Source organism: Girardinichthys multiradiatus, chromosome 18 (genome assembly GCF_021462225.1).
Source record: "Girardinichthys multiradiatus isolate DD_20200921_A chromosome 18, DD_fGirMul_XY1, whole genome shotgun sequence".
In the NCBI taxonomy this organism is placed as follows: domain Eukaryota; kingdom Metazoa; phylum Chordata; class Actinopteri; order Cyprinodontiformes; family Goodeidae; genus Girardinichthys; species Girardinichthys multiradiatus.
Genome location: NC_061810.1, coordinates 23,511,511 through 23,799,868, shown reverse-complemented (window position 1 = coordinate 23,799,868; position 288,358 = coordinate 23,511,511). Strand labels below are relative to the sequence as shown.

The 288,358-nt window shown below is 39.5% G+C and overlaps 2 protein-coding genes and 1 long non-coding RNA gene across 9 annotated transcripts; all 3 read right to left on the bottom strand.

Annotated features, from left to right (window-relative positions):
• Positions 1–10,610: 10,610 nt before the first annotated feature.
• Positions 10,611–25,539, bottom strand: aasdhppt (aminoadipate-semialdehyde dehydrogenase-phosphopantetheinyl transferase). Its single transcript, XM_047390594.1, has 7 exons — positions 25,140–25,539; positions 23,903–24,016; positions 20,628–20,748; positions 19,980–20,101; positions 19,157–19,318; positions 17,200–17,268; positions 10,611–11,555 (listed from the first exon to the last, which is right to left on the bottom strand). The coding sequence occupies exons 1-7, from the start codon at positions 25,281–25,283 to the stop codon at positions 11,400–11,402; spliced, it is 888 nt and encodes a 295-aa protein (XP_047246550.1). The 5' UTR covers positions 25,284–25,539; the 3' UTR covers positions 10,611–11,399.
• Positions 25,540–57,868: 32,329 nt separating this feature from the next.
• On the bottom strand, positions 57,869–272,356 carry gria4a (glutamate receptor, ionotropic, AMPA 4a). 7 transcript variants are annotated; one of them, XM_047390617.1, is made up of 18 exons: positions 272,002–272,356; positions 268,765–268,923; positions 199,140–199,379; positions 191,417–191,469; positions 191,069–191,200; positions 174,360–174,413; positions 168,040–168,198; positions 161,768–161,935; positions 160,766–160,870; positions 159,865–159,975; positions 138,038–138,244; positions 122,690–122,905; positions 120,994–121,154; positions 91,153–91,351; positions 86,043–86,290; positions 78,102–78,216; positions 73,049–73,186; positions 57,869–59,568 (listed from the first exon to the last, which is right to left on the bottom strand). In XM_047390617.1, exons 1-18 carry the CDS (start codon positions 272,093–272,095, stop codon positions 59,404–59,406), a joined length of 2,724 nt encoding a protein of 907 aa, XP_047246573.1. In that variant the 5' UTR covers positions 272,096–272,356; the 3' UTR covers positions 57,869–59,403. The 7 variants fall into 7 exon arrangements, with proteins under 7 accessions (XP_047246573.1, XP_047246574.1, XP_047246575.1 ...); XM_047390618.1 differs by lacking the exon at positions 78,102–78,216 and adding an exon at positions 76,020–76,134; XM_047390619.1 differs by having other exon boundaries at positions 59,431–59,568; positions 72,939–73,186.
• LOC124883510 lies at positions 140,509–145,832 on the bottom strand. The gene is made up of 2 exons (XR_007042223.1): positions 141,966–145,832; positions 140,509–141,879 (listed from the first exon to the last, which is right to left on the bottom strand). It is a non-coding gene; the product is annotated as an uncharacterized LOC124883510 (long non-coding RNA).
• Positions 272,357–288,358: the final 16,002 nt, after the last annotated feature.

Below are 288,358 nucleotides of genomic sequence, written 5' to 3'. Positions count from 1 at the left end.
CAGCCAACAGCCCACTAATTAGAGCTGGGGTGTTTAACTTTTGTGTGTTTGTGTACTTTGAATATTGCTGAGGATCCATTGCTTAATTTACAACCAGCTCATAATCTGCCATTACATGAGATTGTCAATGTCTTAGACCGTGTGCATCTATTCCCAGTCGCTTTATGATCTCCTTTTGTAGTATTTTATATTGTTATGATAAATATTTTCCAGCACACATTTAAATCTACCACACATGACCACACAGTATGTTGTCCCAAAGTCTTGACTTCAAAAGTGTACTTGGCAAACTATGCAGTCATTAAAAGGGGTACATCCGTCTATTAAAGTAAGTTGTTTACCTGATATGAACTTTAATTAAGCTTTCAATATGTCCTTCCAACACATTACCCATTTAAATGAATTGTAGAGATCATCTACCACACCACACTACCAGACTGGTCATCTTCATCACATGCACAAAATGTGTGCAGTTCTGTTAGCTGTCCACTGATAGCTTGACTGATTAACTCTTCTTACTCTCAGCATAAACAGAAAGCCTATTCTGCTGGCCTCAGAGGTTTGTTAAAGAACATTAGTGAACAAACAGCATCATAAAGACAAAGGAACACACCACAGGCCTGTGGTAACTCTGGAGGAGCTGCAGAGATCCACAGCTCAGGTAGGAGAATATGTCAAGAGGATAACTATAAGTCGTACACTAAACAGATCTGATCTTTATGGAAGAGTGGCAAGAGGAAAGGTATTGTAAAAGAAAAAATATAAATTTACATTTAAAGTTTACTAAAAGCCATGTAGCGGATATAGCAAACACGTGGAGGAAAGTTTTTTTTTGTTTAGATGAGATCAAAATGTAACTTTTAGGCTAAAATGCAGAACACCGTGTGGTAAAAATGATCACTGCACATAATATTGAACAACACAAACACCCAAATTAGAACATAATGGTGGCAGCATCATGCTTTGAGGAAGCCTATCTTCAGCAGGTGGAGTGAAGCTGGCCAGGCTTGAATTGAAGATGGATGGAGCAGTCCTAGAAGAAAACCTGTTATAGGCTGCAAAAGACTTGAGACTAGGGTTGAGGTTTACCTTTCTGCAGGACAAACACCCTAAACATCCAGCCGGAGATTGAACTGTTTTGCTAAGAATGGGCAAAAATGTCTCGCTTCAGATGTGCAAAGCTGGTGAAAACACACCTCTAAAGACATGCAGCTGTAACTACAGAAAAAAAGATTGACTTGTGTAGTCTAATGTAGCTAATGTAGCATTTTTCAGTTTTTTATAAATAAATTAATATTTTTCTTCAACATTGCGTGGTGGTTGGGGACAGTGTCTCTGGACTGTCAGACTTGGGTGGTGGTCTCCCTTCATAAGAAGGGGGACCAGAGGGTTTGTTCCAACTACAGGGGGATCACACTCCTCAGCCTCCCTGGTAAGGCCTACACCAGGGTATTGGAGAGGAGAGTCTGGCCGATAGTCGAACCCCGGCTTCAGGAGGAGCAGTGTAGTTTCCGTCCCGGCCGTGGAACACTGGACCAGCTCTATGCCCTTTACAGGGTACTCGAGGGTTCATGGGAGTTTGCCCAACTGGTTCACATGTGTTCTGTGTCCCTCGTGATGCCCTGTGGGGGGTGCTCCAGGAGTATGGAATCGGGCGCCCTTTATTAGGGGCCATCCGGTCCCTGTATGAGCGGAGCAGGAGTTTGGTTCGCATTGCCGGCACTAAGTCGGACCTGTTCCCGGTGCATGTTGGACTCTGGCAGGGCTGCCCTTTGTCACCGGTCCTGTTCATAACTTTTATGGACAGGATTTCTAGATGCAGCCAAGTGCTGGAGGGGGTCTGGTTTGGGTTAGGATTAGGGGCTAGCGGCTGGGATGAAGATCAGCTCCTCCGAGTCCGAGGCCATGGTACTCAACCGGAAAAGGGTGGCTTGTCCTCTTCAGGTTGGAGGGGAGTTCCTGCCTCAAGCAGAGGAGTTTAAGTATCTCGGGGTCTTGTTCACGTGTGGGGGGAAAAATGGAGCGGGAGATCGACAGACGGATCGGTGCGGCTGCCACAGTAATGGGGGCACTGTGCCGGTCCGTTGTGGTGAAGAGAGAGCTGAGCCGAAAAGCAAAGCTCTCAATTTACTGGTCGGTCTATGTTCCTACCCTCACCTATGGCCATGAACTTTGGGTCATGACCGAAAGAACGAGATCCCGGATACAAGCGGCTGAAATGAGCTTCCTCCGTAGGGTGGCCGGGTACTCCCTTAGAGATAGGGTGAGGAGCTCGGCCATCCGGGAGGGGCTCGGAGTAGAGCCGCTGCTCCTCCACATTGAGAGGAGCAAGTTGAGGTGGCTCGGGCATCTATACTGGATGCCTCCTGGACACCTTCCTCGGGAGGTGTTCCAGGCACGTCCCACTGGCAGGAGGCCCAGGGGACGGCCCAGGACACGCTGGAGGGACTATGTCTCTCGGCTGGCCTGGGAACGCCTTGGGCCCCCCCCGGAGGAGCTGGAGGAGGTGTCTGGGGAGAGGGACGTCTGGGCGTCTCTGCTGAGTCTGCTGCCCCCACGACCCGGTCCCGGATAAGCGGAAGACAACAAATACGAGTACCAGTATTTTTATATTAATACATGATATAATAACATATAATATTTTTATTCTATACTTTTCCTTACACGTCACAATTATGCACTGCTGTGTATTGTTCTGTCAGATTAAACTCTAATAAAAAAAACAGAAGTTTGTCGCTGTAAGGTGCCAAAATTGGAGTTGATGTGGTATGATAACCGTACTGTAATCCAGTTCTCTCAATCCGAGTTTTAACATAAACTGAAAACCTTTCATGTGCCTGTGTGATGGTTCTCCAGTAACACCAGTTTCATTCCACCACCCAGAAAGATGCATGGTAAGATGATTGGTGACTTTAAATAGACTGTAGGAGTCTCTGTGTCTGTCTGCCAAATGTGTCTATGGGATGAGCCAGTGATAAACAGCAGATCTTGTGTGATTTGCTGCCTGCTTCCTACCTTGAATTCAGTAAAACAGTAAAACACACATCTTTGATAACTGTTCTTTTGGCCCACTCTTCTTTGCAAAATTGTTTAAATTTAGCTGCACTGGGGGGTTTTGAAACTGAGCAACCCGTTTAAGCCTACGCCACATAATCTCTATCCAATTTAATTCTGAACTTTGACAATGCCACACCAAAAACCTTCATTTTGTTTTTGTTTTTAAACAACCCAGAGGTGGATTTGTTGACCTACTTCAAATCATTGTCCTGCTTTATAAACCAAGTGCACTTGAGCTTAACTCAGAACCCATTGTCTGGACATTCTATGCAGGATTTTCTGGTACAGAGCAGAATTTATGGTTCAAATACCACATCCTAAAACAACAAAGCAACACCAGACCATTGCACTACCAGCACAAGGTTTGACTGGCATATGATGGTCTTTTCCTTAAATGCTCTTAGTTTTAGACCAGATGTAACTGGATCCACACCTTTCAAACCGTTTTACTTTTTTCTCCTCATGGATGACTGGTTGACGCTCTCTTGGAGCCAGTCCACTGCTGTTCCTTGTTTTATTCATTGGTGGATAATTGGTCTCACTGTGGTTCACTGAAGTCCCAAAGTCTCAGAAATGGCGTTGTAATCTCTTTCAGATTGATAGATGGTAATTACCTTTTTTTCTCATGTGTTCTTGAAATTCTTTAGATTGGGGCATGATGTATAGCTTTCTAAAATCCTTCAGCCTACTTCACGTTGTCAGACTCGGGGTATTAAAATGATTTCTTGAATATACAGGTTGGCTGGAAATTAGACCTGGATTTGGCAGCTAAAACTGAATTCAGCTTTTCAAAAAAAAAAAATTGGATTATAAATAAGAAATCAAAATTGATCTTGGTTACTTTTTCACAGTGGACCTGGTTGGTCTGGATAGCTTTCTTCACTTAATTAATGAAATCATTTAAAAACTGATTTTTGTATTTACGCAAGTTATCTATGTTTGATGAGCTCAAACATTTCAAGGTGACAAAAAGAGAGGGAGGACAATACCTAAAAAATGTAATGTTGGCGCCACAGTTTGGTAAAATAAATGAGCCAGCACTTTAGCCCTGAAGCATGAGCCGTCTTGTTCATCCAATACTTTTCCATAGCACTTTACATAAATTACAAGGAAATACAGTAAAACCGCTGGATAGGAATGTTTCCACTTCTTTCCATACATCCTCATATGGTCTTTACCTCTTTAAATCTACATTCAGAGTATCCCGCGTATCCACATACATGTTTTCACACAACATTGAGATGATGGACCTCCAAGCGTCTTCCCTAGATCACTCGTAGAGTTTAAATACAGTTGAACAGTAAACATTCCCCCTGCCCGCTTGACATCTGCCCTCCGTGAACTTGTTCTATTCAGCTTCTCTTTCTCAGCTGAAACAACAACCCTCACAGTATCTGGGTATCAGAGTGAATGTACGTGCATTCATCCACATGATGTCAAAGAAGGGGATGGGAACTGATTTATGTTTTGGTAATTTTTTAACCTTCGGCGGTCAGAACATGAAGGAACAAGATGTGTTCGTTGAGAAACAGCCGGCTTTAAATAACGTCTACATGAAGTCAGTAATGCAATTGATGTTTTCAAGGCCGCCAGCCTCACTAAATTGAAGAAGAGCAAGCAGCAATCATCTGGTAGCGCTAAATTGCTGTCATCATTACTAATAGTAATAAGACCTTTCTGATTCTCAAAGACCAGTGTCTTTCCTGGTGCCTCATGTTGGAACAATTTAAACTGATAATAAATAAAATGCTATATCCATGCTTGAGCCTACACTGGTGTAATAAATGAATGTGGTTCGAAGTCTCTATAATTAAAATCTTATAAAAACATCCAGTCATCCATTTTCTGTGGTCACTAAATCCTGCTCAAGGTCACTGGACCCGATCCCAACAGTTAATGGGCAAGAAGTCTGGAAATGTTCTCTGTCTATCACAAGGCCAACACAAGGAAACACAAGACAGATAACCATGCATATTCCCAGGGTCACTGTGAGAGTCCCCCCAAACACTCACATGCATTTAGAGAACAGAAAGGCTCCATCTGAGAGGCAGCAGCATAACAGAGTAAACCCCTGTGTCACTGTGCAGCCCCTGATCCAACATGCAGCTAAGCGTTATCCTTCAGGTTCTCTTTACTGTTAATGGAAGAGGAATTCATTGGACATAGTCTGTGCAAGAAACATGCCGACAAAACATAAAGTACAAGCTTCACAAATTCATAAATACACAGGAACAATCCTTCAAGGGGTAGAAACGAGAAGAAACTCAATATGTTCTATATGCTACCTACATACATTATATTTCAGCCTTACAATCTTTCTTCTTAGAGCATATGAAGGAAATTAAATGGTGAAAAAAAAAAACTGATATGAAAATACACCAATGTTGCCTGGAAAAATCTTAATGAAGTTATTAAGTCATGAAACTGTAGCTTGAAGTCTTCCTGAGCCAAAATATGGGACCACAACAATTATTTACTAGAATTTGTCTACTTGGTATTGTGGTTAACATCTTATTTTAAGTAACCAGGTGTGCTCTTTTTTAAGGATTATCTCTGAGGTTTAACTGTTTAGTTAACAGTTCAATTCCCTTTCTATTCCTGATGGAAATATTTGAAATTTACCTCAACTGTAGTTACTGTGCTTTTCCTGACAGAAAACCTTTCTCCAGAAGACATTTAATTGTCCAGAATTGCAGCTGCAAATTATAGTTGAGCTTTGAGGTGTTGATCTTTGAGCAGACACTTGTCTGGTCGGCACCCTCTTAGTCCATAGTGATAAAAAACTGGTTTCGCTATAAATTCGCTATAGATTCCTGGGTTGCTTTGAACTTTCTATGTAATATCTTTTAATCTGAGGGAGGCAGTCATATAGGTAAGATGGTTGAAACCTGGACACAATTGGGTGTCTAAGTCTCAAGTGGAGAATGAGTTGCATGCCTAGAAATCTACCAATTTAAAAAAAATCTGCCATTTCTGTACATGAGTGTTCAAATACCCAGTGTGACTTATGACATAACCTTGTTGATGGCTACAAAAAGTTTTCTGTGTAACTCGCTTGATAGCATTTAATCAACACACACACACACACACACACACACACACACACACACACACACACACACACACACACACACACACACACACCACACACACACACAAACACAGAATGGTTCAAATGCATAATTTAAAGCCCAAATATAATATAACATTAATGCAGATGAGTTTATGAACATGTGACCTGTGTCGTAGGATGCTAAACTTGTGAAAAACTCAAACATCACTTAGCTATGGTCATATGCAAGAAAAGGGATGCCTTAAGTCTTTGTGAGACATCAGTTCTGAATTATTAACTGCTCACCATGGTAATAGTGATTTATTTGTATTTCCATGCAGCGGGTTATCATCAGCTTTTTTTTCCACCTTTCATGAAAACACAAAGACAAATCAATGAACCGACAAGGGATTAATCAAAGCAGTGTTCATGTAGCCAGATCCAAACCAGATGCAACATATTTGGTATTTCTACAATCAAAGTTGAATCACATCAACCTCTCTGGAGCGCTGAACTCTCAGAAAAATACCTCTTTTTTCTTTGCTGCTCTGCTTAGAATCCAAGATCTGTCTCCAGATACTTGTTTTAGTTTGCAGGTAAATATGTTTGAGTTCCATCACCTTTCAATTAGTTTCTTAAAATACATTGTGTGGTGCATACACTGAAAGTGTCAAAGGCAGTCATGGAGAGTGCAGAAGAGTTTATCTGTCCTAATAGTCAAAACAAACATCTTGAGTAAAACCAACATATGAATTCCCATCTTTAGCAAATAGAGAATTTTGTGCGTTCTTCTTGGAAAATTTGATGCAAACTCATTTACTGGCCCATTTACTGTGAGATTATGTTTGTCCAGAATTCAAATCTCAATCAAAGAGGTTGTCTAACCTCTTTTCTGCTTTCTGCCCATTGTATTTGACTCTAACGCTGACTCACAGAGGCCGGCCAGAAGAGCCAGCATCCCTGCAGGATTTGTTTTCAGGGCAGCCGACCACGACCAGGACATTTAAATTGATCGTGTCAGCTCTGACGTTGCTCTGACGCGAGTCCTGAGTTTGTGCAAAAAGGTTTAATTGATTTTATTTAGTCATGACCAGTATCTGAGCATAATCGCTGACTAGTTTCACAGGGCCAGGTTTATGTGTTAATGAGTCCCTACAAAGTGCAGCTATCAATCAGCAAATTATTGTTTTTTTCTTTTAATTTTAAGTAACTCTGGTTAATTTTCAGCATGTTTTTCTATAATTTTTCAGTTTTTGTTTAGTATTCATTTTATTTTAGCCGTATTTGTTCTCTTTGGTTCTCCTTAACTTTTTTTGTCCCATCTTCTTTGCTTAAATGACGTTTATACTTCGTAGAGTTGAAACAATTAATCAAAAATAATTGTGATTAATTGTTTCAGCTAATTGTTTAACCATTATTGAAATAATAATCAACGAATTTTGTAATCGAACAATCGTTACCTGGAGTATACAGATTCTAAAACATGGCATTTGCTGAAAGAACAATCCACACAGAGCGATAATTAGACAAACATTGTACAGAAATATATAGATTATGCATTAAAGATGAAAAAACTTCTTGGTCTGTAAATATGCTACATCCAGAACTCCTCGAGTGGCATAGTTTTAGCTCAATCTGGTTTAAATCCTGTAAAGAAAATCTCCTATTAAGCACCTTTTGGCATCTGATTATTAATAAATTAATCAAAATAAATGTCAACAGATTAATTAATTAGTAAAGTTAGTTGCAGCCCTAATGCGTTGAAATGAAATGAGAAATGATTTTCTAACTTTACTTCTGAGGGACGTTTTTGAGACATTTTATAAATCACTTATCTGGTTGTAACACAACAGAGAGAAATATTTATGAGTAAGAAATTTTCCCTGCATTATTACGCTAATAGCTTATTATTTAAAGCTCCTCATCTTCTATTACATGTAATTCAAAGTTATTTTAACTTGATGACGCCTCTGTTGCTTAAACAGTTCTACCAAACCCTCTTGATCCATTTGTGCATTTGGCTTTAAAGAAAATACAAACACATTTAAACATAAACACACATTACTTCGCAGTAAAACATATTAAAATTGCCACAGCCTCATATAAAAATGAGGCTGTAATTGCGGTTAGCATTAAGCTGTGGTTTATTTTAAGAACACACATGAGATGCTTATTCTGCATGCTTAAAAAAAGAGGATTTGTGTGAATGTCAGGAGTGTAATCTTCATTAATAAAAGTGTTGTTATTCTCACCGATTAAACATATTCTTGTTTACATTTTAAGTTTAGTAGGTAAAACCTGACTTGTGGTACCAAAAAGAAAATATGCATCTTCTTAATTTTCAATGAATTTTTGTGGCTCCAAATACTCTATTAAAGCAAAATATCAATCCTCTTCACCAGCAGAGCGACCCTCAGGCTGTACCGATGCTTAAAATTTGCCTGCCTCCAGCCCACACCTGAGAAAGAAGAAAAGTCTGTTTCTGTGATATTACAGTAAACCTGACACAAGAAAAATGAGCCTCTGTGCCTCCTGTCTGACCCTCCTCATTGCTGCAGAGAAAACAAGTTTTTAGACAACAAAGAGGGAAACAAACTCACTGCAGCTGCAGGCAAGGACTATATGTTTGTTGTTTTTGTCCTTCAAGCTCTTTTCTCATCTTGAAAATCTACACAAGGGACAAGGTCACCTATCGCGCCACTACATTAAAATCTGAGTTTTGTGGAAGTTGCTGTGAGACTCCAGGAATCCCTGACCATGCTTAAACATTTTAAAGATTACAACTAGTATGTGCACAGATGTGAAACCAGCATTTGTGATCCTGGCAGAGTGCTTTAGTACACAAGGTGAAGGTTCGAGGAAAATGTGACATTTCTCAGGGAAAGTTCTGCTCACTTTGGAAAGACAAGATCAGGCGCTTCTGCAACCACTCGCCCTCGTCATTGATTAACCCGGTTTTCTATCTTCGTATTTAAAGTACAGGTCCTTCTCAAAATATTAGCATATTGTGATACAGTTCATTATTTTCCATAATGTCATGATGAAAATTTAACATTCATATATTTTAGATTCATTGCACACTAACTGAAATATTTCAGGTCTTTTATTGTCTTAATACGGATGATTGTGGCATACAGCTCATGAAAACCCAAAATTCCTATCTCACAAAATTAGCATATTTCATCCGACCAATAAAAGAAAAGTGTTTTTAATACAAAAAACGTCAACCTTCAAATAATCATGTACAGTTATGCACTCAATACTTGGTCGGGAATCCTTTTGCAGAAATGACTGCTTCAATGTGGCGTGGCATGGAGGCAATCAGCCTGTGGCACTGCTGAGGTCTTATGGAGGCCCAGGATGCTTCGATAGCGGCCTTTAGCTCATCCAGAGTGTTGGGTCTTGAGTCTCTCAACGTTCTCTTCACAATATCCCACAGATTCTCTATGGGGTTCAGGTCAGGAGAGTTGACAGGCCAATTGAGCACAGTGATACCATGGTCAGTAAACCATTTACCAGTGGTTTTGGCACTGTGAGCAGGTGCCAGGTCGTGCTGAAAAATGAAATCTTCATCTCCATAAAGCTTTTCAGCAGATGGAAGCATGACGGACAGCAGTCAGGTCGGCAGTCTTACCCATGATTGGGGTTTTGAGTGATGAACCAGGCTGGGAGTTTTAAAGGCCTCAGGAATCTTTTGCAGGTGTTTAGAGTTAACTCGTTGATTCAGATGATTAGGTTCATAGCTCGTTTAGAGACCGTTTTAATGATATGCTAATTTTGTGAGATAGGAATTTTGGGTTTTCATGAGCTGTATGCCAAAATCATCCGTATTAAGACAATAAAAGACCTGAAATATTTCAGTTAGTGTGCAATGAATCTAAAATATATGAATGTTAAATTTTCATCATGACATTATGGAAAATAATTAACTTTATCACAATATGCTAATATTTTGAGAAGGACCTGTAGACTGAGAGAGGATTAGCTTGTGATTGGTTATAGCTTAGAAGATTTCTGCACCGTCTGTTGTTGCTGACTAGACTTGTTTTCCAGGACTGTAATGTTTTCAAATTCCATTTCAGACAGCCTCCCATTATTCTAGGACACAGACTTCTGCACCTTGAGCGTAATCTTATTTCATATTTATGTTATCTTTTAACGTACATTTATAGTTTGAAGTCATGTGCAGCACTTTGTTTCAGCTGTTTGCTTTAAAGCGCTTTATAAATAAAGTTGGTATGCTATGGTACATAGCTACATATTTGTCATTAGATGTGAAACCCAGATACTTCTCGCTCTCAACTTCTATTCATGTTTTCATTTTCAGTAACTACACACCTTTAAGGCTTGGAGCAAAGCTGGAAAAATATCTCCATCACTTCTTATAATAACTTATAATAATTAAAAACATATTTACTAACTTCAAGAGCTATGCATATGTTTGCAAGGCACTGTTTGAAAAAGGACAAATGATTCTGCCATTAAAAAATGCACACAGATAAAAAGGCTGAAGTGTCTTTTTTATTTTTCTACTGAAAGTTTATACATCATTATACAGACAGTCTTATTTAAGGCTGTCTGCATCACTCTCTGTATTTAATACAAACTGGTTTCCACTTCGAAGCTTTGTATTTCCTGGTAAAATAAGTTTACTTTTGTCATTTTGCACTGTAAAAGCATTCCAGGGCATGACAATGTTGTTTTTGACAAATGGAGATAAATTGACATCCACGGAAAAGACAAGAAATTAATATATTTAATAAAAACAATACCAACTTGGAGAAACAACTCAGTACATCATGCTGAGATGGTAAAGTCTATATTTTATCTCTGAAGTTGAGCTCGAGCTGACAGCAAAGCAACTGTGTGTTCTACACCATGTTTTTACTTAGTCGAGATTTTCAAAGAGGTTCAGGCATTTATCTTATGCTTATCCTACCAATATCAATAAGGCTCAGTATTATTTTTAACTTGGCTTTTTAAATAAGAGCTTCATTAAACTGAAAAACATACTGCCATGGCAAAAAGGAAGAAAAATACAGAGTATATCCAAGTTGCTTAAAAAGTTGAACAGCTTCTGTGAGTTAAAAGATTTCTTTTCTTCAGCAAAGTTCTAAAGTTAGATTCCTTGGAGGCAAACTTTAGATTTTTAAGTCTGTAAAGAAACTTGACAGCACTTGACTGGACTTATGTTGAATAAGAAAGCAGCTTCAATGTCAGTGTTTCCTCTTTGGCACCTTTGAAAGGTTCGTGTGTGTTGGGCAGGTGAATGTCAGAGTGAGACATGTTGTCAGCCGGATATCTGTGTATCCCTCTGTCTCTGTGGAGCCTCGGCCTTCATTCTGAAACCTTCCCAGTAGGCAGGATCCTCTTCTGTCAGCGGCGAGGCCGAGGCGATGAGCTCACTGAACGACAGCAGCGTGAAGGTGGCGGGAGGAGGAAGAGGCTGTGAGGAAGACAAGAATGACATGAGTTTTTTCAGCAGGGATGTATAAAGCCTATAAGAAGTCCAAAAATAGGACACTCCTTGAGACAGAGGTGTCTGACTAAGAGTTTAAAATCACACATGGCTTTTATTTCATGAGAGGATTTAATCTAAATTAAATATTTGATATTCTTCTTTAATAAATCATTTCAAACTGGTGAAGATGTGGCTGCCAACAGCGAAGAGGGAGCCATGTGGTCCACCAGGACACAGTTTCCACAGCAACTGAAAGCATCGGTTGGGGAAAAATGTGTGTCAGCCGTTTGCAGTGGTCCTCAAGAGACAAAAAAAAACTATTTACAAAATTAGGTGTAACACAGATGTGGACAAAATGTGTTGGCACCACTGGCAGAGATGTGTAAAAGCTTTAAAATCAATATTTTAATTGTAGCGTCATGAAATTGATAAAAATCCACATTTGAGTACTTTTTTCAGTGAGAAAACAATCCTATGTTGAGAAAAGGTGGCACAATTATTAGTTCCCACAGGAAATGCCTTTAAAATAAATTCAACTAAAGCATTTTTTCCTTATCTTTTACCTTTTCCTAAAGGTTGGTCAGATTTTAATGGAAATAATTAGTAATGACATACAGTTTCCTTAGGTGGAAATATAACAGGCCATATTTATCTTAGCACCACCCACAGTGAGCAAGATGGTAAGGTGGGTTACAAATCTCCAACACTCACTGTTGGAGAACCACAGGAAACAGGAACGATGCCAGGACAAAGGCTTTTCTGTCCTACCATCACAAATGTAAACCTGTGGAGTTAAATGAAGGTTAAGGTTGAGCTTTCCTTCACCTAACACTCCAGGTGAGAAGTGAAATGTGGAAAAGCACCTGTTGCCCACTGTTAAGAATGGTGGATGATCTGCAATGCTTTGGGCCTGTTTTTCTTCTAAAGGCCCTGGAAACCTTGCTACATTAAATTTTTTAAATTACAGGGACATTTTAGACCAACCTCTGATGGACTCTCTAGCAACCTTAAAATGTTTCATCACAGAGTCTTTTACCCCTTGGTTCTTTAAATCTCCTGTAGATCCCAAAACATATGACCAAATAAAAACAGCGCTGTTTCACCGAACATATGGCCAATCAATTTTCTTCCATGTCCAAATTAACCAGAGTCTGGAACGAGCTGGAGAAAGAGGAATGGTCAAAGATCCCCTTTTTCTGCATCCTTAAGACTAGGTGCATCTCTGCTGGGAAACAGATGAATATAAAAGCATTACGGTAACTGCATTGCGGCGAATAAAAGTGGCCACCAGGGATTTTATTAAAAAACCTAAATGTACCCAAGTTAAAGACTGAATTGTCCACATTTCTCAGTCTGAGATTAAGCCAAAGCATTTATTTATTTATTTTTTACACATAGTTAAAAACTGGTGCCAATAAATGTGATCGGCTCTCACAAATGCTGAGATTGAAGCTTTAAATTAAATCAGCTGTAGTGGCTAAATGGAAATATAAAAAACTCATAATAACTTTAATAAAGATTTTCTGTAAAATCTTTGTGAAAAGTGAAAATTATTTATTCTTCCTTTTAATACATCCAGAAAACATAACCAGGACTTAATGTTAAAAGCAGGACATCAGAATATCCTTGTGAAAACTGGTGAAAACTTTTTTTTTTATATAATTTTTGCGGCACTAGAGACATTTATTGTTTTCATTTTTTCCGATAGTAGGCAGACAGGAAATAGGGGAGAGAGAGGGGAAAGACATTCTGCAAAGGTCTCTGGGACAGCCGCTTCGGGGAATGTAGCCTCTATACACGGGTCGCGTGATTAACCCCTACACCATCAGCGCCGCGCCCAACTCACTAACTTTTAACATTAAAAAGTTATGGGTGATTTTTGTCTCGCACTTTTTTTGGTTACAGGGAAAGGATTACATTTTGATTAGTCTTAATGCAAAAAATGTAAGAACTGAACAAAATAAAAGCCGAGAAAAGTGTTTGGCGTTTGTATTTGGAGGCTGGTTCGGGAAGTTCGGGACTTTGACTATGCCATCTCTATACATTTAAATTCTTGCCATCCTAAAACACAGACCATTTATGCCAGTCTGAAGGATTTTACCAAGAATGAACTTGTATTGACCACCCTCTACAATTCCTGCAATCTCTAGCGAACTCCCAGTTCACACCAAAAAAAACCACAGGGTGATGCTGGCATCACTATATTCACTATGGTTTGTCAGGGGGGTGAGAGGAGTTGTATTTCAATTCAATTCAATTCAAAAATACTTTATTAATCCCAAAGGGAAATTAAATGTTGTTGTAGCTCATATTATGTAGGTTTCTTCAAAGAGCCGTTGTAGATGCTGATGGCTGTGGGCAGGAAGGATCTCCTGTAGCGCTCCGTCTTACAGCAGATCTGAAGAAGCCTCTGACTGAAGACACTCTGTTGTTGTAGGACAGTCTCATGAAGAGGATTCTCAGGGTTCTTCATAATGTTCTTCATTTTATGAAGAATCCGTCTTTCTACAATGATCTCCAGAGGTTCCAGATGAGTCCCCAGAACAGAACCAGCCTTTTTTATCAACTTGTTGAGCTTTTTTAGGTTCCTGGCTCTGATGTTGCTTCCCCAGCAGATGATGGTAGAAGAGATCACACTCTCCACAACAGACTTATAGAAGATATGCAGCATCTTGCTGCAAACACCAAAGGACCTAAGCTTCCTCAAGAAGTACAGTCTGCTCTGTCCCTTCTTGTAGATGGCTTCACAGTTGCATCTCCACTCTAGTCTGTTGTCCAGGTGAACACCGAGGTATTTATACTCCTCCACCACCTCCACTTCTTCTCCCATGATAGAAATAGTTTTTGACTTATTCCTGTTTCTCTTAAAATCTACAATCATCTCCTTTGTTTTAGTCACGTTCAAGATGAGATGATTGTTTCCACACCATGCCACAAAGCGGTCCACCACCTTCCTGTACTCAGCTTCTTGTCCATCTCTGATCCACCCCACGACTGCAGAATCATCTGAGTATTTCTGCAGATGACAGGAGTCTGTCTTGTACTGGAAGTAGGAGGTGTACAGAGTGAAGAGGAATGGTGAAAGTACAGTCCCCTGTGGTGCTCCCGTGCTGCTGACTACCTGGTTAGACTCACAACCCTTCAGTCTCACAAACTGTGGTCTGTTTGTCAGGTAGTCTTTGATCCAGGAGATTGTTGAGGCCTCCACCTGAGTCTTCTGGAGTTTCTGACAAAGCAAATCAGGTTGGATTGTATTAAATGCACTGGAGAAATCAAAGAACATGATCCTCACAGTGCTGCTGGCTTTGTCCAGATGACAGTGGGTTTGTTGAAGCAGGTGAATGATGGCATCTTCAACTCCAACTCCATAGCGGTAAGCAAACTGAAGGGGGTCCTGATGGTTTACTGTTTGCTTACTCAGGTGGGCCAACAGGAGTCTCTCTAGGACCTTCATGATGTGAGATGTCAGGGCAACAGGTCTATAGTCATTGAGGACTGATGGGTGAGTTTTCTTTGGTACCGGAACAAGACAGGAAGTCTTCCACATCACCGGAACCTTCTTCTGGGCCAGGCTAAGGTTGAAGAGGTGCTGCAGAATCCCACAGAGCTGCTCTGCACAGGCCTTCAGGACTCTAGGGCTGACATGATCTGGACCTGCAGTCTTATTCCGATTCAGTCTCTCCAGTTGCATCTTCACCTGACTTCTTGAGACACACAGGTGGAAGGGGGAAGCAAAGGAAGCATCAGCATCTTCTGATATGGTTGAAGGCAAACATGTAGAAGCAGAAGGGTCTAGGGCTGAGGTGGAAGATAAAAAATGTGAGGTGTTACTGGACAGCTGTGGGTCCTGTGGGTCAAAGGAGGGTGGGATGTCTGTTTGGCTGTGAGCAGGAGAGGAGGATGCGAAGCTTGTTTCTGAACTGAACCTATTGAAGAATATGTTCAGTTCATTGGCTCTGTCCAGACATCCATCAGTCCGATCATCCTTCTGCTTGAAGCCTGTGATCTTCTTCATCCCTGACCACACATCTCTGATATTGTTTTGCTGGAGCTTGCTCTCCAGCTTCTTCTTGTACACCTCCTTGCTGTCTCTTATCTTGACTTTAAGTTGCTTCTGTATACTCCTCAATAATTCTCTGTCTCCCTCTCTGAAAGCTCTTTTTTTCTTGTTAAGCAGGTCCTTCAGGTCACTGGTGATCCAAGGTTTGTCATTGGGGAAGCATCTCACGGTTCTGGTGGGGATGATGTTATCCACACAGAAGTTTATATCGTCGGTTACACACTCAGTCATGGCATTGATGTCCTCTCCATGTGGCTGGCACAGTGCGTCCCAGTCTGTAGCTTCAAAGCAACCTTGCAGAGCTTCTTCAGCTTCCTGTGACCATTTTCTCACAGCCCTCTTTATTACAGGTTGCCTCTGAACAAGGGGCTTATATTTCGAGCAGAGAAAAACAAGATTGTGATCTGATTTGCCTAGAGGAGGTCTTGCTGTAGAGATGTATGAGTCCTTGACATTTGCATAAAACAAATCCAATGTTTTGTTTTCTCTGGTAGAGCAGCTGACAAATTGTTGAAACGTTGGAAGTGTAGCAGAGGGTGAAGCATGGTTAAAATCACTAGAAATTGCCACAAAAGCATTGGGGTTTTGTGTCTGTAGCTTAGCAACAACTGAGCTGATGGCATCACATGCAGTGTCGGCAACAGCGGAAGGTGGAACGTAAACTGTTGCCAAAATAACACTGGTGAACTCTCTGGGTAAATAATATGGACGAAAACGTACTGCCAACAGTTCAATATCTGGACTGCAGAGATGACACTTCACGGTTACATGTCCTGGATGACACCATCTGTTGTTCACAAGTACTGCCAGTCCACCTCCTTTACATTTGCCGCTCCTCTTTAAATCTCTGTCTGCTCGTATGGTTAAAAAGCCCGGCAGAGAGACGCTGGAGTCGGGGATATGATCCTGCATCCATGTCTCAGTAAAACACATAATACTGCATGCCCGGTACTCTGGCTGGGTCCTTTGTAGGGCTTGGAGTTCATCCAACTTGTTTCCCAATGATCTCACATTATCCATCAAAATCAACGGAAGAGATGGTTTGAACTTCCTCCTTCTCTCTCTTCTCTTAGCTCCTGCTCTGCATCCACGGCGTCTCCTTTTCAACTCATCAGGAATTTGGGGTTGTAGCTGAAGTATTATTTAAGCTTTTGAGATATTAATCAGCTGCTCCCGGTTGTAAGAAACAACCCCGTTGCCATGGCAATGCATCATAACAAATGTCCAAAAATAGAAAGTATTAAGAAAAGTCCTCCAAGCTGCACAACATCCGACACTGGAGTGGACAGTCATCCAAAAAAAATCAACTGTATCCACCACAAGAGGAATAGTTCCCAAAAAAGAATAAATCAGAATCAAAAGTAACAGAGCTACTCCAACCTGCTGCCACCTTGAGCGGCGCAATTCTAGAAACACAAACCTCATTTACCTTTTAATTTTACAAATATGGCCTTAGATGTATATTCTATTGGAAATAATATTTAGTCTTAATCATGAAAGAAAGATAAAAGTTGCATTTTATTTCTAAATCAGAGCCGCTACGCAGTCATTAAAGTCATGCTTCCTTACTGCAGAGACCGCCTTGTTTGCTGGTCCGAGCGCAACCGCCACATGATGGTCAGCATCCAGCAGGCTCTCCTGCAGAAACACACCGACAGACACATCAGCACATGTGTGACAGGATTTGAGATTGCCTGTAAGTGTGAGTGAAAATAGCTGTCTGTCCGTCTGCGTTAGCGCTGTGATTGACTGTAAAAGACAAAACCTGCCTCTCCTACATGACCTTTTGATGATAAACAGCAACTGCTGAGAATTGGCCGAATGCTTGCGTCAAAACCGAACACTCAGCAAAACCCTCCAGAGCCAAGGTTGACATTATGACAAACAAATAAAACAAATCCACATAAAATTGATTAATGTCAAATTTAACCAGCAGGTATGAGCAGCCGCCAGTTTAATGCGTGACCAATAAAAACAAAAATGATGATCAAAATATTTAATTTAGTTGCTTTGATCTATTTTACCCTTGTGTCAGCAAGATCCAATTGGTATAAAAAGATTGATTGATCCAATAAATTTTGAATCAGCTATATAATTTTAAATACGTTTTATTGTACATTTAAAGGTATGTATTGGATAAGTTGCTTCTAATGCTCCTCTTCATCAATTGCTACCTAACAGAAACCTTTATTCATTTGTCCAATTTAAACAGAATATTAAATAAAGTATCATAACATTGTTTAAAACACAGAGTTTATTTCATAATGGGTCAAAGACAAAATGACAGCTGTTGTGAAAGGGTTATCATCATAAAGCACAGCTTTTCTCTGCTCAACACAGAGGGGCATAAGAGACAGCTGAGGAAAGGTGGCATCAAGCTTTCTTTAACTAAAAATAATGTTTTAACAGAAACTTGTAAAACAGAGATACACTGCAGAAGAAATGTTGAAGCAATGTAATAAGATGAATGAATACAAAAAATGGAAAGGACAAAAACATGTGGGTTGAAGGGAATAAATATGGAAGACAGGGAAGATGAAATTGAGAAATAAAGCATGTAGGGAAAGCAAAGAAGTCCTGTAGTATTCTGGACCTCTAAGGCTGATTAACCGTTCTTTTTAAAACATTTCTATGACGGTGGTGCTTTGAGCAAATTTGCTGATGGTTTGAACAGGAGGACGTTCATGCGTGAAGAGTGACACCCTTGCAGTGTGCCGGCATTGAGGACAGGGGTGGAGGAGATGGGGTTGTTGCTGACGAGGTCTGGTATCCAGGTTCAGAGTAGGCTGCTTAGTTTCTGAACCTGTTCGGGGTTGCACTACATTATGTGAGCTGAATCTGCAAACAGAATCCCTCACATAGATGTTTCTCTTATCCAGGTGTGTAAGGGCTGTAACGGCACGCTCTGCCGAACTGTTTTCACTGTATGAGAGCACAGGTGTGTGAATCAATGTCCACAAGAATAGAGGTCTTAATGTGGATACGATGAATCTCTTAAATTATTTGTTGATGAAAGGAGTGTAACCAACTCGATGATGGTTGTTCAGCTGTACCGGGTTCTGCTGGGTCCCGGGGACAATGGTGGCCGACTAATGACAGATGGGAGCTGCAGACTGCATGAGCGAGAAGTTAAAGGTGATGGTGAAAACCTCAACTAGCTGATTCACACATGCTTTAAGTATGCTTGCTGCAATTCCGTTCTGACGAGCTGTCCTTGTGAGTATGATTTCACTTGGAGTGAACACCACGTGGATTAGTCAGGTTCTCACTACTATGAGATCATAGATCTAATCATGTTCTCAGTATTCATTGAGTTGGGAGGATCTGTTCTACCTACAACAATTACTATATGGTTCAGGAACTCTGCAGAGTTGACAAAAAAACGCATCAAAGAAGATGTGACACATTTAAAGGGTAACTTTAGAATCCATCTATGGTGATCTACTTCCGTAAGAAGTCAACTCAAACAATATCAAAGATGGAAAGACATGGAGGCGTCAACCAAATATTTTTAAATCAAACTTACTTCAAATATCCACTCCTCCTCTGGTTCCTCATCAAGATGCATCTTGGTCTGGCGCAGCACCGAGCCCTGTGTGAGTGGTTCGGGTGATGGGTGAAACTCCATCCTCTGCAGGTTGAAACCCAGACCTGTGCCGATGGCCTTGATGAAGCTCTCCTTCAGGGTCTTGGTGGAAAACGGGGGAAACTTGATCAGTTACATGCACAGATAAAGAAAAGAAAATGTGTTGTTTGTGTGAGAAAGCTGAGAAAGACAGACCTAGTGTGCAGAGAGAGCACGTCTCTGTGGATCAAACTACAACAGATGGGAATCTGTGCACACGTTAAAAGGCATGCATACAGAAGACGGGCTTCATGCCTCTGCGTGCGCACAGCCAAAACCAGCCATGCTCCCTGGCCAATAAGCCACAATAACACCATTACAGAGCTAATCACTATGGCAACCGTTGAGCTCTGCCATTAGTCAACAGTGTGGTGGTGATATCAGGGCTTGACGTCTCTGTGCCGCCTTCTCATTCTCACCGCATCTTTACTTAGCTCAGCACTGTCTTTCAGTGACCATCTGTGTATGCGTGGATGTCTTTAAAAACGGTGAATATTGTGACAAGGTACTGAAGAGCAGAGTGTGAGGGAAGAAAGAAAAGTGGGGGTGAAATGTGAATCAAAATGGGGTCAAGCGTCAACGTCCAGAATGTAGTAATGTGTCTCAAAGCACACTGAAAATTATATTTTCTCTCTCTCTTTGACACACACACACACACTACGCCGCCTGTGATGCCCGGCAGCAGCGCAGTGTGATGACAGGGATCTATGGTTGCCATGGTTACCCAATGGCGGTAGAACGCGGCAAGTTGCTGGTGCTCCGAGTCGGCTGATTGGATAGTGCTCCACTCGTGCGCAGTAAACTGACGAGTCATGATGCGGAAAAACTCCGGGACGGAGCTGCTGCCTGCAAGAGACGGAAACATGAGGATGCAGACATAACGGGGAAGAAGGGAGTGAAAAGATGAGAAGAAACATGCAGCAACAAGTCAGGCCCTTATTTATCACAGCAGCACTACAGATTTGAATGTGGTGACTGAACACGCATACCTAGACCTCAATTTTAAACTGCTCGGCCAATGCATTCTTTTGTTAGACAACAGCGACACCTTGTGGAAAACCTATGGAACTGCAAATCTAATTTAGGACCACAGTTCATAAGGTTTAGAATCAGAATCAGAATCAGAAAAGCTTTATTGCCAAGTACGTTTTTGGACATACAAGGAATTTGTTTTGGCGTTTAATACAATAAGCTATAGGCCTGGATGGGTGCATGTTTGTAAAGCTGCAGTTGAAGTTGAATTCAAACATTAAATAAAAACAAAATAATCTAAGGTTGTTAAATATCTAAAAACTGTTATATTTGCATTTATTTTACTCATAAAGCCTTTTACTCTTAATTTTAGAACCTATGCGTGAACCTCAGCCTTCACCTGGCATTGTGGTCTTCATCACATCTACTCCAACCTGCAACTCCTGCTGTGCAGCAAGCACAGCGTAATCGCCTTGGTGGGAGAGGTTGAAACTCCAGGATGGATCCGAACTTGTGGTGACCTGCATCATTGTCATTCACATGAAAGGGTTTCTGATTAGTTTTGTGTATCTTGACAGTTGGGTAAAGCTCCATATAAAAAAGAAGGCTTGTCCATACGGCGCTGGGATTATCTAGATGGGCAAAATATGACATGAGGGGCCAGTAGTGGTTCTTAAACAATCGCCATCCAGATCATGAAATAAATCACTGTAAAAAAACTGGTGTTATGAATCAATCTGGGTTCGACTGAAAACTAATTCTAAATTACACATTCTGGATTTTTGAATTTAAAGTCCTTAATTAAACTGAAAACAGACAAAAAAAAAAACATGCTTCACAATCCAGGAAAACATCTATATTAAAGCAAATCTTCTTTATAATGTGAACTTCTTATACCTGACTGTGCAGTTGCTTCCTCTTGTACATGTTTTTAGATTTGTTGCTGAATTTTAGGTGAGATTAAGTGACAGTATATTCTGTTGTGTCCTAAATTTTATATTATTTTAGTAATTATAAAATGAGTTCTACAGGTCCTTCTCAAAAAATTAGCATATTGTGATAAAGTTCATTATTTTCCATAATGTCATGATGAAAATTTAACATTCATATATTTTAGATTCATTGCACACTAACTGAAATATTTCAGGTCTTTTATTGTCTTAATACGGATGATTTTGGCATACAGCTCATGAAAACCCAAAATTCCTATCTCACAAAATTAGCATATCATTAAAAGGGTCTCTAAACGAGCTATGAACCTAATCATCTGAATCAACGAGTTAACTCTAAACACCTGCAAAAGATTCCTGAGGCCTTTAAAACTCCCAGCCTGGTTCATCACTCAAAACCCCAATCATGGGTAAGACTGCCGACCTGACTGCTGTCCAGAAGGCCACTATTGACACCCTCAAGCAAGAGGGTAAGACACAGAAAGAAATTTCTGAACGAATAGGCTGTTCCCAGAGTGCTGTATCAAGGCACCTCAGTGGGAAGTCTGTGGGAAGGAAAAAGTGTGGCAGAAAATGCTGCACAACGAGAAGAGGTGACCGGACCCTGAGGAAGATTGTAGAGAAGGGCCGATTCCAGACCTTGGGAGACCTGCGGAACCAGTGGACTGAGTCTGGAGTAGAAACATCCAGAGCCACCGTGCACAGGCGTGTGCAGGAAATGGGCTACAGGTGCCGCATTCCCCAGACCTGGGCTACAGAGAAGCAGCACTGGACTGTTGCTCAGTGGTCCAAAGTACTTTTTTTGGATGAAAGCAAATTCTGCATGTCATTCGGAAATCAAGGTGCCAGAGTCTGGAGGAAGACTGGGGAGAAGGAAATGCCAAAATGCCAGAAGTCCAGTGTCAAGTACTCACAGTCAGTGATGGTCTGGGGTGCCGTGTCAGCTGCTGGTGTTGGTCTACTGTGTTTTATCAAGGGCAGGGTCAATGCAGCTAGCTATCAGGAGATTTTGGAGAACTTCATGCTTCCATCTGCTGAAAAGCTTTATGGAGATGAAGATTTCATTTTTCAGCATGACCTGGCACCTGCTCACAGTGCCAAAACCACTGGTAAATGGTTTACTGACCATGGTATCACTGTGCTCAATTGGCCTGCCAACTCTCCTGACCTGAACCCCATAGAGAATCTGTGGGATATTGTGAAGAGAACGTTGAGAGACTCAAGACCCAACACTCTGGATGAGCTAAAGGCCGCTATCGAAGCATCCTGGGCCTCCATAAGACCTCAGCAGTGCCACAGGCTGATTGCCTCCATGCCACGCCACATTGAAGCAGTCATTTCTGCCAAAGGATTCCCGACCAAGTATTGAGTGCATAACTGTACATGATTATTTGAAGGTTGACGTTTTTTGTATTAAAAACACTTTTCTTTTATTGGTCGGATTAAATATGCTAATTTTGTGAGATAGGAATTTTGGGTTTTCATGAGCTGTATGCCAAAATCATCCGTATTAAGACAATAAAAGACCTGAAATATTTCAGTTAGTGTGCAATGAATCTAAAATATATGAATGTTAAATTTTCATCATGACATTATAGAAAATAATGAACTTTATCACAATATGCTAATTTTTTGAGAAGGACCTGTATAAGGCAGAAATAGGCAAGATATTAAAAAGGCACACCCTCTGTGGGTTTAAATGTATAAATAATCCATTAATTACCAGATTCTATATTTATTTATCTAACCTCAGGTGTACAAATTCACGCCTCACAGACATAATTTTTTTATTAAACTAAGACAGTGTCAAAATGGAAATGTTTGTGGAAAACTAAGTAACTTTCAAAAATCATAGATGTTGCTGTAATAGAAGCATAATATTAACTAAATTTTATATTTCCATTTTTAAAACAACATTAAAAAACATTATCTTTTTTTACTTTCTTCTGTACTATTGGTACCACAAAAAAAATCTAACAATTTTAAGGCCTATGCGCAAAAATCTAATGAGAGCCATTTAAATGTCATCTTTAGCTTTTACTTATCAGACAGTGAAATATCTTATTTAACTGTTAAATACTGAACATAGTTTAAACATGCCTCCAAGATGGCTGTCAAGAAGATTTCTTTCCACTTCAATATGTAGTCACTTGCTGGCTTTAACTTAATCTTTATGTGCCTGCGGAAAAGAAATGTTTGTTTCCTTTATAAAAGAACCAACGCCAGCCTAAAGCATAAGGGAACAAATCTGTTCCCCAGGCAATTACAATTTATTTAGGATTTTAAAAAGGACTGACACATGTACAAGTTGTAATCATACTGAGAAAATAATCCATAATATAAGAGATAACAGTAATTATTTAATCATTTCTGCTGCTTGCGTCTGGAGTCGCCTTTCATGGACAAGGTTTGTGCAAACTGATCCATAAACAAATTATGTTTTGTATTTCCCTTCCCAGTTCAACTCGGTGTGCACTAACATGCTGACCTTTGGATGACAAATGAGTGAATCAGTGCAATAACCTTCACAATTTTGCTGTTTGTTTAACGTGAACTGGAATTGCAGCCAAAAATCTAATTATGCTTGGTACCGCCTATAAATACAACATATGAATTTTACATAATTTGAGTCCAATGTGTCTTATGGTTAATAGGTTTTTAAATAGAGAAGAAAGGAAAGAAGCATAAGAGAAATATGTAACCTTAATTGAAACTAAGTTTTTACCTGGAGTGGGGCAACCAGATATGGTTTCCCTCGGGGGGATCGCTCTAATCTGATCTGAGACCAGGGGATTCCCATCCTCTCACACACAAACTTCCTGAGCAACAACCGGCCAGCCTGTGGACACACACATTTAACATTATGACTTGACACTACAGCGTTGGGCAGGTTTTAAAAGTGACAGAACCTTTATTTTTTCGCAAAATCCAATGCTTAAATGTAAAATCTTTTACTCAGCAGTTTTTATGGCACACTGAAGTTTAGAGGTTATCCAACCAGCCAACAGTTTCTCAATAGGATAAAGATCCGGGGAGCTTTTTGCCTATGGAATCATAATTTCAATGTTTTGATTCCTGGGTAACTTTGTTATCACCTTTTCCTCATTTTTAATTATTATGGGAAAGGCATGCTTCATTTTGAAATCAATATAAAATTGTTGAGCAAATCATAGCAATGTTTTTGAGCAAAACTCTATAGAGCCTACAACTTTGGATATTACGCAACCCCATAATTCACTACCACAGGACTAATGGCAGCATTCCATTTTTGTATATATCCCAAAAAGTCTTAAGGGGTCTTCATTGGAGAAAATAAGTTGACTCCAGTCCAAACATCATCCCTTCTGTCAGTCTGTCCTTGATGTTTTTATTAAAAAGAAACAACGTCTTCAGTACCATTCATGACACCAGGCCAGCTTCTCCACCTCACTGTCCGTGCAGAAAAACTCTCATGCTTGCTGCTGTTCCTCAGCAAGCTCTGTACTGGTGGCGCCCTGATCCCTTAGTTGAATCCTCGTTGGCAGATGGTCATGAGATTTACGGAAATTCATTTGATGTCCTCAAGTTATGTTCACAGAAATTAAGCATCAATTCATTTAATTTGGGTACATCTTGCCAACTTAATGACTGACATCGGATGATACGGGCAATCGCCGTTACTTCTCACGGATGTGCTGACTGAGATCATACTAAAACCATTTGAATTCTTTAATCAGCTGCCCTGCTCCTGTTAACGCTTTGCTCTGAGATCTGTGGGAAATCATTAAAATGATGCTAGCAGATCGATTTGTGGTTAAACACAGAATGACTTTCTGTGATTCAGTAACATCACATTATCTTTGCAGTCGCAGCAACCAGACTCCATGCAAAGTACCACCACAAACTCCAAGTAAATATCAGTCTCAAGGCTTTTAGCTACTGTACACATGAGCTCAGACGTTGGCTAAACCTTACAGACTCACCATCGCTGACTTTGCATCCTTAGCGAAAACAAACTGTCCGATCCTGTCCTTCTCTTCCCGCTGGACGCACCGAGCGGCGAACAACCAGTCGGACCTGCTCGGCGTCCACGACCCGCAGCGGAAAGCCCAGCGGACGGAGCCCATACCTGCTCACCTCCGTTCACCGTCCCTCTGAATCATCTTAACTCCTGCAAAACTAACAGCTGCTCACAGGTGTGTAGGAAGCTAACTGTAGCATCGCGTCTCGACACGTGGAGGTTAACTTGGATTTGTTGTATTAAAAGTTTCAGGGGGAAGGATACAGAGGGAGTAAAGTGGGAGCAGACATAGAAATGAGCTTTCTGTTTTCATTCCTGCTCTGACGCCGCTGCATGCACCCGGAACAGCGTAAATTTCGTCAGCTGTGGGCGCGGTGCAGGATTGGCCAATAGGAGCTCCTAAAACAGTGCGTCACTACAGTTGCCTTGACGGGCTTTCAAGAATGTTGTAAAAGAGAGCTACTGTGGTTTAAAATAATAATTTGGTTAATTCCTTCATAAAACCAGATAAAGAATCTGAAATTTTCAAAAAATAATTTACTATAAGTGAATATAATTTTTTAAACATTGTATTACACTGATTCAATCTGTATGTAAAAAGTATAAATAAGCACTCCGTGAGTTGAAATAAAGCGCACTTTAAACAAAACAGATTACATTTTTAACAGCAACTGACATAATAGTAAATGCAGTGCACAGAAAATCTGTTGACTGAAATTTAATCGCCCTCTTAATGTATGAGGGGTCAGAGTCTAACAAAAATGAACTTGAAATTAATTGAAGGTGTGACATACTGAACATGGTAAAACTGAGCACCGTAAAAACCAACATGTGATTAATATCGCCTCTGTGAAAATTAGAATCCGTGAATTTGGAGGTCATTAACACGATAACATGGTAAATATTAATGTTATAAATATTAATCAAATTTATCATTTAACATTGCCTGTTTTCATTCACTGTCTTGATTTTAGCGCCCCCGTTTACACTACTTCAGTTATATCATTTATTGCATTCACAGTGTAATTTTTGTTATTCCGGTAGATCGGAATACAGCAGCAACCCCGGCGCGACCGCTGAGTTTTCTGAACTTTGACTGGACCATTCTAATGCCTTGATATGCTTTGTTCTAAACCATCCCTTAACCATTCTATTATAGCTTGTTCTATATGTTCAGGGCCATTGTCTTCCTGGAAGGTGAACCTTAACCCCTGTTTCAAGTCTTTTGTAGCCTCTAACAGGGCACCTTCCAGTATGGTCCTGTGTTTAGCGCCATCTGCCTTCCAGTCAGCTCTGACACACTTTCATTTTCCGCTAAAAAAGCATTCCCACAGCATGATGCTGACACCATCATGTTTCATGGTGGGGATCGTGTCTTCAGAGTTGAGTGTAGTTAGTTTCCTGCAAAAAAGTATATTTTGCATGTTGGTACAAGGTCAAAGTTTGGCCTCATCTGACCAAAGCCCCTTCCTCCACATGTTTGCTGTGTCCGCTACAGGGCTTGTGGCAAATTTTAAAGTGGCTAATTTTATTTTTCTTACAACAGCAACACTCTTCTATAAAGACCAGATTTGTGAAGTTCACAACTAATAATTGTTCTGACAACAGATTCTGCCAATTGAGTTGTGGATCTCTGCAACTCATCCCCAGTTACCAGGGGGCCTCTGACTTAATTAAGGCTTTCCATGCGCAGCTTGTCAGAAATCTCTTAAACGGTTTGCAGTTGTACCTTACTCTTACAGTTCATGTTCTCCAACATGATACACTTGGACCTGTTTTTCAGTGTTTAATCCGGTCTTTCTTCTAAACACAGCTAATGGCTGAGCTTTTGTTGTTTCTAACTGTATCTGCTCTCTTTCATCCCATAGATTTGAAAAATGGCTTAGAGCTCATCTGCTTTGCTGTTTCTCTCATAGACGATGCCACTGAAGGAGCTGCTACTGCCATTAAAGTTTTACTTTTCTTCAACATAGAAAGTACCTCTGGCTGCAAAGTTAATGGCACAATGCAAGCGACTGCCCACTGCCCACTGTTCCTACATGCTCATCCAGGAGGAGCGAATGCTGCAAGTCAATGGCTTAATGCAATCTGCTGGGTTTCCTTAGACAGAAAATGTTTTAACCAGTTTGAATAATAAACTGAACCTGACTTCTTTGTTTGGTAACTAGATTCAATTGGAATGTATGTACTTGAATCAGTCTGTATGATTCAATTGGAACCTTTTATTTTGTAAGTGCCTTAAGACGATGTGTTGTGAATCTGCGCTATATAAATAAACTAAGATGAATTGAATTCAGTTACAAAGGATGGATTTCACAACGTTTCCCTGACCTGTGTGGTGTGTTACATGTTCTTTATGATGCTATTTGTTATCTAATGTTCTATGGCAATCAGATTTTTATTTTGAAAAAAATTCAAGCAACCAGGCATAGTTTTTCTTCCCTTTCCCAATCATATTCCGCTTTGTGTTGCTCTATCACAATAAATCCCAACAAAATACATTGATGTGTGGTTGCAATGTGAAAAAAAAAACATTTAAGAAACTTTGCATCCTTAGCGAAACAAGTAGTAAGGAGATTGTTTTACTATATTTGAGATTTTTTCATTCAAAAAAATTCTCCATATTCAGCACTTACTACAATTCTGGTCAGTCCTGATTGAATTCCACATTTCAGACTGGATATCTTTCAGATAACTAACCTTGGTATACTGTGTATTTTACAGCTACCCAAACTCTTCACAAACCCTCTCATACTACACTATCAAACCCAAGTTTACTCTCCCTTTCTGACTCCCAGGTGGACCGCTGAATCCTGTCGGTTTGCAATACCTCACAGCTCACCAGGCAACGGCACAGACAAGAAAATAAAAGGCACAGCACCCTGCCAGCTTCATCATAATATGCTCTACGTGTCTTCCACATCAAATCCACATCAAATCAGAACCATATAAAGGCAGGAGAGAGAACCCTTCCGTGTGAAGTGTGAAGAAAGAAATACTTATAGATGGTGCACTTTCCTGGCATACCTGCTGCGATTTCCTCACTTGGCTTGCCTCTTTCCAGCTGGTGTTTTCTAACTCTGATTCTCACACGTCCTCACATAGAGACAGCATCTAGTGGAACAGCTAGTTTCTATCTTCTAGGAGGTGGAAAACTTCATACAACCTGCTTGAGTCTCAGAGGAAGTTTTCTCTGATGGAAACTGCTATGTTTTTTAAGCTAAAGCTGCTCTGCTAGACACGCACTAACCTTTATGGCAAACATCTGCTCACTATTATCTCTGAAGATTATTTCTCCCTTCACTTTTACCTGTGATCTGTCAATTTCTCTTTTCCTTCCCCCCCATCTTTTGCTCTCTCCTTCTATTCCTACTTCTGTTTGAATGATTTTGCCTCATTGTCTTACCTCATCTCAGGTTCTTCTTGTACATTTGTTGGGTCTGGCCCCCTCCCTCGCTCCAAACTGGATTTCCTGCAGTTAAAGCATCTGTAAAGGAAGGGAAAGAGCAACTTCAGTGTTAGAAAAACAGAGGCTCTCATCAATGAGATCCACAAGAGGAGAGATGTGTTGTTCTCCACTTCTTGTCTCTTCCACAGCGATGTATCCCGTGGATGTTAACTAAAGCAATAGGTTTGTTCTTTATTAACATGCTGTTAGGTATTATTTAGTCAACTCAGAGGTAAGAACGATACAGTCATAGTTACTTGCAGCAAGGGTACCCCACTTTGCAGTGAAACTACAAAGTTTTTGACACCCTATCTCTTTATTTATATGCACAGTTCAACAGACAGTTCAGACAGGGTGTGTGTGTGTGAGACGGAAAGGAGGCTGGTTCACACAAAGATAACAATGATCTCACACACACAGGGAGGAAGGCATAGTGCAGGTGCCTTGCAACACAAAGTTTTTACATGAGTGATAACAAGTTTTGCACCCATCCAACAGTCCCTCCTTTTATCACAAGTAAAAACATTTAATACAAAAACGAGTAAGAAAAATACTTTGTATGAGCGAAAACCCACGGACGGTAAACAGATTATATTTTGTGGGAAATACTCATACGGCCCCGCCGCCCTCGGCGACCATTAAAAGTTAAATGTTGATTAATACTTAAAATCATAAAAATAAAATAATGATACTTGAAATCATAAAAATAAAATAATGATACTTGAAATCATAAAAATAAAAGAATAATACTTGAAATCATAAAAATAAAAGAATGATACTTGAAATCATAAAAATAAAATAATGATACTTGAAATCATAAAAATAAAAGAATAATACTTGAAATCATAAAAATAAAATAATGATACTTGAAATCATAAAAATAAAAGAATAATACTTGAAATCATAAAAATAAAAGAATGATACTTGAAATCATAAAAATAAAATAATGATACTTGAAATCATAAAAATAAAAGAATAATACTTGAAATCATAAAAATAAAAGAATAATACTTGAAATCATAAAAATAAAAGAATTAAAAAATCTGCCCTGTTTATGTCATCATTGTACTTTTTCTCATTTCACTTAAGCAACATCTTCTTTCGATTTTCTGCTGTAAGGTCATTTTATGAAATACAATGTATGAGTACATTCAGGCTTTTGATGTGATTTATTTACAACATGTCATCATAATCGTCCCCTTCATTTTCGTGCATTTCTACCTGGTTCAGTGTTGCATATGCCACCATGAACAATACCAGAAATTCTGTAGGAATGGATGTGCGTCATGTTCTTCCGTCAGTGTTCTGAGATGGGTCCCGTCTGATGTCCATCTCTTCTGGTTCAGTATCACCTCCTGTGGATCCTGCTTTAGATAGAGAAAGAGTCCTGCTACCAGAATTAAGCTCAGGCTTATCAGTCCTGTCCACATGTTACAGAGAGCCATTTTATAATTGGGCGCAGATCAGCTGTTTTCTTCACCGGATTGAGACGCTGGGCCATAGGGGTCCTCCAACTCCTTTGAACCCGGACTTCCTCTGCTACCCCGTCGGTTGGTTTGGCTCCTGTAACGGCAAAACTGGCTTACAGTGGCTTTTATGGATCCAGGAAGGCCTCTCTGCTATTTTCAGAGCTGTGGGCGTTGTTAGGAGTATTTGAAACGGCCCTTTCCACCGAGGAGTGCTCCAATCCTTCCGGTGGAGTGTCTTAATCAGGACCAGGTCTCCAGGCCTCAGGTCATTCTGTGGGATAGGAGCAGAGATTATTGGCAGACCACTAGACATTTGTTCTTCTTTTGTCTGCAACATTTTATTCATCCACTCAGCTAATGAAGTTTCCTGTTGTGCTTTCTCTATTTCATTCATGTCAGAGGGCAGAGAAAACGGTCTGCCATGTACTATTTCTTTGAGAATACAAATTCACATCAGCAACTTGGTGTCACGTGATCTCAGGCTCAGAACACAGTGGGTGGAGCCATACAATGATGTACAGTAGGTGGCAAATGGAGTAAGACCAGTTTGATTTGGAGTTATTCTCATCCATAATTAACCAGGGATAGGCATTCGGGCCATGGCCTCCCTGTTTCTTCCATTGTTTTCCTTAATCTTTAACTGAAACCCTAATGCATTAGAACTTAGTTCTATTAATTTATTTACAAAATGAGTTCCATTATCTGACCTTATAATCTGTGGGATACCATATGTGGGGAAGAAATGTGTCACTAGGTTCATCTATTACAACTAGGCAATATTTCTTCCCCCGTGTTTGCAACAAATTATGCATGATCTGCAAAAATTCTTTGCATAGTCAGAAAAATGTATAGTGTAGCATTAATGCTTTACCAGATGTGACATATTCCCCCCTTGACACGTGGGTCTTCCCATGTGTCACTGTAGCTGCTGTGTTGTATACATTTTTTGGGAGGATTGGTTTATCTTCTATCTGATAGATGTCATCTTTTTTCTGTGCTCCTCTCTTTAGCCAGGCCTTTATTTCTGTCTTGGGTGCTGACTGTTGGGCGTCTTTCAGCACGTCTGTGTCTATAAATAGCAGATCTGACATTTTCTCTTTGATAGGTTGAAATGAGTTAGTTCTGTCCCTGATGATGTTTTAAAACCTCTATTTTGCCAAATCTTAGCATGGTGATGTACTGATCCGAAAACGTATTGGCTGTCTGTGTATATAGTAAGTATTTGTCCCTCATGTAATTCACATGCTCTTACGACAGCATATAATTCTGCTGTTTGGGCTGAGCATGTATTGGGTAGAGATTTAGCTTCTATTATTCTGTCGATGGTTGTTACTGCATAACCAACTCTATTCTTTCCATATTCATCTTTAGATGCTGAGCCATCTACAAACACAACACATGAATCTGGTATAAGGGTTTGAGAAATGTCTTGTCTGGGTTTGGTGTCTTCTTCAACTATTGCTTTATAAGAATGTGGTTTTCCATCTTCTGCAGTAGGTATTAGAGTACTTGGATTTAAAGGGCACATCTTTTTAGAGTTATGTTTGGCTGTGATAATAATAGCGATGTCAGTGTGATATGCCTTGCATGTAGCGTCAGGTGCTTCTCTTAATATTCCTGACTTCAACATATCTTGTATTACTGACTTAATACCTTCTTCAGCTTCTGGCTTGAAGGGGTATTGGCGGACTAATGGCCTTTTTTCAGATATTAGTTTTAACCTTGTATGGTGGGAACCCCTTTATTAGCCCTACATCTGTCAATGATTGGGACCACAGTTCAGGTGGGACAGCAGCTAGGGCAGGATGCATGTTGCTCTCTTTGCTCTCAGCTAAGCCCTGTATTTGTCCCTCTGCCTCATCTAAATGTATCCTTGGATGGACTTTGACTGTCCACGCCAGAATGAGCTTCCAGATTCCTGTATTAGGATCCACTTTTGACAGTGTCAGTGCTGTTCCTGCAGAGGTTTAAAGCCTCTGTTTTTCCAAATTCTTATTATTCTTTGTTATCATATTTTATAAAGTAAGTCCTTATTACATTTAAAAATGAGATCAATATTTTTGGTAGTTGCTATTATTATAAATAATGCTTGGTTTAGTTCTTATTAAAAATAAAAAATAAAAACTCACTCACTGATGAACACAAAAAATGAAGGGCATATTATATCTTATAATCTTAGTTTGTTTTACCCAGTTTTATAGATACAACATCCAGTTTCAGTCAGCTTTGTATTTAGTTCAAGTAACTAAAGTTTGTTTCAATTAACTCAAGTTTTCTCTATTTCAGTCCAGTCCAGTAATTCTGTTAAGGTTCATTTCATCGTATGTTAAGTTTGAGTCTAATTCAATCATTTTGAACCTGACTGGAAAAAGTCTAAACGTCTGTTAAAATCTTTTTGTTTTACCATAGAGAACTGACCTAATATTATTATGGTAATGTTGAGGACTCTAATTTTTTACATAACATGAAACAGACATTTATTTCACAAAAACAGAAAGTCAAACACAGACATTTGGCCACATGAAAGTTTAAATAACCTGTTTGTAAAATAATTATGAAAAATTGAAGACGGATCTATGAACTTTCTTATGGTTATCAGTATTTTTAATACAGGTAGAACCTTTGCTATCTTTATATGATTTTTCGAAAAAGATTCTGGAAACCTTATTAAGATATAAGTTTGGCAAAGATCATCAGAACATCAGACCTTTATTAGCGCTTTTAAGGTCCCTCAAAGATGCATTACAATGAAATCAGTCATTCCCATTCACACACATTCACACACTACTTACTTATTTCTCTGTCAGAGTAATTTTATTTGCAAAAATTTGAACATAATTTGACTTCTATTATTCTTAAAATGCACATTGTTTCCTCATAACCCCTTTTGTTTCCACAAGGTCTGTTTTGAACGCTTCAATTCTTTTTTTTTATTCACCAAGAATCAATAAGGTGGTCTTAGTGGGTCCACCTTAAAGGTGTTATCTGTTGGGTGTCATGTTATCATTGTCAGGTCAGTGAGGTTCATAAGTCAGTCAGAACCTTGGTCATTTGTTCTGTGCACATAATGTTTCATAGATCCAGCCTATGATTAGTCAGCAAAACGTCCACCTATAGGAGAAAAACTGATTGTTAATGAATGAGCTGCATTTCCTAGGAACACTGTCTTCCTCCTGGATGAGCATCACCTGTTGAAAAACTTTCATCATTGTTTGTTTCACATATTCAATCAGATCTTTATATTATACCAGTAGGTGAAGTTGTTAGTATCTCATGTAGACTGACATATACTGTTGCATTTGGAGAAGATCTCAGATTAAATAAACATAGTTAGAGCTTCAATCCAGGTTCATTTTGTGTCTGCAGACTTTAGCCAATTTTTTTTTTTTTACATAAAGAGCAAGATTCAAAACATTTCAAAAGGCAGATTGTGGCAGAATGTAGACAAAACTGCTTATTGATTGACAAAATAACATTCAAGCACACAATCACCATATTAAAAGGCTCTACTTCTAGAGAATCACTAAACTTCTGGGGTCCGGTTTTGGCCCGTGGACCTTGAGTTTGACACATGCAGGGTAGAGTTACAATTTTTTTCAGACCTTTCAGCAGAGACAGGCTTCTGCTGTTTGCAGAAGTTTTATCTTTGTTTTCAGGCAGCTGCATCTCTTTGTCAAGGTCGTTTCACAGAGCTGAAATTTAACTTCTCTCAAAGAGGAAAAATCAAGAATGCACACAATCTGAGGCTAATGGAGGCTGTGCAGCGGTGCTTCGCTCGACGTCAGGCTTCCCCCACGGATCCCAGAGTCACTGTTAAAGCAAAGAGAAATAAGGTTATTGAATTAATCCGGCTACGAAGGACCAATAAATGTTAGGTATTATTTAGTCAACTCAGAGGTAAGAACGATACAGTCACAGTTACTTGCAGCAAGGGTAGCCCACTTTGCAGTGAAACTACAAAGTTTTTGACACCCTATCTCTTTATTTATATGCACAGTTCAACAGACAGTTCAGACAGGGTGTGTGTGTGAGACAGAAAGGAGGCTGGTTCTCACAAAGATAACAATGATCTCACACACACAGGGAGGAAGGCATAGTGCAGGTGCCTTGCAACACAAAGTTTTTACATGAGTGATAACAAGTTTTGCACCCATCCAACACATGCTCAGTCATTTTAGAGAAGTTAAAGCTTTCTCTTTCCCTGAAACACTTTTCTGCTATCACAGTGAGTTAAAGAGCACAGATTAAATCAGAGTTTAGTCTATTCATTATCTGTTTAACTATCAATCACTCTTTAAAAATAGAAATAGATGCATCTGCATGTTTTCGTTTTCTATTTTATTTCTAACACACAATTTTGTCTAACTGTAAATGAGAAAAATAGCATGTCAGGTAAGACCTAAAGTTATCATACAGGGCTGAGCACATTTATTGGCTCCCCTGGTAAAATGCAATTGCATTACATTGAGTTTCATTGCATTAGGATAATTCCACACTGAAACATGTTGAGTATTCCATCCTTTAACTTGAGTACATTTTTTAGTGCTGCGTTAAAATATTTTTAACAAAACCAAAGTTGCACAGGTATTGACACAACTTGTCAATATATTGTACATCCTCTGGTTGTAAACAGGACATCACCTAGTGTTGTCCTCTAACATTTTACACTCAGAATGAGGGATATTTTTTAGGGCAACTTCTGTTGATAGTCTTGAGTCCTGGGTCCTCTCTTATTGACTCACGAGCTGACCCCACGCTCTATTCTGTGGTATTTAGATCTGAGGACTGAGTTGACCATTGTAGAAGGTTGATTTCGCATCTGTGGAACCATTTCTGTGTATGTTTTGGCTCATTATCCTGCTGAAAAACCCAATGACAACCAATTTGAGATTTCTGACAGAGGTCACAAGATCTTTATGTAATATGTTCTTGTATTTCAAATAGTCCGTTCCCCAAGGCCTTTAGAAGAGAAAATGGTCCACAGCATCACAGATTCTCCACTATGCTAAAGGGGGCATTCTTTGTTTCCTACCACACCCACCAGAAAACTAGCTTATTTGAAAATCAATCAATAGACAAAAAAAAAAAAGAAACAATGCAGTTCCCCGGTGCTTGATATTAGTGCTCACCAGACTTGAATTACCCAAAGGATGAGTTCATAGGTGAATTCTCCAAAGTTTGTTCATGACATTGTTGCAAAACATGTAATGTGAACAAAGACTATTGCCAGGTTTTTTCAAAGTCCAGTTTTAATAAAGTGAAACCAGAACAAGGATTCTTCAAAGATAAAATTAATTGAAAATGGTAAAGGAAGAGAAAAATGACACTGTCTGGTGGGTCTTTTTAAAGTCACATTTCTATTCTGTTCTACTGAATTAATGATGTTTGTGTTGCTTGTTCAGTAAATTTGGTAGAATTTCAGACCAGAATGACATTAATTTGAATAACGTTCTGAACACATTTGGAAATCTGTGCTGACATTTAATGCCAGTAAATGCTGCCTGACAGGACAGACAGTGCATCACTGGTTGGGACTACACAGACATGGACTGTTTTTGCAAATTAGGCATTTTATTTACTTTGACAGCAGCCGGAATTACTCCTACTCTTCTGCAGCACAGCATTACAACACTAAACCTGAGACAATAATCCATGTTGGATTTGTTAAATCAAAACAGACTAATTGCTGGTTCTTGTTGTTCTTCTTTTTCATCTGTGGGTCTGAGCAGAACACAGCAGCTAATGAGCTGAAGGGGCAGGCATGGGAAGAGGTGGCAAAAGGTGTGCACACAGTCTAGGAAGGGGAGATGCGTACTGCAGGAGAGGTGCATTTAGTCTGCAAACCATAATTTGATACATTTAAGCTTCATTTCTAAACAAGCTACTTTCGACACTCATTCTCGTTCATTTCCGTTCTGATCTGCCTTGCAGGTGAAGCGGCATTACTTGGACTGCTGCAAGCAGATGAAGAAAAAATAGCTCAAGAATGAGCTCCCACTCTCATCCCTGACCTCATCCTTGGCTAAGAAGCCTGAGTACGATCATTTCTCTCAAGAGCACAGAGCGGCCTCTCCTGGGTTGGGATGTACACAGCTGCCTGACCTCTCTGGCTTCCCGAAGCACGGGCAGGTTGAGTGGCCGGAGCTGATAAAGCTCAGTGAGCTGAATGCTGCACAGTCTACAATGGCACACCTGGGTGGGAAGATGGAGGATGACTTCTGTATACAATGTAAGAAACATTAACACAGGTAGAATATTGGCTTATACACAACAGTCAGTCATTTTCTACCGCTTATTCCATACTGGGTCACGGGGGAGCTGGTGCCTATCTCCAGCAGTCTATGGGCGAGAGGCAGGGTACACCCTGGACAGGTCGCCAGTGTAACTATATTTTAATTAGCTGACCTAAAAATTTATTTAACAGTGCCTTGCAAAAGTATTCATACCTGTTAAACTTTTTCATATTTGCTATGTTACGTCTGCAAATTTCAGTGTATTTAGTTGGGTTTCTGTGAGATAAAAAACACAAAGTATCACACAATTGTTAAGTATGAAGGGAAAGGACATATGTTTTTCATTCCATTTGGTATATGTCTTTATCGGTTTTGCACATCTGGAGACATAAACTATTGTGCATTTTTCTCTGCAATACGGCTCAAGGTCTTGCCACAAATTCTGAATTGAATTTAGTATTGGACTGCGACTGGGCCATGCTAAGACATGATGTAAACCATTACATTGTAGCTCGGTCTGTATGTTTATGGTTGTCTGACTGGACAGTGAACCTTTCCCCTCCAGTCACAAGTCTTTTGCAGCTTCTGAGAGGTTTTCTTCCAGGATTGCCCTGTATTTAACTCCATCCTTATCTCCACTAACTCATACCGGCATGATGCTGCTAGCACATGTTTCATGGTTGGACCGATGTGTTCAGGTTGATCTGCAGTGTTTTCAGCCACACATAACATTTCTCACATAGGGTAAAAGTTAAGTGTTGGTCTGATCTGAACAAAGGACCTCATTCTCTCCAACATGGCTTGTTGCATTTGACAAATCAAACAATTTCAATAGCTTTCTTCATGCCACTCTTTCATAAAGGTCAGATTTGTAGAGTGTACCTATCATAGAATTATTTCAGCATAGCTTTGGACCTCTGCAACTCTTCCAGAGTTACAATGGTTAACGTTGCACTTAATGCGCTTCTTGTCCTGCCTGTCAGTTTAAGTTGACCGCCATGTCTTGGTGGTTTTCTTTTTCTTTTTTGAAGATATTTTTTCAGCACTAGAGGCCTTTATTTTTCATTTTTTGATAGTAGGCAGACAGGAAATAGGGGCAGAGAGAGAGGGAGAGACATTCGGCAAAGGTCGCCAGGTCCCAGACTCGAACCCGGGACAGCTGCATCGAGGACTTTAGCCTCTATATATATTCGCATGCTTAACCCCTACACCACCAGCGCCATGCTGTCTTACCCATACCAGGATAATGGATTGAACAATGCTCAATGAGATGTTCAGAGTTTGATATATTGTTTATTAAACCTAACCCTGCTTCTCTAGAAGCATTTAATGAGAAGTCTTCTGAAAGCATTTGGTTTCCCTGAATTTTATTTATGGGTATCAAAGTTAAAGGGGTTGAATCCAAAAGAATACCAAACTTTTCAGATTTTTATTTAAAAGAACTTTGAAAAACCACGTTTTATTTATTATTTTTCTTTCACTTTACATCCCATTATGCACTACCGTGTGCTAGTCTATAAAATTCCGGTAAATTATGTTGATGTTTGTGGTTTAACATAAAGAAAAGTAGAAAAATACAAAGGACCTAAATACTTTTACAAAGCATCATATTTATAAAACAATATCACCTTGCTTTGCCCCTCATTTCACCACTTCCCGTGCTATTCTAGCAGCTGGGTTGACATTCAAGAAAAACATTTTTGATAATTAGCAGAATTAATATCCCTATCAGCAGATGTTTAAAACATTACAGTGATTATCTCTGTCTGTGTGTTTCATAGCTTACGTGCCTCTTGAGCCAGTCTGGATATTGGGATCCTGTAGCTTCAAAAGATGGAAACTGAATTACCATCGGAATGTGTAAAGATTTAATTAGTTGTGGGTTTGTCTTTCACATGTTGTTGTTTTGTAGATATATGTTTCTAAATCAAGATTTTTTTTAACACTTCTGGAAAGTTGAGCATTAAAAAAATATATATTATATATATATATATTATAACAGTTTACCATTCATTGTGTCCAAATGTGTTTTTTTATTGGTCTGTAATATTCTAATCTTAAATGTCGTGTTCTCATTAGCTGTGAGCTGAAAATCATAATTAATAGCAATTAAGGCTTTAAAATATCAGTCTGTGTGTAATTAATCTAAATTATGTGATTAACTTAGTGAATTGAGTGACTGAGATAAATGAAATTTTCACTAATATTCAAATTTATTGCATATGACTGTATTCTTCATAAAGATATTTCCCACACACATATTCTTAAAAGGAATATTGTTATTTTTACAGCTTTTATTTTTCAGTTGTGTTGAAGCTCGGGATAGTTATAATAATTTGAATGCCTGAAGTGAATAAATATATGTTCCATGAAGGAAAGAAAGCAAGAACAAGGCATCCGAGGATACAGTACAGGATACAGTAAAGAGTATAAAATCAGGACAAATGTTGTCCAAAAGGCAATAACTTGGAAACCTAACAAACCGGCACCCTATGGAAGGCTGGAGAGCTGTAATTCCTCGCAGTGGAGAGTGACACTTTATGACAAAGATTGTAATTCAAAAATATAAGATTAGCTCCTTTTCTGACCAGCATTGCTATTCTGATGTGCTTGTCTGTCAGCGTTCTCTTTTCTCCCAACTATTACTGGAATCATGTAGCTGTCAAAATGTTGTCCGAAGGGCACAGTCTGTCCTGCCACTAAACTCTGTAAGTCTGTCTTCAGTTGCTTTTTGCACAACATGTTTGGCTTGAACAAGTCACTTCAAGCCATCACTACACATCAGGTGTATAGGGATATAATGATAGGGTATATAATGAGACAGCAACACATTGTCCTTCACTCACTTTTGGTACCAACTACCATAAAACAACGTATTTACTTACACCACAAATTTTATGCTCACAAACAATAAAATGTTTGGTATACTTAAATACTTAGTGTTGAACTAATAAATCTAAACCACTTCTAACATAAAGTTAGTAAAATTTATTCATATTGCACCTTTAAAGATTGATCAAAGTGCTTCACAAAGAGAGTACAACCATCAACATATGATTAAAAGAAAACATAAGACAGAGCAAATAAAATGATAGAAATACTTAAAGATATATTTTAAAGAAAAAACACATCTGAATAAGCATGTCTTCAGCTGTTTTTTAAATGATTCAAGATTCTGAACACAATGTAAAAATAAAGACAGACAATGTAAACCCACAGTTGAGGTGCAACAGCCTTAAAGGAGCAAATATCTGGTTTTGGGGACTACAAGTAGGTTTGAGGACCCGAGGGCTTGATTTGGAGTAGGTTTCTCTAACAATTCAGTGAAATAGGAAGGAGCTTGACCATGTAGGGCCCATACCAGGTAATAAGGGAAAATATGTTAAAACAGGAGTGGTGTGAGATGTGAGACAAGCTAAAGGCAGTCAAGGGCTTTTCAGTTATATCTGGTATAGTCTAGAGAAAAGGCAATAAAAGCATAAATGGCCATCTCAAGTTCCCAGGTTTTTTGTGTGACCTTTAAGAGACATTGATTGGTTGAAAATAACACCTCAACTCCTTGAATTTAGCTTGAAGGGTGAGCTCAAAAGTCCAATCTGTTGCTTGATTAGAGGCAGGGCAATGATAAGAGTTGTTTAGTGCTCTGGCCAAATACCCTAATGTACAAAATTTATGTATTATTAAATCCAGTGTTGTCATTACAAAAAAAAAGTTACTGTTTTTTTCTGAAAGTGATTCAGAGAAATTGTTTGACAACACATAAAATTAGTGCTGCTTTATCCACTGCATTGCTGCTTGCCTTAATACTTCAGTTTTCAGGACTGCAATAACAGCTCAGAAATTGTAAACAGGTTTCAGACTCTTTACATTTTGCTGTTACGTGCTTTAAATCAAACATGTTTAATAACGCTCAAACGTTGAATTTAACGTTGAATTTGTTTTTTTAGGACTTCCGGATATGTAACTAATACAGTCACTGGTGAGCTAACATTAATAATAAACTGAAGACACCTTTTGAGAATTTAGAATTTACTTTATAATGTTATCAACAAGTGTGTCAATAAGTTTAACTAAATATATAAAATTTTTTGAATCAACCTTGCAAATAACTTCTAAAAGGAAATACAACAAATGCTTTCGATAACTGTTTTCTGGTACTGTGGTGTCCAAAATTTGTTGTCTAGCACAATAACATTTATTACACCTCATATTTTATTCACACTTGCAACCAAATATTTAGACGCACTTTATACAAAGACACAAGAAATGAGAGAGTGTTTGAGAGAGAGAAAGGACATATTTTTCTATTACTTTATTCAAATTCAAAAGTTCACACACACGTCTTTATGTGACATCATGGAAAAAAATCAACAGAAATATTAGAAAGAAATTTGGGGAACTCCTCAAGTGTGGTTCATTCTTGTATTCCAGATGCCTGAAGGTGTCATGTTTATCTGTTCAAACAAAAATGTACAAGTATAAAAGACTGTGGGTCTCTGTTCGAGAGATGAAGGCTCTTTGGTTCAAAATATGCGTATCAACCCCAGAACAACAAAAGAAAGACGGTGTGAAGATGCTGGCTGACGATTTTAAGAGAGTGTCATTACTGACAGTGAAATGAGTCCTGTACCCACATGGGTTAGAGGTTCATCCTGAGAGGAAGAAGCCATTACTTTGAACGCAACATAAAAAGCCAGTATACAGATTGCAGATGAGCTCAGGGACAAAGACCGTAATTTTGGAAGACATGCCCTGTGGTCTGATGAAACTAACATTGAAGTGTCTTGGATATAATGACCATTGCTAGATTTGGAGGAAAAAGAGGGGATCTTGCTAGCCTGAAAACAGTAGCAATATAATTTTGTGGTGGTGTTTTACTGAAAGAGGACCTGGTGAGCATCACAAAATAGCATCACAAAGAAAAAACATTAGTGAAAAATATTAAAGCAACATCTCAAAACATCAGCCAGGAAGTTAAAGCTTGGGTGAAAATAGGTCCAAATGGACAACAACCCTAAACATAAAGCTGATTTAAGTGACTTAAGCGACTTAAGAATGACAATGCTAATGTTTTGGAGCGGCTATCACAAAACCCTGATTTCAGGTAGAAAATTTGTGAACAGAGCTAAAAAGATATATTTCAGCCTACAAACCTGCCTCAGTTACTGTCAGGATGTGACATTTTGGACTTTGTTTTGTGGCTTTGTGTTTTAACTTTTGCTTAGATGTTTCTATTTTGGTTTTTGTATCATGTTTATTAGTTATTTTCCTCCCTCTACCGCCTCCTAGTGTGTGTTGTTTTCTTCCTCTCGCTCTTAGTTCCTTTCGTGGTTGCTTTCTTATTACTTTGTGTGGTATTATTATTATTGTTATTATTATAGTTCTTTGTCTTCCTTGGATTCTCATTTAGTATCTCTGTGTTTATTTATGGTTAGGTATATGTTCTCTTTCCAGGTCTTCCTTAGCTTTAGTTATTGTTTATGTTTGGGTTGTTTACTTTTGTAAATCAGGTTCTCCTTATGGGCTCTTTGTTTGTTCTTAGGTTGTTGTTGTTGGTGTTCCTATGTTTCCCTGTAGTTTCTCTGTTTACTTTAGTTCATGGTTATTCTAGTTTCCTTATGCTTCATTTGATTAATTATCTTGCTTATAGTTTTGCTTGGTCTGTGTTTTCTGTTTATTGTTTATTAGTCTTTTCACCATGCTCAGTCTTTGTATTTGTTTCATCTGTTCCTTCTGCCTCCTTGTCACACCTGTTCCCTGTTTCTTTGATTACCTGCCCTTTGTTATCCCTCAGTATATTAGTTGGTTTTGTGTCATTGTGTGTTGCTGCTTCCTCTTCGTCACAACCCCATTCCCTACCATGACTATGCTTTGTTTATGCTTCGTTTTGGAAAACCATGCTACGTTTTTGCCATGAGAACCTGCAGTGCTTATGTAAGTTTTTGATCTTGTCTCTGGTTCGTTCCTGCAGTTTTTTTGTTACATTTTTTGAAAATAAACCAAAGAATTTCTAAGATGCTGCTGCCAAGCTCTTGTCTGCACTTTGGTCCGACCCAAAACCCCATCATGACAATTACACAAGTTCTATCAGGAGGAGCATTCAAGGAAACTATGAAGAGAAGCTTGTGGAAAGATATCCAAAATGTTCAAAAGGCAAGTAACAAATACTAAAGAATTGTATGTAAATGTATGTAAACTTATGAATTTGTAGAAGTAAAATAATATATTTAACCTCTCTCTTATTTATCTGGTATTTTCACTGGGAAAAAAAACCACTTCAAAAATAAGTTAAAAAAAACATTTTAATTAGATTTGTGGCTTGAAATAAGCAAAAAAAGTCTGCCAATGGAACAAGTGAAAATTAACTTGACAAGATTTCTAGAAATAATACATTGCATCAAAGCCTCAAAAGGTATAGAGAATCTTGAAACTAGCCACGAAAACTCATTCTGAGGAGTATTTTACTGCAATTGTGAGCTTTTGCGTCTCATAATAAGCTTGTGATGCCCAAAAATAGTGTCTTTCCCCCCCAAAGGTAGCATCTTTTTTTTTCAGCTTGAATGTTATCCTCTTGTTTTAAAATTTATTTAGCTCATTCTTAGTTTCAAGTTTGTGGCAAAGCTCTGGATCCAGGTCCAAAACCAACTTAAATTAAGATTGAATTTTAAGACAAATTACCTTTAAGTATGCATTCCTGACTAGCATTAAGAAATGCATTCGCAGCATTGTAACCCTTCTCCAACCTGTTTTCATCTTAGTATTTATACCTGGAATCTGTCCAGAGTGCAACAGAACAGAGAATGAAATATTATTTTAGCTGTCTTTTTTCCAAATCACTTGAATGTTTGGTTTGACAGAAATGTATTAAAAATAGCTACACTTATAGAATGTTTTGTAATGCACTGTGAGTCGGGCATGTTGTTGATATCGTTATCAATAAAGCAGATTTGTCTTAATTCAAGTAAATTGTTTTTCTTGAAACAAGACTTGTTTTACAAACCTCACAGGAACTTCAAACTCGTCTGAAATGTCAAAAAAAAAACTAGTTTCATTTAAGAAATTACTCAAAACAAGATGTTTTCAAGACTATTTACTAACAAGATTTTCAAGATGCATTGTCTCAAAACAAGTTGTTATATCTCACTTACTTGGTAAGATTTTCTTTTTGCAGTGTAGCAAATGGGACTAATTTTGGCTGTCCTTTACTGATCAAAAACAAGAAATGATTGGTTTTGTTTAAAGTCTGACATTGAGAAAAAATAAGTTTTGAAACTTTTGAAAACATTGAGTTTCAGCTGTATCTTTATCATAAATATTCTTAGTGTATATTTATATATATTCTCTCTTAGTTCCATTTCTTTTTATAGCAATTACAATTAAATGTATTCTATACCTCACACTATTATAAAATGCTTTTGGTCATCTGTATCTGTAATATTTTTTTTCTACCTTTTAATCAATGCATTCTAAAAATAGGGGATGCAACTGTTTTCTGTGGATTAAACATGTATTTTTTTTTTTTGTGTCCTGTCTTAATTTCAAATCGTGAACAGCATCTTACTATCACAGAAAAGGGACAGTTATGCACACAGTGACTGACAGTAAGGCAGTCAGGTAAAATAAAAGGCCAGTTTAGTTTTTAAGCCAGTTCTTTTCCTTTCGGTGATATAAAAGCTTCTTATTTAAAAGTCTCCTGTTTAGCTCTATGTGGACTTAAAACTGTGCTGAAAATCTTCTGTGTTGATACAGAAACAGCCCCAAAGAGCTGGAGCCATGCAACAACTCAACCAACTGTAGTTCACTTCCCGTGTGTGTGTGCGGAGTAGCTGATTCTGGGTACATCTGCCACACGTTGGGTAATAAAAACACCACAGTATTTCTTATTTTCCCCCTGGGTTATTATTACTTTAACTTTTGTTATGGATTATATCATATTAGGCAGATGTGCAGAAGAGACAAGAAAATCAAATCAGTATTCAGTGTCACAGTTTAGATCTCTGCCATCAAAAAGAAAAACAGGTTCTTAGAGAGCTGTTGAAAATATTCCTGACAGATTGAGATGCCCTAAGGTCGGTTTGCAATATGCTACTGCTGATGATAACTACTGAAACGTTGCACGGCTCACAATTGGTATTGCAACAAGGTCTACTTCTACTTGCTTACATTTTTTCTACATTTTAGAAATGTCTGGTTTTTAGAAATAACACTATATTTCGCCTTTTGAAAAGTGGATCTGGACTTTTTATGAAGACGTCATACAGACGTTTCTGGTTTTATCACTCAGCGTTGTCTTTCATATTAGGAAAGCAGAGAAATGCAGTAAATATGCCAAACCAGCTCTGCCTTTGAAGCAACTTTTCAGTGAGATATTTTTCACTGACTGTGAGCCAAACTCAAAGCAAAAACCTCTATCTCTTTTACTCTTGAGTGATATATTTTTTTCTACTTGGTTCCCTTGAGCTTACAGTTAAATGTATCTGTAATAGGCAGTCAAGGGAATTGGGAATTTAACTGGTTGTGAAAAATAATCTTAGCACAACAACGGTGGGATGTTTACAAGTTATTTTCAAGCCCAAGTTACATCTCAATTCTTAAATTTCACTTAATGTATGCCATTTGTGTCTGCCTTATAAAGTAGATTTTTGTAGGTTATGCCTCTGCATTATGGTTTAGTCTTTGATAAGAGGAACACGGCACTGTGGAACCTGTCAAGGGATCAAACCAGCAACACAGTGAGTCTAGGCTGTTCCATAGCAGGATACAATTAGCTGGCTCCATGCAAGCAAATAAACCATGCAGCATGGTGACTGTTCCACTGAGAGAATAGTGACAGGGTAAACAACTGCCTCAAAATTATCTAGCATTTGCTTAAACTGCTGGGAGGTTTTTGAGTTTTTAACAACTTGAGATGGCAGAAATGCATTCTTGAATTGTGCTCCTCTGAAGCGTGCTTAGATTCACTCCTGCAAACTGCTTAATGGGCTGAGACGAAAGAATAATGCAAGATTTCTTCCTGAACGTGAGTAAAATGTAAATGAATCCAACACACCATTACCGCACTGTGGCACACCTGCTGTGCACCGAGATGAATGTGCAAATTCCTTATTTGGTGCTTCAGACAGCCCACACTCTGGATGTTCCTCATGTTAGTTTTCTGTATTTACATTTATTCTTATCCAATATACACTAAAATGCTTAAAAATGTAGGTTTTCTATAATTGTATACCTCTGTACTTGTCAAACCCCCCCACCCCCCCAAAAAAAACCCTAATACTAAATCAGGAGTAATTATCCAGAAAAGAATGTGGGTATTTTTTGTTAATTAATTTCTAATTAGTTACACTTGAATTAGCCCTGATTTCAAACAAACAACATTTAGTTACAGTTTTTGAATGTAATTAAATGAATACAATTTGCTTATTTGATTACCTCTCCGCTCAGTCAGAAAACAACGCTGTGCTAATTTAACCTTGGAGTGTTCATCCGCTGTCATCTCATGTCGTGTCTAATTGACTATAGATAAGTAACCGGCACGCCTCTCAGTGGACTCGAAATATCAAGACCACAGCAGATGCTGGTGTATGCACCTACAACAACAATCCAGCACAGCTGCAGATGTGTGTGTGTGAAGAGAGTGTTTGAATTTAATTTTCCATTCTGTCATAAGAGATGGCTGGGATGGAAAGAGCAGGTTGGGTGGTTATGACAGGTGTGGGTCTGTGGATGAGAAATCGGGGTTTAAGATCTGCTCCCCAGGGATGGATGAAAAAATGGAGAAATTAAATATGACAGGAGGAGGGAGAGTAAAGAGAATGATTAGGGGAATTGAGAGTGAAAACAGAGGAGAAATGAGGAAGGGGGGCTTAACAGAATCAGGGATAAAATGCAGAGATGAGCCAGAGATGAGATAAATCAGGCCAATAGTACTTAAAAGGTGAAAAGGGTGCTTTAACTCTGCAGGGACTGTAAAGAGGTTGATACAAGGTGTTTGTGAGTGTGTGCTGTGTGCATTTGCACATGAAGGTGTAAGGTTAAAAGGGTGGAGGGATGTCCTGAAAATGGTTATTTTCCGTCATCCTCGGGTAAATCGGAAATTCTTGTCAGTAATAACCCTGCATTGGGAGTGTAATGTGTGTGTGTGTGTTTGGGGGGGTGTTTGTGGGAGTGTAATATATAGATAGAAAATGCTTGTCAGTGATGGCTTGGCATTAGGAGTGTTGAGTCCCCAAAGATTGGAAAAGGAGCCCAAATGACAAAGTCACAGCAGGGAAGTTTCAGTAGTGCAGAAGGGACGACAGTAGAGACTTTGCTGTGTGAGAGTTCACATATACTATATTGCCAAAGGTATTAAATCACCCGTCCAAATCATTGAATTTAGGTTTCCTCATTTTACAAACAAAAGAATGGGTTGCTTCTTTTGTTTGTAAAATCAGTCTGCATTACTAGGTGCTGGATTTTCTACATCTGTTGCCCAAAAGAATGGGTTGCTACCAGGACACCCTAGGCAGGAGGTCGATGATCGACTTTGTTGTCGTATCATCAGACCTTCGGCCGCATGTTTTGGACACTCGGGTGAAGAGAGGGGCTGAGCTGTCCACTGATCATCACCTGGTGGTGAGTTGGATCCGCTGGAGGAGGAGAAAGTCGGACAGACTTGGCAGGCCCAAGCGCATAGTGAGGGTCTGCTGGGAACGCCTGGCAGAGCCCTCGGCCTGGGATGTATTCAACTCCCACCTCCGGTTAGAGCTTCGACCAGATCCCGGGGGATGTTGGAGACATAGAGTCTGAGTGGACCATGTTCTCCGCATCTATTGTCAATGCTGCTGCCCGTAGCTGTGGCCGTAAGGTCTGCGGTGCCTGTCGCGGTGGCAATCCCAGAACCCGGTGGTGGACACCGGCAGTAAGGGATGCTGTTAAGCTGAAGAAGGAGTCCTATCGGCTGTGGTTGGCTTGTGGGACTCCTGAGGCGGCTGACGGGTACCGTGAGGCCAAGCGTGCTGCGGCCCGGGCTGTGGCAGAGGCAAAAACTCGGACGAGTTCGGTGAGGCCATGGAGAAGGACTACCGGTTGGCCTCGAAGCGATTCTGGCAAACCGTCCGTCGCCTCAGGAGGGGGAAGCAGTGCTTCGCCAACACTGTTTATAGTGGGGGCGGGGGACTGCTGACCTCGACTGAGGACATTATCGGGCGGTGGAAGGAGTACTTCGAGGATCTCCTCAATCCTGCCATCACGCATTCCATGGTGGAAACAGAGGCTGGGGACTCGGGGTTGAACTCTTTCATCACCCAGGCTTCGGGCAAGGCTTCGGGGGTGGATGAGATCCGCCCTGAGTACCTCAAGTCTCTGGATGTTGTAGGGCTGTCATGGTTGACACGTCTCTTCAACATTGCGTGGCGGTCTGGGACAGTGCCTCTGGACTGGCAGACTGGGGTGGTGGTCCCCCTTCATAAGAAGGGGGACCGGAGGGTGTGTTCCAACTACAGGGGGATCACACTCCTCAGCCTCCCTGGTAAGGCCTACGCCAGGGTATTGGAGAGGAGAGTCCAACCGATAGTCGAACCTCGGCTTCAGGAGGAGCAGTGTGGTTTTCGTCCCGGCCGTGGAACACTGGACCAGCTCTATACCCTCTACAGGGTGCTCGAGGGTTCATGGGAGTTTGTCCAACTGGTTCACATGTGTTTTGTGGACCTGAAGAAGGCATTCGACTGTGTCCCTCGTGATGCCCTGTGGGGGGTGCTCCAGGAGTATGGAATCGGGGGCCCTTTACTAGGGGCCATCCGGTCCCTGTACGAGCGAAGCAGGAGTTTGGTCCGCATTGCCGGCACTAAGTCGGACCTGTTCCCAGTGCATGTTGGACTCCGGCAGGGCTGCCCTTTGTCACCGGTCCTGTTCATAACTTTTATGGACAGGATTTCTAGACGCAGCCAAGGGCTGGAGGGGGTCGGATATGGGGACCAGTGGATCTCGTCTCTTCTTTTTGCAGATGACGTGGTCCTGCTGGCCCCCTCTAGCCAAGACCTACAGCATGCGCTGTGGCGGTTCGCAGCCGAGTGTGAAGCGGCTGGGATGAGGATCAGCTCCTCCAAGTCCGAGGCCATGGTACTCGACCGGAAAAGGGTGGCTTGTCCTCTTCAGGTTGGAGGGGAGTTCCTGCCTCAAGTGGAGGAGTTCAAGTATCTCAGGGTCTTGTTCACGAGTGAGGGAAGAATGGAGCGGGAGATCGACAGACGGATCGGTGCGGCTGCCACAGTAATGGGGGCGCTGTGCCGGTCCGTTGTGGTGAAGAGAGAGCTGAGCCGAAAAGCAAAGCTCTCAATTTACTGGTCGGTCTACGTTCCTACCCTCACCTATGGCCATGAACTTTGGGTCATGACCGAAAGAACGAGATCCCGGATACAAGCGGCTGAAATGAGGTTCTTCCGTAGGGTGGCCGGGCACTCCCTTAGAGATAGGGTGAGGAGCTCGGCCATCCGGGAGGGGCTCGGAGTAGAGCCGCTGCTCCTCCACATTGAGAGGAGCCAGTTGAGGTGGCTCAGGCATCTATACCGGATGCCTCCTGGACGCCTTCCTCTGGAGGTGTTCCAGGCACGTCCCACCGGGAGGAGGCCCAGGGGACGGCCCAGGACACGCTGGAGGGACTATGTCTCTCGGCTGGCCTGGGAACGCCTTGGGCTCCCCCTGGAGGAACTGGAGGAGGTATCTGGAGAGAGGGACATCTGGGCGTCTCTGTTGAGTCTACTGCCCCCGCGACCCGGTCCCGGATAAGCGGAAGACGACTCAGACTGAAAATAAAAATAAAACAAATGTGGCTTACTGAACATAAGATCTCTCTCTTCAAAGATTTTGCTAGTTAGTGACCTGATTTGTGACAATCAGATTGATTTATTTTGCCTCATACAAACCTGGCTGCAGCAAGAGGATTATGTTACTTTAGATGAGCCAACTCCTACTAATTATTTAAATTTTCACATTCCTCAAAATACTGGGCGAGGAGGAGGAGTAGCAACCATCTTTCAGTCCAATTTATTGACTAGTCCCAGACCTATCAATAGCTACAACTCTTTTGAATACTTAATCCTTAGTTTTCCTCATCCAAATTGCAAAGCATTATAACCACTTCTGTTTGTTTTGTACCGTCCACCAGGCCCTTACTCTCAATTTTTAGACCTTTTATCTGATTTAGTGTTAAATACAAATAAGGTTATTATAGTGGGGGATTTTAACATTCATGTTGACACTGAAAGTGAAAGCTTAAATATAGCCATTAATGCTATCTTAGACTCAATTGGCTTTGCTCAAAACATTAACAAACCTACCCACCTTTGTCTTCATTCTCTGGACCTTGTGCTGACATATGGCATTGAGTGTAAAGACATAATATTTTCTCATAACCCTGTCCTGTCTGACCATTTTTTAATAACCTTTGAGTTTAATTTAACCGAGTACTCCACACCTGAAAGAAAATGTCATTATAGTAGATCATTATCAGAAAATGCTGTAACAACCTTTTAAAGAATATGTTCCACTGTTAATTTCCTCATTATCACAGAAAAACACAGTGGAGGGCAATAATTTTGTTTCTTCCCCTTCACAAATTGATTCTCTTGTTGATAGTGTTACTTCATCATTGCATGGTGCATTAGACAATGCAGCCCCCTTGAAAAAGAAGGTAATTATTCATAGGAGGCTAGCTCCGTGGTTTAATTCAGAGCTGCACACTTTAAAGTTCAATGTTAGAAAATTGGAAAGAAAATGGCGCTCTACACACCTAGAGGATTCCTACTTAATCTGGAAAGTCATAGCTCTGTTGAGCCATCCATTCCCTTAGCTCTTAGCAGCCATGACTTTATGGGATTTTTCTTAAATAAAATTGATTCTATTAAAAATAAAATCTTTGACATACTCCTGAAGATGATTACTTTATCTTCAGCAAGTGAGACAACATTGGAGGTAACTGTAGAACCTGATCTGTGTTTGGACTGTTTTGATCCTGTGGAGCTTCCTGAGTTATCAGAAATATTAGCTTCATCTAAACCTTCAACTTGTATGTTAGACCCAATCCCAACCAAATTATTTAAGGAAGTATTCCCTCTGATTACCAGCCCCATTTTAGACATGATTAATCTATCCTTAGTAAATGGATATGTACCACAAGCTTTTAAGGTAGCTGTAATTAAACCTTTACTTAAGAAACCTTCGCTTGATCAAGATGACTTAAAAAAATTATAGAACTATATCCAATCTTCCATTCTTATCTAAAATTCTTGAGAAAATTGTTGCTAATCAAATGTGTGAGCGTTTACACAGAAATTACCTGTTTGAAGAGTTTCAGTCAGGCTTCAGAGCTCATCATAGCACTGAAACCGCTCTGCTGAAAGTCACTAATGATATTCTTATGGCCTCAGATAATGGAGTGTCTGTACTTGTCCTGTTAGATCTCAGTGCTGCATTTGATGCAGTCAATCACAATATTCTGTTAAAAAGGCTGGAATATGCTGTAGGGATCAGGGGAACAGCGCTACGCTGGTTTAAATCTTATTTGTCTCACAGATTCCAGTTTGTTCATGTAAATGATAAATCATCTTCAAACTCCAGGGTTAATTGTGGAGTACCACAGGGTTCAGTACTTGGGCCAATTCTCTTTACTATATATATGTTTCCAATAGGTCAAATTATCAGGCAGCATGGGATAAATTTTCACTGTTATGCTGATGATACTCAGCTTTACTTATCCATAAATCCTGATGAGCCCAACCAGTTACATAGACTACAAGCATGTCTTGAATATATAAAAACTTGGATGACTTGAAATTTTTTGCTTCTAAATTCACACAAGACAGAAGTTGTCGTCTTTGGACCGGAGTCTTTAAAAAAGAAACTGCTTAGTCAATCACTTAACCTGGATGGCATTAAATTGACCTCCGATAATAAAGTAAAAAACCTTGGTGTTATTTTTGACCAGGACATGTCATTTAAATCCTATATTAAACAGGTTTCTAGGGTTTCCTTCTTTCATCTCAGGAACATTGCCAAAATTAGAAATATCCTGTCCAGGAGTGACGCTGAAAAACTAGTCTAAGCATTTGTTACTTCAAGGCTGGACTATTGTAATTCGTTACTATCCGGATGTCCAGAAAATGCAGTTAAAAGCTTTCAGCTGATTCAAAATGCTGCAGCAAGAGTTCTGATGAAAATTAAAAAGAGAGATCATATTTCTCCAATTTTAGCTTCCCTTCATTGGCTCCTTGTTAAATCCAGAAAATAATTTAAAATTCTCCTCCTCACATATAAAGTCCTTAATGATTTAGCTCCATCATACATCAGAGATCTGATTGTTCCATACGTTCCTAACCGAGCACTTCGTTTTCAGACTGCAGGTTTACTGGTGGATCCTAGAGTCTCTAGAAGTAGAATGGGAGGCAGATCCTTTAGCTATCAGGCTCCTCTCCTGTGGAACCAGCTCCCAGTTTTAGTCCGTGAGGCAGACACCCTGTCTACTTTTAAGGCTAGGCTTAAAACTTTCCTTTTTGATAAAGCTAATAGTTAGAGTGGCTTAGGTTATCCTGGACTATCTCTGTAGTTATGCTGCTATAGGCTTAGGCTGCTGGAGGACATAATGACCACTTTCACCCTCTTCGCTACATTCTCACACTACTCTCCAATTTTGCATTATTTGCTGTTATTTCAGCAAATAACTTTATGTTCTCTCTCTTTTCTCTTCCTAGAAGCTACACCTGGCCTGACTCTGTGTCTACCTGTGACACCTTTCTGGAGGGGGGCATCGTCCAAGCTTCTGCTGGCACCAACTTAATGCTCACCCTCTACCAATGATCCACATGGCCTGGCCCTGTCTTTCAGTGTTTAACCCTTTCTCTCTCCTAGACATGACAATTGACTGAGCTTCTACTGTGACTAACGCTATGTGCTTTGTTTCAGACTCTGATCTTGAAAACTAGCTCAGAGTTTATCTGTTCTTTCTTTCTAGATCAAATGACTAAAGGAGCTACATCCATTGACATTTACTTTTCCTTCCCATAGAAAGGACTCCTGGATCAGTGCTTCTTTGTTCTCTTTGTGTCTCTGCTCTGTTCTCTCAAACCCCCAGTCGGTCGTGGCAGATGGCCGCTCACACTGAGCCTGGTTCTGCTGGAGGTTTCTTCCAGTTAAAAGCGAGTTTTTCCTCTCCACTGTCCCTACATGCATGCTCAGTATGAGGGATTGCTGCAAAGTCAACGCCAGTGACTGTCCACTGTCTCTACATGCTCATTCGGGAGGAGGGAATGCTGCAAGTCACTGACTGGATGCAATCTGCTGGGTTTCCTTAGATAGAAAAACCTTTTATCCAATTTGAATAAATAACTGAATCTGACTGCAATGTTCAATGATTAGGGTTAATTGGAATGTATGTACCTGACTGTTGTGAAGTGCCCTGAAACAACATGTGTTGTGAATTGGCGCTATATAAATAAACTGAATTGAATTGAATAACTGGAAGTTGCCCTGTGAATAGAGCCTTCAATTTGAACTGTGGATCTCTGCAGCTCCTCCAGACTCAAACTTAACCTCTTTTTCTGTCATACCTTATATTTTTTTGTAATGGCTTGAAAAGTGGTTGGTCAGACGTCCAAAGTTTAGGATGTTGTTTTATAACCTAAACTTCTCCACAACTTCATCCCTGACCTGTATGATGTGTCACTTGCTCTTTGTGATGCTGTTTGTTTATTGATGCTCTCTAACAAACCTTTTCAAAACTGCTGAAAAGTAAGCTAATGGTTATGAAAAAATTTGGATAGAAGATCACTGAAATACGGTGATGTTTGAGATCAAGAGCATAACAGTTGCAGTAATAGCTAGTGAACCCACAATGACAGATTTAAGTAAAAATGCCTTAGTAATAATTGTCCTTATACAAAAGAATAGTAGTTTTCCCTGGGGAAGACTCACAAGGTCATAAGCACCACTCCATACTTTCAGAAAGCGATCATCAGGATCTGATGAACTGCAGCTGCAGCTGTAAGCAAGCTTTAAATGGATTTGTCGCAGTAAATGCAATTCTCTACTCATACTTAAACTATAAATAGAATCATAATTCATATCTTGCACATTTTAATAAGAGGCATACATTTTAATACTACTACTACTTTTTGCTGTCTACTGTAGCTTATAGAAAAGCATTTTACTGGCATTGCTTCTTACATTTTGTTTTTCTTTGTGGCTGCTGGTGCATTGCCTGTCTGTTGGTCTTTTCTATCCACTGTTCAAAACTGGTTATGTAGGCTTTAGTTAAAGGTATTTTAGTCTTAACAGTCCAGCTTTTCCAAATTAAAATTAATTGTATAAAATGCTTTAATATTTTTTTTTTTCCAGATTAAGTATTACAGGTAGTGTTTTACAAGACTGGAGGAACTCGATGTGAAAATCTGACAAACAAAAGCTTTTGAATCAGGAGCTTCAATCCTGCGGTGTAGAATGTAAATATTAAGTGGTTTATGCAGGTATCTTCACCAAAATTGACTGAAATTGTAAATATTACCTTGTTGTCCCAAATTCTGCTTTTAATATTTGAATATCCTGGACTTCCAAAGCTTCCTTCAGCTTTATTATCTCAAATCTATCCTAAAAAACAGTCAAACCAATAGCCATAAAACCTTCTCAAATTATCACATCATGATCCAACTTGACCTTATCTAATTACCTGCTTTTTGCAGTTTAGGCTCCTCAGAAGGAGGTTGTAAGGACACTGGAGGGGGGATCTAGAGCCTACAAATAGAAAAACAGATTTCCAGTCTAATGGAGAAAATACTGAAACTGTTGTACTGATGGAGAATTAGTGATGTAGAGATTAGAAGGTGAATGGCTTCTTTGTGGTAAACATGTTGAAAATATTGATTTTAAAGTGTGATGGAAAAGCTGTAAAAGTTGAAAACTGCTGATAGTTGGGATGAGAGAGGTTTGACACGTATTACTATTAAGTGAATACACAACATTTGAGCTGGTTTTAAAGAGATAACTTTGAAAACAATTTTTCCACAGTGCAGTTTAATGTAAGCACTTTTGAACAAACTTTATCTATTATGCATTTATGTCTTTTGTCTTCCTCTTTCTTTAAGATGGCCAAATTTTATTTTCTTTACTTCTTTTTCAATTTGTAAACTTTTTGCACAGATTTGTTTAGGCTTTATTGCTTTAAACTTTATTAAACCTATTTTCCCTGCAACATTTGCAGAGCACACTGACAGGTAAGGTAAATGCCAGTCTGTTTTGTTTGCAATCATTTTCTCCTGGCATCCATTTACATTTTACTTTGTAACACACCACCCACCTTAACATTTTGTTCACAACCCACCCTCTCCTTGCAAATCCCAGGGCCCCAGAAAAGGACAGTGTGCACACTGTGCATCATATTTGGTCATAAATGAAACAAAAATATCAGTTGAATAACTTTTAATTTCAGAGCTGACTGATAAATATGTGAGCGGGATATAGTTAGTGTGTATATCACCATTCACCAACATTGACACTCCTGGTAAAGATATGTGCTAAAGGTTTAAAATGAAATAGCTGTTATGATGACTTTACAACCCCAAGATGTCACTCTTGGCTCCAGTTCTCTGACAGTGAGCTTTGGATAGATTCTTTTTTTACCTTTGTTTGATACCTCCTGCTTTGTTTGTCACACTTATACATTTTTGCTCTAACTGCATATATGAGCAAGAGTCAAGTATAAAAAGTCAAGTATAGACTTTGTTTTAGTGTAAAACTTTATTTTGTAGGAAGTGTTAGGTGTGTCATTAATTGTGTTACTAATTGTAGGATAAATTTACTCAAATAAAATATCAGATTTTTGCTCATTTGTCTTTGTGTGAGATCAAGACGCTTCAATTTTTTAAGGCTTTTTATACATCCCTACCAACAACGGTAATGGGTGACATAAGGCATGCAGAATGGGCCAAACAGCTCCACAAACCTCAGATTATCAGTTGGAGTCTCAGGTAATCTGACTTGTTATTTAGCAGAGAATTTAATACTCATATTAAACAACTTTTCATTTGTGAGGGGGGAATTCACGGAAAAATGCTTTAAGGTGAAGCAGGTAAAACATTTGCTCCCAAATAATGTATCAGACTGTAAAATGAAGAAAACCGCCGTAAAAGTTTCATTGTAAATCCATTCAAGTACACGTTTTGCTGTTGCCAAAAGCTTATAATATGTTAATGTAATATGTAATTGTCTGTCCCCAGGGCCAGCAGTTACAGTATGTAAGCCAAAACATTGTGCCATACATTATGCAACAATAAAAAAAAGAGAAAAACAGAACTGGTTGATGTAAAAAACCCTGTTTAATTTGAAATAACATTGGATTTCAATCTGCAGCGGACTCACACCTGGTGAGAAGAGACAAAACAAAATGGACCAAAGTTGATTTGAAATGTCCCAAAAATGTGACACACTTAAAACATCACACTGCATTGTCATCCTTACAGTCCAACCCCATGGTCTCTAGAAACCCGAATGTTTTACTCCTCCACAAATGGAAGGAGTGGTCGCCTAGTGGTTAGAACAGGAGGTTTGTGTTCCAGAGGGGCCAGGTTCGTACCCCACAGATTGCCACTCTGGGTCCCTGAGCAAGACCCTTAGCCCCAGAATGCTCTCCGGGCGCTGCACAATGGCAGCCCACTGCTCCCTATAAGGGATGGGTTAAATGCAGAGGACAAATTTTGTTGTAATGTGCAATGACCGATGATGATGATTATTAAATTGTCATGAATAATGTAATTTCTGCACATGAACAGAAAGACTTTAAGTGAGGGGTTTAAAAACTAAAAGAAAAAAACAATGATATTAATATTTCTTTTTGACTGATAACATTAAGCTGACCCTGTGAATGCAACTATGCATATGTGCACATTTCCGTGTGTCCGCGTGAATGCCAGTTGGACATTCAGAGTGAATCGGGACACATGAGAACTATAGCATCATAATATTCTCAAGTTATGAAAAAAACAGCCAAATAACAGAATATATGCCATGGCCGCTGACAATCAGTGATCAATGTTTTCTATCGCTCTCTATAGTCATATAGATATATATATATATTTATATATATTTATATGCATCATATATATATAGGTAAGTAGATTTATTAAAAAAGAGTTTTTACTTAATTACAAGTTGTGGCATTTTTCTTTTTATATTTATTATTGCAATGATTTGTTATCTAAGATGCTTTAAAAAAGACAGGTGAGCTCAGTTTTGCTACGCAGTTATTTACAACTGTTTTAAAAAGCAAGCTTTCTGGCATCTCTGCCCCAGCCACTGAAAAATCAGAGGGCATAGAATGACAACCCAAGTGTCCATTAGAGCTTTAGCTAAATTGTAAAATGTACCTGTAAGCCTTTAAATTCAATCAAGTGCACTCAGCATAGACCAGTGGTTCCCAACCTGATCATAGCCAGCAGAAACAATTGTTGGTCACTTCGTTGAGGGCAGACCTGCAAAGAAATGTTTCGATTTGCCTATGAGCAGCATGTACAGTGCTTTCATACCCCTTGAACCGTTTCACATTTTGTCACTTTCTCACCAAAAACCTCAATGCATTTTATTGGACTTTTATGTGATAATCCGACACAAAGTAGCACATAATTATGAAGCTGAAATTAAAGGATTGATTTTTCATTTTCTATTTTATTTTATTTTTAACAAATAAAACGCTTGAAAGTATGGACCACATTTTGTATTGAGCCTCTTCAGTCGGCTAAGTTTGAGTCTCAGGTAATCTAAGTACAATCTTGTGCACCCAATTACAGCATTAAAAGTCACATAATTAGGAAGTAAGGAGAAAATGGATTAGAGAATCAACCAAAAAGGCCATAATAACTTTGGAGAAGCTGTAGGGATCCATAGCTCAGGTGGGAGACTGTCCACACAAGACAACTGTTCATCACACACTCCACTATTCTGACCTTTGTGGAAGAGTGGCAAGAAAAAATATATTGTTAAAAAGAAGTCATAAGAAATCCTCTTTAAATGTTTCCACATACCATGTAGGAAGTACAACAAACATGTGGAAGAAGGTGCTCTGGTAAGACGAGACCCAAACTAGACCTTTTAGCCTAAATGCAAAACACAATTTCTGAAAGAAACACTGCACATGAACCATTATGGTGGTAGCATCATGATTTAAGGATGCTTTTTCAGGATTAAAAGGATAACTGGTCAGAGTTGATGGGATGACAAATTAGCTAAATACAGAACAATCCCGGAGGAAAGCATGTTAAATAAATAAGGCTTAAGACTGGAGTAGGGGTTCACCTTTCGACAGGACTAAGACCCAAAACATTTAACCAGAGATACAAAGGGTTGGTTCAGATAAAGACATAGCCAAGTGTTCAATTCAATTCAATTCAATTCAATTCAATTCAATTCAATTCAATTCAAAAATACTTTAATAATCCCAAAGGGAAATTAAATGTTGTTGTAGCTCATATTATGCAGCTTTCTTCAGAGCTGTAGATGCTGATGGTTGTGGGCAGGAAAGATCTCCTGTAGCGCTCTGTCTTACAGCAGATCTCAAGAAGCCTCTGACTGAAGACACTCTGTTGTTGAACAAGTCTCATGAAGAGGATGATCAGGGTTCTCCATAATGTTCTTCATTTTATGAAGAATACTTCTTTGTACTTTAGAATGGCCAGGTCATAATACTAACCTAAATCCAATTAGGAATCTGGGGCAAGAATCAAAACTGAATGAAGTTTAAACGGTTTTGTAAAGGAGAATAGTGTGCAGACATGCAAAGCTAGTAGAGAAGTAGTCCAAAAGACTTACAGCCTTATTTCCAGGTTTTTCTACAAATTATGACTCATGGTGGGCTGAATACAAAGGCACACCACACTTTTCAGATTTGTATTTGAAATAAAAAATGACAACATATGGAAAAGTTCAAAGGGAATGGATATTGGGTCTGGGTTCTAAATTGTCGCCACATAGCCTTCATCATTTGTTGTGCAAAGGTCTCTGATGTCCCAGTGGTTAGGTTGAGAAGCATTTTGAGCCATTTAAGATCTGCCCATGTGTTGTTTTCATCTTCAAATCTCAAAACTTTACCATTGCAACTTAACAAAAAGTAATAATCATCTTATTGTTGAGTGCTTCTAGCAATATAATGTTACTGCTGATGAAAAGACTTTACTAATTAATATATTTTTCTTTTACAAACTCCTTTGTATTCTGTAGTAAAGATCTGCCACATGTTTCGAGGTTATTTCAGTACTGCAGTGGTTGATTACCCAGCTGACTTAGAGCAAAAAATCATTCTGTATGTATGTTTAAAAAAGTTTTTTTTCATTCAGTATGAAGAGTCTGTGACAAAGGAGCAGGTTTGCACAGTCTGACCGTTCAAGCTTACAGTTTTCTGGTCTCCTAATGGTTATAATATCTGGCACGCAGTCTTTGTAGGCAAGTAAGGATGATAACCACAATGATGATCTTAAAAATACTGTTTGCAGGGAATACTAAGGACTTTGTCAGGGGGTGTGGCTTATTGTCCAATAAAGACAGAGCAGGAACGGAGTGGTTTTGGGTGTCTTGAAAAGATTCGATCATCATCTTTATCGGTACCATCATCACGGTCTGATTAGCTTTGTGGTTGTTTTCTCAGATAATTTTTTTTCAGTTATGAAAATCTGTGCTAGCTTTCATGTTGACTTAAAATGGTCACACAATTGTTCTTTCCAAAACATAAAACAAGAAACAAAATCTGAATGCTGTAGGGAAGTGTGGAGTCTTGGTTGTCCATCTTTCTTTTTCTGCACCGCTCACTCCACAGTTTTAGTTCATTCGTCTTCTGTAAAATGAACCAGTGGCAGCAGGAAGGTGAAATGGTTTCGCAGAGTTTGTTCTTGTGTATTCAAGTGTTAAAAATGTCTCTGTTTCTGAGTATTTTTATTCGGTTTTCTGTAGCTATAATGATGTGTGTATATATGATATATGCTGCAAGCATGTGTATGTTTGTGTGTGTTTTGATTTTAAAGTCTTCATGTTTGTGTGTGGTTAAGGCACGGCAGGTGTTTTTGGTTTTTAGGGCAGTCCGGAGGAGACCACTGCAAGGCCGAGGTGTCGATGGGAGGCGTGACCAGCATGCACGGCTTTGGGGCAGTCTGGAGTCAGGACGCGGCCGTTCTCCCCCACGCTTCCCGTGATGGACAGTCGGGCCTTATTCCGCATGGCTTCGGAGAATGACAGCTGTAAGAAGGGATCAAGAGGACATAGGAAGGAGGTGGAGACAGCAGAGATGATTTAAAAAAAACTCATCACAGAAACATGGGAACTGACTGATAAATGCAACCATTCACTAAAGACATAAAGATTTCTACTCACAAGCATGCCCAAAACACTTACACATGCATGTGCCTGTGCACACAACAAATAAATATACACTTGCTGGACTGCTATCACACAAAACAGAGTGATATATACATTGCATCCTCCACATTAATTTGCATCTCTGGATAAAATCTGTCAAAAGCCTTAAAAAATATATTCCCTGTCCAGCTATATTTGTTACAGTTCCCACCACCTAACCAATTCCTGAAGATCAACACACATCTGCCTTAACTGAATAGCATGTTCTTCTTTCTTTCCCATTGTTAAGATTGGCATATATTATATAATTTTGTTTAAAACAATTAGTTGTTTTATTTTTGTTTCTAAATAAATGTATTCAAAAGTTTAATCTTTCAAAGATTTTTAATGAGACATTATGCTACTGCATACAAGGAATTTCACGTTTTAGGGCTTTCACACATCTTTACCAGGGTTGCCAGTAAATCTGGAGGATTATATACTGTAATAGATTAAAACAAAGATATGATTATTGTTATTTTTGAAGTCAATTTTGAAGCAAAAGATAATGCGCAAAGCACATGGTTTCTTGTTTTTTTACGTTACAGAGCTCCTGAAATTGATTTTTTAAAATCAAATTGTAAAATTGGCATTAGACAAATGTTTGTTTTTACTTTCACAAATTTTGTATATAGTTTTTTATTACTCACACAGATATCAATAGATGCACTCTCAATGACAGTTGTTAGGTCCCAATAAAAAACAGTCTAATCTGCATTCTTCGTTACTTTGAGAAGTGGATTTGGTGAAAACATTCACCAAAAGTAAACTTTTACCAGATAAAGTACTAGGTAAAAGTAAAAGTACTTTTACTGGCTAATAATCCTTCCTTGCAATGGTAGTATGCATTAACAGAGATAGACACTTGGTTGTTTAGCCAGATATTCTTAATAATGTTGCAAAACTGCTGTATGGAGCTGCTTTTAGAGACAATGATCTCTACTACAACTAATGCTCAAAAACTCAACAGTAAAAAAAAAATCAACTTGTCTAAACAATGCAAAATGCATCTTCATGCAAACCAGTTAAACTTTTCTCCAGGTTTAAATGCCCGAAAAGAACTATATGCTGTTTAAATAACCTAATCCAACAAAGGAGTGAATGCAACCTAACCAACACATTCAGATCTCTGTGCTGTGTAATAATAATATAGCTTACAGTTTTCTTTTACAAAGAACAAAGCAGGCAACAATCAACACGTAGAACGTAGACAAGACTCAGGAGGTAGACATCTGCATTTGGGGATAACATGCATTTCTAAGTTGTGGTTTCTGTAGTCTGTGAGAATCAGGTGTGTATTTAAAAGGATAGAATTAGGAAGGTGAGGACCTTGGAAAGACAAAAGGAACATGTGAAGGAGTGTGAAGGATATTTTTTTTCCTTTTAAAGGATCAGATTTATAGAGAGGGATTGACTGACTATACTGCTAAGAGGCCTTTAACACTTCATGCAAACAGGTAACCAAGTGATGTTACTGCTGCAGGTGCTGTAAAACCTCACATTTCTGACAGCCATAACTCGTTGTTTACGGGCTTTTGTTTATGTATAATGTCTTGACTTAACCCCTGACTTAACTTCCTAAATTTATTTACAATTATGTAAACAAATATTGTTTCTGTTTTAGCTTTCAAGTAAATTACATAGATTGTTAATTTAAATATAGCATGTGAAATAGATATACACTACTGGTCAAAAGTTTTAGAAACACTTTCCCATTTTCTGTTTGTTTATGACATTGCCTGTAGATTCTCACTGAATGCATCAGAACTGTGAATGAATATAAACGAAATTATGTAGCAAACAAAAAATTGGGCGCAAAGGTAGAGCTGAGCTGGATAATGTCCCTGGGCTACTGATGTAGTGGCGGTGATGTGGTGTGTTTGTGTGGTTGCGGGGGGTGTGGTGGGGGATGCCGTCCCCGGGTGTTTGCCGCTGGCCGACGACTTCTTGCCGGGTGAGTTTGTCCCATCTTGGTGTGGGGTCAGGGGTTCCGTTGTGGGAGTAGTGCTCGGTGGTGTCTGCCCTGTTGCGCCTGTGGGTGGGGGCTGGCGTAGCGTTGTGCGGGGCCCTTGCCTTGCCGTCGCGACCCTCCATCAAATGTGGGGCCTATTTCCTCCCCGCCACACTACCTGCCAGTGGTTGGTGTCTCTGCCCACTGGTGTACTTGTGGTAATCAGTGTCTGGGGCTGGGTGCTTTGGTGGATGCCGGCTCACTCCCAGTGGCTGCTTGCCAGGGCCTGGACCCCTGGGTTCTGTCGGGCCTCAACTTGGGGAGTAATATGTCTCTGGGTCCATGGCTGGATCTGCCCTGGCGTAGACGGCTGCCGGCGGGGCCTGTGGGCTCAATGGGGTTTCAGCACTGTGGCTGCTGGGTGGTTCCCCTGGGACTCTCCCCTGCTCTTCTTTGGGGGGGCCACGGTAGATGGTTCTCCTGGGGTTCCTGTGCTCTGGGGGGCTTTGGATGTCTATGGCTCAGGATCTCCTCCGTATCTGTCCCAGGTTCAGGGGGACAGGTATGTGGCTCCTCACACTTACTATTGCATATTTGCATGGGGAAACCTTGTTAAACAAGCATGCTCACACTCAGACCCAGAGGTGTTTAGATTCAGGTGTTAACAGATACACAAATGTTCTATATTGAGCCGCATTTTACCACTAAATTTAATTTAATTCAATTCAATTCAGTTTATTTATATAGCGCCAATTCACAACACATGTCTCAAGGCACTTCACAAAAGTCAGGTACATACACTCCCAAGTAATTCTAACCATTGAACAGTGCAGTCAGATTCAGTTATTTATTCAAATTGGATAAAAAGTTTTTCTATCTAAGGAAACCCAGCAGATTGCATCAAGTCAGAGACTTGTAGCAGTCACTCCTCCTGGATGAGCATGTAGAGACAGTGGACAGTCACTGGCATTGACTTTGCAGCAATACGTCTTGCATTCATAAGTACCATGCACTTTTTGGTAAAAAAAGCTGTTAACATATTTCTTCAGGTCTAGAAGCAAGCAGGGTGTGTCAGAGTCTGTGTCTGTATGTGTGTATGTGCTGGTGTGTGTGTGTATGGTGTACTTGTTTTCATGGCTTCAGTGTTTCTCAGTTGGTGCTGGAGGTTCTCAGGTGCGCTGGATGACAAGTGTGACCTATCTACTGATTGTATGGAGGAGTACTTGAGTGGGAAGCTGCCAGCACTTCGATGCCAGAGTGTTTCCCTTAGTGGTAACAAGCTCAGCCTCTCCTGATTTTTGCTTCTTTTCATGTGCTCTTAGTAACTTTTGAATTTGTTCCCTCGCAGGTTTTTGCCTGAGGCTTTGTTTACTTTGCTGAGTCCTGACTTTGTTCCGGAGGTCCTCTGAACAATCTGGATAATCATCTACTGAGTATTGGATCAACCTTCTTGTGGATTTCTCTGCCTACCGTCTGTACCTTTTGGACACGGATCAAGCTGGCGTCTTCTCGCTTCCTTCAACCAACGCATAAGCGTACCCTGTTCCTCCCTCCTTCGCAAACACTGGCACCTGTGCTTCAACTGGTTTGCACCTAACCAGCAACTGAGAAGACAACTGGACAACCCCACTTCACAAGCTAAGACTCTGAATCCCTCTACCCCTGGTTGTTCAAGCAACAGCAATTTAGTAAGCCATTTCTCAGATAAAATCAGTTACTATATATTGTTCGTTTATTCACCAGTCCCTTCTCCTTTCTTCCCGTACAGTTGGAGTTTCCAGTTCTTGTGCCTTTATTACTTGGCAGACAATAAAACATGTAAAAATGTTACTTCTGAGTGTTTTCAGTATGTGGGTCAAAACTGTGTTGAAAATGACAGAACACTCTGGCCAACAAGACCCTGCAGAAACACTCCGAAGAACTCTTTCAGAACATACTAATCAAATTCATTCTCATGATTCCTCTCTCCGTTTTCTTGCAGAACAGCAGCGTCAGACAAACCAACAGTTAGAGCAGATTACCTCCAACAGAGATTACCTACAACAGACCCTAAATACCCAACCTGCCACGCAGGTAGATGGCGCTGCGGCATCTCCGGTAACTTCACAGCTTCTTCACTCTCGTGACGTCATTTCCCCTAACCCAGAAAAATTATCTGGAGAGGCGGGTAATTGTAGGGGATTTTTACTCCAATGTGCTTTAGTTTTCAACTGCTCTCCACGTTCCTTCCCGCATGATAATGTTAAGATTTTGTACATTATTGGTTTGTTGACCCGCAAGGTTTTGAAATGGGCCGAGGCCCGTTTTTCAGTTTCCACTAGTTTCGATTGTACCTTTGAATAATTTATTTCAGAGTTTAAGCAAACTTTTTCCCCCAAATTAGATAAGCCAGGTATAGGATGGCAACTGCGAGCATTAAAGCAACGCAATAGACCTCAGTGAGTTTTCGATAGAATTTCGCACTTTGGCCGCTGCATCTGGTTGGAACGAGAGTGCTTTAAAGTCTCCATTTTTTCACGCCCAAGACAAAGTTCTAAAAGATGAGTTGGCTCTGGTTGACGAACCCCCACATTGGATGAAGTAATTTCCTTGGCCACAAGAGTGGATAACAGAATAAGAGAAAGAAGGAGAACCAGAGCAGAAAGATCTGTTTATCGACCACAGTTGCAGCCTAGTTTTTCACGCAATGCTAAATCCCTTCAGCCCTTAGCTACCAGGTCAGAACCCATGCTGATTGGACACACTCGATTGACTCCAGAAGAGAGACAAAGACGCAGACAATCCAAGCAGTGCTTTTATTGTGGTTCTCCAGACCATTTTGTAGCTGGTTGTCCTGTTTGTCCCGGGCAGCCAAATGACAGGGTCCGCTAACCTTGAAGGGGGGGTTGGCGGACCATTCTTTAAATAGTAAAGCCCCTAGACTCAGCCTGCCAGCAACTCTTAGTTAATCAACAAACTTTGACTATGTATGCTTTGGTGGATTCCGGAAGTGAACTCAATTTAATTTATTCTGAATTAGTATGCAAGGCCAGAATTGAAGTGGAACCACTTTCTTCTCCACGATCTGTTTTAGCTCTTGATGGACAGCCTTTACAGCGAATTACTCACCAGACTAAGCCTCTTGACCTTTTGTTATTAGGAAACCATAGGGAAAAAATATCTTTTTTTGTATTTCCCGTATCACAGGGTGCGTTGATTTTAAGTTACCCCTGGTTGCGAAAACATAATCTCCATCTAGATTGGTCTGAGGGTCGTGTTGAATCCTGGTCCAATAGTTGCCATTTATCTTGCCTCCAGTCAGTGTTCACTCTAAGTTTTTCTGAACAGGGTAATGAGGAAGATGAGGTTATTGATTTAACTCAAGTACCTTCTGAATATTATGATCTTAAGAGTCTTTAGTAAAAGCAAGGCTTTGTCCTTACCACCTCACTGGCCTTATGACTGTGCTATCGACCTACTCCCCAGTGCCCCCCTACCCTCTAGCAGGCTACATAATATCTCTCGTCCCGAACAGAAGTCCATGGAGAATTATATTAGTGAGTCTTTGTCTGCAGGAATAATTCAGCCATCTTCTTCACCTCTTGGGGCCGGATTCTTTTTTGTAGGGAAGAAGTATGGGTCGTTAAGACCCTGCATTGACTATAGGGGCCTAAATCAGATCACTGTCAAGAATAGGTACCCTCTTCCACTACTTTCCTCAGCTTTTGAGCCGGTTAATGGTGCTACAGTATTTACCTAATAAGATCTGAGAAATGCTTGCCATCTTGTTAGGATCCGCCAGGGGGATGAGTGGAAGACGACCTTCAAGACTCCACTCGGCCACTTTGAATACCTGGTCCTGCCTTTTGGTCTCTGCAATGCTCCTGCCATTTTCCAGGTCCTTGTTAATGACGTGCTTAGAGATTTTCTGAACATTTTTGTTTTTGTGTATCTGGATGACATTTTGATTTATTCAAGGAACATTGAGGAGCATTGTCGCCATGTTCGCCAGGTACTTCAGCGTCTTCTGGAAAACCGTCTTTTTGTGAAAGGTGAAAAGTGTGAGTTCCACCAAACCTCTGTCTCTTTTTTTGGGCTACATTCTCGAGAGTGGACAGGTGCGATCTGACCCTGAGAAAATTAAGGCAGTCCTGGAGTGGCCTGTACCAGACACTTGTAAAGCATTGCAGAGGTTCCTTGGTTTTGCAAACTTTTACAGACGTTTTATAAAAGATTACAGTCTGACAGCTGCACCCCTTACGGCTTTAACCTCTTCTAAGGTTCCATTTTCCTGGTCACCTGAGGCCGAAGAAGCGTTTCAAGCACTAAAAAGGAAGTTCTCTCAGGCTCCCATCCTAATTCACCCTGACTCTTTGAAACAGTTTATTTTAGACGTCGACGCCTCTGATATTGGGGTTGGAGCAGTGTTGTCACAGAATTCTGAGGATGGGAGACTACATCCTTGTGCCTTCTTTTCACGAAGACTGAACAACGTAGAAAGAAATTATGATGTCAGTGATGGGGAGTTATTAGCCATTAAACTAGCTCTCAAAGAATGGCGCCATTGGCTTGAGGGAGCAGAACATCCAATTCAAGTCTGGACGGACCATAAAAACTTGGCTTATATACAGTCAGCTAAGAGATTGAACCCATGACAGTCCCGGTGGTCTTTGTTCTTTTAACATTTTGATCTATGCATTTCTTTCAGACCTAGACCCAAGAACACTAAACCTGATGCCCTTTCCAGACAGTTTGCTGCTGACGACTCAGTAAAGGAGCCAGCTTCCATTCCACCGCCCAGTTGGACGGTTGTGGCACTCAGGTGGGAGATGGAGGACATTATCCTCAGAGCTCAACAACAGGAACCCGACCCAGGAATAGGACCACCCAATCGCACCTATGTCCCGCTTAAGGTTCGTACCAGACTCATTGATTGGTTACACACTGCTAAGTTTTCTGCTCATCCTGGAGTCAGCAGAACAATAGCTCTCATACAGAGAAGGTTTTGGTGGCCTTCAGTTCATAAGGACGTTAAGGACTTTATTCAGGCCTGTGCCACGTGTGTCAGAAACAAAACCAGTAATCAACCACCCGCAGGTCTCCTCCAACCTCTTAGCATTCCTAGCCGTCCCTGGTGGCATATTGCTTTGGACTTTGTTACTGGTCTACCTCTATCCTCAGGTATGACTACCATTCTCACAATTGTTGACCGTTTCTCTAAAACGTGCCATCTCATCCCTCTCAGGAGACTTCCGTCAGCTCTGCTCCCAGCTAAGCTTCTCACCAAACATGTTTTTCGTTTGCATGGAATCCCACATAACATTCTGTCCGACCGAGGCCCGCAATTAATCTCTCAGGTCTGGAAGCAGTTCTGCTTAACTATGGAAGCTAAGGTTTCGTTAACCTCTGGCTATCACCCTCAATCCAGTGGACAAACTGAGACTCAACCAACAACTAGAATCCACTCTACGCTGTCTCATTTCTACTAACCCAACAGACTGGTGCTCCTACCTACCATGGGTTGAAAATGCGTTAAATTCTCATGTTTCCTCTGCTACAGGACGTTCTCCCTTCGAAGGATCCCTTGGTTACCAGCCGCCTTTGTTTTCTGCTAATGAGACAGACATCAGTTTCCTCGGTCCACCAACGCATAGCAAACAGCAAATCCATCTGGAATTCCACAATCCAAATCCTCCAACGAACCGCAGAACTGAACAAGCGCTTCGCTGATCGAAGACGCCGACCTGCCCCGGAATATCAGCCTGGCCAGAAGGTTTGGTTATCTGCACGTGATGTACCACTTAAGTCTATGTCCTGAAAACTCTCACCTCGTTTCATAGGACCTTATGAGATTGAGGCTGTGATCAGTCTCTCTGCGGTTCGCCTCAGTTTACCTACAAGCCTTCACATACACCCTATGTTCCATGTGTCCCAGATAAAACCTTTGATCTCTAGTGATTCTTAGGTCATATCAAGGCAATTTTAAATTAACTATTTTGTCACAATAAAAGAAAAAATCATCTTATGTTTGATTTAGTTGTGACATAAGATTTCTGTTTGGTTCAACATCAGACCCAATACTGATTTCATGGATTGGATATCAGGTTGAGTCCATTGATTTATCGATTGACCAACAATCCTGTAGGTCCTATTTTACTGTAGGTCATATTTTTGCTGATTGTAACTCAAAGGCAAACACTTTTCCCACTGAAATTAAAACATCAAAGTTCATATATGGGTACTTTGTCATGGAAGTGCTCTGTCAGTGAGCACTCTACCTTCTCAGCATGGCCTTCTTTGGAGATGTTTTTAAACATAGCGAGATAATACAAAATAGCTGTTTGGTATGTGTTTTGTGCACACCTATCAAGTGTTGAAAATTATGTTAAATTGTTACATTAATATTAACCAAGAGGAAAACTCAATTTATAGACCCTCTGTGCCAACAGAGGAGCAACAAGGACCTTCAGTAGCAAACGAAGGCTAACTAGGTCACAGAAAGTTTTTCAGTTTTATGTTTTGAGCTTTTAACCTCCATCTGCTTTGAAAAATATGGGATATGAAAAGGCTGCCTAGCCCTTTTTTAAGACTTTGAACCAACATAGGAATATTTACAATCTAGACAATGCATACAGAAACTCCAATTAGCAATAGTAACTATTCTAATTGATTTTGAAAACAGTTAAAAACTGTTTTAAAATTCATCATAAGTTAATCAGTTGTAAACTCTTATGTCGGTAACGTCCTCTGACTGTCATGCTCTGCCATTTTGGAGTGTATGTTTTGTTTACCTTTTTCCTTTATGTGTCTTTGTTGTTTACTTCTGTGGGTTTTTACCTTCTAGCTTCTTGTGTTCATTTTAGTTCATTTATTTATCTGTGTTCCCCAGGTTTTGTCATTTTGAATTGTTTTCTGAAGTTTCTGTCCTCATGTTTGTTTTTCTCCCTCAGCAGCCCAGTCTCGTTAGTGTAATCAGTCACCTTCCATCAGTTCCCCTGCAACCCGGTTCCACACCTGTTTAATGTTTTATCTGATTACTTGTCACCCATTTTCATTGGTTCTCACTCCTCTCTCCCTCAGTATATATGTTTGGTTATTTTCATTGTTCCTCGCTTGGTCCTCCTGTTTACTTCCATGCTGATTCCGGTTCCATGTCATTGTTTGAACCTTTGGAGACTGGTGTAAGTTTATCTATTTTGGTATTAAAGTCTAAAGATTCTTAAATCTGCTATGCTGCTGCCAAGCGTTTTTCTACACTCCGGTTCCGTTCAACCACACACTATGACACTGCCTATAAATTATTTCACAGCTGAAGGGCTTACATCGAGCTAAACCAGCATGCTACCAAGTAACTTTCTTCCTAGACAAACCATTTTAGTGATATTTTACACACAGGGCAGTTGGAGGTCCTTAACCCATCAGCAGGACCGGTATCTGCTCCTTTGTGCAAGGAGGAACAGGATGAGTACTGCCCAAGCCCTGCAAAGTGACCTCCAGCGGGCCACTGGTGTCGACTCTGACAAAACCATTAGAAACAGACTTCATGAAGGAGGCCAGAGGTTCCCAACGTCCTTTAGTGTGCTCACTGCCTGGCAACGTGGAGCTCAATTGACATTTGCCAGAGAACACCAGAATTGGCAGGTTCAGCACTGTTCTTTTCACAGATAAGAGCAGGTTCACTTTGAGCTCATGTCAAAGAGGTAAAAGGGTTTGGAGAGGAGGGTCTGCTGTAGGATGTATATCCAGCATTATTTTTTTTCCAATTGTTTTCAAAGTGTTCCTTTTAATATTTTGAATAGTTTATTTTTGATAGTGTTTTTTTATTGGTTGGTAAATGGAAGGCATGTAAGATTTATACATTAACTTTTTGATAACATTTTAGTTTTTGATCATGATTTCTCAAACAGTTTATTGGTAGATGATAGAATGCCTCTCTTAAAACGGGCAAATCTTGAACTTTATGGCCTTTGTTTAACTACGAATATTACTTTGTCCTGTACATAGTGTGTCAGTTTATTTCAGGGTGAAATACACCTTGTTATATGTCTGAAGGGTTTGTTATGCCAATAAAACTGGGTTCAGCATATCCTTTCTCCTACCCCCACAGTAATTGCTCGGTGCCATCAGTAAATATGAGTCATGGTTTTGCAACATCACTGAGTGGCTGTTGTATATGAAGTGTTTGCTCATGATTTATCCCTTTCTATTAATGCAAAGTAAGTAGGTGGGCTGTATTAAAGTTGCCAGGGCTGGAATAGGTGAAACAAGGGTGTTTAGACCATCTGCTGCAGGGCTGCACAACTCCAGTTTATGGATGAGACAGTGAATGTATAATGCATGACTGAAAAACACTGTCAGCTAATAGCAATCAGAGCTCTGATAGAGCTTGTTACATTCTCATTTATCTTTGGTATACTGAATTTAAAATGCAATATACTCTATCTCTGCCTCTTACATTCTGAAGGAAAATCTGTTGGGAAAATATATGATTATAACACCTAATTCAATCATAAAAGCTAATAAATATGTAGGTTGTCAAATAATAGTATGGATAAATTAAAAGCAAATAAAGTGTAGCTCTCCTATGTAGTTTTTTTTTTTTTTTACATTAAAGGAAATCACATATAAAACTTTAAACCCATAAAAACAATAGCTAATAAAAGTATAATTAATCTGCGATGGACTGGCAAACTGTCCAGGGTGTACCCCGCCTCTCGCCCATAGACTGCTGGAGATAGGCACTAGCTCCCCTGCGACCCACTATGGAATAAGTGGTAGAAAATGACTGACTGAGTATAATTAATACATAAATCATAATAAGCCATGCAATTGCTTTTCCAAAGCATATCACTTATTTTAAAGGCACCTTTTTTGACAGCAAAAAGTATACATATGCCTCTTTTAAAAACAGGAAGTGCAGAATGTAGCATAAATATATGATGACTTTATCTGGATCACAGTGTCTGATAGACTATGGTTGTGCATAAGAGATGGACGGAGAGCTTGATTAACAGTATCATTTTAATGGGAATATGTTTAATGGATGCTGACCGCTTACTGGCACACTGAAAAAGCATTGAGTGATGTGGGAAACTACAACGAGCTCCACTGAACTAAACAGGCTGGAACAGATAGCTCAAGCAGGGAATCAACTGCCAGACCACTGAGGTGACCACAGCTGTAGTTTGTGAGCATAAAGTTTAATAGCTAAGAAAATGCTTTCTATCAACGTGGTTTTTACTTTTTATGCATCCTCTGTACAAACTGTGTGCCACTTAATTGTAAATTAAGTGGCATTTATATTGATTTGCACTTTCACCATTTATCCTTCTACATGTTTAGCCATGTTTTGCCAGCAGCTAATATAGTTTGTGAGGTGTGACAGTGTCCCCGGAACAATGTATTGAAGGCTATATTAGGATACGTAAAATGTCACAAGACAAAAAACCCTAACTACACGGAGAAAAGTGACATCTGCATAACAATGCATAGTTCACTAATATAAAGGATTCTGGTGCTACAGTGGTTTGAAGGAACATGCTTGCAAATGCCAGTACACGCATAAGAATGCTGGTCAGAACTAGAGTAGAATTTATGTTTGTTTAAAACAAAAACTGTCAGCATTCAAAGTTTTTTTTCTCAGGCAATCATTTGTGTCTGTGGTGAATTACAGGCAGACTGGACTCATGACAGAACTATTTACAATCCTTCCATAGGGTATCGTTTTGTTAGGTCTTAGGTCTCCAATTCTCCATGTAAATCTTCACTTTACGAACTCATATTTGAGTTAAAGACGCATTCACTGATTGTTTATTTTTTGATAGACATTGTGTCGTGCATGGATGTATAAGTTCAGTGTTCTATACGCAACATCATTACAACTATTGCCAGCGTTCTTGGTTGCCCTTGTGCTTGCTTTATTTCTTTCAACCCTTTTAAACTGTTTCTTTAATTTGTTAATGGAAATCAGTGTAACTAGTTTGACAATAAGCCTCAATACAATTGACAAGTTGCAAAAATTATAGTATATAATCTTTAGGAGCTTTTATTTGATATATTATAGTATAAAAAATATCAAATCAGTTGTGCTGCAAAGGGGTTTCTCAAGCTGTCAAATGACAAGCCTTATCCTAAATTAATTGTCAGTGTTGGCTTTGTGTTTTTCTTTCCTCCACAGCAATGCCAAAAAGGATTACTTAAAGGTCAAGGTATTTTCAAAACAAACTCTCGGTAACCACAGAGGTTTAAATATCATGATAAATGTTTTCTTCATTAGATGCCAGTCACATTATGAGCTCATCCAAACATGGTCTAGTCAAAAACAAATCCATGATAATTGCTGTCCACACTGTGGCTAATTAATTTGTAGCTGAAAGCAGTCACAAATTTTAATGAGGAGAACCTTGCTAACAAGGTTATGCTCCCAGGTTGGTAAGATACCAAAATAAGGTCTAATTTTATGACTGCTCAACAAGGAAAAAATAATACTTTCAACTATTATTACATATTTACTTTTTCAAATATTTAATCCTTTTTGTTGCTTGAATTAAGAGATTAAGATAGAAATATAAAATACCAACACTTTAGTATTTAAAGTAGAAATCATCTACACTTGTCTTTGATGAGAACAAAATTATTCTGTAGTAATTTTAACTGTCATATCCTTCTCTATTGATTTAATACTACTTCTCTTTTGCACGAGTGAATATAAATCTATTTTATAATAAGTAATGAGTTATATTTTTAAAGAAAATGACAAGTAAATTAATATTTTTGGCTCTACAAAATGAATGTATGTGATCTATATCACTGGAGTTGTGCATCCCTGATTCATCCCAATAATTTTAGCAATTGACTAAAATAACAATGCAGGTGCTCAGTCGGTTCATTAGCCAAGAGCTTCACCATCACCATCATCCTCCTCATCATCACCATCATCCCCATCATTTGCAGCCAAAGACGATGGAACCAAGTTTTGAAAACACAAATCTAACTGCAGTCACAAAAGAAGCACATACCAAATTTAAAGCCAAAACAAATATTAAAAAAATTCCCCAAAATGTTCGGCTAATAATAAAAAACAAACAAATAAACAAAACAAAACTAACAAAAAACAGCCAAAACACAAAAAAGGTACATTGGTTCCACAATGCTTGACTACATCCTCATCACCACATCAAGAACGTGGCGTGACAGCCTCCACAAAACAAACTCTACAGCACTACCACCATGATCAACACCACCATTACCCCACCTATGTATGGGAGCCTCTAAATCCTACCCCTATATCTTGACCCCCTCGGAGCCGTACACGTTGTACCCCTCCCTATAAGTGGCTAGATTCTGGGTGCTGGGGGAGGGGCTGGGGCAGTGGGGGGGGCTAAGGTCCACCTTCATGCGCTTGGCTTCGGCCCGTGACTTGTAGCAGAACTCGACCAGAGCCACCAGCATGGCCAGGCCTAGGCCGCCAACGAGGATATAGAAGACTCCTGCCACGTTGGACAGGCTTAGAGCCTGGGACGACTTGTCCTGCAGGAAGGAGAAGCGAGGGAAGGAGGGAGGAGCCAGGGTGATGGTGTTGTTGAAGGTTCAATGTTGGAAATAGGGTGTTTGGAAAAAAAGATATGGAGGAGAAAGTAGTGAAAGAAGATGGAAAGTTGAAAAGGATGAAGAATGGAAAGACAGATTAAAGAAGAGCACAGGAAGAAGAAGAGTGAACAAAGTGATCAAAGTAGGGGTGAGACGTGGGAAAAACAGAGAGAATAAGGGAACAGTGCGTTAGACAATGGGAAATGGAGATAGCAAACAAATAATACATATTCTGTTAATCACAGTTTTTCAATGCTACTGAAAAAAAACATTACAGTGGTATTTGGACTGATCACATTATGACAAAATACTAGTTACAAGTTTCACTACTGCCACCACAACACTACGAAACACATTTAGAACATATATATGACATGAGTACAACTATAAAACTGTCACAGATTTCCTAATTGATTTGTAAGAATCCCATTATGTGTAGATCAGTGAAAATCCTTTGTTTTCATAGTAATAAACTACAAAGCTTCAGTTAACCTACTGAAAAATTTTGAGCACCTTATAGTGTGGTTAGATTGTGTAAGTGTTTTAAATACTAAGAAGTAAACAACATATGAGAATATTTTTAATGTGAGGAGATAGGCCAATTATAAACCCTCTGTAGCTATACTGATCAGGTATTATAATATTGGACTTCAATGCCATTTCTGTTTCATCAGTTTTTACTCGATATTAAAAATATTTTAGCTGTAGTTCGGTTTAAAGAGTTATTTTTGTATGTGCCTAAGAGGTCATTCTTTAAATGTATTAGGAATTACACATTTTATGTAAGCCCATTCATTCAGTTATAATCTGGATGTTTTCCATTTTATTCTAGATATGTGTTGCCTTTTCTGTTTATATTATGACAAATGTCAGACTTCTGTGCATGCAATTTGAATGCTGGCATTGGCTGCATTAGTAGCTATATCACAGTTATTTTACCTGCAGTGTATTGCAAAGGTGTTTATACATTTTTAACTCCCCACATTTGTCATGTTATAACCACAAACGTCAATGTATTTTATTAGGATAAATCAACACAAAGTAGTGAGGTGGAAGAATAATGCAGTTTTGATAAAAAAATTATAATTATTTGAAAGTGTGTTGCACATACTGTATGTATTCAGTCCCCATCAGCAAATACCTGGTAGAATCAACCTTTGCTACAATCACAGCTGCAAGTCCTTTGGGGATATTTCTTTAGCAGCCTTGCTCATTTAGAGACTAAAATGTTTGCCTATTGTTCTTTGCAAAGTAACTCAAACTGTCAGATTGGATGGAGAGCTTCTTTGTGCATTAATTTTCAGGTCTGGCCACAGACCTAAATCTTTAATTGGATTTAGGTCTAAACTTTTAATAGGTTGTTACTGTCCTATGATCTAAGCCATTCCATTGTAGCTCTGGCTGCATGTTAAGGGCTGCAGATCCTGCTGAAAAACTCCATCTAAGTCTGTTGAAGTCTCTAATTGCAACAGACTTGCAAGGACAATTTAGAATTGCTCCATCAATCTTTCCATAAACGTTGACAAGTGTTACTGCTGAAGAAAAGTATGCTCATAGTATTATTCTGCCAACCAAAATTGCTCCAACGTGGGGATGATACGTTCAGGGTGTTGTACAACTTTGTTGTACTGCCACTCATAATGTGTTAAAAGCAGACAAAAAAAACAGTTATGTTCTCATCTGACCAGAAGACTGACCGTTCATTTATTTGCTATGTCCTCTACATGATTTGTGGCAAATTAAAAAAAATTACTGTGGAGCGCTTGACTTGGACTGTTCTCCTGTTGACATATCCTCCAACCCAATCTCTGTAGCACCTCCTGAGCTCTCCTTGCCTGACCTGTAAGTTTAGATGGATACCCATATCTTGGTATTTTTGCAGTTGTGCTACACTCTTTCCATTTTCGGATGATAGGTTGAACAGTGCTCTTGTTTTATAACGGATCTGTTATCTCTGATCTGTTAGGTGGGTTCCTTGGTCTTTACACTGGGAATAAAATCACCAGAGATAAAGTCTCACTAATTGAGTAACTTCTGAATGCAACGGCATTGAATTTTATTAAAGAGTATCAGACTAAAGGGGCCTGAATACAAATGTACGTCACAATTGTCATTAAATTTTAGATGTATCATTTTTTGTTGATTTCACATATATAAGCTACTTTATATTGATTTATTGCAAAAACTCTGGATGAAACTGAGAAAATGTTAAGAACTTTATGGGGTATTTTTGGAACATACTGTAAGTAGAAACCTACATTGGCATTTAGCCTCATATTCTATCTGTTAAATTGCTGAGTAGTTTATCTTCCCAAAAGGAAAGGCTAAAATTAATGTAAAATTATTCCAGCCTGACAAAATTGAAAGAATAACAGCCAGGCAAAGTAACTATAAGACATCAGAGCTATTTCTAGGAGTGGATGTGTTTTAAGACATAGGAATAAACAGAAATTATGAAAGGTGGGAATCTTTGATACGACTAAAACTGTAATGAAGATGGGATTGCCACAGATTGCTACAGAAACTGGTATTTGCCATTATTCTGGTTTGGAGTTAGCCAGAACATTGATTTAATCTGGTAAAAAAACACACACTTTAGGAAATCACCAGATAGACCTTTACATTGTATGTCAAACATGCTGACAATTTATTTTGGGCTAATCAAGACAGTTTTGAAAAAGCTACTTCTAAGGCAGTAGTTGCAGTAATCTGAAGCTTATTCAAGATGGGTTTCAGGCTAAGGTTCTGCTGGCCACAGCAGCGTGAAACTGACCTTACTTCCAGAGTCCTTGGGTCCACACTCTCCCTTGTCATACCACCATTTGTTTTTCAGTTTGTCTAAGACGCCTGCTTCGCTCAGTTTCAAAACTGCAAGGTTTACCGGGGTTCTTTGCGTGTAAAAATAACATAAATAACATCATAGGTCATGTTATTTTATGTTATTATGATATTTCACATTTGCATTGCACATCTCAAGTAACATAGAAAACTTTGACTTACAGAAGTGACCTAGCATGGATCCCACTGAGTACATGTGTGTAAGCTCGTTTTAGGAGGGGCTGGGGGGGTTACGAGGAGCTAAGTCGAGCTACAGACATATGAGTGGGACCCACCTTTGTCACTCATGGTAACACATTCAATCTGCCCCTGCTGATGCCACAATGAACCAGAGGAAGATACTATCAAGACAGGATTATTAGCATCAGGCTAGCGCTATGCTGCTACTGAGAGAGAAAGTTCCAGTTTTCCAGCTTCAGGTATGAAACTTAGGACTTCATGAACTCAGGATTTAAATCCTTTTTTAATAGGATGTTTTTAATAAGTCACTGAAGTTCTTTGCATATATTTTTGTTGCATGTAATGTTAAAGTTGCCCATTTCCTGTCTGCGTACTGTGAAATAGTACCACAAAATAAAGAAAATACAATTTGTTTGCAGGTTAACTCCAAACATTTCTCCAGTTTTTTCCTGAACTGTGTCTCAGTTAATTCAGGCTTTGCCAAGAAAGCTTTCACATATTAAGCAAAATAATACAACATCTTTTGTTAATAGATTAGACTGGCACCCAACAGGTGCATTTCCAAATTTATTAATCTAAATTACTTTTGTGTGCCTTCATAATGTCCATTTAACTGGTGATGCACCATGTTCATAATTATTTAATAAACTAAACTAAATAGAAATATATTTAAGCGGTGTCACAGTGACATGTTGTTTTGGGGAGATGGGGAAAATGAAGGCATAGGAAAACCATTGGGTTACATGACATCAATCTTACACTGGGATACAATTACAGAAATTATGGCATGAAATGCATAAATTGGTTTCATTATATGCTACCAACAAGAAACCATGGTGAACGTTGTCCTCAGTATGAAGAATCAGTATTTAGCTTCAAATAGTTTAATACACAGCTTAGTTTGAATTATTACTGCTATAATTTTAAAAGGAGCTTTATAGAGTTGACTTCTTCAGCGACTGAGAAATCTGTAATTACAAGTTTCCAAATATTTTCTTACTTCATTATTTTTACTATCATCCCCATCAAACTAAATGTGAAATGATTTGCTTTTTCAATAAACAGAAAACTCATTGTGCTGCCTTCATCTTCAGCTGCAGAATAAATGAAGGAATATCCTAAAGGACAGAAAAAAATCGCCTGACAAAAGCATGTTTACGCCACAGTATCAGCATACAGTCTAACTTCTGGGAATTATATTGAAACTAGTCATGTTCAAATCTTCTTGCATTGCAACACATCTACAGCTAAGGAATGCACAAATGTTGAATTTGAAGTCCTCACATCATTCATTCATTTTTCTCTCTCCTATTCCCAGAGCTGCCATTAGGGTGGAAATATTCCTGTCTTCACAGTAATCACTCTCTTTTTTTGTACTTATATCCATTTTTCAGATCTTTTGTGATTACTTTCCACTGCTTCAGATTTTAGAAGATGTTAAGGAAGTCAATGGTTCAATTAAAAATGTTTAATGTTGGTTAAATGTAAAATATGTTTCCTGATGATTAATACATTACTTGTTGAATTCCTGCCTTTTGGGATTTTGTAAAACCAATTTATTCCTTCAAAAAAAGCTTCTTGAAATCCTCCTGAAACAAGGGATTCCTTACACTGCATTTTGTAACCAAAAATTGTTGATCTCTGAAGGTGTTGGGTATGTTAGGGTTCAGCCTTTCGCTTTTTCTCTCCCTGTATGATCCATAAACTCTTTGCTGGGGCAGATGCATGTGTTACACTCTCCAAGGACAGGGGCCATCGCAAGCTGCTGTAGCTTGTGAGCGGCCCCTGTCATCGGGTAGTTGGGGAGGGGCAGGTGGGGCAGACAGAGAGGGCTAACCTTGGAATCCCCTCCCCCGCTGCCACATTCTCCTTTGTCATACCACCACTTGTTTTTCAATTTGTCCAACAGGCCCTGCTCGTTGAGTTTTAGCACGGCCAGGTTGACCGCATTTCTTTAAGTAAAAAAGGAGGGACAAATAACATAGTTTGGTCAGAGCAGAGGATGGAGGGACAAACAGACAAGATGGATGGAAACCACAGCCAGGAGGAGAAGGAAAAAAAGAAGTCGAGGAGAGGACGTATGGGAAGGATAAATTAAGAGAGACAAAAGACACAAAGGTGAGCTAGTGGGGAGAGATGCACCCCAAAAAACTCTGTCTCCTACTGTTGGAGTTCTTTAACCCATGGTCTACTATTTTATACAGTTTTGCAGGTTCTTCTTTTTTTTTGGTCTTTTTCTATCTCTTCTGTAATCGTTTGACAGCATGCACTGATCAGAGGTTGAATCAAGTGTTCCAGGGTGTATGAGTTAACTGGTAACCGTATCTCTGCAGCCTGCTGATGGTGCTCTTGTCCACTCCTGTTGCTCAGTTTCTCTGCTGAGCTGCACAGATGACAACTGCAGCAGTCATTTTCACAGTACCGAGCCAACTGACCTTCAAACTAAATCCACAGAGACATGGCTAAATATCTGACATTCCTGTAATGTATGCAAAGGAATTTTGTGTCTTGTAAACGAAATCATCCTAGAATTATGTATGTGTTAAGTATTGTGTATGTGTGCAGTGGTTGTTAAGCTCTATAACAAAAGTGGCTTAAAGAAGTAAACATTTGTGCAAATTTATTCCATCCATGACATTTTCAGTGTCTTACAAAAATGTTCACACCCCTTGTTAAAATACCAGTTTTCCTAATTTAAAAAAAGAGACTTTGCTAAATCACTTCCAAACTTTGCCACATATTCCATACAATTCAGGTAAAAAAATGAAAAAGAAAGAAGTATTATAGGAAATTTTTCCATTTTAGGTTGCATAAATGTGCACACTTTTACACAAATACTTAGCACCTTTTGTTTTAGTATGCATCATTTACAGTTAATCTGGTTAAACTGAAATACAGTTCCTCTGACCGAGTGGGATGCATATGTTATTCGCACAATTGCATCCTTAGGCTAAAAGGATCTCATTGTAAAAATCTATCAGTCTGAGGAAGGATATAAAAGATCCACAGAATAATATAACACCAACGCACAAGTAGTTACAATACAGTAGATGGAGCATTAGCAAACTGGACATTTCTCCAAAATCGATGCAAAGACCAGAAAGAAACTAGTCAGGGAGGTTGCCAAAAACCTAACAGTAACACCACAGGAGCTGTGGGGAATTTCTGTCACATACAGAAATTCAAGCCACTCTAAAATCTCGCCAAAGCTTTATGGAAGAATGATTTAGGGTCTGATGAAACCAAACTTGAACTTTTGGTTCAGAGCTTTTTTTTTTTTAAACCTGTGATCAGTGAGTCCAAGCGTATTTCCACATTAACGGGAATGGGTTTCTGGGATAAAAATTATCTTAAACCTAACACTAAAGATTTGGAAAGGCCAAGCCAGACTCCAAAATAAATTCAAGAGAAAATCCATGGGGCTCACCTAAGGAGGGCTCATACTCTGATAGGTATGGAGAACTTTCACAAGAAAGTGGGCAACTATTGTCAGTTTTCTATGAGGGGGTGCTAACAGAGTCCTACTAATGATGCAAAATGCTGAAATTGAATTAAAATGTGCTTCAACAGATTATTTATTTAAGGGTGTTTACCATTATGCAAACATGTTACTGCAGCTTCTTTACTTTTTACATTTTCCTTCTAATAGATTTGTGGTCATTTTAACGGGGATGTGGATACTTTTGAGAGACATTATCTACATCAGTGCGATCTTTTGTTCTATTATTGCTCTCCTTATGAAATATGCCTATCAAATGTGTTTCTTTCTTTTATCTTCTACAAACACCATTACCAGTGATTTTGTGATTCTAGTCATTTATTGAGATCTCTACCAAAGTGCCAGCCTACATGTTTCTCAGTGTGCTGATGTGACTGTACACCTGACACCTTTTCTCAGAATTTGATGATCCAGTTCAACATCAATCTATGCTGGAACTGAGAAGTTGTTGAATAAACAAAAAAGTCATCATGAATGGTACAGAAGAGCTTCAGAGAGAGACAGTGTTCTTTGGGGGATCTTATCTACAAGCCGTGACATCTCAACATAGGGGGTATGGATGAAAACAATTCAAACATATCTGATGATCAGCAAAAAACAATACAGTTACTCATTAATAGTCATATAACAGCAGTTATAGTTAAGAAAGCAGAATTTCTCCACTGACATAATTAGAAAAGCATCCATGCCTATCATCAACATCTTAAAGTCAGCTCAGTCCTGTCAATAGTCCACCAGGAGGAGAGGAAGGCTCAAACTCATGCACACTCACCGCCACATGACCCGAAGACAGTGCTACCTATCAACTGACAGAAACCAGAGACAACCGTGGATTGTTTTAGACATTATAAGGGGGTTTAAACAGTAACATATCCACATGTTGTCATTCACTTTCCCTGGATAAATGGAAAACTATTAATTTAATAGAACTTGAACTGCAGGTAGACTGGGGTCGTAAAAGACCTTGCACCAAAAGTTTTTTTTTTTGTTTTTTGGGGGTGGGGGGGGGGGAGTTATAGTACAGGACTTGAGAGTGTTGTAGTGTTTATGTTTTTGCATTTTACAGAGCACATCTGTGATAATGATACAAATAGATGGAAGAGCAGAAGAGAGAGCAGTTGGTCAAATTTAATCAATTATTCCAATCTTATGTTTTGGCTTAAACCTTTCACTTTGTAGATTTCAGACCAATGAAATTACATGTCTTAAAAGCAAAGATTTTTTAACAAACACATGCAAACCTAAAAACATATATTAGACAAACCACCCAATGTGTGAAGAATTACCAGATGGGATTTAGATATGGATTTAAAAAAAGGACTGAACCTGAACATCTAAGATTATTTTTCACACTCAAAATCATGAAAACCAACGGGTCAAAAGTCATGATCACCTTTTTCAGTTGAACTACAAAAAGCAGACAATGATAGTTAAAATAAATACTTATTTAATTTTTTGTTACTGTACTCACACATGAAAATATTAAACAATACTTCTCTTTTCTTTTACCATGTAAAAAGCTATAAAAGATAAACATGGGCAAATAGTGATTCCAGGACATCACAGGCCACATTCAGCTCTGCCACTAACATCTGTCCTGGGTGATCGGATCATGCCCGGCAGGTGCTGAACGCGGATGTGAACCTATTCAAACCCCACTGGTTTGAATGGGTTCATGTCTGCGGCCACCTTCTGAGACCATTTATCAGCATTAGTTTGAAAGCCTGGAAGCGATGTGTCCTGAGACACAGTGAAGGACTAGCCACTGACTTAATATTCTTATCTTGAGCAGAAGAGTGTCACTATCCACTGCTGTTAGTGTTGTGGTTTTCTTTATGTTGTTTGTTTTCTTTTTGATGTTTGTTTCCTGATATTTCTGAGTTTTTTTTAACTTTACTAAGGTCTTGCCATATTCTGTTTTAAGTAAATTGAATCATCAATTGAAAACTGATGTTCATAGATGCTCTCTGACCTACAGCTATTTTGCAAAGGAAATTGTCCAAAATCTTTGTCAACAATCTTTGTTTCTAGATGTGCAAAGCTGATAGAGACAAACACCAAAAGACGTAACAAGTCCTTTTCATGGAATCTTAGTGCATTTAAAGAAAAATGACTTTTTCAAGGCTTCCTTAGCAGTATATTGGGCAACAGGTTTGGTAAGGGTGGGTTTTCTCTGCAGTGCAGTGCAATGTTCGTTTTGATTGTCTTTAGAAGTGACCCCACCCACTGGGAGTCACTGTATCAAAACCTACTCCATTTCAATCACATAAAAAGAATTAGCCTTCCAGCTATTCACACTACTTTACACAGTACTAAACCCTGTGTGCTCTGCAAAACTGTGTAGATGCCTTCTGGCTGACAGGAAGCTCTAAGGTGTTTTATTGCAGTGGGCTTTTATAGAGGTTTTATAAAGTCTTTCGTGTCTTGATGCTCACACTGAGCTCTGCGAACTCAAAAGTCATTTATGCTCCTTTAATTTCCCCATATGGTGTCTGTTTTGCTATAAAGTGAAGCTCGCCAGAAGTTTTGTAGTTGTATTATCTACCACAGGTGGATCTGAAATGTGTTAATATCAAAATTACAATGGAGTGCAGCAAACTGAATTTATTAGTGATTTTACATCAGTAGCCCCGATGATGGTATTGTGGAAAGCACACAAAGAGTATCTGTTTTCTTGCATGTAGAGTGGTTAACAGAAATCAGGTCTTTCAGGTCAGATTTTATTGCCATGTGGTCAGTAACCTTTAAAGCGCTCCACATGTTTCTGCAGTGGTTAGGACTGGAGGTAAGGCCAGGTCTAAATAGGGCCATAAATAATAAAGTTCAATACGTCTTTGTTACAGTAAAATGCTATATGTTTGTTATGATTTAACTAAGGCTTCTGGAAATTGTACCTAGTGGTAATTCATGCATAATTGGTTATTTCATGTACTGAATATGGTTATATATCATGGCACTAGCATTGCACAATGTGTAGCCGGTTAGCTCAATTTTCCGCATTGTTTTTTTTGCATTTAGTATTATTAGTGGCAACCTTAATTAAATGCAACATTGTCTTTGATGGGTTAATTTAGTCTTAAAATACAAGACACGTTTTAGATGCCTACCATACTTAAATAAAGAAAATAGCCCAATTGTAAACAAGGCTTTGGATTTTAAAAACCCTCTGTAGAACCACATTGTAAATATATTTATCATTGTGTAGAATGCAGAAACTGAAAATGAAGTAACAATTAACCACCAACTTTCTGCTGACTGACATTTCAATTTATATTTGACATAGTTGTTAGTGACATAGTGAGTTGCTCCTCTGAGGACAGAAGTGGGTCTCTATGCATTGTATGGATGTGTTCAGTTCTCTTCTTTTTCATATTGTAAAGACTGCTGGGGTTATTTATAAAATCAACTATTGTACCAAGGGCAGCATTATTTTAGTGATGTTCTGACAGAACTAGACAAACAAGTATTATTTTTGAGGTCTCCCAGTCAATTCGCCCCTTCAGTACCTCCATTTTGTACCTGCATGTTTTTGTAATTACGGAGATGGAAATTCATTAAAATGCCAAAATGTCATGTATAATTTTACTACATTTGCATTACTATTCACATTTATTCCTTTTGGGTCAGTTGGTTTATGAAATATTACAAATAAAGGCCCCTGAACTAAAACAAGTCTAAGTGATATTTTGCTGATACATTTTCTTACAGTAGACTGTGAGTAGATTAGGGACAATTACTAAACTTGGCTGAAAAATGAATTTTGGTGAGGAATTTAGATTCATTGCTGTCACACTTGTTGGACCACTTGTTTGCTGAATATTGGAACATTTGCACGTTGTTGGACGCCACTATGCCTTTCCAACGTCATCGGCCATTTTGTACCGCAGGATAGTCTGTCCTACAAAACCCAGCGGCTGATAAGACAGGGGCGTTGCAGCCCTGAGGCTACCGTCAACTATATAACAGAGGATGAGACGACCCACCATTTGCCTTCAGCTGGAGACCGTGATGCGGTTACCAACATCTGAAGCATCATCAGGAGAAGAGTCCCGAGTGGATTTCATTTATTCTCCTTCGTTGGCCAACGAAAAATTCATAACTGAGGTTTCTGGAATGAGAAGGCGAGAAATTTCACTTTGCCAATTGAAGACGTGAGCTTAACACGTAACTAAAAAAACCACGGAGTTTCAAGGAGACGAATCGCCACCTTGTTTTCTGTTCTAGTCGACTGTTACGGTCAGATCATATTTTTCCCTTTCGCCAAGGAGGCCAGAGGACGAAGATTGACCGCTTTTCCTGAAGTTAACAGTGGACGCACATTAACTTTCAACTTCTACCCCTCCCTCTCTCAACTCCGCTCAGAAGGAAGGCTTCAACAAAGTAAAACACATCCTTTTATTATTATTTTTTTAACTTCTTTATTAGGAATAGCCGGGCAGGGTAGAGGAGATTTTTAGTGCGATTAGAGTTGCCATTTAGAGTCTAATGTGTTGGGAATTGTATATGCACACCATGGTTTTGAAACTCGCTGGTACTTTCGGAGACCGCCGTGTCTCGCAAGTGTGTCTTTACCGTGCAAACACCTGTGCGCAGGTGCGCTGTGTAACTGGACTGTTATAATAACCTCATGGTGAAATTCACCATTTTCTTTGTCTTCAACCTTACTGCTTACTAGCTTGCCGCCAAACATTTTATAACCCTTTGTCTGCTCACCTCGCCCAGCGTTGGGGGATGTTTTATGACTGAGTATAACTGAGTTACAGTTTGAGCTGCGCCCCCACCTCCACTCACCACCACACCCCTTTTGTCATATTATCATTTTTGCCATAACTGCTGGTTTGACCCCATACACTCCCACTGCTGTTTTGCTTTATTTTGTTTAGTTAGATATTTTACTCCTTCTGTGTAGAACTTTGCATGTTTGAGTAGGTGAAGATTGTTAAATCAGAAGAGCGGATTGTATCAGGGCTGTGATTTAATAAATGTTCACATAGATAAACCGAAGGCGTTGTGTTTATTTTGTGCAAGGGTGATTTGTCAGTCAAGATAAGGTTGAAGTTCCACACGTTTCGGCAGAAATGGTTGATTAAACAGTGACATCTCTGGTCATAAATGAGGATTTTGGTTAAGAAATAAATTTTGTCAAATTATGATTTTCAATTATAATTATTGATAAAGATTAATTAATCAATAATCATAAATCTAACACACTGACATAAAATCCTTGGTTGGCTCTTATCGGGTTGACAAGTCGGAAGAGCAAGGGACTAAAAGGGGTATAAAGCCAAAACAAAATGACCAACTTTAGCTATACCCAGTTGCTTTCTCATTCATTTCCTCTATCTTAAATGTATTTTGATTTTAATCAAACTTTTATGGATACATTGATATATACGTACTGTGTTATTTGAGGTGCTCATTTGGCATTCTTCAAAAATTTACCAACGAATGTCATCAAGAAATAAATACTATACTCCTTTTCATTTGTGACTTTGTTCTTGTTAATACTGGAGCCTTGTTAGTTTTGCTAACTAGTCCCCCCATTGACTGGGCCCCTCAGTTTTATAGTTCCTGATTGTCTATAAATTCCCCCCTTGTGGCTCTGGAGAAAGTGTCAAAAGTCTGAGATTCCACCCCTCCTCATGGCAAATTTCTGTAAAAACATGTATACTTATTCTAATCATTATCATCATCATGATCATCATCATCATGGAAAAACACACTGAAGACAGCAGACAAATGGACAAAGTTACCTGGAAGTTGGCCCTATGGAAAAAAAGAGGAGTGGTTGACAGTGCAACAGAGGTAAGAACCACAAATGAGACGTATGGATAACTGACACGGACAAAGAAATGAAGGTGGCATGCCCTAAATCAAAAGAGAGTTGGCAGAAAAGGATGGGTTTAGCAAAAACAGTGACAGAAACAAATAAACACAATACAAAAAAGGAAAACAAGAAAGAAAGAAAAATTAAAGCAAATGAGAAAGCATGATGACAAGAATAATTTTTACTTTTGAAACATTTATTTGTCACTGCTGCCAAGTAAAACTGCTGCATTAAGTTAGTTAACTTAAAATCATTGTAGTTGGCTTCTGTGAAAAAAAAAAAGATTGATGATCCAATTCTTCAAATTTATATGTTAAAAAACTGCCACCTGACAGCAGTGACAGTCCAATCTATGTTTGGGATAAAAGGCACAGCAGGGTAGGTGGAATATCGCAGCAATAGTACAGTCTCAGCGTTGCTACTGTTTCCTATTGTTACACTATTCCACCCACCTTAACTGTGAGCCTTTCGGTGTGGCAATGCCATATCCTTTGGAGTCCAGATTTCCTCCCACTTTCATAGTGTCACAAGGCTTTCGCTGCTCCGTGTATTCGTTCATAGTGGACTCCAAGAGAAAGGCGTACTTCCCCTTGGATTTGCGCACTCTTGCCACACCCTCTGCCGTGGTTTTGGTGAAGACAGATGGTTCGGCAGATTTCATGTAAGACCACATCTTCTCGTAAACGGCTATCTTGGACCTCTGTGATGGAGCGGGGTGAGAGGAGAAAGCAAAGGGTTATCTATATATTAGAAGGCATCCTTTTAAAAATGTACAAACAGATTTTGACATAGATTCCAGTTCTTGTGGTTTATATAAGAAAAATTTGGAGAAATGCAACAATGCAACAAGATAACATAAAAAATGTCAGATCAGGTGCTTTTTACACACAGGCTGTAAAGATAAACACTTTAATAAAATAAAATCTAAATATTATACCAAAACGTACTTCTCAAAACATATACTACTTATATACTACCAAATAAATTAAGTCCATCTACCATTTAAATCGTGGTAGAAATTCATCATAATCCAAATTTTACGTCTATTTATTGATTCAGTCATTAACCAAAATTTACTGTAATTAAAAAAACTTTTTCTTATTATGTCAAATATTGGTATTTGATCAAATATGTGATTATTCGCTAGTAATTAATTATGATTCCTTATTTAAATTACGTTCCACCACTGAAAAATCTTCTTTAAACTTTTTTACATCCAAATCAGAATCAGAATCAGCTTTATTGCCAGATTTGTACAGACAAACAAGGAATTTGACTGCGGTACACTTTGCTCCCAATAATAAAGAATATCTTTTTTAAATGTACATATATACACAATTGACTTTACAATAGAATATAAAGTGAGATCAGACTAAGTATGCATGGTGTTGTTCTGGAACTCTGGCTGTCAAGTGTTCATCAGAGAAACAGGCGTATTTTTTTAACAACACTTGGATTTTATTTGAATTGTATGTGACTCATCAACATAAAGTAGTGCTTACTTAATTCTTTACAAATAAAAATCAAATGTGGCATGCAGTACTCTTTAATCTGATACCCCTAAATAAAATTCAGTGCAACCAACTGCCTTCAGAAGTTACATAGTCATTAAATTGAAAACACTTGTGTGAATGAACTTTAGTATAAATCTAGATGATTTGTGAAGACCCATGGTAATTCTGGAGGAGCTGCAGAGATCCACAGCTGATAGTGGAAAACAAGATCTGTCAACAAGACAACTATCAGTCACGTACTCCACAAACCATGACTTTATGGGAGAAAGTAATTGTTGAAGAAATTCATAATAAGCCCCATTTAAAGTTAGCACAAGCCATGTAGGGGAACCAGCAAATATGTTAGAAGAATGTACTATGATCAGATAAGACCAACACTGAATTGTTGACCTACATAAAAAAACTGTGTGGAGTGGAAAAATAACATTGCACATCCCCACATAGTGAAGCATGATGGCGGTGGCATCATGCTGAGAGGATGCCTTTGTTCAAGAATGACAGAAACTTGGCAAAATAATTAAAGCCAAACAGGGCAATTCTGGTAGGAAACCTGTTACAGGCTGTGAAAGACTAGACATTGTGGCACAGACATCGAATCTAAACAGACAGCCAGAACTACAATGGAATGGTTCAGATCAAATCCTATTCATGTGTTAGGATGGCCCAGTCATAGTTCAGACCTAATGCCAACTAGGATTTTGTGGCAAGATTTAAAAACTGATGTTCACAGAAGCTGTTCTGTAAAGACATGGCATTAAAAACAAGTGTAGATGTTGATGGGGTGGGGCAAGCATCAATCAGCCTCCTTCAACTTCACAATTACGCAATACACAGTACTGATGTATTGTTTAAAATCCTAAATAAAAAGTGAAGCGTCTGGCTGTATCTTTTGCAAAGCACTGCAACAAACAGAAGGCTTGCTAAGCTTGCCTCATGCTAATAAACTGATCCCGACTAAGCTGAAAGCACAACGTTAGAATACAGTTTCCGGCCTCACGTTGCTTTCTGGAGTCACCAACTGTTTTGTCTTTGTTTTTCTTCTCATTCTCACTAGCATCGTTAGTGTTCTAACAGGATACAGAATCACCATAGAAGCTGAAAGCACTTTATACAAGTATGGAGCCGTCACTTGTCATATATACTATTTACTTGTTTTTTGAAGGATTTGCCCATTGTACAACACATGGCTCTGGTTTGGTTCAACTCTGTACCCAGCATGAAACTGAGCAAATGGCATTTTAGGTCTAAAAATGTCATTTGACTACAACCAATATGTTTCTAAGATATGTGATGCTTTTACATTGTACAGCTCACACTTTCATGTACTATTGACATCTGACTACGTTTGACAGTAAAATATACACCTAATATTAATCCTTACCACATATGTAAAAAACAGTTATTCTCTCCCGTAAAAAAGTATGGTATTTTGTTTTTGTAATTTTTCAATTTATTTAGGCATTTATGTTAAAATAACAACTATTTCCACTGAATTTGTGTCTGCTTCTGAATGTCCCCTTTTTACTTCAAGTGATTGCTGCTTATCAAAAAAAGTATTTAATCATTAAAATCTAATGGCTGTTTATGAGTCACACAGGAAATTTTCAAAAATGAAAACTGCTGTTAAATTTAATAGAAGCTTTTTAACAAATTGACAGAATGACACAAGAAAATATCACAGCACTGAGATGTGATTGTGTAAAATACATTAGTGCTGATTAAATATTTATTATGATTTTAATGCATCCAATTTATTGCTACAGTTTTATATGCTGTAGAGCCAAACTGTTAAACTGATTGGAATACAATTAGAATTTTGAATAAAATTACACCGCTGACTGAAGGCTGTCTTATTCATCTACCATTTTGACGCTCTGGCATATAATGACTTTTATAAGCACATTTAAAATGCAACACTATATTTCTTTCGACATGTCAAGCATTCGTCTCACTTGAAATTAGTTTATGACTCCAACAGTTGCATACTAATCATACAGTTACAAATTCCGATGAGTCTGTGAGTGGGCATCTGTCTGGAGCGATGAAACCCATTGTATCAGTCCACATATAAGCCAGTTGTTTCACCAGTCTATATGTGGTTGAGAGAACTTATTTGCTTCTGTGCAAGAGTGTGAATTGTGTGTACTCATGAGTGAAAATAACAAGCATCCTCCACAAGCATTCCATTTCTTCTTCCTCTCTTTCTCTCCCGGTATTTAAATGTTACTGTTGTTGCTTTGCAAATAACAAGCTAGGGCCTGAGGAAGTGAAACCAGCACCAGAAGAGGGTATGTGTGTCAGGGTGCTGATGTTGCGTGACGGACACCTATCCCATAATAATAATATTCCTCTCCCTTTCTCTCTTACAACCTGTCTTTCTCTCCAACCTTTGCCTTTATTTTTCATCCTGGCCACAGAAAGATATCATAAATACTCGTCATCCTCTGCAGCCCCTTCATTCATCTGTCTGTGCAGTGTCCGGGACACGGAAAACACAGTAAGGTTGATGCATCTGTGCACATACAAAACACTGTCTAGGCCCTGAGGAATAGATGTGTGACAAAATACTGTGGCTTTTGTAAATTCTTTAACAATGAGTGTGCCTGTGAAGGAGGAAATGGATGCTGCAAGTCACCTTCAGGCCTCCCATACACACATATTCTAAATACACAGGAACAGATGCATTTTGCATTGGAGAAATAGAACTGAAACATACAAACACATCTCTATACAACTGTAAACATACTATTTTGCTAAATGTGCATACATACATGTTTGCACTTCCATAGTACACAAGCACACACAAGACACACACACGCAAATATAATTAATGGTGGTGGCAAATCCCCCTCAGCTGTGGGAGATTAAATTGCTTTTTCACCCTCCACAGATTTCAGCGCGCTCGTTATGTTGATGATGCGAGAGCCTCTCAGAGAAGTACAAACTGTCTGCCACTGGCTCGTCGAACATCCCCCCCAACCCTGTCCCCAAACACAAATACCAGTGCACATATCCTTCTACAGCAGAGCAACGTATAAACACACAAAAGCATACAGGCAAGCGATGGAGCATAATGGAGTGAATGGGCATAATGTGATAAATATTTGCCCTTGTCAGCAAAAACAAAAAAAAAAAACAAGAAAAACCTTCATAATTGTGTTCATTTACGAATTATTATTAGAAATCTTGTTGGGACTGCAATCTTCAGTATATTTGTTAAAATGCCATAGGACAACAGGCACTGCAATTGTTCACTGGGATATTTCACTGCTGTTTTTGTCCCTTTAAATGTTTTAGGCCATCAAATAAATATATATATTTGACAAAGAGCTTAGTAAATAAAGAAAGCACCTTTTGAAATGATGATGTCATTTATAAAAGGGAAAAAGCCATCAAAACCAGTAGACCTTATCCGAAAGTAAGGCTCAGCCTTGTTAAATCCTGAAATAATTCTGAATAGTCACAGCTAATTAGGCCACAAAAAGGAACACACTACACACAAACCTAAAGAAATTTAAAAACAGATGAAATACTAAGTCACAGACATTTGTCAGTATTGCAGAGCTTCCAAAGCCATTTTTAAGGCTTTGGAAGCCCTGCCAACCAGAGTGAATGGCCATTATTCATTAATCAAGAAAAACATGGACCGGTTTTGAATCTTTCCAGGAGTGGTCAGTCAACAAAAACTCATCATCAGGCTGATGATAAAGGTAATTAAAGAATACCTGGAATACTGACTGATAAAATAAATTTATAGAAAAGTTCTAGAACATATTAAACTCAGTTGGATCACTTTTGACCTAAGTTGTGCTTAAAAGGGATAATGAATGAACTGCGTTTTGTTTTTACTTAGGTTTTCTTTGTCTGATATTAAGTGTTTTAACAACTACATTAGGTAGGCGACCAAAAGAAATTAGTCACTCCTGATGCCATTTTAGAATTTCTGGCCTCTCCAGTCTATAGGCTCAGTAAATAAATACATATAACAGTAAATTACCAGTAAAAACCAAAAATCTCTTAACAAAGCAAGTCAACAGTGTGTCCATACCCTGAAGAATTCCTTTGTGGAGCCCGAGTCCAGTGTCCCATAGGCTATCTCTGTCTGTTTAGCCAAGTCTTCTGCACTTTCTATAGGTGAGACCATCCGCTCCACAGTGAGGAAAGCAGCCAGGTTGGCTGTGTAAGAGGAGATGATGATCAGAGTGAAGAACCACCACACACCTCCAACAATACGTCCAGACAAGGACCTACAAAGAGTGGTGAGGTGATGGCAGTGATGAGTTTGAGGGAGAAAGAGAAAGAAGAGGGAAGACATTAGAAGAGAAAGTGAAGAGATTAGGTAGATAAAAGAGAAGATTTCGTAGAACAGATGAGAAGATAGATGAGGGAGATAGAAATGGTGAAGATAAAAGATTTAGTGATTAAAAAATAGAAAATAAGATAAGACAGAATGGAAAAAACATTACAGTTAATGCTTCTGTCAAGGATGTTCAACACAAAATGCTGTTTCACAAAAATATTTTAACACTAAAGTATGCACGACTGTAAATCTGCTGGAGCTGCCAAAGTAATTGTCTTTCAGGCCTTAAAAGCATTTCAGCAGTAACAATAACAGGCTACACAAAACAGATTGCAATCTGGGCGCTGCTCCGTCTCACTCCGCACCTCATTCTCTCAATCTCTTTTCTCCATGTTTAGTCTCTTCATCCACCAATTGTGAGCTAAAGTAAGTAGCAATTCATTTAGTTTTCTTTCGGTTGCATGAACTCATTCTCACAAAGTAGTGGTGAAGAGAGCAAACAAAAGCGAGTCTATTAGAGGAAACGAAGAGGAGGTATGGGAGACAGAAAAATGTTGATTTTTTTTGTGCTGCAGTCTATAAAATACTTCATTATTTTAATAACAAAAGAGAAACATTTGTTTGCCTTGTTGTACTCATTTTACAAGGGCACTCCATCTCGTAAATATCTTCACATCTTCAGTGCCCCGGCAAAGATTTCACTTAAATTTAAGCAAAATGTTGCGATCCTTGAACTACCCAGTACCTAAAGATCAACTCTAAAAGATTACAAGAACAGCTTACTGTTTAGAAGGACTACTGAAAATACTACAGCATTATGCACAGTAGCCTACTATTACATAGTAGTACATTTAAAATTGCACTAAAGTTCCGAACATTTAGGCAATGTTGCATAAGGTGTCAAATCTTTCTTTAATGTATATCAGTCAAATAGAACCTGTCTGAAAACATCAAGTATATTAAAATAATATGTAGCAGATCATGCCCCAATCTAAAGAAATTCAAGAACATGAGAAACACTGACATCTAGGAGTTCAGGATTATGAATAAACAACAAGAAAGACATACTGGATAAAAATTGAATTTTTCTAAGGCAAAAGCCTCCACCCACTAAAAACACAAAAGCCAATCTAAAATTTGCCAATAATCATCCTGATGGTCGCCAAGACTTGGGAAATATTCCTTTCAGGAGGACAGTTAAGAAGGGAAGTCCTCTATTACATAAGACATAAAACTTACAAATAATTTTATAAAAAGAACATCATACGGATAGAAAAAGTGGTGATAGTGTAATGTTTTAAGCTTTGATGCTTATGGACCTGGACAACTTACCATATTTGGTGGCAGCATTAATTTTGTTTTCTGCCAAATAATACTGGCGGACAATGTCTTGCCATCAGTTCATGACCTTAGGGTTAAGTTCATTGGGCTCAGGCCTTTCATGCTTGATAACCCTTTTATTATTATTATTTTTGTCTGATATAAAAATTAGTTTGATAATCTAAAACATCTCAGTCCAGACTTTATTCATATTATGATCTTGTGCCCTACTATGGCTTTACGTTTGGCATCGCTCCTGTCGTTTAGTAAAGAGTAAAAGAGAAAGTGAAGAATGTATTAGTGAAACTTACAGTAAAGGTTTGCCACTGAACTAGAAAGAAACAGAATCAGCTTTATTGGCCAAGACTGAGTGAACAAATTAGGGATATGATTTGGATTTCACTTCCGTACAGCAACAATACATCAATTATAAATTTTTAAACTTTAGATGAAATAAAATAAAGTATAAAAGCAACAGTATCTACATGTATGTATATTTGCAGCTATTTTTTGGTTTTATATATAAAGAAAATAAAAAAGAAACAGCGCAAAAATGCTTATTTTGTTTTAACAGCAGAGTAGTTGACTACTAAGGCTGTAAGGTGTTCATTGTGTTTATCAGACAGACAGCCTGGGGGAAGAAACTGTCACTGTTGGGTGGGTTTTGCAAATAATGCTCTGTAGCGTCGACCTGAAGTTAAAACTTCAAACAATTTGTGTCCAGGATGTGAGAGGTCAGCAGAGATGTTAGCTTCTCTTTTTTCTGACCCTAGATCTGTAAAAGTCCTGGACGGAGGGAAGGTAAGCCCCAATGATCCACTCTGCTGACCAAATTTGTCACTGAAGTCTGGACCTGTCCTATTTTGTTGGTGTGCCAAACCACACAGTGATGGATGTTTACAAAATAGTGTAAAAGATGACCAACAGCTCCTGTGGAAAGCTGTACTTCTTGAGTTGCTGCAGTCAGTGCAATCTCTGCTGGGCCTACTACCGAACGGTATCTATGTGTGATGACTGACTCAGGTTCCAAGAAAGGGGGGTTTCTGCATCTTCGTCAGTGATCTTTAGTGCAGGCAGGGTGTCAGAGCGGAGAGGGTTGTACAGTTCACTCAGGTCCATGGCTGAAGCTTAAAAAAAAAACTCCCGTAACATCTGCTTTGACTCATCAGTCCACTTCCTTACAACACTCACCACAGGCTCAGAGGTGTTCAGTTTTTTGCCAGTAAATTGGGATGAGATGAAGCAGACATCGATCAGTGAGTCCTAAAGCTGCATGGGGGACTCCGCAGTATGCTTTTTTTTAAAACAGAGTAATAGTCATCCAGTGTAATTGTGTCTCTAGTGGGACCCTGGGTGTTTTTTTTCCATGTCTGTTATCAGCTCAGCAAGCTGTTTTTCAGCCTCTGATGTGCAGGCTTATGGTGGGATGTAAACAGCTACCAGTCAGTGGTCATCACAGTCAGTGATAATTTGGTGTGCCAAGCCATCTGCTGGTGTTGGTCCACTGGGTTTTCTGAAGTCCACAGTCAATGTAGCTATCTATTAAGAAATTCTAGAGCACTTCATGCCTCCTACTGCCAGCAAGCTGTATGGAGATGCTGATTTTATTTTCTAGCAGGACTTGACACCTGCCCAAACTGGCAACGGTACCAAAAGCTTGTTCAATGACCATGGTGTTCCTGTTCTTGATTGATCAGCAAACTCCACTGACCTCAACTCCATAGAGAATGTATAGACTGTTGTCAAGAGAAAGATGAGAGACACCAGACCCAACAAGTCAGATGGGCTTCCATTACACCTACGCAGTGCCACATGCTGATCGCCTCTATGCCACGGCGCATTGATGCAGTAATTCATGCAAGAGGAGGCCCAACCAAGTATTGAGTGCATAGAAATGGGCATACTTTTCATAAGCCTGACATTTCTGCTTAAATCATCCTTTTTTGATTAGTGTAATGTGATATTTTAATTTTCTGAGACACTGAATTTTGGGGTTTCTTTACCTGTATGCCATAACCATCGAAGTTACAAGAAATAAAAGTTTGAAATATTTTACTCTATGTGATATGAATCTCAAAAAAATATATGGAGATTAAATAATTTTTCGAGATGTATATGTATAAAAAAGCATGACTTTTCCTCCTGTCCTCTTCACCTCCTCTCCAGGCTGTGGTCTGCTTGAAATACCTTGAAATCCAGCATCTGTAGTGCACAGTCTGAGATGTTTTCATCAACCCAGCTTTCAGTGAAGCAGAGGGAGGCAAATCTACGGAGATCCAAGTTTCTTGTGCCGAGAAGGAGCAGCTTGTTTGTTTAATTTGACAGGGAGCGGACATTTGGCAGGTGGACAGATGTGAGCGGAGCACGCAGTCCCCACTGGCAGAGCTTGACGAGCATACTTGTGCGTTTCACAGAGAGCTGCCGCACTTTCAACAGGATCTCAGTGTACACATTTTCAAAAGTCACCAGTGGGAAAGAGAATAACGGGGTGAGAGACGTGCCAGGTTGATCTAATACATATTGCAAAGTGAGTTGTACATTTACTTCAAACACAGCTTCATAGTAACTACTGAGTTTGATGGATTCACAGAGAGCTGCCAGTAGGACAAAGTAGTATTGCTGGAGTTAGATTTAATAGGGGCCTCAATAATAGCAGTAAAGTAATTCTTTATCGCTTGACTCAGTAAAAATGACTGTTTGAATAGGTAATGTCTTGTATGTGATGTGTTTCTAAATAAAGGTTCCTTTTAACATATGTGCATTTTTTCCTTATGGTCATCAGTTAGATGCTGGAGTCTTTTAATAGACAATTACTCATTGGAAAACATTCCTAAAAAAGCACTTAATGCATGAAGAAATGCAGTACTTCTTGATCAGTACTGCAGCCACAATCCACCACCCCCACCTCCCCAACCTCAAGAGGGGCCTTGGCACCTCCAACCCCCACCCTGAAGTTCCCCCCCACCAGCCCCCTACCCACGCCGAGGACGGCTCTTTCCATCCAGGAGAGGGACGTCAACAAACTCTTCAGGAGACAGAACCCCCGGAAAGCTGCTGGTCCGGATTCTGTCTCACCAGCCAGCCTGAAGCACTGCGCTGATCAGCTGTCTCCAGTCTTCACAGACATTTTTAACACCTCACTGGAGACATGTCATGTGCCAGCCTGCTTCAAGTCCTCCACCATCGTCCCTGTTCCCAAGAAGCCAAGGACCACAGGGCTTAATGACTTCAGACCCGTCGCCCTGACCTCTGTGGTGATGAAGTCCTTTGAGCGCCTTGTGCTCTCACACCTAAAAGACATCACCGACCTTCCTGGACCCCCTGCAGTTTGCCTACAGAGCCAACAGGTCTGTAGATGATGCAGTCAACCTAGCCCTTCACTTCATCCTCCGGCACCTGGACTCCACAGGAACCTACGCCAGGATCCTGTTTGTGGATTTCAGCTCTGCCTTCAACACCATCGTCCCAGTTCTGCTACAGGAGAAGCTCTCCCAGCTGAGTGTGCCCGACTCCACCTGCAGGTGGATCACTGTCTTCCTGTCTGACAGGAAGCAGCGCGTGAGGCTGGGGAAGCACGTCTCTGACTCCCTGACCATCAGCACCGGTTCCCCCCAAGGCTGTGTTCTCTCTCCTCTGCTCTTCTCCCTGTACACCAACAGCTGCACCTCCAGTCACCAGTCTGTCAAGCTTCTGAAGTTTGCGGACGACACCACCATGATCGGACTCATCTCTGATGGTGATGAGTCTGCGTACAGATGGGAGGTGGACCATCTGTTGGACTGGTGCAGCCAGAACAACCTTGAGCTCAACGCTCTAAAGACAGTGGAGATGGTTGTGAACTTCAGGCAGAACCCAGCCCCACCTGCCCCCATCACCCTCTGTGACTCCACAATTGACACTGTGGAATCTTTCCGCTTCCTGGGAACCATCATCTCCCAGGATCTCAAGTGGGAGCCAAACATCAGCTCCCTCATCAAGAAAGCCCAGCAGAGGATGTTCTTCCTGCGGCAGCTGAAGAAATTCAACCTGCCAAAGACTATGATGGTGCACTTCTACACAGCCATCATTGAGTCCATCCTCACCTCCTCCATCACCATCTGGTACGCCGCTGCTACAGCCAAGGATAAGGGCAGGCTGCAGCGTGTCATTCGGTCTGCTGAGAAGGTGATTGGCTGCAGTCTACTGTCGCGCCAGGAACTGTACACCTCCAGGACCCTGAAGCGGGCCGGGAAGATTCTGGCTGATCCCTCCCACCCCGGTCACAGACTCTTTGAGACTCTCCCCTCTGGCAGGAGGCTGCGGTCCATCCGGACCAAAACCTCACGCCACAAGAACAGTTTTTTCCCATCTGCCACCAGCCTGGTTAACAAAGCCCGGAAACCACCCTTTCCCCCACACCCCCCCTTTTTTTTGCTGACAGGACACCTGTAACCTGTAACTCTATGTGTTACATTAACGCTCAGCTTGGACTCCTGCTTTACTTGCACTGCTTTACTTGCACAATGATCACCTGCACTGTTGTATTGCTCTTGCATCTTATACTGCTCTATATTTACTCTCACTCACTTAAAACTGTGCACATATATTTATATTATATTGTAGATATGTTTATACTGTTTAATTTGTACTGTATTGCACCGACTACGCCAAAACAAATTCCTTGTATGTCCAAAAACGTACTTGGCAATAAAGCTTTTCTGATTCTGATTCTGATTCTGATTGCTCTATTAGATAGAAACTCATTGAGAAGGTAGCTCTTTTGAAACCACAAACCACTCTTATGTGCAACTAAATATTAAACTGTAGGCCAGCCAGTAATTTGGCAAAATCATCAACCTGATCTTAATGAAAGGGTGTGCAAATTGTCATTTTTCTATGGAGAAACTTTGCATTCTGCTGATATTCAAAGACCTGAGCGTCTCTTATTATGACTTATTAGGCTCACGTACAGACACGCAAATATGAATTTATAGAATACAGATGTTGAAATTAATTGAAAAGTTCTGAAACAATCCCCAAAACACAGATGTCCTCAGCAGATGTCCTCAACATAGTTTATGTTGCTGATTGGTTCAATATTGATACAAAAATAGCAGTTTGCCAGGAAATGTGCTGGTAAGTGAAGCTAAACCTGACGTAAAAGCGTAACCCTGCTCCCAGACACATTTTGAAAAATGCCACCAAAGTGGGCAGTGCCAAGAGAAATGGAAGGGCAGTGCCAGGTGTAGGGATGAGTGGAGGGAGTAAGTGGGGGTGTGGTCAGGAGGACGAGGTAAAGTGGCAGCTAGCTTAATCTAACATATTGAAACATGGAGAGTGAGCAGAGCGACGCTGGTAGTTTCGCCAAGCATAAATCTTTTGAGGTGGAGGATTTTTCACTCCCTCGTCACCTGAGGTAAAAGGAGGTTTTGTGGAGCCCAGTTGGACAGTCTTATCAGTTCAAGCCGCTGGCTCAAGGCGTATGGGTATGAACGGGTATGTATCTGAGTGAGATGGTTTAATACCCTAATGTGGGGCTGTGATGTAGACATGTACCAAGCTGTATTGTTTGAACCAAGGAACCATAGGAAAATATAACTGCAGTAGCCACCATTTAACCCAAAGAGGGCAGCACTAAGATGGTTTCAGGACAAATATTGCAGAATTAAACAAGCTTACAAGAAAATGTAAAAAAATAGTGCAGTAACATAAAGATGACACCCTTAAGGCCCAATTTATACAGTTTATCTGCAAAAAAAGTTCATTGGGGGTTTGGCTACTCTTTAAAATAAGTGAACTTCAGAAGTAAGTGGCCAAGTTTAAACATAAAGTTGTTGCTCATCCCCAGCAATATTCACATGAGAATAATATAATACTTTGTTTTGTGCCTATTCCTCATTTTGTCTTGAGACTGGGAAGGCTCACAGTGCTATATTATGCAGCATTATACAGTGCAATGCTGGCAGCAGCTTAATACGCCATTACACTATTTCTTATCTGCCTTGTATTTCAGTGTTGTAGGAAGGCATGCTGTTTAGGTAAATAAGGTTCCAGCATCTTCCTGTGCATCTGTTACAGTAGCACAGACTGTCTGACCAATAACTAAGCCAGGCTGCTGTTGACATTTTTACCATCACCACTCTGAAGCAAGAGCCTGATTCAGTAGAACATAGAGTTTTACACCATTCCTCCCGATATACACACATTAAATAAGAATAGTGTGCTTCAAAAGCAACGCACAAACTTGAAAGAAGTGCTAGAATTTGATGTTTCATAAAATGAGCTCAATTTCCTCATGCTTAGATCCATGTAAGATGTTTTTTTTTCCCGCATGCATCATGCACGGCAAGAAAAGAAACAGTGCGGCAGCACATGTAATCTAAGTCAGAGCCCTGTAAATGTGGTGAGTGTCAGAGGACATAATGCCCCCTTTAAATGATTATAAATCATTTGTCTGATTATTTGGTCTTCCATATAAGATGAAGATAGCACAGGTCAAACCTTGAATCTTTGTCTTGTACATGAGTGGCTTTTCTCCATGTACTACTGATTTCTTCCATATATAATTATTTATCACCAAAGAAACAGGGGGTTATTATCCACAGTGTGGCCATGGAGTAAAGTTGGAGAATATATGGTGTCTATTTTCACTAATGTGTGTTTCCCTCCATTAGCTAGTATGGAGTGCAGTTTTGGGAGGCATGTCATTAATGGCTGTGCCACCTCCATGACTTGTTTTGGAGTGTGTGTTGGTATGCAACAGGCGAATCATTCTATAGCAGGTCATGTATCATCTATGATAGCCAACAGATTGCCTCCCCGATCCTCTGTGTGAAAGATTAATAGCATTCTGTGTACTTCTTTTTTCTCTGGCTTTCTCTCTCACCAACACTCTGCTTTAGGCAATACTTTTATTCTTATCCAGTGCATCTGTATTTTTCTCACCTGACTGAAGTGTATTTGTGTATTGTTTCACTCAAACATATTTTCCTGTGGACTAATTGAGAATCATCTTTAGGCACGGTTTTCTAATAAGGACCACTGCAGGTTATTCATCACTCATTACACTGTCTGATGAACCCACCAGCAAAATACATGGAGTTGCTTTATTATTGGTATTCTGGACAGTTTAAACAAAAGCTACTATCAAATGCACTCAAATCACCCACACATTCATTTGTTTCAATAGTTAAGGGAGAAAGCAAAACAGGTTTCATAAAGTAGTCACATATCTAACAAAGGTTAAGTGAACCATCCCTTGAACTCTGACATTTTCATCTCCCAAGAGCCTCTGCTTTTCTGTCACTTCAAATGGTCTGCTGAATTTTTTTTTGTTGGTGTCAAAAATCCACTTCTTCATAAAATAAACACAATCTTTCTCACAAAGTACCAATGATGATTTCCTAACATTCTAAACTTTTATTGTATCATTTTGTTAATATAAAGCCACCTAAAGCTGCACTGACTCTGGTGAAACAAAACGTGGAATCACGAGGTTAACTATTTTATATTATTTAATTGTGTTTTACATTCATTATGTCTAAAATTTATAATGTGAAAATGCATCTGAGATGTTCTCAAAATCCCTTAATGTGCGTCGTACTTATTAGAAGACAGTGTTTTCATTGAGAAGGTTAAATGTTTTCCTTTTTTTCCACATATGTGTTATCCTCTGCAATCACAGAGAAAGATCTCTGGCCAATCTCAGACCCCGTTAAGCTCATTGGCTGATAATATGGTGCAGCTTCCATGTTGCCCAGAACTCCACTCCTGACTGGCTGACTAACCACAGGGGGAAGCAGGGTTGGTTTTTCACGCTAGGGTTTGTTTCTGGGTTTAAATCCAGACCCTCAGGACTTAAAAAAAAGAAAGAAAAAGCTTTGCATCCAGGCAAGAAACAAATCCGACTGAGCCCAGGACCTGGACGGCCCGTTTTGTGATTATTGCTTGAAATTGTAAGCAATGCTATATTTGTTTATTTTTAGGAGAATGTTATGAGACACCATTGTTTTAACCTTTGAAGTACAGTCAGTTTGCCAAGTCCCATTTCTCATTTTGTGTCAGGTCGGATAACAACCCCGTCAAAAAGCCGGTGTGGTTAGGTAAGAGGGTTACGTTGGCAGATGGGTTCAATGTGAATGTATGAGCTATGCTTCTGAAAGATGTAAGGTTTAGAGAAATTGCTGCGGATTAAACCAGGAACCTAGCAAGGTCCACTTAAAGTCTTGCTTGGCCATGTGAGGAGCTCTGTACAGTGGCTTGTAAAAGTATTCACACCCCTTGAGGTTTTCCACATATTGTCACATTACAACCACAAACATAAATATGTTTTATTGGAATTTTATGTGAAAGCCCAACAGAAAGTTGGGCTTTCACATATTGTGAAGTGAAATCATTCATTCATTCATTTATTCATTCATTCGTTTATTCAAACATTCATTCGTTAATTAATTAATTAATTAATTCATTCATTCATCTTATAAACTGCTTCTTCCATAGTGGGTGACCAGGGAGCTGGTGCCTATCTCCAGCAGTCTACAGGCGAGAGGCAGTGGACACCCTGGACAGGTCGCCAGTCCATCTCAGGGCAACACAGAGACACACAGGACAAACAACCATGCAAACACTCATTCACAACTAAGGGCAATGTAGAGAGACCAATTTTCCTAACAGTCATGTTTGTGGACTGTAGGACGAAGCCAGAGTACCCAGTGAGAACATGTGAACATGCATTTAAAACATTTCTTACAAATAAAAAACTGAAAATTGTGGTGCGCAAAAATATTCAGCCCCCTTTACTCTGAGTGCAACCAATTGAATTCAAAAGTTGCCTGATGATTGGTAATGACTAAATAGAGTCCACCTTTGTGTAATCTAATCTAAGTACAAATACAGCTGCTCTGTGACGGCTTCAGAGGTTGGTTAACAGAATACTGGGGAGCAAACAGCATCATGAAGTCAAAGGAACACACCAGACAGGTCAGAGATAAAGTTGTGGAGAAGTTTAAAGCAGGCTTAGGCTATAAAAAGATTTCCCAAGCTTTGAAAATATCATGGAGCACTCTTTTCCATCATCTGGAAATGGAAAGAGTATGTTACAACTGTAAACCTACCAAGAGAAGGCCGTCCACCTAAACTTGCAAAATGCAAAACATTATGTGTGGTGGAGAACTAACACTGCATATCACTCTGAACACATCATCCCCACTGTCAAATATGGTGGTGGCAGCATCATGCTCTGGGGGCTGCTTCTCTTCAGCAGGGACAGGGAAGGTGGTCAGAGTTGATGGGAAGATGGATGGAGCCAAATACAGGGAAATCCTGGAAGAAAACCCGATGTAGTCTGAGAAAAGACTTGGGACGGGGGGGTCACCTTCCAGCACAACGACCGACCCTAAACATAAAGCCAGGTCTATAAAGGAATGGTTTAAATCAAAACATTTTAATGTTTTTATTAATGACCCAGTCAAAGTCCAGACCTAAACCCAATCGTGAATCTGTGGCAATATCTGAAAACTGCTGTTTACAAACACTCTCTATCTAATCTGACTGAGCTTGAGCTGTTTTGCAAAGAAGAATGGGCAAAATTTCAGTCACAGGATGTGCAAAGCTGGTAGAGACATACCCTAAAAGACTTGCAGCTGTAATTGCAGCAAAAGGTGGTTCCACAAAGTACTGACTCAGGGGGGCTGAATATTTTGCATAATGCCCTTTTCAGTTTTTTATTTGTAAGAAAAAAAAATAAATCGTGTATACTTTTCTTTCTACTTCACATACCACTTTGTGTTGGTCTTTCATATAAGATTCCAATAAAATATATTTGTTTGGGGTTGTAATGTGACAATATGTGGAAACGTTCAAGGGGTATGAATACTTTTACAAGCCACTGTATACCTCCATTAGGGAGGATTTGCGAAGGTTTTCGTTAAATTTTTCCTTAGATCAAAACCGAAAGAATATTGGTCCGGGGAACACTGAGCAAAAAAGGCTTCTGAAGACCTAAGGGCTTCTAAGTGGTTCATACTTAACAAGTAATTCAGAAATGCATTTTGGCACAAGACTATTTAGTGCTTTATAGACCAATCACTGGATTTAAAAATATATTCTTTTACAAATAGGGAACCAGTGCAGTGATTCAAGAACTGGTCATAAGGTGCAAAAAGGAGCATTTCAGCAGGTCCTTCCTCCCAACAGCTGTTGGGACTTTATAACGATTACTGCTCCCATAAAACTGAATGTGTTTACATTCCTGTTGTTATTTGCACATTTCTTGCAAATTATCTATTGTTGTTTTTTAAGCACAAAAATACCAGCACTTTGTAATTTTTTTTAAAATGATCTTACTCAGTTGCACTATTCTATTCTATTCTATTCTATTCTAAACTTATTCTAAATTTTTTATTTTGAGTCTTAAGTCATTTGACTATTTATGCAATTTAATAAGAGTAATAATATTTTTGAGATTTCTAAATCATTTCAAAAGGTATTTTTGTTTGCCAGAGCAACCAGCAAGAGGAAGTAACCTTCGAAATTGCTTAAAAGTCAGAGCTCATCCACAATAAAAAACGTATTTCTATACAGGATAAAACTATTTTCATGTTAACCAGCTGCAACAGTACGATATTATGTGAGTAACATCAAATTACCACCAAAACAAATCAAATTATTTTTACAAGGAATTTATTTACATAAGTAAATTATTCAGTCTGAATAAGTTACCTTATCATGTAACATTCACAGTAATTCTATTGCAGACTATTGCTGCCATTAAAGGTCAAACACAAGGTTAGGAAATTGCAATGCTAACCATCTGATTTAAACATTTAAAAAGGAAATGAAAATGAAAAATATCAAGTCTTTTCAAGTCAACGGTTTCAAGTCCAAGTGAAGTGTCAAAAACAATGTCTATTCAATTTTCTATTTGTGACTCATCTGACTCTCGATTCTTGAGTCCACACCTCTGCCCTTTATTCTGGCAATGTGTTCAAGACTATAGTAAGCTGAATAAGGAACATAGTTATGTGGTTGTTAAAATTTAGAACTTAGTCGAAAACAACACAAGGTTTCTTGTATGGTCTCATTTCACCCAGAATAAATTGGTATCTTGTTTTTCATTTGGTTTTTGCTAATGCACTGTTCAGCTACTCTCAGTACGTGATTTCATTTGGTGCAGATACAGATAATCTAATAGATTATTATGAGCTCCAGATGAAGGCAAGTGTTTTGAGCTTCAAACGCTGCATGTTTGAGACGCTGGCTAACCTGTAGCCACTAAAGATGCTAAAATTGGCATCTGCTTAGGAACTTGGTAGTGCTACAACTTCCAGAGTTTCATTGAGAGACGGCCAAACGTTAATATTTCGTTAATATTTCAGTCATCACAGCAAAGGGAGGCTAGTTTAAGGAATCTAAAATATAAAACATATTTAAAGTTCTTTTAGAAATTTTTGTGTGATAAATAATTGCATATGTGTTCATTCACAGTTTTGATGCCTTTAGTGAGAATCTACGTACAATGTAAATAGTCATAAACATTAAGAAAACTATTAAATGAGAAAGGCATTCTACAACTTTTGACCGGTAGTGTGTGTAAACAACAAAAAGGATTATATCTGCTCCAAACACATTGTTATAATCTTACGTTGTTTACATGGACCAATGTTTTTCTCACACCAACCACTCATGCAAAACATGGTGTACTGATGAAAAAGATTGAAACAGGCTTAAACACCTCACAACAAATGAAGCTCAATTGAAGAGCAGGAAGCCCACCGATTTAGCTGAAAAAGGTGATTAACAGATTAAAGATTAGTTGCTGCAGGGTGAATGTGAAAGAAAACTGCAGTGATCAGTCACAAGGAAAGGCTCACAAGATTTATAAAGAAGGTGAATCATAAATAAAATGAATCCATATGAGCAACTGGCTTCCAATCAGTGACCTTGAGTCCCATTATTTATTACTTAGCCATTACTTCAGTTAGTTAGTCATGCCATTGGCAGGAGTTTCTGCTCCTATTAAGTATTTAACACACCCATGGTTATTTCCTCCATAGGGTCACATGACACTGACAAATACTAACCCATATGAAACACACACACTTCACAAGTGCACATTTGCCCCTAAGCAACAGCTGGCACACCCCAAAATGCACACACAAGCCCACAAAAGTAGAAGGCTGTAATTTCAGATGTTTATTGACATGCCCAAGCCTCCTGAGAATGTTAGGTTGTGATCAGTTTTCCACTTCTCCTTCTTTTACACTGGATCTTTCACAATCAATGGGCTTTCTTTGTTCTTCAATCCATAAAAATATATCTGGAGCTATACTTTTTTACCTTTTTGTCTGTCATTTTGCTGTTAAATATTATGTTTGACCAGGCCAACCATTTCCATCCATCCATTCATTTTCTATACCCGTTTCTTCCATACAGGGTCACGGTTGGGCTGGTGCCCATCTCCAGTGGTCTACGGACAAGAGGTCGGGTACACCCTGGACAGGTCGCCAGTCCATCGCAGGGCAACACAGAGACACACAGGACTGACATGCACAAACCCCTTCACTCCTAAGGGCAATTTAGAGAGATTAGTTAACCGTCACCATTAAGTCAGGTTTTTGGACTGTTGGAGGAAGCCGTAGTACCCAGAGAGAATCCACACATGCATGGGGGAGAACATGCAAACTCCATGCAGAAAGACCCCCGGTTGTGAGTCGAACCCAGGACCTTCTTGCTGCTTGGCCACAGTGCTACCAACTGTGCCACTGTGCAGCCGCCCAACCATTATCATCAATCCATAAGCATGTGGGCCAAGAGATGACAGGTTGGTGGTGCAACTACCCTATGAAGGTCACACTGACAATGGAAGGTTAATGTGGGCGAATATGCTCATTTCCGATGACAGCAGTTACATGACGGAAATGTACATGAATTGAAAGGTGCAGGAAAAACAAGTTGCTATGTTTGCAAAGGACACAAAATGTTTGCACCCTTCTGCATGTAGGCATATCACCATAATATATAAGCATGGAAAATCTGTGAAGAAATGTGAATCTCAAAGAGCTAAAACATAAGTTATATATAAAAGACAAAAACAAAGAAAGATGAATAGATCAAAACTAAGAAAATGAATGTAGAGATGCATACGAGTGTGTGTTGCTGTGTCTTGAAGACTGCAGAGATGACTGCAGCACAGAGGGAGGGACCCACACTGAATACCAATGGACCCGTGATAGTAACTTACACACATACACACAATGACATACTGAATCATACACTCATATGGAGCATGTAGAATTAAATAATAACTGATCAGTTTATGCCAATAAAAGTCATGAATGGTTACAAATCAGCTCAGTAATTTGTGCTCAATAGCACAAAGAAAGCATAAATAGCCAAAATGCCAGAAAAAAAGCTTCTGAGCTCATTTGTGAGGGGTCTTATGAAAAGCCTGCATTGTTCTCTTTCTCTGGTTTGACATGATCAAAGAAACAACTTATCCAAGGAAACATGTAAAATAAAGCTGTGATGTGGAGGACAATTGTGTCCATCAAATAACCAACGATAAACAACAATCTAATGACACGGCTTGTATTGCTAAGAAAATAAAACATCAAAGGCCTGTAAGATGGTGAATTTAGCATAATGTATGTAGAAATGCCAAAATGAATTCTTTCATAACTGGACAAAAACCTAAAACACATAACTAATTTGTGCTGGGAATCAATCATTGTCTTAAAGTAAGATTTATTCACTTTTGTAAATTGTGAATGAATAACATCATGGATACACAGGTCCTTCGACAGCTTTGTCAGGTTCCAGGACAACCATCTGCCTGTCACAATGTGAGGCGGGTGGGCAATTCATCGTATGCGCACAACAACACAGTAGTTGCTCACACACTGCCCGACAGGGGGTGGGGTGATATTGAGACTCTTTAGCCAACAAGGCAAACACAAGTTGGTGATTCAGAGGAACATTCCCTATAAGGCCGGCGGACCGGAAAAAAAAAATTAAATGCCATATGACATATCAGCTTCATGAAAATGGACAGCCCAATGATGCCGTTCTATTGATCTGAGCTCCTCAGTTGAGATGTGCTTCCCAGGAGCGCAGTCCTGAACCACGCAACTCTCCGTTCTACTGCCAAACAAATCAATGCAAGAAAATGATAATCGGCTGACCACCCAGGCGGCTATGAAATAGTGAAGCAACAAAACAAACCAGTGGGCCCCCCTCCATTACTTCTCCATTTAGTTGTACAGGCATCGGAGGCTAATGTGGCTAATAATAACACAGGTTATGGTAGAAGCAGACTGATGCTGACAATTAGACCAGGAAAAAGAAAGAAACAATAGCAACCTACCCTGCTGCTGTATTTGATCACTGAAGAAATGTAAAGCAAAATCACAAGATAAGTAATTATAAGAAAAGAAAATATTTACATGACTGATTCAAACGGAAATACTTTCATAAAGAATATTACCACTTATGCCAAGTGTTATCTTGCCTACTGTTTACCAAACAGGGAAGTCACACATAAATTACATATTTCATATTTTATATATTTCATATTACATATTTTTAGCAACAGCTTTGTGTGGCAGGAAACTAACACCTAACATGCCCCTTGATACACCATCCCAGATATGAAACATGGTGGTGGTGACATTATACTGTGTGGATGCTTTTGTTCAGAGGGAACAGAGAAGCTGGTCAGAGTTGCTTGGAAGATGGATGGAGTTAAATACAGGAACAATATACAGCCAGAGCTGTAATGGAATGGTTAGATGAAGCATATTCATGTACTAGAATGTCCCAGTCAAAGCTTGGACTTTGACTAGGACTTTGATGTTGTAATTTTAACTTGACAAAATGTAAAAAGGTTTAACAGATATGAATACTTTTGCAAAGCACTGTAGAAGCACAACTGGAATAAGAGGTTAAGGAAAATAGACTCGGGAACAATGAACATGAATAAATTCCTTTACCAATTCTTATTTTTCAGGAGAAATGAGGAATCTATACATATACTCTTCCCTCTCCAGTCTTTGTCTGCATGAATAGTTTGAAAGCTGAGTGGAAAGGCGTGGACTCCTGCAGTATATTTCTGCTGCCATGTCATAGGGAATCTCATTAAACTGCATTCTTGATATTCCCCCTGTGTATATTTGTCAGCGGACCATTTTCATTCATTTCACTTGCCAGGGATCTCTCAGAGAGATCTTGAGGGAAAAATAGGTTTAAACTTCTTCCTCACTCTCGATTCAACTCCTACCATGCCTCGGCCGCATCTTTTCTTTATCTCCTAAGGGTTCTGGGTTTTCGTAAATGGTAAAATTACATTATCTATTTTTGATGTTGAACATTTCCTGCTATACTCTCACAAAACATTATTATATCTTAAGAATGTTGTGCACTACAACGGGAAGTTTGTGTGTTTAAATTCTTAAAATAAAAACACAATTTTATTTTATGATTGTGTTCTCTATTCGTATTGCTTTTGTGAGGTAAAAATATCTACGTATACAATCATAACAAATGTGTGCATTCTCAAAGCAGCAATGAATAAATATTAGAGCTAAACAGAATCTAATATCTAAACTGTGATAATGTTTGTGTGGCTAAAGCCTATTTCTGATTTAAGGTTTGACATTGTGAGTGTACTTGCTTGCAAAGGTGAACAAGGGACTGGGGTATTAGAGGAAATGAACTGAGGAGACAGAAAGATGATATGACATTATGATATGCATGACATGGCTCCGTTTCAAAGGCTATAATCTCTAGAGCATTGTGCCTCTGAGGTTCATCCATCATTAATGTCTGTTTCCTGTCTTGGTATGTATGCTTGCCTGATCTGCTCCCATCCTGAATACTGCAAGTGTTATTGGATCAGTGATGTGGAATGCACAGTGTTCTGCTGTATAAAGACGGGTACATCACTTTTACCATAAAATCATTGTCTTGTTTTATTGATTTTTTTCAAGTACCAACACCATGAAGAGGTCAGATAATTTTTTGCCCAATTAATCAGAAAGTAGCACAATCAGTTGATTTGACTTTCAACTTTCACTTCAATAGAGTAAAACTGTGAATAGGGTAGCATGGGATGAAGTAATGCTATTCTTAGGTCAATGATGAGGTATTTGAGTTGCAGTGTGACCTGTATAGCAGTGGTGCACATGCACAGTAGATATGGTGTGTGAAAGCTGTGACAGTCTTGCAGTGGAACCTATGGCAGCCTAGCTCATTTGGTGATCAAACTGTTTATGCCACATTGTGAAGTGTATGTTACTACAATGCGATAGCGTTATTTTCCCACGGTACCCTGTCTTCCTATGCCATTAAAAGAAAAGTTGGATATGCAGTAGTGTGAGAGGCGATTTAAGACACTTGACAGTTGCCTACTAAAACTTTACTTGTTTGAGGGCACTGGAGCATTCTGAGGGAGATGAGCAAAACAGCCACATAAAAGCATAAGTCTTTGTTGTTCAAACTGTGTGAACCGATTCATGAGCTCACTGTTCTCGCATTGTGTTCAAAGAAAACACATTTTTCTGTCATTCATGTTAGTTTAGGTGAATCACAGAGAATATGCTCTTTTTACAGTATGATTATGGTCTTGAAGAAAATTTGGATCTTTAATTCATTGGTAAACTGTAAAGCATCTGTATAGCATCTGTATACCATCTGAAGTGTTCTCTTAAAGTCCAGATCCACACCAAACAGCAAGTCAATCCCGGTCTGCAGTGGACACTTTATTTTTAGTACATGCTGATATGACACACGAACGAAAATCCATGTGGGAGAAACCCGAGGAGAGAACAGCGTATTGCTATAACATTAACCATTTGTAATTATGGCATTAAAAATAAAGTCTTTGCTTATCAAGCAAAAGAACAACTCTGTATGGTTTTATTTACAGAGAAGTAATTGTAACACCAAACAAAGTACTGTTATGAGCCATATTTTCAATGAGCCATATCAGAACAGAAACGAATCACGATAACACTAGCCTAAAACTTCAGCAGACCTCTCCCTGTGCAAAGACACCCAGCAGAGCAAAATCTGAATTTACTGCAGATTGTTTGTAGCCCACAAGATACAGAATAGGACTAGGGGACACAAATGTATTTTCAGCTTTTTATGCAAACTTGATTAGGAGACATTGTGTTTATGTTACTGTGGATATTCTGATTCAGCAATTGATTACTGAGTCGGATAGTCCTTTAGAACTAAATAATAAAACTCCATATGTTTAAAGTGAAGAGTTGTTACAACATTATAGCAGCTTTCTAAAGCTCAGTTAACCCTGTGTTGAAGCACTGAGGACTGTCCAGAAACATTGGGGGATAAAATATCTGTCTGAAAACAAAGGCCGTCTGGTCATAGTTATTAATAGCTGAATTAATTAAAGGACAATCAGAATACTTTTTGTAATAATATGATAATGTTATAATGATGAAATATTATATGAATTTTAAATTCATAGCTCAAGAGTTTTCATTTTACAAAAATTGAATCATTTTCTTCACCCTGAAATGAATTTCTTCTATTTTTTCTAACAAAAATACTTAGATTTAACTAAAATGTAGACGTTTAAGAGTTTTACAAAAAACATAGTATAATCCTAAAAATTATTAGTTATTTTTTTATCCATTAATATTATACATTAATCATACAGTTCATTAAATACTTTTTAAAACTTGAGACTTATTAAAATGAAAAATGGGAACAACATGAACATGACTGAATCATACAAGGTAAACAAATAGTTATATTATTGGTTGGAATTGCGATGGTGATTGTGGTTAACCCACTTTCTTTTGTTTATATCAAACTTTTTCAGTTTGATAAAGAGCTTAATAAGCTAATGAAGGAGGCTGGCTTTGTTCTGTACCCTCAACAGATGACTGTACAAAGAAGAATGCTTCTTAAAATAAAATACAATAACAGACAACCCTAAGCATCCTCTTGAAGAGAACATAATTCAACAAGTGTTTTCAGTCACAGGATTCTTCAGATCTGGTGCAACACTAACTGCTACAGGAGATCCTTCCTGGTCACAGCAATCAACATCTATATTGACTCCAGGAAGAAACTTAGTTTATATTATACCAGTATTTTGGGATTAGTTAAGTCTTTGCGATGAATATAATTTATTTGAATTACCCTGGTTTCTCTCTTTTCCACCAGTAGCATCTTGGTCACTAAAATCTATTTCAGATGTCAGAATAAAGGACAGTGCAACTTAATCCAGCTAGCTAAAGGTATTATTCGCACAAGGAGTGAATGCATGTTATAAATATAAATATAACAGATGCCTAAATATTGCATCTAAGCAGTCCTTTAGTGACTGGAACATAGCAAACACTGATAGGATTTCATATGAGAATCAGAATTCATAATTATTGCCAAGTACATTTTCACATACAAGGAATTTGACCTGGTGTAGCCAGTGCATTTTAACAGAAAGAAAAGTAGAATAAAACAAGACCAAATAACAATAAAATATAAAGCCTATATAAAATGTAAAAAGTGACTCACAGTATGTACATAGGATGCAGTGGGGTTCACCTAGAAATGTCTGTGCGAGAAGCAGTGAGAATATCACTACCAAAACAACAGTAAACAACAACAACTGCTATTGTCAAAGCACCGTTGCATACAGCACAGCCGCATAAGTGTGATGCATACATCTGAAAAGCTGTATTATATCGTGGGCTGGATGATGGGAATTTTTATGTCAGGGGCAACTCTCTGCCTTTTTCTTGCGCTATTATGATGTTCCATATGTGTTGCACTTTATGTTTAGTCAGTATACTGTTGGATGTAAAAAAAGGCACTTTATTTAATGAGGCATAAAATATAAATCAAGTACAAGTTGGAGTTTCTTGTAAAAGCGGAGTGCTCATTAAGATTCAGTGTCAGAAACCACAGCTTCTTAGGTTCATAAAGAAACATATGTCATAAAGTGTAATTTTCTTTGTAAGTTGTCAGTCAGTCATTATCTACTGCTTATTCCATAGTGGGTTGCAGGGGAGCTGGTGCCTATCTCCAGCAGTCTATGGGTGAGAGGCAGGGTACACCCTGGACAGATCGCCAGTCCATCGCAGGGCAACACACAAACAACCATGCACACACTCATTCATTCATACACCTAAGGTCAATTTAGAGTGACCAATTAACCTAACAGGCATGTCTGTGGGAGGAAGCCGGAGTACCCGGTGAGAACCCATGCATGCACGGGGAGAACATGCAAACTCCATGCAGAAAGACCCCAGGCTGGGATTTGAACCCAGGACCTTCTTGCTGCAAGGCAACAGTGCTACCAACTGCACCACCGTGCAGCCCTCTTTGTAAGTTGTAAAACTTAATAAAAGGAATTTGCTCATTGCTGTCCTGGACATTTGACCCTATCTAGGAATCAGATCTGAGACTTTTAGCATAAACTAGAGAGCCCCTGTTTTAAAACCCATTCTGCACACTAAAAGCAGTCATACTTGCATTAAAACACTGCTTCTAAGCTGAATGAACCTCCATATTGTGCAGTTATTTTTATCAGATAGTTATATGTGTCTTCATGACACATTTATTTTCTCCCCACCAAACACCCCGGTAGGCCAGAAAAGGGGTAATCAACGCTCTCGGGAAACTCTTCTGTTGCTTACTGAAGCAGCAGCAACTCTGACCAAAAAAACTAAAAGTAAGTCAAAACTAAAAGTGAAAGCTATCAAAGACCTCTAATCTTTCCCATTTGGATAAAACCAACCAATTTTCATTCCGATTATACCTCTTTCCCTTGGAGTCTTTTTCTACCACTGTTATCAGTGCAAAGTGAAGAGTTGCATGCTCCTGTTGCATCCATGTGTTTGTGTATGCTTGGCTGGACCATCACAGGCACAAGAAGGAGAGTTTGAGCTCTGGTAAGACCATCAAAACACAGCTTTAGCCTCTCATAGCAAATTGCTGTCACACTCGAATCAATGAAAGAGGAGCTAAGTCTCCTTCTGTTCGCTCAAAAAGGCTTCAGTGGCTTGAAAAGGACACCAAGTGTTCTGACTTTTGTCACTATGACTTTTAAACTGTGGCTTGAGTATTGGTGCCTTTTTGTTTATACCCCTGATAGACTAGACTTGAAAAACACACATTTATGTGAATAAGATGGACTCTACTGTTGGATTGCACTGAAGAAGTCTTCATACCCCTTGAACATTTCAAGATTTTTTACAAATAAAAATCTGAAGAAAATAGCATGCAATTATATTAAATACCTTTTACTTTGACGCCCTTAAATAGAATACTGTGCAATCTATTGAAATTTATTCTCAGTATATATACAACTTTTCTGTGAAGGCCTAAGAGGTTTTGTAACAGAATTACGAAGACCAACGAACACACCAGACAGGTCAGCGTTAAAGCTGTGGAGAGGTTTAAAGGAGAGTTAAGAGTACAAAACAATTTCCCAAGATTTGAATATCTTGCACAGCACTGTTCAATCCATCATCCTAAAATGGAAAGTTGTGGCACAAAAGCAAATCTACCAATACATGGCTATCCATCTAAGCCAGGCACGGAGAGCATTAATCAGAGAATCAGACAGCAGGCCTATAACTCTGGACGAGTTGTGATGATCCACAGCTCAGAAAGCAGAGTCTCCTAAAAAGACAACTGTCAGGGGATTGTCCCTCAAATATGGCATTTATTAAACGATAGATGTTTGCTTCCAGTCATAAAAAAAGCTGGTCTTGTCAGAGGAAAGGAAGAGTATGGCACAACTAGGAGACTACCAAGACATGGTCACCGACCTACACTGGCATTAAGGAGAGAATTTTAAGTTTTAAGTAGGTTTAGGTTTTAAAGCTTTGAACATCTCACACAGCCCAATCCATCTTCTATGGAAACCTATCCTACTTTAAACCTATCAAGACATGACTGTCCACCTAAATTGATAAGCCAGGCAAGGAGACTATTAATCAGAGCCGATGGTAACTCTGAAGGAGAAGCAGAAATCCACAGCTCAGGTGGAAGAATATGTTGACTTAACAAGAAGTGGTGTACACCACAAATTTGGTCTTTAAGGAAGAGTAGCAAAAAGAAAGTCATTCTTAAAACAAGCCATAGGAAGTCCTGTTTATAAGCCATGTAGGAGACAGATCAATGTAGAAAAAGCTAATATGGGACCAAAAATAAATTTTTGGCAGACCCATCTGTGGCGAAACAGTATCATCGCACAAGACCCTGAACAAATCACCCCCACATATGGTAGTGGCAGGATCATGCTGTGGGGAAGCCTTTCTTCAGATGGGACACTTAGGTTGGTCAGAGTTAATGGGAAGCTTTTAACAGCTTAAAGCATATCCACTGTGTTAGAATGGCCCAGTCCAAATCCTAATAAAATAGACTGAAGTATGTAGTTGTAACATGAAAAATCTTAAGTAGTGTTTTTTCAAGGCACTGAAATGAGTCACACAAAGCACTGAATACAACCTCTATGAGTGAATATGCAGCCACCAATGGTGTATGCTGTTATGATGCTTTAATTTCCTTCACATTAGACTCCTCATATAGTATTTTGGTCATTCAAATCATTGATATACTATTTAAAATGTGTTCTTCTCAATAGTTCTAATAGGTATGCAGGAAAAGGGTTTCACAACCAAATTTTTAAAAAGTGCAGCGTGCTTCCATCAGTACATGCTTTCACTATACTGGGGGCAGAGCCATGTTGCTAAATGCAGCTTTGATATCATTGGAACCAATATGGTTTATCTCCTAGGGCTTGTTACAAATTAAACATCTACACTGACTTCACAAGATAAATCATATGAGCTGTCACTCTAAGAGAGACATCTTAGACTTCAATTTGCATTGAAACATCCTGCCTCATTTAAAAAGTCAAGGAGATAAAAAAAAGAAAGAAGGAGCAAAGGACAAACATGTGTGTGACAGATTTCTCATTGTTAAAATGTAATCTGGCATTTAAGACTGCAGTAATCCCAGGCTATGCAAGAGTTGGGCTGTACTGAAAATGACATAGCTTGGTGATTTATATGACGAACGCTTGCTTCATGTTAAGTATCAAATTATTGCCATGACAGCTGTAGCTTATGCAAAAGGCCGTGTGTGTCTGCTGGAAAGTTGTGAAACTGAGCAGTGGGTGTTTTCTTCTGTGTGTGATTTTGTCTGTGCATGCATCTTACATGTTTGTGTGCTTGTGAGTGTGTGTGCCTGCAGCAGACGTGGGTGTCTACCATATAGTGTGCTGAGGTTCGGATTGGCCTGTCAGTCTCAGTGAAGTAGGGAAAGGAGAGAGACGACAGGTGTCACGACTGTGAAGGAGATGGATGAGAGAGCAAAGGAGGGGGAAGAAGAAAGCAAACTTTGTGCAGCTGCTGGAAAAGTTTTGTACCTTACTCAATAAAGAAATGCTAATGAGGGTCCAGTGAGAATGACGGAGTATTTTTTGGTATAAACTAGCTTTCGAAACAAAAAGGGTTAGGGTTAGGGTTTAGGTAATTTTTTTTTAAAGATTCTATGCATATCTGGGAATATACTGCTAAAAATGAAGTACATGAATAATTGTTAACACTGAAAATAGCGTCACTGTGGTTGTTTGAGGATCAAAATGCAGGCAGTCGCAAGACAGGGAGCATTGGATCTTTAAAAAACAATGATTAACTTTTGACAAGGAGCCAAGAAGACCAATGAGTATGTACCTGTCAGGTATAAAGTTATGTCCTATAGTGTATTGGTACCCCTGCTGTTGCCAAAATAGCAGTGAAATGTAAAGGTTTGGACTCCACTAGACCCTTTAAGGTGTGCTGTGGTATCTGGGACCAAGATTTTAGTATCAGATCATTTCAGTGCTGGGGGTTGTGGGGTGCTGGGACCCCAGCCGTGGAGTGAAACATGGATGAACATGGACTCTGAACTGTACACAAAGGCCAGTATGAACCTCTGCACCTTTCAACATCACGCTAACCTATACCTAGGAGCTGGAATCTTTGACCCAAGGGCACGTTCCCCCCTTTGTTCTCTCCATCCGACGGTTTGCACCGCAGCTAATGGAGAGACCGTGCATTAGCCGAAGGCCATTATACCCGCGAGGATTAGGCTACTACCTTCCAAGAATTCTTGGATCCAAAGTAACTTTGAACCTTCAATTGAACACCCGCCAATCAAAGGCAACAACAAAGTTAAGTGATGATCTGCTGTTGGAGTACCCAGCATCCATTTATAAAAGGGTAGAAATAAGAAAAGCACGGCTTGACTTTTCTTTGAGACTCGCAGAAGATACAGAAGCTCCCAAGGGACGTTGTCTCGAAGTGAAGCGGTTTTCCCCTGCCTAAACGAGGACAACGGGACAGCAGCATCACATGCCTTCCTGCACATCCAGGAAGCGAGAGTTACCCCGTCACACCGCGGCCACTGAAGACAAATAACAAACGTGCCTTTGTCGTACAATTTGGCCAGGCTGGCTAAACAGCTGACCCTGCCACAGCTACTGAGACTAGCTGCAATGCTAGTCCCTTTGTTAATGCCCACACGTGAATGACCGGGACAACTTCGCTACCCAAAACCAGCGCCCTTCTGAACTCCTTCTCCAGAAATGGTTAGTGTAAGAGGTAGTGTTTGGGCAGAAAGAAGATTGGTTTAGGATGAAATAATATAAATGTACTGTATATTTTATGAAGTTTTGTTTCTGTTTGTTTTGAGAAAACTCAACTATCTAAGTGCTTGCAGACTACCTGCTCAGCTATTGTGAACAGACAGTTCATTATTGGTAATTACACTGCTCAAAAAAATAAAGGGAACACTTAAACAACACAATAAAACTCCAAGTAAATCAAACTTCTGTGAAATCAAACTGTCCACTTAGGAAGTAACACTGATTGACAATCAATTTCACCTGCTGTTGTGCAAATGAAATAGACAACAGGGGGAAATCTTTGGCGATTAGCAAGACACTCAATAAAGGAGTGGTTCTGCAGGTGGGGACCACAGACCACTTCTCAGTACCTATGCTTTCTGGCTGATGTTTTGGTCACTTTTGAATGTTGGTGGTGCTTTCACACTCGTGGTAGCATGAGATGGACTCTACAACCCACACAAGTGGCTCAGGTAGTGCAGCTCATCCAGGATGGTACATCAATGTGAGCTGTGGCAAGAAGGTTTGATGTGTCTGTCAGTGTAGTGAGACAGGCCAGTACACCAGGAGATGTGGAGGAGGCCGTAAGAGGGCAACAACCCAGCGGCAGGACCACTACCTCTGCCTTTGTGCAAGGAGGAACAGGAGGAGCACTGCCAGAGCCCTGCAAAATGACCTCCAGCAGGCCACAAATGTGCATGTCTCTGCACAAACGGTTAGAAACCGACTCCATGAGGATGGTATGAGGGCCTGACGTCCTCAAATGGGGGTTGTGCTCACAGCCCAACACCGTGCAGGACGCTTGGCATATACCAGAGAACACCAGGATTGGAAAATTCGCCACTGGCGCCCTTTGCTCTTCACAGATGAAAGCAGGTTCACACTGAGTACATGTGACAGATGTGACAGAGTCTGGAGACACCGTTGAGAGCGATCTGCTGCCTGCAACATCCTTCAGCATGACCGGTTTGGCAGTGGGTCAGTAATTTTGTGGGGTGGCATTTCTTTGGAGGGCCACACGGCCCTTCGTGTGCTCGCCAGAGGTAGCCTGACTGCCATTAGGTACTGAGATGAGATCCTCAGACCCCTTGTGAGACCATATGCTGGGGCGGTTGGCCCTGGGTTCCTCCTAATGCAGGACAATGCTAGACCTCATGTGGCTGGAGTGTGTCAGCAGTTCCTGCAAGATGAAGACATTGAAGCTATGGACTTGCCCGCCCGTTCCCCAGACCTGAATCCGATTGAGCACATCTGGGACATCATGTCTCACTCCATCCACCAACGTCACGTTGCACCACAGACTGTCCAGGAGTTGGTGGATGCTTTAGTCCAGGTCTGGGAGGAGATCCCTCAGGAGACCATCCGCCGTCTCATCAGGAGCATGCCCAGGCGTTGTAGGGAGGTCATACAGGCACGTGGAGGTCATACACAATACTGAGCCTCATTTTGACTTGTTTTAAGGACATTACATCAAAGTTGGATCCGCTTGTAGTGTGATTTTCCACTTTAATTTTGTGTGACTCCAAATCCAGGCCTCCATTGGTTAATAAATTTGATTTCCATTGATGATTTTTGTGTGATTTTCTTGTCAGCATTTTCAACTTTGTACAGAACAAAGTATACAATGAGAATATTTCATTCATTCAGATCTAGGATGTGTTATTTGAGTGTTCCCTTTATTTTTTTGAGCAGTGTATTTTGTTCTGTGTTGTGTTTTAAAGTTAAGACAGCTTTATTTGAAGCGTGGTTTTTAAACATAGATCGACCATAACGCTCCATAAATGCTTATGCATTTTGATCCTTGCATTAATGGTATTTTACAGTACACATGAGACTTAAGGAAGCTATAGGCTTACCTTTGTTAGCTGAAACTGCTAGCACCAGTCAAGGCAGGGGTAACACGTGACTCGCGAAAGATGTTGGTTCTTATTCAAAATAATATTTCCTTGAATATTATTGCACTAAATAAAGACAGCTAATTAAACACCATTAAGAATCATTTATCTAGAAAGGTTGCTGATTCTTATTCAAAATAATATTTCTTTAAATATTATTCTAATATTTCCTTGATAATATTTCCTAAATATTATTGCACTAAATGAAGACAGCTAATTAAACACCATTGAGAATTCGTTAGCCTGAAGGTTGGTTTTGTTCAGCAAATCATTCTTTTAAATATTATTTTATTAAAATAATGTTTTATCTGATGTTGCAGTGTCATTGGTGATACCAATTATTACCTAAGTTAGTTCCAAGACTAACTTAACCTAATTAATCCTTGGTGATCAAACATAAATAACAATGGTAATGTGTCATTACTCTACTGGTCATGGTTTTTAACCATATTTGATGCACTTGTTCATATTGTATGTAGAGTTCATGGGTCTTCCTTATTCTTTCATTTTGCTTGGTAGTTAAGTTGGATTGTTCTAGGATACCAAAATGTTTGTTGATTGAAATTTGTCTGACTTTAAATTGACAAATTTTTGTAAATAAATTATTGTATTTTAAGAAATTGTGTGAATTTATTCCATGTGTGTGCAGAGTTTGCTGTTTGCAGTAATGCCAGAGCTCGTTTCACCCTTTTCTCTGTTGTCCTAATACCACCGCCTTATTGGGCTGGTATTCATAGGACAACTTTTAGCAGACCGAATTATTATTTATTTAAATATCAAATAATATGATCATAATAATAATTACAACAAGGGTGAGGCATCCATGCTTCAGACTAGTTTGTACGACACATCCCATGGATGCTTAATTAGACTCAGATCTGGCAAATTTAGAGGAAGAAGTTGACACCTGAATCTTAAGTGCTTAAGTAGAAGGTAACTGGGCTTCTTATCCTGTTTCTTGAAGATGTTTTACCTCTCCTTCAAAAGGCTTTTTCAGTCGTTTGAACTTGAGTTGAAACTATCAGGCTTATAAATTGTAGTCAGAGCAAACCCACAAAAAGGGGAGCTAAGGTCACAAATGTTGCCTTTAAGGTAACATTAGTCACTGGCCCTACCATCCATTTGGTTCAATTAACCTGACAATCGAAATATACCATTTAACCATGGTTCACCCCCAGGATAAAAAATCCAGACACATATTTAGTGGAGTGGTATTTTCACAAAAGGAGTACCCAACACGGAAGAGCAAACTCATTGGGTCAAGACTTGGCAGTTAATTTACATGTAAAGGACAGGAGACAATGTTTAGAAAATAGCAGTAAGAACATTGTGGACAAGAAAATTTAGTTGTTCAGGAGAGGAAAGAAGCAATTCACTATAAGCATGAAAAAAGGAGGTGTTGGCCCATAATGTTTTATTTTTCTAACACATACAGTGCAGCTTTGACTTGTTTCCTCAGCCGTTCTCACAGATTTTCACACCTTGACAAATGTGACCAAAACAATTTACATTCTGGCATTGTTAGGTGACACAGTTGGATCATCAAGTGACAATAAACTAAATATTGACCAAATGAAAGTAGGGTCAGTGACTCAGTGACCTTAACATTCCTATGTGACCTTAATGGCCTCAATAGTGTAATTGTTCTGACTACAACTTATACAAAGATCCGTCTGCATTGCATGACTTCGGTCAGGCACATTCAGAGATCTATGTCCCACCTAGCTATGGCACTGGCGGTGAAGCGATGCATCTTTTCATCAAAAAGTATCTTTTAATAGCTTTTTTATCTTTAATAGGTAATAGTTTTGTTTGACATATAGTGGCCAATTGGTTACACACATTATTATTTTGCTGTAGTTTACTTTTACACCATAGGAGATAATTGAAAAAATATAAGGTTACAAAGGAAGACGCATTTTGTTTTGTTATGGTGTGAAGTGTTCCCTGTTGCTCCTTCTCTCCTTAAATCTGCTCCCTAAAGGTCTTGAAGAAGCTCGGCATAAATATTTCACTAAACTGCATTCTTAGGTTATCAATTATAAAATGCTATATTCTTATAAATATTCTAAAAGTACAGCTGGACTCTGCTTCTTCCTTGGAGTATTAAAAATTCATACACACCTAGCAAACTGCGAAAATCTTCTTCCACGCAGAACCCGTACGAACACAACTGCTGAAATGTATGCAGGTGTTCTCGCTTTTAGTTTTTTTTGTTTGCATGTGGGAGCAGGTTTCGCGTGTTTGTTTGTGTCTATAAAATCTTGGGTGTCTGTAGGACACATTTTGTTGGCGTATCGGATGAGCACAGTTGAAGCTTGGAAAGTGCAGAGAAAGGTGAAAAACACTGAGCAATCTGAACCAGCAGAGTGCTATTCAAACACTGGATATACATGTAAAACTATTTTATCGCTATCATTTAGTCCCAGTCTTTATTTAGTCCCAAAAATACATAGAAATTGTAACTTTTTAAGCCATTACATCCTGTTTAAATCTAACCGAAACAATGTTGTTGAAAGCCTGACTTGTTTAGCCCATGTATTTACGCCTTAAAATTTTGACCACATTTAGACAGAAGAAAAATAAGCTTTTTCTATGTCTTTTTATTAAAATGTTGCTCAGGTAGTAGCTCTATAAACATTCTAAATGGTACAAATCCAGGGTAAGACTCAAAATTGTAACTTTTGTTTTGTCAGTTCGATGCAGATGTGCACACAAATGCACTGTTTCTGTCTCAAGCACACCAACCTTGGTGAGATGTCACAGCCCTGTTGCATGAAGGCTCCCAAAGAAAACCATAGAGAGTTGAAGATCCCAAACTCATTGGGAGGCTGGTCAGTGGGGCCCGGCTCTGTGGCACCCTCCTCTGGTTCCTCTGCATGCCACTCATATGGACTGAAGCGACTTACCTGGAAAGGCAAAAAAAGGGTCAGGTAATTTCTAGGATCATTAGGAAAGATAAAGCAAAGGTTACAGATTCAACAGAATGATAAATACACTTGACATTTTTCTTGTCCACACATATTTTTTCACGTTAACTAGCTGATTCACTTGTCTACAGGTTAAATGATACAAATCAATATTAATATATTATGCTGCATGTGCTAACACAGTTTTAAAAAAAAGTATGATTAGCCAAACGTATCGAGGTGTTAATGGCCTTTTTCAAAGAGAATGAAGTATCTGAAGAGAAAAAGGTTCTGTTTGCCAATATCCTGTTCAATAACATAACAATAAAAAAGTTTTCTTGAACGTGCAGAAACCCTGGTGTCAACATCAGAAAACTGCTAAACTAATCCTCTATCTGCATTTGTTCAATGACAGATATAGATGATAGTTTTCACTAAATGAACCAGTTAATATAGATTAATTACACACAGATTTATCTTTTCAAGTCTTTATTTTGGGTTAATAATGACAATTATCTGCTTACAGCTAATGACAACCATTCAGATTGAAGTCTGATACTGTAACAGTAATAGTGGACTGAAACACCACTCAAAAGAAAATTTGGATTTCATCAAATAATCGGAATTCAACATCAAGACCTGCAGTGTTAACGTAGCTTATGTTTATTACCTGCTTAAAGGTTATTTTTGAAAGGTATTTTCAAACTCACAAATGAGCTTCATCAGAAGGCATATTCTACTTTATTAAATATGACTGTACTTGAAAAACACTCATTGGCCACCTTAATATTACACTGTGTTGGGATTGACTTGGACCACTTTTGCCTTCAGAACTTCCCTAAATCTCAGGATTTAAGGATAAATTCATCAAGGTGTCAGAAACATTCCTCTGAGATTTTGGTCAATATTGACTTGATAATAGACTTGCTACACAGATATGTCAACAACACGTCCACAACTCTTGTTTTAACACGAGATCGTGAAATTGTGAGATTGTTGAGGTCACTGGAGTACAGTGAATATGTTGCCATTTTAAAGAAACTAGTCTGAGATGGTTTTAGCTTTGTGAGATTGTGCATTTCTGACTGGAAGTAGCCATCAGGAGATTTGTACAGCAACAGTACAGTTGTAGGCTGGGTTGTGTAAGCAATGCTTACATGGTCTTAAAAGCCAAAGGTGTGTCAAGAAAATATCTAGACCCCGATCACTTTCACCTGCCTGAACTGTTTATGCAAGGCAGGGTGGATCATGGACCCATGCTCCTATGATGTTTACAGTAAATTCTGATCCTTATCGTTCTTTTTAGGTAAACCTTTGCAAATTTTAATGAAGTGTAGTGAAGTGATGAGTATATTGGATATTTTGAGTTAAAAACGTTCAATTTGATTTCTGTCTAGAAATGAAACTGAATTATAAACAATTTTAATGTGAAACTGACTCTGACTTTCATCTGTGGACCAAAGCCTTTAATAACCATATGCAAAGTTTTTCAATTCAGCTCAATAGCTGATGCTCAGTTTCTATGAATTACTTACCAAAAACAGGACAACGCTGACTCCAATGTAAGCAAACACTATACACATCCAGATCTCATAGGCCAGTGGGTCCAGGAAGGAGAAGACACCTGGTTTAGACTTCTGAGGCTTTTTGATCATGATGGAGATTCCAAGAGACATGAAGGGTTTAGAGAAATCAATCACTTCTTCTCGCACCAATGTTATGGTCAGTGGGGCCACAGCAATTTCTGCTTTCTGCAAAGAAGTAGAGAAAGGCCAGGAAGGTCATATCAGTCACATTATTGTGTAATTAATTTTGAGATTACATATAACACAGATAGGTGGAAGGGAATGTGAAGTGAATAAAGTAAAAAGGAAGGACAAACATGAACTGGTATTGCAGATGAGGAAAGAAATGGACGAGGGAAGGTTAAAGGAGATAGAGGAAGAAGAGGGCAAACCAGAATGACACAGCAGTAATTTATACAGTATGTTGGCCTGAGAGGGACACATCCGGAATATAAATGAGTCAGCAAGGTCTAACTAGCATCTGCATGTAATTGTGCTGCAGAACACAGGTCTTCAACAATCGGTATCTAAAGTTGTAGCTGAAAAAGGTAATAATAAACAATTAAAATGAAAAACTATTCTGGCCTAAAAAACTACAATCAGTTCTGAAAAATTACATTGATCATATGAAACCCCAATAAACTTTTTTTTTATGAATACAGTGAAGAGTTCGGAATTGGTGTCATTTTCCAAGCTTTCTTCCGCATAAAAAAGGGAAATGAACAATGGAGAATAATGACTTTAAATTGTTTATCTTCCTGTGCCTGAATCCTGCTCTTAAACAGCAAAATATCACACATTGCTGAAGTTTGTGATTTATTTCACTAAAAGAAAATGAGCAATTTCCTCACAGAAAAATTAAAAAAGATATCTAAAACATTATTTAAGTCAGGTTGCCGTATTACTGGTTTAAAATGCAATATAAACCACAAACAGCAACTATTCTCCAGAAGAGATAAAGCAGTTCTTGAAAACATTCAACAAAATTGATGAGTGTGTTTTTTAATTCAGGTCAAAAATATAAAACTTTAAAATTATACTCTTAGGCCCCAGGCCCTTTGATACATTGCGGATCATGGTCTACCTTCAACACTTTGACCACTGAATATAGACAGTACTCCTCTGCCCTGTGACCCTAAACCAGCTTAAGTAACAATAGAAAATAAACGGAGTTTTAATTCTGTTATTCTAGAAAATGATTCGTATTTAGTATTACACTTTGTTATTTTAGTCTTTCTACAAGTGTGAATGTTGCATGGCAAAAAAAGAATAATTAAAGCTGAGTTTTGTTAGTGCTACCACAAAGGTATTGAAGGTCATAGAAGCATAAAACAATTTTGTTTTAAATGCTGAAAGTTTAGTGCTAAATGTGTCCAGACAGGAATTTAGACAATGTTCTAATTCTGAACTTAGACACAAAGGCAGCCCCGCTCTAAAACAGCCCTACTGAGACAATTGATTCTCTCTGAATTGTTTGCCCACTTTTTCATGTGACAATTTTTATGCATTTTGAGTAAAGTCCAACCATATTTAAATATATACGTACTATATTGCCAAAAGTATTCGCGAGGTGAGGGCAGGACTCTGCAGGCCAGTCATGGTCATCCACACTAAACTCGCATCTATGCCTTTACGGACTTTGCTTTGTGCACTGGTGCAGAGTCATGTTGGAAGAGGAAGATGCTATCTCCATACTGTTCCCACAAAGTTAGTAGCATGCAGTTGTTCAAAATATTTTGGTATGCTGAAGCATTCAGAGTTCCTTTCACTGGAAGTGAGGGGCCAAGCTTAGCTCCTGAAAATCAACCCTACAAAATAATCCTCCCTCCACCAAACTTTACACCTGGCACAAAATAGTCAGACAAGTCCTATTCTACTGGCAACCTCCAAACCCAGACTTGTCCATCAGGTTACTATCATGAATCACTTAGGTAGTCAAAGTAGAACAAACCAGAGGATGAAAACAGACTCAACACACAGGATATAGACGGTAAGGGAGGTTTATTTCTAGGGTAGGCTTGCCTAGGAAACTAAGTTGGAGTAGTCCAGGAACCAGGGGAGGAGGCCGGAATCCAGGAAACCAAGGAGAGAGTGCTGATGGTGAGTATATTTACAGTGCAGTCCTTAGGAGGGAATATTACCAGGTGCAGGCAGGCAGGTAGGCAGATAGGCAGATAGGCAGGTCGACAGGTAGACAGGCAGGTAGGTAGGTAGCCGGGCAGGTAGGCAGACAGGCAGTCCACATAACAGAGGTTATGTTCCAGCAAAGGACTGTACCAGCAGCTGCCTTAAGAAGCCCCATGAGCTCATCAGGAAATGAGTTGCAGCTGCTGATAACGAGCTGCCAGAACCAACCAGGAGGAGAGGAGCTGAGATCCTACAGTACCCTCCTCTCAACGATTGCCTCGTTCAGGATGGTGTTTGTAGAAGGTCGTGATGAGAGCAGGATCAAGGATGTGAGAACGGGGAACCCAGGTTCTCTCTTCGGGTCCATATCCTGCCCAATCCACAAGATATTGAAATCCACGCCCCCTACGCCGAACATCCAGGATACGATTGACCGTATATGCAGGGTGGTCATCAATGAGTCGAGCGTGGGGAGGGGGCTTGGTAGGTGGACTCAGGGGGCTTTCAGAGACTGGCTTGATCTGAGAAACATGGAAAGTAGGATGAATGTGCATGGAAGATGGTAGTTTGAGTCTCACCGCAGATGGACTGATGATCCTCTCAATGAGAAAAGGGCCAATGTAACGGGGGGCCAACTTTCTGGGAGTATCCTTTAATTTAATATTCCTGGTAGATAACCAGACCCTCTGATTGATTCGGTAGATAGGTGCAGCAGAACGGCGATGGTTGGCGAACCTCTTATTTTGTTCCAAAGTGCGTAGGAGGGTCCTCCTGGTCTGTCGCCAAATCCTACGACACCTGGAAACATAATGCTGAACAGAGGGGACCTGGATGTCAGATTCAATACTGGGAAACAGCGGTGGTAGATAGCCAAGGGAAGCCTCAAAGGGGGACAAACCAGTAGCAGAGGAAGTATGTGTGTTATGAGCATATTCAATCCATGTGAGATGTTTGCACCAAGAAGAGGGGTTGTCATTTATTACGCACCTTAAGGCTACTTCGAGTTCCTGGTTGCATCTTTCTGTCTGTCCATTAGATTGGGGTGGTATCCAGATGAAAAACCTACGGAGGCCCCTAGAGCCTTGCAGAACTCCTTCCAGACTTGCGAGATGAACTGCAGGCCTCGGTCAGAAACAATATCCATACGAATGCCATGGATGCGGAAAACGTGGAGAACCAGGAGTTGGGCAGTCTCAAATGCAGACGGGAGCTTGGATAATGGAACAAAATGGGCTGCTTTAGAAAATCTGTCAACAACAGTAAGGATGACTGTGTTACCGTCAGATGGCGGGAGACCAGTAATGAAATCAATGGACATGTGGGACCAGGGGCGGCTAGGGGTGGGCAGAGGTTGAAGAAGACCAGCAGGGGGTTGATTAGTGTTCTTGTTTTGAGCATATGAGGGACAAGCTGCAACAAAGTCTTTAATGTTGAGATTCATAGTCGGCCACCAGAAATACCTCTTGGTAAATGTGGTCATGCGAGTCATCCCAGGATGACAAGTCAGCTTATTGTTGTGCACCCAATCCAGAACTTTATTGACGACAGAGTTGGGAACAAACAACTTGCCCACTGGGCCAGTACCTGGGTCAGGTTCGGACCTCTGTGCCTCCCTGATGTCCTTCTCAATGGCCCAGGTGAGGGCGCCCACAATACAAGAGTCTGGGAGGATGGAGGCTTCAGTCTTAGGTTGGTCAGAATGAGAGAATTGGCGAGAGAGAGCGTCAGGCTTAGTGTTCTTGGAACCGGGTCTGTAGGAGATAGAAAAATGAAAACAAGCAAAAAACAGAGACCAACGGGCTTGTCTGGGGTTAAGTCTCTTGGCATTTTGAATGTAGGAGAGGTTCTTGTGATCAGTCCAAATGAGAAAAGGGATTTCAGTACCCTCTAACCAATGCCGCCATTCCTCAAGCGCCAACTTAATGGCTAAAAGTTCACGGTTGCCCACATCATAATTTTGCTCTGCTGGAGACAAGCGATGAGAAAAATAGGCGCATGGATGTACTTTATCATCCACAGAGGACCATTGAGATAAAATGGCCCCTACTCCAATGTCAGAAGCATCAACCTCTACAATAAATTGTTTATATGGATCAGGATGGGTCAATATGGGCGCCGAAAAAAATAGAGTCTTTAACTCACCAAATGCCCTTTCCGCCTCAGGGGTCCAATGGAATGTTCTCAGAGAGGAGGTGAGTTGAGTGAGGGGTGCAGTGACCTGACTGTAGTTCCTTATAAACCTCCTATAGAAATGTGCAAATCCCAGAAACCTTTGAAGTTGCCTGCGATCAGTTGGAGTAGGCCACTCTGCCACTGCCTTGGTCTTCTCGGGATCAGTTCTGTATTTGCCTGCTTCAAAAATGAAACCCAAAAAAGACACGGATGTGACGCTGAACTCGCATTTTTCGGCTTTAACAAAGAGTTGATTTTCAAAAAGCCTTTGGAGAACTGTTCTGATGTGTTGGTGATGTTGTTCTATGTCCTGGGAAAAAATCAAAATGTCATCCAGATAAACAAAAACAAAGAGGTTGAGGAAATCGCGAAGAACATCATTAATGAGAGCCTGAAAAACAGTGGGTGCATTAGTCATACCGAAAGGCATGACCAGATACTCAAAATGTCCTAGGGGGGTTTTGAAAGCTGTTTTCCACTCATCACCCTCACGGATCCGGACCAAATGGTAAGCATTGCGCAGGTCGAGTTTAGTGAAGATCTTGGCAGAATGTAATTGTTCATGTACTGAGTCAATAAGTGGTAGTGGGTATTTATTTTTAATAGTAATTTGGTTCAACCCTCTATAATCAATGCAAGGTCTTAATGTGCCGTCCTTCTTACCCACGAAGAAAAATCCGGCGCCAACAGGGGAGGTGGACGGACGAATGATCCCAGAAGCTAAAGAATCCTCAATGTATTCTTTCATGACCTCTTTCTCGGGTCCGGAGAGATTATAGAGTCTGCTGGATGGTAGTGGAGCGCCTGGGAGGAGATCAATAGGGCAGTCATAGGGGCGATGCGGAGGTAGAGAAAGAGCCCCTTGTTTACTAAACACAGTTGCGAGATTATGGTATTCAGGTGGAACTTTGGATAAATCAACAGGCTCAGGAGGTTTGAGTTGTTTAGTAGAGTGAGAGATGGAAGTTCTTAAACAATTCTGGAGACAGAAATTACTCCATCTCTCTACTCTGCCCTCCACCCAATTAATAGTGGGATTATGTTTCTGCAACCAAGGAAACCCCAAAACTAATTGTGGAGAGATGGAAGAGATAATAAAGAACTCACCCTTTTCATGATGATTACCAGAGGTGATGATGTGAAGCTGAGGAACTTTAAATCTCACTTGAGACATGGTTTGACCAGTGATGCCAGTGACAGAAATGGAGTGGTTGAGAGGCTGAGAGGGTATTTGAAGTTTATTAACCAGGTCTGAGGAAATAAGATTCTGTTCAGCACCAGAATCAATAAAAGCGTCAACAGGAAACTTCTCTTGGCCGACAATAATAGTGGCCGGAAAACACAGACGGGAGACAGGGGAAGAATGGGATATGCTCATCAACGTCCCCTGTTTTATTGATGAGCTCTCTCTTTTCCCTTCTTAGGGCATCTTGCAATGAAATGTCCTCTTTGTCCACAATATAAACAAAGACCAGCCTCAAAGCGCCGTTGTCGTTCCTCTGGGGAGAGTCGAGTGTGGCCAATCTGCATCAGCTCCGGTTCAGTAGACCCCTCTGTAGCTTGAACAGAAGTGGGTGCGTCGAGGAAAGTGGTTTGAGGTGCCAGAGAGTGATGCCACTGGGAATTGAAGTCCTTTTCTGTTCGTCTCTCCCTCAGACGGTTGTCAATGCGGATCGATAGGTTGATTAATTCATCCAGTCTTTCGGGTTCATCTCTCAAAACCAACTGGTCCTTTATTTGATCTGCAAGGGAGTTAACAAAAATACCCTTGAGTGCCGCTTCATCCCAACCCACCTCCTGCGCTGCCACCCGGAAGTCGATGGCAAACTCCGCCAACGCTCTCCTTCTCTGTTTGAGGGTGAGTATTCTCTTAGCCGCTGCCTCCTGCTGGAGTGGTTGGTCGAAGACCTTCTTAAAGTGACTGAAAAAAGTAGCATAACTAAGAGACTCAACAGGGTTAGATGCCAAATAAGCGTGCGCCCAGCGCAGAGCAGGTTCCCTTAGCGAGGTTACAATATAGGTAATCTTGGAGGCAGCAGTAGGGAAAAGAGAGGGGGAACGACTGAATGCTAACTCACACTGCAGAGAAAAGCCACCAAAGTTATTAGGATTACCATCAAAAAGTTCAGACGGACGGAAGTCAGGCTCACAGATCCCAGAAGAGAGGGTTGTGGACGATTGAGAATTCTCTATTTGAACTGGAGGAGTTGGAGAAGCAGGTGAGAGTTTGGTTAGTATTTCACTTAGAGCATGAACCATACCACCAAGTTCTGTGAGATGGGAGTCTGTAGTCCTTTGTTGTTGCAGTAGCTGTTGGAGCATGGTTTCATTAGATTGTAAGCATTCTTTAATGGAAGTCTGTTCATCATCTGAATTGTTCTTTGACATGTTAGATGGCTGGAACATACTATCATGAATCACTTAGGTAGTCAAAATAGAACAAACCAGAGGATGAAAACAGACTCAACACACAGGATATAGACAGTAAGTGAGGTTTATTTCTAGGGTAGGTTTGCCTAGGAATCTAAGTTGGAGTAGTCCAGGAACCAGGGGAGGAGGCCGGAATCCAGGAATCCAAAGAGAGAGTGCTGATGGTGAGTATATTTACAGTGCAGTCCTTAGGAGGGAATATTACCAGGTGCAGGCAGGCAGGTAGGCAGATAGACAGGTCGACAGGTAGACAGGCAGGTAGGTAGGTAGCCGGGCAGGTAGGCAGACAGGCAGTCCATATAACAGAGGTTATGTTCCAGCAAAGGCCTGTACCAGCAGCTGCCTTAAGAAGCCCCATGAGCTCATCAGGAGATGAGTTGCAGCTGCTGATAACGAGCTGCCAGAACCAACCAGGAGGAGAGGAGCTGAGATCCTACAGTTACACAATGTTCTTGAGCTAATCTGAAGGCCATATGAAGTTTAGAGGTCTGTAGCAATTGACTCTACAGAAAGTTAGCAACCTCTGTGCTCTAGGCACATCAGGATCCACTACCCCTGCTCCATCAGATTGTGACTTACCACTTCATGGTACCATTCAAGTTACTGCAGTTCCCAATCGCTTCCACTATCTAATAATACTACTGACAGTTGACAGTGGAATAGTAAGGAGCAAGAAAATGTCATGACTGGACTGGCTGAATAGGAGGCATCCTATAAGAGTACCACACTAGAATTCACTGAGGTCCCGAGAGCTACCCATTCTTTTACAAATGTTTATACAAACAGTCTGCATGCCTAGCTGCTTGATTTTATACACCTGTGGCCATGGCCATGATTGGAACACCTATATACAGTCATATTTAATAAATTAGAATATGGATTGAGACGACGCTCTTTTGTTAGATTAATAGCACCCTTTGAAAATAACAACCACTATACAGGTGTTATACATATTCTTCATTAAGCTCATGTTTCTGTGTTAAAAATATTTATTTTTATTAGTCTGATGTAACATTCTAATCTTAAATTTCATGCCTTTATTGGCTGCAAGCAGAAAATGATCATAACTAGCAGGAATAAAGCCTTGAGAACATCAGTCTGTGTGGAATTATTCTACATGTGTTTCACTTAGACAATTCAGTTACTTTTCAATAATATTCTAATTCATTGAATATGACTGTACATACATATATAATAACGTCTTTTGAGGCTGGATAAGCCCCAAAGGTTTCTGGGTAGTGTTGAGCCAAGCAAAACACATGGACTCGTCTTCTTAGTGATGTGTTAAAAGAATTGGTTGCTCATGTTAGTAGCCATGTTCATGCTGAGCTAACATTGTTTTAGATTTTGCAGTTGATAACTGCTAAAGTTGACACCATGGGAAAGAATGTTGTACCAGTTGGATATAACGGGAAAGCATTTCCTGGTGTGGGTGTATCAGAACAAAAACAATGAATCATATGACTGGAACCTGGTTTAAGTGTGATCTTGTTACCTGCCAGCTAGATGCTACATTGCTAGATCCAAAAGAGGACCGCCTTTCCACTGCCAGGTCTGCAGATTCTGCATCCGGTCACGTCACCGACCCCACACAAACCTTGCCGCAGCGCTTAAGCTGCAACATTATGACAGGGGGGAACCAGCCCTTTCCTAATTTACGTCAGACTCGCAGCACAACTCAATGGCTGGTTAGATAACTGGCAAACGCTCCAGCAACTATTTGGCCGCCAAGTTTTTGCTGATGATGCCAGAGACAGATTAGCCAAGCGTTGCAGAAGGATGAGTGAGAGATTGGGTGCTTATGCTGCTGATCTGCGATCCAAGAGGAGCTAGCTGTTCAAGTTTTCATCCGGGGGCTCCAGCCAGAGCGCCTCCGTGAACATGTACGCCTGTTGGCCTCCAGCACGATAACTACAGCCCTGACTAAAGCGGAGCAGGTTGAGCATGTGCTGTGCCTAGAAGGACATAGATACAATGGCAATTACCAGATGAGGCAGGCTAGCTACGAGAACAGCGATGAGGAAGCAGCACACCAAGCTACCATTTCTGCACCGTCACGTTGACGAAGACGAGGCCATGTAGCAGAGGAATGCTACAGGTGTGGTCAGCCAGGGCATATTGCACGTTTCTGCCCAGCCCCGGCTCCGCATAGTCTGCCACCCACAGAACAGTTCAACTAGAGCAGGGTGGCAATGAGGAGAGTTGCCACCTGCTGAAAACCTGCTGATCTCCCTAACATCCAAACTCAGCAAGCTTTGGAGAAGCTATTGGAGAGGAGCAGCCAGGGCTTGGATGAGGAGCCATAACAACAGCTAAAAAGACTCCTAATGGAATTTACCGATGAGTCAGCCTCAAGAGACGAGGACCCTTGAGGCACACCAACTTGGTTCTTCATGACACTGACACAGGATATGCATGCACCATCCGGTCACCAAGCCCGTCACCTACCCCTCGGAAAATATGAAGCCGCACACCAGAAGGTGGAGGAAATGTTGCAGGCCAGGGTCATGTAACTTTCAAATAGCCCATGGGCTGCCCCTGCAGTACTGGTGAAGAATAAATATGTTTGGTGGCGGTTTTGTGTGGACTATAGGTGACTGAATGATTCCTACCCCCTGCCCAGGATCGATGATGCATTGGATTACATCACTGGGTTGTCCTGGTTCAGCTCATTGGACCTCAGCAGCAGCTATTGTCAGGTGGAGCTGGCTGAGGGGGAACGGCCTAAGACTCCATTCACCATTGGCCAAGGACTGTGGCATTTTAAAGTGATGTCATTTGGGCTGTGTAATCCCCCGGCCACCTTTGGACGGAGAAATGGTGGAGATGGTGCTGGTGGGCATTCCAAAAAATCATTGTGCGGTGTACCTGGATAATGTTCTCTTCCAGGTGACACTCCAGAATCTGCATGTTGTATTCCAGGCCGTACAACAGACTGGGCTCCGGTTTAATCCAAATAAATGCCACTTATTTCGCCCAGAGGTTACCTTCCTTGGGAATGTTGTCAGTAGATGAGGTGTGGCCACAGATCCTGAGAAGGTGGCGGCTGTCTGTGAGTGGCTGACACCCAGAAACATCAGTGAGCTGCGCAGTTTCCTTGGTTTGGCCTTTTACTACCACAGGTTCATCAAGGGTTTTGCCATCATTGCCAGTCCCCTCCACCAGCTCACTCAAAAAGGCCATGTGTTCCAGTAGACTGACACATGCACCGCTCCATTTACACAGCTCCCTACAGCACTTCCGGAGGCACCAGTGCTTGTCTACTCAGACCCCTGCCAACCATTCATCATTGATACAGACGCTAGCAAAGTGGGTGTAGGAGCAGTGCTCTCGCAGGAAGGTGAACATGGTGTGCAGGAGGAGGCGTACTACAGTCATGTGCTCAGCCGACCCAAACGCAACCACTGTGTTACACGCAAAGAGTTGCTGGCTGTGGCTCTGGCGCTCCGCCATTTCTGCCCTTACGTTTATGGACAGAGGTTGACCCTGCGCACCAACCACGCCTCACTGACCTGGCTGCTGTATTTCAAGTAGCCTGAGGGGCAGCTTGCAAGGTGGATTGAAGTGCTGCAGGTATCGTGCTGGTCGCCTACATGTCAATGCAGATGCTCTTTCCAGGCATGCCTGTGAGAATAGCTGTCGACACTGCCATCGGGGGGAGGAGAAGTTGCTTCACAGAGTGAGGGCTACCCATCTGCTGATGGGTAGCAACCTGACTCAAAAGTACACACTTATTGCTTATTTTTTGATGGCCATGTTTGCATCATCATGTGTTTTGCCAAAACATCTTTTCAGTTTGGTAGAGAAATAAAGCAGACAGAGTGAGGAAAACAGCTGCAAAACATTCAGGAGATTGCCATCTTTGTGATTTCCCAACTTTGAAAATGTAAGGAGGGCAAACAACAGAAAGATTTGATCACACTAGTCAGTAAGAAGACAGAAGCATATACAGGTCATTCTCAAAATATTAGCATATTGTGATAAAGTTCATTATTTTCCATAATGTAATGATGAAAATTTAACATTCATATATTTTTGATTCATTGCACACTAACTGAAATATTTCAGGTCTTTTATTGTCTTAATACGGATGATTTTGGCATACAGCTCATGAAAACCCAAAATTCCTATCTCACAAAATTAGCATATTTCATCGGACCAATAAAAGAAAAGTGTTTTTAATACAAAAAACGTCAACCTTCAAACAATCATGTACAGTTATGCACTCAATACTTGGTTGGGAATCCTTTTGCAGAAATGACTGCTTCAATGCGGCGTGGCATGGAGGCAATCAGCCTGTGGCACTGCTGAGGTCTTATGGAGGCCCAGGATGCTTCGATAGCGGCCTTTAGCTCATCCAGAGTGTTGGGTCTTGAGTCTCTCAACGTTCTCTTCACAATATCCCACAGATTCTCTATGGGGTTCAGGTCAGGAGAGTTGGCTGGCCAATTGAGCACAGTGATACCATGGTCAGTAAACCATTTACCAGTGGTTTTGGCACTGTGAGCAGGTGCCAGGTTGTGCTGAAAAATGAAATCTTCATCTCCATAAAGCTTTTCAGCAGATGGAAGCATGAAATGCTCCAAAATCTCCTGATAGCTAGCTGCATTGACCCTGCCCTTGATAAAACACAGTGGACCAACACCAGCAGCTGACACGGCACCCCAGACCATCACTGACTGTGGGTACTTGACACTGGACTTCTGGCATTTTGGCATTTCCTTCTCCCCAGTCTTCCTCAAGACTCTGGCACCTTGATTTCTGAATGACATGCAGAATTTGCTTTCATCCGAAAAAAGTACTTTGGACCACTGAGCAACAGTCCAGTGCTGCTTCTCTGTAGCCCAGGTCAGGCGCTTCTGCCGCTGTTTCTGGTTCAAAAGTGGCTTGACCTGGGGAATGCGGCACTTGTAGCCCATTTCCTGCACACGCCTGTGCACGGTGGCTCTGGATGTTTCTACTCCAGACTCAGTCCACTGCTTCCGCAGGTCCCCCAAGGTCTGGAATTGGCCCTTATCCACAATCTTTCTCAGGGCCCGGTCACCTCTTCTCGTTGTGCAGCGTTTTCTGCCACACTTTTTCCTTCCCACAGACTTCCCACTGAGGTGCCTTGATACAGCATTCTGGGAACAGCCTATTCGTTCAGAAATTTCTTTCTGTGTCTTACCCTCTTGCTTGAGGGTGTCAATAGTGGCCTTCTGGACAGCAGTCAGGTCGGCAGTCTTACCCATGATTGGGGTTTTGAGTGATGAACCAGGCTGGGAGTTTTAAAGGCCTCAGGAATCTTTTGCAGGTGTTTAGAGTTAACTCGTTGATTCAGATGATTAGGTTCATAGCTCGTTTAGAGACCCTTTTAATGATATGCTAATTTTGTGAGATAGGAATTTTGGGTTTTCATGAGCTGTATGCCAAAATCATCCGTATTAAGACAATAAAAGACCTGAAATATTTCAGTTAGTGTGCAATGAATCTAAAATATATGAATGTTAAATTTTCATCATGACATTATGGAAAATAATGAACTTTATCACAATATGCTAATATTTTGAGAAGGACCTGTAGGTGACATTTACAAGGAAATATATGTGTATATTTTAGCTGAAGTATGTTTAGGGGCTTTTTGTAGGACAGTGAATGTCTGGGGTGATTCAAAAGAAATAAATCAATACAATAGTTTTGAGCTACCTTTCACTACAAGTTGTGGAGGGTAATTGATTTAGTTGCTGTTCTGAAGCTCCTCATTGCTTTCACTCTACTAAACAATAACAACTGACATTGCCTGGTGCATGTCAGTAAAGTTGACATTCAGGCAGCTATGTGAAATCAAAGGCGTAATTAATGAGCTTGGCAAATCCCCCAGATATAAATAACCACTCCATGACACAGCATCTCTGTGGGAACCAAACAAGGTTACTAAGGAAACGGAGGAATTGAGACAAGTTTATGTGCTGCACTACAAAGTATTATTTCTGCTGGTTGTGATGGAACTACTCTGCAGTTTATATAAACTGTACCAATTAAGATGTTTGACATTATTCTGTCCCAGACTGGTGCTAATTTCCAACTTCCTACAGTCTGCACACCTGTTGTACAGTTGCATCTCAATTAATTGTTAGAAAATTAAAATTGTATATAGGCTCAAACTTCACACTGAACCTCAAGTAACTTGGAATCTTTGTACCTACACTCCAGACTGTGTTTTAATTTTCAAATGAAATTCTAAATTTATATTCATCTGAAAATAGGACTTTGACCTACTGAGCAGCAGTCCATTCCCTTTTATAGTATAGTATAGGTAACTTGTTTTTAATGCTTTAACTTGTTCTGTAACCCTAAACCTAACCCTAACACAAGGATAACAAGATAATCATAATACAAGGTGATGGATCTTTAAACACTGTCTCCAGCTGGAGTCCAGCCTCTGAATTTCCCCCAAATTCTTGAATAGGGTTGTCTTTACAATCCTATCAAGACTCTGGTTATCCCTGTTACTTATGCAGCTTTTTCTGTTGCACCTCTCTCTTCCACTAAACCTTCTGCAAATATGCTAGGATACAGCACCCTTCCTTAGCAATTACCTTTTGTGGCTTACCTTCCTTGTAGTGGGTGTCAGTGACTGTCTTCTGGACAACTGACCAGTCAGCAATCTTCTCAATTAATGTGTAGCCCGCAACATGGCCATAACATCTCATTTGTGTGCATTAGAAAACTTTTTTTGTGTTATATACAGTACAGACCAAAAGTTTGGATACACCTTCATAATCAAAGAGTTTTCTTTATTTTCATGACTATTAATATTGTAGCTTCACGCTGAAGGCATCAAAACTATGAATTAACACATGTGGAATTATATACTGAACAAAAAAGTGTGAAACAACTGAAAATATGTCTTATATTCTAGGTTCTTCAAAGTAGCCACCTTTTGCTTTGATTATTGCTCCGCACACTCTTGGCATTCTGTTGATGAGCTTCAAGAGGTAGTCACCTGAAATAGTTTTCCAAAAGTCTTGAAGGAGTTCCCAGAGATGCCTAGCACTTGTTGGCCCTTTTCCCTTCACTCTGCGGTCCAGTTCACCCCAAACTATCTCAATTGGGTTCAGGTCCGGTGACCGTGGAGGCCAGGTCATCTGGCGCAGCACCCCATCACTCTCCTTCTTGGTCAAATAGCCCTTACACAGCCTGGAGGTGTGTTTGGGGTCATTGTCCTGTTGAAAAATAAATGATGGTCCAACTAAACGCAAACTGGATGGAATAGCATGCTGCTGCAAGATGCTGTGATAGCCATGCTGGTTCAGTATGCCTTCAATTTTGAATAAATCCCCAACAGTGTCACCAGCAAAGCACCCCCACACCATCACACCTCCTCCTCTATGCTTCATGGTGGGAACCAGGCAGGTAGAGTCCATCCGTTCACCTCTTCTGCGCCGCACAAAGGCACGGTGGTTGGAACCAAAGATCTCAAACTTGGATTCATCAGACCAAAGCACAGATTTTCACTGGTCTAATGTCCATTCCTTGTGTTCTTTAGCCCAAACAAGTCTCTTCTGCTTGTTGCCTGTCCTCAGCAGTGGTTTCCTAGCAGTTATTTTACCATGAAGGCCTGATTCACACAGTCTCCTCTTAACAGTTGTTCTAGAGATGTGTCTGCTGCTAGAACTCTGTGTGGCATTGACCTGTTCTCTAATCTGAGCTGCTGTTAACCTGCGATATCTGAGGCTGGTGACTCGGATGAACTTATCGTCCGCAGCAGAGGTGACTCTTGGTCTTTCTTTCCTGGGGCGGTCCTCATGTGAGCCAGTTTCTTTGTAGCGCTTGATGGTTTTTGCAACTGCATTTGGGGACACTTTCAAAGTTTTCCCAATTGTTCGGACTGACTGACCTTCATTTCTTAAAGTAATGATGGCCACTCGTTTTTCTTTACTTAGCTGCTTTTTTCTCGCCATAATACAAATTCTAACAGTCTATTCAGTAGGACTATCAGCTGTGTACTGTATCCACCTTCTGCACAACACAACTGATGGTCCCAACCCCATTTATAAGGCTTGAAATCACACTTATTAAACCTGACAGGGCACACCTGTGAAGTGAAAACCATTTCAGGTGACTATCGCTTGAAGCTCATCAACAGAATGCCAAGAGTGTGCGGAGCAGTAATCAAAGCAAAAGGTGCCTACTTTGAAGAACCTAGAATATAAGACGTACTTTCAGTTGTTTCACATTTTTTTTTGTTCAGTATATAATTCCACATGTGTTAATTCATAGTTTTGATACCTTCAGTGTGAAGCTACAATATTCAGTCATGAAAATAAAGAAAACTCTTTGAATGAGAAGGTGTGTCCAAACGTTTGGTCTGTACTGTATTATTGCAACCTTTTTGAAAATTGTATACATACATATTCTTTAATATGATCAGAAGTAAGCACTTCAAATACATAATTCTATGCATAATGACTAGAAATGAGTTTCACTTTCTGAAATAGATTTTTCCAATTTACTGAAATGCACTTCCTTACTGTAATTTATTCAAACAACACAGTAATACATTTTAGTTATGCTAATAATCAATCAAGGTCATATTTCTCTCCTTACCCCATACACAAGCTCTCCAACCATGCCATTCCATATTTTCGTCTCTGGGTCTCTGGCTCCGTATTTTCCATCAGGAACAATAGAGATCTTGTACTTGATTCCGATGTGTTTGGCAATTTCTGAAGCCAAGTCCACGCAGTATCCCTCATACTGGTCATTGCCTTCATAAAGCTCCCAATTCTTCTTAAGCATCACATATGGACCCTCCTAAAAAAAGATCAGCATAAGGGGAGAAAGACAGCTGTTTGGAGGAGCACAAGCAGAGACAAATAGGGAACAGAAAATTGGTTGTAAACTGTGCCCATGACAAAAACATACAAGGAAAGTGAAGACATACATGTTAATATTCTAAAAAGTTAGGGCAAAGAGATGAAGGAGAGTTGGTGCACCTTTGCAAAACATTTTGTTGGAAACAGCAGCATCTACTAAATCCTTAAAGGTACAGATTATTTGATTGAGGTAAATATTAGAAGTTATTGTTTTAAAAGAAAATGACAGGGAGAAACTATAGTTCCTGTACTCCAGTGAAATGTTTTTTTTTTTGTCTTTGTGCATACTTCCACTGAGGCCCTCAATTGACTTAACACTGCTCTTAAGCTGAGAAAACAGAAATGAACAAAAAAGAAAAACTACATATAAAAGTCCCCTCACATGTACACTAATAGGTTTGGGGGGGGGGGGGGTGCATGCAGTTAAAGAGTTAGAGAAATAAACACAGAGAAACATCGCTGCTTGCAAGAGTTTTATAAAGAGTAAAGACTCTTGGTCTTGTAAATGACAAGTGCACCTTTCAGAAGTGAGTTAAGGTATTAAGCTTGAGGCTGTTCACACTGTAATCCACATGAAAGCAAACCTATTAAAATCTTATCAAGCCCATTTCAATCAGGAGACTAATTTCATCTAATTAAACAAACAGGCCTTTGCAATACCCAACACTCCTAAACCACTCCTAAACCACACTCCTAACAGTTTATGAGGCTAATAAAACACACAGAAAAAGATAACATGCTGTGGATTGAATAGTTCATTCAGGAAATTGTTTCACATTCCAAAACAGTGCAGTTTAATCAATGAAGAATTACCCACCAACATATAAAAAAATGGTTCAAATGAGCAGTAAAATCACTCTGACAAAGATCTTCACATAATCTACAAGGGGATCTTTCAACTAGAAATATCTAATTGCATTGAAAACAAGTTCAGTTTATAGGCAGGCATGCTGCACGATCAAAACAATGTTACAAAACAAAAACAAAAGCAACAAAGATTTTTTTATTGATCTTCCTTCTCCCTTATATAGAAATAATTCAGAATGTATTTGTATTAGACTGAGGGGATGTTTGAAGGAGTTATTTTCAATAAATCTCCATGTAACCAGATCTTTAAAAAATCATACAGTATTTCATTTTGTAAGTAACTGTCTGTAAAACCCATCAGCCTCTGCTGAACTCAATGTAAAGCTGCTGTGACAGTATTTCCTGTCTTGTCATGTATGTTTTACTTACCTAAAAAAACATGTCTCACATGGGTCCAAATGTGAGAAAATGAAGACCCGTTTGTGCAACATCAAGCCCAGTATTTGTTGGTGTTGATGTGTCCCTGTTTTGTATATTGTGTCAGCATTGGGATAAAGAGTTTAACATTTATAATGTTTTACTACATCAAGACAGAGTAAGATACTTTTGCCTTGATATCACTGTCCCGTTTTTTCCACACCTAATGATTACCTCACCATCTTAAGCTGGAGGTTCAGAGCTCTATACACAGTATATGAATATGAATATCTGAATTAGACAGAAATAACATTTTCTGAACAATTTGAATGATAACTGAACTTGACTGCATTTATAGCTGATTGAATTGGAGCATATGTAATAGATTTTTCTAAATGATTGGGTTGGATGGACTGTATGTTTCCGTTTATAAACTGGATCAAGAGATAAATAAACTTCATTAAACTACGGCTGAACGGTGGCACAGTTGGTAGCACTGTTGCTCTGCAGCAAGAAGGCCCCTCTAACAAATCTACAGAACCCTCAGCACCCTTCTGGCAACGAGTAGAACTCAGACTCTTGTTTTCAAAGCAGAGGATTTACAGTTTTAACCAACTCATAATTTGTATAAAATGTTTACAAATATTAATTTCAAAAAGCATAATAAATTATATTTTAAATAACATTTTTTATTTCATTTTCTGATATCGAACAGCTCCACAACTGGTAAAGTGTTGCAAATAACTAGGCTCCCCTCCACAATTATTTAAACAAATCTAAATTTACAAATGATTCATTTAAATAAATAAAAATTATAGTAATAATAATATTTTTATGAGTTTTAAAGGAAAAATTAATACTAGGATGTCTTCAAAAACCAGATACTTGTTTGACACATTTTTTAAATTTAAAGCATACTAACTGTCATAGTGTTCAGTTTTACTGACTGGATGTGACAACAATCACAGAGGCAGAACAGCAGGTTTAATAGTTTATTTGTAATACAAGCAAAATGAGACTGAGCCCAGACTGGATCTGCCAGAGGGATCTAGACTGGCACTGAGTAGGAGAGGAGGGAGAGATTATTGTTTGGGTGAGGGGGAACAACAATGGAAGGTTCATTGCAGTGTGATTTTGGTTTGATTTCAGATTCTTTGGCTGTTGAGAAGATGGGTTCTTACTGACAAAAGAATGGAGTCAGGGAAGGAGGCAGGGAGGAGTGATGGTTGGTAGCCTAGTGAGGCTTCGAATGGTGATAGACCAGATGCTCCTGACGTTTTGCTATTATGGGCATATTTTACCCATGTGAGATGTTGCTTCTTGAGGTTCTGGTTTAGTCTTTCACATTGGTCTGTGTTTTGGGGGTTGAAGCCATAAGGAAGCTGAGATTTTTCATCAAGGGCTCAGGAGACGTCTCACCACACTTGTTAAATGAACAGGGGTCGGAGCAAGCCAGCAGGAGGTCTGTACGAACATTTGTTTCTGGACTATCTGGAACAGGAAAAACAAACTCAGTGACGTCGTTATTTAGGGAAGACCACCAGAAATATCTACAGAGGAGTGCAATGGTGTGACTGGAACCGGGATGGTCAGAAAACCAGGATGAATGTGTCCACTGGATTACCTGAGACCTGACGTTTAATGGCACATAAAGGAGACTAGGTGGACCTCATGCTGGATCTGCTTCATCTTGTTGCATTCAGTGGATTCAGTCCTCCAGACCCCAGGACAAAGCGCAGATGACACAGGATGGGGGTATGATAGGTTCAGTTTTTTGATCGTCTTCTGAAACAGAAAACTAAGAGAGCATCAGGTTTTGCATTTTTAGAGCCAGGCCGGTAAGTGATGGTGAAGTTGAACCGGGAGAAGAGTAATGACCACTGTGATTAACGGGGATTGAGATGCTCTTTGGATGTAAGTCAGGTTTTTGTGGTTTGTTCCAGGTGGTTATGGGTTGAGAAGTTCCCTCCAGCCAGTGCCTATATTCACCCAGGGCCATCCTGATGGCGAGGAGTTTCCAATCCCTGATGTCATAATTTTGTTCTGCAGGGGAAAAACGTTTTGAAAAGAAAGAACAGGGGTGGAGCTTACAGTCGCTGTGGAAAACCTCTGCTTAACAGTGTTGAAGGCTTCCTTGGCTTCTAGGGACCAGGTGAAAGGTTTCTTGATGGAGGTGAGTGCAGTAAGTGGAGATGCAATGAAGCTGTACTCACGGATTAAGCAATGGTAGAAATGAGCAAACCCAAGGAATTGTTGAAGCTATTTTTCGGTTTATAGGAGTCGGCCAGTCCTGTACTGCTGAGATCTTACTGGGGTTGGGCTTCACCTGTCCACCCTCAAAAAGGAATCCTAGAAAGGTTATGGATATGACATGAAACTCACATTTTTCAGCTTTTACAAACAGCCTGTTTTCCATGAGCCGTTGGAATACTAACCGGACATGTTTGGTGTGTTCACTGGGGTCCTTGGAGAAGATCAGGATGTCGTGAAGGTAGATAAACATGAACACATTAATGAAGTCTCTACGGACGCCATTCACTAGAGCCTGGAAAACAGCAGTGCCGTTGGTTAGACCAAAAGGCATAACTTTATATTCAAAGTCCGATGGGTGTCTTGAAAGCAGTCTTCCACTCGCCCTCTCTGATACGAACAAGAAGGTAAATGAATCTGTAGGTCCCGTTTAATGAATATGGTAGCTCCTTGAACTGACTCGAAGGCTGAAGAGAGAAGAGGAAGTGAGTATTTATTCTTGACAGTTATTTCATTCAGGTTATGGTAATTAATGCAGGGTCTCAGAGTTCCATCCTTCTTCACGACAAAGAAAAAACCAGCACCTACTGGTGACGAGGAAGTTCGGATGATGCCACCCTTCATTCATTCATGCCAAAAAGATGCCCAGATGGTAATGGAGCGCCCTGAAGAAGATCAATGGCACAGTCGTAAGGACGATGAGGGGGTAGAGACAAGGCCAGTCTCTTTGGAGATTATGATACTCAGAGGGAACGTGGGAGAGATCAGGGACTGACTGTGGTTCAGCAAGAGGAGATGAGGATGGAACAGCAGAGCGTAGGCAAGATGCATGACAGCATGAGCTCCAGGCTTCAATGCAGGTGTCTGTCCAATTTATGTGTGGATTATGGATTTTAAGTCAGGGGTGTCCTAACACCAATGGGGATTCTTTTGTGGAAAAAATGAAAAAAAAAAAATTACTTGTGGTGGTTACCTAAAGTGACCAGTTCAATGGGTTGGGTTTCCGGGGGGCACAACTAAAAGCACGTCCATCCAGAGCAGTGACTATAATAGGAGGATTGAGTTCTTTAACTGGGATGTTATTATTCGAGAAATTCTTGAAATAAATAAAACTACATTGATTCATCTATGATTGCTTCAGCCCATCTCAATGCCTGGTCTCAGTAGACCAATGATGTATGAGATCTTACTTGCATCATCCGTAAAAGAGTGGGGAGAGCATCGGAATACTAGTGTGCATTGCAGGAGGAACCCTCTGAAATCACGGAAGCTGAACAGCACGTTTTACAGTTAATTTGTGATACAAGTAAAGTGAGACTGAGCCCTGACTGGATATGCCAGAGGAATCTGGACTTGCACTGAGGAGGAGAGGAGAGAGGTTATTGTTGTTCGGGTGAAGCTATGGAGAGGTGTGCAGAGAAGGGTTGAGGTCAGCTTACTGTTGGTGGTGGATGATGGCTTGTTGGAGTAGGTAAATCTTCCCCCCCACAGAGGATAAGTTTGACAGAAGAAGTGGCACAGAGATTCACAGTGCTGACGTTCTCTCTGTGCGATCCTTGAGCGGCTGTGCTTCAGCTGAGCACGTGGTTTAGGGTGGACAGGCCGGTGAGCAATTGTTAGGTGTTTTCACGAGGTGATCTCAGAGCTGCAGGACTAGAGGTAGGAGTAGAAGGGAGACTCACTGCTGGAGGGGCAGGGAGTTGTTTCCAACACTCGCCAGAGCATGACATGGAGAACAGGAGCTTGGTAATCCAGGGTTGTGTCGCAGGGTGATTGGATCTGCGAAGTAGGTAAGAGAAATGCAGAGAACTGCAGAACACGGTCAGGTTACCACGGTAGCAGAGACAACAAGCTGATGCCTCCCTCCAGGTTCCAGCTCCTTATGCCTGAATCCCTGGTGATTGGGCTCAAATGAGAAACACCTGTTGCAGCTGCACCTGTTAGTCACACCCTGCAGGAGAGAGAAAACACAGCACAAACACAAAACCTGCACACAGCCACTGTGGATATGACAACTAACAGTAAACATATTGAGATGAACGGAAGCAAAACACATATCAGTAGGAGTCAGGACCAATTATTTTCAATAATTCTATGACCTTTGATGTAGTGCTTTTGTTTTGGTTTATAAGTGCACTAGGGCTGGGATATTTTACTGTGTGACTACTTTCAGTGCCTTTATGTGAGGTTACAAATAGGAAAATATAATCCTTGGGAGATTCTCATAGTGCCATCAGGATTCAGGTTGAGGCTTGAAATGAGCAGAGAAACATATAAATAAACATTGAGAAAATAAGAAAAAAACAAAGGAGAGGATAGGTTAAAAACAAATCTTTGGAGGAAAAATGGTAGGGTTTAAAACAGAACCGAGCTTTGTGGAAGCAAATGGTTGGGGCTGATAAGTGGTAAAAAAAAACACAGACTGGAGCAAAAAAGATAGAACCTGTTACCCAGTCCAGTTGGCCAGCCAGTAAACACCAAACAGCAAAACCGCCTCTGTCCAGTTATTCATTCAACCTGCCAACCAGACCTTCCATCAATTCAACATTTTAAATAGCCAGATTGTCATGTTAAATTGTACTAACTTGCCAGGAGATTTAATTAGTCTTGGAGACATTTATGGAGATAAGCATAGAGAAGCATGCCATGTGTTCAGTCAGTTACAGCTTTAGACAGTGAACTTCTCAATATGCTCGCTTTATTAGACAATTACTCTAATTATGGAATATAATCTTTCCATATTTGGCCAGCGTGACAGCCTTATTATCTGCTGGCTATTTATTAAATAAGACTTTCATCAAATAAAATTTTAAAACAAAGCGAATAATTCAAACGTCATCGTGAAAAATGTGCTTGGACTGCTACCCAGTAAGCCAGGAGAGTTGCCGGATTGACGGGCCTCCCTGCTATGCTGTGGCTTAAATTAGGCTAGAATTTGACGGCATTTGAGATTGCAGTGCCTAAACTACACTTTCTTAAGTCCAAGATGAAAAAACAGATGGAGAATATGCTCAAATACCATGCCAGGTCTCCGATAATCTATGCTAGTTTATGTTATTGTGGACATTTGATGCAGCAGAGAAAATCAAGCTGTGTCTGCAAATTTTTGGTCCATAAAAATGCAAAATAATTTTCAGGTGAGATGTTTACTTGTGGTTTATATGTGATTCTCCATTGATGTACTTTGAATATTTGAGATTCTGACCATGTGAACAAACCATAGGCTTTGTAAAGTTATCACTTTGCTTTACTCTAAATATTATCGGAAAATTAAGCAGAAATATGTAAGATTTTGCTCTTGCCTACTTAATTTACAGGAGTGAGGATAATGACTAAAATGAAAGTTTTAGTCAGCAGGGCAAAAATGTCTCAGATGGATGTTATTACATCACAGAGATTTTTATGCTGATATCAGTGGCTGCTAAGTCGTTTTCATCTTCCAATATTATAAAGCTATGTGAAAATCTAAAACCACATTAAAAGAAGGGAAACCTTATGCTGAAAAGCATAAACTGGTAGAAATGTGTGTCTTTTACCATCTTTCTTTCATCCATGTTGTAAATTCTGTAGTTGAGAATAGAAAACTAACAAAAGGAAAAGACTATAATTACTGCTTACAGCTACGAGATGTAGCAATGCCTGTATGTTTGTATGCTGTGATTCGTCAATATATACATAGCATCATGAATCACATTTGGAACTTGTCTTACGATTATTACTGTGCATCAACACAGGTACATCTCAAAAACATTTTATATCTTGAGAAGGTTCAGTATTTGTTGTCACTCATCAGAAAATGAAACATATTATATAGCTTCATTAAGCATAGAGATAAATATGTAAAGCCTTCATTTCTTGTAGTTTTGTTGATTATGGCTTACAGAAATGAAAATCCAAAATATGGTGTCATAGAAAATTACAATATTACATAACAAAATTTAAAAAACCTCTACATGTAATGCCTATATTATGGCCAACAAAATCATTGGGAAGATTGCTGACTTGACAGATGTCCAGAAGACAATCACTGACACCCTTCACAAGGACGGTAAGCCATAAAACGTTATTGCTAAAGAAGCTGGTTGTTCTCAGAGTGCTGTATCCAAACATATTAATGTTTTTGATGTACCCCCCAATACAATGAGAATAAAAAATATATTCTTACATGCCCTCATGGCCACAAATGTCATTCTACAGACACCATTTTTGGTCAGTTTGTAGGACTGCGCCTCTGCTTTTGCACGATACCTTTATAATTGCTGTTGGGACCCAGCCATGGATTTCAACATTAAACTCTGGTACGGACTTTTCTGGAACTTTCAAAATAAATTGCATTTAACTGACTTCCAGCAACTGAGGAAAGGGGAGTAGCAGCAGACTTCCCATGATGCTTCTGTCTGAATAAGAGCAACCCCTCTCCAACAAGCCGACCTCTTCCACACCGTTGTTCATCGGGATAGGAGGGGGACAAAGCGCGTTAATGTCTTTTGCTGGCAAAAAGACATAAACTCTTCAAACTGGAACCAAGAGTGTCATAAGATCACGCGATCATATGCACAAGTTAAGTATGAGTGAAGCACTGTTTGAGTGAAGCTACAGCTCTGGAACTAACCCTTTGTAAACAGCAGTTTTCAGATCTTGCCACAGATTCTCAATTGGGCTTAGGTATGGACTTTGACTGGGTCATCAATAAAAACATAAAAATGTTTTGATTTAAACCATTCCATTATAGACCTGGCTTTAAGTTTAGGGTAGGTCGTTGTGCTGGACATGCCTGTTAGGTTAATTGGTCACTCTAAATTGACCTTAGGTGTATGAATGAATGAGTGTGTGCATGGTTGTTTGTGTGTTGCCCTGCAATGAACCGGCGACCTGTCCAGGGTGTACCCTGCCTCTCGCCTATAGACTGCTGGAGATAGGCACCAGCTCCCCCGTGACCCACTATGCAATAAGCGGTAGAAAATGACTGACTGACTGACATTACTTTATTAAAATAATATTTTATCTGATCTTGCATTGTGAAGGGTTGTCTAATGGTTTTGCTGATTATTGCTTAAGTTAGTTCCAAGACTAACTTAACTTCACTTCCAGATTCTTCAAGATAATCCTTGGTTCTCAAGCATAAACATTGCATGGTAATGTTGCATCCCTATTTTAGGTCATGGTTTTCAATCATCCTTAATCAACTTGTTTATATTGTACATAGCCCATTAGTCTTCGTTATTCTTTAATTCTGCTTGGTAGTTTAGTTGGATTGTTTTAGCTTAGTAAAGAGTTTGTTGATTGAAATATGTTTGACTTTGAGTTGACTTATTTTTGTTAATACATTCTTGTATTTTAAGAAATTGTGTGAATTCATTCCATGTGTGTGCAGAGTTTATGCTGTTCAAAAATGTCAGAGCTCATCTCACACCGTTCTATTTTGTCCATCGCCTTACTGGGCTGGTATTCACAGGACAACCCTTAACAGACCGAAATATTATTTGATAAAATATTAAAATATAAATATTAAATATTAAAAAATATTCTCAGATTAATAATCACAACATTGCTCTAGGTCTCAAAGTTTTCCATCAAACCCTTCTGATCCGAAGGGGTTTGACCCTTTCTTGTGTATTTTCAGCGACAGTTGAGCAGGAATCCCTGAGTGACAAAATATCTTTCCATCAACCTGTGCTATGAAAATCTCCATGACAAGGGGACAAGGGACAGCTGTTGCCCACAGTTTTCGCACAGTGCCGATTTGTTCGGACCCCTTTTTGAGCTGCTCATACCTGGGAGCCATCACCATAGCAACGGAACTCTGCCTCTGCTGACAGAGAAGAAGACCTCAGCTTGCAAAAAGAGGATTCATACTGATCCTAAATACCTAAGCAGCTCAAACCAGCAGTAGAAAACAGGATTTATGATTAATGCTTTCAAGTGTACCAGGTGCTGTTTAAAGATAATTAATATATAAGCTGTATATAAGCTGTTCCAAGCTTGATCTACAACAGAGATCCACAGTTTTAGTCATTAGGACTTTCAAAATAAAAGCTGACATTTGCTATAGTTACAGGTCCTTCTAAAAAAATTTGCATATTGTGATAAAGTTAATTATTTTCCACAATGTCATGATGAAAATTTAACATTCATATATTTTAGATTCATTGCACACTAACTGAAATATTTCAGGTCTTTCATTGTCTTAATACGGATGATTTTGGCATACAGCTCATGAAAACCCAAAATTCCTATCTCACAAAATTAGCATATCATTAAAAGGGTCTCTAAACGAGCTATGAACCTAATCATCTGAATCAACGAGTTAACTCTAAACACCTGCAAAAGATTCCTGAGGCCTTTAAAACTCCCAGCATGGTATCTGGGTAAGACTGCCGACCTGACTGCTGTCCAGAAGGCCACTATTGACACCCTCAAGCAAGAGGGTAAGACACAGAAAGAGATTTCTGAACGAATAGGCTGTTCCCAGAGTGCTGTATCAAGGCACCTCAGTGGGAAGTCTGTGGGAAGGAAAAAGTGTGGCAGAAAACACTGCACAATGAGAAGAGGTGACTGGACCCTGAGGAAGATTGTGGAGAAGGGCTGATTCCAGACCTTGGGGGACCTGCGGAAGCAGTGGACTGAGTCTGGAGTAGAAACATTCAGAGCCACCGTGCACAGGCGTGTGCAGGAAATGGGCTACAGGTGCCGCATTCCCCAGACCTGGGCTACAGAGAAGCAGCATTGGACTGTTGCTCAGTGGTCCAAAGTACTTTTTTCGGATGAAAGCAAATTCTGCATGTCATTCGGAAATCAAGGTGCCAGAGTCTGGAGGAAGACTGGGGAGAAGGAAATGCCAAAATGCCAGAAGTCCAGTGTCAAGTACCCACAGTCAGTGATGGTCTGGGGTGCCGACCCAACACTCTGGATGAGCTAAAGGCCTCTATCGAAGCATCCTGGGCCTCCATAAGACCTCAGTACCACAGGCTGATTGCCTCCATGCCACGCTGCATTGAAGCAGTCATTTCTGCAAAAGGATTCCCGACCAAGTATTGAGTGCATAACTGTACATGATTATTTGAAGGTTGACGTTTTTTGTATTAAAAACACTTTTCTTTTATTTTGGGTTTTCATGAGCTGTATGCCAAAATCATCTGTATTAAGACAATAAAAGACCTGAAATCAGTTAGTGTGCAATGAATCTAAAATATATGAATGTTAAATTTTCATCATGACATTATGGAAAATAATGAACTTTATCACAATATGCTAATTTTTTTAGAAGGACCTGTACTGCCTATATTTAAAACTAATAAAATAGTACACTGAGAATTCAGCAAAAGAAGCAGGTTCTATATAACTAATGGAACTAACCCAGACCTGAAAGGACACCTATAGTGGACTTTCAAAATAAAACCTTAACATACTCTACAAAATAAAAGCCTTTCTATTTCACACAGCATATAATTGAAGCATTGGGCTTAACACTACTACTTGCACTTAACCAGTGTTTGAAATAGGACTTTTTAAAATAAGGCTTACTGAAACCTCAAAATAAAAGCCTCCATCTTTAATGGGTACTTTTGATTTTGTAAGCAGATAATGTCATAAACAATAATCTGAGAAAAGCAGTTAGATTCCGTATTACTAATGGACCTAAACCAGCCCGACAAGACAACCATAAAGGACTTTTAAGGACTTTCAAAATAAAACCTAGATCTAATATATTTTCAAACAACAGATCATAGCAGCACTTGGCTTATCACTACTGTTGGAACTCACCCAGGTTTGGAAATGGGACTACATTGGCCCTTTAAAATAAGGCTTAATAAAACATTCAAAAATAAAAGCTTAAATGTTCAATAGTTACCTTCAACATTTAAAGCAGATAAAATAATACTTTTGGAATTTAGCATAGCAGGCAGGTTTTATATAACTAATGTAATTAACCCAGAAGCTGGGGAAACAAGAACAGGTCTAGGTGAATATCTTTGCCTTCTACCCTTAATCCTGATGCACACTGGGACAACCTCAGCCACATAAGCTTTGGCTCTGGTCTGAGAAACACGCACCAAGAGGTGACACTGTCTAAATTTCTTCAGAAATGTTTAAGTTTTTTATTAGTGTTATGTAATATTGATACTGATTTTCTGAGACATGGAAAATTGGGTTTTCATTATCTGTAAGCCATAACTATCAAACCTACAAGAAGTAAAGGCTTGAAATCATTCAGTCTATGTGTAATGCATCTTTATAATATGAGTTTTACTTTCTGAAAGGAGCGACAAAAATATAAAACTTTTTCACAATGTTCTAATTTGTTTAGATGTACCTATATACTCTAGTTTTTTTTTTATGTGACCCAATGAGTGTAAATTAGGTGTTTTACCTGAAAACCTGGGGTAGTAAGCAGGTTTAAACTTTAGCAGTCTATCATCAAACTACACATTCTTATAATTTATTTAAATTTCCTTGCCATCTACAAGGTATATAATAAAGTTTGAAAGACTTAGCTCAGCCCTCTGATTCACTTTGTTCATGAATGTTGATCTAAAGGTAAATGCACAAGTTGGTATACATCTATACCTGTGAAGCATAATACAACAAATATTTATTTAAACATATAAACAATAAAAACTTTGAATTTAAAGCAGCATTTGGAACATTATTCACCAACAATAAACTTTTAAAAGAGATAACAACTTAATGTTAAAACAGATATCATAGTGTCTTTTTTTAACAATATATAGTTTATTTTTCTATTTGGTCAAGCACCTTTATATTATATTATCATAAACTGTCTGTTTTCATATTGTTGCTTCCACTTTGATGCCAATTCAGACCTCATCTGGGGGAAACTCAAAAACAGAAGAGGCAAGTTGACTGAGCAGGCATGACTGAGTAGATTTTCAGAGTGACAGAGCAGAAAAATGAAGATGGAAGGACAGTTGCATCACAGGGTGAAGGATGTTGACTGGAGGACAGACATTGAGTCCTGTAAACGTACTTTACATACTTTCCCTTGAAATAGAACATATTTACAGACTTTGTTTGATGCACATTCAATAGATTTTACTCTGTGGTGAAACAGATAACTGGTCAATGCCTTGGCCGAAAAACCCAAGCAAAAATCTGAAATTAAAAGGCTGTGCCACAGTTAGATAACTTTGTGCAGCAAAATGTCAAACCTTAACAGAGGTTAAGACATTCTTGGCCAGCAATCATCCAGCTGAGGCTTTTCTCATGAGAGAAATGTAAAGCAACACAACCCAGGCAACTCCTATAATTCTGCATTTCATCTATTTCTTGTGGCGGTGTCACCACAGAGCAAACAGCTTCAAAGCAAAGCAGTGACTCCACCATTAAAAACAACATAAAATGAAAAACAAAACTACAAAAAAACCCCAACAAAAAAACAAAAGTCTCTGTACAGGTTTGTATCAGTCTGGCTGCTGGGTCTTTGTCGAGGCTCTGTGTTTCATTCCTGTGCTTTGTCTGTAGACTCGGGATCAGTGTCGCAGCAGAGGCTTCCTCATCATCAGAGGCTGCAAAGAGGAGGAGGTGGCTGAGCTAATTGTTAGTCAAGGTCTGCTGAAGTCATCCACAGAGAAATATAGAGGGGTGAGAAGTATGGAATCATAAACAAGGGGTGTGGGAGTTGGGAGAGACGAGTTAAAGAGAAAACTACACAGATGGAGGAAAGCAGGAAAAGAAGAAGAAGACAGATATGGGACAGCAATACAGAGGGAACAAACCTTGCAATCGTAACTGCCACTTATCCTCTTTTGCAAATGCAGAAGAACTTAACAGCCATTTAAACACTGATTGAACAGCAATAATCACATGATTATCCAACCCATTTAAAACCATACCTTTTTTTTCTGATTCCATTTATGGGCGTACAGTGTATAGCAAAAAATATTAACAACTCTTTAACTTCATAACATTTTATCACATCAAAACAACACACTTCAACATATTTCACTGGGATTTTATGCGACAGATCAACACATAGCAACACACAATTGTGAAGGGGAAGGAAAAGGACACATGGCTTTACAAATAAAATCTGAAGAGTGTAGCATGCAATTATATTCAGCCCCCTATATTTTTTATAACTCTAAACACAATTCTGTGCACCCAATCACATTAAAAAGTCACTTAAATTGTCAAGAAGGTGGTGGCTTTCAGAGTAGGACCCAGGTGCAGACAGTCAGGCAGAGACAGCATGGTGAGTATAAAATATTTAATACAAAAGAAAATTACATCCGGACATGAGGTGACAGGCAAAAAACATGATCAGGCATGGCATGGATAGCGGACATGGACAGGCTTCGTGTAGCATGAACAAACAGTATAAACCAGCAGGAATAAACAGAACTGAGGAGTATAAATAGTGCTACACACAGGTGAGAAACAGAGACTGATTGGCATGGTGCAGGTGGACTGAATGAAACTGGTAACAAGATGGCAGGGAGTGGTAAGCAAAACATAAACGAGCTAAACAGAGAGGCAAATAAACAATCTAACCAAAGCAAGCACTTACAGATGTAACAGAACATAAACTAAAATGCATCAAGAACCGAATGCAAGTATATTTAAGAAATTAACTAAAGCACCACCTGGAAAATGATCCGAGGAAAAACCCAAAAGACAACTCAAACACATTCAAATCATGACATAAATAGTAAATAGACTCCACCTGAGTGTTAATCCCACAATAAAATTCACATGTTCTTTGAAGACCTCAGCGGGTTGGTAAGAAAACGCTAGGGAAGAAACATCATCATGGTGACCAAGGAACACAACAGACAGGTCAGCGATAATGGTATGAGAAGTCTAAAGCAGTTAGCAACACTTAATCCACCATCTAAAAATAGAAAGAGAATGGCACAACTGCAAACTTTCCAGTACATGACCTGCCACCCAAACTAATAGAACAGGAAATTATAGTATTAATCAGAAAAGCAACCAAAAGCCCATGGTAATTTCAGAGGAGCTGTAGAGATCCATAGCTCAAGACAAAGACTCTTTGCAGGGTAATTATTAGTTGTGCACACAAATTTAGCTTTTATGGAAGAGTAGATAAATGAAAACCATTGTTGAAACAAAGCCATCAGAAGTTGTAGTTTGCCATGAATCATGTAGCGGACAAAAACATGTGCAAGAAGGTGTTGTGTTCACATCAGACCAAACGTATCCTTTAGGCCCAAATACAAAAGACGATATGTTGACAAAAAAATAACACTCACTCTGAACACACCCATCCCCACGGCATCATGCTGTGGGGATGTTTTTGTCTTTACAGGAACAAGGAAGATGGTCAGAGTTAAAATTGGGAAAACTGAGTGATGAATTTTTTTGAAACTGTTTCCTTTTTCCTCTATTTCACAATTATGTGCTTATTTGTGCTATTCATAGTATCCCAATAAAACATAAGTTTGCTGTTGTTTTTTCAATCCACCACATTTATTTGACCCAACAGCCTGTTTGCAATTTTTTTTACCTTGTAGCTTTGACAAGTTCATACCTTTTCTGACCAACAGAAAATGCTCTTCAACTTACTGGTTTATACGATGTCCATTTACTGCATGAGTATTTGCAGAAATTGAAAGTGTAGGGATTTTGATTACATTTGTAATTAACCCACCTGAAAGAAAAACGCCTTGAAACAACATGACATTTGTAGATTGCTTTATCTCTGCACTAAAATTAGTTTTTTGAGTTGCTCTTGCATGCATCATGTTGTATGCCTAATTGAGTCGAGACTGATTGCATTTACAGGAAGGGGACAGCCACTATAAAAACGCTGCAGATGGGTCAAGTGAAATCAAAGCAGTGGATGTGCACACATCCAACATTTAATCCTCTTTATTTTTGTTTATAGAAGAAAGGGAAATAATTAAACTGTGTGGAAGAGCATTGTCTATGTAAAAGCCATTAGAACAGAATGGACAGAGGTCATTTCGTAATGGTGATCTGAGGTCAGTTTTAGATTTGCCTACTAATGAGACATTAGCTTAATCTTCCAACTGAACAAGTGCCACCTCCTCCTGGCTGTGCTCTGGCAGCTCTTTCCAGCTCATATAACTCATCATCCCCAATCTGATTTTTTATTGCTGTTAACAAGACTCCATGCAGCTCCCTCCACAGTACTTCTTCCTGTGCATTTTAGGCTCTAAATCTGTCCTAACATATCACAGAGTTATAATTCAGATTGTAGATAATTTTGAATGCCTTTCAATTTTAAAGCAAAGTGCCTCGCAAACCTAGTCATACCCCCTTAACTTGTTCATATTTTGTCAGTTAGATCCACAAACTTCAATAAATGTTATACATGAAGTGCTTGATTGTGGGTTGAAGTAAAATGATACAGCAAATTGTGTCAAATGTATTTGCAAAAAAATTTGAAAAGTGTGCCTTGCATGTGAATTCAGGACCGCTGATTCAATACTTAGCAATGCCACCTTTTTGCTGAAATAACAGCTCCAAATCGTCTGGTCTATGCCTCTACCAGCTTTGTATATTTAAAGTAGGGCTGTACAAGATCTGCACAGGCCAGAGCAAGCAAAAACATTTAATATGTTTCGGGTTAAAATCAAACATACACCAATGATGATGAGTACTATGTCCATCTTCTGGAAAAAAAAGAAAAAAAAGGTTTTATTTAAAAGGTTGCTTACGGCCAGTATCCGTTGTTTCTGTCTTTGCAACCGCTTAATTGTACCTTTTCTACAGACCGTACCATTCCTTGACTTTCTAAATCTTATTATGCTCTATTAAAACTAAGTGTCACAATGCATTAGCAGGATAATAAGCCTAAATGCCTGGTACTTAAATAACTAACTATCATTTATTGCTATCCTTGCAGTTCTTTGTGTTATGCATATTTTGTACAGTGATATTGTAACTACGATATATTTGTGATATATTGTGCAGCCCTAAGCTAAAGACAGAAAGTATAAAATCTTTTTATAATACAGTTCAAGCTCTGACAGATAAGACGGGAAGCATCTGTGAACATCAACATCCAAGTCTTGCTAGAGAACTTCAATTGTTCAATAATTTAGCTGTCTGACAATCAACCACTTCCCTGTCCCTCCTGAAGAGTAGCATCTCCACATTATGATGCTGCCACCACCATGTTTCGCTGTGGAGAGGGTTTGTTCAAGGTGATATGCAGTGTTACCTTTCTGTCACACATAAGCCCTTGTTACATCATAGTTCCACAATTAACAAGAAATACAAACCCTGCATTATGGATCACTTTGTCCTTTCACATCATAAATTGCAATCCTTTGAAATCATGGACCCTGTTTGCTTTCCGCTCATATTTCTGCGATTGTGGAATCAAAGGGGTGTTGCTGACAACTCTGCTTTCACCTGGGGGATGTTTCACATTGGGGATGTCCCATGCATGCTATTCAAATGTATTCAGTGCTTTAAATACAAGCAAAGTATCTGTGCATCATCCTCAGGCCATTAATGTTTTCATCAGATTTGGCTGAACAAAATTTTTCTCTGATTAGCTGGAGAAACCGTGGAAAGTATGTTGTATCTGCCCATTGTAGACAGCAGCACTGGCAGACTGAACTGCTGGTGCTACGTACTACGTCATACTTTTTCTGCAATCCCTTATAATCCCTTTAAAGTTCATGATAGAAACAGGTTCATTACTACCTTCCAAGGTAGGTTAGGATCAAGTAACTGGCAGGTAAATTTCAAACCCTGATTTGTTTCAAGACATTTCAGTTGATCATGAGGCATAATAAAGACATGTAACTCACAGTCCATTAGGTTAATCTGAAAGGGGCTATAGTATTTTAAACCTAGGCCACAAGAATCAGTTTTGATTTTGGTCAGAGCATGTTCATCATGTTTTTCATGTTCCTTGGTCTTTATGATACTGTTTGTTCTCCAACAAACCCTGAAGTCTATACAGAATAACTGTGTTTATACTGAGAAGTCATTGCACACAAGTGGACTCTATTTACTAAATGGGTGACTCCTGATGAGTACAAATGCACCCCACACTATTTAAACTTTTTTAAATTTGAAAACCATGTGTCCTTTACTTTTTACTATACAGCTGTGCTGGTATATCACATACACTTTCAATAAAACACCTTGAACTATGGGGGATGTAACATGAGAAAATGCTAAACAGTTCAAGGAAGATGGATATTTTAAGAACTATATGTACATAGGTTAAATTAATCTGATTGTGACAAAGAGTACTTATTTTTCTGTTACTGTCCTTATAAGGTGTAGCTTACTTTAATTTACTGCACTGAATAATTTATGAAGTGGTATTGATACCCAGCAAGGCTTTATTTTTTAGAAGAGTTGATTTTATTGAGTGACTTCATATTGTTTTTTCTGTGCTATTGCACATCTCTGTGGTTGTATGTGAGAATTGTTTGTCATATTCTATCTGTAGCTGTGTCCTTCATGCTGACAGATGTGTCTAGATTGGTCATAAAAAGAGGTTATGGCTCAGACACAAAATCATTTTTAACTGAACAATTTACAATGTGGCAACGGCACACTTGTAAATTGCCCTCCCGTTCCCCTTCAAGGTAAGGTCTTTTTCAGGGTTCAGCACAATAATAGTTGTTCCCATTGCTGTCCTCTTTTGGTAGTTTTTTATTTGCATTTCTGGAGAAAGTGATATCCTACAATCTGCTGAAGACACTCAGAGTGCAAATGTTACAAGACAACTAAACCCACTGAGGTTCACTAACCTTCCACAACTTGCATCCTTCTTATTCAGCGTATCTTGTACTTCTTTTGTTTGATATTGGTATGGTATGAAAATGTTTTAGACTTGCCTCCACCACCCCCATAATTGGTTGGTAAGCCTGACCCTGTTTTCAGTCTGGATCTAAAGATTTTATAGAATCCTTATGTTTATTTTAATCTTTACCATTTTTAGTTAGACTCTGGGTTTTCCTGCCTATGATCTGCATAGATGTTCCAGAATGTTGTTCTACTCACTGGTTTTGGTGTTCCATGCATGCTTTGCCTGGATTTTACATGTAGCTAATATTAGACTGTCTTTACCCTGGCACACATTGTGAGATTTAAAAACATATTTAAGGTCTAGGACATGCTACATGTGTGAGTTCAATATGGTAGTAACTCCTTTCGTCCTGCATGATGGAAGATGCTCGGTTGCACAAATTAGTGTTGCAGCAGAATTGTGTCACAAAAGTCACAGACATATCAGTCAAACAATAACTGAAAAGAAAGTTAAGGGTGTAAATGTGCCCTGAAAAGATGGAGAGGGAGTGTTGGAAAGGAAGCAGAGGTAGCAGGCTGGGCAAAGGAGGGCAACAATCACAGATCGGCTCTAACAGTCTAACATGATGATCCCAGAAAATACCTGACACTGCTTGATGTATGTCATAGATCATCTTGGTTGGGAGAATGCTAAATTTGCAGTTGGTGCATCTGTCACACTAACTTATCACAAACCACTGACTCAAGCTCAAGATTTTATTTCCAAATGACTGACACCTGATAATCCCACAATGTTAACCCAGCATTAGGGGACTTTTTCACAATGTTTATTTTGGATCCTGTCTGATGTTGTAGACACAAACCTCTATTATTGTTGTGCTGCAAAGACTGGTTTCTCTGTCCGGTCTTTCAGATTTGTCTTGCCATTGGTATGATTTCTGTTGGCTTATTCTTCCAATATTTAATCCTTTTAATCACTTGGGTCATTGTTCTAATGGACTCACTGCATTATGTTAGCCTTCCTTGTGATGATATAGCCTTATCCCAATCTTTGGACATTGAGGTACCAGAGCTGCCATTACACATTGATAAACTTAGGTATACAGACACAAACAGATTTGGTGGCATCCTTGCAGCTTATTGAAATGTAGCTTCATTGTCAAATCTAAAAGTGACTATGTTAAAAGCAATTATCTAATGTGCTTTTAGTATGTAATAGTGTAAACAAATGCATTTTTGCACAATGATTTGTTGTTTTTCCTACCAATAAAGTATAAACTCTTTTGTTGGTGCCTAGAAAGAGACTACTAGTGTTAATGTTATGTTTCAAACCATGTGTGTAAGCTAACATCAGCCACTCTGCTTATGTATTAGTGAATAGACATCCTGCTGTGGAGTTTGGTGTTCTGATATGCACCATGCTGAACATGGACCAGAACAAGCAAAGGTGAAAGCATTCTGAAGAGTTCATAACACAGATTACAGACAATCATAGTAAGGATAAAGGCTACAAGACCATCTTCAATCAGCTTGATGTTTCTGTGAGGACAGCTGCCAATATTATAAATATATGCCATTGCTACGCTGTGTGAGGTTGGACTGTTGCCAACTTCCCAAGAGGTGGGCACAGTAGGATATTAAATCCCAGGTTGATTGGATTGATCATACTGACCACAGTAATAGTGCAAAGGAAGTCATCCAAAACCATTAAAACTAAAGTCAAAGTTCAAGGTACGTGACATCTGATTGCAGTATCATCCATAATGGGTTCCATTAAAGAAGATCCAAGAGAGCTCTGCCATAGATCGAAAAACATAAAAAAAGCTAGACTGGAACCCACAAAGATTCATGAAGTCAAGTCCCAAAGTTTCTGAGAGAATATACTTTGACTTATAAAAACAAAATTTGAGTTTATTATTAATATTTATTTTTATTTTGTTCTCATATTTTTGCCTAAGAAATCTGATCACTGCAGTTTTGACAAACCTTTGTCTCTGTTAATCTTCATCAATCTATCAATAGTGAAGGTACCTATCTCCACCGGCCATTTGGCGAGAGGCGGGATACACCCTGAACAGGTCTACTACAGTTTGTTCGTTTTTATTATACATTTGTAAACTCACAGACTAAAAATAGACAATATGAAAAAACAAAATTTTTGTCCTAGTCTCCTTCACATTTGAAGTTATCTAATCCAACTAACCCAGTGTAAATAAAACTTTCTATTTCATTGTGATCTGTACAGTCATACTGCAAAGGGGAAGAAAAGTAAACACATGTAAATGAGCTTATTAAGTGTTAGAAATACATCAGAAACCTTTGCACAACATTGCATTTTTCGGGGTTGCAGGCCACACTGACAGAAGAACACACAGAGGCATCATCCATGGTCTGTTGCAATCAAGCTCCCCATCACAGTAACAGCATGCCAGTGACTATTTTCCGACTAAACCTAACTGTAAACTCTTGAAATAGTCTTATTTAATAGGCATAAGTTCAAGACAACTTAAGTGAGGATCAAACTTGGGATCTAATGGACAAAAATAAAGCCTTCCAAACCTCAAAGGAATTAAGAAACGTATTGAGGAACAGCATGCCAGGCAGGAAAATATGAATCCTTAAATATATTAGAATTTTATTAATTCAATTTTTCTTCCAGAAAGAATACAAATTGACTCTTACACCTTATTTTCTTTTTTAGTGATGAGGGGAAAGGTGGGGGGTTCTAAACTGTTGCCCCATGTCCTCCTCCATTTCAGGCATCTATGATGGACTCACTCTTCAAACCTGACACCGCTTCAGCAGAGTCGGTGCTGACAAACAGTGGTTCACGCCACCAACATATAGTTCTGACTTTCTCAATGTGAATGTCTCATTGTCTCATGGTGAATTACAGAAATGAGTAGAGCTTGTGCCTAAAGGTGCAGCCACAATATATTGAAGTTAATGGTGCCACCTTTTTCGTTTCAAAGTGTATGAAATATTCAACTGAATAAATAAGCAAAACGAAAGTCTGATTTGTATTAAATGTGGCATAAACTGTAAGGATGTAGTTAAAGGAATTGCCAGTTTTAAGTAATTTAAAATATAAAATGTGTTTTTTGTTTATTGTGCAAGGATACCACAAATTTACTCATGTCTGTAAAACAGTTATGATGTTTCATTTGTAGCTGAATCAGTTTTCATCTCCATGAAATAACAACAGCCTTTATAAAGGGTGAGTTGGGAGAAACTAAGATGCAGACAAACGTATATAGTGGGTTTTCAACAGCTGTTTATCATAACATGATGGTACCTTCTTTAAAATGTCAAACATTAACAAGTTCCTGTGGAATGTAAAGCAGCGGCAGGTTAAATTACCATGATTGTGGTCACAACAACCGTTCGATTTTCCATGCCTGAGCTGTCATTGGAGAGACCATTTCCATCCTGTACCAACACAAGCTTGTCGATGTCATTCCAGTAGCCAATCTAAAGAGGCCAAAGGAGAGGACAACTATTTCAACAATAGGCTGTAAAAATGTAGAAAGCAAGTTCAAATGTAAAAGAAACTGAGTAAAGATAGAAAAAAAGAAATAGCAGTAAAAAAGTTAGCTGTTCGATTTGCTCCACTAAATTTCCCATTAGAGCAATACGTGATATTGAAAGTGAGGCAAAAATTTCTAATAAATGCACATTGCTGCCAAAGGAATAATTAAGTAGCTTGAATATCATGTCATTTTGTTTTTTTTAATCTTCTACATGTGTGTCTGTTTTAATAAAGATAAGATATAGGCACTGTCAGCTTCAGTACTTCCCTCATACTTTTTGCCACAATGAAGACAGATTTTGATCAGATTATTATTACTTAGGAAATCGTACAATTGTATGTTCCCTGGTTGACTCTAAGGTATAAACGTGTGCTTTGAATTCTCATGAAGCACATGCTATGATTGATGGTTTGATTAGAATCATATTACAACTCGATAAAACAGGTAATTATAAAGAACTATTAGAATAAAATATTGAGGTGGAAGAAGAAAAAGATATGCACAGGGAAATCTGCAGAAATTAGCAAGGCACATTCACTAAATCAGAAGAAAGTAACTTTTTTTTAAAAATCACATTTACCTAAAAAAGGCCTTTTTGTCTTTTTACACAGTTTTTCAACCCAGCTTAATAAGATCATCCATAATATGTATATCTACAAAGCAAGAATCTAAACATTGAAAAAACAATTTGTTTTAAACTTTACTTTCTAGACCACAAAATGAGAGCCTACCTTTCGTGGTCCATTGCTCTTCAGTTCAAACACGTCCATAGTATAATTTACCCTCCGACCATAGTGATCAAACTGAATATTTCCAGTTAGGCCCTGAATACGCACCTTAATTTGAAGCAGAAATAATGGTTAGTACCGGTAAAAGTAAAATAATAACTTAAATAAAACACCTAATCTTTCTCTGACTGAATAAAAGCAGCAGTGTAGGCTGTACACCCACTCCTACAGTCAAACAGAGGCTAACACACAGTGCCAACTCCAACTACTGGCATCTCTGGTAGAAATGAGTTAAAATCCTTTAACTAATAATAATAAAAATAATTCTTATTTAGCAGCATAATCTTTCATTAATAACTTTAGTAAAAAATGTTTATTTAAGTACAAGGGGTAAAAATCTTAGAATGGATACTTTCCTTCTTGAGAAGATGGCTAAATCAAAGCCATCTAAACCTGCCCTTATTGACACTAATTATAAAGTTCAAAACAACTGGAAATTGGAACTGGAAAAAGAATGGACGAAGACCCCCGTGTTCATCATGCCCTGGAATACAATGGGGATGAGGCCAGTTTTTTTTATAAATATAAAAAGAACTGGACATAGATTCATGGCAGCTGCAATTGATTCAGTCAGAATAAAAACCACTGAGTTCCAGCTTTGGGATCAGAGCCAGGTAGAGCAGCTGCAGCTGTGCTCAAAGCCAGCAGCTGGATACTATCACAGATCAGACTTTAAAATGGAGCAGTAAGTACAAAATGCATCACATGAAGTGTCACATCATTTTCCTTTTTTGTCATATATGCAGGTTTCCTAGAAATCTCCAGCATGTTTTACCCATTAAATCCTGAAGTATCGTTTGGATTTTACAAAGGCCATGAGAGTGCATATGATCAAGGAAGATTAAGGTATTAATAACGCCATATATAAAAAGTTAAAGGGGCAGTGGCCTGTGTCTCTTGACTTTAACCTATTTTTAAGCTATACAACTTTAAACTTATCCCAACCTGTTTCAGTGCTCGCTCCATATCTATTCCTTGGTTCCAGGGAGCTGCTGGATTAGCAAGGCAGTCCCCAGCATTGCCACGGCGACTGATGTCAATTTTTTGACGGCGAAGGGTGCGGAAAGCCTCGGCCATTACAAGAACACCATCATACGTTAGAGATGAAGTATACTGTGGAGTTCAAAGAAACACAAGGAGGAGAAAAAAATGCTCATTTTAAGTGTTTTGTGTTGGCTTTGTTCACTATAAATTTTATTAATTTAAGAGTTAAAAAGTAATGTACCATGTATCTAAATCAACATGAGCAAAAGCTTATAGGATGCTGATAAGTGCGGCAGCCCATGGGACTGGTTTGATTATTATTTTGTTTTGACAGAACAGTTGACAGGACTAAATCAATTAAAAAATCTGTAAATATAAGGTCACTTTAAATGTGTGAGCTTCAAATAAGCTCATACATTTAAAATGTCGTAAACTTTAAAATGTAATTCAGTGGCATTGTAAACTTACTGTGAATTGTGAAAAGAAAAGTAATGTGCTTTGGACCTTTTGAAAGTTTTTTATTGGGACTTTATGTGACAGACCAGCACAAAGCAGCACATAATAGTGAAGAGCAAGGGAACTGAACCACCTTTTGCTGCAATCACACCTGCAAGTCTTTTGTGATATGTCTCTACCAGCTTTGAACATCTAGATATTAGTGTTCTGACTGAAATGCTGAAATGTTTTGCAGCCTTCACTAACCAGAACCGCTTCCGTCACCTTAGTGTATTCCCTCCATGACTTGTGGCAGACTTTAAATAGTACTTCTGGCTAAATAGTACCATGGCTTTTTCATTTTGCCACTTTTTCATGTGGACAGATTGTGATGCACATCTGTGGTCCCCAACCATGGTCCTCAGAAGCCAAAAACCAAAAACGTTTAGATGTTTCCTTGCTGCAGCACACATAAAAGACTGTGTGATTAACAGGCTTCTGCAGCACTTGATGGCATACTGAGGGGGTAATACAATCATTTGAATCAGTTGGGCTGGAGCACATAGATGTCTAAAAACAGGAAGGAAAGTGAGCACTAAGGACCATGGTTGGGAACCACTGGTGTACATGACAGAGTTGTCCTGTTGACACTCTCCAACCTGTCGATCTCTCTTTGGGTATTAATGCTCTACTTGCCCAGCCTGTCTACTAAGGTGGACGACCATGGCTTGGGATGTTTGCAGGTGTGCCATACTATTTAACACATGCCTGCTGTGTTCCTTGGTCTTCACTTTATGGTGTATGTTCTCCAATGTTCTCTAACAGCTCTCTGAGTCCTTTACAAAACAGCTGGATCTATACTGAGATTAAATCCCATGCAAGTAGATATATGCAATAATTAGGTGACTTCTATGGATAACTGGTTGCACTGGATTTTATTTAGGTGTATCAGGGTAAAAGTGGCTAAATACAAATGCATGTTGATTGATTTTCCAGAAATGGTAAGACAGATTGAGTTCCACAACCCCACACATCCAGAACACACACTGAGTCTTTCAATGCCACACAGATAGAGGCAGTCAAACACACAGCAGGCTGCCTTCACACCAAAGTGAAAACAAGGGGAGAGATGAAAATGGGGGAAAAGACCAAAGTCAGCTGAGATTCTCTCTGCGTCTCTGAGGGTACCTTCTTTTGCTAGCTGACATCTCTTGATTTTCACCTCACTATATGTGCTTTGGAGGGCTGCACAACCATGTTGCCCTACTTTCATGTGCACTGTTTGAAACTGAAGAGGACCTCAAGAGAGTGACTGACAAATGACGACTATGGAGAGAAAAACTGGGCAAAGTAGCACACTGTAGGCTTTGCTTTTTCTCAGTGGCAGGACACAAACACTTTTGGGACATAGAAAATAGTTCTTCCTTAAATAAAGAGAAATCTAGACTAGAATAATTCTCTGCAGTAAGATCTCTGCTATCAGCTAAAATCAATCCACTCTAAGTATATTATCATTGTAAAAAAAAAACAAAAAAACAACTACATTTCTTTAAAGAGAAGCCAACATTTTAAGCATTTAAGTTAAAATATGACGACTACTAAATCGAGACATGTGACGTTGCCCAGTTCTGCGGAGCCGGGGTCCCACCCTGGAGCCAGGCCTGGGGTCGGGGCTCATCGGAGAGCGCCTGGTGGCCGGGCCAAGCCAACGAGAGACGTGAGGCCATCCCCCAGTGGGCCCACCACTTGCAGGGGGAACCGTGAGGGACCGGTGCAAAGAGGATTGGCCGACGGACGAAGGTGGAGACCTCAGCGGCCCGATCCCCGGATGCTTAGGCTGGCTCTAGGGACGTGGAAGTCACCTCGCTGGGGGGGGGAAGGAGCCGGAGGTTGTGCAGGAGGTCGAGAGATATCGACTAGAAATAGTCGGGCTCGCCTCCACGCACAGCGTGAGCTCTGGAACCCATCTCCTCGAGATGAGATCCGCCCTGAGTACCTCAAGTCTCTGGATGTTGTGGGGCTGTCATGGTTGACATGCCTCTTCAACATTGCGTGGCGGTTGGGGACAGTGCCTCTGGACTGGCAGACTGGGATGTTGATCCCCCTTCATAAGAAGGGTGACCGGAGGGTTTGTTGCAACTACAGGGGGATCACATTCCTCAGCCTCCCTGGTAAGGTCTACGCCAGGGTATTAGAGAGGAGAGTTGGCCGATAGTCGAACCTCGGCTTCAGGAGGAGCAGTGTGGTTTTCGTCCCGGCCGTGGGACACTCGACCAGCTCTATACCCTCTACAGGGTACTTGAGGGTTCATGGGAGTTTGCCCAACTGGTCCACATGTGTTTTGTGGACCTGGAGAAAGCATTCGACTGTGTCCCTCATGATGCCCTATGGGGGGTGCTGCAGGAGTATAGAATCGGGGGCCCTTAAGGGCCATCCGGTCTCTGTACAAGCGGAGCAGGAGTTTGGTTCGCATTGCCGGCACTAAGTCGGACCTGTGCCCAGTGCATGTTGGACTCCGGCAGGGCTGCCCTTTGTCACCGGTCCTGTTCATAACTTTTATGGACAGGATTTCTAGACGCAGCCAATGGCTGGAGGGGTTCTGGTTTGGGGACCAGTGGATTTCATCTCTTCTTTTTGCAGATGACGTGGTCCTGCTGGCCCCCTCTAGCCAAGACCTACAGCATGCGCTGGGGTGGTTCGCAGCCGAGTGTGAAGCGGCTGGGATGAGGATCAGCTCCTCCAAGTCCAAGGCCATGGTACTCGACCGGACAAGGGTGGCTTGTCCTCTTCAGGTTGGAGGGGAGTTCCTGGATCAAATGGAGGAGTTTAAGTATCTCGGGGTCTTGTTCACGAGTGAGGGAAGAATGGAGCGGGAGATCGACAGATGGATTGGTGCAGCTGCCGGAGTAATGGGGGTGCTGTGCCGGTCCGTTGTGGTGAAGAGAGATCTGAGCCAAAAAGCAAAGCTCTCGATTTACCGGTCGATCTATGTTCCTACCCTCACCTATGGCCATGAACTTTGGGTCATGACAGAAAGAACGAGATCCCGGATACAAGCGGCTGAAATGAGCTGCCTCCGTAGGGTGGCCAGGCACTCCCTTAGAGATAGGGTGAGGAGCTCGGCCATCCAGGAGGGGCTTGGAGTAGAGCCGCTGCTCCTCCACATCAAGAGGAGCCAGTTGAGGTGGCTCGGGCATCTACACCGGATGCCTCCTGGACGGCTTCCTCGGGAGGTGTTCCAGGCACGTGCCACCGAGAGGAGGCCCAGGGGACGGCCCAGGACACGCTGGAGGGAACATTTCTCTCAGCTGGGCTGGGAACACCATGGGCTCCACCCGGAGGAGCTGGAGAAGGTGTCTGGGGAGAGGGACGTCTGGGCGTCTCTGCTGAGTCTTCTGCCCCCGCGACCCGGTCCCGGATAAAGCGGAAGACGATGAGTACGAGTATGACGAGTACGAGTAGTGCACAAAATATTGTTTTATTTCCACAGTGCAAGTGCTACAGTCAGATCTGACTAATGATAGCCAGGAGGAAACAATAACCTATCAAACACAATATTTCGCTATGAATGCATGATGGGATATCGTATGATACACAGCATTAACACACAGTCTTATTTTTTACAGTTACTACAGGTTGCTTATGTGCTACAGGGCAAGAGGTAAGTAAAAGCTGCAGTATTATGTATTTTTAATGGGGAAGTGGACATGTTCCCAGTTAAAATATGCATCTCCACTTGGCTGCAGGTCACTAACTCGACAAGTGCAGTCTACTTAAGAGTAGGAGCTGGACAAAGACAGGGACCAAAGGGTGGGGTCTAAATATAGAAATACAAATGTGTGTGTGTGTGTGTGGGGGGGGGGGTTGGAGAGGTACGAATTTTGAAAGGAATCATGATGTTTGTTGCAGAGATAAGGGGCATACATTGAGAAAACTAAGAGAAATGAAAAAGTGTTTGGCGAAGCTATATAATTAATCACGCTGAAAGAAAAACAAGAAAATGAAAAAATCTTTGCATCCTGCTGCAAATTAATAACACATAGGGCATCTAACTTCTCCTACATGCTGAGATTGTTTATTAAAGTATAAAATTACATTATATGGTTTCAATGTATTCTTTAATACAGCTATCACTGAGGTAATACTGCCTCTATCGGGATAACCATCTGCCCCTTTCTGGAGCTCACTGAAGAGGCTACTTTAAAATACCAGCGTAAACATGCAAAATAGTGATATTACTAGTAATAGTAATATCACTATTACTAATTGTCAACGTTGCCCTTTTTTATTATAAGGCAAATAGAAACAGCAAAATAAATTTTTTTTTTGATGCTATTTTTTTCCATTGTTTAATTATCTTTTGAGACATGCCAGTTTAATTCTCTACTGAAAAGAAACGTATTAGTTGAATCAAAGTAATTTTAAATCTAAATCTGCCATTGATATGACAAGTTATGAACTTCACTGTACCTGTGGTCAATAAAATGTCCCCACAAAAACAGGTTCAGGCTGGGACCTACAGCAGTCTTTTCCACTGGCTCGATTTGGCCCTACTCCACTCAGCTCGCTTTGCGAGCGTTTCCATTACAGTTTTTTTCCATACTGGTACCTCCTAAACCAGCTGATCACACATAAAATCAGGAGGAGGGAACAGGCAGAGAGCAGCTGCCCATAATCAGACTGCCTGCCTCGGATCAAACAGGAGAAAAGCCCCGGTGAATCCGCGGAGCACGAAAATCCTGCCAAAACTAACTATATACGATTTTGTTCTTTAAAGTCGTTGTGCTCTTTATTGCCATGGCTGAAACAAAAACTTCCTCATAAAGCCCAAAGTTGTAACTTCTTCAGGCATACTTTGGAGCTTCACCAGTCCTGACAGCAGCATCTCTCCTCTCTGCTTCTCCTGCCTCACCCCCTAACATCAGAACCCCTGAGCCTTCTTTTAGTTCTGGCTGGGCTGTGGTCCAGATAATTATCCCAGTGGATCATTTTAGACATAAAAACACAAATAAGACATTCTTGCATATACATTAATACAAACGTTATTAGTATTTAGTTTATTTATGTTTTTGTTTTTTATTTATTTTTTATCATTTCACGTAATTACTTTAATGTGAAAATGTAAACACAGTAACGTTAATACCATCACAGCACTCTACACTCATGGCTGGAGGCAGGGCTTCAGTCGCCATAGCTTCAGCTGTTGGGGGGTCATTCGAAACACAACAGTTACCGTACCGAGTAGAGCGAAACCGAGTGGTGCAGAGCCGCGCCGGCTAAATCGAGCCAGTGGAAAAGGGGCATTAGTTCTTTCCTTCATGGGTAAAAGCTTGCAAATATTTTCTGCTTAAAGAAGCTAACATTTGTCATAACAATTTAAATATTTATAGACAGTACATTCCATAATGCAGAGCTGTTTAATGCCAACCCAAAGAGCTTTGCTCAGATCAAGCGTATCAGCTTAACCAAACCATCATTGAATTTAAATTTCCTAAATAAAGGTAATGATCATGATCATTTGTTCAAGTGTTCAGTGCAACTCCAAATCAAGGATATTTTTTAACTCCTAGGATTTTTTTTATCTATAGGTTTGCCAATAGAACCCTTTTAGCCACTTTTATTTGATAGATTAATGAATATAATATATTTTCAATAAAATATTAATAAGATTATTTCCACTGTACCTATAGCTCGTCTGTCTGCTCTTCAAATGTATATAACTTCTTGGCACTTCCTCGACTCCATATTACAATCAGGAGCTCATTTGACAACAGCATATTTTATATACATTTAATTACCTTAGGTGGGCTTTCAGATCCAGGATATTCTCGCTGGTCTAGTTTGTTCCACCGCTGCATGAGCTTTATGACAATAGGTTTGCTGAAGTCTACCAGCTGGAAACCAGTCACATTGGCACCACCATGCATGAATCTCTCCAAGGAAATGTCCTTGAATCCCTGAAAGAAAAATAAAGAAGTATACGAAGGTAGAAATCAAAAATGAAAGAAAAACTAAGACATTCCAGATCAGATGATGAAGAGTTCAGTTGTAAATGCAAACTCTGTAGGCACATTTCATGAAAGATTTTTTTATATACAGGTCCTTCTCAAAATATTAGCATATTGTGATAAAGTTCATTATTTTCCATAATGTCATGATGAAAATTTAACATTCATATATTTTAGATTCATTGCACACTAACTGAAATATTTCAGGTCTTTTATTGTCTTAATACGGATGATTTTGGCATACAGCTCATGAAAACCCAAAATTCCTATCTCACAAAATTAGCATATCATTAAAAGGGTCTCTAAACGAGCTATGAACCTAATCATCTGAATCAACGAGTTAACTCTAAACACCTGCAAAAGATTCCTGAGACCTTTAAAACTCCCAGCCTGGTTCATCACTCAAAACCCCAATCATGGGTAAGACTGCCGACCTGACTGCTGTCCAGAAGGCCACTATTGACACCCTCAAGCAAGAGGGTAAGACACAGAAAGAAATTTCTGAACAAATAGGTTGTTCCCAGAGTGCTGTATCAAGGCACCTCAGTGGGAAGTCTGTGGGAAGGAAAAAGTGTGGCAGAAAACGCTGCACAACGAGAAGAGGTGACCGGACCCTGAGGAAGATTTTGGAGAAGGGCCGATTCCAGACCTTGGGGGACCTGCGGAAGCAGTGGACTGAGTCTGGAGTAGAAACATTCAGAGCCACCGTGCACAGGTGTGTGCAGGAAATGGGCTACAGGTGCCGCATTCCCCAGGTCAAGCCACTTTTGAACCAGAAACAGCGGCAGAAGCGCCTGACCTGGGCTACAGAGAAGCAGCACTGGACTGTTGCTCAGTGGTCCAAAGTACTTTTTTCGGATGAAAGCAAATTCTGCATGTCATTCGGAAATCAAGGTGCCAGAGTCTGGAGGAAGACTGGGGAGAAGGAAATGCCAAAATGCCAGAAGTCCAGTGTCAAGTACCCACAGTCAGTGATGGTCTGGGGTGCCGTGTCAGCTGCTGGTGTTGGTCCACTGTGTCTTATCAAGGGCAGGGTCAATGCAGCTAGCTATCAGGAGATTTTGGAGCACTTCATGCTTCCATCTGCTGAAAAGCTTTATGGAGATGAAGATTTCATTTTTCAGCATGACCTGGCACCTGCTCACAGTGCCAAAACCACTGGTAAATGGTTTACTGACCATGGTATCACTGTGCTCAATTGGCCTGCCAACTCTCCTGACCTGAACCCCATAGAGAATCTGTGGGATATTGGGAAGAGAACGTTGAGAGACTCAAGACCCAACACTCTGGATGAGCTAAAGGCTGCTATCGAAGCATCCTGGGCCTCCATAAGACCTCAGCAGTGCCACAGGCTGATTGCCTCCATGCCACGCCGCATTGAAGCAGTCATTTCTGCAAAAGGATTCCCGACCAAGTATTGAGTGCATAACTGTACATGATTATTTGAAGGTTGACGTTTTTTGTATTAAAAACATTTTTCTTTTATTGGTCGGATGAAATATGCTAATTTTGTGAGATAGGAATTTTGGGTTTTCATGAGCTGTATGCCAAAATCATCCGTATTAAGACAATAAAAGACCTGAAATATTTCAGTTAGTGTGCAATGAATCTAAAATATATGAATGTTAAATTTTCATCATGACATTATGGAAAATAATGAACTTCATCACAATATGCTAATATTTTGAGAAGGACCTGTACAATAAACAAAAAATCAGTTCCACAATTCGAAGTGTGACCGTATGCAGAGAAGCACTTCAATGTGACGATGTGGTGAATCAATTTGGAACAGAGCTAAAGACAGTGGCAGAGTGTAAAGACATGTAAGCATTATCCAGGGTTGATGAATACTAATGGCTAAAAGCTGTGAAAGCCTATCTAGACTTCAGTACGCTCAAAAGGCCCTTTTCACTGTCACAAAGAAAAATACCGTAGAACAGATTTCAAGGATTAGGTTTGAAGTCATATTTTATTTCTCAATATGGGTTTTCAACAGTTCCTGACAGCTATGACCTTGTGAAGAGAAGACAAATGGAAATATACCAGCTTGGAAATCAGTAAAATATCCTTATTTTTAAAGGACAAAATAAGGCAACAACTCTGAAAATGGCAAATTTGCAAATAAAAGGTAGCAAAGATTAAAATACAAACCACAATTAAATGGGGTAATTTATGGGAAACTGGGTTTGATACTATCATGTAATATCCCATTGAGATTTACCAATCTCTTTTTCAATGGAGTCCTGGCCTAGACAGTGGCAAAAATCAACACATTAAAAACAATAAAAAAAAATTACATCAACAGTTTCATAAAACAATTACAACCCATGGACTTCATTTCCAAACTTTTGAGCAATAGTTTGAATGTTCCTATTTGAACCAGTTCCTTTCATTTCCAGTCTTTTTGTAAGATGTTCCATGTTGTGGGGGCAAAATACTGAAATGCCACCTTACCAGCCTCTTTGCGAATACTTGGTACAGACAGTAGCAGTGATTTTTGAGAGCGTAAAGAATACAGTCCAGCTGCTCTTGGTTGAATACATTCACAGAGATATGGGGGGAGCAGACGCAGAATACCTTTATAAATGAACATATACCAATGAGTCAGTCTATGAGTCTTCAATGATGGTCACCCCACGCGAGTGTAAAGTTCACAATGATGTGTGCAAGGCTTACAGTTTGTGATAAACTGCAAAGAGGCATGATAAACAGCTTCTAATGGTTTTAATACTTGTGCTGGAGCATTCATATAAATAAGATCACAATAATCCAAAATGGGTGAAAAAAAGTTACTACTACTAGTTTTTTCTCTGCATTAAAAGAGAAGCATAGCCTATTTCTGAAATAGAGGCCAATTTTCAGTGTCAGTTTCCTAATTGAATGTTCAACATGTCCTTTAAAGCTAAGATTATCATCAATTAAAATACCTAGATATTGAAAAGATTAAACTCCTTCAATTTCTGCCCCATGAAGAGTGACGACAGGATAACTAATCTGCAGATTATGCTTTGGTTTTGAAAATAACATTAACTTGCTCGTATTTGAATTTAAAGATAGGTCTAATTGTAGAAACGTATTTCACGCAATACCCCTGGTTTATAATGAAGTTTACAACTCAATGAATGCAGAAGACATTAACAAGATCTCAGCTATTCTGGCAAAAAGGCAAATGTCCTTTAAATATATATTCTCTTTCCTGATCTGAACCCACTAAGAAGGTCTGTTCTAATTTTCTCCTTAAGCAGTACATATGGGAGAAACAAGTCTTGTAATTCAGCTTTAAAGATGCAAAGCTTCATCTTCATCATATACCTGGGGCAACATGCATGAATAACACAGGAACATAAAAAATACTGAAAAAAACAATACATATCCCTATTACTGGAGAAAATGTTTTTTTTTTTAATGAAAATAAATGTGCAGTGAGAATGCACCACCTTCAGATTATGGTTTCAAATAATGTTTAAGACTATGCTTATTCTGCACCCAAAAAATAAGGCTGAAGGACCCAACATATAAACAATGTACTCACCTATAGAGAATAAAGCCCACTATGCTGGTTCCCTTTCTGTAATTCTTGTCCTCTATTTTATTATGTTTTTTCTAATCCTTGTAGGGTATTTTGCACCTCACTTTTATAGCTGATAGCCAGGGTTATTCTGATAGGGTCAAAAAAGAGGAGCTGGAGTCTGGGGCTGGTTGGTGGTTAATATTAAAGAGTAACTGGAAAAGGTGTAGCAGTGGTCTTTTCCCCAAGATGTAATTATTTCATAATTCCACTTTGTGTCTGCTTAGTAGTTTTTGCTCTGTAATCTGAACACTTAAGACAATATACTTACTGTCTTTGTTTTCTCAGCTTCACTGAAAAAAGTCTGAGAGTTTGACACAAGGTAAAACAAATGGCTTGGTTCAGTTCTGGTCAGATGTTTATATACACTGATCATGGGCATCAGTGTCATTTTAAATTTGAATTGTTAATGATTCATTTGAAACCCTCTTTTTTCCAGCATGTACTGATTGCACAATTTAAAGTAATTGAATGTGGATTTTTTTTAAACTCACACCAGGTCCACATTTTATTGACAGGCTCAAACATACACCTCCTCTAATATTTGGCATGCTGTTGGCAAACTTTAGAAAAACCAGTTTTAACTAAAATCAACTAACTTCTGTTGCAATTCTGGCTGCATATTTGACAATTTTTTGCATTAAAAATGGTAGAGCTCAGTAAAATTAGCTTTCTGGTATTCATTCGGAGTTTAAGCATAGTACATTAATTTTTAACATGGTGAATTTAAGGCCATGCCAAATACCTTATATTATTCATCTTTATTCATTCAAAGAACGGTCTTGATGCACGTTTTGGATCAGTCTCCTGTTAGAACACCTAACTGTGTACAGTTGCTGATTTGAGATGTAGTTGAAAAATATGGATGTAGTTCAATCCTCCATCTTCACCATCCACCCACTGTGAGCAATGCATTTGTACCACTGGTGCAGAAACAGCCCCACAGCAAGATTGTACCGCCATCATGCTCAACAGTACAAGTTTCTCATGTGACCTGAGACAGTGACCCTGGTTTTTCAAAATCATTTAATGGTGGGACTGAACCTTGGTGTTTCCTGGGTTGTTCTTATATATCCTCACCAATGTCCTGTTCTCTGAAGGTGACAATTTGGGTAAGATGGTTGAAACCTGAACACAAATGGGTTCTTGAACAGGACAAATATCCTAAACACCAAATAAAGGTGATGGATAGAGCAGGCTAACAATGAGCTTCTAGAATTGTTCCAACCTCAACTCTGCTGAAAATGTATGGACTACACTTAAAATCCAAGAGAATGGAAGTAAACCAAGCAATTTTAATGCAATGTGTCATTTCTGATAAGAAAAGTGGTCCTCAATCTCAACCCTGTTGAAGTTTCTTAAAACATGCTTAAAAGCCTAGTCCATGGCTCAAAACAAACCAATTTAATGCCCCTTTTTCCAGAGGCTCCAGAGGCTCTACTTTTGTGAGCATTTCCATTACCGGCCCAGTAACTGCTTTCTTGATCCCTGAGCAGGTACGATAATAGCTAAGTAGGGACTACATGTGACATGAACAGACTGCTGTTCCATGGCTGATTGGCCATGGGACAAGGAAAAATGAGTAGGTTGTCAAAAAGGTAGTGCAGGAAAAAAGTTAATAAAACTCAAGAGCAACTATTTTAAGGACCACAATGGCCAGAGCTGGTGAAACTCTAATAAAATAGTACTATTTACAAATCATAAACCATGCCTGAAGGCTGAAAGAAAAGAAAAAGGACACCAAGTCAGTGTTGTGAATTACATGCAGGCGGTGCATGCTGTATTTAATAATGTCCTAAATCAGCTGATCACACATAAAATCAGCTGTTCACATACATTTCCCCCAAAATGATACCACCATAAAACTGTGTGTTTGCCTCGGAAATATATTGACAGGCCTTGAGCAAATCACCGTCTGCAGGAAGATGGACCAGGCAAAGAGCAGTTGCCCGTAATCAGATTGCCTGCATCGGGTCAAACGAGGGAAAGACCCCTCTGAAACCACGCAGCACGAATATTCAATTTCCAACCTTCATTAACTTCAGCGCAGTCAAAAGTCAGTGGTTTTGCGCTTTAAAGTCCTTGTCCTCCTTATTGCCATGGCTAAGACAAAAACTTCCTCATAAAGCCCAAAATAGTAAATTCTTCAGGCACACTTACAAATTCTCTTTTTTTAAATATTGAAGTTATTTCTAGTATAACTCTTCTACCCACAAGAAAAAATAAATAAATAATTTAACCCTTAATTTAAGACTACATAGAAAACAATGATGAGAAACTTCTAAAAGGAATTGTACGTGTCTGCAGCTGAGAGTGGAAATACATGAAGTACATTTCATTTCATGAGAACTGAGGTTTACAAAAGGGAACTAGCAAAGGCAAAGCTGTATAAAGGTCGCTCAATGAGCAAAACTGAATTTCATGTTTCTGGGCCCTGGTGTCTGATCTTGTCAAGAAACAATTCATCTTGCAGCTGGCTATCAAAACTGCACCACAATAGTGGACAAAACTTGTCTCACTATAACAAAAAATTTATACTTACCAGGTTTGCTATGATGTAATGGTATCCTTTAACATGTTTCCCCACACTAACGGCCTGGAAATAGAAAGAGAGGGAATATTACTATTTCTCTATCCCCCGTTGTGGATGTAACGTGGAATCCCACTGGCTATTAGGTTCAGAAGTTGGACAGGACAATCAGATATAAATCATACTTTCTCTATTTAGTTTTCCTGTGTCTCCATAACAGTGTTGCTATGATTGGATTTTCACACTGATTATAGCCAGAAAATGTTACAACCCAGTCAAACAATACATGATTATTTAATTGTATTCGCAAATTAGCTTTAAAAGTATCCAGTAAATCAACTCAAAAACGGAACTATATTAGCATTTTGAGAGAGAGAGAGAGGGTGGAATAAAACACTTTGGGGTTTTTCGATTTGCAAAATCCTATTTTTGTGATGCATAAACCTAATTAATAAACTGTTCACATTTTTTACTCCTCTAACCCACACATATCAGCAGCTACATACTGACACATGCACATGCACAGATCGCAGCTGGCAGGAACAGGAAAACAGAGCAGTTTCTGTCTCAGAGCAGGGACGCTCGCCAATGCCAGTGTTTGTGTTTGTGCGTGTATGCCTGTCTCAGTATACGCTAAAGTTAGCGTGTGTGTGTGTGTGTGTGTGTGCGACTGCCTTTAGTCACAACTGAAGCCAGTTAAAAAGCAGTCTGTCTGTCTGTTTGACTGTCTGATAGGGAATGTGTATTCCTTCCATTTTCCTATCACATAGTGTGCTAAACTCCAAATCCAGAAAGGTTAACTCTGAACGAGTAAAGATGGTTTATTTTGGGGTGTTAGAACTCTTTTTTCCAAATAATCTTAGATGCATAGCTTTGGTAGCACTGACTCCAGTGGCAATTCTCTCTGTGAATCTACCCCTAAATTGTTGAATAGAGTTTACAAACCTCTCAAAGGTGTTTTCCTTGTTGCTCATGCACCTTTTTCTACCACGGTTTTTCCTTCCATTCAACCTTTTTATAAAATGCTTGGATACAGCTCTTTTCATTTATTGTCTTGATTTGCTGTGTTTCTTCATTCTTTATAAACGCCTTTATTTTTAAATGCCTTTATTTTTATGCCTCTCTTTTTTTTGGTACAAAAAATACACATGCAATTATTTACATAATTTAAACTTTAAAACACACTTGCATTTAAATCCGGCTCCCCGTGTCTGTCACTCTGTGTAAATGACCTTCAGTAAACCACAGCACTTGCTGTTTTTGGAGGTTCTGTTCTGCTTCATTCAAATAAATTACGGCCTAAGGCATTTCCTCTGGGTCTTAAACATCAGAGCTCCTAATTGGTGCTGATTGGAACGGGAGGCAGCTGGCCAGTGTCTCCAGAAAAATTTTAGATCCACCACTTCCTGGAACACCTTTTTTTTTCTCTCCTTCTTCTTGCCTTCTCCAGTCCCTCTTCTTCTCCCCTGCTTCTTATACACCAACCAGCCAGGATTTTTGTTTGATTTTTTTGTTAAATAAACTTACTTTTAAGTTATCCCATGCTTTACTTCCCTTTATCTGTTGTGGTCTTAGAGTCAGACTGTAACAATTGTTGTACAAACCTAGTCTATCTTTCTACATGATTTGGTCACATGGTGTGCATATCAATGCAAAGTCCTCCCACCGCCTGCATGGATTCTCAGTGGGTAATGATCACTTTGCTTCTACGCCATGTCATATCTTTGCAGTTTTGCTTCTTTTATACACTTCTTTTTCAGGTATGAAATAGTGCCATCTACTATCAGACATTTTCTACTGACGAAGTGTCAAGAAGACCTTTTGTACCTGTTTGAATACCATGTATAAGAACTAGATAACAAAAAGGGACTTATCTGTCAGTTGCACCATGAACAAGTTTTCAGTTGCTTTAATGCATGTGCAGTCAACAGAGAGTTGGTGCCCCCTGATTGCTGCTGAGAATAAGAAGACTATTTTACTTGCTTTGTGCAGGACTGCAGTGCATTTTATCCCACCCCAGGGTCAGACCTGGCCATTTTACCACCCCGAAAGCCACATACTGGTCCTTCTCAAAATATTAGCATATTGTGATAAAGTTCATTATTTTCCATAATGTCATGATGAAAATTTAACATTCATATATTTTAGATTCATTGCACACTAACTGAAATATTTCAGGTCTTTTATTGTCTTAATACGGATGATTTTGGCATACAGCTCATGAAAACCCAAAATTCCTATCTCACAAAATTAGCATATCATTAAAAGGGTCTCTTAACGAGCTATGAACCTAATCATCTGAATCAACGAGTTAACTCTAAACACCTGCAAAAGATTCCTGAGGCCTTTAAAACTCCCAGCCTGGTTCATCACTCAAAACCCCAATCATGGGTAAGACTGCCGACCTGACTGCTGTCCAGAAGGCCACTATTGACACCCTCAAGCAAGAGGGTAAGACACAGAAAGAAATTTCTGTACGAATAGGCTGTTCCCAGAGTGCTGTATCAAGGCACCTCAGTGGGAAGTCTGTGGGAAGGAAAAAGTGTGGCAGAAAACGCTGCACAACGAGAAGAGGTGACCGGACCCTGAGGAAGATTGTGGAGAAGGGCCGATTCCAGACCTTGGGGGACCTGCGGAAGCAGTGGACTGAGTCTGGAGTAGAAACATCCAGAGCCACCGTGCACAGGCGTGTGCAGGAAATGGGCTACAGGTGCCGCATTCCCCAGACCTGGGCTACAGAGAAGCTGCACTGGACTGTTGCTCAGTGGTCCAAAGTACTTTTTTCGGATGAAAGCAAATTCTGCATGTCATTCAGAAATCAAGGTGCCAGAGTCTTGAGGAAGACTGGGGAGAAGGAAATGCCAAAATGCCAGAAGTTCAGTGTCAAGTACCCACAGTCAGTGATGGTCCGGGGTGCCGTGTCAGCTGCTGGTGTTGGTCCACTGTGTTTTATCAAGGGCAGGGTCAATGCAGCTAGCTATCAGGAGATTTTTGAGCACTTCATGCTTCCATCTGCTGAAAAGCTTTATGGAGATGAAGATTTCATTTTTCAGCACGACCTGGCACCTGCTCACAGTGCCAAAACCACTGGTATATGGTTTACTGACCATGGTATCACTGTGCTCAATTGGCCTGCCAACTCTCCTGACCTGAACCCCATAGAGAATGTGTGGGATATTGTGAAGAGAACGTTGAGAGACTCAAGACCCAACACTCTGGATGAGCTAAAGGCCGCTATTGAAGCATCCTGGGCCTCCATAAGACCTCAGCAGTGCCACAGGCTGATTGCCTCCATGCCACGCCGCATTGAAGCAGTAATTTCTGCCAAAGGATTCCCGACCAAGTATTGAGTGCATAACTGTACATGATTATTTGAAGGTTGACGTTTTTGTATTAAAAACACTTTTCTTTTATTGGTCGGATGAAATATGCTAATTTTGTGAGATAGGAATTTTGGGTTTTCATGAGCTGTATGCCAAAATCATCCGTATTAAGACAATAAAAGACCTGAAATATTTCAGTTAGTGTGCAATGAATCTAAAATATAGGAATGTTAAATTTTCACCATGACATTATGGAAAATAATGAACTTTATCACAATATGCTAATATTTTGAGAAGGACCTGTATGTCCCGCTGACTGCCATGCGCTTGTAGTAAAAGTGTATTTTGTTATAGGTGCATTTGGCTTTTATTTAAAAGCCACTATTGCTAACTTCCTGTTAGTGATGCATGTATGCCTCTCAGCAAATGTGTAGAAGAAATTCGCTGTTAGCACTTCAGTATGTAAACATTAAAAAAAGAAAAGCCGAAGCAGAATACAAAGTGTTTAACAAAAGATTTACTTCAAAATATGTCTTTACTGAAATCAACCATAAAGCTGTGTCCTTAGTATGTGGATAACATATTACAATGTTTAAGGATTACAATTTGAATCACCATTATAAGAGTAAACATTGAGAGAAGTACAAGAATTTGACTGAAGCAGAGTAGGCATGAGTATCAGAAGATATTCGAGCTAAGCTGTGAAAGGGACAAGGATATTTTGCAGAGCTTCACTCTTCCAGGGATGCAGCAGTCAGGACCACCTTTGTAATATTCCACAAAACTGCAAGATATGGTAAGCCAGAGGGGTGGTTGTATTGATAGTATTGAGATCAAGGTGAGTATCGCTATCGGATACTAGTGTGATGAGTTTGATACTTTTTGTTGCAGGTTCTCTTCTATATACTGAGGCATGTCTAGACTTTTTTCCTGGGGGGGGGGGGGGGGGTAAAGGTAGGGACACATTCATTGGTTGTAACACAACTGATATCCAAATCTGACAGGGAAAAATGTTGGACTTTTGAAGCAGAAGCAAGATAAAGTGACTGAAATAAACCCAAAAAAAGAAATTGATATTTGTGTATTATATCAGTCATCAGGAGATGTTGAGCAAGTCAGTGCTAAAAATTAGCCATGTTGTTGATCTTGTTAGAATAGTTAATTGCATCAGGACAGGGGCCCCTGAATCATTGTTTATTTTACTTCTGGGGGAGACAGTGAACATAGTGACATAAGTTACCAGATCGCTGTGAGATGGCTCAGCTTGGGCAAGGTGCTTAAAATAGACTGAGGCCTGATAGCAGAGATTCAAGAGTTTTGTGAAAAGAAAAACAAGAACATCCCAGAGCTCTCAGATGCACAATGGATTGCAGATCTGGCCTTTGCTGTTGATGTGACTGCAGTAATGAATTAACTAAATACTGACCTACAAGGCAAGGACTTCTTTGCACACAAAATGTACAGCTTGGTGTTGGCTTTCATGAGAAAGCTGAAGTTTCTTTAAAGTCAATTAGCGGGCAACAGTCTCACTCACATGCCAACACTGCAGGAAGTCACACTATCAGTTATTCACCTCCAAAACTATTCATCCATCTCAGGGAAACTGCATGGTGAGTTTTCTCTTTACTTATAGTGTGGATAATGCACCCAGTAATGTCCAGCTTGAATTCATTGATCTACAGTCTGACAATCTACCAGCAAAGTATTTTAAGTCAATATCACTGTCAGAGTTTTATTCTTTATTAAATAAGAAAATCTTTTCACACTTGTGGAGGCATGCTGAGAGGATGTTGATTATCTTTGGATCCACCTCCATCTGTGAGCATTCTCGGTAATGAAGTTTAACAAAGAGATTCAGATCCTTGTTTAACAATGACAGATTGTGTGCTGTTCTTCGCATATCCGCCTCAGAAATTCAGCCTGACTTTAGTGCACTTGTTCAAGGCCAAAAACAGGCTAGATTTCAGTCACTGAACACCAAGAGAACTGAGGTAAACCAAACAAAAAACGCTGCGTGCAGATGTTGTTTTTGTTTTACATAAAGTTAATGTGATGTTGACCTTTGAAAACTAGTTAATAAAGGTTTGATGCTATTTGAGAACATAACAGCCTAAGATAATTTTAATCACATTATGCATTGTGGAAGAAGATATTTGCAACTCCCTTTTGATCTTTCTTTGAAAAACATTTTAATGATCTTCTCACATATATTTTTTTAAACATTGGTAAAACACTTGCTTACCACTTTGTTCTTTAAATACTCAAAACAATAATTTCCGAAGGAGTATGTTGTATCTCTAAAGTACAACGGGGGATGAATATTAGCTAATAAGATCAAGCTTTTTGAAGAGAAACAAAGAGTGGCCCAATGCTGTGCACAATCAAATAAAAGTCAGGAATAACCAATGTGTTCATGCAGCATTTTCTATCCCCTTCCATTTTTTTCAGATATGGACATGTAATGGGGCTTTTCATAAATTTCGTTTTCATGTAAATGCGTGTGTTTGAAAGGTATCTGCTTGCATATGTCATTGGGTTTGTCAGATGTGCATACATGGGATCAGATGTGATGACAGGTGGCAGAACCGATGGGATGTTACACTCACAACGTAACGCTCAACCATAAAGCGAGACAGATAATCTAATGAACTCAGACAAGCATAAGGTGTCCGAGTGTATTCCTTAATGTCATGTATGCGTGTGTGCACACTCTAAATTTCAGTGTGAGCGTTATTGTAAGTGCTTCAAACATACACTAATGTAGCTGTTGCGAAAGCCACATTTTTCATTCCACAATATGAACTCCAAGGAAAACACCAAGAGTTTTTCCTTTCCAGATGTCAGAAAGCATCTCGAGTGCTGTTAAAACTAGCTAAGTGTAGTAGACAGATGCCTCAACAGTAGAGTGAAAAGAATACAACTTATATAATCTCACAATAATTAGCAATGCTTCTGTAACCTGACTTCTGTTATGTGTCACATCTTATTCAGTGGTTCAGGCCAAAAGCGTTTTTAAATGCATTTTTAAAAGTTAAGTACTGCGAATGCCAGAGTCAGCTATGAAATCTCTTCTCTGCTTCCACAGCTCAGTAATAGTAACAGTGATACAACTACGGTATGGCATTTATTAAAGCTGTATCCTGGATACAGTCCTGCCTGTTTGTGAAAAAATATAAGCCTAATATTTAAGTTACATAAAACCTTTCTATTTTTTATTGTCCCACTTGTCCCTACACATAACACCCTCCCTAAAAAAAAACTAATAAAACAATTGGTTGCCGACAACTTCTGACTTTCAGTTTATTAAGCTGCTCTAGTGAAGTGTAAAATGCTAGAAAGGAAAATAGGAAGCTTCAGTTTGATTTGATATAAAGAAACCAGAGGAACACACCCAAAGCTGAAGGACCTGTCATCTCTGTGTCCTCTGCCCTTACAGTGCTAAAAAACTTGTTATAATGTCATAAATGCAAGATACACAAATTGTGGTGCATTCAAGACACTCTCATCAGGACCAAAACGTTAAAGGCACTTGACGTCAGGCCTGGACCAAGCCGGAATGAGAGACGTGAGGCCATGGGCCCACCACCTGTAGGGGAAACCGTGAGGGACCGGTGCAAAGAGGATTGGGCGGCAGACGAAGGAGGAGACCTCGGTGGCCCGATCCCTGGATGCTTAGGCTGGCTCAAGGGACGCGGAATGTCACCTTCGCTGGGGGGGAAGAGGCCTGAGCTTGTGCGGGAGGTTGAAAGATATCGACTAGAAATTGTCGGGCTCGCCTCCACGCACAGCGTGGGCTCTGGATCCCATCTCCTTGAGACGGGCTGGACTCTCTTCTACTCTGGAGTGGCCCATGGGGAGAGGCGGGCTGGGGTGGGTTTGCTTGTTGCTGGATGGTCCCCTCCCGGGGACTCCATTATTCTGCTGGGGGACTTCAACAGCCACGTGGGAACCATGTTCCCCGCATCCATTGTCGATGCTGCTGCCCGTAGCTGCGGCCGTAAGTTCTGTGTTGCCTGTCGCGGCGCCAATCCCTGAACCTGGTGGTAGACACCGGCAGTAAGGGACGCTGTCAAGTTGAAGAAGGAGTCCTATCGGCTGTGGTTGGCTTGTGGGACTCCTGAGGTGGCTGACTGGTACCGTAAGGCCAAGCATGCCGCGGCCTGGGCTGTGGCAGAGGCAAAAACTCGGGCCTGAGAGGAGTTTGGTGAGGCCATGGAGAAGGATCTACCGGTTGGCCTCGAAGTGATTCTGCCAAACCGTCCGGCGCCTCAGGAGGGGGAAGCAGTGCTTCACCAACACTGTTTACAGTGGGGGTGGGAGGCTGCTGACATTATCGGGTGGTGGAAGGAGTAAATGGTAAATGGACTGAACTTATATAGTGCTTTTCCGGTCATACAGACCGCTCAAAGTGCTTTATGTTTGAGCCACATTCAATCGTAATCACTAACGCTCACGCATTCATACACCGATACGCAGATCAGTAGGCAACTTGAGGTTAAGTGCCTTGCCCAGGGCATATGGCAGGAGGAAGCTGGAATCGAACCCACAACCCTCTGATTACAAGACAACTGAGCCACAGTCACCTCACTGTGGTACTTTGAGGATCTCTTCAATCCTGCCATCACCCATTCCCTGGTGGAAACAGAGGCTGGGGACTCAGGGTTAGACTATTTCATCGCCCAGGCTGAAGTCACCGAGGTGGTTAGAAAGCTCCGCAGTGGCAGGGCTTCGGGGGTGGATGAGATCCGCCCTGAGTTCCTCAAGTCTCTGGATGTTGTGGTGCTGTCATGGTTGACACGCCTCTTCAACATTGCGTGGCGGTTGGGGACAGAGCCTCTGGACTGGCAGACTGGGGTGGTGGTCCCCCTTCATAAGAAGAGTGACCGGAGGGTGTGTTCCAACTACAGGGCGATCACACTCCTCAGCCTACCTGGTAAGGCCTACGCCAGTGTATTGGAGAGGAGACTCCGGCTGATAGTCGAACCTCGGCTTCAGGAAGAGCAGTGTGGTTTTCGTCCCGGCCGTGGAACACTGGATCAGTTCTATACCCTCTACAGGGTACTTAAGGGTTCATGGGAGTTTGCCCAACCGGTCCACATGTGTTTTGTGGAACTGGAGAAGGCATTCGACTGTGTCCCTCGTGATGCCCTGTGTGGGGTGCTCCAGGAGTATGGAATTGGGGACCCTTTAGTAGGGGCCATCCGGTCTCTGTACAAGTGGAGCAGGAGTTTGGTCCGCATTGCCGGCACTAAGTCGGACCTGTTCCCGGTGCATGTTGGACTCCGGCAGAGCTGCTCTTTGTCACCGGTCCTGTTCATAACCTTTATGGACAGGATTTCTAGGTGCAGCCAAGGGCCGGAGGGGGTCTGTTTTGGGGATCAGTGGATTTTGTCTCTTCTTTTTGCAGATGACATGGTCCTGCTGGCCCCTCTAGCCAAGACCTACAGGTCCTTCTCAAAATATTAGCATATTGTGATAAAGTTCATTATTTTCCATAATGTCATGATGAAAATTTAACATTCATATAGTTTAGATTCATTGCACACTAACTGAAATATTTCAGGTCTTTTATTGTCTTAATACGGATGATTTTGGCATACAGCTCATGAAAACCCAAAATTCCTATCTCACAAAATTAGCATATTTCATCCGACCAATAAAAGAAAAGTGTTTTTAATACAAAAAACGTCAACCTTCAAATAATCATGCACAGTTATGCACTCAATACTTGGTCGGGAATCCTTTTGCAGAAATGACTGCTTCAATGCGGCGTGGCATGGAGGCAATCAGCCTGTGGCACTGCTGAGGTCTTATGGAGGACCAGGATGCTTCGATAGCGGCCTTTAGCTCATCCAGAGTGTTGGGTCTTGAGTCTCTCAACGTTCTCTTCACAATATCCCACAGATTCCCTATGGGGTTCAGGTCAGGAGAGTTGGCAGGCCAATTGAGCACAGTGATACCATGGTCAGTAAACCATTTACCAGTGGTTTTGGCACTGTGAGCAGGTGCCAGGTCATGGTGAAAAATGAAATCTTCATCTCCATAAAGCTTTTCAGCAGATGGAAGCATGAAGTGCTCCAAAATCTCCTGATAGCTAGCTGCATTGACCCTGCCCTTGATAAAACACAGTGGACCAACACCAGCAGCTGACACGGCACCTCAGACCATCACTGACTGTGTGTACTTGACACTGGACTTCTGGCATTTTGGCATTTCCTTCTCCCCAGTCTTCCTCCAGACTCTGGCACCTTGATTTCCGAATGACATGCAGAATTTGCTTTCATCCGAAAAAAGTACTTTGGACCACTGAGCAACAGTCCAGTGCTGCTTCTCTGTAGCCCAGGTCAGGCGCTTCTGCCGCTGTTTCTGGTTCAAAAGTGGCTTGACCTGGGGAATGCGGCACCTGTAGCCCATTTCCTGCACACGCCTGTGCACGGTGGCTCTGGATGTTTCTACTCCAGACTCAGTCCACTGCTTCCGCAGGTCCCCCAAGGTCTGGAATCGGCCCTTCTCCACAATCTTCCTCAGGGTCCGGTCACCTCTTCTCGTTGTGCAGCGTTTTCTGCCACACTTTTTCCTTCCCACAGACTTCCCACTGAGGTGCCTTGATACAGCACTCTGGGAACAGCCTATTCGTTCAGAAATTTCTTTCTGTGTCTTACCCTCTTGCTTGAGGGTGTCAATAGTGGCCTTCTGGACAGCAGTCAGGTCGGCAGTCTTACCCATGATTGGGGTTTTGAGTGATGAACCAGGCTGGGAGTTTTAAAGGCCTCAGGAATCTTTTGCAGGTGTTTAGAGTTAACTCGTTGATTCAGATGATTAGGTTCATAGCTCGTTTAGAGACCCTTTTAATGATATGCTAATTTTGTGAGATAGGAATTTTGGGTTTTCATGAGCTGCATGCCATAATCATCCATATTAAGACAATAAAAGACCTGAAATATTTCAGTTAGTGTGCAATGAATCTAAAATATATGAATGTTAAATTTTCATCATGACATTATGGAAAATAATGAACTTTATCACAATATGCTAATATTTTGAGAAGGACCTGTACAGCATGTGCTGGGGTGATTCGCAGCTGAGTGTGAAGCAGCCGGGATGAAGACCAGCTCCTCCAAGGGTGACTTGTCCTCTTCAGGTTGGAGGGGAGTTCCTGCCTCGAGTGAAGGATTTTAAGTATCTCGGGGTCTTGTTCACAAGTGAGGGAAGAATGGAGCAGGAGATCAACAGACGGATTGGTGTGGCTGCCGTAGTAATGGGGGCACTGTGCCGGTCCGTTGTGGTGAAGAGAGAGCTGAGCCGAAAAGCGAAGCTTTTGATTTACGGGTCGGTCTACGTTCCTACCCTCACCTATGGCCATGAACTTTGGGTCATGACTGAAAGAACGAGATCCCGGATACAAGCGGCTGAAATGAGCTTCCTCCGTAAGGTGGCTGGGCACTCCCTTAGACATAGGGTGAGGAGCTTAGCCATCCGGGAGGAGCTTGGAGTAGAGAGAGGAGCCAGTTGAGGTGGCTCAGGCATCTGTACTGGATGCCTCCTAGACGGCTTCCTTGGGAGGTGTTCCAGACACGTCCCACCGGGAGGAGGCGAAGGGGGCAGCCCAGGACACGCTGGAGGGAATATGTCTCAGCTGTTCTGGGAACGCCTTGGGCTCCCCCCGGAGGAGCTGGAGGAGGTGTCTAGGGAGAGGGATATCTGGGTGTCTCTGCTGAGTCTGCTGCCCCCACAACCCTTCTGATGCAGTGACGATTGCTCTAAGACTGCAAGGGAAGTTCAGCTTCCCCTAAAATGTCAAAAAATAAGTGAGCAAATATATAATGTTGTGTGTACATGTCATTGACTAAATATCCACTACAACGCGCTCAACGTTTGTTCAGAATCAACTTCTTATCACTGGTAATGACGCGGCTTTCCTCTCACTCATTCCCGCAGCTTCACAGTGCTTTAAACAGTGAGTTCAATAGCGAAGTAAAAATGCTGGGCTTTGTCCTGCCCATCGGACGCTCAGCGTCTCTGGGGGTCTATGGGGCAGCCTCGGCTGCAGCGAAACAAGATGAGTCATTGGATAAATGCTGGGCTTTGTCTCGCCCATTGGACACTCAGCGTCTCTGGGGTTCTATGGGCCAATGGGCTGGCCTCGGCTGGCCCAGATGCTCAGCTTCTGCATGATGATTGGATGATCTGTCTGAGGCTGAATCCCTTTTTGATTGACATCGAAATGAGCGAATCAGCGATCGTGAAATAGAGCTTCCCCTCCTTGAAAGACCAGCATCCGCCACTGGTCTGAGGTAATATTGTCTGATGTAATATTCTATTTTTAAATGTTGATCAGAAATGTTACATACACTTTCTCACTAAATGGGTCTCTTTATTTTAATTTCAATTGCAGATTCTTACCAAAGGCAACAAAGCTGTGAATGAACACACATGGAGTTATATAGTAAACAAAAAGTGTGAAATAACTCTAAACATTTTTATATTTTAGATTCTTCCAAATAGCCACCCTTTGCATTGATTACTGCATTGCCCTCTTGGTATTCCCTCCATGATCTTCATGAGGTGGTCACCTGAAATGGTTTTCCAAAGAGTCCTGAAAGAACTTCCCAGAGGTTCATTGAGAAACGGCCCAATGTAAATATTTCAGTCATCCCAGGAAAGGGCGGCTACTTTAAGGAATTTACAATATGATAAAGGTTTTTAAATTTTTTGTTTGCCACATAATGTGTTCATTCACTGTTTTGAGGCCTTCAGTGAGAATCTACGTACAATGTAAATAGCCAAATAGATAAAGAAATCCATTAAATGAGAAAGGCGTTGACCGGTAGTGTGTGTGTGTGTGTGTGTGTGTGTATATATATATATATATATATATATATATATATATATATATATATATATATATATGTGTGTATATATATATATAATATCTCGGGGTGTGGGTAAATGTTTATTTATTTATTTTACCAAAGAGATTCCTCTTTGTTGTGGGTGTATAGGAGGGATCAGGCCTGACCTTGTCCATTGGTGGTGTGGGTTCTGCCTCCTTGAGGTCAGTGGTAAAGTTTGCTCTCCTCTTCCACCATATGGGAGCGGGGTACCACCTGTCGTAAACAGATGCTGAGTTTCCAACGACCGGAGGTGTCTATAGCTTGGGCTTCATCCTGAAGGTCTCCCCAGTCTCCAACTCAGGCAAGTCCCTTGCTGTCCAGTCGTAAAAGGACATCATAAGCTGTCGCCAATGGCTCATCTTGGTGACTCTCATCACCACCGAGGGCTCATGCAGCTAGTTTGTCACATGAATGGAGATCTTGAGTCTCCTCGACATGAGCATTGTGCTGGGCTGCTGCCTATGGTCTCTGTGAGAGTGTTTTTCCAGAGAAGGATTCTTCCATGGATCATTTACGTCACACACAGCCCTGTGCAAAAGGTTCTTTTTATCTTGACCACCAACTCAGCCTTACCATTTGCTTTTGAGTGTGTTGGCGAGGAGGTCACATGGTCAAATTCCCATTCTGAGGAAAATCACTTCAACTGAGAACCAATCTGTGGACTATTATTGGAGATTGTTTTATGTAGCTTGTTATGTTGTGCAAATTGGGACTTGCAGTGTTTAATGACATTGTCTGCTGACAGATCCAGGAGTAGCTCAATGTCGTAGAAGTCAGAAAAGTGGTCCAAGATGAACAGGTAGTCATTGCCTAGTAGTAAACAGATCCATTCTAATAATCTGCCATGGCTGTGTGGGCAGTTCATGCCAAAGCATAGACTCCTTTCGCTGTCTATGTGCATATTATTGCCGGGAGAGCATTTGCTCATAATGTCTCTGAATTCTGCCTGCATGATGGGGCAATTTAGGGTTCACTCTCCAGCCTTTCGGTAGCAGGCATTTTTGCCTATGTGGCCCGAATGGACATAGGCAAGCATTTCTGGACGCATTGTTCTGGGAATTTTGACTTGTCTTCTAAATAAGATACCATTCTGCACACTGATTTAATCATGGAAAGGCCAATATTTCTGTATGTTGTGTGGTGTGCCTTCCTTTGCTCGTGCATAATAACTGTGCACTTAAGTGACTGTAGACAAACATTCCTATCGTTGTGCCGTCTGATTTGTTTGTGTTTTTGGTCACTGACATTCAAGTACTCTGCCTGGTTGATGTATTTCACATCCTCTTGTGTCTGCTGTAGTGAAAAAATGGCATGACGTCCATAGACGGTCTCACCGCCAGAGCATTTTGCAGTGGCTCTGCTCAGTGTGTCACTTATGAACATCTCTGAGCCTGGTTTCTAGACCACTTTGAAGTTGTAGCTTTGCAATGTTAAGATCATGTTTTGCAGCCTCTTGGGTGTGCTGCGAAGGGGCTTGCTGAATATGGAAATCAGGGGGTTATGATCAATGTCAACTGTAACAACATCACATCCATACAGGTAATGATGCAACCTCTGGCAGGAGAAGACAATATTGAGGCACTCTGTTTGCGCATAATTTGTTTCTGTCGGAATGAGGGTTCATGATGTGAAGATGATAAGTCGGCCTTCCTGCTTGAGACAGCACCCAAGGCCACTCTGGTTGGTGTCACTCTGAACCCTGATAGGTCAGGTCAAATCGGCATGGACTGGTCACATCCAGCACCGGCATAGATGTGACCGGTGACTTCAGCTCTGATACCGCTATGACATGCCTGGGAAGCCAGTGGGATGTCTTTGTCCAGCAGGTGTTGCAATGACTCACAAATGCCTGAAAGGTGTGGCAATTTTGCCAAGTAATTTGCAAACCCTTTGAGACATTGCACTCCTTTTCAATCTGAAGGGGGTGGGATGTCGATAATGGCCCTCACTTTCTCCGGGTCAGGCTTCAATCCACCGGCTGACAGAAAGTGACCATGGAAGCGAACCTTGGGTCACCTTGAACTATAGCTTTTTCAGGCTAAGATGCTATTTCACCTTCCTCCAATACTACATCAGCACCTGCAGGTTGCTGTCATGGGCTCTCTCTGTCTCATCTTCTGAGTTTCCACATTCTACCACCAAAATATCTTCAGCAATGGGCTTGACCGCCTTAAGCCTGGCCAGGAGTTCATGTAGTTTGCGTTGGTAGACCTCTGGGGCCACATACACCCCAAAAGGAAGCTTAAGTCAGCATTTCCTACCCAAGGGGGTCCAGAAGGTCATCAGGAGACTGCTCTCGTTACTCAACAAACACTGAAGAAACACATGCTTGTCATGCTTGTACTGTGCCAGTGGACCCAGTTTTGCTACTGGGTCATTCTACTGCGCTTCTGTCAGATTCAGATAATGACAGTAGACTTGCCTGCACTCACTTCCCATTACAGTTCTTAGCATTGGGTCTTGTAAATTATCAGGCCTGTCTGCAATACCCGAGACCAACATGTAGTCCTCAAACTCTGCCCTGAAGACGTCCCAGTTGGTAAAGGCGGAATCACGTTAACAGCCAGGCCTGCTCCTGCCACTGGCTCTAGTTGCTGGTCAGCTTATGTGTTTTCACTGCTGGGCACGTTGTTACTGTCAAGTGAGATATTCTTCACTGTCACTAAGCCCTCACATAAATAATGGCATAAGGGCTCTAGATTCTGAGAGCATCTTCTAATGTAATAAATTTGAGACACACAAGATGTGGTACATATCCGCTGCTCAACATGCTGTAAAACGTCCATACCTCTGGGGTTGTTGCCTTTCAAACTAAAAACAGTAAAACAAAACTTGGCAGTTTCTGTCAGAGACATATTTTTTTGCTAGTGGAAGTCATAATTAGGACAGAATGAATAGGTATTGTTTGGAGGCTTGCAAATATTAATTGCCACACTGTTTTGTAACTTGCTTTAGATTGACGTCACTACCAGGTCACTACCAGCTGCACCCGCACACCGGATTTGTGGCTGGAGGTGCCTGACGGGTATGTGCTGCATAACATTATAAATTTATTTTATTTCTCCAGTTTACAAATCAAAATCAAGCAGAGCAAGAAATACTATAGAAAAGGCATCTGGTCCGCAGCTGAGTTTCTGTACAGGTTGACCAATCAGATGTTACAGTTTTTCTTAAATAAGACATGGCAGCATACTAAATTATTCCATGATGTACTTTAGCAGGAAGCAATACATAATTTTTTTAAATTACATTTTTCATGTATGATTTTCTGCGATGGACTGGTGACCTGTCCAGGGTGTACCCCGCCTCCCGCTCATAGACTGCTGGAGATAGGCACCGGCTTCCCTGCGACCCACTATGGAATAAGCGGTAGAAAATGACCGACTGACTGACTGACTGTATGATTTTACCATGCTTTTGAATGAAATTTTGATTAGATTCCTCAATTTATTTATTTCACTTAGGAATAAATTAAGCCTTTTAAAATATATTGATAGAATATTAGTCATTTATTTGATATATATTTACAGTTTTAATCGAAGGATCACATATAACAATTTAGCTTAGTAATTGTTAGCATTTGAGTCACTGATAGCTTTCTATGGCAGAAATTTCATTTAGAACCTGTTCTAAGGAGGAAATGGAGCAGGTAGGAGGGGGAAGAAGGGGAAAGTAAGGTAGATAACATTTTTACAAAGGGAGTGCAAAAACGGCTATCTCCAGATTCCCGAACTTCACCTCAATAAACAACCAACTAATTGAAACTAGAAAACAATAGGGTCTCCAACAGGACAATAAATCAAAATACACACCAAAACTAGCTTTGGAGTGGAAAAAGCAAGTCGAAATGGCTTGGATTTCAATTCTTTTAAAAATGAATGGCCTATTCTAAAAAGCATAGTCTCTAGCAGGAAACTATTCAATTTAAAGGAGCTCTACAATTTCCAAAAAGCAGAGTGCTCAAATATCCAGCCAGAATTATGCCAGCAGCTTGTTGAGCTCTACAAAAAGCACATGCTGTCTCTGCATTGTGAATATATTTCAAAAATAATTTGATCTGACATTTTTAGTTCCTGAAACTGTTGATTATTTTGTATTTTAAACATTGTTACAATGTATTTTAGTATGTCTTGTTCTTACAGGTCTCCCTTCTCAACGAGAACTCGTGTCCTGATGAGACTACCTGTGAAAATAAGGGTTTAATAATAAAAAAAATAAAAAACAAATATCCTTGTGCACCGAGTTATTGTTCTTAAATTCCACTGAAGTTGTTTTTGGTATAATCATGCGACCCCACAAAAAAGTATGGATTAAATGCAGAAATAAAAGCCTATTATTATGACATTTTTTGATGATGAGTGTATGTATATTTCAGAACAAATCTTGTTAATCCCCCATAACTTCTGGTCATAGTACTCTAACTCACACACATGAAGTCATCTCCATTTTAATCATTACTATAATGCACTGTAACTGCAGGGTTAGTTTTTACCAGTGATATTACCTGCTCTAGGATGTTCTGCAGTCTCTCAGGCTCCAGGTCGATCACATATTTCCTCTCCTGTCGTCGGTCCAGGTCTTCTAAGAGTCTGCGGTATGCAGCATCATTGAAACTCTCCACACAGATTGCGCTCACCTGTTTTTACACATATTCACACAAATTGTTCAAATAAACAATTGCATCATATTAGAGTGGAGTCAAGCAAGAAAACCATGAGCGAATTTATAGTGAGTGTGTGTGTTTATTTATGAATGTGCAGTGTGTATACTCTATAAGATCATCTTGCTTAAGAAGTGTGCTTTCTGGCAGATTTCCAAGAATGTCTCTACTTGTGTGTGAGTGTGTCCTGACCTGCCATGCATTCTGCCCCGCTCTCTCCATAATTGCCTGCAGTATTGCATAACCTAAACAACAGAGAGTTGGGAACAGTAGGAGACAAAGAAGGAATTAACGCTGCTACATGGTAGATGCAGTAGTTTGGAAGTATTTTACAAAACAATATCTGCATGTGATCTGAAATAAACAAAGGCTTTCCAGGTGAGGACAGCTTTCCTCATTTCTCGAAGCAACAAGGGGATTCTAAAGTGGAGGAAAAATGAATAAAGCAACTTTGAAGAAACAGTGGTAGCCTTAAATAATACATTATTTTCCAAAAATTGAATAAAAACAGGTTCTTGTATGAGAAAGCAAAACTACACCTCAACTCTACAAATTTACATATGACATACTAAAAATCATATAATCATTACGAGGTTCTCAAGTGTTTCAGTCTAACCCTGTGTGTACAAAACACAACCGATTCAAAGTATGATTAATTAAACAGCGATGAAACTAAAATGGAAAATCTATGATAAAACTAAATACACCTAATGATTTATTAGCTTTCAGTCCTGCCTTTCAGTCTGTTGAGGATTGCAAACATTTAAAAATGCACAGCTCTATTAAGGTGTTTTCAGTCATTTTGAGCTTTGGAATTAGACAGACAGCATGTGAATTTCTTTCTTTTCAGCCATTTTACTGTAGATTTATTGCTGTGTTTAGGTTCACCCTGCAATTTCTGACCTGGTTTGGGCCAAGATTCAGCTATTAGACAGATGTCCTCAGTTAACTCAGTGATGCTAAGATGCACAGGAGCTGTGGCGGCAAAAGAAGCCCAAACCATCATCACTCAACCACTGCGATTTAAAGTTGGTATGAGGTGTTCGTGCTGATTTGGTGTTGTTGGTTTTTGCTAGTACTGAAATAGTGCATTAAGGATTCCCTTAGCAGACCCTTTGGCAGCAACATAGTTTTCTATAAGGTCATTGATCTTTTCACCTTGGTTTAACAAAGACTTGTATTCTTCGAACCGGCAAACTGCCAAGACTTATCCTTCTATACAGGAGGTGGTCCCATTTGTAGATGTTCAATTATTCATGCATTTCATAAATAACAACTGGCTGCTACTTTCCTCTGAAATCCTAGAAGCAGCATATGTAAGTTAACACATATTTTATTTTTTATTTTTGTTTTCTTTTGTCATAGGTGAGGGGTTTGTTGTGTGGTTTTGTATTCTTGAGATTAGATATACTGTAAACATTTGCAGTTAATGCGAGGCTGTGGGCAGAAGGTGGCTAAACAAGTAAGAGTTTAAAAAACAGGACTGAGAATAGCCTACATTACAACAACTCAAGGTATATTTAGCATGATTATCATCATGATCTTAACTCCAAAAATGCAGAACCTTACAAAAGTATTAATATTCCTTAAATGTAAATGTTAAAATTTTACAACAGTAAGCTTCAATGTATTTTATTGACTTTTTATGTGAAGGAAGTGAGATATGATTTTCAAAAGTGTTTATAAATAAATATCTGTAAAGTGTGGCATGTATTTGTGTACTGTATTTGAGTCAGTAATTTATAAAACCACCTTTCGCTGCAATTGCAGGATTAATACAGGTCCTTCTCAGAATATTAGCATATTGTGATAAAGTTCATTATCTTCCATAATGTAATAATGAAACTTTAACATTCATATATTTTAGATTCATTGCACACTAACTGAAATATTTCAGGTCTTTTATTGTCTTAATACGGATGATTGTGGCATACAGCTCATGAAAACCCAAAATTCCTATCTCACAAAATTAGCATATCATTAAAAGGGTCTCTAAACGAGCTATGAACCTAATCATCTGAATCAACGAGTTAACTCTAAACACCTGCAAAAGATTCCTGAGGCTTTTAAAACTCCCAGCCTGGTTCATCATTCAAAATCCCAATCATGGGTAAGACTGCCGACCTGACTGCTGTCCAGAAGGCCACTATTGACACCCTCAAGCAAGAGGGTAAGACACAGAAAGAAATTTCTGAACGAATAGGCTGTTCCCAGAGTGCTGTATCAAGGCACCTCAGTGGAAAGTCTGTGGGAAGGAAAAAGTGTGTCAGAAAACGCTGCACAACGAGAAGAGGTGACCGGACCCTGAGGAAGATTGTGGAGAAGAGCCGATTCCAGACCTTGGATGACCTGCGGAAGCAGTGGACTGAGTCTGGAGTAGAAACATCCAGAGCCACCGTGCACAGGCGTGTGCAGGAAATTGGCTACAGGTGCCGCAGCTCTGGACTGTTGCTCAGTGGTCCAAAGTACTTTTTTCGGATGAAAGCAAATTCTGCATTTCATTCGGAAATCAAGGTGCCAGAGTCTGGAGGAAGACTGGGGAGAAGGAAATGCCAAAATACCAGAAGTCCAGTGTCAAATACTCACAGTCAGTGATGGTCTGGGGTGCCGTGTCAGCTGCTGGTGTTGGTCCACTGTGTTTTATCAAGGGCAGGGTCAATGCAGCTAGCTATCAGGAGATTTTGGAGCACTTCATGCTTCCGTGTGCTGAAAAGCTTTATGGAGATGAAGATTTCCTTTTTCAGCACGACCTGGCACCTGCTCACAGTGCCAAAACCACTGGTAAATGGTTTACTGACCATGGTATCACTGTGCTCAATTGGCCTGCCAACTCTCCTTACCTGAACCCCATAGAGAATCTGTGGGATATTGTGAAGAGAACGTTGAGAGACTCAAGACCCAACACTCTGGATGAGCTAAAGGCCGCTATCGAAGCATCCTGGGCCTCCATAAGACCTCAGCAGTGCCACAGGCTGATTGCCTCCATGCCACGCCGCATTGAAGCAGTCATTTCTGCCAAAGGATTCCCGACCAAGTATTGAGTGCATAACTGCACACGATTATTTGAAGGTTGACGTTTTTTGTATTAAAAACACTTTTCTTTTATTGGTCGGATGAAATATGCTAATTTTGTGAGATAGGAATTTTGGGTTTTCATGAGCTGTTTGCCAAAATCATCCGTATTAAGACAATAAAAGACCTGAAATATTTCAGTTAGTGTGCAATGAATATAAAATATATGAATGTTAAATTTTCATCATTACATTACGGAAAATAATGAACTTTATCACAATATGCTAATATTTTGAGAAGGACCTGTATGTTTGCTGTGTCCCCTATAGGGCTTGTGGTCAACTTTATATACAATTTCTAATGGCTTGCTTTCTTCTTGAAACTCTTCCATAAAATACTAGCTTCGTGGAGAGTTTTTGTTATGCTGTGTGTTCACTACAGGGGTTGCACAATGAAACTGAAACACCTGTCATTCTAGTGTGGGAGGTTTCATGGCTGAATTGGACCAGCCTGGTAACCAGTCTTCATTGATTGCACATTGCACCAGTAAGAGCAGAGTGTGAAAGTTCAATTAGCAGGGTAAGAGCACAGTTTTGCTCAAAATATTGAAATGCACACAACATTATGGGTGACATAAAGTTCAAAAGAGGACAATTGTTGGTGCACGTCTTGCTGGCGCATCTATGACCAAGACAGCAAGTCTTTGTGATGTATCAAGAGCCACGGTATCCAGGGTAATGTCAGCATACCACCAAGAAGGACGAACCACATCCAACAGGATTAACTGTGGACGCAAGAGGAAGCTGTCTGAAAGGGATGTTTGGGTGCTAACCCGGATTGTATCCAAAAAACATAAAACCACGGCTGCCCAAATCACGGCAGAATTAAATGTGCAGCTCAACTCTCCTGTTTCCACCAGAACTGTCCGTCGGGAGCTCCACCGGGCCAATATACACGGCCGGGCTGCTATAGCCAAACCTTTGGTCACTCATGCCAATGCCAAACGTTGATTTCAATGGTGCAAGGAGTGCAAATCTTGGGCTGTGGACAATGTGAAACATGTATTGTTCTCTGAGGAGTCCACCTTTACTGTTTTCCCCACATCCGGGAGAGTTATGGTGTGGAGAAGCCCCAAAGAAGCGTACCACCCAGACTGTTGCATGCCCAGAGTGAAGCATGGGGGTGGATCAGTGATGGTTTGGGCTGCCATATCATGGCATTCCCTTGGCCCAATACTTATGCTAGATGGGCGCATCACTGCCAAGGACTACCGAACCATTCTTGAGGACCATAGGATTCCAATGGTTCAAACATTGTATCCTGAAGGCGGTGCCGTGTATCAGGATGACAATGCACCAATACACACAGCAAGACTGGTGAAAGATTGGTTTGATGAACATGAAAGTGAACTTGAACATCTCCCATGGCCTGCACAGTCACCAGATCTAAATATTATTGAGCCACTTTGGGGTGTTTTGGAGGAGCAAGTCAGGAAATGTTTTCCTCCACCAGTATCACGTATTGACCTGGCCACTACCCTGCAAGAAGAATGGCTTAAAATTCCTCTGACCACTGAGCAGGACTTGTATATGTCATTCCCAAGACGAATTGACGCTGTATTGGCCGCAAAAGGAGGCCCTACAACATACTAATAAATTATTGTGGTCTAAAACCAGGTGTTTCAGTTTCATTGTCCAACCCTTGTATGTTCTCTATGGAACCTCTGAGGCCTTCACAGAACACTTTGATTTATACACAGGTTAAAGCACAAACAAGTTAAACAAGTAAACTGGAGGTGGGTTGGTTACACACAATACTATTTAGAGGTAAACGTAATATATTTGCAAGACAAACTTCTTTAATTCAATTTGTTGTTTAAAACCATGAATCATCTCCCTTCCACCTCACAACTGTAGACTACTTTCTGTCTATCACATAAAATCCCAATAAAATACATTTTATACAAGTTTGTGGTTGTAATGTGACAAACTTTTTTAGCTGTATAAAAACTTTTTCAAGGTTTGCTCCAAGATAGAACAGAAACGTAAAACAAAAATATAACATTTAACTTATAGTCACCTGCGCCTGAAACACCTGTCATTTTAGCACCCGAACATCATGGCTTCTGCGCGTAAAACTAAAAACACCTATGCTGTTTATCTGCTAACATAACTGGACACACACAACGCAAAATGAATTGCAGTCTAGCGCCTAATCTCCACAGCCTTAACAGTGATGTTAAAAATACTATTTTCTGCGGTTAAATAAATGCAAGTATGTTTAGAGCTGCATTTTTCTTTGAAATATGTGTGCATGTTATAAATGTATTGTCTGCATAAATGCTGTCATTGGTCTACATGGATCCCTTTGCTTGAAGGGAGTCTATGCACACTTTGATGTGTGTCTGCATATATGTGTGAGCATTGCATTTGTTTTTGCATGCAATTATTTGGGTACATGGATATTTGTGCGGGAATGCGTGTGTCAGCAGGCTATCGGTGGTGCAGGGAAGAGCAGGGGACATAAAACAGATAACAGCATTACTGCCCATTTTCCAGCACATTACCGGCAGAGGGGCCTTATGAGAGCATATAATGAAGGTTCCTGCCTTGGCCGAGTCATGGGTGAGTACAGTCCAAACTCTGCGCATCTATCCTTTTCTCTGTTTCCCTCTCCTTTCACTGTTTTTTTCAAGCCTTGCCCCCTTCCTCCTACCATGCAACCCCTGAGGCTTGGGATTCTGTCGGTCCTTTTACTCCTCTTGTTTGGCCTTTTTGTCATTGCTCTCCTGCCCAACCTCTCCAGCCAAACATCTACCTCCCCCTTCTTTCATCACCTACTGTATCTATGCCCATGACTCACATATTTTCCATCATTTTGGCTGCCCCACCAACTTGATTCATTCCCTCGTTCCTTCCTCTTTCTCTATATACTCCCCTGCGTAGTAACCCAGACAACCGGGACCACATGGAAGTTGGCAGAGGCACAAACAAATTCCATACATCTTCACACACAGCCCACCTCTCTAATACCCCTAACACACAAGCACACAGTGATCTGTGGGGACTTTGCTGCATGTTTGACCTGTGTTTCACTTCTCGTGGCAGGAATTTGTCTGTGTGCGCATGCATGTGCGCAAAGAGAGAACATGTTCCAACGATTCCCATGACAATGGCTCATGGCCGGGGGCATAATCTGTTCCTGCTCCACTAACCTACGCATACTTAATGACTGCATAGTTAAATTAAAGGCAGGTGAATGCTCGAGGAACTAGGGCCAAATGCTTGCTTTTTGCTGAAATGAGACAAAGTACACTCTTATTTCTATAGCTTTACTAAAACCAGTTTAGGTCCATTTGCACAACCTCTCTCCTTTCATGGAATTTGAATTTAATTCATACCAACCTTGAGACTTTAATAGGACTTTCATTTGGTACATTTGAAAATGAAATTTGTTCCCAGTTTTCAAATCCAAACTGAACCCCAAAAAAAGCCAATTTGTGGTGTCACTTCAAATTATTTCTCCCACAGCTGAGTATTTGAGTATGGGCAGTTAGTGGACACACCTTCTAAGATCTAACAATTACAGAAGTGCTTACAATTAAGCACAAAAATCACAGTCATTTGAAGGCTTACAATTAAAGTGGTGCTTAAAGGTCCTTTACACCCTATTAAATGAAGCACTACAAACAGTGTGCTAATATCATGGATGATGAATATGGTTTCCAAAGTACAATAAAAAGGTACAACTTTACAGTGAATTACCACATTAAAACAACAAATTATAATGTATTTTACTTTAAGTGATTTTATGTTTCATGTGAACAGAACAAAAAATGTGTTTTACATTTTTTAATAAATTAAAATCATACATACATCTGTATTGTTTACTCTGATACTCCTAAATAAACTTTAATGCAACCAGTTGCTTTCAGAGGTCTGTTAATTTCTAAATAGAGTCCTTTAGACACAAAAAACAGCTGTTCTTTGAAGGCCTCAGAGGTTTGTTAGAGAACATTAGTCAACAAACAGCATCAGAAAGACCAATTAACACAGCAGACAGGACAGTGATGAAGTTGTGTAGAGGTTTAAAGCAGGATTAGGTAATTAAACAATCTTATGTGTTTTAACCTGTTCAGTCTATTATCTGCATGGCACAATTGCGAACCTACTAACACAGGAAAAGGTAGTAGTAATAAGAGAAGAGGCAATTAAGGCAGGTCTAACTGAATGAGCTCCATGTGCAAGAGCAACAAGACGAAGGGGACTTGCCACAAGCCATGTTGAGGACACAACAAACTTTTGAAAAAAGGGGTTTTGGTGGGATGAGACAAGGTGGTGGCAGCATCATGCATCAGGGACAGAGAAGCTGGTAAGAGTTGATGGGAAGATGGATAGAGCTCAGAAAATATGTTAGAGGCTGCTCTATACATGCAACCCCAGCTACACTGTTATGGTTCAGATCAAAGCACAATAATGTGTTAGAATGGCTCAGTCAAAGTCCAGACCAAAATTTTATTGAGGATATGTGCCTTTAAAATTGATGTTCACAGATGTGCTGCATTCAGTCTGACTAACACTAAGTAATTTTGCAAAGAAAAGTTTTGTTGTTTCAGTTTGACAAAATATGGAAAACGTTGAAGCAGTATGAATAATTTAGCATTTGTTTGTTAATTTATTGTTCATTTGTTTCAGCATAGGACCAAAGGACAGGATTTCATTAGGTTTGGAAAATGTACATTAAGTTGTATGAGCAAGTAATACTACCATACCAACATGTGCACTACTTTTAATATAAGATCACTCACACATTTCTGATAACAATAACTGACAACACTAAGCAATGAATAAAAAATTAGCCATGTGTGACACCTTGTTAGCTATACTTGTCCATGTCTATTTACCTCTGTCTGTATCATAAAGGAAGACAAATCTGTTCCAGTCGTAGTGGTCGAGCAGGGACAGCAGAGCTCCTCTGATGGACGGCCGGAGCTGCAGTGTGAACTGTCCCTCGCCCTCGGTAGGGAAGCTAGGGGTCACCAGGCTGATGTGGAGGGCTCCACAAAACGACGTCAGCGTGTTCACCGACCGCTTGTCATAAAGGCCAAAGATGGCAAAGACCCCCCTCGAATACTGTGAACAGACTGATGTGATGAAGGATGAGAAGAAATGGGGAAACAGGGAAGGACAAGGGGATCAAGATGGAAAATTGGATGAAATTGGAAAAGAGTTAGAGAAAATTAAAGAAAGTTAGATACTGGGTGACACAATTTATAGATAAAAAACCCCAAAACTTTAAAAAAACTTCTTGTAATTTTTGCAATTGACTTCTGCAGAAAAATACCAAGAGGGAGGAATTCAGAACACATGGGTCTTAATTAAATTCGCTCTGTGGAATATGTTTAAATATGCCAACCATTTTAATGAGCTACCACTTCAGCTTGTGTCAGCCCTACACTACCTCCTCTTTTCTAATTAGACCCACAAACTGCATATTTTGAATAGTCTATGTGCCTGAAATTCAAAAATACCTTTTTAACCTCGACAGAAGTTGAAACGACATCAATCAAATTTATCTCAGAAACAGATGAAACAGATTAATGGCACCAGAAGGAAAATCTTGACGGCCTCACATCATGTAAAAATAAATGTAGTTATAAATCCCAAGCGCAAACGTTTGGACAACAAAACAAAGCATAGGACAACAAAAGAGTTAAAAACGTTTGAGTTTTACAAAACAACCAACCAGATAAAAAAAGGTTAGGTTTTAAAAAGTTTTTATTTTTCACAATGTTTTTGTCCACCATCATCATCACTCATCCCCTTATTTTCCTCCTCTTCTTTTACTCTCCTTTGCCACCTTCATCCTTTGCTTCGCGATTCCTTCAAGCAGGCTTCTTTTGGACTCTGACTTCGGGCTGCGTCATAGTTCACTCTCTTCCCTGGGATACGTCATCAAGGAGTAAACATTAAGACAGAAAGACTGCAGGCTTCGCTTTTAGCAACAACTTCACATGACTCCAAAAGCTTTTTTTGTCATCTTCTTTTTTAAACTTTTCATACATTGCATCATATCCCTGGATACTTGCTTCTGTTTTCAAGGCAGACTCCCTTCATCCTCTCTTTGAGCTTCTACTATCCACTTTCTCGCTTATCTTCTACCCTTCTACATTTATGACTTCTCTCCCTCCTTCTTTTCTCCTTCTTCTCCTGGGACTGAGAGTAATTCCATTATCAGCTATAAGCCTCAGTGGGGGTAAACACTAAGGGAAATGCAGCTTTGACGGTTCGGCTTGTGGCAATTAAACAAAGCCATGGCTTCTGCACCCGGCCGCCGATAAAGCAGGGATTTAGCCTTAGATTATGACAGGAGCTAAATGTCTTCAATTCAGAGAACTCGCATATGAGCTGTCCTCAGCGTGCGTCATTCAGCTGCTGCTGAGTCATGCCACCATTAATGACTTTTGTGCTGGTTTTTACAAAGACTCTACATGGTTTTTTATGTTTCTTAGGATGAGAGATACAGGTAAAGAGATGAGACTTAAAGGTGTTAACTTTTCACTACTAAACCAAAAAGGTGTTGTCAATTAACTACTTGCATATTCTGAACTAAATCACTGAGAAATTTAATTGTATTACTCTGACTTAAAAAAAATCTCAAATTAATATGACAGTGTAAAGGATTAAAGCTGACAGCAAGCAGGGGATATATAATTACACTAAACCAGTTGGAAAAAATTACACCTCTTCATCACTGATAATAATCGACTGATAAAAAGTGGCATCTGGTAGAGAATAAGGATACAAAATTCAAGAAAAAAGACAATTAATATACACACCAGCCACTTTCTTAGATACACCTGTTAAATAGCTGGTTAACACAAATAACCAATCAACCAGTCCATTGACAGCAACTCAATGCGTTTAGGCATCCAACAAAATTTCTGCTGTTTTCAAATTAAAAATCCATTTTATGAATTCAAACACTGAATAAGACCAAAACAAGCCACGATCAAAATTAAAGACCATAGCAGTGGCAGCAATGAGGTAAGGATCTAACTAGAGACAAACAAAAACCAAGGGTTTTCCTACAAATGCATCGTCTGGTGACCCAAATCAGCCAATTTTTTGCTTCATTGACCACAACCAGTGTCCAGGCGGTCAGAAACTCAAAAATCAGAGGTGTCAGCTGTCATTGTTAACACACTTTCCTATGTAGAAGTTATAACTGTGGGAAGAAGAATTAAAGCTTCAGTGTCATTAAGGTGTTTAAAAGTTTCTATTTATTGTTTTTAATTAGTGACAAGTGTTTTCCATGCCTACATACTTTGATAGCGGATGCAATCTTTCTCATGTAACAAAGTTAATTATGCAACAGTGAAGTATTCTACAATCCCCTTTTAGTAGAGCAAACATGCTCAGACACAAATAGGCAACCAGCTTCTTAATATGGTATTCCTAAAATGCCAGGACAGGATATGTGAAAAAAAAAGTATTTATTTAACAGGAAACATTTTTTTTTTTAACATGCCAACACATTTGATATTTTCAGACTGTGAAAGAGCAAGACAGAGAAAGGCTTTCAGCAGCTAAACATGAAGGCAGAATTGTTTGGGAGACAGATAGTCTGTTTAATGGTGGATCTATCAACTGGGCTCTGTAATAATACATTTTCTGTGCTCTAATTTTAGATTTATGTTGGGATGATTCCTCAAATATGTTATGCTTAATTTCATAGTAATACTCTTTGCTGTCTTAGAACATTTCAAAAAAGGTTTTAAATATTCCATAGAAAGAAAAGACATGGGGTCTGTTTAGGCTGATAAAAAAAAAACTTTAGACTTTAGCGGCAAACACTAAAACATGCATAGTTAAAAAATATTACATCACAATCGATCTCGGCCCAGGTAGGACCTCATTTTCTTCCCCATTTGGGTATGAGAATACATTGACAGACTGTTGTCGTGCTGCTAGCTTCACTTAGAACAATATTAACTAATGTAAGAAAAAAATGTTTCCTCACAGCAGGCTCCCTCATCTTAATATGTGCAATGCAGAGACACTCCTCAAAACTGCAAGAAGAACATCCCACTTTATTTGTAAGGAAACAAGTATTATTATTATTATTTGTCCTGTCCGACAGAGTAGCGCTCAGAATTGTTGTCTGAGTGCCAAGTAAAAGCCCAACAGATTTACTTTCACGAGTGGAACATTACAGCTAACACTTTAAAGCTCTGCTTGATATTTATAAAAATAAACTTTATTAGAAACTGCTTTGGGATTATTTCAGTTGTTACGGACACGGAGACAGTTTGAGAATGATATTCCTAAATCAACATCATTTGCAACGTGTAACAGTTTTTGATGCAAAAACAGACTGCAAAAAGTGATGGGAATGTGGGGGGTTGAATTGTGCAGCAGTCACTAAACTATTGCTCTGTTATATTTGTCCAAGTTAGAGTTTGGAGCTGGGAATGAAGTCACAGTTCAGGCTGAAAAACGGTGGGATTTAACAATCCTATTTATTAGCAATACACACCAATAACAAGGTATTTCTCGGCATTTTATGAATTCAAACACAAAAGGAACATGTTCACAGCTAGATATTTTACAGCACTACCTGTGCCACTGGTATTTTGAGATAAAAACCATCAGAGGGGCTAATAAATACTTTAGACGTATTACTATATTCTATTTCTGCTGCAGCAATTTTAGATACAAAAATCTGAGCTGCAGCTCCAACCTTCCCAGTCATAGCTCTGATATCAGAGGGTGTACCTGTTGTGTTTCTAACTGGATCCTCTGAAAATCTGACTTTAAAGTACAAGCACACCATAATTGAAATTTGATGTCCAAGCTATAAAAACCACAAAACAAAAAATTCTTTTCTGTCTTGATTATTTTTTCCCCTCTCATCAGTGAGCTCTATTTACTTAAACAGAGGGGTTCGTGCTGAGTCCTATCTCTCCCCCAGTGGAAACCATCAGGAGTGCTAGCTGATGAGGGTGCTAGTTGATGTGTGTTTGTGAGTTTTACGGATGTGTAGACTCTTTTTTGCACATGTTTTTTGAGAGCTAAGACTGCAATCCTTCAGTGAAAATTGCTGTATGTCAAGGTTGCTGTTCTTAAGTCCTGGAGTTTTTTTTTGTTTTTTTTTGGAGGGATTTCTTAATAATCGGAAAAGAAAAACTTAGCAAGCATTGCATTTTACTGACTCAACCCAAAAAACAAGATTTGACTAGAATGTCCGTGACCTTGATGCAATTAATAACTGGAGTGTCATAAAATGTTTGTTTTATCTACCCCCTGGGTCTCCATTAAAGCTATCTCCCCACCACTTATTTCTAAATAATACCAAAACCACTGAGCCTGCAGTTCAGACCACATGACAAAAGACTATCTTTCCTTTGGTTTTTTTCAATTGTATTCTTTGTTATCACCTCCACTCTCAACTCCCATTTGTTTTTTGATCTCGGCTTTGCATTCCACACTCATCCCTTTTCGGACTTCCTCCATTTCCCCTAATGATTTATGTCTCTGTGGGACTGTCTCTTTACAACCCCCTCTAACAAAACCAACCTGCCGCAAGGCTAGAATGTGCCAGACAGTGGCGTCATTGTGATAAAACGCTCGCTAAGCTTGGTTCATAAAGCTTTAATGAGAGAAGGGGACCAGCGGCATGGAGCATCATCACTACAGTAAAAGCACTGGACACAATGGGTCTCGTGGGACTTTCGCCTGCCTTTTGTTGTCTCCCACTTGCTTGTTCTTGCGGTACTGTTGTACAGTAATCAATTTTTGAGGGTGTTACTAATTATTTCCTTTTTTTATCAAACAGTTAGTAAAGATTGTATACATTTGTATATGACTGTACAATCAACCTGCGTTATTAAAATGAATTTGCTCATATCTTTATTTATTGTGAAATCTCTTTAAATCTCATGTAACTCAAGCTGTTTTCCCCACAGAGCAATAACTTAACTCTCGTTCTTGTTCAAGTACAGTGCTGTGAAAAAGTGATTTCCCACTTTACAGATTTCTTCTGTTTTTGCTTTTCCATCACACTTACATGATTCAGACCATTTGGTCTGAATCATGTTCAGTTTGATCAACTGAACAAACACAAAAAACTGTTTTTTTAATAGTGCTTTCTTATAAGGGTGTAATATCATCTGTAAAAACCTGGCCCCATGTGAAAATGCAATCTACCATTGTTAAAATATGAATAATCTGTGATTAAAAGAACATTTTAAATAGCTGAGAGAAATTTTACTCGCCAAACCCAGGCCTTCTAACTACCAGGCCAGTCAACACTTGAATAGATCTGATCACATGAAATAGGCTAAAAATCTTGAAAAGCAATATGCCATGCAATTTTAAGAAATTCAAGAGCAGAGGAGCAACAAAGTCAGACTGACAACTATCAGTCTGGATAGCATTTCTACAGGTTTGGAACTCCAGTGCACCACAGTTAAAGCCATTATCCACAAATAATAACATAAAAGTGGTGAACCTTCCCAAGAATGGCCAGTCTACCAAAATTATTTCAAGAGCACACAGATGACTCATCCAGAAAGACACAAAATAACCTAAAACAACGTCTAAAGTGCTCCAGGTCTTAGTTGCATCAGTTCAGTCAGTTCAGGTCAGTGTTAATGTGCCCCAAAAAAAAATCAAAAACTGGGTGTCTGTTACCTTGTCCTACGTCTAATATGTAGCGCCTACTATATAAAATTGTGTTTTGTGTTAACTTAATGGTAGTGGGTTAAGATTTCAAATCATTTCTGTTTACAACTCTAAAACAGTAGGTGGCAGTAATGTGCCTTTGTGTCTATGTTGTAGACTGATTTCTCAAAAGCCACTTGAGCTTTTTATGGCTACCTGGTCTGAACACAAGAATCCGTTCTTGAGAAGTGTTCATAGGTATTTTTCTTTAAACAGACATGGCATAATGCACAGACTGTTAGACACTAAAGTTTTAGCCTATTGCTGTATTGTAGCCTGCTCCTGTGAGTGACTGTCACGTGACCTGGGATTATGGGTAGAGTTCATGTTCATTGATAATCATTTGTTAGCTTGTTTGGCATTGTTCATATGTTGTTATTTCTCTAGATTATGTGTTCATTATGTGTAAGTTTGTGTTGGACCCTTCAGCAGGGTAACCATGAGGGAGAAGGGTAATTGGCATGAAGACTTGTGGGGTTCAGTTATTTTTTATATTTTCAAAAATATAGACATCAAATTGCCATCTAATGGTTAAATTCTGACCCAAAAAAACCACAAAGGCCAGACTCACATCTGCCAAGAAAACAATTTGCTGATCCCAAAAACTCTTGTGAAAATACAGTGTGAAACCCATCTGCAAAATAATGCCGGTATTTTAAAACACCGTCAACCCAGGGGTTCAATTGTGATGGTCTGGTGCTGCATTACTGTTTCAGGACCTGGACGACTTGCCATAACTGATAGAGCCATAAAATCCGCTTCCTACCAAGACATTATGAATTAAAATGGCTTGTCATCTGTTTGTGACCTTAAGTCCAAGCCCACTTGGGTTATGTAGCAAGATAATGACCCAAAGCACACCAGGATTCTAAATGGATAGAAAGCAAGAACTAAATGAAGGTATAGGCTTGAATTAGTCAAAGTGCAGACTTAAATCCAATAAGATTTTGTGGTGTGATACTAAACAAGTTGCTCATTCTTGAAAATGTCAAATTTTAACAATTCTGCAAAGAAAAGTGGGCTTACATTCCGGCAGAATAATGTAAAAGACTCATTACTGCTCACTGTAAATGCTTAATGGCAATTGTTGCCTCTAAGGGTGACAACTTATTTTTGGGTTTAGGGGGGAATTATCTTTTTTCGGATAATAATATTTTTTAAATGTCTGAAACATTTAACTGTGCGAAAAAAGTGAAGTCAAGAAAATATATTAATGGGTGCAAATACATTTTTACAATACTACATTTTTCACTTTACACATTTGTTCTTGCTTTCTTACCGTCACTTTTCCCATCTTACTTTTGTCCTTATGTGTTTAGAAAATGCTCTTTTCTCCACATGACAGAAAAAAACACAGATTAACCTACTACTGATTAAACTGTCAGTGCATTTCAACACAGCTCAGCACCAAAAGTTCTGCAAACACATAAAAACAGCCACCTCTGACACAATCAACTCATCTCTGTCACACGAAAAAACAACCTCCAGAGCTTCTGTCCAGATGCTGCAGCTGGTTTTCCCCTGTTAGTCTGAATAACAGCCCTGTAGCTGACACATTATCCAGACAGCTTACACTGCAAAATACTGTGAGCTCTTTCATTACCAGAAGGCAAAGGCAAAAATAAATGACGCATCAGTGTAAACGAGGGATACAAGCCATGAGGAGCATTTTTTCTTACAGTGAACTGAAATGCCTATAGTGCAGCACAGTAATACTTGGAGGAGGTGGGGCTGACCATAAACAGCAATAAAAATCTTTAATGAGCAATATAATTAAATTAAAATCTACTGCCCAGTGCCTCGTTCCCACATTCAACATTCAGTCTGTTTCCAGTTGTAGACTCTTCAGTGGAAAGGTCCTGTGCATAAATTTTATTCAGTGCTGCAAGAGCGGGTGTAATAATCCTTCCTCGGAAAAGCAGATGTGCTGCAGTCAACATTAAATATTGTACTAAAGTCATGTCAATCCATTATCTTATTTCCACACACATAATACCGTGAATACCGTAAATATGGGATGCAGCAATTAACATTCAAATTATTTAATTCTCATCAAATACTATTTAAGAATTATATTTATTATTTATTTAATTATTCAATTAAGCAAACTGCTTCTTATCTTGCTACCAATGTTAACATATATAAAAACACATTTAAGGTGGGTATAAATGTAGAGAAATTAAGTCAATGTAAAACATCATGCCCTGTCACATACTGTATTTTCCATTTAATGTGTGTGTATTGGGAGGAAGGAGGTAAACTTTACAGTATTCTAATACATAAGGATCATTTTATTTTCTTAGGCTGAAAGCTCTGCTCTGTGTACAGTTTACGAGTGCCTCTAAGAGATAAAATCAGTATTAGCAGAATTTAGCAGAAAATAGGTCAGTGTAAACAACATTGAGGCCTCGAACATTTGCAATGCTGAGGTGAGTGAATCTTCATCTATGCAGACAGAGCATCTGCACTGCGTACCATAAGATTATGTAACAAATCATCAGATCATTGTTGTGACATTAACATAGCACTAACATAAGTTTCATTTATCTTTATACACAATAGAAATGCCAAGAAAATATACAATACTGTGAACAAGGTATAAGGATCAAAAATACTTCTTGATGATCAGCACAACAATCCATTTTACACTTAAGAAAATACTGAGGTTTGAATAATGAGATGTATGATTCAGTATCGTCTGAATGCTGGTGGCACTATCTTAGGCAGATCAGATTAAAGTAAGGTCAAAATAAATTAAAATGTCTTCACTTTTAACATTGATTTCCACTAATGTGGGCTAATAAATTTTATCGTGTATTTTAAAAAATACCACAATAAATGGTAATAAAAGGCAGTTTAATTTATTTTCTTTCTTTAGTGATGTTTAGTCTTTAAATTGTCTTTGGGGGCATTCACACATTGAGAGCAGTTTAGGTCACATATGTTTCATGACCCACCCGACCGTCCTGAGTGTTGTTGTCACCTGTGAGTTGTTGCACTACATGGCCTACATCTGAGATATTTTGATCACATGATTTAAAGTGTGAAAAGTTGTGATACTGCCTGGGGAGGCAGTGGATGATAGGCACTTTTTTATTTTATAGGCAGAGTGAAAGAAGACATCCATATTAAACTAGAGATAGATGTTTCTAAGTGATTAAAAGTTTAAAAAATCTAGAACGACACGGTTGACGTATTTTCAAGTACATCAGATTTTAACCTAGAGAATTTTAGATTAACATATTTAACTTGTTTATGTTTATTGTTCTAAAATTTTACATATTTTTGTTTGAACATATGTAACTTTTGCAATATTAAATAAGCACTTGCCGCTGTTAAGCTGCAGTGACGTGAAAATTGTTAGAAGAAACATGGTAGGCAGTGCTGATTACAAGCCACGAGCTATGCTGGGTAATTGATGGCTACATTTAAAGCTCACTGTGAAAGGAAGCAACAATAAAGGTTCGGTTCATTTTACAATATCTAAACTTAGAAAAATGTTCAAGCCAATACCATAAATAAAAAATTATAAGAGTAGAATTAGAAAAATATTGTGTATCAGTCAGAAACATGAAGTCAACATTATGCAAATAAAGAAACATAACAGATTATTTGATGACTGTATCACAAGCAAACGTCAATTAATCAGTGCGGCAAATTGCTGCGAGCAGAGCCATATCTGATTCATAAGATTTGCTATGGTTGAAATGAACTGAATAAAAAATTGTTGAATCCGTTTGAACTGAAGTGTCATCACGTCGAAGATCTGACTATCAAAGACAAATAGATGTTCAGGATAGAACGTTTTTTGTTCCACCTCTTTTTCGGCTAAGGAAGACTAGCATCAATCCAGACAGGGGGTCGTCTGGACAGGAAGGGATTTCTTTATAGTTATTTTATTCCTTTTCACATATTTTGCATCCTGTAATTAGCTTGACATGATGCAATAAATGCATACAAAACATTTGCTGCAGCTTTGCAACATAATTTATTCAAAATATTAAAGAGCAAATTTCAGCATATTTTAGTGACACCAAAACTGCAGATCCTGACAGTAAAAACATAAATAATTCATAATCAAACTTTCTACTGTTATTCAGAACAGATAAGTAGTTTTTAAATACCCTTTCCTCCGCATATGCAGCATTCACTTGAACTGGCTTTTTTGGACAAACAACATGATGTTATGAAAAACTTGACTCTAGATGGACATTTAGAGTTTGAGCAATGGGACAGACAGCTTACTATTTTAACTGAATTCCATTTTCTGAACATAATGTCATCACTGTTCAGCAACTTTTGAATGCCATCTCGACAACCTTGTGCACACTTTCTGCCATATACAGGGTTTTTCTTTTGGGTCATGAATACTCTTTAATCTCCCAAAAATGATCTGAAACTACCTATCATTAATTTCATCACTGATAACAGTTTGTGAGGAGTCTTACCTTTTTAAACTGATCAATGGAAGACAAACTAATAATAACGTTAGACTTTGCAAGAAAAAACAAGATTTTATTGACAGAGTCAGCGTCGTTTAGGAGATGCAATAGAAAGATAAAAACATAAACAGTCCGGAGATCAACAGGATCTAGCAGAGAGCAAAGCCGTTATATGGATTTTAAATCTGTTCAACTTGATGCCACCAATGCAGCCACCTTGACATTAGAGTGGTCATTAGATCAAAGATGTTTATCGTGAATAATAAAGAAAATACAATACATTCAAATGTGCTTGCAAATAAATTAACAATCCATTTTGGAGCCTTGCACATAATCTCCAACACAGCATGTTTCATTTCATTCATGACATCAAACTAAATGGCTGACAGTTGGTATTTTCAATAGACCATGTTACAACAAGAACAAAATTGAAAGACATTATACATAACCACTTCAACACCCTAATTTTCCAAGAAGCATTGATGATGGTCTGCAAGTAAGAATACTGTCACCAAGATGTAGTTTGAATTGATTCTAAAGTGTCACAGTAGGCTAAGGTAGTAAAGGTATTTCAAAAAGTACAAAAATACCATTTTTTAATATTAAAAAGCCTGGATTTGCTTTCTTATGTGTCAATTGTGCCAATGTTCACTGTTCAGTTGCTTAGGATTTATTATGGACACCTAGGCTCAAGTGTTTTCGTCAGCAGCTTTGCCAAGACAAGACAAAAGATAAAGCTTGACAATCAATGGTCTGGTAGCGGTGTTCAGCCACCTTATGGATTTCATATCAGGCTCTCTCTTCTAGACCATAGTTTATAAGACAACAGACCCACAAATGGTTCATAAACAGAGCAGTGATTATTAATGATAGAGCACCACGTGCTCTGTTGGTTTGGGTGTGTTTCTGGTTCACTGTGCTCTTAAATAAGGCCATCCACCCCTCTGCCTGCTTTCTTCCCTTGTTCATCATTGTCTAACTTCTCTTTTTCCTCCCTTTTTCAACAAACAGCCCCAAGCAGAGAGAAAATGGAGGCATTGCTCCTTCTCAATGAAGAAAAGAAAGAAAATGTCAAGGGAAAGAAAAACAGGAGTGGAAGAGAGCTGTTCCAAAACCCATGAGGTAATCTAAGAGGAACAACAGTCCACCAAGCAGACTTTACACTGTTAGGGTAGGCAAAAGAAGAAAAAGGTAACATATACAAAAGGAGCACTGCAGCTTCGGTGAGCATGACCAACTGGAAACAACTCTTTAAATGTTTTGTGACCTAAGTTATCAAATGATTGCACATACACACATTCAGGTTCAGCAGCTTCTACTATACATGCACAGAGATGTCTCCAGGGATAATCAGAATATGTCTTTTTTTGGCTCTGGTGTCTCAGTGCAGGGTTGAATACCAGGTCACAAGCAGGGCCATGGACAGGATTAAAATGCTTCTGGGTACAACTGCTGTCATTCCCTAATTGTCCTCTTTATTTAGATCTTTGCTTTTCTTTGGAACTACCCCTTGAGCTTTTAAACGTCAATGAATACTGATTTGGGTAAAATAACCATGGCTACTTGGGAGAGGGCTATACAGTTTTTTTTGTTATCACAGTTGTTAGGTATAGTAATATTGGCTGACATGTGGCTGCCTTCCTTCTGCCTCCATATAACAAGTGAAAAAGAGAAACAGATTATTGACAATTAGCAAAGCTACTAAGTTATCATTTGAGAATTGTTTTAAAGTATTATTATTTGGCTTTGATGAGATGTGTGGAGATCTTCAGTTTAATAGTAAAAGAGTGTTGTAAATAAACACGCATGGGGTAATAGTCTTTACAATCTATTCTTCACAATGACTAGATTGTATTATTCCCAAAAACTGATTGGTTATTTTTAAATAGTACTCATTTCTCCAACAGATCTTCTCTATTTAATGATTAACTGCTGGTTTTAAACATTGATTGATGACAAATTGTTGAAATTTATAGGTATACTGAACTAATAAAATAAGTAGTAGAACTAATAAAAACTAAACTAAAACTAAGCATTATTAAAGTAGTAAAAACTAATTAAAACTAATGGGCTGCACGGTGGTGCAGTTGGTAACGTTGTTGCCTTGCTGCAAGGATGTCCTGTGTTCGACTTCCGGCTGTTGGGACCTACAGCCATGCATTTCAACATTAAAACTCTGGTACGAACATTTCTGGAACTTTCAAAATAAATGGCATTTAACTGACTTCCAGCACAACTTCAGAAGGGGGAATGGGGGGTAGCAGAGGATTTCCCACGATGACACTGCCCGCATATAAGCCCCCACCATTCCACAAGTCTTTCTCTTCCACACCGATGACCATTGGGATAGGAAGGAACAAAGTGCGCGGATGTCGTTTGCTGGCAAAAAGACATAAATTCAACTGGATCCAAAGCCATACGATCATCGATCATATGCAAAGTTAAGTAGAATGAAATACTGTCTGTGTATCATGAACGGGGATAATTAAGGTACAAGCATTGCTGACTGTCTCTCCGAGGCCCCGCAGACGCAAACGGTGTTCGAGAAAAGCCCCAGCCTGAAGGAAGACGGCAGAAACCGCAGCGGACAGGACGAGCCGCCAGCTCTCCAGAGCTAACTCTTTTGTTCACAGAGCGAACGCAGAGGTTAGCTACCGAACTGACCGCTTGTTGACTGTGGATACCTCCTTCAAACTTCGCCCTTGGACAACATTCCCTCACCATGGTCAGAGGTTAGGTTTGGGCAGATTAACAGTTAGGATGAAATAATCTGGACGTTTTCATTCTATGAAGTTTTGTTTTGTGGAACCCGGCTATCTTAGTGCTAGTAGGCTAGCTACGGCACGTGTATGTATTATGTATTAAAGTTAAGATAAACTTTATTTAAAGGGTGGTTTTAACCAGAACATTGCTCATAATGCGCCGTCCGCGCTTATGCATTTTAACCCTTTTATTAATCCTGGTATTTAAAAGGTATGTGTTGATTCTGGTGCTAAGCTATCCGCTTCTTTGTTAGCTTAACGGCTAACCGGTAGAGAACATGTGCTACTAAAGACTATTCAAAAGAAAGGTTGTTGGTTTTCAAGCTAGTGAATAATAGTCCCTGAACATCATTTACCAGATTTGATAACTAAGTAAACACCATTAAGCCCATTTCTCCAGAAAGATTTGGCTCTTTTCCAGAATACTCCCTTAATATTTCTTCAAATATTATTTCAATAAATAAAGGCAGTTAATGAGACACCGTTGAGAATTAGTAATCCAGGAGGTTGGTTTTATTCAGCAGATCATTATTTAAAACATTATTTTATTAGAATAATATTTTATCTGATCTTGCATTGTGAAAGGTTGTCTAGATGTTGCTGATTATTGCCTAAGTTAGTTCCAAGACTAACTTAACTTCATTTCCGGATTCTTCAAGATAATTCTTGGTTCTCAAACATAAACATTGCATGGTAATGTTGCATCACTCTTTTTGGTCATGATTTCCAATCATCTTTAATCAACTTGTTTATATTGTACATAGTCCATTAGTCTTCGTTATTCTTTAATTCTGCTTAGTAGTTTAGTTGGATTGTTTTAGCATAGTAAAGAGTTTGTTGATTGAAATATGTTTGACTTTGAGTTGACTTATTTTGTTAATAAGTTCTTGTATTTTAAGAAATTGTGTGAATTCATTCCATATATGTGCAGAGTTTTGCTGTTCAATAATGTCAGAGCTTGTCTCACACCTTTCTATTTTGTCCTAATACCATCACCTTACTGGTATTCACAGGAGAATCCTTAACAGACCGAAATATTATTTGGTAAAATATTAAAATATTAATTATTAAATAATATTCTCAGATTCATATTTACAACACGGCCGGGGGTCTTTCTGCATAGAGTTTGCATGTTCTCCCTGTGGGTTCTCACCAGGCACTCCGGCTTCCTCCCACAGTCCAAAAAACATGACTGTTAGCTTAATCAGTCTCTCTACATTGCCCTCAGGTGTGAATGAGTGTGTGCGTGGTTGTTTGTCCTGTATGTCTCTGTGTTGCCCTGCGATGGATTGGTGACCTGTCCAAAGTGTACCCTGCCTCTCGCCCATAGACTGCTGGAGATAGGCTATGGGATAAGCAGCATAGAAGACGAATGAATGAATGAATAAAACTAATGAATTAGAAAAAAAGTCACAACAAAATAAAACTAATCTATAATGAAAAATCCAAAACCTTGTGTATTGCACTGCGTGATGTATGGCTTGGACGCAGCTGCTCGGCCATGAAAACACATTCTATGAAGCTGTCTATGCAATGTTCTTGAGTTAATCTAAAGGCCATATTACGTTTGGGGGTCTGTAGCAGCTGACTCTGCAGAAAGTCGACGCCCTCATGCACCTCTGTGGTACATGGCCTACCACTTCATAGCTGAGTTGCTGTAGTTCCTATTCGCTTCCACTTCTTATAATACCAGATAGCTGGCGGTAGAAAATGTAGGAGTAAGGAAATTTCACCACTGGACTTGTTGCATTGGTGGCATCCTATCACAGTACCATGCCGTACATCAATGAGCTCCTGAGAGCGACCTATTCTTTCCCAAATGTTTGAGGAACAGTCTGCATGCCTAGGTGCTTGATTTTACACCCCTGTGGCCATGGAAGCGACTGCAACACCTGATTTTAATTATTTAAATGTGTGAGTGAATAATGTTGGCAATATCGTGTCTCTCTGATGCCTGGTTTTTCCACTGACTTAGGTGGTATATTTCATAATCTGATGAGACATATATTTCTTTGGAACTGTATTTCTACTTTTACCCTGCCTACGTAATTTTTAAAAATTTTTGTGGCACTAGTGGCCTTTATTTTCTAAGTTGACTGACAAGAAATGGTGTGGAGGGAGAGGGGAAGACATGCAGCAAAGGTCAACTGGCCGGGACTCGAACCCGTGACAGCAGCATCGAAGACTGTAGCCTCTGTACATGGGTTGTGCACCTTACCATTGCGCCACCGCCCATCTATTTTTATTTTGTAGTGTAAACAAATATATTTGTCTTTGCATGTAGTAAGGTGTATTTTTCTACCCACAACTAACAGTTTAGTCAAATTTAATCTTTTTTTGTCTGCTACAAAAATCACACACCTGCAAACATGTTCCTGCAAAGTGAATCTTTCCATAACTGACCACAATCTCAACCAATAGCAAAAAAAAAAAAACATTTAAAAAAGGTCAAATACACAATTAATTATCGCAGGCGAATAAGTCTTATACTTTAAAGAATCCTTGGATCCAAAAGTGACTACAATCACGCGATCATATGCAACATAGTTTAGTAATAATTTTGCTGTTCGAGTATCCAGCAGTCATTCATAAAAAGGGTGTAATAAGACAAGTGTGGCTTGACTTTTCTTCTGAGGCCTCCAGAAGCAGCCCTAACCCAAGCAGATTTTCCCCCAAGACCTGGAGAACAAGGAATAGGGACTGCAGCATCGCACGTCTTCCTGCGTGCATGTCCAGGTAGTGAGAGCTACCCCCACTGAAGTTGCTGCAACATGCCTTTGTTGTACAATTCTGCTGGGCCAGCTAAACAGTCGACCCTCTCAGCTACTGAAATTTGCTGCAACGCTAGTCCCTTTCATGCCCACAAGTGGATTACTGGAACAGCTCTGCTTCCCTCAGCTCGTTACCCAGGACATCTTTTCTTCAGCATGGTTCACATAAGACATAGTGTTTAGGCAGTGAAGATTAGTTTAGAATGAAATAATCTAAATAATGTTGGTTTAATGACATTTTGTTTTTGTTGAGAAAACTGTGCAAAGTGCTAGCGGACTAGCTTCTCAGCTAGCTTCTGTGTTGTGATTTTAAAGTCAGGACAAACTTTATTTATGAGCCCATAGACTTTGTCACCACCAAGTTAAGAATCAATTACCCAGGAAGGTTGTTAGTTTTGTGGGAATATTTTTTACTAGTATCCATGTGTTTATTATGTTTTAACAATTATTAGAGGAATGGGTAATTCTTTTCAGGTTAAAGGAGAAGTGGAGTCGAATTGCAACCCTTTATGACCTCTCATTTGCAAGGGGTTCTACTGTGTTCAAAACACATACCTCAGAAGTTATCATCCCCCTTAAGGATGTCCTGGAAGGAGATGGAATATGGGTCCATCTGCTCTTAAACTAGATGTCTGTTCCAACTAGATCCAATGCTGTGACCCTATAAGAAGTTGCTTTTTGCCAAGGAATGTAAGCCTGGGCTATCTCAGGAAACATAGGGGATGCTTGGTTTTGGGGCTTTCTCTTATCAGTTCTCGCCCCACCCCCTAGTGTATGTTAGTTTAAGGTAACTGTTTGGACTCTACTCTTTATCCTTTTTGGCTTCGAAGGAGGTGACTGCGTTCAGTGGAGTGACAAAGGTCACTGTATGCATACAATGTTAATATACTTTTTTATGATCTAATATAGTTTGAATGTTTATATTAAATTCTCTTTTGATTCTTTTGCTTACTACCAGTCTTACTTTCAAAATATAACATCCATCAGGAGAGGAAGGGGTTTTCTCAAACAGTTTCCAATCTAGGAAAATAGTATCTCCCTGAATATTGTTTTATTAAATGTGGTAGCTAATTAAACACCATTAAGACTCATTTATCCAGAAAGGCTTGGTTCTTATTCAGAATATTTCATTGCATATTATTTTAATATTTCTATAATATTATTTCCTTAAATATCATTGTAGTTAATAAAGCAGCTAATTAAACACAATTGAAAATTAGTCATCCAGAAGGTTGGTTTAATTCAGCAAATCATTTTATTTTAATATTATTTTATTAAAATAATGTTTTATCTGATCTTACATTGTGAATAGTTGTTTGAAGGTATGCCAATTATTGCCTAAGTTAGTTCCAAGACCAACTTAACTTCATTTCCAGATTCTTCAAGATAATCCTTGGTGCTCAAACATAAACATTGCATGGTAATGTCGCACCACTCTTTCGGTCATGGTTTTCAACCAGCTTTGACTCACTTGTTTATATTGTACATTAGTCTTCCTCATTCTTTCATTTTGCTTGTTAGTTTACTTGGATTGTTCTAAGGAAGTAAAGAGTTTGTTGATTAAAATATGTTTGACTTTGAGTTGACTTATTTTTGTTAATAAATTCTTGTATTTTAAGAAATTGTGTTAATTCATTTATTGTGTGTACAGAGTTCTGCTGATCAATAATGCCAGAGCTTGGCTCACCCCTTTCAATTTTGTCGTAATACCACCGCCTTATTGGGCTGGTTTTCACAGGACAACCCTTAACAGACCGAAAAATTATTTAATAAAATATTAAAGTATTATTATTAACTAATATATTCATATTCATAATCACAACAATAGAAATAACCATTTTTTGTGTTGAGTGGGTGTATGTGAATGAGTGTGTCACCTGGAGGTGCACAGTTGTTAGAGTGGCAAGAATAGTAGAAGGCTGGAACACAAAGCACCCAAGAGCAGCAAAGGACTTGTGGATTTTGCTTCACCCCAGGGCAGCCATATCTTGCCACAGAAGTAGGTCCTCTGTAAAGCACAGGAGCAGCAGTCCACAGGACAAAAAGGCACCGGGCAAGATGTAGGGTACCAGGCTTCCCACACTAGCCACACTGCCAGCTTCCACTGCACAGGTCAAGCTTGGGACCCAGACTTCGGAAGGACAAGATAAGGAGGGCACATTACCTTCCCACTTGGTGAGCTAACCTCTGGGAGGTCAAGATGGAGGGATGTCCATCACAGCCCAGCATAGCCCCTAAAGTCCACGGCCAGCCCAACACATCCTCAGGAGCCATAGGCCACCAGACGGGAGCCCACCACTCTGGGACATGGCCCAAGCACCCACATAAACAACACCATAACAAGAGGAGTAGGACCATGGTACCATGAGAGAACCCCAAATCATCCTCATACCCCCAGTCCCTACCATACCGGCATAGGCACCATGGCGGGGGCCAGGGGGCTAAGCTGTGCCCCCCAAGCACAGCCCTCCCGTCCATGGTGTTTGTGCGTCTGTCTGTGGTAAAGTGAAGTGTTGTGATGAATGAGGATGTGTATGTCCTAGGTGGATTAAAATTGGGGTTGTGGCTGGGGTTACGAGACCCCACTGCATGCCCCCACTGAGTCTCCCCAACCGAAGACCCTTAGTGTCACTAGTACAGTTTGGGCCACACATCAAGACTCTACTGATGTGTGGTGGTCAATCTTCTCATGAGTTACAAAGAGAGAGTGTGAGGTCGTCTTCTATTAATTTGGGTAATTAGATATTATTTAATTGTGTCAGCTCATTCAGCCTGATAAACCGATAGTTGAGTAATTGTCTATTTAAGGAATTTGATGTGGCATTAAGCCCTGCACATATAAAAATAACTGATTTCAAAACCTAATTCTTAAAGTTAAGGTTTTGGTATTGTGCAAGCTATTCAGTAGTGTATGTGCAGGGGAATTGAGAAGAAAATGGAAAACAAGGAAATTATATGCCAATGTGCCTAACAATTGTTATACGGGTTGTAACTATTTCTGCCAAATGAGCCATGGAATCTGATCAGTCAGCACTTCTGCCCCTTTTTTATGTTAAGTAATGAGCAAATAACAAATTTTGGTAACATCTCATTAATATCTCATGCTCATTTCTTTGGGGTCAGCACATTGCTAGAAGCAGGAGACTTGTCTGGCAGAAATCCTGGTTCTCCCCCATCAATGAGGCAAAGAAGTATCATAGACAAAACTGCTGACTCAAGCACCCTCCACATTTACTAAAACTAGAGCCTTTTATAAGAAAAGAACTACATCTCCACATAGTACATTGATGTGCACATGTTCAAATGATCACATTCTTGCGTGATAGGGTTATTTATTTCTGTGAACTAAGCAAGGCTCTTTATTTAAGTGAGAAGCAAAAACTAAGCATGGCTCACTCAAGCAACATTTATTTTAAAGTTAACAGCTGCTGTTTATAAACACTAAAATAAATAAATCTAAATCATTAATTTTCCCCCTTATTATCAACATGTAGTACTCTTCTGTGTTAGCACTACAGAACTAGTCCATATAATGCTGTGTAAAAGAATTAATATCCTTTTACCTTATTCATATTTGTTACATAAAGTGTGTAACAAAACTGTGATGTATTTTATTGAGATTTTACATGAAAGACCATTACAAAGTAGTGCATGGCTGTCGTTTTTTTTTTCACTAGGAAAAATCATAAACAGTGTGCATTTGCATTCTGTCCCCTTTACTCTAATGCCCCTAAAAAATTCCCCACAGCCCCCCACAGCCACACAGAGCACTGCATAATACTGACAATGTGACGCAGTAACATAGCCCCCACCGATAAGGTCCGGAATGGCAGAGATGAAAGATAGAGGGAGAATGAGTGAGAAAGGAGAAAAGATAAAAGAGGAGGAAAGAAGGAAAGTGCATGTCACCTGTCACAGTGCTTTGCTGGGTACCCCTAGGACACAGTCCTTTAAACAGGGATAATATGTGTGTGAATGACTGTGTGTGTGTGAATCAGAGAGAGAGAGATAGAGAGTTATAGAACGAGCAAGAGAGAGAGAGTGAGTGTGTGGGACAGAGATGTGACAGCAAGCCTTTTTACTCCAGTCATCTTTAAGCACTACTAACAGTAGCTAAAACCCTCTGGGCCTGTCCAGTATGAACATAGTCATTCGTCACATACACACACACACACACACACACACACACACACACACACACACACACACACACACACACAAATACACAAGATATCACAACCATTCATCACAGTGGTCAGGGCAAGACGTTTGAGAGGAGAAAAAAGGGGAGGAGGAGCTTGCACAGAGCTGCTTTCTACTGCTGTGATGCTCTTGATACATCTTCTTATAATGTGCAGGTTTTTTTTTGCCTAGTAGTGCTGTGGTTGAACTAAACCCCTCAAATATTCCCATCTTCTTAATTCCACACTCTGGTACAACAACTCCAGGTGCAAAAAGTCATTTCACAGGACATGGTTCACCTATAAATGGTTTTAAAGTGGATAGCTCTGTTGTCAAAATGCCTCAGTGTGATCACTGCTTAAGAGTAGCTGCCAGAACATGATAAGTGTTCTGCTTAGCAAATACACAGGGAGCTAACTAGGTCAAAGAAACAGCTTAATTGAAGTATGCATCTAGCTCAGTGGCTTTAAATATAAAAGTGTAAATAAGAATTAAACAGCATTGGTAATTTTCTATATCTTATCATAATGTGTTTTGTGAAATGAACACAGCTCCTCAATCCCAGATTTTTAAAAAATGCCCTGAAAGACTAAAGATTTCAGCAGGGCAGTATTATTATATAATATAATATTCAACAGGTATTCACATAGGTTGAATGGTTAATAAAGGTACAACTATAATTTTTAGTATCTTTATTATTCATAATTATTAGGGTTGTTAAAATAATTTATATTTTAGTATATATATTTTAGATAGTCATATGCATCAAAATCGATGTAAACTGACTTGTTTTCCTCTTCAGACATTTGCACAGTAGCACTGCACACACACTTAGTTCCTCCTATGCTGTGCAACATGTCACCCGAATAATCATGGCTGAGAATTAAAACTGAGCGACTGCTGGAAGTTTAATAGGGACATATCATGCAAAATTCACTTTTTGAGCCCTTAAATAAATGTCATTGTGTACTTGGAGTCTGTAGGAGTGCATTTGAATTTAGTCTCTTCAGGTGCTGCATAGATATCTTTATATTCTGTTTGGGTCATATTTTTCAATGTGTTCAGTTTTCTTCATTACCCATTATTATTATCCATATTACGTCACAGTATTTGCTGCGGAACTGCAAAACAAGGTCACGGACTTCCGGCTAACCAAGTTCGCGAATCCGCCATTTTCATTCCTCGCTGCAAGTTTGTATGCCGAAGCTGTAAGTAGATAAGGCTAAATTTGTTAGTAGTATTAACCCACAAAATGTATTCATTCCATCCCCCTGCATCAAAACCTCTTTGAAGTGCAAATTACGACCCTTAATGTACTTACGTTCGATGGATGGAGTAATACCACACCAATGTGATGCATTCATTTGAAGGCACGATTCTGCAGGTTCGTCGTCTTCATTCTCCTCTAACTCTTGGTTGAACGTGTATGGCTGGATGGACAATATGTCTATTGATGACATCTTTTAATCAATATGGGAAGAAAAACTATGTCTGTTATCAAAGTACACAAATGGCAAATGGGGTGGAGTAGAACACTCTGCAACTTGGAGGGGGAAGAGGTGTGAAGTGCCTCAATAGCATTAAAAGAGAATACCCAAAGAGAGTTGCTCTCAGATGCATCTCAGAACAGGGGTAGTTTAAATGTGAAAAGGAATGATTTAAAAGCATATGTCCCCTTTACAACTACCATAACATAGCAAGCATGTTTGTTAAAGAGCCTTCATGGCCCACTTTAATCGAAAAGGTAAAAGCAAAAGGAAGTGTTGTTTGGAGGTATTTTGTCTTTGAGGCAAACGAACATGAAAAGCAAAATGATATCAAAAAGCCCTTAAGTATGACAAGCCATTTGTAGCTGAAGTTGGGAAGCACTAAGACTTGACAAAGCATTCTCTGATGTTTAAGAGGAAATTAAAAAGTTCGCAACATTTTCCATATCTGCAACAGTAATGTTTTAAACATGGTGGAGGCATGTATTAATATTTACTTGGACGCATGCTTAGTACAAAAAATGTCCAGGAGCAGATGGTTCCAGTGAAAAGGTGAAGGAGACACCAGGTTATATTCAATTCAAATTCAATTCAATTCAAAAATACTTTATTAATCCCAAAGGGAAATTAAATGTTGTTGCTCATTATGAAGGTTTCTTTAAAGAGCCGTTGTAGATGCTGATGGCTGTGGGCAGGAAGGATCTCCTGTAGCGCTCCGTCTTACAGCAAATCTGAAGAAGCCTCTGACTGAAGACACTCTGTTGTTGTAGGACAGTCTCATGAAGAGGATGCTCAGGGTTCTCCATAATGTTCTTCATTTTATGAAGAATCCGTCTTTCCACAATGATCTCCAGAGGTTCCAGAGGAGTCCCCAGAACAGAGCCAGCCTTTTTTATCAGCTTGTTGAGCTTTTTTAAGTCCCTCGCTCTGATGCGGCTTCCCCAGCAGATGATGGTAGAAGAGATCACACTCTCCACAACAGACTTATAGAAGATATGCAGCATCTTGCTGCAAACACCAAAGGACCTAAGCTTCCTCAAGAAGTACAGTCTGCTCTGTCCCTTCTTGTAGATGGCTTCACAGTTGCATCTCCACTCTAGTCTGTTGTCCAGGTGAACACCGAGGTATTTATAATCCACCATCTCCACTTCTTCTCCCATGATAGAAATAGCTTTTTGACTTATTCCTGTTTCTCTTAGAACCTACAATCATCTCCTTTGTTTTAGTCACGTTCAAAATAAGATGATTGTTTCCACACCATGCCAAAAAGCGGTCCACCACCTTCCTGTACTCAGCTTCTTGTCCATCTCTGATCCACCCCACGACTGCAGAATCATCTGAGTATTTCTGTAGAACGGAGTTTGTCTTGTACTGGAAGTCTGAGGTGTACAGAGTGAAAAGGAATGGTGAGAGTACAGTCCCCTGTGGTGCTCCTGTGCTGCTGACTACCTGGTTAGACTCATAACCCTTCAGGCCCACAAACTGTGGTCTGTTTGTCAGGTAGTCTTTGATCCCAGAGATTGTTGGGGTCTCCACATGAGTCTTCTGGAGTTTCTGACGAAGCAAATCAGGTTGGATTGTATTAAATGCACTGGAGAAATCAAAGAACATGATCCTCACAGTGCTGCTGGCTTTGTCCAAATGACAGTGGGTTTGTTGAAGCAGGTGTATGATGGCATCTTCAACTCCAACTCCACAGTGATAAGCAAACTGAAGGGGGTCCTGATGGCTTACTGTTTGCTTACTCAGGTGGGCCAACAGGAGTCTCTCTAGGACCTTCATCAGAATCAGAATCAGCTTTATTGCCAAGTTCGTACATTCAAACAAGGAATTTGCTTCCGGTACACTTTGCTCTTTTGTTCTGTTTTTGCATTACAGAATATACAAATTTACAATTTACAATGTACAATATACAATGTACAATGCAATATTCTGCATTACAGAATATACAAATTTACAATTTACAATGTACAATATACACATATCTAATAAAAAAGGTGCATTTGCAACATCTGTATGCTGTTGATCTGTACTCATCAGAGAAACAGCCTGGGGGAAGAAACTGTCTCTGTGGCGGCTGGTTTTAGTAAACAGTGCTCTGTAGCGGCGGCCTGAAGGTAAAACTCTAAACAGTTTATGTGTAGGGTGTGTGGGGTCGGCAGAGATTTTGACAGCTCTTTTCTTGACCCTAGACCTGTATAAGTCCTGGATGGAGGGAAGGTCAGCTCTGATTATTCTCTCTGCAGTCCTGATTATTCGTTGCAGTCTGGACCTGTCCTGTTTTGTGGATGAGCCAAACCACACTGAGATGGATGAAGACAGGACAGACTGAATGATGGCAGTGTAGAAGATGACCAACAGCACCTGTGGAAGGTTGAACTTCTTGAGTTGCCTCAGGAAGTACAGTCTCTGCTGGGCCTTCTTTCGAACAGTGTCTATGTGTGAAGACCATCTCAGGTCCTCAGAGATGGTGGTTCCTAAGAACCTGAAGTGGTCCACGGCCGATACAGTGTTGTTGAGGATGGTGAGGGGGATGTATGTTGGTGGTGTTCTCCGAAAGTCCACCACCATTTCCACAGTCTTGAGTGGGTTCATGATGTGGGATATCAGGGCAACAGGTCTATAGTCATTGAGGACTGATGGGTGAGTTTTCTTTGGTACCGGAACAAGACAGGAGATCTTCCACAACACCGGAACCTTCTTCTGGGCCAGGCTAAGGTTGAAGAGGTGCTGCAGAATCCCACAGAGCTGCTCTGCACAGCCCTTCAGGACTCTAGGGCTGACATGATCTGGACCTGCAGCCTTATTCCGATTCAGTCTCTCCAGTTGTCTCTTCACTTGACTTCTTGAGACACACAGGTGGAAGGGGGAAGCAAAGGAAGCATCAGCATCTTCTTATATGCTTGAAGGCAAACATATAGAAGCAGAAGGGTCTAGGGTTGAGGTGGAAGATAAAAAATGTGAGGTGTTACTGGACAGCTGTGGGTCAAAGGAGGGTGGGATGTCTGTTTGGCTGTGAGCAGGAGAGGAGGATGCGAAGCTTGTTTCTGAACTGAACCTATTGAAGAATGTGTTCAGTTCATTGGCTCTGTCCAGACCTTCATCGGTCCGATCATCCCTCTGCCTGAAGCCCGTGATCTTCTTCATCCCTGTCCACACATCTCTGATATTGTTTTGCTGGAGCTTGCTCTCCATCTTCTTCTTGTACACCTCCTTGCTCTCTCTTATCTTGACTTTAAGTTGCTTCTGTATACTCCTCAATAATTCTCTGTGTCCCTCTCTGAAAGCTCTTTTTTTCTTGTTAAGCAGGTCCTTCAGGTCACTGGTGATCCAAGGTTTGTTATTGGGGAAGCATCTCACGGTTCTTGTGGGGATGGTGTTATCCACACAGAAGTTTATATCGTTGGTTACACACTCAGTTGTGGCCTTGATGTCATCTCCATGTGGCTGGCACAGTGTGTCCCAGTCTGTAGCCTCAAAGCAACCTTGCAGAGCTTCTTCAGCTTCCTGTGACCATTTTCTCACTGTCCTCTTTATTACAGGTTGCCTCTGAACAAGGGGCTTATATTTCGAGCAGAGAAAACAAGATTGTGATCTGATTTGCCTAGAGGAGGTCTTGATGTAGAGATGTATGAGTCCTTGACATTTGCATAAAACAAATCCAATATTTAGTTTTCTCTGGTAGAGCAGCTGACAAACTGTTGAAACATTGGAAGTGTAGCAGAGAGTGAAGCATGGTTAAAATCACCAGAAATTGCCACAAAAGCATTGGGGTTTTGTGTCTGTAGCTTAGCAACAACTGAGCTAATGACATCACATGCAGTGTCAGCAACAGCGGAAAGTGGAACGTAAACTGTTGCCAAAATAACACTGGTGAACTCTCTGGGTAAATAATATGGACGAAAACTTACTGCCAACAGTTCAATATCTGGACTGCAGAGACGACACTTCACAGCAACATGTCCTGGATGACACCATCTGTTGTTCACAAATACTGCCAGTCCCCCTTCTTTACATTTGCCGCTCCTCTTTAAATCTCTGTCTGCTCGTATGGTTAAAAAGCCCGGCAGAGAGACGCTGGAGTCGAGGATATGATCCTGCAGCCATGTCTCAGTAAAACACATAATACTGCATGCCCGGTACTGTGGCTGGGTCCTTTGTAGGGCTTGGAGTTCAACCAACTTGTTTCCCAACGATCTCACATTGCCCATCATAATCGATGGAAGAGATGGTTTGAACTTCCTCCTTCTCTCTTTTCTCTTTGCTCCTGCTCTGCATCCACGGCGTCTCCTTTTCAACTCATCGGGGATTTGGGGTTGTAGTTGAAGTATTATTTGAGCTTTTGAGATATTAATCAGCTGCTCCTGGTTGTAAGAAACAACCCCGTTGTCATGGCAATGCATCATAACAAATGTCCAAAAATAGAAAGTATTAGGAAAAATCCTCCAAGCTGCACAGCATCCGACACTGGAGTGGACAGTCATCCAAAAACAATTAACTGTATCCACCACAAGAGGAATAGTTCCCAAAAAAGAATAAATCAGAAACAAAAGTAACAGAGCTACTCCAACCTGCTGCCACCTTGAGCGGCGCAATTCTAGAATTCATATCATATCATATCATATCATATCATATCATATCATATCATATCATATCATAGGGCTTCTGCCATCATATGTCACTGGCAGGTCCCTGCGGTCTTGTGAACAAGGCCTACTGATGGTGCCCCATACTAAGTTTTTTTTATGTGCCCTGTTGCGGCTTTTAAGGCATATCATATGGGGCAGATGGTTGCCTAGATGTGCCAGGGCAGTTTGCTCAATAAAATGGATATTTCAAGACAGTATCCTAATTGTGTGATTAGCTTTATTCATTCCACATTCATTCCATCATCAGTAGGCAGGCACTAACCAGAGAGACCCCCAAAGCACCAATTCTTGGAATGCAGAGGAACCAAGGTAGGAGGGGCACATTGTGTTTCACACTTGGGGGCCAGTTCCTGAGTAGTCTAGACAGAAGGATACCCATCAGAGGCCAGCGCAGCTCCCGTGGCCCTCAACCAGCCCAACACACCTCTGGGAGCTATAGGCCACCAGACCTGGGCCTTCCAGGATGTGGCCCGCTTACCCACACAGACAACACGCCACCAAAGCGGACAGCCCCATCCTGGGCCCCCACATGGTGTTGTGAGAGTGCCCCAGGCTATCCCCACACCCACAGTACCTAACATACTGGAACAGGCTCCATAGCAGGAGCCAGTGGGCTATGCTGTGGCCCTCAGCACAGCCCCCCCTCTATAGTGTTTATGTGTGTATCTGTGGTAATATGAAGTGTTGTAATGAATGCAGATGTGTATTTCCAAAGTGCACTAAAATTAGGGTTGCTGACAGCAGGATCTCCCCCACCCCACTCCTGCATTAAAATTGAGGTGCAGGACAGGGCCAAATATAGCAGGGGGTGCAGTGCAAGGTGCTCCCCCCATGTCCACAAGGCCCATTGTCCCACACCCCAAGGCCCTACTGATGTATGGTGTTGCACATGTAAGAGAAGAAGGGGGTGGGCGCCAAGGTACTAGCATGAATTGCCCCTTGTGGACTAGCTCCCAAAGTGTCCCCCTCTTGTTCAGCCAATATCCACACTAAAACAACGCCGACCGAGGCCAGGGACCCCCCAGGGACACCACGAGGGAGCCCCCACAGCGCAGCCGCCCCTCTCCAGTGGGAGCAGTCCAGGAGAACCCAGGCCAGCCAAGAGAAGCGAGTCCACCGTCAGCAATGATCCACCAGACCAGCCAGGACCGCAGGCTCCACGCAGGCCCCAGCAGATGCTCCCAGCCTCTAGGCTTGGGATAAACTTCATGGTTGCAGTCCATTTTTAAGATTTTATGGTTATAATGCATCTGCAGGGCTTTTCAAATAAAACAGGTCCTTAGTTTTAGACTCTTTAGCATAAACAGTTAAATTAGAAATGACCACAAAAGCTTTCTGTGCAACTGTAACTTTGGAAAATGGAAGAGGAGATGTTTTTTAAATTTTATCTCAAGGTTTTGATTGTCTGTGCTAAGTGAAAGCACTGACCACCAACGGCTTTATGAAGAGGCATACAGAGAAGCTGTCAGAGATAACTGTCTCTTATAGCTTAACTCACCAGTCACCTCCTGTTTCTATTAAAATGTTGTACATTTTTGTACCTCTATAAATTTTTATCATTGACCATTTTTCTCCTTTGACAAACTGGTGGGTCTACTGAATAAGCATTGGACTTGGGACATAAAATAAACACAACAAGAAAATCTATGTTTTATGTTCATGTGCCTGTGTTATGTGATGCTGCTTTCTGACTTTAAATCCCTCAGGATTGAAGTAATGAAAATATGTCCAGGTATTTGTCCAAATATATAACTGGCACACACAGCCAGATGCACACAGACGTTTTCAGGCATGTATGCCCCTCCAGCTTGAAAGGTCTATGGTGACTGAGTGTGCTCACAAGATTAACCAAGCAGTAGTGTAACAGAGGAAATGACATCCCATCACTGGCGCTTCACCCCTCACGTCTCTATTTCTCAATCTTCCCTGAGCTCACCCATCTCCCTCTGCTTTACATCTGTTTAAATGCAGTGAAGGAGGAATTACATTGATTTTTTGTTTGAATCAATGTGTAATTCTTTGTTTTGTTTTATATAGTTCTGATTTTTGTGGCTGCTATCTTGGTCAGGTCTCCCTTGTAAAATATCCTATTGAGACTTCCTGGTTTAAAAAAAGTATAGTAATATAATAATACTATTATTATATCCATTTATCCATCCACTTTTTATATCCGCTTATCTGTACAGAGTTGCAGGGGTATGGTGCCTTTCTCCAGCGGTCATTGAGCAAGAGACGGGGTACACCCTGGACAGGTCGCCGGTCCATCACAGGGCAACACAGAGAGAGACACACAGGACTAACAAGCGAGCATGTACACACTCATACCTAAGGTCAATTGAGAGTACAATATTATATATAACAATACACTACTCAAAAAGATAAATGAACATTTTGTAATCAGTATAATATCAAATCAGTTAAACTTTGGGAATATTGATCTGGTTAGTTACAAGTAGTAGGGGGTTTTTAATCAGTGTCAGCTGTTTTGGTGTACATGAAATTAACAACAGGTGTACTAAAGGGGCAACAATGAGATGACCCCAAAAACAGGAATGGTGCTGTAGGTGGAGGCCAGGAAAATCGTTTGACTGTTTTTAGTAGTTTTGCATTTGACCATGGTCAGTGTCACTGCTGGTGGCATGAGGTGATACCTGGAACCTACAGAGGTTGCATAGGCAGTCCAACTCCACCAGGATGGTACATCAATAAGTGCCATTACCGGAAGGTCTTCCAGCACAGACCCAAGGGCATGGAGGTGATTCCAGGAGACAGGCAGGTACTCTAGGAGAGCTGGACAGGGCTGTCGGAGGTCCTTAACCTTTCAGCAGGATCGGTATTTGCCTCTTTACGCAAGGAGGAACAGGATCAGTATTGGCAGAGCCCTAAAAAATTACCTCCAGAGGAACACTGGTGTTAATGTCTCCGACCAGCCTAATAAAAACAGATTTCGTGAGGGTAGCCTGAGGGCCCGGCATCACTGCCCGGCACCGCCATCGAGCTCGACTGGCGTTTGCCAGAGAAAACTAAACTTGGCAGGTTTTCTGTTTTCACAGAGAGCAGGTTCACTCTGAGCTCATGTGACAGACATAAAAGGGTCTGGAGAAGCTGCGGAGAATGTTAAACTGTCTGCAACATTGTTCAGCATGATTGGTTTGGTGGTGGACTAGTGTTGGTCTGGAAGGGCATATCCATGGAGGGACACACAGAACTGTACAGTATAAATGATGACACCCTGACTGCCATTAGGTATTGGGATGAAATCCTTAGACCCATTGTTAGACCTTTCTCTGGTGCAGTGGGTCCTGGGTTCCTCCTGATACATAATAATGCCCAGCCTCATGTGGAAAGAGTATGTAGGCATTTCCTAGAGAATTAAGGAATTAATACCACTGACTGGCTTCCAGGATCCCCTGAACTAAATCAAATAAAATATCTCTGGGACATCATGTTTAGGTCCATCTGATGTCCATCTGATCCCAACTTCTGATCTGGGGTCTTTCTGCATAAAGTCTGCATGTTCTCCCTGCATATGGATGTGTTCCCCATGTGTACTCTAGCTTTTTCACACAGTCCAAATACATAACTGCTAGGTTAATTTGTTACTTTTATTTGCTTAGTTTCGATACCTAGTCTGCTGAATTGAAGAAGAATTTGCTGAACACCAGCAAAGCAGAATCCGCAGGAAATGTGCATGCAACCACGGACAGTAGGCAATGGCAATCAAAAGTGTGGCTTAACCTTAATATAAAGAAATGACCAGTGCAGTCAACTCAGTACAACTTGCAATAAGATGATATCATGCAAAGAAGGGTGCTCGGCAAACATGATTAAACACCTCTGGATTTATGGTGTAGAATTAACAAAGTGACCCGTCTTTGACTAACTCCGTTGGTGTTTTCCATTCTCCAGCTCTGACACTCATGATAGCACAGCACTGCAGTCTGAATCAGGTAGGCAGCTGACCATACTCCCCAATCAAGTTTTCTTGATATATTGTGTAACAATTCCATGACACTGTGGCACTCTATTTCATACAGAAAGAACCCTGGTTAGCTAGCTCATTTAAACCGTATACACTTTTTTGATCCTGCGTCTTAATAGAATCAGAATTGAGAATCGCTAGGAGCCTGACTAGAAACCAGGAATCATTCAAATTCAAACAATGCCCAACAACTGCACTGGGCTGAAGAACTCCTAAACCCAGCTTTAATGTTAATTAATGCAACTCTGTGTGGATTTCCCTTCCTTTACTTCAGGAGAGGAAGAGTTACAGGATTAAGTTCACAGATGAAACATTCAGCTTTTATACAGATCAGATTTTACTGAGTCAAACATCTGAAAGTTGATGCCTTTAGATTCAATAAAAAACTGCAGTGAAACATGGTTGCTTTTCCTACAGTACGTGTATGTTCCCTACACACCGTGAGTCATTAGTTAACACATCCCTACTTCTCAGTTTATATAGTGCTCACATACAGGTTGAGAATTATATGCTGCACATACAGTCAACATAAACATTTCATGGCTGAGAGTCAATTACCTTTTGTTTGCAAGATAAAAATGTAAGAATGTCTTGTGAACAATGTTTTGTCTTTGTGAAGGAATATATGATGCTCAGACTTCGCTCTGACGTTCAGGTGTACACTCCCACTGTATAAAAGCCATGTGCTGAGGGATTCTTCACCAGCCTCTCGACGTCTTTGTTTGCATGACAAAAGCTTTTTTCTTAAAGTGCTAAGAGCTTGGCTTATTTTTACTCAGTGTGCCAGAGTGATTAAAGTTTAAAAAACAATTTTAACTAAAGAGCTTAATACTTTGAGTAGGCTTATATCGTCTCATAGCAACTGTGGAACGCATGACTAGCACTTACTCCGAGCATCTGCTAAGTGCTGCTGCTAGCTAAAAAAAGAGTTGCTTTGTTGAGAAATGCCGTAAGTACTTTGTGTCTGCATTAGAATATGCAATGACAGCCACTTAATTAGCAGTACTAGACTGTATGTATTTATATATATACAAATTCTATGATTTTGCCTCCAAAGGCACTGAGATCACCAATTAGTACTTGGACACAATTCTGTAGTCTGTAACCTGCTGTCTGGGATTAAATGAAAAAAACACAGCAATCCATAAAGTCTTTGTCAACTGACATTAATGCAATAAGAAAGCATTGTCTTAAAAAATGTTTCAGTGAATTGAAATCTCACTTAGACCAGACCTGCAGAAACAGCAAGTGAGAGAAATAATTTTAACCTCTTACTAAGTGGCTGAGAACTTCAAAACAAGTAATATATAAAATATACCTAATCCCAGTAGTGTTACACTTTATGTTTTCATAATCAGTATCTAAACTCTCACCAATAGGCAGTAGCGCTTATCTTTGGTAAGCTACGCACCAAAAAAAAAAAAAGTATCTCCACCTTATTGACACATGCTCCCATAGGTGGCATGGCAGCATCAAATCTGCTAAATCACAGCATCACACCAGCTAGGTAAGTGAAGAGTACCTCATGCACTGATCCTTAAATAAGACACCCAAGGGTGTTCAGCACCGTGACTACCTTTTATGCTGCCTCAAAGGTCTAATAGAGGAAGGCACTATGTCCTTCTGTGTAATTGTTGCTTTATTGTGTAAGTAGAAATGCAGACTTTTGTTCCTACTGTTTGAGATGCAGTTTTGCTTGAAAGTGGTTGACAGAGTGGATGCCAAAACCACTCTGTGGGTCATCAGAAATCAAGCTGACAGTCTGGAATTAATGAGAATCATGATTCCCAAAGTCTGGATTTGATCTGGATCCAGACCAGATAGCAAGTAAATTCAGACCTAATTCAAAACCCTATTTTTAGGGCATGCACAGCAGAGGCTCAACCAACAGCTGTATGTTAGAGACCTAAGCACATCATAAAACTCTAGTCAGTTGAATAGCGACATTCAGAGCAAAAAGCTTAGTTTATGAGCAAAGAAAACTACTCTTTTTGTAAATTTTGTCCACACATGATTAATAGGAATCTCAAAAAAAGACATTTTATGAGGTGAATTATCAACGAGTCATATCAATACAGAGAGGAAGTGAAAATAGATTGTAAATGAATTCCTCATTTTACACAATTGTCAATAATAACATTTTTTTCCTATGATGGCTTGGGGTCAAGTCAAGTCAAGTCAAGTTTATTTATATAGCGCTTTTCAGCAACAAGGCACTCAAAGCGCTGTACATGAGGAAAAACATTACAATGATACAGAAAATCAAACACAGTAAAACAAATCGAATGACACTAATAATCCTTGGGAGTTTACTGGTAAGTGGTGGTTCTAATCCAATCTTTCTAATAGAGGTAATTAGCTCATTAAGTCCTCTGTGGTGAGGAATTCATCCGGTGCTAGAAGAAAAATTATTATATTAATCCTTGAGTTCGCTGGTATGAGGCAGTTGTGGTCCCATCCTTCAAATAAGCTGGGTCACTGGTATAAAACAGTTTTAGTCCAAACTTTTTAAATACTAATAATGTTTGGCTGTCACTGGTATGATATAGTTGTAATACAATCCTTTTAAGAAATCTAAAATTCTCTGGTCATTGGTGTAAAAACAGCTCCAAATTTTCAAATACTAATAATATTTGGCTTTCGGTGGTAATCCTCCTGAGAAATCTGAAAATCTAGGGAAATCACACATTTAGGTAGATGAGAAAAGAGACCACATTAGGTAAGAAGAGGGAAAAATAAACATATTTCACACTTTATCCTTAGCAGGATACAGTTTGAGATTGCAAAAAACAAAAAAAATCTCAGCACAAAGAAGCAACATATATATCAAACAACATCATGGATCCAGTGAAGGTGGTGGGAAGGGGTGAATATGTTTATCTTGAGCATGTGTGTGATCCTGTGTAAGGATCACATCCAGTCTGCGATTCAGCTCACATAACATCTCAGTCTGAGTGTTGATCGCTCTGCAGATCCCATCATACATGCCAGGCAGCCTTACAATGGCCACAACAGCTGCCGACGTTTTCATTATATCGTAGTTCTAAATTATGTTTTGGTCATTTTTTTTTTATTCAAACTATGCAAACTTTTGGATGCAAGTCTTTGTGGGTTAGAAAGAGAAAAGATATGGTAAGAACACAACAATCTCCAGTAACTTTAAGAAGGTGACTGTGTAGGAAACCCAAAGGAAAACCTATTCAAAAAGCAAGTCTTTTAAGAAGAATTTCATAGCGAAACCAGCTTTTGAATGTTAAAATCTGAAACCAGAGGATGTAAGCCAGATTTTGTGTGTCTCCCAGCATGTGAAAAGTAGAGGGTTTGGGAATTCAAAATTGTCCTAATAATCATGAAAGAAAAAACTTGTAGGTTAGCAGAGAAACACATCTTAGAGTGCTAATGTAGCTGCTGCAGACTAAAATGAGCCACAAACACTTGTGAATAACTTCTACAAGTTGGTTTCGAGCAGGTTGATTACTGTTCCAGATGGGATTATTAGCTCTTTATATTTTTGGTTCTTTTTCTTAAATAAATAAAAAACACTTAACTGAAAAACATTTACAGGTGATAGTATCAAAATCGTGGTAAGCGGTAGAAAATGACTGACTGAGTATCAAAATCCCTTGGAAGAAGAAATGCAAAGCAAATCAGAAGAAGGTCAGAGTACAGGTAGAGAGTACAGAAGTGCAAGTCCCAACTGGATAAGTTTCAAGATTGTGTTCTTTTAAACATTCGAGCTTAGGTTTGGGTATAGATGGTTTGGTGAAATCTCTGTTTTTTATCCAGTAGAAGACACTTCTGGCTGAGCCCTTTTTTGTTTAGCTGGGTTTTTCTTGAAGACAAAGCCACTAATAACTGAATTTGGCTGCATTGTATCATAAATAGAAACAAACTGTTAAATGTTAAATGTAAATCTGTTGATATGATTGGATTAAATCAGTTTGATCTGATTATTTAATGGGATCTCTTTGTTTTCTAAAGTGCCTTTGGATGAAAATTGTTGTGAATTGGTGCTACTATTAATTGATTTGAATTGACACTAAAATGTAAAGTATTCAATTCATACCTTAATAGTACCTTAGTTTATTTCCAAAATCTCAGTTAGATGTGGGAGACTTTATATACTGCTACTACTACTGCTACTAACAACAACAATAATAATGATAATAACAACAACAACAACAACAACAATAGTAATAATAATAATAGTAATAATAATAATAATAATGAGAAGAAGAAGAAGAAGAAGAAGAAGAGGAAGAAGAATACATTCATTATCACTTACTACTTAGTTCCAAACATCACACCCTGAGGAATATACTCTGTAGCTGTAGAGTGCACAATCCATATACAGAGGTTTTTGTCCTCAACACAGCTGTCTCTGGTTTGAGTCACAATCCCAGTGACCTGTGATGCATATCTTACCCCTGTCTTCCAAAATCTGAAATCTACATCAAAAGGAAGTTTTTTATCCTGCAGAAAAACCCCCACTGCTGAATGCTTGTGTTGCAGGTAAGACATTTCTTTTGATAAACAAACTAACATGGTTCTAACCTCTACAGAGTGGCCAGTCCTGTTCATAGTGTCAAAACAGAGGCAAAGTGCAAGTGTAAACGTAGCCTTTAGATGGCCAGAATGAAAGTAGTTAAATTTGAAATGAAAGAGACAGAGTTTCTATCAGGAAAATATAATTCATGTTTTACTTCCCTTATTCTGTCAGTGTCCATAGTTCTGGCAAGAGTTTTAGTTCCCCTGGGAGTGTACAAGCACAGAGACACACTGCAGGATAGCAGCACAGTGAATGGTCCTCTTCCCCAAGCAAAAAGTCAACTTCTTCCAATGAAAACAAACATGCACACACTCCTGCTTTATTTTGATTCACTGTGTGCTTACAAATGTCTTTCTTCCCCTTGGACAGTCAACCAACTCAAATCTAAATTGACATAATATTAATTTACTGTTGTTCAGGTGAATTACTGTTAGTACAGAGGTACAGTTGTAATGAAACAGTTTTGTATGCAGCAGCTAGCAGTATGAGGCCTAACTGTAAGAAATTAGCAATACAAAAGCTATTGAATCGGTGAATCTATGTTTCATTATTTCAATTCAGTTCAATTCAGTTTTATTTATATAAAATACATTTATAAAATAAATTTGTTTTCTTGGGAAAACAGGAAGTTTGCTTTGAGGAAATATTTTTTTGTTTTAAGTTTACTGGATGAATACAGTGCAGCAATCAGTGGTTCTCATGTTCCATACAGTTTAATTTCCTAGTATTTCAGTTTTTGCACATCTGTAGAGCTTTTGTCAGCTACACAAGTGGCCGTGTTGTGATGGTGCATTTAAGTGCCAGTTGTAAACTGCATAGTTCATACTAAATTGGCTATAAAAGATTACCCTTTTATGGTTTTCAGAAATCTTCGTTGCAGTCTTTCTGAACATCTCCTAAAAATGATTTGTGATCATGTGTAATTTCCACGTTGTTGTACTAGTTTTACTAAAACACTAGACTTGTATATTGATATTATATCAAAATGATAATAGTCATATTAGGCAATTTAAATATTACACAACAATGAAGAATCTCAGTAGAAAATACAGGAGGCTGGGAATTCAAATTTGTATTTTTGAGATTAAAAAGATCCCTAAATGTCAGGTTTATAGTCAAATCGGATGCTCTACTGACAGACTCTACTGACTCAAAACCTGACAATACAAAATAGCCAAACTAGATTTGAACACAATAACATTTAAATGAAAAAAAAAGATAATACGGAATGTGTTAATTTATCCCAACTTGCTCCTTAGTTGATGCTTCCTAAGAATATTTTATTGTATAATGATGCCAAACTTCAGTTTTAACTACGTAGGGTGGGAATTCCACAGCTTGGGATAAGATTGTTTTTCACTGCGCAGTTTTAGGTAAAGAATAGAACTTAATAAATTCTTTACAGGAAATTGCTTTGTTACAGCAGCAGCACTTATGAAACACCAAAAACAAAAGTAAGCTAATCTTGATCATTATAAAGTCTAATGGCTGATGGCAGGAAGGACTTCTTGCTGCGTTCAGTCCTGCACTGAGGTGGTATCAGTCTGACTGAAGGTGCTCTCCCACTGCACTGCATAATTCCCACTGGATAATCCATGAGTTACTGAATTAGAAACTAACTATAAGGGCACTCAGCATTTGAGAGGCCTGATAAAGGAAGGATGTATAAGTCAGTTCATCAAAATTATCAAAATTTGTAATGTTCAGTAAAAATATGTTCAGTAATGTTAGCTGATTGGCTTCCTGCCCAAGATCTTATGATTATATATCATCCTCATCTATAATTCCTTTTCATGAAGGTCATGCTTTTGATCTTAAGAGTATCAGATCATAATTCTGAGAGTTCCTTAGTCTAATTTATTTTTGTAACATTTTAAAAGAAAAAAAAAAATTCTGTTTCTATGGGAACCTTTCATACATAAATATCATCTTCCTTTTCTTGTATGGAGCCAAAACCCCAAGACATATTTTGTCTTACTTCCTCCATGATGTGGTCACTGTGACAATATTTAGTACAAGTGGGCCTCTTTTTTACTTGTCTTACAATAAATTGTCTTCAAATTGTCTAAATTATCTTTAAGTAGGTAAAAAGGAAAGATACTCAATTTTTAAATACTGTTGTCCTCAATTATTTGGCATCATATTTAGTACAAAAAGCTGCCTGTATTACATTGGAACTAATATGTGTCTGCATGCTATCTAAGAAAGATCCACACACCTAATTTAAATGCAGGATTCATTCCAAGGCCTCTTCAGAACTAATGATATGCTACAGAGGTCACTTATCCATTTGAACTAGGTGTTTTGGAGCAGTGAACATCTAAAACTGATTTCAGAGGTTGTGAACAATAAAGAAGTGCAGTATTTGCAAATAAATGATGCAAAATACATAAAAATGAATTAACTATGACATAAACCTGTACCATATCAATGAAATGGACTAATGACTAAATACGGGGAGGGAACTAAGGCTAAACATAATCAGACATCAATGTGTACTTTAACAACAGCTTAATTTTGGGTATTAATAAATAGCTTTGTACTAATTTATGAAAATATCTCCATTTATTGCTGTGTATATTCATAATTTTAGTTGGGTTAGACACTAGAGAATCCTCTTACAGAAAAGAAGCTAGTTACATACACCACTGGGGTTATACAGTAAGCTACATATGCTTCATCAAACATTCAGATACCCACTCACAGTCTTATCTCCACAAGAAGGTTTGCAAGAGCTGTGTTTGACAACTGTATGACTCAGTTCTTTGTCTTGGGGCTAGGCTGCACATAATGACAAACAAAGAGATCATTACATCCACCAAAATGATGCAAACAACTACTCAAATAGACAGTGAAACCAAAACAAATGTAGAAATACAGACTGCATCATTGGACACGATAATACACTTACTGCAATGTATCTAAATGAAAAAATATCTGTTGTTTCAATAATTGATAATGGACTATATTATCCAATATCAATATCCATATCCAAAGCTGAATAAATTGATAGTTGTCCATGTGGTATCCACAATAGGTAAACAACTGACAGTCCTGAGAGCTCTAAACACAGCCTGCTCATGAAAAATAGATTTGTTCTATAAAAAGAATGCCTACACTATATCCTTTGGTCACTTTTGTGTTCTTTTTATGTTAAGAATCTTGGAAATTGTATTGTGTAGCAAATTTAGCATCTCTTCATTGGCTTCCTGTTCAGTTCCAAATTCCTTTTAAAATTCTTTTATTTGTTTTTAAGTCTCTTAATGGCTCCTTCTTCTTTGTACAAGCCCATTCACCTTTATGTGCCAACTCCCACTTCACTGAAAAAGAAAACAGTTTTGGATCAGCAGATTTATTCCTAACAAATCAGGCTCGATGATTCCTAAGGTGGACAAGCTTTTGAAAATCACACATGTCCATAAATAGCTGCATAAAGTTGTGCGTAATTATGGAACAACAGCAGCTTTTGCACAGCTGGAGAACATCGCCAATGGAGGACATCGGAGAGAGCGTCTTTTTCAGAGATCGTACTGACCTGCTGGCACATGATGCATGGCTTATCAGCTGGTTTAGGTTGCCCAGGGCAATTATTTTGGAGTTCTTCATGGAGCTGGCCCCAGTGTTACAGGTTTAGGGTTAGGGATTAGGTTTAGGGTTAGGGTTAGGGTGAGGGTTAGGAGGAACCGTGCGTCGCTGGTGCAAGTTCATGATCATACTCCGCTGCAGTCCTTTCAACCGGAGCCTTTCAGAGGGAGTTGACTGACAGGTCGGGTATTCAACAGTCATCCCTGAGCTGTGCCATGCCAGCCATATGGGCAGCCTCATCCGTATTTTGCTCATCTATAAAATGTTCTGCAAATCTGTGACTCTAATTTGTAGCAAGGAGCCAATCTTTGAATGTAATTAGAGCTATGGACTGCACCCATTCTGCTATAAGGGCCCCATCTGTAGGTGAATATACCTTTGTGAATAACAGGGATCGTCATTGTATGTGCAACCTATTTGTGATGCAAAATATGTCTCACAAATCCAATGACATAACTCATGATTTCTTTATACTATAAAAATAATTATAATTAATCTAATAATAATAGTTGTGTTGGGAACAAACCTCAGTGTCTACTAGGTAAATTTGGATTCTTTTATGTGACATCCTGAATGGTTGTAAAGACTTAAAGTACTTCACATAGTGTGTGTGGTGACAATCTTCCTAATATAAATATGGGAGGAATATTCACATCATTAAAATGATCAGTATGGAGCTATGAATGAGTTCAATGTAGCAACTAGACAGAGCCATTTGGAGCCGTTTTAAAACACACACTGTAGAACTACAGGTTCGAGGCGACACATTTTTTATTTTCAGTCAGGTTTGAGTCACTGATGTTGTTCAAGTGGTTTGTTGTAATTCACCAACCGGAGACCGTGCTGTTCAAGCGCCACTTGCAGCTGCGCAAAATTCGTCGCAAATTGGGATGCAGGAAGGCAACGTGGGCTGTGACATGTTTACGCACGGCTCATACATCTGAATTATTTTGTGCGCTGCAAGTTTCAGAATTTCTCTCTAACACAAACTTTTTGTATGAAAGCTGCACACTCTTTTGTACATGAGGCCCCAGATACGTCTGACTATCCCTAAGACCTTCTATAAATCCAGAGGAAACAGAGCCTTTGCAGTTTTTGCTCCGAAAATGTGGAATGAGCTGCCACTAGTGGTCAGGCAGGCCCCATCTCTTGCTATTTTTAAAACACATTTTAAAACACAGTTTCTCTCTGGCTTTTAACAGAATGAGTTAGCATCTGTGTCTAAATATTTTACCTTTTCTAATCTTTTCTATGTACCCGTACTATTTTATATTTCCTATAGTTCTTATGTATTTTATTTTATTCCTGTTTTTATTTTATGTTCTTTGGTCAGGTATCATGTTGTTTTTCAAGTGTTCTAAAAACAAGGTGGTATGGTATGGTATGGTAAATGTAACGGCTACTTTTAAGCCATTTAATTTTAATAAATAGAATCTTCTTAATCAGTCTCTTAATCCCTGTCAAAATGTTAAACAAATTGTTTTAAAGGGGTGAACCCTACTCTAGATTAACAGAAATAATATGTATTTTATCAATCAACACATAATACAGAAGATTTTAAGGTCTTTTTCTTAATGATCCATTAAAGTAAAATTAAAGAAACAAAACAAAACAAAAAACAAAAGCTTTTTTTAACAGAAATATCCAAAGTATTATCTAAGCACAGCAAACATTTAACTAGTCGCTACAAAAAAATGACTAATACAAATTATACTACGAGGCAAATCATGGTAGAAATATATAATTAGATCAGCCCGTTGATTTGAGAAATTATAAACCTTTATTTAAAGTGAAGTCTAATTATATTTCTTTCCATACCAGTTGTCATAAACATAGGTTGAAGGGGTAATTGTACCAAATTCCAAATCAGTTAGGAGAAAAATGACAATGTGATCTTTTACAACATGCCATGCTTTACAAAATACCTACAAATAACATAATATAGACCATTGAACATTATAAATTATTCTAAATGACAAGTGCAGGAAGATATTGCTGACATCATTTGAGTCCGGTTATTCCTCTTGGAGGAATAACTGGCTTCTCTCCCACATTGTAGATTTAATCTTTACTCTTCCCTCACTCCACATGACTGCTCTGACGGTATTACCTTCCCATATGGAGAATAATACTCTAGTATGCCATCTGTACTATCATCCCATCATTCCCTGGAGCATGTGACTGTCTGTGCTTTTGTGTGAGGACGGGAGCCTGTGGGAAAATGTGTGAAGATTGTAGGACATGTGGGTGTGCGTGCAAGTCTATAGTTGCATGAATGACTGAGGCTGAGGGTGAGTCGAAGTGAATGTGCATCAGTGCCAGTGATTCACAATCCATATAACACTGATAAGACGGGGTGTAATAATCCACACTCAGAGCTGATTGTCACAGCAGTAGCATTTTGTCTGTCCGAGTGTTTTTACATCAACTGTGTTTTCATTGTTAATGTCAGGGATTCCCTATAGAAAGGAAAATGTTTTCTCCACTTGCATTACCAATCGCTCTGTTTTCTCAAGGAAACACCAAACGGATTCCTAACAAAGTTACGAGATTCATTACAGTCAGGAAGGTTAACGGGAAGGGAGAATAGAAAAAAAAGGAATGATCTAAGGAAAAAGGTGAAATTAAAAGAGGAAGAAAAGAAAAAAGCAATATAAAGAAAAAGGAAGAAGAAAAGACAAGGAATGACAGAAATAAGGAGGGAAACATGAAGCAAAAAAGGAAGGAAAGAATAAAAGGAAGAAGAAATGAAGGAAACGAAGAAAGGAAAGAAGGTATTAAGGAATAATAGAATGAATGGAAGAATGACTGAAGAAAGGAAGACAGTCCAGTGAGTACAAATTGAATTGGGCTCATACAAAGTTTTACATAAACCTAAGGGAAATCTATATATGTAATTACTAACTGTTCTCTGACAGGTACTGCAGTCAAAGGCCTCGGACTGTTTCCGTCCTGCTGCTCTGTCGACACTCAATAACACCCAGAGATGAATGGTATGTAGGCACTTTAATTAAAATGCCTTGCTACAGGTAGATACAAGGAAGGACACCGGGGGATTTTGAAGTGAAAGAGAAACTTTTGAAGGTATGAAAACATATTAATACTCTTTCAACTTTAACACAGCAAAAAGTCTGACCAAACACAGCAAAAAGTCTGACCAAAAAGGGATATAAAAGGAAAAGCATAGCATGAGAGCAGCAGCAGTGAGATCCTCAGAGCAGAGTTTGTGATCCCATTTAGAAAGCAGCCTATGGTGACTCCTACAACTAAAAGGGCCCCAGATGGGAGGGCTCTGACCTTATTTTGAACTCTTTTGGGACTGCTAAGAGGTAATGTGTGAAGCTTGGGAAGTTTACACTTCAAAACCCGACAATTCTCCAAACAGAACTGGGCATTCATTACTGTCAATATACCAAAACAGATAAACATGCTTTTATTATTGGTGTTATTCTGTCATGATTAAATGTGTTGCCACCTGTTTAATGTATTTGTTAACTATTGTATGGCTTATGACTGGATATACAATGACAGAGAAAACATGTTAGACTGGATTATTTTATTAATTAGAAAGTCCAAAAAATTCAGTTAATTTTATTGTGAACAGTACAGCGAGACCTCTGATGAGAATTAATAAGAGAGATTGTATTTCCCCAGTTTTTCCCCACTTTTTGTTATCCCTTTTTTTTCATAGAAGTTACACCTGGACTGGCATTTCTTCTTAGCTTTCACAGCTTCCTGTTGGAGACTATCGGCTGAGATATTGCTGCCAATAATTTCATTATCTCTTTCTCTAGATAATACACTTGACCCTGCCTTTTGGTTTAGCCGTGTCTCTCTCTAAGACAAAGCAGGCAAAGAAGCTATTGCTACGACTGACTGAATGCAGTCCCATAGATTTGATCACTGGTTCAGCGCTTATCTATTTAGTTGTGTTTCGCTCCTATATGAAACCACTAATGGAGCTACAGCTGTCATTTAATCTTTACTTTCTTTTATGCCCCGGTCGGATGGGGCATAAAAGCTGCTTACCCTGAGCCAGGGTTGGTCTGGCACCTCTTCATCTAAACGAGCCTTTACATTTACACACCCCCAGTAGAACTCTAAGATCTCATGACCAGACGCTTTTAGTTGTTCCCAGGACTCGGCTCAAGACCAGGCGAGACTTTTTAAGCTGTAGGTCCTAGGCTCTGGAACAGTCTCCCTCTTTCTGTGAACTTTAGACGTATTAAATATCTTTTAAATACGTATCCTTTTAAACTGGCTTTTAATTCCACAGAGCACTAACATGAGGCCCATCCTTGTTTCTTCTATGCCTTTTATTGCTGATTTTATGTTTGCTGATTTTTCATTATTTGGTTATTTTTTATCTTCCTTTTTGGGTTTTGTATCTATCTGTACAGCACTTTGGTTGCCTTTTGGTTTGTAAGACGCATTATAAATAAATAAATCAATAAATAAATAATGATGATATATGATAATGCTATATGATGATGACAGAGTTTGTTTTCCCTTTTTAAGTGGATTTCTCATATTCACTGACACCAAATGCATTTTTAATATAGGAGGAATTATTGCAAAGTTAATAATTCGATGACATCAACTGACCTATGTCATTACATGATTATTGAGGAGGCAAAACTGCTGCAAAGTTGGTCACTCAATGCAGTCAGCTTGATTTCATTAGATTTTGAGTCTTCCATAATCCATACATTTTTTCAAACTTTAGACCAATTGTCAACCTCCACTTCCTTTCAAAAATATTGAGGAAACCAGTAAAATCTGGACAAAAGATGGACCCATCGCCAGCACAGCAGTGGCGCACTATTGTTGATCACTCTATTGCCTGTCTAGATTCCGGCATGGAGGAAATCATTTCTATGCTGTGCTCCATGATTCCTGCCTTCACATCAGCGCCCTCACAGCCTGTTGCCCCCAGAGTTCCTGATCTTTCCACTTTGGTAAGAGAACCTAGACTCACGCCTCCTGAGCTGTTTAAGGGAGATCCTCACCAGTGCCGTGCTTTTCTTACTCAGTGTGAGATTCATTTTGAGCTTCAGCCATCTTCGTTCCCTTCTAAGTGCTCTAAGGTGGCGTTTGTTATTTCCCTGCTCTCTGGAAAGGCTAAGCAATGGGGCACTGCTGAGTGGCAAAATGGTTCGGTCATGTGTGCTTCTTATTCTGCATTCTCCAAGGAGCTCATCTGGGGTTTTAATCGTGTTCTTCCTACTCGTGAAGCTGCCAGAGGTTTACTCTCCATTAAACAGGGAGAGAGAAGCGTCACATCTTATATCATTAACTTTCATTTATTGGCAGCAGACAGTTTTTGAAACGAGCATACTAAAATGGATGCTTTCATGCAAGGTCTTAATGAGAACATCAAGGATGAACTGGCTACCCGGGACTACCCTGCCTCCCTTCACTAACTTGAGGACCTGGCAACCCGCATCGATTTGCAGCTCACAGAAAGGAGGAGGGAGAGGCTTCATAGGGGGGTTAAATCTTCTTCAGCTCACAGTCCTGTTCCCCACCTAGAACCCAAGGGTCTTCCACCCCCTTCTGATCACCGTTGTGACCTGGAGCCCATGCAGTTGGGTCGTTCAAAGATTTCTGCGGGCGAGCGTGATCAACAAAGGAAGAATAACTTGTGTTTTTATTGTGGTGGACAGGGTCATGTTGCCTTCAAGTGTCCGTTAAAAGCCCAGGCTCAGTAGAGGTGAGGAGAACTCTATTGAGCCAAAGTCAACTGTCTGTCTCCTCATGCTCATTTCCTGCAACCATTCAAGTGTCTTCTACTTCTCATCAGGTGTCAAGTGTTCATTGACTCAGGGGCGGACACAGAGTTTATGGATGAATCGTTCGCCAGGGACCATGACATCAAGGTCCTTCCCACATCTGACACCCATAATGTTCTGGCATTGGATGGTCATAGTATCAACAGTTCACACTACAAAACAGGTAATAAGACTCACGCTGGGGGCCAATCATCAGGACGAAGTCACATTCAGGATCATCAACTCACCTAAACTACCCATTGTTTTAGGGGCCTCCTTGTTACAAAAGCACAACCCCCACATTGACTGGCAAGCCAAAGAGATATTGGGCTATGCTACATTCTGCTCAGCCACTTGTCTGTCTTCTGCCTCTACAGATATTATTCCGGAGAATGACATTGAGGAGACATACCCCGATCTGTCTAAGGTGCCGCCTGAATATCATGCGTTTGAGGAGGTTTTCAACAAGTCCAGGGCCACGGCACTTCCACCTCATAGACCCTATGACTGCGCCATTGAGCTTCTACCAGGTACTTCTCCCCCTGGGGGTCGACTGTATTCATTGTCAGGACCAGAGAACCAAGCCATGAGGAAGTATGTTGATGAGTCACTAAAAGCTGGTATTATCAGACCTTCTTCTTCTCCAGCAGGGGCAGGCTTCTTCTTTGTGGGAAAGAAGGATGGTTCCTTGAGATCATGTATCGACAAAAGTGTTTAAACGACATCACCATCAAGAACCGATACCCTCTACCACTTATGAACACTGCTTTCGACCAGATTCAAGGCGCCAAGATCTTCTCTAAGTTGGATTTGAGAAACGCTTACCACCTTGTTCGTATCAAGGAGGGGGATGAATGGAAGATGGCATTTAACACTCCCACTGGTCAATATGAGTACTGTGTAATGCCTTTTGGTTTAACCAAAGCCCCTGCAGTTTTTCAGGCATTGGTGAATGATGTTCTGAGGGACATGGTTGGACAGTTTGTTTTTGTTTACCTTGATGACATTCTGATCTATTCCCAATATCTGGAAACTCACAGAAGTTATGTTCAGACTGTTCTCCTCCGTCTTCTTCAAAATCATCTGTTTGTCGAAGCTGAAAAGTGTGAGTTTCACACCACTACCACTTCATTCCTTGGATTCATCATTTGTCCAGACCAAGTGATAGTGGACCCCTCCAAACTCAAGGCGGTCTTGGAATAGCCTTCTCCTACCGACCGCAAACAGCTTCAAAGGTTTCTGGGGTTTGCTAATTTTCTTACAGACAATTCATCAGGAATTATAGCCTCGTAGCAGCCCCTCTTAAAGCTCTCACATCGTCTAAGACAAGGTTTGTTTGGAACAAGACGGCAGAAAGAGCCTTACTCAAGCTCAAAGGATTATTTACATCTGCTCCTGTTCTACGGTCCCCTAACCCCAATAAACAGTTCATTGTGGAGGTTGACGCCTCAAACACAGGGGTTGGAGCAGTCCTAAACCAAATAAATTCTGATGACCATATTCACCCATGTGCCTTCTTTTCTAGGACTTTGTCCCAAGCAGAGCGCAATTATGATGTGGGGGACCGAGAACTGTTGGCAGTCAAGTTGGCTCTCGAGGAGTGGAGGGATTGGCTAAAGGGGGCTAAGGAACCATTTCTTGTATGGACAGATCATAACAACCTGGAGTACCTGAGATCAGTGAAGTGCCCACATATAGCCATGGACTTCATCACAGGTTTGCCAGTTTCTAATGGCTTCACAGTTTTGTTAACTGTCATCGACAGATTTAAAAAAATGGTTCACCTAGTTCCTCTCAAGAAGCTGCCTTCAGCCAAGGAAATGGAGGACATTCTGGCATGTGAGGTTTTTCACCTTCATGGCATACCCACAGACATTGTCTCAGACAGAGGGGCCCCAGTTTGTGTCACATTTCTGGCAAGAGTTTTGGTCCTTGCTGGGGATTATTGTTAGTTTGTCTTCAGGATTTCACCCACAGTCGGATGGACAGACTGAGAGGGCCAACCAGGAGGTGGAGACCAAACTTTGCGCACTATGTGAGTCAGACGCAACTAAATGGTGTCAAAATTTACCCTGGGTTGAATATGCTGTCAACAACCTCCCGGCTAGTGCCACGGAGTTATCCCCTTTCCAAGTTGTGTTTGGTTTTCAGCCACCCTTGTTCACAGTCCAGGAAAAAGAAGCTGAGGTTCCTTCTGCTCAGGACGCGGCCCTAAGATGTCAGCGCATGTGGAGGAAGGCAAGAAGTTCTATGATCAGAATGTCGGAGGTGCAGGCATGCAGAGCAAATCGTTGGAGAATCCCTGCTCCAAGCTACCAGGTGGGACAGAAGGTTTGGCTGTCCACCAAGGACCTTCCATTCAGGTTGACTCCCATAAGCCGGCACCTCGTTTTGTGGGACCTGGCTGTTCGTTTATGTCTGCCTCATGCCAAGAAAGTTCACCCTACAAAAACTTTTGTGTGTAGTTATCCAGCGTTCCTTCCTGACCAATCTTGTTCTCTGACCTTGCCTTGCCTCACGGATTTTGCCTTCTTGCCTGTCCCTTGTCTGACGGATTGGATTTCTGGATTTCGACTGTGTTTTCTGCCTCTGGTTTTCTGCCTCTGCCTGCCCCTTGTCTGACGCCTCTAGCCCTGGAATTCGACCCTGTTTCTGTCCCTGGATTTACGCCTCAGCCTAACCACTGGTTTATTCAGCCTGAGCTCGCCTGGCTCTCTAGTCCGCCTGGAATGTTTGTCAAGAGGACAATCACAGCTCTCTGTGTTCCGGTCACAGCTTCAGCTGATTCCTCTGAGGATTTGGATCAGTTAGCAATCCGACTTCAGTCTGTTGGACGTTTCCTCATTAACTGTCTGGATCACTTCCTCCTCTGGATTCTGTGCCTCATCCCCAGACTGAGAAGGTTAGTGGCTTTATCTAACTCCTTGCAAATCCTGAGTTTTATTCAGCCACTAAATAGTCTCTCTGTTCTCAGTGGTTCCTGAAAGCTGACTGCTGTTCTCCTGCTCTCTGATCCTGAGTTTCTGAATAAACCTTTTAACTTATCACTTTGTGTTTGGCTGAATTTTGGTTCTCTGTCTCTGGTCATGATACTGGCATTGCCTATGCAAATTGTAAAAATTGTAAAAAATGAAAAATTGAATATTTTAAATCAAACAAAGTATTCTGAATCTTATAGAAAAAGGATCTCTGAATAACTGTACTGTATATCCGAATTGTACAAAGGATTCTGCATGTCTGTCTTATGTCAAAGAAAGTCATACAATTATTTGGGGTCTATTGCTTTTTATTTTGGTCAAGAAAAAAAACATATTGTGGCTTAGCACAAGAACTGGATATGGGACACTCTTCCAAAACACTTGCTGTATTCAGCGAAGTTTATTAAATGTGTTTAGGTTTGAAGAAGATTTTAATTTCCTCATGGAAAATCTGGCCCTCAAAAAATTAAGCATGAAGCATCAATTCCCTTTGGTGTGCAACATTTGTAGTTCGGGGCTGCACAAAATAAATTGTAGTGCCAAAAATGGCCCATGGACTGGAAACTCAGGATATAGAGTTTTAAGGGTTTTTATTGAGAATTTTTAATAATACTGTGAAATGCAAATGTTAGAAAACTATTAATTTTTTTTTTAAACACTGATACTAAATACTAAATGAAACCCTAAATACTAAATGAGACACAACATGAAACTTTGTTATCTAATACAGCGTTCAGTTGGAGAGATACCTGTATGGTTATAAATATGAAGCTACAGCTAACACGAAAAGATTGTTACAACCCCATTTTACATAAACCCCACTGGCTAATAATAAAAAGTATAATTTTCCAGTAAAATATGAGCAGCAGCACATCACATATCAAACCTGCAGTCTTTAGCTTGCACATCCGCTTGCTTTCTCTGCTGATTACGAGCTAAAGATTATTAATAAGACTCGAGTCACACATCACGAAGTCAAGTCATGTCTTTATAAAACATGTCTATGTCAAGTCTGAAGTCCTTGTGACTTAAGTGAGATTCGAGTCCAAGTTTTAAACCATCTCACCATCTCTGCTTCATATTTTCTCAAACACAGCCACAAGCCAGATGATGCGGGTTAGAATGAACAATCCTGTTTCCAATCCAAGTTTCTTTTAGTTCCTCACAAAAAGTTACAATGTTAAGTTTCTTGTTTGAGTCATTTTTATAAATATGTGGAGATTCCTTTCACTTGTTCATGGTAATGAGTCTTTGGTTGTTGGTAACTTTTCTTTTGTCAGAGTGTGGAAGCAAATGGGACACATACTAGACCATCAAGCTCGCACAAAAATTACCATTAGAGTTTGTGTTTCACATTGTTTTCCTTTCAAAATATATTTTTTCACAATGAGAGACGAACCACTTTCTGTGACAAGGTTTGGAATGTGGCATTGAGTCTGAGTCAAAGGCCTGAGCTAAAATTATGCTGGCCTGCCACCAGGATGCACACAGTCCTACTCATCCTGCCTGTTCAGACATAAAGACTTGTCTAATTATGACACAGACACTCTCTACATTTCTACACTCATTAAAAGAAAAAGGCAAGGTGAGCTTAGGGAGGTAAATATAAAAGCAAACGAACATCCATCTATCATTGTGACTGTCTCAAGGACTAAATCGATTGAGTGAGTTTTGGATGCAGTTAACAACCTCAGAAAGAATAGCCAGCATGTGAGTGGGCAAACTGCGATGGGACAAGTTTAAAACATACACACATATTCTTACTTCTCACACATGTACATCCACACAGATAAGCCGTCAAGTGTATGGAAATAGGAGTCAGTACTGTCAGGGAAAAAACTGACCTCTAAGACCAGTAAACAAACAAACAAGAAAGCATCGTAACACTCCCATAGCTCTCTCACTACCTTTCACAAAGCTTGGATGACTTGATTGCACTGCTATGTATGTGTGTGTGCCCATGCTCATATTGATGAATGCCTATTCTACCTGCATCTTTATGTGTATCTACCTCACTGATAATCACCAAAGAGTGTATAATTAATTATTTTCCTCCATTTCCACGAGAGCCTTTTTCCCTCCTATATGAGCCCTGTTCCATCTCTGATCGCACTAATAGCTTTTTAGCTCCCTTTCCTGTCTCTTCCTATTTGCAAGTGCAATGAATTACCGGCTGGTTACCTAAGAATCTATAACCTGTTCTGCATACCAATGGGCAATTAAGGATGAATTGGTTCGAATCTGATGCTGGCCTCAGAAGATGGTTTCAGAGAATCTTTATCTGGTAGATGGAACAAAAACAATTTTAACTTATACAAATTAACATGCGATTGTTTGTACACATCCACAAGCATATGCACACACACTTGGTTTTTTGTAGAAAAGGGCAAGTGGGAATAGTTAATCCTTAATGAATGAAAATCCTATGTGAGGGTTTGTGTGAGCTTTTTTTGTGCCAATGTTTGGGTGTGTGAGGATAAAGGTCATTTTTCTCATCTCTAAGTGAGCCCCAGTGAGAAGGGTTGAGTGGCAGCTCTCATCAATATTAACTAATGCCCTTCCTTTCATCTACATCATAAATCCATGGAAACAAACACACATACACACACTCACATCTTACAGGGATTCAGGGACTTTTTGATGTGGAAGTGTGTGTAAAGCATGCTTAAATTACACGGTGAGCCTTGTGATTAAGAGAAAATGTCCAAATACGTGTTCCTATGTTAAAACTAGAGCACTAAAATGTTTAGATAAGCACACACAGTATTTGCCTTTTCCCACATCACAACAAATGTCTATGTATTTTGAGATTTAATGTGACAGACCAAGACACAGTGCATAACTGTGATGTATGTGGGTTTCAATTTATTTTTAGAATAAAAATCTAAACAGTGTGAAATTAATATTTATTCAGCCCCCCTGAGTCAATATTTCTGAGAACCACCTTTTCCTAAAATCACAAAAGCAAGTATTTTGGAGTATGTTTTAAACAGGCAAAAATGTGTATCAATTATTTGCAAAATAGGTAAAGCTCAGTCAGATTGGATAGAAAGCATCTGTGAACAGTAATATTCAACTCTGTTCAGCTTCTTAACTGGCTTTAGGTTTGGACTTTGAATGGGGCACTCTAACAAAATAACCCAAAAATAAATAAATAAATAAATAAATAAATATATATATATATATATATATATATATATATAGTTGTATATTCAGGGTTATTCAAGTATCACTCGAGTATCAAGTCTTTTGCAGCCTCTAACCAGGTTTTCATCAAGGGTTGCCTTGAAATTAACTACATCCCTCTTCCTATCAACTATAACCAGCATGCCATTCTCTGCTGAAAAAAAGCAAACCCCCATCATGATGCTCCCACCACATTTCATAGTGGTGATAGTCTGTTAAAAGTTGTGTGCAGTGTTTGTTTTCCACCATACATAGATGCTTTAGCATTTCACATTTATTCCAGAAAGTTCAGGTTTGGTCTCATCTGACCAGAGCACGGTATTCCTTGTTTAAAATGTCCTTGACATAGGTTGTGGAAAAACCATGCATGGTTGTCCTATCAAAAGATTCTCCCAACTGAGTTGTGGATCACATCCCATGGGCATCTTGGCTACTTCTATGATTAGTGCTCTCCTTGCCAAGGGTGCAAAAGCTAAACTCCACAAATTGATATCTGAATTGTCTGTTGTGTTCCTTGGTCCCCCTTGTTCACTAATGCTCACTAATGTTGTCTAACCAATATCCGAGGCCTTTAGAGTTATACTGTTATACTCAGATCAATTCACACACAGGTGGACTTTATATATGAATTAGGTGATCTCTAAAGGCAGCTGGGTGCAGTGGAGTTATTTGGCCTTACTGTAAAGGGGCCTGAATACAAACAGACACCACACTTTTCAGATTTTAATTGTAAAAGCCTTTGAAAGCCACTTCATTATTATGAACTGCTTGGTATGAGTTTATCACATAAAACCCAATAAAACACAGATTTCTAGTTGAAACATGACCAAATGTAAAACAAAAAAGGTTCAAAGGGGATAAATAGTTTTCAAATACACTGTATTTGGCCTTTGCCTACTAACAAATAGTAAAAAGTGATTTCAAATGGAGGAAACAGCCTAAAGGAAAAGAGAAATGAGGAGGTGCCTGAAATCACTGAGTTGGTAATTATGTACAACTGTACGAGAGTGCTCATGAATGCAAGAAAAGCATGCAGGAGATAAGTGAAGGATAAAGAGAAGACATTCTGTAAGTGGAAATTATTTGATCGGAACATGAAAACAACTGAAGCTCAGGCGAGACGCAGAAGAACAACAAAAAAAGATGTCACAGACAATTACAGCAAACATGGCTCTCTGCACTGTAAACACTCCTGTGTTTTGCTAAGGTGACATGTAACATTTAAAATCCACTGCCTTCTCTTTTCATGTTTTCACTTTCCAAATGCCAGAATCCAAAAAACAACACAGTGGAGAGAGCTTTTTTTTCTGTTTGCTTAACAGCAATCATGCCAACTGGAGTTAAAAAAGAGCTCCTAATGAAGCACATTATACAGTAAAAGGCAGATGAAGCTCCCACTGCTTGTCCATGTGAGTTTGCAGATGTGGGTCAGAGTTTGAGTTAAAAAGACACATTCATTTTTTTCAAGCACGCAAAGTCCGATGACCTGAAGGGAGCGCTGCTATTCATGGAGACACACAGCATGCCCCAATAATATTATTCATTTTTCATCACTGTGGTAGCTGGAACAGAAAATACAAGACAATATGGTGCTGACCTGCAGGTGATTGATGTTGTCTGTCTGAACACAGCTAATATGTTAAAAGGTTTTTCTCATTGTTACGTTTTTATCACTTGGCTGTGTATCGCAGTACATTGTGGGAGGATAAAACTCAGCTTCAGGCTTAGGTTGTAAAATCTGCAAAACAAAATGTCTCACTGTCTCATCTTGCTTCAAGGGACTGCACACCCACAAGAAATAATTTCATTAATATGAGTTTTAGCATGACTCACTAAATACTGATCCATTATCCTTTCTGTGCACCATTCCATTACTTTGGCCTTTGCTGCAAAGACTTAAATCATTATAGAGATGAGCAGCCATCTGTTACATTTTGTAACTAATAGCAAAACCTTGACAAGTTTTTTTTTGCTGAAAACAGCTGTGTGGGGAGCATATACACACTTAAAAATCAATTTACTGACATTGAAAATGAGGAGGAGTTTTTCTAATATGTTTTGAGTCATCTTGATTTCTCCAACATTTTGGTAGACGCAATGATTTCAGACGTCTTTAAATTTATTTCTACAGTTTTCTATGTGGAACTGCTTGAGACAATGCTACAGTATACAGAGGCAGGTAGTTGCAAAATGTATTTGTGATTGAGAGTGTTTGTCTTTAGAAAGGTTTTATTATCAAGACTGCTGACATCCTTTGAAAGCATTGAATGCACAATGCTTTGTGCCTTTAGTTACTTTTTTCAGCTGCTGTTTTGCAGGGAGGTCTGAAGATCCAACATAAAAACTTAATTACATTTTTAAAACAAGAACTGGGTGCACTGGTTTCATTTTGCTGTGAATTATCTCTAATCTACATGTGGTCAAAATTCTATATACAGGTTAAAATACATAAATCCCTCCCCTCTAATATTTCGATAAATATCACTTAATAATTGGTAGAGAACAAATTGCCATCAATAAGCTTTTTGCATACATTTAACTAAATATTTGACCACTCTTTTCGACAGAAATGGTGGAGCTCAATTTAACTTGGTTAGTTTGTTGCACAGCCCAGACATTTTCTATAGGATTGATTTGGTAAATTCCAGGTGCTTAATGTTAGTCTACTTTATCCAGTTTAAGAAACGTTTTTTGTGTTTTGGAACTTGTTTGATGTCCCTGTTGGAACATCCACTTATATTACAGTTTAAAGAAAAATATATGCACAGGGCAGAAAATAACTCAGCTTATCTGAAGCAGATCAAACAATCAACCTAAAAAGGAAACAAATGTGTGGAGCAATGCCAGTCAATAAAATAGATATGCATAAAAATGCATAGGATGACAGTATGACAGTTTTTTTTGTTTATTCTTTTTATGCTACTTTGCTAAAAACAATGTGCTTTATTTCTTTATGTAAGGTAGTTAATCTACTTAATTTTTCCTAAAAATCCAAGACTAAAAATTAAGTCGTCTATTGGCTTTGTTCTATTCAAGAAGGGACATTTTGCCCAATACCATTCAACCAGATTCTGTATAGTGTATACTAATAACTAACCTTAGATCTTTTTATCAAGATCAGTAGTTCTTGTGGTGCAAAAAATAGTTATCTAGTTATCTAGTTGGATAGAGAGCAACAACGGCTTTTGGAAAGATAGCTTACCCCTGGTCAACTTGATTTGAGGTAGAGTTAAATAATTTAAAGTTAGCTCTCTGTCTTCATTACTCAATTCACTTGTGAAATGCACCATTTCCACTAGGAATTAAAACATCCACGCAGCATGATGCATAATGCCACTTGCTGTGTATTATGGCTGTGTAGACAGAAAGGCCTTTTCGATGTCAGAGGTCAGAGGAGAATGATGGCACCCTATCAAGCCAAAAAAAAAAAAAAGAAATCACAAACATAACCTGGATGCTTTGGTCTCTTTGTGATTGAGGATTGTGGGCAAGAACTTGAGACCTGAAGTCCATTTAAGCAATTTTCAGGACTTGCTGTTCATGAGTTTTTTTTTTGTCTTTGAAGCTCTACAAAAGCTTCGAAGCAGTTATGTTACAGGTGAATGAATGTCTTCACCAAATTTACAATTTGATTGTATATTTAATTTCATTAAAATTTACAATTTCTACAAAATCTTTGCACTTTGCACTTCAAATAATGTGTTGCAAAAATTCTTCTTTTACCCTCTTACAAATCGTCAGGACTTTTTTTTTAAATTGTATGGGTGCTATTTTAAGAAAGTATCTAGAAAATGTTATTTGCGCTTTTAACCATGTTAAAACCCTGTCTTTTTTGGGAAGGTCATTCATGCAGCACTTTTAACTTTTTTTGTAATGATCATGTTATGGCAAAAAAAATACAGCTTGACAAAATTTGACAACAACTGTTTGCAAAGATACCACAAAATCAGTAATTTTTGGCGACAATCACAAAAAAGCATAGCAAAATCCTGGATGGACTGACAGTATACCCATCTTCTGATGGCTACCTCCAGCAAAACAATGCACCATTTCACAAATCTCAAACTTGTTTAATGAACGTTACAATTTCACTGTACTTCGTTGCCCTCCACAGTCACCAGATCTCAAACCAATAGAGCACATTTTGATTTTTCTAGAACAGGAGATTCACCTCACTTATGTGCAACCAACAAATCTGCAGCAGCTGTTTGGTCAAAACAAAACAAAATCTCAGAAGATGTCTCCAACACCTTGAATCTATGACACAAAGAATTAAGTTCAGAAAGCAAGTCCAACCTAATACTAGCATGGTGTCCCTTATAAAGTAGTCAGTGAATGACTGTACATTCAGAAAAAGAACATGACCAACTTTATTTTTCTAATACAAAAATCCACCTATGACTGTAATAAACCTATTTATCACCAACAATATTCAAGTCATATGTACTTTAGTTTTGCTTTTTCAATACAATAAAGGCAACTGACTTTAATTCAGGCCAAAAACTGAGAACAAAACATGTAAACTATACTGTATCAGTATCTGCAGACGTATCTGCTCCTTACAGATTTTACTTAAATTAAACCACCTCAAATTTTAAAAAACTTTACAATATAGGATTATCAATAATAACATGCTTTAATGCCAAGAAGAGCTTCAAAGATGTCACACTGATCCAGCAATCATCTTGCCAGAGTTTTAAAGATCCTCTCATTTTACTCAGTTTTCCTCTGTGGTGTCATTAAAAACACATATGGTATCTAGAAAGTCACTAAAGATGGATGATGGCCCTGTACTAATATTAGGTTTCACATATCTTCAAGAGGACTGAAGCCTTTAATGAAAGAAGCAAGCAAAGCAAAGGCACAAAGCCATGACATTAGATATATGTAGACAAGTTGGCAAATCAATGTTTATACCTGTCAGAAAGACATTAATAATGGAGAGAGAGGGGAGGCAGGGGAGGGTTGTGTAAAAACATATTTAAGGGTGTGTTTGTGTGTCGATGTGGGTGCTGGTATGCATGGCTGAGATGCTGGCTGCATGAGGAATCTATTTAATCAAAGCTCCAGGCTAAGATGTGTAGAGGAAGTTGGACTCACTAATGTACTCTTTGGAGGTGTGTGTCTACAAACGTATTTGCTCCAACTTCACGTCTGTCTACTTTAGTGGTCATCGATGCGTCAACACACTTTCAATTAAAATCCAGTTGAGCACAGAGCCAGCAATTTACTCATCAACATGGGAATAAAGGTTAATTTTTGTTCAGCCTCTGTATAAGACATGCTGGATCAGTCTTTTCATATTTAGAGCAAACAGAAACAGAGCTGTGGAATAGATAAAGACTAAAAATAACTTAAATTGTTTTATGTTTATATTTATTTAGTGAAATAATGAATGACAACAATAAACAATAGCATTACGAATGTCCTATTTTTTTAAATTACTGGTTGGCTGTTTTTCCTTGAACCTAACCTTTCCTTTTATACAATGCTTGCTTGTTCCAAATAGCCAACAGACTGTAAATTAATTTCCATTTACCTTTAAAAAAGTTGCATACATATGTATGTGAAAAGGAGTTTTCATCTCAATGACTTAAAAAGCAGTGTAAAACTTTGAGAAGGTTTTAACAAAATATTGTAAGTATTTTTGATTCATAGAAAATGTGGCTGAAGAAATCTTTTACATACTTCAACAATAGACGTTGACTCGAAGACTTTATAACTTAATGGAAATCTATAGAATTTTAATCTGAAGATCAAGCAGTATGCCATGTCTATAAGACACCACAGGGGTGGCATTGTATATACATTGGTAGACACATAACCTTTTTTTTCTCACTGTCTGATATAAAATCAGACTAAACATTTCCTGTTTTAGGTCAGTTTGGAGTATCAGAAGAAGTTCTGTTTGCTAAAATGACAGATGAGATTTTTATTTTTCGGTGATTTTGCACTAAAACATCCAATTCATTCATTCACACAATTATAAAAAAGTAAAAACACCGGCCATTTTAATGTGTTTAGATGCTATGTGTATGCATCAACCCCTGGATAAAGCAAAATATGTTCTGAAGATGCTGGCTGAAGCTGGTAGGAGATCGGTATTACCTAAAGTGAACTAATCCATTACAGACATGCAGACCTGGCGACAGGTTTGCCGGGACTCAGGACAGCCATCTGCCTGTCACGCTCTCTGAACCGGTGGGGTGTTGACGACAGATTTGGCGACGCAGTTAAGCTTCATTGTGTCTCTCCCCTTCACCCCCCAGTCGCTCCAGCATCACTTTCATCTGCACCCCTATCAATCCTGCCCATCCCCTATCCTATGCCCTAGACAACAGATCTGTCCCCCCAAACCCCCTGTTTCAACCCATGCCTCCTGACAAAAAGCCAATGCTTCAAAAGCAAAACAACAAACTGCTACATAGTTGGCATAATTATTATAGCAACATCTTAAGACACTCAGTAATTTATAACTTAAGTACAATAGGTCCTCCAAATGACAACGACCCTATCATAGTCTAACAGAAATATTGTGGCCAGCACCAAAAAAGTGTGTACAAGCAAGGCAATCAATAATGGTGTTGGTTACACCAGTTTGGTCATGGGGAATGGACCAAAGTTCCAGCAACCCCAAAATGTCTTCTCTGCCATCACCTATTGCACTGAGGAAGACGCTCTGCACTAGGTATGAGATTTTCTACATTGCCACCCGAAACTGTAGAGTGACGCCATGAAGAACATCTTCTTTTACTGTGTTCACCACCTGGGAGGGAAGAACCACTGATCTCACCCTATAGTAGCAAAATTAGATCAAAAGAGCTGCAGGGAGACCTGTTCGCAGTGAGGACGAGATTAATTGCAGAGGGATCACAGGCAACAGTAACTATAGATAAACTCTATGTAAATTGTCAGCTGTTCAAGGACTGGGAGATCCCTCTGTGGCCTTGGTAAAATAAACAGCAGGTTAGACTAAAACATGGAGCACCAGTTATATTACCACTTTGTCAGTTTGTTTGTACTTTCTGTCAAAAACACAAACTCTATCTCTAACTCGCTCACACAGAAACATACACACATACACAAATACACAAGATATCACAACCATTCATCACAGTGGTCAGTGCAAGACGTCTGAGAGGACACACACACAGAGAAATGTATTTTATAAACTTATAACTCAGAGTTCATTAGTGATATGAATTCAATAGAAATGTCACATGGAAATAGAAACAATGTTAAAAAGCATGAACTCATCAAACAGAAAATAAGCTGATATTGTCTTAATTAAAGTCATTTACATATCCAAATATGGACTTAATGTGCTCTCTACACCACAATCACACCATTCTTATTTAGCTAACTATAGTTTGAGGCAGAAAGGGGTAGCAATTTTAATTAATAGAAGCATCTAGTTTTTATGCAAAAACAGCTGATTCAGAAGGGAAATACGTAGTTATTTAGCCATTAACAACAAAGACTGGTGAATTGCTGGTGTATACGGTCCAAATGTGAATGACTCAGTTTTGTTTTTTTTCACAGTCTGTTTTCTGCATTTTCTCCTCAGACTGTGGTAGGAGGAGTTTTTAATCTCACTCTAAACATAAAGTTAGGTAGGCTCAACAGATCTTCTACCTTTCATAATTTGCAGTCAGCTAATACATTAAAACAATATTTGAAAGATGATATTTGATCTGTGTGATGCCTGGCACTACTGCCACTAATCTGTCCATCCTTCTTAATCTCGTATAAAATCAGCAACTCGGTTAAGAAAGATGCATGTGAGGCACATATTCATCCTATTACATTAAGTGACCACTATAATGGTGATGGAAAAAAACTGCAAAATTGGGAGATTAAGCAATGAATTTATTAATACAGCCTGTCTACTTTGATGCCAGATGCAACCAGGTTTTAATAAAGTCATTCACACAATTAGGAAACCATCTCCAGATATCCAGACATCTCTAGAGATCTTCACTTGGTATGCCTGAAATGCCAAGATAGGCCACAGGAAAAAACTAAATGTGTGACTGAAATCATGCAGCTTAAAAGTTAGCTAAGTTTGAAGTTTTTTCTTTTTAAATTATCCTTGCTGTTTCTGAAGTTTGACAAATAAAAATAGTGTTGGTAAATCTAACAAGACAGACACAAGACAGAAAAGGTTTAGTTTGTTTTATTATCAGACAGTGAGAAAAAAGGGTTATGTATCTTTTCACACAATTATTTCAACAGTGTATGTATATAAATACAGACTTATATAAACCTTTTATTATGGGTCAAACAACCATTGTTTTATACCAAAGCCAATTTCACTGTCACATCAATGATTCAGACTTCAACAGCTTCACTCAGTCATGCCACAGAGATAATCTGGTGCAGTCTGCATGTAAATGCAATCAATAATACGTCAACTGTATTGATTCAGGTTGAATTAACTGGAGGGACAATATCTATTGACTTTAAATGACAGATGAGGTTATGCATCCCTGCAATAATGCACCACTAATACCATGCAAGGCTAAATCATCTAGATTTCTTACAGATACAGAATAGATTAGAATAGAATTGAATATTCCAACCTGAAAAACAGTTTCCATTACTAATGTCTGAAAGACTGTCAAAGAACATGCAGCACTCCGTCCCATAGGATATTATGCTTGTTTCACTGAAGCAACTCTGAAGGACAGCTTCAGAGCTGCATTAGATGATCCGTACGAAGACCCAAATGCACACACAGTACATCTGTCCATGTATTAAACAAGACAGATATGCAGAAACAGCAAAGAAGTATTGACAACAGCAACAGCAGACACATGGATGTATGACCCTGAAACAAGAAAATGAATTGTATTCCTGTGTGGGAAAAGGACAATGATTGAGACTGGGATTTTTATGATTCATTCACACTTTCTGAATACAAGAATGGAAAAGTAGAAGCCAAGGTCAGAGGCAGAATACTGAATCCTAATTCGGAGCATTGCTCAGCACCCAGAGTGTAAGTGAAGGATTAATTTAGGGATCCATTCACCATGCCTTAACGGATGGAGGGGGTAGCAAAATATGATGAAAAAAATAGTGCGACAGAAGAAAAAACAGGGACAAGAAAAAGGGAGCGATGGGACAGAGAGGGAAAGAGCGTGATAGACATATGGATGAAGAGAAGGAGAAAAGTGGTTCTGCTTGTTATATTTAGCCTGTAGACAGACAGATGATGATTCTCACTGAAAAGCTTAATTCTCCTAGCAATCCACCACACATTTCCAAATATGTTCATAGAGTGTGTTTCTGTATAGTTGTACCCACACATTGGTCTGGATGATGTTCTCATGACATTTTCTGTCCACCTTTTAATTTATTAATAAAGCACACATTCCTGCATGGTAGCAGAGCATTTACTCCCTGCATATTTTTATTTATTTTATTTATCACTATGTCTTGTTTGTATCTCAGAAGGTCAAAGACGTCTAGATGATACATATCCACGAACTGCAGAAACCTTTTACATTGGCAACAAGACTGTTTGGCTCTGCATGAATTATAGGTCATTTATATCTAGAAAAAGCTACCCAGATCACAATAAAGCCTCCTCCTCTGAGTTAGGTAGAAAACACCTTCAGTGGGCTCTCCTTGTAATATTGAAAACCATTAGGACCATTCATATTATTCTTTCTAATCAAAAAATAAAATGTTCCTTTATTTGGTGCCAATGTTTGGTGCCTTCTTGTAATGTCCAAACTGGCTGGTAAGCGGTGTGGGAGGATATGTGGACTTTGAAAGTGTATTTTGTTCTTTAATTATTTCTCTTGCAAAGGCAATGATTGATGGCCAAAAAAGATCATCTGTGTAAATGCAGAAGAAATATTTTTATGCCTATCCCCTGATGTTTTTGTCCAATGGCCCTCAGGATCTTTTAAGAACTTTAAAACAACTGTCTTACTGTGTTTGACCTTGGCAGTGTTCATCGCAAGAGGCCTTGCTTGTGCAGCCCTACAGTTCTGTCACGCTCATAGACAAAATACCTTTTTGCCTTTGCCAATAGGCAACAGGTATGTTTTAAGGGCCATAGTCTGAAACATTTTATCAACTGGTGAACATTCTGTTTGAGTAAATTGCATATTTTAAGAATTGTTCTCTATTTGTTTTGTCTCTCTTTTGCTCCACTTTTTGCATGTGGAAGCTTCACTTAAAATCTGGTCACGATCCACCTGTGTGAAATGTGAACACTTGTGCTTTTTCCCTGATCTTAATATTTTCATCAGGAATGTATATGTTTAGAAACATAGAGTTGATGCAGATTTTAGGTTTTCAGGACCTCAGTTGCTTTCCAAAGTGCCATGGATGAGTGATTTAGGTGGTACACAGTCACAATACTTATATAGACCTTTTAATAATGATGAAATATAGACATGTGTTTTGCAGCACTATTATTGTGTATTTGTGTTACACATGATATTATTTATCTTAATGTGGTTTTGGATTTGGACTTAGTATCAAATGCCTAATTTTAAATGACTCAGTTGTTTAATCGTTTTATTCTGAACAATCTATATTTAAAAGCTTTTATTTGACACTAAATAAAGATTTCTAACGTATGTTCTGTATTTGTCAACTGATTAAAACCCTAAAGTTTACATTCATACATCTATATTATCAAGGGTGTTTTTTTATGTCTTTGCTGTTATGTGCATATTTTTAATCGCATTGCATTTGACTGTGTGAAACTAAGCAGTTTTAACTAAACTACAAGTAGGTCAGTGGGATTAAACTGGAAGTATCAGAAACAGGAGTTAGGCTACAAAGAGAGAAAGGGGTCTCTGGTGCCCACTGTAACATATCTCAGTCAGTCAGGCTTCAGTGCACGGACACAGACTGTAAAACTCATGCTGGATTGTTTTATGCTCTCAGAAATGAGTGTGCCCTTCCCATGAGCGCGCCACTTTATTCATTACTAATAAATTCATACACTTCCTGGTGCATTATGAGAAACCCACCTAATGTTTATTCATGGAGCTCCTTCCCAATCATCCAGCTTATGTACAAAGATGCAGAATGTGATTATGTTTGTGGGTGAGAGGTGTTAGATGGCTATTAATTTTTTAATCAGTGTAGGTTGCTTTGGGTAATCTTTTCATTCATCTAAGTCTATGATGTAGGCGGTACAAGACAAACAAACTTGGAAATTGCATTACACTGCCCTGATTTATGATTGTATGTGTGACTTGTATATGACAGAAAAAATGTATGCCTTAATGTATTTTAGACGATACTCTAAAGCTTTTCGACACTTTATTGTGAAACAAATCTTAAAGAGAAACATGTCTATATAATACTGTATTGATTCTATTTGCACTCCTTGGTTAACTGCCTCATTGGTTTATTTGTTGAACTTTAATGAGATAAGCACAGCAATATTACAAAATAATCTGCTAAAATAGATGGATTATCCACTGAATTGTATTAATAAGAGGGGTGTGAGACCACGCCAGAAATTTGGCTTGTATAAAGTAAACACGAACATATCACAGTTTAGACTTACTTTCAATTTGCTTTTATTCTAAATTATTTAAACCACTACACACAATGATTTAATTAGGTGCTTCAAAGGGCAAATATATCAAACAAGTTCATTCAGACACTAAACTGAGCTGCTGTCCCATCTCTTTTAATAGGCTAGTATATAGACAAATGGGATAATTATTAACATCTTCAACAGCAAAAACATGCAAACACGTATTGTACTGACACATTCCTAACTACACTTCAGCCATTTACATTAAAGAGGAGTGAAACATTGTTAGTCTGATGATTTATCAACAACAAGAATTAACTGAGCACTGAGCATTAAAAAAATCCTGAGACAGGGGGACAGTATTTAACATAGGCATTTGGCCTAGCTCCCAGACTCACAAACTTCACAAACATTCTCAAAAATGTCATCTCTTGGTTGCCCCTCGAAAACAATTCCTGTTCCCTTATTTGCATGTCAAGTCAGTGAGGAATGTGTTGCACCATGTAAGCACTGTAAGATAATCGTTTGTGCATTGAATATTAATAGTGAAACTGGTATTTAATTTGAAGCTTACAATTCAGCTCTAAATTCAAGGACTACTTCACTCTTTTTTATTAAATTTGGACTGTGTCTTTCAGTTTTATATCTATAATACTTTGATTAGTCAAACACTGAACTGAAAAAAGATTCTGTAAAACCCTCTTTGAAGTGGATGAAACCTTTATTTTATTTGTGAAAACAAGAAAAGAGCAGTTTCAAAACTCTTTTGGTCTTACAACCTATTTCAATTAAGACATATGAAATTTACAACATATAAACTTGTCAAACATGGGCTGAATTATTCTACAGTCATAAAACATCTATACGTTGATGCATAGCACAGGAGAAAGGGCTCACACTTGGGGTAATTCATGCAAGAGTGATACTTGCCCTCAGAAGTGATACTATATTTTTGTAATTTTCAAAAAAAGGTTTTATAATATGTAAGTACTGACTATATGTAATGAAAGCATGTCCCATGACAATGACAAAAAAATCAAAAAGCATCAACCTTTCCCCTAAAATAATTAGCATCAACAGCAGTGTCTCTGTGTATTAACTCTATGATGACTGAATGTCCGAAGGATTCTCTTAAGGATAAAAGGCAGATTCATTGTCAACTAGTCATAGACATACATTACTTACCAAAAGTTAGGGATATTTGGTTTGGTAAAATGTTTGGAAAACATAAAAAAAAACATGCTACGGTGATATTATATCATGAAAGTAGTGCAGCTCTTTGATTAAAGGTAATGTCCTACATCCTTATATGGCAAAACGTTTTCTATTTCACACAGGATTACATGCCGGACTATATACAGGTCCTTCTCAAAATATTAGCATATTGTGATAAAGTTCATTATTTTCCATAATGTCATGATGAAAATTTAACATTCATATATTTTAGATTCATTGCACACTAACTGAAATATTTCAGGTCTTTTATTGTCTTAATACGGATGATTTTGGCATACAGCTCATGAAAACCCAAAATTTCTATCTCACAAAATTAGCATATCATTAAAAGGGTCTCTAAACGAGCTATGAACCTAATCATCTGAATCAACGAGTTAACTCTAAACACCTGCAAAAGATTTCTGAGGCCTTTAAAACTCCCAGCCTGGTTCATCACTCAAAACCCCAATCATGGGTAAGACTGCCAACCTGACTGCTGTCCAGAAGGCCACTATTGACACCCTCAAGCAAGAGGGTAAGACACAGAAAGAAATTTCTGAACGAATAGGCTGTTCCCAGAGTGCTGTATCAAGGCACCTCAGTGGGAAGTCTGTAGGAAGGAAAAAGTGTGGCAGAAAACGCTGCACAACGAGAAGAGGTGACCGGACCCTGAGGAAGATTGTGGAGAAGGGCCGATTCCAGACCTTGGGGGACCTGCAGAAGCAGTGGACTGAGTCTGGAGTAGAAACATCCAGAGCCACCGTGCACAGGCGTGTGCAGGAAATGGGCTACAGGTGCCGCATTCCCCATGTCAAGACACTTTTGAACCAGAAACAGCGGCAGAAGCGCCTGACCTGGGCTACAGAGAAGCAGCACTGGACTGTTGCTCAGTGGTCCAAAGTACTTTTTTCGGATGAAAGCAAATTCTGCATGTCATTCGGAAATCAAGGTGCCAGAGTCTGGAGGAAGACTGGGGAGAAGGAAATGCCAAAATGTCAGAAGTCCAGTGTCAAGTACCCACAGTCAGTGATGGTCTGGGGTGCCGTGTCAGCTGCTGGTGTTGGTCCACTGTGTTTTATCAAGGGCAGGGTCAATGCAGCTAGCTATCAGGAGATTTTGGAGCACTTCATGCTTCCATCTGCTGAAAAGCTTTATGGAGATGAAGATTTCATTTTTCAGCATGACCTGGCACCTGCTCACAGTGCCAAAACCACTGGTAAATGGTTTACTGACCATGGTATCACTGTGCTCAATTGGCCTGCCAACTCTCCTGACCTGAACCCCATAGAGAATCTGTGGGATATTGTGAAGAGAACGTTGAGAGACTCAAGACCCAACACTCTGGATGAGCTAAAGGCCGCTATCGAAGCATCCTGGGCCTCCATAAGACCTCAGCAGTGCCACAGACTGATTGCCTCCATGCCACGCCGCATTGAAGCAGTCATTTCTGCAAAAGGATTCCCGACCAAGTATTGAGTGCATAACTGTACATGATTATTTGAAGGTTGACGTTTTTTGTACTAAAAACACTTTTCTTTTATTGGTCGGATGAAATATGCTAATTTTGTGAGATAGGAATTTTGGGTTTTCATGAGCTGTATGCCAAAATCATCCGTATTAAGACAATAAAAGACCTGAAATATTTAAGTTAGTGTGCAATGAATCTAAAATATATGAATGTTAAATTTTCATCATGACATTATGGAAAATAATTAACTTTATCACAATATGCTAATATTTTGAGAAGGACCTGTAGGTAAGACTAAAAGAGAGTTAAAAAACAGGGTTGCTGAGTATAAAAGTAATATTTGTAATAAAGATGAGAGATCCCCTATTGCTAGACATTTCTTGACAGCCGGTCATGATAACTGTTCACTGAAATTTCAAGACATAGAAGTGGTGCCTGCACATAAAAGATGAGGTGATAGAGATAAACTGCTGCTACAAAGAGAAGCAATTTGGATCCATTCCTTACAGACAGTAAACCCAAAGAGATTGAACAAAGAACTGATGTTAAACTGTTTTCTCTAAATGTAATAATTTCATTTACTTCTATGAATTGTTGTATGTTTACATTTATATTTGTATTATATATTTTGTATGTTGTTGTTAAGTCTTAAGTGCCACTGATTGAACTGGCAGTGTCCACACAGATGTTTCTTCCTTATGGCTGATTGCCTGGTTTGATTCTGATTGGCTTAGATGTTTTCTAACCTCTATAAAGATATACTGATTCTCTTGGATTTGTGACAAGCTGATGACAGCAGGTAGCCAAAACATGTCCTTTCCTTTCTGCCCACATACAATTTTAAGAATTTCTTGATGGGCTGGTTATCCGGATTTTTTGAGCACCTTCGGGTGCAGCCATTCATTCTTCCCTTTTTTTCTACTTTGGAGTTGTTCCTTCTTTCATCATGAAAATAGAGCATTTATGTAGAAGAATTCAATGGTCATTTCCTCATCTCAAATTATGTATTGAAAAAAAAAGCCAACAACAGTGGTGGGAATACCACAACAAAAAATGTCAATGTCTCAATAATGTGTCATGTGCCCTTGAGTATTAATTAGCTTGACAACAATGTCTCATGCTGTTCACAAATCAACTTATTGTCTGCTGAGGCATGGCATCCTACTCTTCTTGAAGGGCGACCCTCCAGTCATTGAGGTTCTGGGACACAGAGTTATTAGCCTCTACATGGCTACTCAGCTAATTCCATGGGTTTTCAATGGGATTCAGGTCAGGTCAGAAAGTGCAGGCCGCTCCATTCAAGGTACCCCAGGCTCGAGCAGCGGTTCCCTAATAATGTGACCCTGATGAGCTAGTGCATCATCATACATGAAGATGAAATTAGGCCTGTGTTTATCATACAGGGGCGCAATGACTGGATTAATAATGTTATTCAGGTAGCATGAGCTTGTCCCTGTGTGTAACGAGGGTAATTTTTCCCATTTCTCTTTGAAATTTCCCCATTTCCATTAGATTAACTAATTCTTATTTATTTGAGTATTTGTTTTTACTATTTTTTATTTTTATTTCATTAGTTAATCTCCTTTCCATAATCTTCTTAAGTTTTTTGTTTCCAGTCATTTATTCTCACGTGATCTCATTATCACATGACTGTAATAGTAAGCCACCGTCAGTGTCTCATTAAACAGCTGCTGCTCATCACGCTAGGTGGGGGATGCTATTTTATAGCTGCCACAGATGTCTGTGTGTGTGAAAAAAAAAAAACGTCAGCTAATTGTCATTCTGAAGTGGGAACTGGTTCTTGAATTCCTGATTCCTGTCTGTTGCTGAACTGACCAGACTGATGGCAAGCTAACCCTAGTCCGAACCAGGAGATCTGATAAATCCCCACCACTCCTTCCAGTACGGTTAGAGGTGTGAAAGGCAACCACATATTCATTTTCACTATGGACTCAACTGGATCCTGCCAATAACCTTTTTTTCCCTGCCCTTAGGGAGTTGAATTGTTGAACTTTTTGCCTTCGCAAAGAAAAAAAACATTTGCGGGGATTCATGTAATTAAATTTTCAAGTACTTGTCTGTATATATTTTTGTAAATATTTTCTAAATACAAATCACTATATTGCGCACTATATTGTTGTCAGTGTGTTTTTACAAGGTACCACTTCCCTCCAGTAACCAAACCGAGAATCTTCTGATTTAGCTTCATTATTAATTAACTCATATAAATAATATTTTGGATACATATACATATATGTTACATGTGCAATTCATAAAGTGTAAGGCAGTTCTGTATTAAGTACACACATCTGCTCACACCACTACCACAAAGACTCGTTTGGTGACAACAATGACTGATGCATAGCCCTCTCCTTGATGTCTTCAACATTCTTGGCGGTCATCATTTCTGCTCGATGTAAATCGACTTTTATCAGAGACAAGCACTGAGGTCCACTGGCCCCTCTTCCAGCGTAAATGTATCTTGGCCCAGGCAAGACAATAATGGATGTCCCTGGTGGTGGGTTCAGGTACTCTTGCTGGTTGAAACATTGAACAGTTGGACATATGCATTGACATTTTTAGAGAAGGTCACATTATTTTCACCTGTAAAGGTTATAGTGCATTTTAGGTTCATCCAGAAATTGCACCCTGAAGCTGAATATCAAAATCTTGTTGTGAGTAGTGTATAGTTTCCTGTTTGCTAATCTGTCTGGTTAATACATTTAAAAAAAATTATAATAAAAACGTTTAAGAGAATGCAACCTAAAAGTCTTAGTGGTAAACTCAATAAGTTTTATTTTATTTTTTTAACAGAGTTTGAGTCAAGAAATTAAGGGACTCTTAAAAAAATTATATGCCTGTTACACTATTGCCAATCTGCCTTTCAATGACATGTCAAGCGTCTTTAGGTAAATAATGCTCCGGTATCTTTTTCCTACATATGTGATACTGTAGTATGATCAGCAGCAAAGCAAGGCTGTCAAGGCACAGATTTTTTTTTTTCAAGATTGAAAATCCCTTAGTACAACCTCTACAATTTAGAGACTTTATATCTACTGCACATTTGCAAAATGACTACATAATTGAAATATTACAGCAATGACCCAATAATGTTGTTACTTAATCTCATGTTACACCATGCAGATGCTCTGCATCTCTCTGTCTGCACAGGTAAAGATTTACTCATGTAGGCATGCAGCTAATGACTATTTGACCACACGGTGGCACTGAAACAGTGTGTACAGAGCACTGACCCTTCAGTCTGAGATGGTCAGGTGAACATTGGGCATGACAAAACGCCAAAAACTGAGGAGCTTACTCTGCCTTTAGGCAGTAGATTACTGTACATTTTTAATTCTTCATCCGAAACACATACTTGCGCATAAAGTGTGAGAGGAGCTTTACTGAACAGAAATTTGAAAAGACAAGCCACCAGGTTAAATAATTTGTGAACTTGACGTATGAGTATTGCTCTGACTCAGGTCAATTATTTGCCACAAAGTTTGGAGTTTCGTAACTGATTTTGTGGTTCTTTTGTTTCCATTTTAATTTACTCTGTATGTTATTTTAGCAATATGTGTGCTACATTGTGGCTAAAAGTTGGTCAATTTTTTTCTAGATGTTGTTAGAAAAAATGACTTATTTTACTTGATTTGCCAGTAAATGTTACTTACAGCAGCCTTAGTGCACTCAGTGTTTTCAGTGTAAGCAGTCTTCCGAACTAATACAGACATGTGTGTACTCAAGCTGACCCAGAAATGTAACACAGAAACTGATATAGAGGAGAGTAAAAGTGCAATAGCTGGACATGAACCTATTAAGCCTTATTCTCAGTTTTCTTTTTTTTTTTTGTATTTTCTTTCAATGGCTGCTATAAACATTATATTTTGATATCCAGTTTCATTATTTTATAAGTTAATACATTCTAAAAATTTAAACAGCCAACAAAACAGAGCACAACATCTACCATTAAGGCAGCAATTCAAATAAAATAGTAACACATCTTCTTCTTGTCCAAACACACACACACTTTTTACTGCCCAGACCATGATGACAACAGCCAATTGCCAAAGGTAAGAGTTGTCTCCTAATAACCCATTTGTGTTCCACTGAACAGCGTAAATTTGTTAAACATCCAATAGGACCCAAACTTTAATGAAACTGAAGAAAAAGAATCACTTAGTAGATAGCTCTGTGTCTCATTCTTAAACAAAGGTATTGTAAAAAAGACTAATTTCACATATGAAATATGTTATACATGTACCTAAACAAAGTAGACCCTAGCAAACTCATATTTAATTGTCTTCATGATTTTTTAATCAAAATAAACAAATACAGAATTAGGAGGACCTGAACTGTCAGCAACAGGCTGCTTAAGTTGCATTGTTAACGCTTCTTTGTCAGCACAAGCGTTACATAATATCTCTTGAAAGCTGGCAGGTTGAGGTGAAGCGTAAAGATCTTAACTGCCAGAGTACAGACGGGGATGGAAAAAGATTAGCTGTCATCCTTCAACAGATCAGAGAAGACACAACTGCCAAGTGATTCTCTTTGTTGTGAAAATAAAGGGGCTATTCTGAACACAGTCAGCATTTTTTTCATTTCAGACTAGTTACGGCTGTAATAACTCAGAGTGGTTGTGAAAAATGACGTCAGTTGTTTTGCAAAGGGAGGGAAGAATATGAATAGACATAAACAACTAAAATATTAACCATGGAGCACTACCTGGGTACGCTACACTGATTTTCAAATTTCTCTCTGTAAAGTCTAAAACCAACATTTCAAAACAGCAGCAGTTGTTGCACAAAAGCCAGTTTTAAATATAGTCCGCTAAAATGTTTCATTGCTGTTTTACCGAATAATACAATTGCATAATCAAACCTTAAAAACATTGACGTACAGATTAAACCAACCAGAATAAAATAATCATAAACCCAATCCTACATCTATTTTCTTTAGATTTTATCAGACAGACCAAATCATAGTAGTGCACAATTGTGCAGTGGAAAGAAGGTGATGAATGCTTTTTTTTCAAATCTGAGAAGTGTGGTGTGAATCTGTACTAAGTCCTGCTGAGTCAACACTTAGAAAGACCTTTAGCTGCAATTCCAGCTGCAAGTCTTTTGGGGTATGTCTCTACCAGGTTGCCATATCAAGACACATTTTTTGAGCATTCTTCTAGACAAAATAGCTCAAGCTATGTCTTGGCACAAGTTTTCAATATTTTTGCAAAGTACTGTACATATAGAGCATTTACATACTTACATGCATTGGTCACTGCAAAGCTGTTGGCAGTCTCTATATTGTCAACGTGTGGAACCAGGTTAAAGGGAGCTTCTGTAGCGTTAGGGCTGGTGTTGTGAAGGAAGATAGCTAGTCTGAATGCTGTGTACTCCTGATCTGTATTCCTAATGAACAGTCCACCTAGACAGGGGAAGGAGGAACAAGACGGAGGGGAGAGGAAGTGAGTTATTGTGGGGCAGAGAGGGGTCAGGTGGGAGCACGTTGAGACAGGGAGATGGGGGGGGGTAAAGATGGATGGGAAAGGCAGAGAAAAACAGAGGAGGGGAAAGAGACAAGAAAACCAATATCTTCATTAGCTGTGTTATAAAAGGTAATTTGTCTTTCCGCACATTCTCAAGCTCTGTCTAACACACAGGCATGAATACAAACGTGCTTGCAGATGCTCAAACTGCTCGTTTCATTGATGAAATCTGAGAAACAGACAGAAAGGAAGAAAAGAGATTTTAAAAAAGCTGAGAGGGAAGTATAATGAGTCAGAGAGGATAACCAGATCATAAGGCATTAGTTAAATTAAGAAAAAGGAAGAAAAAGAGCGTCTTGGCCATTTTACACTGTCTTTGCAGTTAACATTTTGACAAAAAAGAAAACACTATAAAAAGACACTATGAGTTGATAAAACGAAAAAGGTAAATGAGCATTAAAGTGTGGTGGAGATCACCTCTGGTAGAAAAAGGGGTCATGTAATCCTTTCAGGGCACTCTCAAATAACATGTACTGATCAGAGAGGGGCAGCTTCTATTACCTCAACCTGATAAGATATTAATAACAGTAATCTGACACAGCTAACAGCTACAATCAGTCACATACTTTAGATATGTGCAAGTATGCTTAGCTTTCCATTAGTGACATTAGAAGGAAAATAAGGCAAACTGAAAAAGAAAAGGCGAAGTCGATGCATAAGTAATGACTATGACAACCCTTTTGGGGGATGAGTGTTGCTTTTTGCATTTCCACAGATGACAATAAAGGGAAATAGATTCAGAGAAAAAAGATCTCTACACATGAGTCAAGTAATATTTTCTATCTGCTATTTTTTTTTAAGATTGTGTAATTTCTTAGTCAGGTGTAAGATTTTTGTCTCACAACTTTAAGCTTTCACTTTCCACCTGAGTAATTCACATTCTAGATATTATAGGTTTCCAGTTTTGTTAATGTTTTAGAAAATGAACCTTTTATTTATGTTTCTGAACTGGAATTTCTGCAGAGAGATAGAGGATTATATTTAGTGCTGTATTTGTCCAGGTCACCCTTACAAATGAGATTTTAAATCTCAACGGGTCTTTCCTGTAAACAAAGTAAAAATATTTTAAAACATTTCTGTAGTGTGAAACTAGCCTTATTCTGCACAATGAAGATCCATTGTTCAACACAAAATAATTTTAACGCAAACTTGATGAAATCTTAAAATATTTTGGGGGAAATCAAATAACTAAGCCCTTTAGATCTTGCTATCCATCTTCTGGATGTTCTTAATCCTTGCAGGGTCGCATCAGAGTGGGGTGTTAAGCAGAGCAGAGCATCCAAAGAGAACCTATGCATGCATGAGGGCACCCCAGGAACTTTTTGGTTCAAAGCAATAGTGCACCAAGCACTGCGCCACTTGCAGCCCTGCTTTGTGATTACATTCTTTGAACCATCTTCCTAGTAGTTCTCCGATTACTCCTTCAAGTTTTAAAAGAAAACTCAAAATGGAAATAGATTACACTCACAGACTGGAAGAAATGTGAAGGGTGGGAGGAAGTTGGTAGCGACAGATGAAGCATATGAAGGCAGAGCGTGTTAACTAAAGCTCTTTTTCTCATAGGATCATAATCATAATCTCTTATGATCTCTTATCAATTCTGTTACTCACATTAAAAGTTCTTGTTAATATTTTCAGCAGCAGAACAGGCGGACATGGAGAATCCAGACTGAAATCCAGACCTCTTAATTGTAGCTGGGTTGGGTAGCAAACCTCACAATAAACTATTTGTGTAAACAATATTAATGGAACTAGAGCCTAAACTGTGGCAGTTCTGTGCAAGTAAACACGATCTTACTTAGGATTACTGTTTCTTATTTGTGCGGGTTTGCTTTTTTTTATCTTAAAGGAAACAAAATATATACTTGTGATCTATTATTGCATTGCCTACATGCTAATACAATCATCCACATCCAAGAAAGATAAACTGCCTCTTTTAAGTGATATTACAGTTTCCAGAGAATAAGCATGTTACTCCCCAGGTGGAAGCGAAGCGCCAGTGCAACATCCTGTATTTACAGGTAATTTGTGCATTTGTGGAGGACTATACATTAGAGGGCAGCATGCTGTATACCACTTGCTCTACACAATAGTAACATTTTTATTTTTTTTGGTCTTGCAAGATTTTTTTATAAATGCACGAATAAAAAAACTGATGGCTTCATAAATTTTGCGTCTTCACATTGGGATCTGTAGAATAAGTATGGTTGGAACCATGCTTTAACGCGAGTGCATTTAAACTGTAGGAACTGCATGTGTGAGCGCAGAGCAACCAGTGAATATTTAGCGCATTAAGTTTATTGGCAGCTGCAAGGAGACAGTCAAGGAGCTGAATCTCATTATAGGACCTCACAGCTTACCCCCCTCCACCCCACCAACCCTTCACATACAATGCAGTGAGTGTAGCAGAGGTGCAGAAAAAAATAGATTCCATTCATGTGCGGTCCCTTGTTACTGAGCAAAACTGATGCTCCAGCCACAGTTAACTTTATTTCTGAATTGTTAGGAAGGCTTGGAAGAGGTTTATCCCGTCCTAACACAGGGAAGGGGAGGGAGAGAAGGAGAAAGCGACAGAGAGCAGGAATGCTGCAGTATCTAAACAGTGAACATGAGTGGAAAAGGAACAAAGCTCCCTGAAACATTCATGAAGCAAGAACAGCTTTTAAAATATAGTGAAAGAGTTTGTGTCCATTTATAAATCGCCTGAGTCAAAGCATGAAATGCAAATAGGCATTTATGAGGAATTAAATGTGGAAAATGTTTCCATAGTTTTTTGTTGCTCCACTCCATCTTTTTTCAGTAATTTATTGTGTTTTACAGCGCCGGGGGGATTCTAGCGCAGTCATTTTCTCATGCGTGGTAACTCCTGGCCGCTAAACAAACATTAATATTTGGTACGATGTATCAGGTATATAGTGCCTGTGCCGTGCGTAAAAATCAGTAAACCTCCAACTCACCTATCTGCACTGAGCTGGGAAAAGCCCCTGTCACCAGTCCCCAAAGGGCGGAATACACCCCAAGAAAGTGCCAAGAAAAAATAATAATCCTCATTTTTTTTTGTTCCTTTCCTCGGATCCCTTCAGAAACTGTTGAGAGACATTTAGAAAGAGGAAAAGATGCGCAAGAGGTAAAAAACGCGTCAGATGATGAGGAATGTTGTTTTCCCCTCGTTTATTTATTTCCCCAAGTCAGTATTCATGTTCCATGTTGAATTCGTCCCTTTTTCCCCCCTGCAATGTCCGTTCAGGAGAGAGCTGTGAGTCCGGCGCACATGTAAAGACGCGAGGGGAGAGGAAGAGTGGGGAAACTCGCTGGAATGATTGGCGAGCTGGGAGAACAGGCTGCATTGAAGAACTGGACATGCGCGCCCTGCCGTCTCTTTCTCTCTTTCTCACCCACACGCCCCCCTCTTCTCCTCTTTCTGTCTCTCTCAGTGAAATGATCTGTTACTCCCTCAGTCCTTCTCCTCTTCTGCGTCGTCTTCCGCTTTAACTACTCGTACATACGGACGGTTTCGTAACATGGAAGAAAAAATAAATTGCCATAAATGTTTATGTGCATCTTTTAAGTCACATACCATTTGAACGCTTGACCATTTAACCTACACAATCACTGGGGAGACAGCTGACATTACAGTTGTCCAGCAGACAGCCATTGACACACTCCTCAAAAGAGTAAGCCACAAAAGGCCATTGCTAAAGAAGCTGGCTTCTCACCCAGTGTTGTGTCCAAACATATTGAAAGTTGAGTGGAAGGAAAAACTGTGGTAGAAAAGGTTACACAAGCAACAGAGATGACTGCAGCCTTGTGAAGCAAAGCGTTTTCAAGAGTTTGAGTGTGAAGACAATGTGAGTAGCATCTTATGTGGTCTAAGCAGAAAAGGGACTGGAGAGACGACAGACGTCTTTTGAGATTAAGGTAAATTTCAAGGCTCAAGTTTGGTAGGAAGAGTTGGGGGCACAGAATTCCTGTTGCTTGAGGTCTACTGTGAATGAGTGGAGAGTTAGTAGTACTTGGGAAACTATGTCTTTTGGTGGTATTGGTCCACTATTGTGTAATGTCCAATGTTGGCATAACAGGAAATTTTAGAGCACTGCATGCTTCCCTACAAAAATAGAATTTCTGATTTCCATTAAACCATAGTCATCAAAATTAACAAAAATAAATGTTTAAAAAATATCTGTTATGATCCTTGTATATTTGTATTATTTCTGTTTAGCCCCAGGTTAATTAGTCTCCCTCTCCGCTTACCTTTAGCCACAGCTGCTTCATATTTTCTCCAGATTATCACACAGACGTCTCATGTCATCTCCACATATCCCCAGCATATAAACCCTCTACTTCTTATTGCTCTCTGCCAGATCCTCCCATTACTCTTCTTGTTTACATGCTCATATTTCCTGTGACACAGCCTGTAGTTGTGCCTGTGATTTTGCTGAATTCCTCATCCTGTTTTCCTCCAGCTCCTCTGTAAGCTCCCTTTTATTATTAATACATTTCACTATGCTCATTCCTCAGTCCTGTCTGCACTTTGGTCCTTCACACTAGTGGCCCCCATTCAGCCATCCCTAATAACTTTCTTGAAACACCCCTGCACCTTTGCCAGCCTCAATCTGCTCAGCTGACTGAGGGAAGCCTCAGGCAGTAGTCAGCAGTGGAACGTGAATGGCGGCTGGGGGACCTACTCAGGTCATTAGTATTACAACGTCACAACCTTAGGAGTACAAACATCTGGGCAGTGATAGGGGAAAAAAATTAGAAAAAGCCACACATGACAAAAGGTAAGATCAATTAATAAAAGGCTGAAATAATAAGATGTTCTGAACATCTGGAAGTAAGGCAATAAAAGAACCTAGCCAGGAGTACACTGTTACAGTACATTATGTTACAGCCACATCCCATTCAGGCTCGTTTAATCTAGTCTGTTGGTAACAGGATGGTGAAGCTGACAGATGGTCTGAGATCGAGTAGTTACACGGTGGAGAGCACAGTTTCATTCTTCCAGATGGCAAGACGAAAGGGATGCTTCACGGATTGTCCCAGTGAAAGATGCGGCCTGTGCTTCTCTGAAGGGTTTCCCCAGCCGGCAGCAGAGCAGACAAGTATATCAACAAAGCTCCAAACATTGCCAAGTTAACATTTTACCACACTAGTCTAAGAGTCCTGGCTTACTGCAAAGTTTCATTTTTTCAAGTTATTCTTAGTGGTAAAAATATGACTGCTAATTAACAATGATGGGTCTTCATGTGCTGCATAAAATATAGCATGAATTATACAATGATTTAAATTGGCATGTACTCGAAATGTGCTGAGAGAGCACAGCATCCAGTTCCCCAATCAGCACTAACTGACCCTGTCCATGGTGCTGAAGTCTTACTGCAGACCCAAAGATGGATCAGGGCTTTTCCCAGTTCTCATGCCATATTCCATACATACAACACTGTGCAAAAGTCTTGAGCCACACCTATTGTCCCTGAAGGGACACATATCATCTTGGTCTCTCTCATAAAGTGGTCTTGAAGTTTTGCCAAAAATAATGATCTACAGCAGATGAATAGTATGTGAGATTTAAGTCCTTAAAAACGGTTTCATTTTAAAAAAAAATATGCGGTGCCATGAAAAAGAATTTGCCTCCTACTTATTTCTTGTGTTTTTGCTTATTTGTCACACTCAAAGGTTTCAAATCTTTAAACAATTCTAGTTTCAGACAAATATAACCTACATAATTACAAAAAAGCTGTTTTCCAAAAGATGATTTCAGTTAATAAGAGGGGCCTTTATTGTTTTCCTCTGTTTTTGCCATTTTGTCCCACACTGATGTTTCAGATCAACAAACTAATTCTGATATTACACAACCATGATATGGAGCCAAGAAAGGATCAAAGTTTGCTGTTTGCATGCTATAATTTATATTGATTTCTGTATCATTGTGATGTTTTTCCTCATGTACAGCGAGTGCCTTGTTGCTGAAAAGCACTATATAAATAAACTTGACTTGACTTGACTTGACTTGACTTGACTTGACTTAACTCACTTGAAGTCAGTTACAGCAAGAGTTGTGGCACTGTCAGGGTTCGACATTTTGGGACTCTGTGTTGGTTTTGTGTTTGTTTATTCCTTCAGTTATTTTGAAGTTAGTTTTGTTCTCCCTCCTGCCTCTTACTGTTTGCAGTTCTCTCTCCCCTCGCTCATAGTTCCTTTAGTTGTTGTTGTTTTCTTATTTATCACTTAGAATGGTTATCTCTTTTTTATGATTATTATTATAGTTCTCTGGTTTAAGTCTCTATTCTTCCAGTCCCTCCTGATAGGTTAGTTTTAGTTATTGTTTACATTTTGGTTTGTATGTATTCTAGTCCTCACGTTCTCTGCTTCCTTTCCAGTTATTTCAGTCAGTGTTGGTTTAGGTTTGTTTACTGTATTGTTTATTAGTCCCTTCTCCCATGGGTTAGTTTTGTATTAGTTTCACCTGCCCTTCAGCCTCCCTGTTTGCCTCGTCACACCTGTCCCTAGTTCTTTTGATTGCCTGTCTATTGTTTCTCTCTCATGTCTCTCTGTATATTAGTTGGTCTGTGTTCTTAGTTCCTTGCTGGTTCTTCTCGTTCACTACCCCTGTTTATGCTCAGTTTTACTACGTTACAGAACTGTGTACACATGTACGTTTTTGGCTCGACTCATGTTTGTACCTGCTGTGATTTATGTTACGTTTTGGAGACCTTTGATTAAAGAGAAGCCTTCCTCTCATCATGCTGCTGCCAAGCTCTTATCTGCACTTTGGTCCGATCCAAACCCAGACCTTGACCGGCACAGTCAGACTCAATTCGTTTTTACTGGTAGATTAAATGAGGGTAATGAATATGACCAACAGTATAAGTACATCTTTACTTGCAGGTCTATGAGATTCACATTCATAATCTCACACATTCAGACACTTGCAATAAGCCTCCCCATGGGCCAACAGTCCCAATGAAAGTATGTCCCTGTTTCTGTTGGCAGACTTTTAGGGTGTGCAGAGACATTTTTGGAGCATGTGCTGGCAACCTTCCAGAAGCTCTTAAACCAGTCAACATATTAACCACAATAGTTAAGGTTCCTTGAGTCCTCTACCGCAGTGATCCTTTGAAAGAAAATCACATGCTAAAATTAGTTTTACTTTTATTTTAAGAAAAGCAACACAAAGCAAGCAAAGAGTTACAAGAGAACATTCAAGAGCTAGCTCTTAAAAAGTTGTGGACTATAATGCAATAGACTACAATAGACTAATGCCTCTTTTCTATTCACGGTTCCAGCAACACACTGATCCACTCTGCTTAATCCCACTCTACTCCGCGCAAAAGCTGTTGTGTTTCTGTTCACTCACTGACGGCTGGAGTTATGGCTTGAAGCTCCGCCTTCAGCTATTAGCACTGTGCGCTGTGTCTCTGTAAACCTTGCTGTCTTATGTTTCATTGTGAGCCTACCAAACATGAGACAAGTTTTGTGGCTTGTCATTCCCTCCTCTACCTCAGCAAACACATTCTCAGTCCGTTGACATATTGCTGACAGACGTATATTCAATCGAACAGCAGTCTGTTAAAGTTACATTTCAGCCCTGCTTGGCCTCAAAGGGAACTGCTGCGAGCAGGTACCAGGAATTCCAGTACCAAGCTGGAAAAGCCAGTAGCAGAAATGGTCGCAAAACAAGATGAGTGGAGTGTTGCCAAACAAAGTAGAGCCCACAGAAAAGATGCATCAGAGACTAGTACTGAACTATAGGGTTAAAGTCGGCTCTAAAAGTCGGCCACACTGCCAAATAAATCAAACATAGTAATAGTTGCAATAGTGGTTCCACTTGAAAAACATTCTTTCATGTCTTACCTTTACACATGTACCAAAAGTGCATGTAGACCTTATGACTGTTGTTGGGACCACAGCCATGGGTACAACATGATGGGCCAGTAAGAACTTTTCTGGAACTTTCAAAATAAATCGCATTAACTTACTTCCAGCACAGCCAGAAACAGGGAATAACAGCGGACTTCCTGTGACGTTACTGTTTGAATAAAATCCCAGTTTTTGCAACAAACTGACCTCTACCACACAGGTCCCCAGTGGAACTGGACAGAGGGACACAGCCCGCTAATGTCTGTTTGCTGGCAAACAGACATAACTCTTCAAACTGGATCCAAGAGTGTCATACGATCACGCGATCATATGCACTACGTTAAGTAGGAATGAATTGCTTTTTGTGTACCCGGTTTTCATTTATGAATGGGGGTAATTAAGGTACAAGCGTTGCTTGACTTTCTTTCTGACGTCTACAGAAGCAAACTGTGTCCCAGAGAGTTCCCAGCAGAGATCCTGTCTCTACGACGATGAGTGGAGCAGTTTTCCCGGTCTGAAGGAAGGACAACGGGACTGTGTCACCGTGGCTACAGCAGTAAGGTGCAGTTTGGCCGGCCAGGCAGAATGAGCCGCCCCTTCCTACAGCTACGGAGGTTAGCAGGTTAACCCTTTGTTCACTGTGGATGCCTTCTTCAACTTCGTCAACCCGGACAACTTTTCCTCAGCACGGTTCACGTAAGAGGTTGAGTTTTGGGCAAAGAGAAGTAGTTTAGAATGAAATAATCTAAACATTTTTTGTTTTATGACGTTTGGTTTTGTTTGAGTTGAAACTCAGCCATCTTAGTGTTAGCAGATTATCTGCTCAGCACATGTGCTCAGTTTGTGTGTTCTGTGTTTGTGTTTTTTGAGACAATCTTTATTTAAAGGGTGATTTTACACACAGAAGATCGGCCATAAAGCGTCGTCCGTGCTTATGCATTTTAACCCTTTTATTAATGGTATTTTAAAGGTATGTGTTTAATTCTGATGATAAGCTATAAGCTTCTTTTGTTAGCTCCAACCGCTAACAGCTAAGAACACGTGCTTGCCTGCTAAAGATTATTTACCCAAAAGTGTTGTTAGTTTTCAATCTGGTAAAATAATAATTCCCTAAATATTATTTTACTAAACTTGATAACTAAGTAACACAATTAAGCCAATTTCTCAAAGATTTATTCAAAATAATATTTCTTTAAATATTATTTTAATAAATACAGGCAGCTAATTAAACACTATTGAGCATTTGTCATCCAGAAGGTTGGTTTTATTTAGCAAATCATTCTTTAAAATATTATTTTACTAAGATAATATTTTATCTGATCTTGCATTGTGAAGGGTTGTTTAAAGGTATGCCAATTATTGCTTAAGTTAGTTCCAAGACTAACTTAACTTCACTTCCAGATTCTTCAAGATAATCCTTGGTTCTCAAACATAAACATTTCATGGTAAAGTTGCAACACTCTTTCGGACATGGTTTTCAACCATCTTTAATCAACTTGTTTATATTGTACATAGCCCATTAGTTTTCGTTATTCTTTAATTCTGCTTGGTAGTTTAGTTGTATTATTTTAGCATAGTAAAGAGTTTGTTGATTAAAATATGTTTGACTTGAGTTGACTTATTTTGTTTAATACATTCTTGTATTTTAAGAAATTTTGTGAATCCACTCCATGTGTGTGCAGAGGTTTACTGTTCAATAATGTCAGAGCTTGGCTCATCCGTTTCAATTTTGTCCTAAAACCACAGCCTTATCGGGCTGCTATTCACAGGACAACCCTTAACAGACCGAAATATTATTTAATAAAATATTAAAATATTAATATTAAATAATATATTCATAATTACAACACAGTTCTAAACCGTTTATCGTTGCACAGTGTGGTACAGTATATTTGACAACGTTTATCATTTTGGGAAGGCTCCACTTCACAACAGATTTGGCTGAATATGGTTGGAGCAGATGTCATATAGTGTATTAGAGGCAGTAGATGTGTATGTGCACATATAAGTAATATTTGGTATATAGCTGAGTCATAGCTCAGTACAAGTAAAGGACAACAGCAAAATATATTATTTAATGAAATATTAAAGTATTAATATTAAATATTAAATAATATATTCATATTAAAAATCATACTGTGCATAATAACACTGTGGAGCTACTTGATTTATTTACATTATGTAATTTGAGGCAGATAATGCTCTAAAACCTAAAAGTAAGACCAAAATAAACACTTATAATGTGCAAATCAGTAAGAAAAAATAATATGAAGGTAATTACAGTCATGGGAAAAACAGTAATTGTCAGACTAGTCACGGGAACAAATATTCATCCCACTATTCAGTAGCTTGTAGAACCATTATCAGCAGCAAACATTTGGAGTGCTTGTTTCTGAAATAGGTTTAATTAGTTTGAAGTCACTTCCATTGTTGTGGAGGAATTTTGGCCATTCTTCTTAAAACATTGCCTGAGCTAACTGAGCTTGGTGGGCATTTGTTTACGTAAAATTATCTTAAGATACCACAATAGCATTTCAATTAGTTCTGCACCTTGACTAGGACATTGCAACAACTTAATCCTTTTTTGCCATTCTACCGTAGATTTCCTGCAGTGTTTGGGAACATTTTTCTTTGGTGACACAATGTGGGCCAAACGTCAGCTGTCAGACATTGGTGTTTACATTAGAATATTTTAGTATACAGCGGAGTTTATGGTCAGTTTAATGACCGCAAGGTGCCTAGGCCCCATGGTTCTTGTCAGGGTTGGAGATCTCTGTGTTTTTTTTTTTTGTATTGTTTGTGTTTGGTTTTCTAGAGGGTGTTGGAGAGCTGGAGCGGTGAGACAGGTGTTCTCCATTCACCAGTGATGAGGCTCCTGGAGTATTTAAGCAGGAGGCAGCCAGCATGTCAGAGTTTGAGTGTTAGCCTTCAGTGGTACTATCCAAGCTGACCTTTGAGCCGCTTCTCGTATTGCTTGCTTCGACTTTGTTAACCTATTTTGTCTTTTCAGTATATCATGTTGGTGACTACCTGGATGTTACCCAGGCTGGCCACCAATGGATTTTGCTTATGAGACCTCGTTCCAAGTTACCCACGGATTGATCTACAAACTGGTGTCTCACTAATGCTGTGCTGCTGGATTTCCTCCTGCTGATCTTTTCCTGGATTCGACCTCCGATCCTGCCTCCACGAAACTTGTCCACCCTCCACCGCTCCACTCATGCCCATCATACAATCCTCCAAACACTGTCCAAGGGACTAAGTATCTTGGCAGAACTCACCTCCGTAGTCCCATGTTGTTTCCTCCGGCCCGACTCCCTCTCCTCCTGGCAGTTTGTCAACAACCAACTAGTAAGAAACAGAACACCATTAGTTTCCCATCTTAGTTACAGTCTTAACTTACCTATGCTTTCTTCCTTACAGTTTTGCCTACTGTGCCAAGACCGTACTTACTTCTGTGCTTTCAATAAACCTGTTAAACACTTCCTGGTTTCCTTTGAGCGTTTGCTGCATGTGGGTCAGAACTATCCATAAAACGATGACAGTTCTCATGTTTTGAATAAGAAGATGAAGATGTGCATTCATTCACAGTTGAATAAAGAAGAAGAAAAAAAAATATAGTAGGTTTCTCAGAATTTCTAAAAACACTGCTTAGCTGAAAGTCATGGCCTGGACATCTAAAAGAGATGCTTAAACTCAGAACTCAGGAGCATAAGAACAAATTGAGAACATGTTTTGCATTAGTTGAGATACTAACAGTTGATGGGTGCCAGACACTTAAAAATGCTGCAGGACTGAAAACTATATATTTGTAATAATTTGCAGCCATGCCTACAATCATGGTTAAAGTTTTATATTATATAAAAATCAACTGTAGTTATTATGTGTAATGCCTTAAACTGATCAAAAGTCTTGCCTTCATTCAAAGAATAATATGGAAAGGCAGCAATCTTAAGATGCTTCTTGGAAACTGATTTTCAAAGCGAAAAACAACGTGTCTGTAAATCTGCTTAACCTTGAAGAGTTTTTATTTTTTGTAAATAAAATGGTGCTGCAAGAAAATAAGAAAAAAAAAACTCAAGAAATCAGAGAGGCAAGCACAAACCAAATAGTTATTGTTTAAAAATCTGGCCGCATGAGTCAGAGTTGAGGCATTTGTAATAAAATGATTAGATTTTCTTTACCTCAGTTGAAATTTTGCTTCTTTATTATTGCCTATTTGGTACCTCAGACATTTTTCCACTTTGTAAATGCGGTCATGGATCAGATAATGACTCTGTGACACCTCATCCATTATTTCTATTTCTAAACATCAAGAGTGTGACAGTGTTGGCTAATCCAGAGGACATTTTAGTGAAAAATAAGTCTTTTCAATGATTCAGGGAGAAAATCATCTTTTGGCAGTGCTGCCAAAAACCAATCCTACTGATGAAACTTTATAATGCTAGAAAATAGTTTTTAAACATATAGCATTTGAAACCCTGAACTAAAACGGTGTATTGTAATGGCACGCCTTATTGTTCAGAATTTAGTCTTTACTCTCATGTCAAAGTGCAGCAGACTAAAACAAGTAAAACTTTTAAAACTTTAATCAAAGCAGCATTTGATAAACCATTGATTTAGAGACATAAAGACAGCTCTCTTGCTGTATGTTGTGATGTCAAAAAAAGAAAATAGCTCCCACATCTTGCAGTATGAATAATGTAGATATCTATGTCAATATCGAAATTAGCTGCCCTCTGTGCATTCTCTTTAATCTGATGGATTGATGCAGTTATTTAGTTCACAGTCAATCCAACACCTCTGTAATAAAGACCTAACAAGAATAGGCTCCACTGATATGTGAAGATATAATGATAGAAACTAGAAATATAGAGAATTATTTCCGTAACAATGACATGGGCAGTTTTTATGTTATCTAGTATATAACTGCGGAGTTAAAACGAAAGGGTACATGGCCTCAATATTTTTTTACTAATAATATCTTTAAAATGACGATGCTTTGATCTAAACCAGGGGTATCCAAACTGTGACCCAGGGGCCATCTACGGCCCTTGGAATAGTGTTGTCTGGCCCCTGGACCCAGTTTAGAATTGGTTCCAATCGTACCTCAGCAAATGGAGCTGATGCAGATGGACACTTTTTATACGTTTTTGTATGAGATTGATACATTTATATCTTCCTAAAGGGAAAATGCTACGTGCAAAACAAAGTAATTAGGGCCACAAACATCCAGCGACCTTTTATTTAAAAATGGACCTGAACACACACAATAATTAAAATTGGCTAGATACAGTAAGGGGTTTCAAAAACAATACTTATTTTTGTTTAAGTACCCACATTAGACTAAAACTTATGTCTACATCAATAAAATAGGAAACATTTAACCAAAAAATTTAGGAAATTCTAGAACTTTCTTTTATTAAGGCACACATCTTAGACCCTTTTTTTTTGGCCTGCAATAATCTATCTGTCTGTCCGTCCGTCCATCCATCCGTCCGTCCTACTTTTCTTGCATGTTTTGTACCGATCCGTCCAATTATATTTTGTCTCTATACCGTGCATATGATGACAAATCAATCTACATGTCCTTCTCATCACCCCCCCTTCTTTCATCACCCCTGTAAAGCCTTTTTTTTCTATCTTCTCTTCCTTCTTATTCTCATCTTTCACCGTGTGGCCCATGACGAAACCTCTTAACTGTATTCCTTCAACTTTTCCTCTCTCCTCTGACCCTAGCACATTTTATTGAGGCCCATCATTAGAGTTTTATCGGAACCTACCAGCTCTTTCTGTCGTCCTGCTGCAGTCTTGCAATATTTTTCATCTTCTTTTTACCCCCAAGTTTCTTTGCCTCTAATGTTACCTAATGCACCAAGTGAAGTCATTACCTTTCTGATTGTTTGGCTAAGAAAGCCCCTCACAACAAACACTTTGTAGCTTATTAAAAACTGACAATGCTTTCCCACATATGGGTCCATCTCAGAACTCATTGCACTTGGTGAACAGTGTATTTATAACACATCACTTATTTTCAAAACCTATGATTTCAGACTGTATACCACTCTGAAAATGTAAAGGTTTAGTATGAGTGTAGAAGTGTGCTAAACTCATTAATACAAAAAACATACACATAAGCTCTTGTTGAGAACATAATCAGAACTGTACAAATATGCAACCTCTGTACAGTATTATTCACGTAGAAATAAGTATCTACGTACAAAGTGGAAACATTTTATTCCAGAAAGCTTTTACATGTCTAAAAGTGAATAACCAAGAGAGATTTAAGCCAAAATAATAAAAAAACATATTCATTGCTGCATGTTCAGCTGTGGTGCATGTCAGAATCAAGATCCCACGCATCATTCCACAGACCTTTGAGGGGCTTTGAAGGTCTTTGCAGAACAGTGAAGACTGACTGAAGTAACAGCCTCATTCTGGTTCCAGAGTGTACTCAGTCTCTCTCAGAGCTGTGAAATTAGGCTTCTCTGTGCCAGTATACAGTGACTTGGAAACAGTGTTATCATGCTTTGATTTAGCAATAGAGTGGCAGTGTGACTGACACTGCACTCTACCCATACACATGTAGTGTGGACTTTCTTATATATTTAGAAATTAATAAATATCGGTGCACTAAATGAAGAATAATATAACATAGGGCCGACGCAGACTCAGTTCTAATTGGCTACTTTGTCTTACTTATAGTTATATAAAAGACAGCTGCTAAGCTTTCGAATAAAACTGTCTGCTATCGTCTCAATACATACGTTGAACGCCTCATGTGTTGCTCCCTTTTTTAAGATGTATTAAAGTAGCCTTGAAATAAATGCATATTCATTGAATTGTCATGAAACCCACATTAAGAAATAAGTGCTTTCTTTTAAATCACTATTGTCACAATTATTAGCTCTTTTCATGAGGTAGGAGCATAAATTCTCTCTAGATCATCCAAAGTCCTGTGTCCTATCTAAAGCTTTTGGCTCCTTACCTCACCCTACAGGTTTTGAATAAGATTTAGGTCTGAAGATTGAGATGGACATGGAGAAAGGTCAATTTTATCTCTTATGCACAATTGTGTTAATTTGACTATATGTTTTGAGTCATTATCCTTTTGAAAGGCCCAATGAGGACCCATTAGTAGTTCATTTCAGATTTCTTTATTTAAAATATCCTGGAATTTGGACCCTTTAAAGCTTCCCAGAAAGCTTGGAAGAAAAACAGGCCCACAATTTCACAGATCCTACACCATGCCTAACAAAGGACATGAAGTGTCTTTTCTGTGAATATTCACTTTTTGTTTAGTTATTATTTAGTTATTGATTAACGTTGGATTATTCCCTACTGAATAAATGTACACAAATTAAAGCTAAGATTTTCCTACAAATATTTGTGTGAAATTATGTTTCTGTAATAAAATCTTAATTGTATTAATGGCTTTTTCATACACATATTTATCAGAGGTGCATATAGATTTTCAGAACACTGTTAAACTGCTAAGCGATCATTTCACAGTCCATTTTCTACTCAGCTTACCACATTAGGTAATAGCTGACAGAATAAAGCTGACAATTTACTTCTGAATTCATATGACAACACCAACATAAGTTTGGTTTACTATTTGATATATTTAAGTAGAAGTGATAATATGTATTAGATTCTGTTTTCAAGATATTATGTCGTATCAATGCATTGAAAGTTTGAAAATAGTTATTTAGTTTAATAAATCCCACCATGGTACTTCTAGAAATATTTGCATTTCTACTCTTGAGTCTGCATGCCTATTAAGATGCCCTCATCACCTCATTTTGGAGAATCCTATTTAAGTTAGTGGGAAGCTGGGAGGCAAATGACTTAACTAGGCCAGTTGCCAACACCATTAAACGCCATCCCTGGGTGCCTGTCAGATAATGATTACCCTCTTGTGTGATGGTCCTGGACCTTGCCTAAATGCTCTGCCTGGGTTCTGGCAAGGTAGGTTAAAAGTAAACTGTTTGACAGACTGTAGACAGCAGTGTCCCAATGGCTGGCAGGTGCCTTAATCCACAAATCTACACTAGCACACAAATCTAAGCTGAATTGAGTGGTTTTGTGCATGCAGATCTGTACAGAGTCATACAAATCTGAACAAACAGAACATGATAATGAATAGATTTTGGCATGTTTTGTCGAAGATATACATCAATCATTTCTAACATGCTTTTTAGTGAATGGATACACACAAAATTCCCAATTGTATTACACAGTCAGCTCTCTTTTTCAAAACTGTGCCAACACCTTTCTACTCCTCTCTAATCCTGCCATGGGCCAACACAAAACATCTGGGAGTTCATACTGCGTACGTCTGTGTGCAGTTAACTCTGATCTGCAGTGAGCCTATGCCTGTGTGTCTCAGTGTGTGTTGGCTTCTCGACAAGCCTGCCAGGCTAAGAGACCAACATCTGGGAGTTCAGATGTTTTCTAATGATATGCTAATGGTGCTGGAGGGAGACAAGCATAGAGGCTAATGTAGCGGTCATAAACCACTCCTTCCACCTTCCTACCTGCTTGTCTGATGCGCCCAGTGTTATTCTTCTTTTTTTCCAGCAGACTCTGTGATGTTTTCATTATTCATTCTATGACAGTTTATAGATAAATGTGGAGTTATAACAGAATAAAAATAATTAATCAGCTTAATATTTAAAGATGGCTGCACGGTGGCGTAGTTGGTAGCACTGCTGCCTTGCGGCAAGAAGGACCTGGGTTTGACTCCCTATTCTAAATAGTGTGGGTGTGTTGGGATCAATGTTGTGGAACTTTTGTGATGATGTGACTACTTTTGTAGTCACATCATCATCTTATTTTTTTTTTACCCATATTAAAGAATCAGCTCACCATTAGGGAAGAAATTTCAGTGTTGTACAAGAGCCGTCAGTAGGTAAGATAATTATAAACTGAATTAATAAGAAGTAAGTCAAGCTGTCAGTTTGAGTGTCAGTTTTATGCATCCAGTATGCCGAGGTGAGAAAAGAATTTAGATGGCATAAAGTGAGATTAAGTATTTACTGATGAGTTAGAGCTGTGACGCTTATGTAGTGGCATTTTTAACATGTCCAAAAACATTTGTGGAAACAGCTTATCTGGTGATCAAATGATGCATGCTACAGTGTTAACAGTATATTCATGGGATGCAAGGTGTTTTTTCTATGGCATCATTCTTTATACTCCATGGCACTCCAAAAGCAGATACCTAGCAGTCTGATGGGGTGTTAAAATCAGGGCCCTACAGCATTCCTTTATAATAAAACAATTATTTCCCTTTTTGACATTAATCAAAATTAGTCATCCATCCATCCATCCATCCATCCATCCATCCATCCATCCATCCATCCATCCATTTTCTATACCCACTTCTTTTCCATACAGGGTCACGGGGGAGCTGATACACTCTGGACAGGTTGCCAGTCCATCGCAGGGCAACACAAAGACACACAGGACAAAAAACCATGCACACACCCATTCATACCTAAGGGCAATTTAGAGAGAAACATTAACCTAATAGACATTTTTAGGACTGTGGAAGGAAGCCAGGGTCCCTGGAGAAAACCCACGCATGCATTGGGAGAACATGCAAACTCCAAGCAGAAAGACCCCTGGCCAGGAACCAAGGACCTTTTTGCTGCAAGGCCACAGTGCTACAACTGTGCCACCATGCAGCCTTAATCAATCATATGAGCAATCATTATTTATGTTAATAATGTTAATTATTTTTGATTAATCCTAAAGAAATCCTAAGTTTGGAAATGTAAAAAAAAACTATTTGTTTCTTTAATTTGGAATGAAGATTGTTCAGTGGATTGATAGAAGTCTTTCATCTTACTGGGTTGATAGCCTATGAGACTGATTAATTTTTACTGGATTGTGAGATTGATTGGTTTATGGATAATTATGGCATATTTTAACAGTTTATTGCTGCTACATACCATTGTCACCTTACAGTTGAGGATATGGCTCAGTATTTCTGAATCAAAAGAGCCCAGTGTCTTATGTGCTTGGCCACACAATGATGAAACAATAAAAGTTACCACTAAAACTTTGCATTTCACACTGAAAGCATGTGTTTTTGAAACATATAGAATACATGCTAGACACATATTTTTTTTATTTAAAAAACATTTTACTTTGTAAGGAACTTGTTTTACTTAATAAGGATGCTGATGTCATAATGTGGGTTTCTGTTGGACCAATATGCGGGGAAGAACTCCTGAAGCTCGAGGTTTGCAGGTAGGACGACACTTTATTGCTCATGGCTGGACACGGACAGGGTACCAGGCGTGCACAAAAACACAAACAACACATAAGGAACCAGCGGGGAACAAAGGAAACAAACGGGCTTAAATACAAAACTGGACAGCAGGGAAACCGATGACACACGTGACCAGGAAATCAGGGGAAAACACAGAACAGGTGTGGGCTTGAGGTGGAGGGAGACAGAAAACAAAGGACTAGACCAGGTAAAATAACAAAACACAAACTCAAGAACTCAAAACACAAGCAGGTATGACAGATGAGGTTTCAGCTAATCTAGGTTGCTTCCATAGTGTTGGTGCTATTTTTCACTCGTGACAAACCTAAACAAAAACCTTACTTTTTTATCTATGCATCTCTTTTCATCTTTTTGCTACTTAAAGAAGCACATTGTGTTGCCACTTGAAGGACAGAGCTCTTTCCTGTATCCTCCGTCACAATTTTAACTAATCTTTATGTGGTCTTTTGCAGACCACATCAATGTGTTAGGATTATTAATCTGAGAATATTATTTAATATTTAATATAAATTTTTTAATATTTTATCAAATAATATTTTGGTCTGTTAAGGGTTGTCTTGTGAATACCAGCCCAGTAAGGCAGTGGTAATAGGACAAAATCAAAATGGTGAGCCAAGCTCTGACATTACTGAACAGCAAAACTTTGCACACACATGGAATGAATTCATACAATTTCTTAAAATACAAGAATTTATTTACAAAAATAAGTCAACTCAAAGTCAAACATATTTCAATCAACAAACTATTTACTATGCTAAAACAATCCAACTAAACTACCAAGCAGAATGAACGAATAAGGAAGACTAATGGGCTATGTACAATATGAACAAGTTGATTAAAGATGGCTGAAACCATGACCAAAAGAGTGATGCAACATTACCATGCAGTGTTGTTTATGTTTGAGAACCAAGGATTATCTTGAAGAATTAGGAAGTGAAAAAAAAAACTGTAACTTCTCATCCGTTGAGGAAGGGAAAATTAAAACCGTTAGTCGACTGAATCACAAGGAGGGAAACTCATCTCCTTGGAATTAAATCCGATGTGGGTTTCCACCTGCGCCAGGTATCGGTGTGGTCTTCAATCGGCGAATAAACCTGCTGACCTTCTTGTATCAGACAGATTTCCAGCTTTCAAGCTCTTCCAGGAATGGC

What these genes read in the sequence shown, in the direction of transcription:
- aasdhppt (XM_047390594.1), bottom strand. Translation starts at nt 25,283, where the DNA reads ATGGGCTCCGTCCGCTGGGCTTTCCGCTGCGGGTCGTGGACGCCGAGC. An exon ending in ATCTGGTTGCCCCACTCCAG is followed by an intron (nt 20,749 to 23,902) that starts GTAAAAACTTAG and finishes ACAATGATGCAG; the next exon opens with GTCACCACAAGTTCGGATCC. An exon ending in CCGCGTTCTACCGCCATTGG is followed by an intron (nt 19,319 to 19,979) that starts GTAACCATGGCA and finishes TTTTCCACCAAG; the next exon opens with ACCCTGAAGGAGAGCTTCAT.
- gria4a (XM_047390617.1), bottom strand. Translation starts at nt 272,095, where the DNA reads ATGAGGATTATTATTTTTTCTTGGCACTTTCTTGGGGTGTATTCCGCC. An exon ending in TCCCAGCTCAGTGCAGATAG is followed by an intron (nt 268,924 to 272,001) that starts GTGAGTTGGAGG and finishes TCCCCTGTCTAG; the next exon opens with GTGGACTGTTCATTAGGAAT. An exon ending in GGCTGTGACATCTCACCAAG is followed by an intron (nt 91,352 to 120,993) that starts GTTGGTGTGCTT and finishes CACTCTTTGTAG; the next exon opens with GTCCTTGTCTGGACGTATTG.